Raw genomic sequence first — 288358 nt, forward strand, 5'->3', positions numbered from 1 at the left:
CCTACTTTAATCCCTTGGTAACAACCTTGGACCAGATTGATCTTTGCCTTTCATTGAGATATCTCTATAAAACCTCTAGGCAGTTATATGGTAAAAAATGTCCAGCAATGCAAATTTTAATGTACTTTGTGTAGCCTTATTTCCTACAATCAAATTCTTTGCCAAATAGCTTAGAAGAATTATTCTAAGAAATAATATTTCAATCACAACTGAAAGAAACAAAAAACTTCAGACCCAAAGGGAAACAGATGCTGATTTGAAAGTTACTAATGAAGATGAATAATGGTGTTATATTTTTCCACACATTGTGAGCCTTTAATAGGTTAATGTTAACTATATCTAATTCTAATCAACTATTATACTTTTGACTAGAGTGCCTTTCTCAGGCTTCTGACTGGTCAACATAGCAAATGAGGAAGCATAAAATTGGGTAAAGACTGTGTAAAAAGAGACGTAAAAAGAGAGCTAGTGTATGGATCAGAGGTGGTATTCAGCAGGTTCTGACCCGTTCTGGAGAACCGGTAGTGGAAATTTTGAATAGTTTGGAGAACCGGTAAATACCACCTAACTGGCCCCACCCCCATCTATTCTCTGCCTTCCAAGTCCGAACTGGGATGGGAAATGGGGATTTTGCAGTAACCTTCCCCTGGAGTGGGGAGGGAATGGAGATTTTACAGTATCCTTCCCCTGTCAAACCCACCAAGCCATGCCACGCCCACCAAGCCATGCCCACAGAATCGGTAGTAAAATTTTTTGATTCCCACCACTGGTATGGATCTATTTGTTTAGTAACGCATAAGCTTCTTCACAATGCCTTCACATATCTAGTGAAGATCAACATGATTTTAATATCTGATGTTCCTGTACTGCCTTTAAGATTAACGTTGTCTTGGAGATGCTTAAAGTATCATTATAGATCTAGCTTTGATCACTGGAGCAGTAACTACCGGTAGGATCAATTTTTGGACACAGTTGCATGAGTTTGTGGCATCTATATATTTATTTTGGATGTTTTTATTGTTTCTTATTGTTTTAAAATGTTTTTAGTATCATAATTGTCATATATTTTTTGATTTGTAAGATGCCCAAGGTTATTGAGTGAGATGGGCAGCTACAGAAATTGATAAATTGAATAAATATATACATATGTAATTATATTTCTAAATATTGTTCTTTTTATAGCTATATTCTCCTCAGACTTTTTCTTCTATTTGATTTCCTGGCATAATTATAAAAGAAGCAGGCAGTATTTTGGCCTTGTCCAGCTATTGACTGGATCTGCCTGCATGAGATCTTTTACAGCCAATTCTGGACATAGGTAGCATTTTTCAATTAATGCTTGTGTATATCTGTGGTATTCTAAATCAATTTATGAAACTAAATATTTAATTTCATTTTCAATCAAATAGTGTATTAACTAGCATAGTGTACATAAGTGAGGGAGGGGAAATATTAACTCATTCTCCAGATCGCTATTTAACATTAGTCTTTTTAGTTCAAAATAATATAAATTCAGTCTAACAATGAAGGAATAAGAACTTAATAAACATATATCCCCCTCTAGTGTGGAAGAAACTAACAATTCTGTAGTTTAGGTCATTGATCACAGTGCGTAGCAGTGACATCACTAGAGGCTTCAGCTATTTAAACAAGAAAGGGTAATGTACCAAGCTTATGTGCATTTTCCTTCCTTCCTTCCTTCCTTCCTTCCTTCCTTCCTTCCTTCCTTCCTTCCTTCCTTCCTTCCTTCCTTCTCCAATTTCCAGATCACCAACTTCTATTTTATCACTTTTAAAATAAGTGCAAGTGACTAGTTTGTGAACTGCATGGAATGGAAATAGTTTTTGATTGCCATAGTAACAAAATATATCAGTGAGGAAAAGGGAACTTGACTATAAAAATGTAAAGCCTTTAGGCCTCAAGCAGCAGATCCTATAGATACAAAACACCAAGAAGCAATTATTTTCCAAACACGAGGGTCAATAAAATAAGTACTTCTGTTTCTAATGTACTATTTTGTGTTTATTGTCATAAAATGGGGAGCATCAAGTAAATCACTTCACTTTTTTAGAGAGAAATGCTGTTGTGTTGTGCAATTTTCATTTCTCTGGCAAATGAAATGTGAAAATTCACTTTTATCAATTTAAGATTGGGACTCCTAAATGCATCTTATGTTTGACTGCTGATCTGGTAATGCTTTATGTGATTTACTGTTAGTTATTTATTCAATTTATGTCACTGTTTATTAATCAGTGATTTTATGCTTAATACTGTGCTTATACACCTGGTGTGCCAGGTGTGTCCTGTCAGAAATGTAGCAATAAATAAACAAACAAACACACAAATAAATGTTTCACATTTTACTTCAATTAAGAGTACTAAATATGGGATACAAAAATCCAGATCTAGATGGCAGTAAATAGATAAAAAAAACCTTCAAATCTTTCTGCTATCCAGATTTTGGCTACCCAGATTTGGTCATTCTAAAAGTCAGAAATCTGATTCAAAATTAATTCCAGTCAATGTATGATTTGCAATTTATAGATGTGTCTCATTTGTCTTATAAAACTGAGATAAGAAGGAAAGATGAAGGGATTACGTTAAGTATCTTCAAAAGAGCTTACAAAAATCCCTTAAATGTATAACTGTTACAGGCATGCATTCTTGGATAAGCATACTAGATTCCAGAAACATATTTTACAAATCTGTTTGGTGTGTGATATACAGATGCAAATAATAGAAATGGAGGATGCGACAATAATTGGCAATCATTCTGAGATAGTGCCATATATGGTGCCATATTTAGTGCTCTTGAAATAATTGTCAATTGAACGTTACACTTTAGAATTCACTGTTCGGGAAAAAAAATGATTAATAATTTACCTGGTAGCAGAAATTGGTTTTTGGATCTTTCCTGAATGATACATTGGAATTTTGGAAACCACAAAATGGCAATCAGAGATTTATTTAACTATTACAAATTAATGGGTTAAATGCATTTTTTTTTCAATTCCCTGCATTATCTCTCTTTCTCAAGACTGAACTTCGTGGATACATAAATTCAGATCTGTACACATTCTTTCTGTATGCTCTCAAAGTACAGTATGTGGGTTGAAGCATAACACATGGAACTATAACAGATGCCAGGGATTACATATATCAAAGTATCCCCTTATTTAATTTTAAAAGCCACCCAAACCTAGCATGACAGGGAGGCTAGATGAGAAATCTCTTTGTCAGGCTAGATTTAACAACTAGGAAAACTTCATTGGCAGAATGAATATAATGGCTGAACGCACTAAACTGTGATTTGTTTACTGTTGGCTGGATATGCTGTTTGAGTGCGTATTGAACAATTCAAAGTTAAATAAATCATGGTGTGAATCTAGCTAACATGTATTTATACATTTTAAATCACTTTATGATAGGTAGTACCATCAGGATACCAGGCCTGTCTTAAAAAGAACAAACAAGCTGCCTTACCACTTTCAAAGAAAAAGAAATAAAACTAAAGAAAGGGAATTAAGAGAATCCAGAGTTTAAAACTACTATGCGTGTCATTGTTTTTGAGAGAGTATCATATAAGCCATCATAATTAGGGACTCCTGTTTTCAGCCAACATGCATGTAAGGATGGAAACAGTTAACCATACCAATACTTTTAAGTCTAGTGAAAGGCATAGTAAGTGCTCTTACATGCATTCCGATTAATGTATCAACATGGAAGGAATAGAAGAAACATGATCAGAAAAAAGGAAGCACTTTAAAAATAATATTGATTTAAAATTGAGAAAGGATATCTGCATCCTTTCTCACTCTGATGTACCTTTGTTTCACTGTTCCTGAAACAAAAGGAGAAATCCTCATTTTGGAAAACAAAACAAGACACTTTAGAATTGATTTGGGCAAATCATCATGATGAAAGAAAGGAACCCCTCCTGCCAGCCCACATTTGTCAAGTTAAAGAAATAAAATCATGCATTCATAAAGCATCCTCCTCTTCAGAGGAGCTGAAAGAAATTATTTTCCAAACTCTTAACACCTTGGCCACAGGGGGGTATTTTTCTTTCATTTTAACCCTTTGCTTTATTGTTTGTCCTAATCCCGGAGGATGGCTTGAGTCATTGTTTCCTTTGCTCTGTTCTCTTCAAATTAATGTTGTTCTAAAATGTGCTTGCGGATTCCCCTACCCTCCCACCACCTTTTGTTCTACCTCTCTTATTTTTGGAATCTTTTACAATTTCTTTGATATTTTTCCTGGTGATGGTACTGAGCTTTATAGTTGAAGGATAGTATTGCTCTTGATGTTTTCTCTAATACATCTTTCCTTTCCTCTGAAGCCTGGGTGGGGCACATTTCCCAATCTGGGGGGTGGGGGGGAAATAATCCATTGGGAAGATAATGGCATCTTTTAATGGAAACTGGTCAGTCTTGAGTATCTCTGGAGAGACGATTTGAAACACAAAGACTTCTTGGCCATCTCAAAGGCAGATTTGACTTCATCAGACTTGAAGGAAAAGTGGTAGAAAAATATACAGACTTTGGACTCCTTGAAAGCTCCTGTGAAGGGAAGGCTTTTTCCACCTGGCAGCTGACCCTGCCGGTTTAACCCCCCCAAAATAAGTTTGCTGACTTCGAAGGTGGCTTCCTTTTTTTTTTTCCCCTTCTGATTCTGTGGGACTCGAGAACTCGACCTCGAGTATCTTTTATTCGGACCCAACCCCGCCCCACCCCACCGGTTCCTTTCAGAGCTCTTTTGTGCAAAACGACTGGAAAGAAATGCGTGTGGCAACCCCAGACAAGGCAGCGGTGGAAACGAAGGTCTGATGTTTGTTTATTCCTGACAGGCAGAGCGTTCATACGTGCGCAAACCCTGGGGACCCCCTTCTTTCGCCCTGGCTCCGAATCGGGACAGTAAGTGGGTGTTTTTAGGAGACGCGGACCGGCGGTTCGCTCCCTCCCAGCGCGCTCAAGCTTCCGCGCCAGCCACCTCTCTTCCCCTCCTCCCTCTGGTCAGGGCCGGGCCGGGCCGAGCCGGGCTTGGTTGGAAAGGAGACTATGCCATCCCCACGCCGGCGACCCCTCCTCTCCTTCCTGTTGGGATCCAGGAGGAGCTTTTAAGGGCAGTCTCCTTTAAGATTTCTCCGAGGAGGCTGACTCGAGAGGAGGAGTTACGGAGATCTGCAGATGTACATTCTCGAGTGGAGGAGAGAAGGAAAAAGCACCAGAAGCGGAGAGGCTGGAGCGCAGGGAAGTGGCGGCCCAGCATCCAAGGCCTCGGCGGCAGCAGAAAAAGGAGGAGCAACAGCAGCAGCAGCAGCAGCAGGAGGAGGAGGGAAAAAAAAAATAAAAAAGACAACACAACACACAGGCACACACGAACACACGCCGGGAGCAGAGGCAGCGGCGGCTGCTTGCCGCTGGGCGAACCAGGCGTCTCGCAGGAGTCGCACCTCGGCTTGCGCGCTCAGACGGGACAAGCGAGGAAGATGAAGGAGAGCTGACCCTATTAAAAGGCTGCCGCCACTCCGCGCTTGGAAGCGAAGGGTCGAGTCCCCTTTCTCCTCCTCTTCCCTTCCCCCCCCCCCACCACATTCCCACCTCCGTGGGTGAACCTGCATCCAACCGTTCCTCGCCAGCTTTGGGCTCCTGTTCTCCTTCTTCTTTTTTAGCACAACAAAACGTCGCGTGTGCGCGTTCTGTTTTTGTTTGGGTCTCCGAAAGAGGGGGAAGGAGGGGGAGGGAGAAAGCGGCGGCCGGAGCAAAAGAAGCTTTCTCTCTTCCTTCTCCATTGAAGCACATAGTCCACTATGATCTTACTCGCCTTCAGCACTGCAAGTCGGGGGGATATCGTGCATCAGTCCAGGGTCCTCTTCTTGCAAGCCTTGCTTTGGATTTTATGTGCCACCGGATGCCGAGCAGAGCAGTATTTTAATGTAGAGGTAAGGATGTGCCTGCTTGTGTTTCCTTTCTTCCGGCGTTGCTGCGTGCGTAGCTTCGGTGCAAACATGCTAAGCCAAGGCCAGGCTTCCCAGAGGCTGAGTAGCCAGGACGCTTTCCTGCTCCCTGAGAGTTTCCCAGGCTCCGAGCTCCTTACTCGAGCTAAGCGAGCCCGTTATCCCCGGCGGCAGAGAGCCGGGATGCCGGGCGCGCTCCAAGCGCACCATTGTGCCCAGAGAGGTGGGAGTGGGAAACGGCGCGCTCACTCGGGCGCAACCGACTTGACTGGCGGCGGCGGTGGCGTAAAAGGGACCGGTGGACGTCCGTCACTGGGCTCGTCGCGATCGGAGTACATAAAGGAATCCGGGATTTCATATTGCTGATTCTCCCTTGGACTGGCCTCTTTGGGGGAAAAAAAAAAGGGGGGGGGGGAAGACAAACGGTCGGGTGCGAACAAGCTGGAGAGGAAATTGCCATTTCAGTAGAGACAGGCTTCTTTTGTCACTGCCTTGGGGTGGCTAAACTTGGGCTGAAACAACCCTTTTTCTTTCCGGCAACTGTAAACTTGGAAATAGAAGAGGTGGAGTTAGCTAAAACGTGGAAAGGTGAACCAGATGCAGAATAGATTTGTTGTGGGGTTTTGTTTCCACTTCCATTAATTTTTTTTCCCATTATTTTTGGCTTCTCAGCCCCTAGTCTTAAGATTTCTTGATTTGTTTGTGGTTTCCAAATCACATTGTGGACCAAGATTTTATATTGCAAGTCTTTTCAAAAGAGAAGCCCCACTTAGCTTTGTAGAATGATTTTTCAGGCACAGTGTAGGCTTCCTTTGATTTAGATTTTCATCCCTCATTAACTTAATATGATCTGTTTCTCCTTTCCCTGCCTTATTTTGTTATTTAGTCTGTACAATTAAGTATAAAATATTTTCGCCTGATCTCCCCTGAAGTTGGATCCATTTCCAGTGGCAACTAGCTAATTATAGGTGATGGTTCTGTATTGACTCAATTCCTGTAGTTCCTACCATCTTAACTACATCTTTCATCTTTTCCAGCAAACTGTTCTTGGCAGAGAAGTTGAAGGAGGCTTCACATCTTTCATAGCCTCTATTTCTGTCTGAGACTCACTGTGTTTCGCATTTCATACCCACAATTACTTATATTTTGATCCCAAAGCACTTTAAAACCTAAGATTATTCTTTTGCATATCTGATGTCTGTTCCCACCCTTATTGCTTTAGCTTTCACAATCTCATACTTTTTAAAGAAAAAAAGACAATTTAGTTACATACGATGAACTTTTTTTTTTTTACCATTTATTATCAACTCTATTTTTTAAAGTACCTATTTTGTAAAGTAAGGTATATGTTTTTTTTCTTCAGTTCCTGATCTTGGTTATGATATTTAACAATATGTCCTGATTAGGTTTTCTGATAAACTCACTGGCTTTTTTTTTTTTTGTTTTTTGTATTGATTGTTTTCCCCTTTCTTTCCCATCCACTCTAATATGATCTCATAAGGTTAAGCAGTAAACCATTTGGAACAGAAAATGCATCTTTCTAAATGTCTTACCACTCTTGGCCTAACTGTGCTCACCATTATCAGGATTGACAACTAGTTAGCCAAACTTCCCCTTGATGCTTTTCTTTACTCGTCCAATAAGGAGCACAGGAGAGTTGAGGGTGGGGGAAAGACACCCAATAAGGACTTGCAGTAGGAGCACTATCATGTAGGAAAACCCTTCTAGGTCTAGACGTTTTCTCTCTTACTATTGGAGTTGCTGGCCAACAGCCTGCTCTGCAGGAAATAGGCTAGCAGCAGATGGTGCTAGGACATGAGGAGTGAAAGTAGTTTAATCTGTTTGGAACATAGGAAGAAGTCAGCATAATCAATGAGAAGGAAAGGGGGAAAAGTCAACCTAGGGCTAGAGGACAAAAAGAAGTAAAGTTGGAGAAGTTTCCTGTCTGTGTTTTGCTTAATAGTGGCATTCTCATCAAAATTGTGGGTAAAATGAAATTCAGAATTCATAAACCTCCAAACAGTAAGACTAACTAACATATGTGGACTTTTGCATAATGATATCAGTAAATGTCTATGGAGATTCCAGAGTTGCCCCTGGAAAAAAAGCATCTTTGGGACAATAATATCACTAATACAGTAAAGCAATGCAGATATGGAAAACATTTCCAATCTCTAGGTGTCAGTACAGGTAGTCAGCATTTTGCTTAGTGACCGTTCAAAGTTACAACGGCACTGAAAAAAGTGACTTATGACCATTTTTCACACTTATGACCTTTGTAGCATCCCCAGGACCATGTGATCAAAATTCAGATGCTTGGCAACTGACTCACATTTATGACGATTGCAGTGTCCCGTGCTCACCTTTTGCGACCTTCTTGACAAGCAAAGTCAATGGGGAAACCAGATTCATTTAACAACCGTGTTACTAATTTAACAACTGCAGCGATTCACTTAACAAGTGTGGCAAGAAAAGTCGTAAAATGGGGCCAAACCCACTTAACAAATGTCTCACTTAGCAACATAACTTTTGGACTCAATTGTGGTCGTACGTTGAGGACTACCTGTACTACAAGAGTCTCCTAGGGATCAGTTGGTTGGGATTTACTCAGATTTTAATCTCCCTGTTGTTCTGTTTGAGCAGAGAGTGATGTTTTACCCATCTTCTGCCTGGTTCCTGTTACTGTGCTGCAAGAACATTAATTTTCATTTTTGCTTCACTAAGACTGAGAGTTTTTCAGTTGCAATTTGTCATAAACTGGAGCTGCTATGTCACAATGGCAAAGGGAATGTGAGGCTAAGAACTTGGCAGTGTTATGGTGACACTGTGCCATGTATTTCTCTGTGTCAGCACCAGACCCATAAAACACTTACCAAGGACAGTAAATTACTTAAAAACCATCCATACTTGAGCACAGCAAGTTTTGTTCCAGAAGCAATTTAAGTTAATACAAAAATGAGAGGATTGCTATCCACTGAAATCCTTTGGGGTTGGCATTATAGCTGCTGAAGGCATAGTATAGATAAATGCATTTTAATCTCATTGTGGTCAGTCTCTGGCATATAAGTCTATTTATACCGATGCTTGAACTTTTTTGCAGTACTTAAAAAGACTGGAACTGCACGTGCATGGCAGTCCTTTGACATTTTGTAAACTACACAGCTTTAATACAACGTTAAGAAAATACATCAGAAATTGTATGTAACACGTATTATTTGAATTTCTGTCGTGGGAAGCAAACATAGTATTGGCAGATGAAGCTGGAAGAGGGTTACATATGACTGTTCCCTTTACAGTCCTCCCCCACCCCCACCCCATTGCTACCCAGAGATTCCTGAATTGGATGAGATTTGATGGACTGACTCCTGAAGATTCAGAGAAGGAATCTTCTGTCACTGGACCTTACTGATCTATAAGCCTATTCTTTTACTCTTACAAACCAAACCTCGCTCATTTTGCTAGCACAGGTAACCCTCGACTTAACAGTTCATTAAGTGACCATTCAAATTTACAGTGGCACTGAAAAAAGTGACTTATGGCCATTTTTCACACTTATGACCATTGCAGCCTCCCCATGGTCATGTGATTTACATTCGGATGCTCGACAATTCATATTTATGATGGTTGCAGTGTCCAGGGGTCATATAATTATCATTTGTGACTTTTTGACAAGCAAAGCCAGATTCACTTAACTCATTTACTCACGTTACTCATTTAACAGCTGCAGTGATTCACTTAATAAATGTAGCAAGAAAAGTCGTAAAATGGAGCAAAACTCATTTAACAAATTTCTCACTTAGCCACATAAATCAATTGTGGTCGTGAGTCGAGAATTGCGCAGGGGTTAGAGTGCAGTACTGCAGGCTACTTCAGCTACCAGCCGGCTGCCTGCAATTTGGCAGTTCAAATCTCACCAGGTTCAAGGTTGACTCATCCTTCCATCCTTCCGAGGTGGGTAAAATGAGGACCCAAAATTGTTAGGGGTAATATGCTGGCTTTGTAAACCACTTAGAGAGCGCTGTAAAGCAGTATATAAGTGTTATTGCTATTGCTATTGAATTTTAATCTACCTAGAAATCTGCTTTACAGGATAAATCAACATGAAATATTCAGTATATTTCATTTTGAATCTTAGCTGAGTAATATTTATTTATTTATTTATTTATTTATTTATTTATTTATTTATTTATTTATTTATTTATTTAATTATTTAATTATTTAATTAATTAATTTATATGCCTCCAAACCCAGTCTGAAAAGCAACTTTAAATATAGCTAAATAAGACCCCAAAGAATATAAATATTTATGGGAGCCAGGCAATCACTGAGATATTTAAGGGGACAGATGTCTACAAATTGCCAGATAAACTACAGATAAAATTTAGTTTCCACAGATGCAGTGGCATTTAACTGGAAGTAATTTAAATAAACTCCTCAATAGATCCCACAAACACTGTGGAAGTTTTGTAAATCAATATAGCTGCCTTGATATTGGTTATCATCTAATATTGTAAGTATTGAACAGTTAGTTTTCTTGTCCACAAATGTATCTCCATTTATTTGGAAGTATGGCAATCTATATGTCATGAGTCAAAGTCTGATCTATTGGACTTCAGCAGCAAATTTTTATCAGGTTCGCCTGATCCGCCAGTTGCATCTCTTTCTGGATCGGGACTCGTTAAGCACGGTCACTCATGCCCTCGTCACTTCCTGCCTGGACTACTGTAATGCTCTCTACATGGGGCTGTCCTTGAGGAGCACCCAGAGAATCCAACTGGTCCAGAATGCGGCCGCGCAGGTGGTTACTGGAGCGACTTGGCGCTCCCATGTGACTCCCCTCCGCGCGACCTGCACTGGCTCCCAGTGGTCTTCCGGGTGTGCTTCAAGGTTTTGGTTACCACTTTTAGAGCGCTCCATGGCTTAGGACCGGGGTACCTATGAGACCGCCTTCTGCCACCAATAGCCTCTCACTGACCAGTACGCTCCCATAGAGATGGTCTTTTCAGAGTGCCGGTGGTCAAACAATGTCGACTGGCGGCCCTCAGGGGGAGAGCCTTCTCTGTGGGGGCACCTGCCAGCTGGAACGAGCTCCCCCCGGAGATACGGAGGATCCCGGATCTGGGCACTTTCTGCCACGCCCTCAAAACTTTCTTATTCCAGCAGGCTGGTCTGGCCTAACCTCCTTTTTAATTGTTTTTAAATTGGTTTTATAATTGGGGTGTTTTAAATCTGGCCAATGTATTTATTGTATTTTAAAGGGTTTTTAACATTTGTATTATGTATATTTTACTTTCTGGCTGTTCACCGCTGAGTCCTTTTGGAGTAGGGCGGTATATAAATTTAATTATAAATAAATAAATAAATAAATAAATAAATAAATAAATAAATAAATAAATAAATAAATATCTGTTTTGTGCACATACTGTAGCAGCCACATGGTGTATCAAAGAAGCAACAAAGTTCTGCTTACTTTAGACAATAAAGTTGCTTACTTGGCAACTTTAAGCCTGGAGGACTTCAACTCCCAGAACTGAAGTCTGAGAGTTGAAGTCCACCAAGCTTAAAATTGCCAAGGTTGGAGACCCCTGCTTTAGACTCATGGTATTGTTTTCCCATTTTGCATTAACTCTACTCTCAGCTGGCTGATTAAGACACTGATAAGTACATTTGGATGTTTATTTCTGTTGGTTTTGTTCACCTGCTTGGCTGAATATAACTGCAATAGCATGAGACCTAACATCACACAGTAGATTTCTAACTGTTATTACTCTATTAGAGCAAAGAAGCCTAAGAGTCCCATGTACGTTTAAGAAGTAATTAATGGTTTTAACAATTGCTCCAAATGTTCAGGAACATATCTGTGTTCATTGTTATAGATCAGTATATCTTGTTCTTTTAAAAAAATATACTTTACCTCTGCTGTTCATGAATAATTCAGCAGAAGTGAATATGCTTAGAATGCAGAAGGTTTTAGATTCAATAGTTGGCATCTCTAGGTACAGCTGGAAAAACTTCTTCCAGCAGTTCCAGAAGCTTCAGATATTCAGTGTTGAAAATGCTGGGACGAGTGGATTAGTGGAGTAATGGTCTGAACTAGTATTGACAGTTTCCTTTACTTCTCTGTTCTTGTTAATGCTAAAATAATGTATTGAAGTTGCTGGTTTATTTTACAAGATTGCAAATAAATCCACAATGGTTACTAGCTTGTTAACAATTCATGACTTTAAAGAAATCAATTTTAATACAATATTCTTGTGTAGAGATGATGCCTATGGAATACAAGGGATCATATGATCAGTTACTTTTGCTTTTAACAGAATATTATAAGTACAAGAAACCAGGGGTGAAATGCTACCGGTTCGCACCAGTTCGGGCAAATTGGTAGTAATAAAAGCTACCGGTTCAGGAGAACTTGTAGTAAAAAAATGCTACCGGTTCATCTGAACTGGTATTTCCGATGATCAGCTGTGCCAGGCAATTTATATTCGCTAGAAAGCAAGATTTCCTGCTTTCTAGTGAATCTAAATTGCGCGGCACAGCTGTTCCTCCCCTTCGCTGTTCTACTTACCTTCTTAAGCCTCAAGCCTCCTTTTTCCACACAAAGCGTGCGTTTGGTGCGCACTGCGCATGCACGCATGTAGCAAACCAGTGGCAAACCTCAGAGGATTTCACCACTGCAAGAAACCATGTCTATGAAATACAAGTTCTAAAAATCAGAATAATGTGAATGAAGCTATTACGGCTGTGCAAAACATCTGAGAGAGGTGATTTTCAAAGTGTTAATGCAAATGAAACACCTCTTGTGAAGCGTGTAAGCAACTTCAAGGCTCGAATGGCAGCTTTGGAAATGTCCTTTTGCTGCATGATGCACAGCATGAAATGTTGTACATTGCCTAGGGTCTGTCTTTGAGGGAGATGGGCAGTCCAGAAGTGAAAACTTAATAAAATAAAATCAATAAATGCATGTGCAGATAGTTGGGAACAGCTTTTGAAGTATCTGTGGGGCTGCTTTACAGGTATTCCTCGATTTACAACAGTTTGTTTAGTGACCGGTTCGAACTTGCAACAGCCCTGAAAAAAGTGACTTATGACCGTTTTTCACCCTTATCATTGTTGCAGCATTCCCATGATTACAGGATCAAAATTCCGATGTTTGGCAACTGACTTGTATTTATGACAGTGGCCATGTCCCAGGGTCATGTGATCACCTTTTGAGACTTTCCCGAGCAAGCAATGGGGAAGACAGTTCCACTTAACAACTGTGTTACTTACTTGAGAGCTGCAGCGTTTCACTTAACAACTGTGGCAAAAAAGATCATAAAAAGGGGCAAAAGTCAACAATGGTCTCACTTGGCAACAGAAATTTGGAGCTCAATTGTGTTCGTAAGTCGAGGACTACCTGTAGTGTGAGTTTTGAACCAAGAAAGGACTTCTTTCAAATGTTTTGCACAGCTCCAGAATCCTCATCAGTCTTTTGTGATTTCTAGTCTTCAAAAAGTTTTGGGAGATAATGCCCATTCCTAACACATCTGGAAGTTGTGAGATATAGGACAGATGGTGTGATCTGTGGAATGCAGAAATAATTGAAAAGTTTGGCTATGTTAAGCCTGTACAATCTAGGGCCCTAGACGGTAATTTTTGGGGTGACCCAAATTTTCAAATTTTAAATGAGTCTAGTTGAAACCTTGTTTATATTTTATTTTCTAATGTCAATTTGCTTCATTCAATTTTGTCTATACATCCTTGACTAACGCATGGTAGAAAGGATTCAGGAAGGTTTTTATTAGTACACGTAGTCCTCGACTTACAACAGTTCATTTAGTGACTGTTCAAAGTTACTATGGCACTGAAAAAAGTGACTTATGACCGTTTCCCCCACTTACAACCCTTGCAGCATTCCCATGGTCACATCATCAAAATTCAGATGCTTGGCAACTGACTCATATTTATGATAGTTGCAGGATTTAGGAATCATGTGATCGCCTTTTGTAACCTGACAGGCAAAGTCAATGGGGAAACCAGATTCACTAAGCAACTGTGTTACTAACTTAACAACTGCAGTGATTCAGTTAACAACTGTGGCAAGAAAGGTTGTAAAATGGGGCAAAACTCACTTAATAACTGTCTTGCTTAGCCACAGAAATTTTGGGCTCAATTGTGGTTGTAAATCAAGGTAGTCTTGTATTAAATTACTAATTACCGGTAAATTAGTATTAGTATTAGTATTAAAAGGAGCACATAACCATAACCATAAATATAAGCTTTAACAGCATTGCTAAACAAGCATTAAGAGTTGTTAACCTAATCTTGCATAGCTTCTTCTCTGGTAATATTGAACTGCAAACTAGGGCATACAAAACTTTTGCCAGACCAATTCTTGAATACAGCTCATCAGTCTGGAACCCGCACTGCATATCGGACATTAATACAATCAAACGAGTCCAGAGATATTTCACGAGAAGAGTCCTCCACTCCTCTGCTTGCAACAAAATACCTTATGCCACCAGACTTGACATTTTGGGATTAGACAATTTAGAACTTCACCGTTTTCGGTCTGACCTAAGCGTAGTACATAAAATCATCTGCTACAATGTCCTACCAGTCAATGAATACTTCAGCTTCAACTAAAACAATGCAAGAGCACACAATAGATACAAACTCATGGTAAACCGATCCAAACTAGACTGCAGAAAATACAATTTCAGTAACAGAGTTCTCAGTGCCTGGAACGCTCTACCTGACTCTGTGGTTTCTTCCCCAAACCCCGAAACCTTTAACCTTAGACTGTCTACTGTTGACCTCACCCCATTCCTAAGAGGTCTTTAAGAGGCGTGCATAAGCGCAGCAGTGTGCCTACCATCCCTGTCCTAATGTTCCCTTTAATCGTATACATTTCATGAATTCATAATTATGTTTACACTTGTATCTATTATCAAATACATGCTGGACGAAATACATAAATAAAAATACATTTAAAAAAAATGCCTATTATGAAATAAATCACAGTAGAATCTAAACCTGAGAAATACAGAATGTAGAATGCCCTTTTCAACAATAGCTGCAGATCTTTTCATTTTTCTACTGTTAACAAAACTCAGAATTAGTGGTCTGCTGTCACTGAATTGTTATATATGACCTTTCTGTTTCTCTCTACTTGATGTCTAGTTCTTTTTCATAGTTCTCTGAAAATAATGTACTTTTCAAAGACTTTATGTGGAAAAGTATTTCACCTGGAAAAAAGTTGGAGCATAGTTTGTTAGAACTAAATCTTATTCAACTAAGGGCAATTTAATTCTGAGTACATGTGGAATTGACTTCTTTATGTTGTTCAAATTGCCCTTTCTAGATTAGCAAGTGTTTTTTTTTTTTAAAAAAAAAACCTTGTAATTTTTTAGTTTTATTTTTGATTGGAAGTATTGAACTATCATAAACAGACTTCATTAAAACAAATGAGAAAAGCACCCTGGTAATAAATAGATGGAAAATATGGAAAAACTGTAGTTTATATAATTTATAGAAGAGGATTGGACAAATATAGAGATTTCTTAGAGATTTTGTGTGATCTCAATGGATTACCAAGGTTTATGGTACCAGGAGTCATTATAACAATAAATTAAATAATGAAAGGTTTAATATGTTTCAGGCTATTAGGGTTAGGTATATATTCAGGCTATTATCAGGCTATGGGGAAAGATTAGGGAAAAACAAGAAGCAGGTGTATGTGTAAAAAGGATTGCAAGATTAGTACTAGGCTAATTTTTTGGTGCTGTTTTTCTATATAAAAAACAAAGCCAATATTTATTAGGGACTTGTGTGGGTAGTTTTCTGGAATAGAATTCTAAGAGATTATAGCCATACTTTGATTTGTAGACAGTGCCAACTCAAGGTTATATTGACTGATGATATCATCTCCCATCAATATGCAGGTTAAACTTAGAATGATTTGGAAGAAGAGGTGGTATTGACAAAGTCTACAGTTTGGCACCGTAGGCCAAGGCCTACTCAGCCTTAGATTAAAGCTAGCCCTGTGGGTTGGGATATAATAGTTTTGTTAAGTGACTTATTTTAAGTGGAAGCAGGTTGGTAACAGAATAAACACTTTTGTGGAATATTCATGAAATACTTCATTATTTATAAAACAAGGGCAAACAAGCAACTGGGAAACCATGCTAATTTAAACTAAAAATTATTATTTCTGACACAGAATATTTTTTTTTTCAGAATTATTCAAAATTTTACAGCATCCTGGCCTTGTCAGCCTGGATCTTTAAAAGCCGGTTTACAATTTGATATATGCTTGTTTATTTGTTAAACACATTCATAACTTGCTGAATCAACCTGGACTCCCATGTGGTAGGCTTATTTATTTCTAAATCATTGCCCTCAGTGAGGATTAATTCCAGGGCAACATTTTTTTTAAAGTTACAAGGTTGGAAAACAGATACAGACTCAAAAGAAAGATACAAAATGAATTGCTGTTTGATCCTTTTTATAATCAAAGATTGCTTGTTGGACCTCATTTTGTAGCGAACAATAATTCCTCAAAACAACTCATATGAGATTCTGGTTTCCAAGGACACAAGAGGGACAATATAATAAAGTAGTTTACAAAAACTGATGGCCATTGCAGATGATAGATTTTGCAGAGTTGTTCTAAGACTAGTTATATACATATGTTCTGAATTGGACATTTCCGCTAGTATTGAGTTATTGTAATTTTGCATGCGAAAGATGAATATATTGCTTTTGAATTATTTTCCTAAATGTTACATTTTAATATCTTCAATAACCAACCTAACTAAAGAAAAAAATCTTCTTTTTGAAAACTTTCTCCTATTTGATAGTAGTGTTGCCCTCAAACAAATGGTTCTAGATTCCTCTATATTTTTCAATGGTTTGGAGCTCAAGGATCATGATTTTGGAGGAAGGGGTTAGTAACTGTATTACAAAGCGATATTTAGTCATATATTTATTATAAAGAAGAGCATCAGAGCACTGGTATTGCTCACCTTCACTGGGCTTGTCAGAAGAAGAGGCCAAAAATGTGTTTGAATTGTTTGCCAAAATCCTTTTAAAATGGTCCAGAGAAGATGAACAGAACAGAACAAAAATTTAGAGGAATCTAGAATCATTTGTTTGAGAACAACACTGCTATCCAATAGGAAAAAGTTTTCAAAAAGGAGAACATTTTTTTTAATTTAGATTGTTTATTGAAGATACTAAAATGTAACATTTAAGAAAATAATTCAAAAGCAATATATTCATCTTTCAGCATGCAAAATTACAATAACTCAGTATTAGCGGAAATGTTTTTGCAAGCTGCATCATTGGAAATATCATATTTCATAGCATGTTTGGAGTGATAACCAGGATTAAGCTAATCACAAAATACAATGAATATTGTACCTACCGGTACATATATAAATACATATATATGTACACAGACACAATATCGATATCGAGATAGATAGATAGAGAGAGAGAGAGAGAGAGAGACGGGATAGATATACATACAGAAAATGTGTCTCATTTAGATTCTGCCTCATTTAGTGACTGTTTGCAGTTATTAACTGATTAAAAATGTTATGACCCGAAGTAAGATCATAGTGACCTCTTCGCTTAACTAATGTTGTGAGTCCCAATTGTTGCTAAAGAAGAGTATCAGTGCACACAAACACACACCTACCTACACATGCATGTTTGTGTATGTAGAAGTAATATATAATATATAAAAAGAGTGAAGATAATTGAAATGTGATTTGTTAACAAAATTAGTATAACTAATTAAACTACAAAAATCTTATTCTTGGCATCATTACTCTTCCTGTCAATTACCTGCATCAATACAGATTAATTTTGTTGTCGTGTTTTATTCCAGCTGCTATTTAAAGCCATTATTTTTAGAAAACATGAAATGTTTTCCTTTAAATGTTATCACGTGCTACTTTTCATAAACCTGCCTGTTTAATTTTTTTTAAAAAAGCACAATCATAATATCTGCAAGACTAAAAGTACCTTGAAAAAAATCTGTCATAGTACTGCCATACTGCCACTATGTGACAGATAGGAACTTAACCCTCTAACTTCAATCCATAGCCAGAAGGGATGAGAATGTACAAGAGACAGGAGTTTGCTGAGATGGCTGGTTCTTGATTGCTGGGAACTATTCAATATTTATTGAAGACAGAGAAAATCTCTTTTTAGAAGAGCAACACTGCTACATAAAGAATCTTGGGTTGCTGTATGAAGGTTGATTGTGGGAAGGATATTTTGGCCATTTGCCATTTTTTCAAGTTGGGCTGATCCAAACAGCCCAAATGTAGACACATATTGGAATAGCTAGTAGCAGTGTCTCTGGAGTCATCCAGTCATTGGTTGTCCCAAAGGTGCTTTTTCAAGAGACGACTTTCTGGGTTTTCTTTCAAGACATTTTGCTTCTCATCCAAGAAACTTCTTCAACTCTCCATCCAGCTGTTAAGCAAGACAGTTGTTAAGTGAGTTTTGTTCCCTTTTATGGCCTTTCTTGCCACAGTGTTAAGTAAATCACTGTAGCTGTTAAATTAGTAATATGATTGTTAAGTAAATCTGGCTTTTTCATTGACTTTGCTTGTCAGAGGGTCACAAAAGATGATCACATGACCCCAGGACACTGCAACCATCATAAATATGAGTCAGTTGCAAACATCTGAATCTGTAACTTCATGCAGTCAGAATTAAGTTTTTATATATTAAAATGGCATAAAAACTTACCAGCTTATTTAATATTGCAAGATTTGGGTGAAAATTCTAAGCATGTTATGACGTTTTTAAAAATGAGATTACATGGGGCTCCCCTTGAGGAGCACCCGGAGGCTACAACTGGTTCAGAGTGCGGCCGCACAGGTGGTTATGGGAGCGATGTGGTGTTCCCATGTAACACCTCTCCTGCGCGAGCTGCACTGGCTCCCGGTGGTTTTCCGGGTGCACTTCAAGGTTTTGGTTACCACCTTCAGAGTGCTCCATGGCTTAGGACCTGGGTACTTACAGGACCGCCTTTTGCCACCAGTAGCCTTTCACCGACCAGTACGCTCACATAGAGAGGGGCTCCTCAGGGTACCGTCGGCCAAACAGTGTCAACTGGTGGCCTCCAGGGAGAGAGCCTTCTCTGTGGGGGTACCTGCCATCTGGAATGAGCTCCCTCTGGAGATACGGATGATCCCGGATTTACACACCTTCTGCTGTGCCCCCAAGACCTTTTTATTTCAGCAGGCTGGCCTGGCCTAACTTCCCTTTTAAATTGTAAATTGTAAATTTGTTTTAAAATATTAGGGGTGTTTTAATTTGTTTTGGGCCAAATTATCTAATGGGTTTTTATATTGTCTTTTAAATTTTGTAGTTTGTGTGTTTTATCTTTTTCGCTGTTCACCGCCCTGAGTCCTTCGGGAATAGGGCGGTATATAAATCCAATAAAATAAAAATAAATAAATAAATAAATAAATAATGTGACATCACATTTCCTTTCCCTAATCAACCAAGTGTTGTAACATTATAGGATACCAATTGTCCATGGCTCGTTCACGAGCCACCACTTTATTTCAAGTGCGCTAAACATCTATAGGACGATTATCAATGTAGTTTACCAAAAACAAAGCAAAACACAACCCAAACCCAGTTTTAATTACGATTTTTAATTAAATCAAAGAATACATGTCTGTTCATTGTGTTCCTCAATCAAATGGATGATGTCAGTTAGAATGCTAAAAAGGAATGGTTGCAAAAATGCTTTTATGTTGCTTGTCTAGTTGCATTCTTTTACTCTGACATGGCTAGTTTAGAAAAGATGCAGCAGCAACTGCCATTCGAAGCATCTAGTAATTAAAACATGCAAATGATCACTGACTTCATTTCCCCTTGGGGAAGGTGATAACCTACATCAGGTTTCTATAATGTTTCTATAATGCTTTTCTCCCAGAGTCCAGAGTGTTTTCTTAAAGAGTTTAGAGTGTTTTCAAAAATGTGTAAAAAAAAAAAAAGGCAGATAACGGTATGGCTCAGCATTTTAGAAATATTTCCTAAAGTTTTGTGACAAAATATTTATTAAATACCTTGTGAGGCTGTGAATTTCCTCAGTGTGTTTTTGCTATTTCAGCTCTGCTGTTCTACAGAAAGTTTGGCAGGACTGGTACATTTACTTGACAAGACTGTCTTGAAAACTTGTGCCAGAGGAATTCCCTTTGCATGTTTTTATACCCCCCCTTGCAAAACAGTATTGACACTAATGTACAACATCTTACAAATGGTTTATTAGAAGAATAGGGACTTTCTCATTGGCAATAGTAACCCAACCGTGTCCTTTCTTCTGTTCTTCTTAAAAGCCCTTGTATTGCTAACATGGGTATAGTAATGCAGCTACAGTTTATGTGCCATATGTCATGGCCCAGGGAATGAAGGTGGTACTGTTTGCATGTCTCCATAGCGACCTTAATCTTGGCCTGGTGCCTGTAATCTGGCCTGTTCACAAAGCATCAAACCCAGCTGAATTATTTAGTGCCACTGGAGAAAAATATAGCAACAGGCTCCTGCTGAAAAGCTATGGAGAGGTGACATCAGTAGTTATTTTGAGACTGAAATGGGTCTTAACAGTAAGCAAGGTGGCAGATTGGTTTATTAAGTATTTAATTTTTCTTTTTTTCCCACCCTTTCTTTTTGTAAATTGCTGGACGCTCCTTCTTTCCTCTGCAAAGATTAGCCGAGTCAGTTTCATTAAGCAACTTTGCAAATACTTCTTCTTGGCACAGCTTGAGTTGCTTTTTCGTTTTTATCTTTTTAATGTAATTCCTTTGATAGTCATGATCACAAGAATGGTGCACATAGGCCAAGCAAATCCTGCAGAGGGCTACATATTGATAACTTTTCCTGAGTATTGGTGCTTGATACTTTGAGGCAAATAGGAATTCTACTGGACAGAAATGGATAATAACTGTAGGAACCTGGGAGAAATATTTTTACTACTAATTCTAAATGAAGAGCTATTTGGACAGCTGCTCTTGGAATAACAGATACAATTTTCGTATTAAAAATGTATGGCCTGTGCCCTCAAGACTTGGCTCAGCTGTACCTCCATGTTAAGATCCTTCAGCTTCATGGGAAGCCACCGCACACCACAGCCTATTATGTGTAATAGCAACCAGATGGTTCAGTGTTAATCTGCTATCCTGACAACTAACTCAGTGTAAGACACAAGTCAGACCTTGAATAACATGTATGATGTTTGCATCTGCAAACATTTTGGAATTGTGAGGCTGATTTGGATATGCATTTCTATAAACAGACGTTAGGATCAGACTACACAAATAATTAAACAATGAATGACTACTTGTTTATTTACTTCCCGCTCCTTTTCTCCTGCAGTGGAGTTGAGAGGCAGAGGTCAGAAATTTCCACATTTGTTGCTGGTTAACCGACAGATAACCACAATTTATGATATGGATATGATGGCTTGATTAAAGTGACAGGGTAAGTGATGTGTTTGGTGTGAACTAGCATATTATACAAACCCAGCCATCCTGTGATGTTATTTATTTATTTATTTATTCAGTTTATGTAGCTGCTCATCTCACATACATGGCTTTGGGTGACTCATACAATTAGAAACAAAAAACAAAAACAGTAAATAGTTACAAATAGCCAACTAAAATGTAAACCACTAAACACGATGAAAAATAATTTAACCCTTAATTTGCAGGAGAGTACAATATGGAAGGTGTGATGGCTCCATCGTTAAAGACACTGAGTTTGTCAGCTGGAAAGCTGACAGCTCAGGTTCGAGATCTGAATCCTATGGAAGGGGGTGAACTCCCGTTAATTGCCCCAGTTCCTGTCCACCTAGCAGTTTGAAAGCATGCAAACACGAATAGAAAAATAGGTACCACTTCAGTGGAAATGTAATAGCATTCCATGCTTCTTGGCATATAGTCATGCTGGTCACAAAACCATGAAAATGTCTTCTAACTATGCTGGCTCCCTCAGCTAGGAAACAGATATGAGCCCCTGGAGTCAGGAACTACTGGACAGGGAAAACCTTTGCAATCTATACAACAATAATGCAACCAACTAGCAGGCTCCATACTACCACTGGGTTCCCAACAATGATGACAAAGTCATATCTTGAGAGCAAATAATTGCAATTCAACCTTACAAAATAAATCGAATTAAGCTTTTAATCTGATTTTGGCTGAAGTCTAAGTAGGGGATTTAGGGCTTAGTTGGATTAATTGCTTTATTTTGATAAATCATACTTCACCTTTAGCAGTTTCTCTTTAATGGCTTTGCATATTTGCAAGGTAGATGAAGAACTGTTAAAAGAAACTTACCTGAAAACATAAGAACAGCATGAACAGTTGGTTTAGTATAAGATGTTCTGTGAGGACAAGGTTGATCAAAGTTGTCTCTGAAGAAGTAACAATGATGTTACAGCTGAAATTGCCAACTGGATGTGGGGTCTGAACAGTGAAATCTCTGAGAGAAGAACAGATTGTGAGATTTCCTATAAATACTTTGGGACAGCAGCTCCTCATGAGTAGATGGCAGGATCTGATGTCATTGTGATCTGCTTGTGAGTTGAGTGACCAGTAGTTGGGAATTTTCTCAAAGGCTGTAATGTATTCTTTAAGGGCATAAGGTTTGGCTGATCCTCATTTCTTAATCACTTTGGATTTAAATTTTTATTGTTTTTGAAGTAAATCTCTGGAATGGCAACTCTTATGGCACTGGGTAAGTTTTTTTTCAATCATTTACAAAAGAAGTTTTACATATGTGGATTAATGCAGTTTCTTTGGAATTAACAGCAAAAAACATGATTAGAGAATTGATTTTTAGAAAGTTATAAATGGACTTAGGGTCTGCATGGATTTAACAACATTTGGAAATTAATTCTTCCTTTGTTCATTTTCTCAAGTCTTCCCAATGATTTCTATTTTTGTATCTGCAACAAAGCATGATTAGATGGAACTTTGAAGGCTGGACACCAGAGACACCAAAAGGAAATAAAGACTATAGTTAAAGAAAAAGAATACTTAAGCTTGACTTGATAACAGTGGTGGGTTGCCCCTGGTTTGCACTGGTTCTATAGAACAGGTAGTAAAACCGGTGGGAGGCTCCGCCCACTTACCCTGATGTCATCAAAATGCTTCTGCGCATGCACAGAAGTTTCTGTGCTTGTGTGCGGCCCTGTTGCGAACCAGTAGTAAAGGTAAGTAGAACCCATCCCTGCTTGATAATGCAGACTGCAGCAAAGTCTGTTAACAAATGATGCATTGAGCAATAATTGTGAACAATGGACTTGGAAGTTACCTTTAAAGATCTCTGCCATTATTGATAAGACGATGTTATAGAAAAGGTACAAGTTTTATTGGGCAAGACTGAAATTGATTTAAATATGGACTTAAAAATAATAGGATTCAATAAGGATCTGGAAAAAATGGAACATCTTTTTTCTATATCTTCTAATCTGTCATTTTTAGATTCACATTTGAATCTTCCCCTGTCTCTATCTTATCCAGTAAAACCAGTTCCTCTTCTATAACCTACTTTCACTGGGGCCTTCTTCAGTTTGCTATTACTTCCTTGGAAGTCATCCAGCATAGTCTCCACATGCAAAAACATATGAATATATATTTTTTGGAGTTAACCTGAGTTTGGAGCAAGAAAAAAAATGTCCTTTTAAAAGATGATTCAGAAGTACTTAGCAGCATTGATTTTTTCTGAACTGAATATACTACTCTGAATGAAATGTCAGAAAGTTAACACAAGTGGAGCTAGAATACCCAATGAATGACCTTTCAATATTCTAGAATTGCAGTAGTGTGTGTGTGTGTGTGTGTGTGTGTGTGTGTGCTTTGATCTCCTGTTCAAAACACACACGGATTGGAACAAGAACAGAAATATACAATGTTTTGATTTTTCACTTTAACTTTAATGAACAGCTACACATTCTTTCTTAAGAGATGAATGGCAGTCTTTTGATACACGCTCTTAAGTAGGGCTGCACTTATTTAAAACATATTAAAACATTTATTTCATAAAAAGTGCTGCCATTATCAATTATTCCTTGGTTTCATATTTCCTAAGAATATGATCTATATTCCACTTAGAAAATATAGTCTTTTTAAAGATTTGATTCCTTTTGCATTATTAAAATTATGGCAGAAAGATATGGCCGGGAGAGGGAGGGGGACTGAAATTGGGCCTGCTGAAATCAGAGGGGAGATTATTTGATATAAAATATGCATAGCTGGCTGGAGAATTCTAGGAGTTGAAGTCCACAAGTCTTAAAGCTGCCAAGTTTGAAGATCTCTGACTTAAGTGGTCCAATTCTTTTTCTAAGACATGGTGTCTCACCCATGGCAACCTTAAGATGGGTGGACTTCCACTCCCTGAATTCCAACTCCTTGTTGGTTTGGGAATTCTGAAAGTTGAAGTCCACCCATCTTAAAGCTGCCAAAGTTGAGAAACACCATTCTAAGAAATTGTGGTTGTATGAAGCAGTTGGACATGGGGGTTGTGTTGATAGCTAACCCTAAACTTCTTCAAGGAAAGAGGGATGTAAATAACAAATAAAAAATACACGCTAGATTGGGATGTTACAATATATTGTTCATTCTATTTTCATATATAGATTTGAAATGTGATGACTGCACTACATTAGTACAACATCATTCCAGTTTGGCTGCCAGTTTGCTACGAAAAAAATACAAAGTACTGACAATTACTCATGAGTCACCTAAATGACCCCTTTACTCTGAAGACTCTTAGCTATCAATTATGGTCACTTTGGCAAAGGTTTCGCTGCAGCTGCCTGGGCATGTCTGGTAGTCATTTAAACGGTGTGTGTGTGTGTGTGTGTGTGTGTGTGTGTATAGGTACCACTTGTGCTCTGGATCATGCTTCCTACTCACATAAGAAGATAAGTATCTTTGGTGGCCTCCAAGAATTCAGAACTTTTAAAGGATGATTCAATTGTTGTTTTTTGTTTTTGGGTGTTATTTGAAAGCAGTGTACATAAATAAATAATAGACAGTGCACCAGAATCATCAGAACTCAAGTCCAAGAAAGGACATATTTGTCTATTTATTTCAATAACATGTATCCATTTTCATATTAATTTGCACAATATATGTATCTGTTTAGTCATTTATTCCCAACTACCTCAACCTATACCTTTGATTGACGTGATATTGCAGATACTTCATTAGCAAAGCTATCCTGTGGAAAATCCCAGATTCTCTCAATTCCTCTTTATTTCTGATTCTTCCATCATTCATTAGTCCCATAATAACCTTAAGGAAAATTGATCAACACTACTTTCTTCCTCTTTCATGGCATATTTCATCACTGCAACTCTAAAGCCTATTATTCATTTTTTTTTCTTTGCCCAGTCTATTTCACTATAGAGAAAAATGGAGCATCACCACTCCATTTTTCCTATGCTTGAAGTAGTGCTTTTGAGGAATATCTCACCACATATACTAGCCATTAAGTGTGCCAATATAATGAGCTGTGAGAATAGTCTCGAGAGACAGAAGGAAGAGCTGCAGCCATAGTAATTGTCAGGCAAGAGACATTTCAGTCCACAGAAGAATAGGGGGGTGGGAAACATCTCAGAGGGAAATTTCCTAGCTTTCTGGAAAGTAAAGGCAAGGAAGAGAGAAGTGCCTTTAGACCTGCAAGCATATGCTACTGTAACCTTACAATAAAGGTTGTGTTAATATTTATGATTTACACTTCTTGTATGGACTATCTTGAAGGACTGAGAGCAGGAGTGGCCTGCTGGGGGTTCACAGGGGTTTGGGAGAACCTCTAGCTAAGATTCTGTGCAGTTTGGAGAACCCCCATGTTAGGGTGTGTGTAAAAAGTATTTGTTGCATGTGCAACGAGCAGAGCAGAAACACACAGGGAAGGAGATAAACGTGCGGCTCGTGTGAGAAAAATACTTTATAGATAACAAGCAGTCTCGGTGTAAGTAAAACAGTCCAAGGTCATAAACAGTAATATCAGTCCAGTAAGTATCTTCCCTTACCAAAGCAAATAGACTTTAGTAACTCTTGGTATACAGTACAATATAACAGACGCAGTAAGCAACAGGATACAATCAGGTATCAATCCGGAAGAAGCAGGAAGAAGGAACGCTTCTCTGTGCTGCTTATTTATGCACTGTAGCCTAATTACAGGGTTCAGTAAACCCTGATTATGTGGCTCAGTTGTTTCTTAAAGAAACAGATATATTGCCTGACCAACAAGTTAGGAGTAAGCTGCAAGCTGAACCTAACATTCTCCCCATTTGGGCAGGACAATATACACAATAGATACAGAAACAAAAATACACATCCAAATCATACATTGTACAGTGGTATCAGTTACATTTCAGATTCTTAAACCAAATCTTTCACAACAATTGGTGTGTTTAATGGCACCTTGCGCTTTGGTAAAATTATCGGCAATATTGTCCTCTGATGCGCAGTATTCCAATGTAATCATGTTATCCTTAACACATTGTCGAACATTCAGATAACGTATATCAGTGTATTTAGTCCTTGTCTTTACAGCAAGATTCGTTGCCATTTTAATGGCTGCCTGGTTATCCTCATAAACCGTAATAGGATAATCCATTTTGAATCCAATATCTTCCATCAACTGTTTATAATAAATCAGTTCAGTACATGTAAGTGATAGACAAGAAAACTCCGCTTCCATGGTAGACAAACTGATGTGTTTCTGGCGAATTGATTTCCATCCAATCAGGCAGTTATCCAACATGATTGCTATTCCAGACGTAGATTTTCTGGCAAAACTGGCATCAGCATATGCCTTTAATATCATATTGGCATTTGGTTCTAAATACATAGCAAAATGCAATGTTCTTTTAAGATACCTAAGAACACGTTTAGCAGCCTGCCAATGCCTATCAGTAGGCTCTGAACTATATTGTGCTAGTTGATTAACACTAAAAGCTATATCAGGCCGTGTCCAGTTGCTCAAATACGACAAACTGCCTATTAATGATTGATACAGTTCTTTACTGAACTGTGGACTCTGCAAACTATCCTGTTGGAATTCCTGTGCCATAGGAGTCTTGGCAGGTTTACATAATTCCATCCCATATTTTTTCAACAATTTGCAGATCTTATTAGATTGTGATATTTTAAATCCTCTAGATGTTTTCAGGATATCCAGCCCTAGATAATGCCGTATATGTCCTAGATTTCTAAGTTTAAATTTTGTTTGCAACTGACCGATAATCTCTCTGGCCTCAGCGTCAGTTCTGGTAATTATGGCAATGTCATCTGTAAAGAGTAACAAGAATGAAACACATCCATCCTGTTCTTTTTTAAACAGACATTTATCTGCTACGCCCTCATAGAACCCAATGTTATTTAATTCCTGCACTATACATTGGTTCCACTTGTAACCTGATTGCCTTAAACCATATAGGCTTTTTTGTAGCCTCCAGCACTCAGTTCTATCCTGTGTATCATAACCAGGAGGTTTCTTCATATATATTGTATGCCTCAACGGAGCATTTAAGTAAGCTGTCTCGACATCTATATGAGTAATAGAGCATTTATTTCTAGCTGCCCAAACAAGCATCGTTCTCAAAGTGCTCGCTCGTAAACTTGGAGCAAAAACCTCATCATAGTCTCTATCTGTCTGTGAGAACCCTTGTGCAACAAGCCGAGCTTTATGGGTTACTACCCCATTTACACTTTTCTTTACCTTATAGACCCACCTACAGCCTATAAGTTTCTCATTTGGTGGTATTCTTACAACTTCATAGACACCAAGCCTCTTCAAAGAATCAATTTCTCTATCCATTGCCTCTTGCCAGGCTTTTTGCTTCTTTTCTGGATATAATTTTATATCATGATAACTGGATGGTTCGATATCTACTTGGCAAACCACTGTGGCTTTATAGCGATCTGGTGGATGCCGGTCCCTGGAAGATCGTCTAGGCATAACAGGACTAACATCAGGTATATTGGGTTCATCCTCCCCTAACCCTAATTCCTGTTCCTGTTCTTCCACCTTAATAGATGGTTTATCATCCATCTCAGATGAACTATCATCAGGAATATGGTCCATCTTAACATCAATATCTGTAAAACCATAGTCTGCTTTTTCTAACCTGTCCCAGCCTTCATGTTCTAGGAATTTAGCACTAGTGCTACACAAAACTTTTGTTGTACCTTTTTCCCAGAACCTATAGGACCTATGGTTAGCCTCATAGCCAACAAAAATCATTTTCTTTGCTCTCTGTTGGTCCTTCCTTCTCTGACTAACCGGTATATGCACCCAGGCTGGTGCACCAAAAGTATGTATATAACTTAAATCCGGCTTCCTGCCGTGCCATAAAGTAAAAGGTATTTTTCCTGTAGAGGAGTGCACCACATTATTTAAAATATGATTGGCACATAGTATTGCTTCTCCCCACAATTTATCAGGTAAACAAGCATCAGCCAGCATAGTCCTAGTCATAGCTTGTAGGGTCTGGCCTCTTCGTTCAATATATGCATTATGTTCTGGCCGAAAAGGGGCAGAACGTTTATGCTGTATCCCAGCATCCTTCAAAAACTTAGCCAACTGATGGTTAGTAAACTCAGTTCCATTGTCAGTAACAATGCATTTCACCTTAAACCTCTGCTTCCTTTCAACAAAACGAAGCCAATTTGTGATACATTGGAACGTATCACTTTTGGACTTCATAAGGTAGCAAAAACCATATCTAGTAAAGTGATCAACTATATTTTGATCAACTCAAAATATAGCATGCTCCCCCTAAACTGGGTTTCTTTGGCCCTATTAAGTCTAAAAAGACTACCTCCAAAGGTTTAGTTGTTTTAAACCCATTGCAGCGGTTTGCAGGTGTAACTTTACTTTTATGCTGGTTACAAGTATTACAGTTCAGGTATTTGCTGCAAGCCCTTAACTTTATGCCTTTAGACTGCTTAACAGTCGAATGCAACAACCTGAAATTCAGATGACCAAGCCTTCTATGTAGTAAATGTACGCATTCATCATGCGGCTTTACATTTCCAAATTTAGCTTTTGACTGAACTAACAGTAATGACTTATCCCTAATGACAAATAAGTCGTTTTCTAATTCTGCAGTAACTACAGTGCCTTCACATTCCAGCAAACATTTGTTGTTTTTAAAAGTTACTGTAAACCCAGAATGTAGTAATGACTTTACAGATAAAAGGTTATATTTCAAACTAGGGATATAAAGCATGGGTAAAGGGTGCTTACTAATAGAACATTGAACAAGTCCCTCCCCAGCTACAGTCACATTCCAGCCATTAGCTAATTTGACCTTTTTAGTACTTTTTTTCATGTTTAGAAACAGTTTTCTGTTTTTTGTTATTGATTGAGAGGCACCGCTATCAATCACCCACCGATCATCTTTTATATTATTAGATGAACTGGTTGCTAAATTACACCCTTTCCTGGGTTTAGCAGAGTTTCTAGCAGACACTCTTATTTTTACAATATTTTGCAATGTGCCCCTTAGCCCCACATGCATAACAGCGTTTAACAATATTGACATTCTCATATACAGCTTCCACTTTTGGTTGCTGTTGCATCCTTAACTGGTCTCATTCTTGCCTACGTTTGGCCTCATCCAGTAACCTACCAGTTATACTGGCCAATGTTAGTTCATCTCTAGACAATACTTCTAATGATGAAGCAAAAGAGTCATAACTGTCATCCAACGATGAAAGAATAATATAAACTTGCTGCAGTTCAGTAAACACAAGGTCTTTCTCATGTAGCTCCTGGAAAAGCCCTGTCATGGAGTCCAGGTGAGCCATCATGTCTCCTCCTTTCTGAAGATGTAAGCGAAATAATTTCCGTGTCAGGTAGATATGGACACCCACAGAGTCACGAACGTAGAGCTTCTTTAGCTTTGTTCAACACCTCGCAGCAGACTCTTCGCCCCGGAAATGGACAAGTTGCTGGTCTCCCAGTGTCAGGCCAATGATGCATAAAGCACGCTCGTTGTCCCTGTGAAACTTTGCTATCTTTTTGGCATCTTCTTCGTCAGCAGCATTCAATGCAGTTATGTCCGGTGGATTATTAACCATGTCCCACAGTCCTTCTTTTCGCAAAAGTAGACAGCATTTTGTGGACCAGGTAACATAGTTTGTTCCATCCAACCGGGTTATAGTAGAATAACTTGTACCTTGCTCAAAAGCCATCATCTTGACTACTACACCCACTGCCTGCACTTCTCTCTTCCACAAAAACAAATTAAAGAGCCCTGGAACGTTCTGTGCCCATAACCAATGTTAGGGTGTGTGTAAAAAGTATTTGTTGCATGTGCAACGAGCAGAGCAGAAACACACAGGGAAGGAGATAAACGTCCAGCTCGTGTGAGAAAAATACTTTATAGATAACAAGCAGTCTCGGTGTAAGTAAAACAGTCCAAGGTCATAAACAGTAATATCAGTCCAGTAAGTATCTTCCCTTACCAAAGCAAGGTAAACAGACTTTACCAAACAGACTTTAGTAACTCTTGGTATACAGTACCATATAACAGACGCAGTAAGCAACAGGATACAATCAGGTATCAATCCGGAAGAAGCAGGAAGAAGGAACGCTTCTCTGTGCTGCTTATTTATGCACTGTAGCCTAATTACAGGGTTCAGTAAACCCTGATTATGTGGCTCAGTTGTTTCTTAAAGAAACAGATATATTGCCTGACCAACAAGTTAGGAGTAAGCTGCAAGCTGAACCTAACACCCCAAATCCCACTCCTGGCTGGCCCTGCCCACCCCTCCTTCCTGTCCCCTGAGTACCCATGTGGCCTATTTTGGATGCAGGTAAGTTCAGGGTGCACACGGAGACTTGGGGAGGGCAAAAACAGGCCTACCAGAAGTTCAGGAAGGCTGGAAACGGGCCCGTTTCCGGCCTCCAGAGGGCCTCCGGAGCCTGGGGAGGCCGTTTTCACCCTCCTGGAAAGCTCGAGGAAAGCCTCCGGAGCCTGGGGAGGGCAAAAATGCCCCCCCCCCGCTGTAGTGCAGGAGGCTGACTAGGCCACGCCCACCCAGCAACTGAGGTGAGAACCACATGCTAAAGTTTTTAAAGTCCACTCCTGGCTGAGAGTGTGCACAGAATACACAAAAGTTCTTTCCCTAACTCTCCTTCTTAGGCAGCCCTGAGTAATGTCATACTATCCACTTAAATCATTGGGTCAACCTATTGATCTCATCTAATACCTGGTAGATACCCCTTTGCTGCATAAAACTCCCACTATCTTTTAGCCAAGAACCAAACAATAAACTCACTTCTACTTTTTTTTTTTATCATATTAGCAGACAAAATCCAGCTCTGCTGAATCTCAAAACTTTCATTACTTTAAGTAGATTGTGTGAGCTAGATTAGCTTTTTTTGGTACATGGAGCAAAAATGTCTTGCAATTAAGTTCTGCGCATATAATTTCCTGTTCCCTCTTCTTGGCTGCCAATTACGGTAAAGTGGACCACTAATTACATGGCTATCTGTGAGTGGAAGCAGGATGGGGAAAAGCAAAACAATCTGTCTGGTTTTGAAATCCTCTCTCTTTCCTGGATATTGGGTGTGCTGAAATGGAACAAATAATGAAATATACAATCAGTAGATGCTGTGTTGTCTGACATTTTGCTGCAATATTTCATTCAGGTAGCTGCAAGAGTGAAAGGAGGAGAGGGTTGCAAGTTAAAGCCAAACAAATACATTACAAGTTATATTTATACCTATGACTTTTTTAAAGCAAGATAATGAAAGCTTGAAGAACATGACTTCTGGAATTATTTCCAGAACCTGTATCAGCAGTGGAAGTGTCTTAATTTTCTTCTGTGTAACTTTTTAATATTTATTTATTTAAGAAATTTACACAGCCACTCAAGTCACTCTCAGTGACTCCAGGTGGCTTACAAAGATAAAAGCCCAAAGAAAAATGTACAAATGTACAAAGGAAAATATTCTATGTCCTAACACCGTGATGGCAAACCTATGGCATGTGTGCCATAGGTGGCACACGTAGTCATATCAGTGGGCATGCGAGCTCAGCTCTGGCGCACATGCACGCGCTGGCCAGCTGATTTTTGGGCCTTCTGGGCCCACCAGAAGCAGGGAAACAGGCTGTTTCCTGCCTCTGGAGGGTCTGGGGGGGGGGGAAGGCCCGTTTTTCTTTCTCACCTGGCTCCAGATCCTCTCTATGAGTCTAGGGAGGGTGAAAACAGCCTACTCCACCCCCTCAAGAGGCCGTCCAGAGGCCATAAACGGCCCATTTCCCAACTTCTGGTTGTACAGGAAGTGACTTTTTTGCTGTCCCCCGCCTCCAGAGAGTCTCTGGAGGCTGGGGACAGCAAAAAAGTCACTTCCTGTACAACCAGAAGTTGGGAAATGGGCCGTTTATGGCCTCTGGAGGCCTCTGAGGGGGTGGAGAAGGCTGTTTTTGCCCTCCGTAGATTCATAGAAAGGATCTGGAGCCAGGTGAGAAAGAAAAATGGTCCTACAGGGCCATCACGTGCCAGGAGAGGGGATCGCACGTGCATGCGTGGGGGTGGGGCGCATAGAATTATGGGTGTGGGCATGTGCGCGTGCATACCTCCCCGACCCCCCCCTCCTGGCACGTGATGGCAAAAAGGTTAGCCATCACTGTCCTAACATAACAAAAATACCTTTCATGTCACAGGGCCAAACTGCTTGAGGTACTGCCTTTCTCTTGTTTCGTTTTGTCGCACAAGATCTAATAGAAAGGGGAGGTTCCAGACCCTTTCTATCAGACAATGCCATCTTGTTGAGCCTCAGAGTTGGTCCAACTCTGTCCTTTTCAGTGGCAAACTTGTTTTTTTTTTTTTTTTTGAAAAACAATAAAATGTCCACTAGAGCAAAGTTCTCCAACCTTGGCAACTTTAAGCCTGGAGAACTTCAACTCCCAGAATTCTCCAGCCAGCTGGCTGGGGAATTCTGGGAGTTGAAGTCCTCCAGGCTTAAAGTTGCCAAGGTTGGAAACCCCTGCAGTAAAATAACATTGCCGGGTCCGAGAAAAAAATGTTGGTTTACCATAATGATTCATAATGAGACAACACAAACTTTGTGGTCAATCCAAACTAACTAGATTGTTTTACCATTCAGCTTCTATTAGAGTTGAAGTGTACTGGAACTATAAAAAGATTAAAACAGTTCTTAGAATAATAACAGATCAGAATTTTGAACTGATCCCCTTACTAAAGTCCTTAACTACTTAATTCTTAGATATTCCCACTTGACAGGCATAAGAATTGAGACAGAAAAACTATGGCTTACTAAAAACCATATTCTTCATGGTCTTTGGTAAGCCACAGATTTCAAGCCTCATTTATGGTTGAAGTGAAATCTGTCAAATTATGTTTTTCAAGATCTGAAATGTAGCTCTTATTGATCTAGAAACAGCCAGACGTTCTGCTAATACTGTTTGTAGACAAATGCTCTTTAAGTTGCAGAATATTCCAAATTTAGTCATTATCTGCTGAAAGAGTTTTTATGCTAAAAATTATAGTAGCTATAGTATAGTGTGGTATAGTGCAATAGTGCAGTGTTATAATACTTTCATGCAGAATTTGGGACACGCAACATTCAGTATGATTGCTTGCGCAGTATTGTTTCAATAAGTATTCATTCTATAATCATATAACTACATTTGAACTATGGTACTGGAGAAGACTCCTGCAAGTCCCTTGGACTGCAAGGCGATCAAACCGGTCAGTCCTAAAAGAGATCAACCATGACTGCTCTTTAGAAGGCCAGATCCTGAAGATGAAACTCAAATACTTTGGCCACCTAATGAGAAGGAAGGACTCACTGGAGAAGAGCCTAATGCTGGGAAAGATTGAGGGCAAAAAAAGAAGGGGATGACAGAGAATGAGGTGGCTGGATGGAGTCACTGAAGGTGTGATCTTAAATGGACTCCAGAGGATGTAGAGGACAGGAAGGCCTGGAGGAACATTGTCCATGAGGTCACAATGGGTCAGACGTGATTTTGGAACTAACAACAACAACAACAATAACAACAACATACTTTTCTTATTCACAGCAGAACCACCTTTTTTTTAAACTTGTGACTATGTAGATATACAATGTGTGTGTGTGTGTAATTCTTTATTAGAATATTAAGGTACCTTAATGTTAGGTGGCTTTCTCTGTTGACATGCATGCATGATAATTCATGTAGGATCATTGAGAGAAATCACCTACTACATGATCTGATGGATAGCATGATAAATAGAGAATTTGAAGTATGAACTTAAATTGTTTGAAAAATAGTTTCATAAAGTGACAGTATTAGAAGTGACTATAGCTGTGATCAACTCTTTGCTCAAGGTAGGAATCACTGTACATGTCTGACAGATAAACATTTAGGCCCTGGTGGAGGATCTGTTGTGTCGCAGAATTTAGTGCATCATGTGGTAACCTGTTCATATACTGGCAGGATGATGATGATGATGATGATGATTAATTAAATTTTATACCGCCCTTCTTCCGGAGGACTCAGGGCGGTGAACAGCCAAAATTAAAATACATACAATATGAAAATTAAAATAATTTAAAACATGATTAAATTAATTTGGCTTCCCCAATTTAAAACCCCTTACCTATAAAATTGACCAGTTAAAAATTTCAAGCCAGCCTGGCTTGCTGAAATAGAAAAGTCTTCAGGGCCCGGCGGAAAGTAGGGAGGTCGGGGATCAGTCATAACCCTGGGAGTAGCTCGTTCCAGAGGGCGGGTGCCCCCACCGAGAAGGCTCTCCCCCTGGGGGCCGCCAGTCAACATTGTTTGACCGACGGCACCCTGAGGAGACCCTCTCTGTGGGAGTGAATTGGCTGGTGGGAGGTTATCGAGGTTATATTGATGTCTAGTCTAAATTTATTTCCAGTAGGTTTAACTCATTGATTCTGGTTTTGTCCTCTGGGGCAGGTATTCCAAACCCCCGGGTTACAGCCTACTACCAGGCCATGACCTATTCGCAACCAGGCTGCAGGCCAGCGCACATGCATGCACGCAGCTCAACTTGCACGAGTGGCGGTCTAGTTTGCCTTTCCCGCCCCCATCCGGGCTGCCAAGCTGCAAAGATTGGGGACCGCTGCTCTGAGGTATCACAGAAAGTTTGAAATATACTAATTCATTAATTTGGCTAAGTTATATTCTTAACTGTTTATTTTTATTTATGGGAACTCATAAGACTAGAAGTAGGGAGAGCAAAATATTACATGCAAATACATGTATCAAAATATCCAATAATCACTTTGTTAAAAATTGAACTGAGGAATCATGGGGATGGACAGTCACTGTGACCCTTTGTAATTTCCAAGACCATTACCGTATTTTCCGGCGTATAAGACGACTGGGCGTATAAGACGACCCCCGAATTTTCCTGTTAAAATATAGGGTTTGGGCTATACTCGCCGTATAGGACTACCCCTCTTCCAACGCACACCAAATAAAAATTAAAAAACATCAACTGGCTCACCCACAATGTAAAAGCAGCTGTGCTAGACCCAAAATGGCCCCTGAAACAAGCAGGAACCTCACACAGCCACAAAAAGCCCCCCAAAAAAACAACTTTCACACTTTACACACACACAACACAACACAACTGGCTCACCCACAATGTAAAAGCAGCTGTGCTAGACCCAAAATGGCCCCTGAAAACAAGCAGGAACCTCACACAGCCACAAAAAGCCCCAAAACCCAACTTTCATACTTTACACACACAAAATTCCACATACAGCTTTGTGAGATTTTGTGTGTTTGTGTAGTTAAAGTGAAGCACTACAGAAACACACTAAATCTCAGAAAGCTGCACAAATATTATTTTATTTTATTTTTATTTTTAAAGCTAAATTTAAAACTTCCTAAACTTTAAATGGCTAGGTCTAAAAAAGAACAATTAAAAAAAACCCAATTAACTATTTTTTTAAAGATCCCAAAGGGGAAAAAAACTTACCCAATAGAACAGGGGTCTCCAACCTTGGCAACTTTAAGACTTTTAGACTTCAACTCCCAGAATTCCTCAGCCAGCCAAAATTCCTCAGGAATTGTTTTGCTGGCTGAGGAATTCTGGGAGTTGAAGTCTACAACTCCCTGCCTGCTTGATTGCAGGCAGGGAGTTGCTTGCTGATGGAATGGATTCAGGCAAGTAAAGCAAGGCAGCGAAGCAAGGCAAGCAGCTAAGGTAAGCAAGTTGGAGGGGGAAAACTTTTTTCCTTCTCCATGGCTCTGGCGATCCCAGCTGAGTTGCCTGATTAGCAGATCGTCAGAGCTTGGATCACCAGAGCCATGTGAAAGGAGAAATGTTTTTTTCCTTCTCCATGGCTCTGGCGATCTCAGCTGAGTTGCCTGATTAGCAGATCGTCAGAGCTTGAATCGCCAGAGCCATGTGAAAGGAGAAATGTTTTTTCCTTCTCCATGGCTCTGGCGATCCCAGCTGCGTTGCCTGATTAGCAGATCGTCAGAGCTTGGATTGCCAGAGCCATTTAAGGCTCATCAGAGCCTTTCGGGCTGGTCTGCCTGGTTACAGGAGAATGACACACGGCGTATAGGACGACCCCTGACTTTTGAGAAGATTTTCACGTGCTAAAAAGTCATCTTATATGCCGGAAAATACGGTAAATCTTTTTTTTTTTCATGTAGATCCACCCTGAAGCGCTAAATTTGCTAAACTTTACACTGAATATATGCATAGAATATTAAAGATGTTTAAGCCACTTTGAATGAAATAAACCTATGGCTGATAGAATGGAATGGAGAGGAGAGGAGAAGAGGGGAGGGGAGAGGAGAGGAGAGGATAAGCGAGAAGAGAAGAGACAAATTTCATAATGCTTGAGAACAGAAGGCCTTATTACATTAAATAAGTTTTGCTATGTTCAGCAGGTTTTATGCCACTCTGTGAGATACAATCTATAGCAACTGTTCTCTATATGATCTTCTGGTAAGATAAATTTATGTGCAGTCTATATTCTCAAAACCGGGAATGTAATTGTGGGCTAATAAAATCTAATGAATAATTTATTACACATTTACAATTTATTACTCTGAGATAGTTATTTTAGTCACTGATTTAGATTTTTTTATATTTAAATATTTGTAATTGCAGTTTTATGCCTCCATAAAAATGTAAGATATATGCATGAGTGATAAGATTGGACTCTGTTATTAAACTGAGCCACTTTTTATAGTAATATAAGGATTATGTTTCTAGTGTTTTCCAGTAAGTTTTGTATCAGGTGCCTACAAAATATTGTGATAATGGACTGAAAGGATATTGTTAAGGTTTATCACCATTTTCTTTTCCATACTTTAGATTTTATTTATTTATTGAGCAAAGACTAAAGCATTAGTCATAATTCATTCATGTTCAGATGTTATAATTAGGGAAACAAAAAATAGCCTGTCTGGCTAATTTTGATTGCTTTCCCAGCTTTTAATTTGTGCAGGCTAAGAAATATGTCTGGATATAGGTTGTGGCATCATGGATTACAACTGAAGAAACCTAGTCATGAAGATCCAATTATTTGAATATTCTTATGTCTGCTGACGTCTATACATCCTATTTTAAGGTTTTCTCGGACTGGAAAAAAACTACATTAATAAATGAAAGAAATTCTTCTCTTAATTCTTGTAGCTCTGAATGATGAGAAGAACTGCTTCTCCTTGGTCTAGGACAGATGCTGTTGCTCTGCTGACCATCTTGTTTATCTGATTATTTGAAGCATTTCTGTATTACAAATTGCAAACATTGGTTTCTACTAATGGTTTCTACCAGGGGTGGGTTCTAAATTTTTTTACTACCGGTTCTGTGGGTGTGGCTTATTTTGTGGGCGTGGTTTGATGGTTATGTGACAATTCTTTAGTATTTAGTAGAGGTACTGGTCTACCAGGCTTTTAACTGCTTGCAGAGCCGTACCGGTCTACCCATTTGTTTTTGGAGCATATCGGTCTACCTATTTGTTTTTGGAGCGCACCGGTCTACTAATTAGTTTTTGGAGCATACTGGTCTACCACCACACTGCCTTTTACTGCTGATCAGCTGTAGGGCGGCCCTTTGAAGCGCCGCGGCAAGAGTTTAAACAGTTTTTTGCCGCTCTGCCACCACCGAGAGCATTGGAAACGGCTTTCAGGCAGCTTGGCCTCAATTGCCAACCACCACCGAGCGGTTTAGAAGGAGTGGATCAATTCTAGCTGATCAGTTGGGAGGCTTCTTGGCTTCTCAATTTAAAGCTACGTGTCTTTTTTTTTTCTTTGTCATGTGAGCCCTGATTTTTTTCCTTCTAGCCGATCAGATGGGACTTGGGAGGCAGCGAATAGATTGGGGGCAGGGCCAGACAGAGGTGGTATTTACCGGTTCTCCAAACTACTCAAAATTTCCACTACCGGTTCGTAAGAACCAGGGAGAAGCGGTAGCAACCCACTACTGGTTTCTACCAAACAGTGGCTATGCTCACCTTGTGGCTCAGTTCAAATCTATTAATCTGGTTTTGCAGAATATTTGCAAGTCACAATTAGCAGTGGCTGGAATGACACCGTATACCAGCAATTGGAGAACCAAGAGAAAGGGGTAATTTCTCTTTGTTCCCCTATATTTTATTCTGACTTCCTAAAGATACTTTTTTGGGCAGGGTTAGGAGTGGAATGCTGGATTAGTAGGTCCTTTGTTCTGTTTAATGGGGAAATTCTTGTGTTCTTATTGTAGCGTTTTTATTGAAAAATACCTAAAAGTACTTGAATATCATCCATTAATTTATTATCAATGCTACATTTCTAAAAGTTTTGTGATATTAGATTTATGAGTAGCAGTTATATTTGGGGGAAAGTATTCTATGCAGAAAATGCTGTCTTCCAAGACTTTTCATGTTTTCTTCACAGTGTGTTTGTGTGTATGTGTATGTGTATGTGTATGTGTATGTGTATGTGTATGTGTATGTGTATGTGTATGTGTATATGTGTGTATGTCTGTGTGTTGCTCAGCAAGCACTAGCCACATGTACACCTCATGTAGACTCATTTTGTTTGGAGCAGGCAGTCTCCAATAAGAAAACCTCAGGCCATGAAAACTTTGAAGGTAATTAACTTGTAAGAAAACCTGGAAACAACAAACTTATACAACATGGGCAATATGACAATACCAGATAGATTTGGTTAATAGGTAGATCAGTTCATTTTATATTCACTGCAGTTTCTAAAGACAGTCTCAGACAGAACGCATTACAGAGATAATTAATAACTTTATTGGAAGAAATGGGTGCAAATTACGTAGTCCACCAGAAAGTTAGATAATCCTGGAGAACATTTACCTTTTGTCTCCAATAAAGTACGTTTTTAGTATTGGCTGTTTCAGGAGGAGGAGGAGGAGGAGGAGGAGGGGGATGCACTCCTCCCAAAGCCTTGATCATAGATCATTTGATACTGATGAGAATCTCCCTGTCTGAAAGTAGTCATAGCTTCTGTTTAGAAGAATTTTTTTTTGTTGAAGAAGCCATTGTGCGCTTTCTTGTATCTCCAGTTGTGATGGTGACATATTGCTTCCACATATTCTGGAAACATATTTCGTTTCCTCAATGCATTATAGTGGTCAATTCATGAGCTGACAATGGCATGATTGAAGAAAACTAGTATCTTTTATTCCAGCAGTTGGTTCATTAGCTGAGAGTAGTAAGGGCCTCCTGATCTGTAGAGAGCCTCAAAGATGCCCTTGGAGAAACTGTGCAGGCTTTTATGATTCTGTCATTATAGAATATCATTAAGTATAAATATATATTTATATTGTATATATGAAATGTAATGATATATAACATTAAATATAGTTCCACTTGAACTTCCGGTCAATTTCCTGGTCTGGTCTACTTCAAAAGACTGACTTGATAACATTTGCTCCCTGTTCTTTCAATAGGAGCTGAGAGTTCAGATATGCATCTAGATTTTATACCAGCAATTTCTTTGAGAGAACAACTTCATCTAGAGCTAATATTACTCCACATAATGTAGCCCAAGGGCTAGATGTGTCCCAGGCTTTGTGTGACATAACACAGCATAAGTGCATAAGTAATGATAATTTGCTAGACATGACAGTGATAAATGTCACTACTTATATAATTCATCTTTCGTAGAGCAAAGGAACTGAATGTAATGCTTTTGTTTTGAGAGGGATATTTTAATATGTGCTTAAACTGGAAAACCTTTCAGAATATCCTCATACTTCTAAGTAGAATTGTGTAACATCTTAGGGCAAATAGATATGGCTGCTACTGACTCATCATTTTATGGTTCTGCTCCAGTTTTTTTTTTCTTTTTAAAGCATCAGTAGCAAGATATGTTGCTGTAAATTAATGTGCTTGTTAATCAGAGTTACTGTATTTGTCACATGGAATATATTTCTTCTATTGTACACAAAAAACATATAAATAGAATATTAGATGGCTGCAATAATTATTTTAATGAACTTCCAAGTACTAGAGACCTGAAATATTTCAATATATTGCTCTATGGTTAGTTGGCTTCTTATATTATTTTATGAATGAGGTAATTTCTTTAACCACAAAAAGCAAGTCTAATTACTTAATTACTTAGTTATTGAGTCTGATTTCTAATATATGGGTATATTTATTATCTTGTGAAGGTGTTAAAAAGTACTGTTTTGCTTCTATTATAACATTTATGCTTAATGAACAAAATTCCCTTCTCATTCCTATGTGTGGTAAGTGTCTTCCTCAATCTTGGTTCCTCTATCAGAAACTGGGAGTTTGAGAATTCTGCACAGGATTTTAGCTGTTTCTAGTATTGCACTCTTCTGGATAGAAAGCTCTGATGTTGCTGTTTCTTGGATCTGTTGGAGCCACTTTCCCAGTTTAGGAGTCACAGGCTCAAGTTCTCCCACTGGGACTATTTTGGCCTTTACTTTCCATATCCTGTCTAGTTCCTCCTTCAGGACCTGGTGTATGTGTATGTGTCTATTATCTAAATGGTAAATCTTACAGTATGTATTTGTGCGTGTGTTTGTAGGGTTCATCCCTCTCCCTCTCTCTCTCCCTCTCTCATCTCTCATCTCTCATCTCTCTCTCTGTCTGTCTGTCTGTCTGTATTAAGAGCCATGGTGGCACAGTGGTTAGAATGCAGTATTCCAAAATAATTCTGATGACTGCCAGCAGTTCGATTCTCACTGGCTCAAGTTTGACTCAACTCAGCCTCTCATCCTCAGTCGGTAAAATGAAGACCCAGATTGTTGGGGGCAATATTCTGACTGTGTAAACTGTAAAGCATTATGAAGCAGTATATAAGTCTAAATGCTATTGCTAATTGCTGTTGCTCTATCTATCTATCTATCTATCTATCTATCTATCTATCTATCTATCTATCTATCTATCTACCTACCTACCTATCTATTTATCTACTTACCTACCTACCTACACATACAGAGAGAGAGAGAGAGAGAGAGAGAGAGAGAGAGAGAGAGAATACCTATATCAGACATTCTTTACTTGCCAGCTGCGAGGAATGCAACCAGTTGAGAGATGTAGCCGGCTTCACTGTGAGAATAGAAATGGTAGTAGGTCAACTTGTAATTTCCTGACTCAGGCACAGATGTGAACACTCTATTATTAGTGGCATACAAAAATCTATACTTGAAAAGTATTCAAGGTTGCTTGATATGGCAATATCCTCTTTCTCCCCCTTGATGTAGTCAATGAACATTGTTCACATGATGATTCATTGGCTGGGTTCCAACCTACTGCTAGAGCACAATAGACCTTGGTAGGTTTTTTTTTTTTTTGCTTAAAAAGCAGTGTTTTCACTTTTCTAGGAAAGCCTTGCTCTTCTGTGCCACTTTGTAAGATCAGCTTTCTATATTACACAGGGAGCCCATGAAAGCAAAGGAAGATACTACATAAAATGCTGGATTAATATTTGGCAAATGAATAGTTGCTTTTACACGGACAGCAATTACGGCACATAAAAAAAACAAAAACTTGCCATTTGATACATAAGAGCTTAAGTAGTGCAGTATTTTAAAATCTGTTAGCCTAAGCAACCCTTCAGGCAATCTGACAACCCTTCCCCACCCACGCTCAGCTATTTCTGGTTTCAGAAGGGAGTTGGGGAGTTATCTTAGGGGAGAATAGTCAGGTAAATGTTGGGCATAGCTGGTTTTTCCTCTGCAAATGCTACTCTTGAGAATCTCTCCTCCTCCTCATCCTCTTTCTCCTCCTCCTCTTCCTCCTCCTCCCTCCTCCTCCACCTCATACTGTCCAATGAGCTTTTTGTTGAATGATGATGATACTTTCTATTTCTGATTTGTAAGCTCTAGTGCTTTATCTTTCCCTGATGATTAACATGTACTGTAACTATGAGGCAGCAGCATGCTGCAGCTGCCAAAAAAGCCAACATAGTCCTAGGCTACCTTAACAGAGGGATAGAACCAAGATCACATGAAGTGTTAGTACCAGTTTATAATGTCTTGTTAAGACCACCTTTGGAATATTGCATCCAGTTTTGGTCGCCACAATATAAAAAAGATGTTGAAACTCTAGAAAGAGTGCAGAGAAGAGCAATAAAGATGATTAGGAGACTGGAGGCTAAAACATATTTATTTTATTTTATTTATTTTATTTTATTAAATTTCTATACCGCCCTTCTCCCGAAGGACTCAGGGTGGTGAACAACCACGAGATAAAACACATAAATAAAATAAAAATTTAAAATGAATTAAAAACGAATTAAATAATTTGGCTGAATTTAAAATACCCCATAATTTAAAACAAATTAAAATTTACATTTAAAAATTTACATTTAAAAGGGGAGAAGATTTAGGCCAGGCCAGCTTGATGGAATAGGAAAGTCTTAAGCGCGCGACGGAAGGTGCGCAGATCCGGGATCCTCCGTATCTCCAGGGGGAGATCATTCCAGATCATAGGTGCCCCCACAGAGAAGGCTCTCCCCCTAGGGGCCGCCAGTCAACATTGTTTGGCCGATGGCACCCGGAGGAGCCCCTCTCTATGGGAGCATACTGGCCGGTGGGAGGCTATTGGTGGTAGCAGGCGGTCCCGTAACATGAATTAGACATGTCTAGTTTAATAAAAACAAGGACTATGGTTGACATGAGAGCAGTGTTCCAACACCTAAGAGGCTGCTATAAAGAAGAATGGTTCAGTCTGTTCTCCAAAGCACCTGAAGGCAAAACAAGAAGCAATGGATGGAAACTAATAAAGGAGAGAACCAACCTAGAACTAAGGAGAATTTTTTTGATATATTAGAACAACTAATCAGTGGACTGGTTTGCCTCTAAAAGTTGTGGGTATTCCAACACTAGAAGTTTTTAAGAAGAGATTGGACAAGCAATTGTCTGAAATGGTATTGGGTGTCTCCTGCTTGAGTAGAGGGTGAACTAGAAGATCTCCAAAGTCCCTTCCAACTCTTATTCTATATTCCTAAGAGCAATGGCTTCCTTGATAAAGTTAATATTTATGAAGTAATACATGAAAAGAGACGTTGGGCTATTCAATTTCTGATTATCACAATTAATAACCCTTTTCTTTAGCCAAGAACTTGAAAAATTCACAAAGTTATATTCAGAGCTCAGAATGCAAAACCATTTATGCAAAAAGCTGTTGCTCCCATTCCATATTGAAATAAGGAAGACAGAAGAAAAATATCTTATGATTATGATTTTGGAGAATTATTTAATGTATGTAGTAGAATTAAATAAATAATGCTGCACCATTTGATCCTACTTTTTAAAATATTTTACAATAAATCAATAAGAAATAAATGTGAATCTGGTATCTCACAAAGCAAAGCATTAAGCTGGCGTTGTTTTTATTTATAATAATAACTTTGGACTCCACATAGACCTTACAACATTCTTATAAGAGATAAATGATGGGTAGGTGTTCACTGCTCTATTCAGAGGCATGTATACCCCATCTAGTGGAGAGAGAAAAAAAATTAACTAGAGAGGTAGACTTACATCCTGGGCAATTATGGAAAATTAACATCACACACTCGCTTTCCAACAAATCAATGTATTTCTTAATTAAGCATAGCTGTCATACAGTATAAAGATCCTACAACATACTCTTAAAATTCCACAATTGATCATCTGGTCAATATATTGCCTATACTTAAGAGTAGAAAATAAATGATGTGTAATAACCACCCAAGAGCCAGTTTGGTGCAGTGATTAAGACATCAGGTTAGAATCTGGGAGACTATATGTTCTGGTCCTGCCTTCAGCAGGCCAGTGGACTGTCATTTCCTCTCAGTCCTAGGAGGAAACCACTTCTGAAAACCTTGCCAAGGAAACTGCAGGGACCTATCCGAGCTGTCTCCAAAAATTGGACCAAATTGAATGGAAGAAAAAAAAAAAGCTACCTTATTACAAAGGGATTTTATCTCATAGATCAATTTTCTCCCGTCAGTATGTCATGACTTTAATTTCCAAATTTCCAGCTTTTGTCCATATTGACTGGGATTTTAAGGAGTATTCCTCTGAACTCATCTGAAGAGCATTTGGTTGGTGAAAATGTCATTAGACAACTGTAGTTTGAATCAAAATGTTTCTGTTCCATACCTGTACCCCCAAACCAAATTGGACAGGGGGAGGGGAGATGCTACCTAGGGAATGATAGCCTGTAGCTGCATAATGAGCAGAGAAAGAAATTCTGAAAGGAACCTCCCTAACTTATCAGGTGGTAAAAAGATGGTGGGAGATTTCTACTTACAGATCTGCAAAATTTTGTTAATATAGCCTTACAATAAAATAAAGTTACCGTATTTTTCAGAGTATAAGACGCACCTTTTTCCCCCCAAAAAGAGGGTGAAAATCTGGGTGCGTCTTATATCCGAATGTAGCCCATCCAGCTTCTCAAACGGAGGTTTCAGAGGCCGAAAAAAGCATCAGAAAGGAAGCTTGAGAAAAGCCCCCAAACAGAGCTTCAGAGGCTTTTTTTCTGAAGCTGTTTCGGAGGCTTTCAGAGGAAGGACAAGAAGTTTTTTCTGAAATAGAGTTTCAGAAGTTTCAGAGGCAGAAAAAAAAGCAAAAAAAAAAAGCAAGGCACAGAGCTCACAACCAAGGCACCTGTTGCTAAAATTCACCTCTGGGAACAGGAGGTATTCTGGGAGGCTGATCCACCTGCCAATCAGCTTTTTTCTTATTTTCCTCTCCAAAAACTGTTATGTAAATAGGTTTGTTTGGCGGGAAGTTTGAACTAACTGACCCTCAGCTGATTGGCTGACCACCACAGCTGCAAGGTATATAAAGGGAGCTGGCTCCCCTGGTCAGTTGCTGGAGTCTCACCATATAATAAAGAGCTGTTGTCACTAACTACTCTGGCTTGCTGCGTCCTCATTCACCCCACATAACATTGGCGACGAAGGTGGGATACTGAGGCCAGAAGCAGAGGAGAGCTGAAGCCACACTCGAGAGAAAGAGCTGAAGCCACGTCGGAGAAGGGACCAGAGACCGCAACCGAATCCAGCCAGGCGAGCGAGCGGAGCACAGGAGAATCCCCGAAACGATGTCTGCCTACACCCCGCCAGCGCCTTTCGACCCCAAGGAAGAGAAGTGGGGATCCTACATGTCTCGGTTCGAGTGCTTCATGGTGGCAAACGACATGCAAGGGCTACCGGACATTCGGAAGAAAGCCCTGTTCCTGAGCCACTGCGGGCCAAGGGTCTTCGACACAGCCGAAGCATTGTCGGAGCCGAATTCGGTCCACAACATTTCCTGGTCGACGCTACAGACCCTGCTGAAAGACCACTATGCACCAACGCCATCGAAGTACGTCCAACGCTATGAATTCCGGCAACGGCTACAGCAGGAGGGCGAATCGATCAGCGAGTACGTCGCTGCCCTGCGTAAGGCCGCAACCCAATGTGAGTACCGAGACCTCGATGAGATGCTCCTAGAGCAACTAATTTGCGGAGTGAGAGATGGCCGGCTCCAGAGAAGGCTGCTTGCGAGGTCAAACCTGACCCTACTCATCGTGCTAGACGAAGCCAGAGCGCAAGAGTCGTCGGTAAAGGCCGCCGAGAGATTAAAGAGCTCCCACCTAACCAAGACAACGCAGAAAACGGCGCCAGTGCATCGGGAGGCCGTGAGCACCACGAGCGAGGGGGAGTCTGAGGAGGAGGTCTACCGCACCGAGCAGTCCCGCACAGCCCGGAGGGAGCCCAGAGACGGATGCGCCAGCTGCGGAGGGTCCCACTCACGACAAAACTGTAAGTTCAGGGACGCCGTTTGCCGTGCCTGCGAAAAGAGGGGCCACATCGCGAGGGTCTGCAGATCGAAGGCACACCAGAACTACAGACCACGTGGCCAATCTGCCCAATCCGAGACGGCGCCACACCGAAGGCCCAACAGGGATGGCGGAAACCGGAAGGGCGCAAAATTTGAAGACGCTGGGGCCTACACCATACGCATCGCACAGACCTGCACCTCGCCCGGAGAAAAGACCTACACCACGGTCGAGATCGAGGGACGGGAGTGCCAGATGGAGATAGACACGGGATCACCAATATCCATCATGTCTTGGGAGAACCTGAAGAAAGTCATCCCCAGCGTACACAAGCGACAGCTCCAGCTGCAGCAACGCAGACTGAAGGATTACCAAGGGAACCGCATACCCGTCGAAGGCAGAGGCGAGTTCCAAGTCCAGTACGGGGAGTTTACCGAGAAACTGCCCCTCACCATCGTCAGCGACAACCTCCCCAGCCTCCTGGGCATGGACTGGTTCAGGGCCCTAGGCATGGGATTCACCGGAGTAAGGAACGTTCGAAGCACCCTGAAGGAAGACCTGATGCAGGAATTCCAGGACGTGTTCGACGAAAGGCTTGGCAAGTATGTGGGGACCCCGATTTCGTTTAATCTTGACCCCAATATTGCACCCATCCGTTTAAAGCCTAGGCGGGTACCATTTGCCCTGAAGCCCAAAATAGACATTGAACTGGACAAATTAATCAAGGGGTGCTCGTTCCAGTCGACCACGCCAAATGGGAGACCCCAATCGTTACACCGGTCAAGCCGGATGGGTCAGTGCGCATATGCGCCAATTATAAATGCACAATTAATAAGGCCCTGCAGCAGAGCGCCTATCCAGTGCCCGTCGTTCACCACCTATTGCATTCCCTGGGCCCCGGCAAGATTTTCGCGAAACTCGATCTCGCGCAGGCGTACCAGCAGCTGCCAGTAGATGGCGCTACCGCGGAAGCACAGACTATCATAACCCACAGAGGGGCCTTCAAGTGCACCCGCCTGCAATTCGGAGTAAGCGTGGCCCCCGGACTGTTTCAAAGTACCATGGAGCGGCTACTACAGGGGATCCCCGGGGTGGTGCCCTATTTCGATGACGTGCTCATTACCGCCGACAATGAGCACCAGCTGAGAGAAAGGCTGAGGGAGGTGTTAAGGAAATTCAGGGACGCAGGTCTCAGAGTAAAACGCAACAAGTGCATGATCGCAGTCCCCTCAGTCGAATTCCTTGGGTACAGGGTTGATGGCACCGGCATCCACCCCACAGAAAGCAAGATCAGGGCAATCCGAGAAGCACCCACCCCCAAAGACAAGGCAGAGCTACAGGCCTTCCTGGGACTATTAAACTTTTACGCCATCTTCCTAAAAGACAAGGCAACAGTGGCAGAACCCCTACATAGACTGTTAACCAAAAAAGCCACTTGGAAATGGGGGAAGGCTGAAGACAGGGCATTCGCCGGCATTAAAAAACTGCTGTCAGCCGAGAGTTTTTTGATACAGTACAACGCAACGCTTCCCCTTGTTCTAGCATGTGACGCGTCCCCGTTCGGGGTGGGAGCCGTCCTGAGCCACAGACTCCCGAATGGCCTAGAGGCGCCCATCGCATACTACTCCCGAACCCTATCAAGTGCCGAGCGAAATTACAGCCAGCTCGACAAAGAGGCCCTAGCCGCCGTTTCGGGAGTGAAGAAATTCCACGAGTACTTGTTCGGGAGAGACTTTGAATTAATCACAGACCATCGCCCGCTCCTGGGTCTACTCGCGGGAGATCGACCAACCCCGGCAGCACTTTCGCCCAGGATGACACGCTGGGCCATTTTCCTCTCAGCATACTCTTATCGCCTGGTACACCGACCAGGGGCGGACATGGGCAACGCGGACGCACTCAGCCGATGCCCACTACCCGACAGTTTAGAAGACCCCACACCCGGCATCCCCATCCTGCTGATAGACGTTTTGGACTCTGGGCCCATCACATCAGCCGAGGTTACGAGAGCCTCAACCAAAGACCACGTGATCCGGACAGTCACAAGTTGGGTTATGAGGGGGTGGCCGGAAAGGATTGGGAGCGGGGAATTTAGGCCATTCGCGGGAAAACGGGACGAGTTGACAATGCAAGGGGGTTGTTTACTATGGGGCGATCGGGTTGTTATTCCTTCACGCTTAAGGGAAAAGGTTCTAACGTTGTTGCATGAGGGGCACCCCGGGATTGTAAGAATGAAGGGGCTAGCCAGGAGCTACGTCTGGTGGCCCAGCATGGATGCAGACATTACCGAGTGGGTGGGGAAATGCCAGTCCTGCCAAGAGTCCAGATCAGACCCGCCAACGGCACCCGTGAGAGAGTGGGAAAGACCCCAGGGACCCTGGTCCAGAATACATATTGACTTTTCAGGCCCATTCCATGGACAGACCTTCATGGTCGTCGTAGACGCATTCTCCAAATGGTTGGAGATCAAGCTAATGAAGGCCACTACCACCGACGCAACCATTAGAGAGCTAAGACAATTATTCGCCACACATGGGTTACCGGACATCCTAGTGTCAGATAACGGGCCACAGTTCACCGCAACACAGTTCGAGGGTTACTTAGCGGGACTTGGGATCAGACACGTCCTTTCTGCCCCGTTTCATCCGGCTAGTAACGGACAGGCTGAGAGATTTGTTAGATCAGCAAAGGAGGCCCTTTCTCGCTTAAGCCCCGGGGACTGGCAGGAAAGGGTAGACAAGTTCCTAATAGCTCAGCACTCCACACCCTGTACAGCCATGGGCCGAAGCCCGGCCGAACTATTAATGGGGCGGAAACTCCGGGGAATACTAGATAGACTCAACCCCAATTACTCCCCAGAGGTATTCAAGGGGGGGGAGAGGAAACTTAGAGAGTTCACCATAGGAACACCGGTACACGCCAGAAACTATGGACAGGGCCCACTCTGGGAGGCAGGAACAATCACAGAAATCACAGGCCCCAAGTCATACCGGGTAGACATGGGGGACGGGAGAGTTTGGCGCAGACACATTGACCAATTAAGAAAACGGGTAACCACAAACACAGACGAGACATTAGACGACCCCATCTCCGACCACGACTACCAACCAGAGGCACAAACCACTAGCCCGAGTAGAGCGGAGGACTTAGCTGAGGATTCGGGTATCCAGCGCCGTCCCATCGAGGTAGTCCCAGCAGCCGAAGAAGTCGCCGCCCACGAGGAGGTTCCGGAGGCCTCATTGGCGGAGCAGGGAGAAACAGAAAATCCCTCCGACCTGCTCGACGCCGCCTCTCCGACTGAACTGCGCAGGTCAACTAGGACTCGTACACGCCCTAGTCACCTGAGAGACTTTGTATGCAAATAACACCCCAAGTGACTTCTGGGAGGGGAGGAGTGTTATGTAAATAGGTTTGTTTGGCGGGAAGTTTGAACTAACTGACCCTCAGCTGATTGGCTGACCACCACAGCTGCAAGGTATATAAAGGGAGCTGGCTCCCCTGGTCAGTTGCTGGAGTCTCACCATATAATAAAGAGCTGTTGTCACTAACTACTCTGGCTTGCTGCGTCCTCATTCACCCCACATAACAAAAACTAAGGTGCGTCTTATACTCCAGTATGTCTTATACACTGAAAAATACGGTAGTTCATCTGGTCATGTTTTCTGTCTGGTCTATCAGGGATGTATGACAGACATCACAATGCTGCAACATTGTGAAGCATGTTAAGTTTGCATTCAGAGGAGGGAAGTGAAGACCATGGATTTCTCAAACCTCCAGTAACACAAAATTTATTGCAGCTTTGACTCAGTAGTCTTATTCACGTGATATATTTAGTGATTTAGGGGAGAAGAATGGGGTTACTTTGACTCTGCTAGTAAAGGTGTTGATCCCAATTATGATTTTTTTGTGCGGAGAGCAAACTTCATAGTTTTTGTGGAAGCTGGGAAGATGAATGATCCTGGATGGGACTGTGTCATTAGTCAGAGATGCTGCCATCACATAGTAAATAAACTCACTAGGAGAGTAGTTGTCTTGCTCAACCATCTCGTGCAAATATGACAATAAGCTCACAAGTTGCATCAACTTCTTTTGTAGTTTTAAGTCAGCCACAAATAACTTGAAATAGAAAAGTTTTTTAGATAGAAAAAATTAAATAGTTAGCATACAATGAATCCATTTGTCCCTTATTAGTGTAGAATTCAAGACAGAATCAAGTTTTCTATTAAAAAAAAAAGGGAACTAGGTCTCAGATAGATATTTATTCCATGTCAGTCTTTTACAAGTAGTCCTCGACTTATGACTATTGGTTTAACAATGGATGAATGTTACGACAATTAGCAATTTATGACCTGTAGCCACAATTACGATTATCATACCAACCCCATAGTCACATAATCACCATTTGGATACTTGGTAACCTGGCTGCCTTTACAATTGGTTGTAGGGTGACGTAATTGTGATTTGGGAACTTTTTTTGCTGATTTCTGCAAAAAAGGCCAATGGATAAACCAGATTTGCTTAATACCACATGATTTGCTTAGCAGTTTCAGTCATTTGCTTAATAATCACCATAAAATTATTGTAAAATTGGGTCCAGCTCAACTCATGACCACCATGAGTTACAATGGAAACTCTGTTCTTAATTGTGGTTGTAAGTCAAGGATTACCTGTATAACAATTATACCTGATCTAGTACAATTGAGTTTCCATATTGTGTTTAATTATATCATATGATAATATCTTGGTGACATTATTTAGTGCACTGCTATATTGTTGAACTGAATGCATCTAAAGATCAGCTAGTCTGTGCCATGTGTACTTGTCTACATTTAACATATGTATGAATATGTGCTGGGCATACATTTTTATTGTACAGGATATTTATTAGTCCAGACTAATAAATTCCAGAAAATTGGCATTTTCATGTGAAAATTTTGTAATGTGTTCTGAATGAAAGAACACAATTGTAAGAAATTTTCTTTCATAAATCTTGCTTTTCATATTTTACTTTGTCACTGAAGAGCTCACAATAAGCTTTTGAAGAACCTCAGAGTTCTCCAAAACACAATTTAGAAGCACTGAAGTATCCCAGTTAATAGAGTAAAGAGAAACATAAAATTCAATAATGTAAATGATAATGATGGAAGAATGTTAAAAGATTCAAGTTCAGCACTGTCACAGGAGGTCCACAATTCTTCCTGGTATTTAATAATTGTATGTTAGGATGCCTCAAGACTGTGAACTAAATCCTTTTCAATCTTGAAAAGAGGGAAAAAATTGGAAGATTTTAGATACCCTAGACAAGTTTACAATGTAAATGACTAATTTCCTCTCAACAGTCTTTGACCTTGATTATTACATTCTAAATATGTACTGTGATTAACCAGAGACTAGACCAACCTTTTTTTGGCCATGCCCCACTGAAGCATCTCTAAAATCCTGATGCCCCCCCCCCCGGTGACATATAATTATTACTATTCAAAAGTGAAGTCCTACTCATGCAGAAGGAAGCCTAAAAGGCCATTAACTTGGTTTAAACAAGGTTCCAATTGCCCCCATTAAAAATCAAATTGCCCCCCTGTTGGGTATGGGTTCCACATTGGGAACCACTGGAATAGACAGTATAACTTGTTATTAAATCACCTAAAATTTTAATCATTCCCTAAATGTTATTAAAGTAGAGGTACTGTGTTATTTAATTGTTATTGTTTGCAAGTCGCTCCTATTGTGTCAATTATATAATATCCTTCAGCACTGTAAATGGATCACAGATGTAGGCATATTTTCCATTAAAAATGATTTGCAAGTAGCATTAAATAACATGTAAATCTTTTCCTTAAGAAAAAGGACAAGTTTGAAAAGCACTGAATTCTGATATATTCTCCCTATCAGTAGAGAAGTAATTCAATCTCATATGTCCTTTGGGACATTAATGACATGCATTCCTTTACTAAAGATTGGAGGAAAGATATATTTACGTGTAATGCCCTATGTAGTCAAGTCAGTATCCTACTAGAGGTAGTTCTTGAGTTACAATCATTCATTTAGTGCCTGTTTGTTACAACAGCACTGAAAAAAGTGACTTATGACCATTTTTCACATTTACAATCATTGCAGCATCCCCATGGTTGATCAAAATTCAGAAACTTAGTAATTGGCTCATATTTTTGCAGTATTGGTTGCAGTATTCCAGGATCCTGTGATTACCTTTTTCAACCTTCTGACAAGCCAAAAAAGTCAGATTCACTTTAAGAACCTGCTACTAGTTTAACAACTGTAGTGATTTACTTTAACAACTGTGGAAGAAACGTCATAAAATATGTAAAAACTCACTTAAAAACTGTCTCACTTGGGCTCAATTATGGTAGTACATTGAGGACCTCTTGTATAATATTTTCCGATTCTAGATTAGCTTTTATCTGAAGATTTAATTTTCAGTTTAATAATGAATTCATAGTTAATAATTCATTATTAAATTAAATTAATAGGGACGCAGTGGCTCAGTGGCTAAGACGTGGAACTTGTCGATCAGAAGGTCGGCAGTTCAGCGGTTCGAATCCTAGTGCCACGTAGTGTACTGAGCTCCTGTTACTTGTCCCAGGCTTCTGCCAACCTAGCAGTTCGAAAGCACGTAAAAAATGCAAGTAAAAAAATAGGGACCACCTTTGATGGGAAGGTAACAGCATTCCGTGCGCCTTTGGAATTTAATCATGCTGGACCCATGACCACGGAGACTTCTTCGGACAGCGCTGGCTCTTCAGCTTTGAAACGGAGATAAGCACCGTCCCATAGAGTTGGGAATGACTAGCACATATGTGCGAGGGGAACCTTCACCTTCACCTTAATTAATAATTATGCTAAACAAGTGTCCAATCTTCTTCTGGCATAAACCAGTCTGGTGTAGTGATTAAGATGTTGAAGGGGCCCAAGAGACCTGGGTTCAAGTTCAACCTCAGTCATACTCTAGCTGAAACCCACCTTTACTGGGTTAGTTTGTGAAAAGTGGGATAGAGCACTATATATACCACCTGAGTTCCTGGAGGTAAAGTCGGATATCTTCAATTCTGAAATAGTTACAATTTGCTGAAGTGATGTAGGGTTTCCTGCCTAGGCAGGGGGTTGGACTAGAAGACCTCCAAGGTGCCTTCCAACTCTGTTATTCTGTTATTCTGCTGTGTGGATTCCTATTAAGAGACATGGAAACACAAGAATCTAAACTAGTTTAAGGCACATGGTTATTGCAGTTCTGTAAGATAATTGCAAAAGAAAGTCAAATGGATTGTTTTGGTCTATAGCAGTATTTTTCAACGTTGTCAACTTTAAGAGGTTGCTAGGGAATTCTAAGAGTTGAACTTGATGTATTTTAAAAGGTGCTTAAAGAAGATTGAGAAATACTGGCCTATTGAATATATCTCATTATCCTGTACATCCACACAGTTGATCGTTTGTATCATGGATCGCAGCTTATGAGCTTTTACCCATTTTGAGTTTCAGAAGGACATGGACATTTGCTTTCCTTATGGATATGAAGCAGCTTGAATGCTATTCAGAGTAGTTGGCAGTTATAAATGTGTCCAGATGCCTGCAAACATTAGATACAAAATTGACAAGATTGATGGGACTCCTAGTCACATCAGTCTATTGCTGAGGTGCCAGGTTTAAACCGATAGAAGAAGGTCCATCATATGTTCTAGTTTGAAAGAAAAACACAAATTTTTATTTCTCACTCAGTGTACTATTTTTCAGATAGAATGGCTTAAAATTTAATATTTAGGGAAAACAATATGCATCTTCTCTGAAAAAAAAACTGGTAGTTTATATTTTATCATTTACATTGCATTTATTCTCAGATTTGCAAAATATATACATAAAAGAAGAATAAATGAACTGAGACAGAAAGGAAGACTGAGATTTACTGAAGTGTAGGTCTATAAAAATAAATTTAATTTTCCTTTATCTCCTCCAGATTTCATTCTTTGCCTCTTGTCTCTCTTGTTCTCTCTCTCTCTCTCTCTCTCTCTCTCTCTCTCTCTCTCTCTCTCTCTCTCTCTCTCTCTCTGTGTGTGTGTGTGTGTGTCTGTCTGTCTGTCTGTCTGTCTGCTGTGTAAAAAAGCAAATATGTCTGTGATTGGTTGATTGAAGCTGTACCCCTTTTAGCGGCAATGCACATAACTATTTGACACTCATCCTGCCCAGATATCCCTTCCGTCTATCTCAAAAAGAATAATGAGATAGACACATATGTATGTCTAATATATATGTCTAGGTGTCTTTTTTCTTGCTTTAAGAGAATTAAGCACTGTAGCAATTGTCCTCCCCCAGTTACTGTCTATAAGTGATTTTAGAATGAACGACTGTTTGAACAATGAATTGCTTTCTTACAGATAAATAAATCTGGGGAGTTAATTGAAGATTTAGTTCTATTTCCTATGTGTGTTTCATATTATCAAAAGAAATCACTTTGATGCAGCCATAACTGCTTACCCAGCTGTAGGTAAATTATGGCATTAATTTTCTGAATGTATTTCTGAACATTTTTAATAATTTCCATGAGGCAGCTTGCAATTAAAAATATCCTAGGTGAATAATGAAAGTAATTGAAATAGTACTTGTACTCTGAGAGCAGAAAAGCTATTATAATCTCAATAATACCTGATTTGTCATAATGTTCTTGTTTCCTTTTCTAAAATAAATTTCAATGTTATATTTACTTAATAGGCTACCAGTACCTGACTTGATATATACAAATAGCATGTAACAAATCAACCTCCTACTGACAAACCATTGTTTAAAGTTCCATACTTAAGGCAAATCTAAGACAAAAAATAATCATAGACATAGATTTCACAGTATGATTTGTAAAGTAATTTTGAACTTTCCTTTAAGAAATAGGAATGAAAGAAAAAAGAAGTCTGCGGTGATTTATTAGTGCATGACAAAATTATAGCATTCAAAATTATTATGATTGGTTTTGGGATGTTTGCTATGAAATATTGATGAATTATTTGATAATCATTCCTTTTAGACTTCATGCTTTATTTGTTATGAATTATTACTGGTACCAGAATATTAGTAAGACTTTTTGGTGGTGGAAGAAACACTTTTGATTTAAAGGTATCTATAGGATGGGTTATGACTGTGAAAGTTGGACCATAAGAAAGGCTGAGTGCCAAATAATTGAGGCCTTCGAACTATGGTGCTGGAGAAGATTCCTGCGAGTCCCTTGGACTGCAAGGCGATCAAACCGGTCAGTCCTAGAGGAGATCAACCCTGACTGCTCTTTAGAAGGCCAGATCCTGAAGATGAAACTCAAATACTTTGGCCACCTAATGAGAAGGAAGGACTCACTGGAGAAGAGCCTAATGCTGGGAAAGATGGAGGGCAAAAGAAGAAGGGGATGGCAGAGAATGAGGTGGCTGGATGGAATCACTGAAGCAGGAGGGGTGAGCTTAAATGGACTCCAGAGGATGTAGAGGACAGGAAGGCCTGGAGGAACGTTGTCCATGGGGTTGCGATGAGTCGGATACGACTTTGCAACTAACAACAACAACAATGGAATGGGTTAAATAATGTTTTTCTTCACAACTTGTTTTAATATGGTGGGGATAAACTACTGGCTTCTTTCTTTCCACTGAATTTTATCTCTTTGTAGTCATTACCTTATTTATTAAATTTATATACTACCCATCTCCTTGTTCAAAGTCATTAGATCCTGCAAGAAACAATTTCATGTATTAAATATTAAATATTTGGAAACCCAAGACACCACTTATATTGTAGGGTATTTAGAGCACAATTTTATCCTATGATAAAGCAGTGAGATAAATTATTGTTAGGAGGCTACATATGAAGAGAATGCTGACAAAAAGAATGTAAAGTAAAGAAAAAAAACTATTGGGAGTCTCCCACTACTGGGAGATTAAATGTCTGAGGTGAGAAAGAAACCCTTTTCCATAATGGTTCCAGTATAGTGGAACAGATTATGGGGAGATTAAGGTTCCCCGACTCTGTTGTCTTTCTGGAAGTAAGTTAAAACTTTTAACTAGATAATCTTAAGTGGTTAAAATTGCAAACAATTTAAGAGCCATGGTGGCACAGTGGCTAGAATGCAGTATTGCAGGCTGATTCTGCTGACTGCCAGGAGTTCGATTCTCACCACTCAAGGTTGACTCAGCCTTCTATCCTTCTGAGGTCAGTAAAATGAGGAGCCAGATTGTTGGAGATATATGCTGACTCTGTAAACTGCTTAGAGAGGGCTGTAAAGCATTGTGAAGCAGTATATAAGTCTTAAGTGCCATTTAGCCTAATTTAATATTATTTAAATACTTCTGACGTATTTGAATGATGAGGTTCATGACGATTAGGTTATCTTTGTAAACTGCAAACAGTTGCTTGACTATGGATTTATTATTCCTAATAAATAAGTGAATGCTGAACTAACAATGAACTGTTTTATGAATTGGTGTTAAACATAAACCTACTTTGATTATGTGAAATTGTTTCTTCACAACAAATTGACCACAATAAAACATCCTGATTCATAGAAACTGTTATCATTGAATTACCTTCTTTTCTTGGGAAAAATGCAGTTGGGATTGTTATTTTTTAGAGCCCTGGGTAATTTTATTTTTGCTTGTTTATTATTAAAATAAACATATAAAAACTTAGAAAATCCATGGAATAACTACTAGCAGCTTATGACAAAGGGAAAAAATTGAATTTTCAGCTTTAGAGCAACTTCAAATATTGTATTCTTTCGGCATTAAGCCATTGCAGGGACTGATACACTAGCAGTCTAACTGCAGAACAATTTCTTAATCTGGTAACTGTTATTCGGAAACAGCGTGAAAAAGCAGCTCTTGAAAAACATCACTTATTTTATTAAGGTATTATCATGCTGATCTTAAATCTGGGTGTCTTTTTAGCAGAATAAGAATTGAATATATGGAGCAATAAAACCCTCAGTCTTCTGCTTTTCAATAAAATTTCATCTAATAAAAGAGATTTTATGTAAATCAGATATTTGATATAATGGAAATGCTGTCACTATAAATCTGAGTGTTCACAGAATCAACTTCAGTAAAAATGTCAATGAATTGCTTTGGCACTTTAGAGAACAGTAAGAAATAGTTGCCTAGAAAAGTCTGTTAGGCTACTGGAATAGGTTTCCTTGCTCTTAAATTGTGCATTTTAGAGTGACAATCATTTCTGATTAAATTGTTTCTAATGTGGTATAAATTTATATTTTTTTAAATTGCTGAACCATCACTTAGTTCAACAGGATAGAGCTAAAAAATAAGAAGTAGAAAGAAAGATCAGTGCTTTGCATGTACTTGTAGGACAGTTTGTGCAAGGATGGTATTCACTTACTTTCCCTACTGGTTCGCAAATGTGAACTTCTCTGCATGTGCCCAGCCTTCCGCGTATGAACTTTGCTCTCGCGTGCGCCTTCTGTGCATGCACTTGGCCTAAAAAGCATGCCTAAATAGGACGGCATAGAGCTGAGGTGGGTAAGTGGGCCCACCCGCAATTTCCGTTACCAGTTCACCTGAACCGATCCGAACCAGCTGAATACCAACTGAGTTTGTGTTAGAATTTATAAAAAAGGTTTTTCCCTCCCTTGCATCTATGAGACATTACATAAGCAGGGTATAGTAACATCTTTGGATTTAATTGGATTTTTCCTATTAAAATAAATCACATTTGAAGGAACAGCCTTAATATAGATCATTTTTATGATCAAGCCAATAAATGTACAATTTCAATTTCCCCCCTTCATCTTAGGCTCCTGTCATTAAGACATATCCTTTTATTCTGTTATTGAGATAATTTAGACTGAATAATAATGAATGGCCCAAGGTCACCTAAGAAGCTTTATGGTTGGATGAAACTTGAAGTCAGTCTTTATAGGCCTAGTCAAATGCTGCTTTCTTAATGCTTTGACTTCGTAAGAGGGAGAAAAGAAGATAGAAGACTTTCTCCTAAGTGTTCCTACTGAAATTTAATTTATCGAGGCAATATATAAATGGATACCATTTGTAAAAAAATAATAATTCAAATCTCATTACAAACAGAGCAACATGATAGTCTGCATCAAATCCATAGGTAAAGGTTCCCCTTGCACATATGTGCTAGTCGTTCCTGATTCTAGGGGGCAGTGCTCATCTCTGTTTCAAAGCTGAAGAACCAGCATTGTCCAAAGACGTCTCCATGGTCATGTGGCTGGCATGACTAAACGTTAAAGGTGCACCGAACACTGTTACCTTCCCAGCAAAGGTGGTCCCTATTTTTCTACTTGCATTTTTATGTGCTTTCGAACTGCTAGGTTGGCAGAAGCTGGGACAAGTAACGGGAGCTCACCCCATTATGTGGCACTAGGGATTTGAACCGCTGAACTGCCGACCTTTTGATCAACAAGTTCAGCATCTTAGCCACTGAGCCACCATGTCCCTATCAAATCCATAGAAAAGGACAAATGATTGTGAAGTTTTGACCTTTTTGTTTATCTCTGGTCAGTAAATAAATATAAAGAAAGAGAATTCCTCTATGGATATGCACTTTTAAGGAAGAAGAAAATATCCTATACTTATAAAATAAAAAATAATAACAATGAAAAAACAAAGAAAATGAATAATAATGAAAGACAACCCAGTTTTACTATGATTTTACCCAAACCAAAAAATCATCTAAGAAAAGTCATGAGAACTTTTCTCTAGCAGTAATATTGATTTTTTCGCGGAGTTGATAGGTGGCGTGGGTTAATTTGAAGTTAATTTTACTTTTGGTGACTGTGTGGATGAATCCTTGCAGTTTATTGCTAAATTTTTGGAAGTGGTTTGCCATTACCTTTATCCTGGGGTTGAAAGAAAGTGACTGGCTTAAGGTCACTCAGTTAGCTTTGTGCGTAAGGTGGGACTAGAACTTAAACGCTCCCAGTTGTTATCCTCATTTCTTAACTACCATACCAAATTGGCTCGGTAATATTGTCTGTAACATTAAAATGCATTTATTTGTTTAAAACATTTATATAGCCACCTATCTTATAACAAACAATGGCCTTCTCCCAATCAAAAATGATTCATTTCTTTGCAATATTACCTTTTACAATAGACAATTAAATCGTCTTTATTGTTAGAATGCATTTGTTATTGTTCCTTTTCATTAGTGTACAAACTAAAAAAAATTCTGATATAATAGGTTTAATACTTTGGCTTTGAACACTCATAAAATAATAATTGGATATGTATAATAGTTTTGTTTAAAAAGAATGAAAACATTAGTGCTCCTTCTATTCATGCTTAGATGTTAATCTTTGCATCAGGCAGTAACAGGAAACTAGAATGTCTTTAAAATAATACACAGCAGTTGAACCTTGTACAATTAAAAATCTTATACTGCTTGGCAGCAGATCCAGGCTTGGCGCTGAATGCATACTTATCAGAATGCAGTAAATACTTCTGGTTTTACTCAGAAATCACATGTTTTCAAAACGATATTTCATTCACACGTTCAGTAATTGTTGTTTAGCTCCTGGTGATACTGCAATATTAAAGAAAATAATCATTGTAAATTAATTTTAGCATTGGATCAAACTAAGACTGCAATGCTGAGTGTTCTTAGTAAACAATGGACACTTGAATATATTATCTGGTATTCTTCTGGATAAATGCGCATTTTATTGCAATGGATATTTATTACAGTTCAACCAATTCATTCAGTTCTTAAATTAATGTAATGCTACAGTTAGATGATGGTTGTAATTGGTAATTGTTATATAATTTGCTTCATATTGTACTGAGGTTTATATTATTGGGTGTAACTGCACAATAGTTACAAATAATACTATATCTACTCTAGGGTATCAGTGTGATATAAGCCAGTACTGTCTTCAGTGAAGTTTTAATTTCATCCAATTCATAAACCCCACATCCACCTCATTTTCCATGGAACAATCATATAAGAGTCCAAAGAAAAAAATATTAATTATTCCTGCATTTACGATTACACTACTCTGTAAATAAAAGTAAGTTCCTGCTCTGTTGCTATGGAGGAACATGTACAAAAACACACACACATTTTTTTTAAAAACTCAGAATCATGCAGTGTCACCAGAAATGGCATACTGAAGGACTAAAACGCAAAACAGTACAAATGCTCAGGCCATAGGAAAGAATATAGAATTCAGAATAAGTAGAATACAGAACAATAGAATACAGAAAAATTCTCTTGCCTCTTTGCATTTTCCTCGAAACCACATATACACACCAACAATGAATCATCCAGGCTACACAAATATTGGTCAAATGGGTTAATTTTTTTAAAACATTAAATAAAACCCCTGCGAATGTCATAATCCTCCTGCCATATAATCCCACCAGTTTAAAACCACAGTAGAGTAAAAAGAGCCAATGCTTGTCACTATATAACTGACAAGGAAAACTTTTGAATTGATGCTGATTGAAACAGAAAGATTGGTTTTGCTCTGAGTTTAAAACAAAACTCCTAGAATCCTGTATTCTTTTCTTTTTCTGAACATTCAAAACAGCCATTTCTACCTCAGAATTTTTTTTTTTTTATGGGGGAGACAGCACCTATAGTACATTTATTTAGAGGACTGAAATGTATAAAAGGAGAGGGGAAAAAATCATTCTATCTATTTAACACTCAGAATAAATGAATCAATCTAACTTATTCCAGAATTTCCTTTCCCTCCCTCCTCTGTTCAGTTGTATCCAGTTTTCAGAGACTGCCTGGACAAATCGAAAAAAGAGAATATTCATAGCTCAGGATTAAACTATGGGTTTGGTGGTATACTTGCAGACATTTCATTACCAAGCTAGGTAACATTATCAGAGATAACACCACAAAACTCAGAGACCACCAACGATGCCACAGTCCCTGTAGTTTTATTGGCAGGGTTTTTCAGAAATGGTTTGCCGTTGCCTTCTTCCAGGGGCAGAGAGATCATCCAGCTGGCTTTGAGACTAAGGTGGAATTAAAACTCATGATCCTCCAGTTTCTAACCTGAGTCCTTAACCAAATACACCAAACTAGAATTTCCTTAGCAAGCTACTAAAAATTTTCAACCAAAGTAAGTATATGTGTAAGAATGAAGAACTCAAGTCTAAACATAACTGGTATGCTGAACATTTGCTGAGAAAGGACAAATTTCTAATCTTTCTGAACGTTGCTATCTCTTATTTTTATATGAGATGATCCACATTACCATATTTAGTTATGCACATGCATGCATGCACTTTCCAGTGTGGTACGTTTTTATTAAATATTGAAAATGCTCCTTTTTCATTGAGACCGTTTTCATGAAACAGAAACATTTGTGAAATGGCCTTAATGTTAATTTTAATCATATTAAATTTATATGGTAGTTTTCTGTCTTCCTTGCGCATCGGGTTTAAACCTTTCCTCATTTGGAAGTCAGCAGAAATTTATAATACACATGATAAGATGTTTTGGTTTGAATTTAATTCCAAGCTGTAGTATTATGAATATATACTGCATGACAACATCATTTTAAGATTTTGTGTGGGCTGTTCATTCATCCACCAAAAACATAGGCCCTTCTAGTAATATTAATATTCTTGCTTTGATATTCAGCCATGCAAGACACAGTCTTCGGGGTTTGTAAGCATGGCAGCAAAAGAAAATCAGGACATGGTGAAACGAAAACAGTTTTCTAAGTCAGTTGCAGGAAAATAATAGTGTTTGCTATTCAGCACTGACAAAACAGTATTCATTGAAATAGTTTGCTTCTAAAAGAATAACTTGAGTTATCTGGTAGTTTTATAGGCTGTCACAGCAATACTGCATGATTCTGAAAAACTAATAACCTACTTAAAGAAACATTTAAAGCATGAGTATTGGCTTTAAAGACCAATAACTTTTCAGGCTCCAGAAATTTTGGTCCATCACAAAATACGATAATGACACAATATCATGAGATTTGTTTCTCTCTGCATTTTCTCCAAATGGCAGGTTCTGTTTTGGTTGATGGCTATTGATGCATTTTTCCAAGTGTTGCATACTGGGTTCTGTTGCCACGGCCTCTAGCGGCCGGGTTAATTATACACAAGTTCTTATTGGTTATTGTTGCTACAGGAGTTTTGATTGGTTAATACATTGACAGTTCGGTATATAAAAGGAGCTGTCAAAGCGTGGGAGTGTGTGTTCGTTCCTGTTAGAGAATGTTAATAAACAAGTGTTGTTCCATGCACCGAGTCGCCTCAGATGTCTGTCGACCCACAAATGAAATAGTGGCGACGAAGGTGTGATGTTCTGGTGACAAACAGTGAGGCGGTAACGTAAAATTACAGGCCGGCGGGGGTGAAATAGTAGCGGACCGCCTCACGCATAGTTAGCGAGTACGAGGTTGGAGAATGGCGTCCACCCAGAATTTCGCTCCATTCAATCCAGCGATGGAGTCTTGGGAGGCTTTTGTAGCCAGATTTGATTGTTTCCTGATAGCTAATGACTACCGGGAGTTATTGAGCGAGAGGAAACGAGCATATTTCCTGAGTTTCTGTGAGGCCGAAATGTTTGAAACTGCCATGACACTGATGGCCCCTTTGTCTATTCATGCTGGGACCTGGGAAGAGTTTTTGACTAAGCTAAAAAAACACTATGCCCCCGCGCCGTCCCGGATCGCTCGCCGCCAGCATTTCTACCATCAGGACCAGGCTGAGGGGGGATCCATAAGCCAATATATCGCGGCATTGCAAAAGGCGGCCCAGCATTGCCAATTCGTGGATTTGGATGATTATTTGTTAGACAGACTGGTTAGTGGTGTGAGAGACGAAAATCTGAAGAGACGTTTAATTGCCAAATCCGAATTGACGTTCCAGGAAGCCATGGATGAAGCGTATGCAGCCGAATTAGCTGCCTTGTCCCTGGCCGATTTGCCCAGGGGTCATGTGCCTAGCAAACAGAGAGCTGAGCCAGTACATTATAACGACGCACAGCTGAGCGATGAGGATGATGTGGGAGTGACCAGTGAGGTGGACCGAATTAAAGACACCCAGCGCCCCAATAGACAATCGGGAAAATTGCAAAAGGGTTGTTGGAGTTGCGGGGGAGGACACTCGAGGGCTGTGTGCCATTTAAAGGACGCGCTCTGCCGGAGGTGCGGTCAACGAGGCCACATTGCTCGTGTCTGCTGAGCACAAAACCCGGCGGAGCCGCCTCAGCTGACCCCCAGAGGAGATAGAAGAGTGCCTGTCAGGAGAGCGAGCACGCAAAGCGGCCGCTCAATGTGGGGCCAGAATGATGGGGGAGTCAACGGAGTGTATCCCGAATGTGACGTAACAGCGCGGCCTAAGATTACCCTGTCTGTTCAAATCGAGGGTCGGACCTGTCCAATGGAAGTGGACACAGGATCAGCCAATTCAATTGTGTCCTGGAGCACGTTAAAACGCATGGTGCCCTCTATGGCTAAACGCCGCCTGGACCCGTACCGGCTGCAATTGAGGGACTACCAAGGAAACCCCATTGCAATCTTGGGGACTGGACATTTCTGGGTTAAATTTAAAGACTTCTGCGGCAGGTTACCTTTAGTCGTGGTAGAAGCCCCCTTGCCGAGTTTATTAGGTCTTAATTGGTTTCAGGCATTAGGTCTCCAAATTCAAGGGGTAAACGCACTGCAGACGGCAGAACTGGACATGTTAGTTCAAGAATTTCCTGCAGTTTTTGATGGAAAATTAGGATGTTATAAAGGCCCCCCAGTATCGTTTAGCCTGGATCCTATGGTTCCGCCGAGGCGTTTAAAACCCCGCAGGGTACCTTTCGCATTGCAGGAAAGAGTGGACGCCGAACTGGATAAATTGTTGGCACAGGGGATGTTAGAGCCTGTAGAATATGCCCAGTGGGAGACACCAATTGTAACACCAATAAAAGCAGGTGGCTCGATCCGCATCTGTGCGGACTATCGGGCAACGTTAAACAGGGCTCTCATGGGTCACGCTTATCTGGTCCCCGTGGTGCAGCATCTGCTGCACTCCCTGGGCCAGGGATCGGTTTTTGCTAAGCTAGACCTGGCCCAGGCATACCAACAATTACGGGTGGATGATCGCACAGCAGAAGCCCAGACAATTGTGACGCACCGGGGGGCTTTCCGGTGTCGTCGCCTGCAGTTCGGGGTCAGTGTGGCCCCGGGGATTTTCCAGGGTATGATGGAGCGAATGTTGCAGGGCATCCCTGGGGTCATACCTTATTTTGACAACGTACTCGTCGCGGCAGCCAGCACATCTGAATTGTTGGATAGATTACATCAGGTCCTACAACGTTTCGAGGCTGTCGGACTAAAAGTTAACAAATCTAAATGTAAGGTGGCAGTGCAACAAGTGGAATTCCTGGGGTTTATGGTCGATGGCTCGGGCATCCACCCGACTGCTGCGAAGACGGCGGCCATCCGGGATGCACCCACCCCCCGTTGCAAAGCCGATCTGCAGGCCTTCCTTGGTCTACTAAATTTTTATGCGGTTTTTCTCCCACATAAAGCCTCGGTTGCAGAGCCTCTCCACCGCCTGCTAGACTGACAGACCACATGGCGATGGGGCACCAAGGAAATGGAGGCGTTTCAGGCTGTGAAACGTCTACTTACCTCCAACTCTGTCCTCACGCAGTTCTCGACCCACCTCCCACTGACCCTGGCCTGCGACGCCTCCCCGTTTGGGGTGGGGGCGGTATTGAGTCACAAGTTTCCATCCGGCCGGGAACTACCGATAGCTTATTACTCCAGGACTTTAGCTCCAGCTGAGCGGAAGTACTCTCAGCTGGATAAGGAGGCCCTCGCTTTGGTGGCCGGAGTCAAACGTTTCCATCATTATTTGTACAGCCGGCCTTTTGTACTGTATACCGATCACAAGCCTTTATTAGGCATGCTGGCAGCCGACCGTCAAGCTCCGCAAATTCTGCCTCCCCGTATGACTCGCTACTCTGTCTTTTTGGCCGCCTACTCTTATACGTTAACTTATCGCCCAGGCCGAGACATGGCTCATGCGGACGCTTTGAGCCGCTGCCCGGTTCCTGACCTTCTCACGGATCCAGTACCTGTGTCGGCGGTCCTCCTGATCGAGGATTCAACGTTTCCGGTCACGGCGCGAGACGTCGCTCGCCTGTCTGCTAAAGACCGAGTCCTGTCGCAAGTACTTGATTGGATGGCCAGAGGCTGGCCTGCGGCTCCGTTCGCTCCTGAATTTAGGCCGTTCGCTTCAAGACGACTTGAACTGTCCACCGTGGGTGGGTGCCTGTTGTGGGGCCACCGGGTGGTGATACTGCCACCTCTGAGACGTTCTTTATTGCAGCAACTACATTGGGGCCACCCAGGGTTGGTGCGCATGAAGGCACTGGCCCGCTGTTACATGTGGTGGCCACTGTTGGACCAGGACATTTCTGACTGGGTCTCTGCTTGTTCGGCATGTCAGGGGAACATGGCTATGCCCACCAGGGAACAGCCACGGGAGTGGGAGGTTCCTGGGGGGGGCTGGTCCAGGTTACATATTGATCTGGCGGGCCCGGTGCAGGGACAATCATTCTTGGTGGTGGCCGACGCATTCTCTAAGTGGGTGGAAGTGGTTCCCATGCGTTCAACCACATCGGAGGCTGTCACTCGGGCCCTACGGCACATGTTTGTCACCCATGGGTTGCCGGATGTCATAGTGTCTGACAATGGGACACAATTTACTTCCACCGATTTTGAGGGGTTCCTGGCACATCGGGGAATAAGGCATTGTTTAATTTCACCCTTCCACCCGTCCAGCAATGGTTTTGTTGAACGCGTCGTAAGATCGGCAAAGGAGGCGCTACGTAAGATAGGGCAAGGGAGTTGGCAGGACCGAGTGGAGGAATACCTAACGGCTCAGCCTACGACTCCCTGCCAGTTAACTAATAAGAGCCCTGCTGAGCTTTTGATGGGCCGTAAGATACACACATCATTAGACAGATTACACCCTGCATACAGTGTGACCAAACCAGTAGATTCCCACGTTAAGTACCGACCTTATCAAATAGGGGATCCAGTATATGCCAGAAATTACGGGGGACAACCATTGTGGTTAGCGGGACAGGTCGTGGGGATAGTTGGGCCTTGTTCATACCAAGTAGAGGTTGATCAAGGGAGAATTTGGAAACGCCATAAGGACCAACTGCGGTCCAGGAGGGTATTTGCACCTGGTCATGACGAAAGTGAGTACCCGAGCTCGTGGCAAGACACTGCGAATACGGACGTGTCAGCCCCACCGCACCCGGCAGAAGTACACCCACCAGATTTACCGACAGTGAGTGCCCCCAGGATAGTCGATTCACCGGGAGAAGTTGAGGCCGGGGATGTTGGAGGCCAGGCAAACGCACAGGGCAAGTCGGCAGAATCAAACCTGCCGCCGAACCAGCTGGAAGGGGTGGAGCCCAGGCGATCAGGGAGGGTCCGGTGGCGCCCTGCGTATCTAAGCGATTACGCATGACAGCGCATGCGCAAACTTGGTGGGAAGGAGTGTTGCATACTGGGTTCCGTTGCCACGGCCTCTAGCGGCCGGGTTAATTATACATGAGTTCTTATTGGTTATTGTTGCTACAGGAGTTTTGATTGGTTAATACATTGACAGCTCGGTATATAAAAGGAGCTGTCAAAGCGCGGGAGTGTGTGTTTGTTCCTGTTAGAGAATGTTAATAAACAAGTGTTGTTCCATGCACCGAGTCGCCTCAGATGTCTGTCGACCCACAAATGAAATACCAAGAGTGACAGAAACATAGGAAGTGTTTCAGAGGTGGGTTTCAGCAGGTTCTGACCAATTCTAGAGAACCGGTAGCGGAAATTTTGAGTAGTTCGGAGAACCAGTAAATACCACCTCTGACTGGCCCCTGACGCCTCCATCTATTCTCTAACTCCCGAGTCCCAGCTGATTGGGAGGAAATGGGGATTTTGCAGTAACCTACCCCTAGAGTGGAGTGGGAATGGAGATTTTACAGTATCCTTCCCCTGCCATGCCCACCAAGCCACACCCACCAAGCCATGCCATGCCACGCCCACCAAGCCACACCCACAGAACCAATAGTAAAAATTTTTGAAACCCACCACTGAAATGTTTCTGAAATGTATTGGCTTGATCAATGATGATGGACAATGCGAAGATCATGTAATTAACCGTTTATTAACAACAGCTGTGCTAACTGCCACAGCTATAACTGAAACTGCTTAGAACTCTGCCTGACAGCTCTTATTTAGCCAGCTGTCAGGCGGCTTAACCAATCAACGAACAGAACGTTATTTTAACCAATCAAGGAACAGAATGTTACTTCCTACTTCAGCAGACTTAATACATTGCACCCCTTTCCACCTGGATGGCGCATGTGTAGTCCTGGAGGTATGCCGGTCGGCGCCGGCTTGTGTTCAAACATCTTAACCTTGCCTCACTCACAGATTCTTGTGAGGAATTACTTTCCCCAGCAGTTCTAATAACTACAGGTACGTTACTGCTTTCGACCTGTGTTTCAATTTCTCCCTCGGGGTTTGTTTTTTTAATTTTTTTTATAATGTCTTCCCATGTTCCTGAATGTACAGATTGTGGGGCCATTAATGTCATTGCAGTATCAAACATTTCAGTACCACAGAAACTTAGGAAATAAGCGCTTTTGCGTTCAGGCGTCAGCTTTGTATAATCATTTGCAATTAAGAAACATTCAAAACGTGCCAAATAAGCCTCCCACGTCTCTGCACTGGGATTGAAAGGAGGAAAGGTCTGTGCAGACGCCATTTCCTCTTCTTCTTCTTCTTCTTCTTCTTTTTTTTTTTTCCTAACTGACTCACGTTTTGCTTCTTCAGTTTAAATCTCTCTTTTTTCCTTATTACTATGACCGGTAGATCGACCAGTTGATCCTCGTCGCCAGTTGAAATGTATTGGCTTGATCAATGATGATGGAAAATGCGAAGATCATGTAATTAACTGTTTATTAACAACAGCTGTGCTAACTGCCACAGCTATAACTGAAACTGCTTGGAACTCTGCCTGACAGCTCTTATCTAGCCAGCTGTCAGGCGGCTTAACCAATCAATGAACAGAACGTTACTTTAACCAATCAACGAACAGAATGTTACTTCCTACTTCAGCATACTTAATACATTGCACTTTCTATTTTATATATGTATAGACATATGTATATATTACATGTATATATTAGATAGATAGATAGATAGATAGATAGATATACAAGGGACGTGGTGGCTCAGTGGCTAAGATGCTGAACTTGTCGATCAGATGGTCAGCTGTTTGAATCCCTAGCGCCGCATAACAGAGTGAGCTCCCATTACTTGTCCCAGCTTCTGCCAATTTAGCAGTTCAAAACTACGTAAAAAAAATGCAAGTAGAAATATAGGGACCACTTTGGTGGGAAGGTAACAGCGCTCCGTGCGCCTTTGGCGTTTAGTCATGCCGGCCACATGACCTGGAGAAATCGTCGGACAGCGCTGGCTCTTTGGTTTAGAAATGGAGATGAGCACCACCCCCTAGAGCCGGAAACGACTAGTACACATGTGCAGGGGAACCTTTACCTTTATACATATACATACACATACACACATGCATGCATGCATACACACACACACGCATGCATATAATAATGTATATCTTTACCTTAGCTTTAATGCAAGAGAAGTGGTGGTATAAAAGTTATGTTGGTCTGTCTAACTTAATAATATCCTAAATTTGCCACTCTTTGTTGCAAGAATCTTCCTAAGACTTATATAACAGACTTATATAACAACTACCAATAATTAAATAGGTATGTGAACATACTTAGACTAAGATATAAGTCTAGTTCATATAACACACTGAGCTATAAAAATATCTGTTTGGTATTATCTAGTGAATTGTGTAAGCTCAACAAGTAGCAGTTTATTTCTAAAAGCAGAGCATGACTCAATACAATGTCTTAATTCTTTTCTGTGAATCGAAGTGATAGGATGTGAAAAAGAAGTATAGAGACAAAGGCTGTTAAACATTGCAATCTCAACATAGGTGCTAAAATTTGGTTTGCAATGGTATCTGTGTGACTGAGTTCATAGAATCCATTCAGGTGTTTTCATTTTAATATATTATCTGATTCTAGGTGATTGAGTGATCTGGCATCTTCAAGCTAGTTTGATAGATTTAATTGAAATGGCAAGACTAATAAAATAAGTTGCTACAAAAAGATTTATTGCATTGTATTTTCCCCATATAATGTATTTGCTTTCTTTCTCTTAACTTTTAACAGAATGAAATGGACCTTCTGTACATCTGACATGCGAGGGTTTTTTGGGTTTTTTTTAAAAGCATGGATGTCCAAAATTCTGAAATTTCAAAATATGTTGTTGCTATAAAAGATTTCTGTTCCTTGCTCTTACCTTATATACACACTTTATGTCATCAATCAACACAGAATTTGAAATGTAAAACTTTACATCTTGACTGTTGGGTTATTACGATGCAAACCTTTCAAGAATACACTTCAAAAGAACCTTGATTCTGAAAATCTATCTCTGCTAGAGATTGCTTTTACTCATGTGAATTTGACACATACTAAGGAGGCACACTGAAACAAGATTCATGATCATACTGCAACTATAGATGAAATAAATAGCAGCCTGCTTCACTTCTCAGTTAACCTAAGGTAAATGAATTTCAATTGTTGTGTCACAATGGGACTAAATTAGTTTAAAATTAAGTATTTGGACTTGAATGGGTTGTTGATCAGGCTAAATTGTTTAACTGTTGAAGCAGAGAGATAAATAACAATTGGCATCTTTAAAACAAGAGGCAAGCGCTGTAATATTTTAGGTCAGTGATGGCAAACCTTTTCGGCACCGAGTGCCGAAAAGGGAGCATGCATGCTTGTCAGGGCCGCAACCCGGAATAAAGCTGCCAAGGGCACATGTGCGTGCCTGAAAATGTACATCCGGTTTCCGGTGCACACATGTGCGCCAGCTATCTAGTCTTCCAAGTTTCTGGTGCACATGCACACGCGACGATCAGTTTGCCAATGCACATGCTCATGCAGGAAAATGAACGACCAGCTCTTCCAGGTTTCGGAACTGCCACAGGCAAAGAGGCCAGCTGATCGTTGTGCACACATGCGTGCCAGAAACCCAGAAGAGGAATGGCCGATGCTGCATGTGCCAGGCGACATGGCTCCATATGCCACTTCAGGCATGCGTGCCATAGGTTCACCATCACAGTTTTAGGTCACCTATAACATAACATGAATACTGGGAAATGTGAATGAAAGATTGATTGTATAAAAATTACAATTTGTATAGCAGGAGTCAGGATGAGGAATGGATGCTCACTTTGACTCTGGAGTGATTTCTTACACCATTTCCCTTTCCATGTCAAACAAGATTTTGCACAGGATAAATCATGTTTAAGAACTTGTCATGACCAGAAGAGTGTTCCCATAATGGAATGTGAGAATGACCTGGGAAGGTGGAGGAGACATGCTCCCTAAGGAACAATCAGATAAAAAGAAGAGAAGCCCACAACTGAATAAAGGGCAGAGGAAGATACTTTTCCACTCTAAATAATCAGCTGGTAAAAAGAGCTGACTGGAGATTTATGTTTTCTGATTTGCAGGATTCTGATTGATTGATTGATTGATTGATTTTTAAATTCATATACCGCCCTACTCCCGAAGGACTCAGGGCGGTGAACAGCCAAGAGATAAAATACACATAATACAAACATAATAATGTAGCCTTATAATAAAGTAGAATTAATTCATCTTGTTGGATTTCTTGCTTGATTTATTTGAGAGGTTGACAGTTCCTGGCAGATTCCCCCCACTTTCTCTCGAGCTGCTATCCTCATTAAGCCCCAGTTCGAAATGTTCCTTGAAAAGGGCATGATAGTGGCATGAAAGAAGTAGAGTGGTTCATTTAAATGTTTTTAAGCCAAATGTGTATACTCAGCCTTTTATTTTATTTTGTCAAATCTTTCAGAAAAGATTATTCTAAAGCTTTGCTTATTTTTTAGAGTTATAATTTTGGGGCACTGCAGTAGATGAAAAGAGGGGCAAAGAGTCATGTGTAGTTTGCAGATTATCATCTCCCAGTATTGTAGTGTGTTAAAATATAATTCCAGTATGCTAAAAATAAAGGAGGTTTTCTTGTTTTGTGTCCCAAAGTTCAATAGTGTATGTAATTTAAAGATTAAAATTAGGATTTGTTTCATTTGAGTCTTGGATTCTGGCAGCAGTTCTTTCTTGAAAGTTTCAAGGTTGATGTTGGTGAAGACCAGGATTGTTTCAGTTGAACTAATGGACTTTCTCTGGCAATCTTAATTACAATTCATGACAGATCAGGACAGAAATGGATTGGTTTTGTTTAATTTGAGAAAACTGCTTATGTGAACCATGATTGTGTTAGTGCACACAAATCTAAAGTTAATGTTAGAAGAATGAAAGGTATAGTTTGTAGGGTGGAGTAGCAAGAAATTGAGTCTACATCAGGAGTGAAATCCATCAGGTTCTGACAGGTTCTGGAGAACCGGTAGCGGAAATTTTGAGTAGTTTGGAGAACTGGCAAATACCACCTCCGGCTGGTTCTAGAGTGGGGTGGGAATGGAGATTTTGCAATATCCTTCCCCCAGGAGTGGGGAGGGAATGGGAATTTTGCAGTATCCTTCCCCTGCCATCCCGCCAAACCACAACACGCCCACCAAGCCACGCCCACCAAGCCACGCCCACAGAACCAGTAGTAAAAAAATTTGAATTTCACCACTGGTCTACATCTGTGAGGAATTGGACCTACAACAGCATTGAACCAATAAGATGACCTCTCTTGACTAGAGGTTTATGTATTTTTTTAACAGTTTGTAATCTTTTTTTCTGGTTTTCTTCTCAAAATGGTCTTTATTTTTGAGATTTTTATTTGTATCAATATCTGGGCATTAATTAGTGATTTTGTTAGAATTGTGCATAATTATGTTTGTTCTTCCCCTCAGTTCTATCATTCTGAGTATACCACATAATGAAAAATGCATGACTGAACAGCTATTGGTTTTTATGTTCTTTCTAGTCCTTTTTAATAGCAGACTTGTTCAGGAACAGAAGTGATATGGGGCATGCGAACAAGTGTGCAGTTAGGTCTCATGAATTTTAATATATTCTTTTTTAGCATATTGCTCTGCTGTGATAAAGGGTTCCAAAGTTTTTCAGGCATAACATACACCATTTCTAAAACTAATTATGATGATGCTTTGAACTTAAACAGGTATACTGCTGTGAAAGTAAATGGAATGGGCAGCTATTCCTTAATATTTGCAATGACATAGCTAATGGCAGCTCAAGCGTAGCCATCAAAGTTCACTCTCTTTTGCTCCTGAAGTGTTTTCTATGCCACAACTTTAGCTAGTATTATACATCTACAAAGTGCGCTCTGGTTAAATCCTGTTTTGGCCTCAGTGGATTTTGACTTAGAGCAGCACTAGAAAGATCAATTTTTAATTTAACTTGGATGTGCAAATGGACATAACTAAAACCTAACAAAGTGTTGTGTGGAAGATGTGAAATTGAGAATTGGTGGTGGTGTTAATTCACCTTCCTCTTTCCCCCTGCTTCCCCTCTCCTCAGCTTCTCTTTCCAAATTACTTTTTAAAGCTACTTTCCCTCTACTATTTCAGAATTTGATTCTTCGAGAAGCTAACAGGATAATTGGTAGCAGACAAGGAAGTGATTGAATTCTCTCTTCTCCATAACATTTCTTTCTTCCAAATTGACCCAAAGCCACTTACTCACAAGACAAAGTTGCCACTGGATTTTTGTTACAAATATAGTTTTTAGTTCAAGGAGTATATGTTTGTGATTAATTCCCCCATAGTGCTAAGCCACATTTTGTTTAGTTTTGGTTTAGGGTTATATAATTATGGCTTCTTTAAGTATATTGAATATCAGGGTCAGAAGCAGGATGTTACTAATGAACACAATATGATAAAATGTTTAGGGTATGTTCAAGGCCATTTCTGAGTAGCTACAAGAGACAGCCTATTCAGTCATGTTTTTCTGGCAAGCTACACTTTTCAAATATCTCTTTTTTTCTGGTAGGTTTTATATAACGAAGGAACCTGAAAAGTTGACTTTGGTCATTTTCTGAGAGTATACTATTTTAAAATTGTGTCTTCTATCAAATTGAGTTTGTTTCTTCCCTTTAACTATATTTAGCAAATACAGTTGGAACAAGCAAGTCGATTGCTATGTGATATGGTTATTAAATGAAAAATTACATTGCTGCAACTATGCTATAATTTTACTTCAGTTTTCCTTTTCTTTACAGTATCATGATACAGGCTCAAATTTTGGGCTCAATTTTGGGCTCAAAGAATTGAGTGAGCCCAAAAGGCAGAGGAAGTTTCCAGAACTTAACTCACAAGGGAGCTGCATAAAAAGGCAAATATTTTATCCCTTTTCCTCATCCCTTGCCCCTTGGAATGCTCGCCCTAGAGCTGGGATAATTAGCAGGAAGAGAAGTCATGCATGCATTTATATTCATTGGAGAGAAAGGGATTACAAGAGAATAAGCAGGCACACAAAGGAACAATACACATTGAAAGAAATGCATTAGCATCAGTTGTTTGCCTACTGCACTGATGGCTGGAGCCAGGAGCTGCTTAGGAGGCAAGCAAAAGCCTTTAGTGTGAAACTGAGTAGGGTCTTGTCAATTTCAGGCAGCACTATTAGCTGGTTAAAACTGGTCACTGCTGAACTTGATAATGTTCAGCAATTATCATATTTAAGGGACCCACTGGGGAAAAAAGTTGCTCAGGATGAGATTGCTTCTTAAAGCAATGCTGGGACTGGAAGAAAAAATGGGTCAGGCACAGGACAACAGAAACTAACTGACTGTAATGCAGACATTTAGTATTTTCACTGGTGAATATTCCACATAGGGGTTCTTTTGTTAAAAAATAATCTCATATTATATTGAGTCTTTAATTATACTGCAGAATCATGTATACATTTTTGCTTTTGGAAAAGGCATTAGAATTGATATATCAGTTTTGTTAGCTGATGGCAATGTAAATATTCCATTTCACTATTGTAAATGAAAGATAATGATCTCAACATTGTATCCAATATTTTTTTTAATGGATTACACATGGTGACAAAAAAAATCTTGATTTTAGCAGACGGGAGATGCATAAAATCTCATTCAAGCATAAAATGCTTTTTGCATATATTAAGTTGTAAACTTGGTATTTTCAAAGCTCAAACTTAAAAGGAATTACATCCAAACTTCAAATCAACATTTGTACATGGTTTGTTAGAGTAGCCAGCAACAACACTGTCACCCATACTTGTTTTTGGTTGCATTAAGAAGCCAAGTTCATTTCCAAAAATACCCTATTCCAATCTGAGTTCAAAGAATTATGGATGATTAAAATATCCACTCCCATTGATGACTATTTACATTTACACAATGGTCTAAATTTGTATGAATTTATGGATGATGCAACAGTTTGAAACATGCATTTAAAGTAATGGCATCAACCTTTTTAGTTACTGCTAGATAACTTAAAGCAGTGTTTTCCAGCTTTAGCCATTTCCAGATGTGTGGACTTCCATTCCCAGAATTCTCATCAATGACCATATTGGCTATGGAATTCTGGGAATGAAAGGTTGGGAAATATTGCCTTTTGGGGGAGAAAAACAGAAAATGAAGCTTTTGAATCTATATGCAAATGAACCATTAGTTTTATGAGCTAGTTATTATTTGTTTAAAACCACGTAGAGTTTGTTTTGTTTTCTTGGTGGTGTTCATTTGAATTTTAGATATCTGTTAACAAAGGATAGTACTGGCTGAGACTGCGCAACATCTGGAAATGTTCTGGCCAGGGGCAAAATAGAGTTTGTACCAAGCAGCAGATGCTATTTAAAGAATAGATACTTTTCTTCCACTCTTTTTGCAGCATTGTGCAAAAGATAGAAAATGTTTCAATATTATATTACATGTGCACTCAAGCAAATATATAAATTCCAAATATGCCAATCAATCCAGAGAACCTAGAGACCCTTACTAGGGAAAAAAATGACTCTGAGATAGATCTAAAATCCATATAGTAAAAACTGATCTAATTATTCACTATCCAGCTACTCTCAATAGTAAAGCTAAAAGTGAAGGAAATATGTAGCAATACAATGTGTTCAGTGAAAAGATCCATTGCATTTTTCTAAATGAATAAAACTTTTCGTTAAACTTATTTTATAGTTGGATTACAATTTAATTTACAGCAGTTTTAACGTTCTGCAAAAATGTGAATGGGAAAGGAGAGGTAATGACATTCCACTGCATGAAAACTCAGTTTCCTTCATTTAGTTTGGCATTCATTTTTGTTCCATTGGAGATGGTGGTCACTGAGTCACTGCCACTAATGAAAACTTTCTCTTTAATCTGCACCTTGAAACATTTCAAACTTTAGAATGTATGTGCAGTTTACAGCAGTAAAAACTGAGAAATGAAAAGGCATGTAAACATAACAGTATCAAAGTAATGGAACAGTAGAATAAGCAATGAAAAAGACAAAAATGAGAAACACAGCAATGTGAGAGTAAAAGATGGGCAGGTAGGGTAGAAAAGCAGAAAGCGAGGTGGGAGGTGGAGTTTGTTATCAGTCTAGTGTGTACCCCCTTCTTGGGTCTTCAGACTAACTACCAAAGCCAGGTCTTCAGGCTCTTATGGAAAGATAGGAGGATGAAGGCAGATATCATCTTAAGTAAGATGTTCTAAAAGGCAGATGCTATGGATACTGTTATTCCTGATATAGATAGATAGAACCTGCAACATTAGCTTATTAGTCTCATCTATGTCACTTAAAGGTACATGTATGTATATATGTGTGTGTGTGTATATGTATATGTATATGTATATGTATATGTATGTGTACCGTGTTTCCCCGAAAAATAAGATCGTGTCTTATATTTTTTTGAACCCTGAAATAAGTGCTTGGCCTTATTGCCATGCGCTCAAAAGCCCGATTAGGCTTATTATCAGGGGATGTCTTATTTTGGGGAAAACAGAGTATATGTATATGTATGTATATATATTCTTAAATTACCTTTTGGAGGTTGTATCACAATTTCCCTTAGTATTTAGGGGAAACAGTACAAAAGTATGAAAGCTATTGCTTAACGCATTGTAAGCCGCCCTGAGTCTCCAGAGAAGGGCGGCATATAAATCAAAATTAAAAAAAAAAACAGTACAAAAGATAAATCAGATTAAATTGTGATCTATAGTAGATACGCTAGTCCAGGTGTGTCCAACTGCCTCATGTTAAGAAATAATTCTGGTAGCTCACAATCCAAAATAATAAAAACAGGATAAGTACAATTTTTTAAAAAATATTATAGCATAGAATGTAAAATTCTATGTAAAATATTATAGCATAGAATGTAAAATTCTATGTAAATGTAAAAGAGCCTTGGTACTACAGTGGTTTAAAGCACCCTGTTATTAACACAGCTGCCTGCAATTTACTGCTGGTTCGAATCTCTCCAAGGCTCAAGGTTGACTCAGCCTTCCATCCTTTCTAAGGTAGGTTAAATGAGGACCCAGTTTGTGGGGGCAATAAGCTGACTTTGTATAAAATATACAAAAGTATGAAGGCTATTGCTGAGCACATTGTAAGCCGCCCTGAGTCTCCGGAGAAGGGCGGCATATAAATCAAATTAAAAAAAAAAAATACAAAAGAATGGATGTATATAAAAGCAATGTAAACATTTTCAAATATGTAAAATTTTATTTTATTTATATAAAGTGGTCCTGCATAGCTATTCTATGTTCAAGAAACTTTAGTAAGAATGCAATTTTCGGGACTTGTATTCTAACCAAAGGAATTTCTTGCAAGATTCTTGAAGAGTCAGTCAAATATGTTGAATGGCTAAAAAGCAGATTAGGGAATAATATACAATTATTATATTAGTAATGTCAGGTTCCAGCCATTGATTCCCATTCAACCTGTAGCCTAATGATATATTAGTGGGACTTTTTTTTTTTTTTTTTTGGAAACTTTGCAATAAATCTTGATTGAATGCTAATTTTGAATAGCATTCAAAATTACTGAACCAATGCAGTTGCCACTATTGGGAAATTACATTAAATTAAAATATAAATTGTCCTTGTGCTTTTACATCCATCCATTCTCTTCAGTTTAAATCTTCAATTAACTGTAGTTCTCCATTTTGTCCAAACCAAGAATGACCTCAGACCTGGGTTGTTCTGAATTGGGGAACCATTACTTCGCATTAAGAAAGAAGTAAGAAAGGGAGACACAGAGACAGAATCCATAAAGATTTTAACATAATAGTTAGTTAGTTAGTTAGTTAGTTAGTTAGTTAGTTAGTTAGTAATTTCCATGGGAATTTGTAATTGAATATTTCAGGACACAATTTAGAATCATCTGCTTGTTTGATGTGACTCATTGTGGCAAGTTTGCTTTGAGAATAAACTTTACTTACGCATGTCTTGCCTTTGATGTGAGTTGGTTGGTCTGTAAAGATAGCCAGAGCTTTTCTTGCTCTGAAGAGATAGATATAGATATAAAACACAATTGTCACAGTAAGGCAATATTTGGATAGTTGAGAGTCTATCTGAAATGAAAAACAACTAGGACAATAATGGGAGATTCAAGAGAATAATTACTGGGAATGATCTAGATTGAACTGTAGGGATCCTGCCAATTGAAACTACAGATAGGAATCTCAAAAAATTGCAAACAGCTTCTTAGCTTCCTGCTCTAGACCTGCCTGCCAAAGTAACAGATAACTCCAAACAAGTTCATCCGAGGCTCATTAATTTCCATGGAGCATAGTCTATTCAGAAGAAATCCCTGCTGACTCCATCCATATGGACTTAAGAAGGTCTTCAAGGTTTGGAAGCCACTGTCTACCATTGTTTCAGAAGAAACAATGGTAGACAGTGCGAACAATCAACCAATAGAACAGCTTGCCTTTGGAAGTTGTGGGAGCTTCATCACTGGAGGCTTTCAAGAAGAGATTGGACTGGCATTTGTCAGAAATGGTGTAGGTCTCCTGCTTGGGAGGATGGGGTGATTGGACTAGATGACTTACAAGGTTTCTTCCAACTCTGTAGATCAGGAATGATGAGCACCTCTCCTAAATATCCAATAGCAGCTTAGTCCAATGTGCTTTCCTGCTACCAAGGCCTTTTCATTGGTTTTTCTTTTTCTCCTTTACAAATGTTCACCTGAAAGGCCATGAAGGCAACTGTGCCTCTTTTGTAGCATAATAACTAGGTTAATGTCTTTCTCTAGTAAAACGGGCTCAATTCACTTTGGATATTTGGATAAAACTATTTTTACTTATTTTTTTAAAATGGGAAAAAATATATTAACATAGTTCTTAACTGTGTATCTTACTTGGTATAAAAACTCTGTAATTTGTGAATTCCATGGAAATTCTTGAACAAAGATTAAAATGAGCAAATGAAGCACTGAGCAAGCATATCCTTTCATACTAAAGCTTTTCTTCTAAGGCTCTGTTTGGAGGCCTGGAGGCAGGGCCAATGGCTTTCTGTGCTCCTAATAGTAGCTGTCTTTTTTTAGTTTTCCATAGAACTTCTGTCAGGGGCATTTTTAAAAGACAATATCTTTCTAGCAGCAGCTATTCTTTACCTACAAGGTGTCTCAGAACCAGGGAACTCGCAGGTTGCAGTATTTGAAGAAGATAATTATAGCAGTTCGAAATGGGGGAGAGAAGGCTTCAACTGGCCTATTAACAGTTGAGTGGCAATACTATCTGCCTGAGATGCTGAATGGTAATACAGATAGTCCTTGACTTACAACAGTTCCTTTAGTGCCCATTCAAAATTACAATGGCACTGAAAAAGGATGATCTGATCTTGGCAACTGACTCATATTTATGATGGTTGCAGAGTCCTGGGGTTATATCCTCACTTTTTGCAAATTTCTTACAAGCAAAGTCAGTGGGAAAGCCAGTTTCACTTAACAATTGTGTTACTAACTTAACAAATGCAATGATTCACTTAACAAGAAAGGTCTTAAAATCGGGCAAAATTCATTTAACAAATGTTTTGGTTAGTAACAGAAATTTTGGGCTCAATTATGGTTGTAAATCAAGGACTACCTGTATTAGAATTATTTTTCATATTTTTTAAAAAAGTATAGGAATTAACATGACACCCTGCCCACAGTACCAAGTAATATTTCTGTATAAGACTTATTCTTATATATATATGTAAAAATCCACAAATGTATAAGTCCATGAATGCAATACAGGTAGTCCTCAATTTACAACCACAATTGAGCCCAAAATTTATGTTGTTAAGTGAGAAATTTGTTAAGTGAGCTTTGCTCCATTTTATGACTTTTCTTGCCACATTTGTTAAGTGAATCACTGCGGTTGTTAAATTAGTAACACAATTGTTAAGTGAATCTGGTTTCCCCATTGACTTTGCTTGTCAGAAAGTTGCAGAAGGTGCTCATATAACCCCAGGACACTTTTTTTTTTTTGCTTTAATTTATATGCCGCCTTTCTCCGGAGACTCAGGGCAGCTTACAATGCGTTAAGCAATAGCCTTCATACTTTTGTATATTTATACAAAGTCAGCTTATTGCCCCCACAAACTGGGTCCTCATTTTACCTACCTTTGAAAGGATGGAAGGCTGAGTCAACCTTGGCCTGGTGGGATTTGAACTTGCAGTAATTGCAAGCAGCAGATGTTAATAGCAGTGCATTAGTCCACTGTGCTACCAAGGCTCTTGGTGCTAAAACACTGCGATAGTCATACATGTGAGTCAGTTTTCAAGCACATGAATGTGAATCACGTGACCATGGGGATGCTACAATGGTCATAAGTGTGAAAAATGGTTATACATCACTGTTTTAAGTGTCATTGTAACTTTGGATAGTCACTAAATGAACTGCTGTATGTCGAGGATTACCTGTATATTATTTAAGCACATGTACCCCAGTTAAATTATTGGAAAAGAAGCAGCTAAATGCACTTTTAGTTTTCCTTCATTGTAAAAGGATTTAAACAAACTTGAAACAGTCTTTTCAGTGTTTGAAGTAGAAGATGAATGATTAGGAAATCCTGGACCTTAAATTCTGCCTAATGCACGTTTTGCTTGTTGTTGTAGGTGTGGTTACAAAAATACGGCTATCTTCCATCCTCTGACTCCAGAATGTCCGTGTTGCGCACTGCAGAGACAATGAAATCTGCTATAGCTGCCATGCAGCAGTTCTATGGCATTAACATGACAGGAAAAGTGGACAGGAACACAATCGAGTAAGTAAATTTTATTGCGATGCCCTTCCTTTTTGGAATTCCTGAAATCTATGTGGAAAATTAGAAGCATTGCAGTGGCTGGCTATCTAAATCCTATCTCGAAATCCTAGCTGAACAGTCTGGGACTTAGAATATTCCTTTCTTTTCATCATGTCAGGCGGTGGGGTGGGGTGGGGAGAAGAAATGTAAGGCACAATTAAAGCCTCGATAAAAGTCAATTTCTACAAGAAAGGGGGGGAAAAAAGAAGTATGAAAAATGGATTTGAACAGTCATGACATTTTTATCCTGATATGAGTGTTAAATCAAAATTCACAAAAGAAGCTGAACAGGGAGATAATAATCAGATGTCCTTTTGTGGCTCAGGACAAAGTTAAGACACGTTTGAGGCCAGCCAGATCATGATCAAGAGTGTGAAGAGTATAATTAACAAGCTGTGTATAGACTTTAAATGAATCGGTGGTGGGAAAAAGGATAAGCCCTAATTCCAAACTCAGTAACCTATCTTTTTTTCTGGTACCTATCAGTATCTGTGACCAGTGGTGAAATGTAAAATTTGTTTCACTGGTTCTGTGGGCATGGTTTGGTGTGTGTGGGGGTGTAATATGACTGGGTGGGGTGGCCGAAGAGGTTGTTAAAACCTTTGAATGCTTTTAAAAGCCTCTGACGATCAGGCAACTCAGCTGGGATCATCAGAGGCTTTTAAAAGCATTTTTCTACAACCTCTTTGGCTGAAGAGGTTGTAGAAAAAATGTTTTTAATAATAATAATAAAAAAAGCCTCTGATGATTGCGCAGCTCAGCTGGGCATGGCGGGGGGATGAGATTTTTGCTACCGGTTCTCCGAACCACCTGCCGCCATCGCTATCAGATCGGGTGATCCGGTCCGAACCAGGAGCATTTCACCCCTGCCTGTGACCCAGTCATGTTTCTCCCCATCTCCTCCCAACTGTCTCACAAATAGTGAGACAATTTTCCTATTCTAGTAACCACATATCCCATCATGCACAGCTGATCTAGCTATTATTCCATCCCCACCATCCAGTCAGAGCTGAAGAAGCTTCTTGGATGAGAAGCGAAATGTCTTCGAAGAAAAACCAGAAAGTCCTGTTGCCTCTTGAAAAAGCACCATGATCTGGATGACTGAGATTCTCCATAGACATCTAGCTATTACGCTGAAACTGCAAAATCTACCTGATACTGTGCATGAGAACTACATGTAATTCCCCAACCCCATTTCCTATAAGAAAAATAAGGAAGCAACAAACAATAAATTAACAACAGAAATGAAATTTTAAAAAGGGATGATTAAAACAAACAATTATAATGAAATATGGGGGGATTTTATAAAATCAGTGTTGGTGGAAGGCAAAGGGAATAAACCTACTCAAGAATATATGCTGTTTTGGAGGGGATAAGGGCACATTTAGAATATATTGTATATATATTTTTAGCTGTTATAGAAGAAGAAATATAAGGGGGGGAAATGGTCTTCAGGGGTGGGGGTGCACTGTATTATTTGTATATATTTTTTGTATTTAGATGTGTATGTATATGTTCATATTGTTTGCATTACTTGTATTTAAAATAAATTAAAAAAATTAATTAAAAGAAAAGAAAAATGAGGAAGCCTAAAACAGATTCTCCAGCTTCCTCCTTGACACAGAGGGTACCCACATTAGGTAAGTGGTTGGGAGAGCCAACAAAATCCACAAAAAAACATGCAGAAATGAAACATGACCTTCAAACCAAATTCCTTTGCAAGCACTCCCAAGCAGTCTGCTCTTTAACCCAGACTTTTGCTTCATTTCATTCGGTCTTTTTTATTATAATTTCTTTGTTTTGATTGTGGTAAGTGGTCCAGAGTCATTAGGAGTCAGGTGACATACAAGTTGAATAATAATAATGAGGCAAGCGTCTCCCATTCCTGATCCTATCTCACGATTGATTTCTTTTTATTTATTTCTCTGATTTGTTTCTCTACTTTTTTAGTTTCCCAATTGTCAGAATTTTGTTATATGTTTCTAGGAGAGTAGACATATTGCTGTTTCCTCTGTATTTTAAAAGGATTGCTCTGTATTGAGCAATGACGTCACATAAATAAATACAAATAATAGACTAAATTCAAATAATAGACATAAATGTCTGAACAATGGACACTGGAATAATGCAACATTTGGAAGCCAGATGCATTGGATTTGGTGGGATCGTTTTTAAGAGACACATAAGGGTAGGTATGTGATAGGATTGTGCAAAGTATTTTGAAAGAATGCTTGTAAAGCACGTTAGAATGAATGGTGCAACCTTCTTGAAAAGTTAAAATATCTGGATTCTTTGGAAAGCGTACAAGGTAGCCTTAAATATTTCCTCTGGCTGTTGTGAGGACATGCACAATTCATTTGTTGATGGTCCCAGTGGTATTGTTATCTAAGTCTCTGTTCCCAGGTCCAGGGTGAAGTGGTTTGTGTAGCTATTAGTGATTTTTTGGGATGTTATTAATGTATCTCTAAGTATTCATGTTTTTCTTTTGATATTATGTATTTTTTAAAAAAATTATAAGTTGTCCATAATCTTTTTGGAGTAAAGCAGCTTCAAAATCTAATAAATAAACAAATGTTCAAGCAGTTGGGTGCACTCTTGGAAGCAGCTGTATTAACATATTAAAGGATGCAGCTGCTTTAATACTTTAATTTAAAGAGAGTGTCTTGCTTTTGCTAGTATTCTTTGCAAAGAATCACTTTTGCATGCTTTGTTCAACCTTGATGTCAAGTATCAAAATTTGGGTTAATTTGCATATTGCATCTTATAGGAGAAAAAGATAATTAAATATGCTGGCTTTTTTTCAATCTAATTTTAATTCATTTTTCCTTGATATTAAATCACAAGGAGAAAATATAGCACAAGATCATCAGATAATCTCACTTGCTATTTGTTTTGTTTTATAGGAATGATTGGTGGAAATCCCTTTCTGCATTAATTTTTAAAACATTTTTATAAGGCTGAAATGATGAATACTAAACGATAAAATCAAATTAGGAAATGTTATTTGTGCTTAAGATCTATTTTGACAATCACTTAACAGAGATATAGACCACACTTTATTTACATGAGAATGACATTTTCACACAGTTTGATTATAGTACTTTGACTCAAAGATCAATGCTATCTTTCTCAGCACATTTATAACTTCCTTTGTTGTCAGCTTCCGGTAGCTAATTTCTGTTGGTGAAAAAGATTTCCTCCCAAATGCCACTAATTTAGCATTTAAAAGCTTCTAACACTCAAAATTGCCTTCTTTTGTCAAACACTTATTTGCTTTAGCTTAGCTATTTTAACTATTAAATCATGAAATACCTTAGTAGACACTAGACACGGGCTGTCAAACTCCTGGCCCGCAGGCCAGATGTGTCACGTGATGGCTACACCCATACCCAGTTTAGCAAAGGGGAAAAAAGTCCCGATATGTCGTGTGACGCCTCCGTGACGACATGAGTTTGACACCCCTGCACTAGACCTATTTGAAGGGTTTCTGATTCCAACGGCAGATAATGCTTGTGTATCAGGGGTCGAATTCAGTAGATTCTGACAGGTCCTGGAGAATCAGTAGTGGAAATTTTGAGTAGTTTGGAGAAACGGCAAATATCACCTCTGGCTGGCCCCAGAGTGGGGTGGGAATGGAGATTTTGTAATATCCTTCTCCCAGGAGTGGGGAGGGAATGGGAATTTTGTAGTATCCTTCCCCTGCCACACCGACCGAGCCACGCCCACTGAGCCAAGTAATAAAAAAATTTGAATCCCACCACTGTTTTGTATGGATTATCTAAATTCAAGGACCCCAATCTAATTTCTTTCCATCAAAGACATGTTTCTCATAGTGAAATAATGTATGACCAAATGGATTGATTTGATTTTTTTTCAAATCTGAGATTAGAAATATAGAAGAATATATATATATATAAAAAGTAAAGTAAATTCTTGTCAGATTCTAGATTCCCATCAATGAAGGTGGTGCTGACTGGAGGGCATCAAAGTAGAGGAAGCTGATACAATCAATCCAGGGATTTCCCCATTTTTTTCTAATTTCTCTAGCATAAATCCTCATGAAATGTATGTATACATCATACTTTAAGGTAGTTTCTTTCAAAAAAAAAAAGGCTTGAATGCTTCAAACAAAACAAAACAAGAAACCCCTACATAGAACTCCACAAAATAGGGGAAAGAATTAAATCTTCCAGATTATAATATTATGCTCCACACATTAGTTTGAGATTGCAGTAGAATGTGAAGTACTTATTTCTTAAATAATGTGATATCAATATATGTCTTTCTACATAGAAATTGACCTGCTATTCCAGTATATACTTGAGTGTTTAAAACATTATAGTGTCAATAAATAAATTGAAATGGAAGATTGTCAATCAGGTATTACTATTGGGATATAATCACAAATGATATTGCCAAGCAGTTCTAGTGGACTATTTGTGTGAAATATAAAGTATCTACTCCAGAATTTGTGCCAAATGGCATAAATGGGATTTTCACATTCACTTCAGCGAAGAAGATGTTTCGGTATACATAAAAGCTGACCTATCTGCTAAAATGAATGGAGAAGCTCTGCTATCTGGAAAAATAAAATCCAAATACCTTGCATACATGGGATATTTACGGATACGTTCCTCAGACATATTCATATCCTGCCTTCCCTTATGAGCTCAAAATAGATCATATGGGGATCTCTCTTTATTTGATCCCTACAAAAGCAAATCTTTAAATCTGAGCAGGGTGACTGGTCCTAATCACCAGTGAGTTTCTACGTCTAATATTGGACTTGAACTTATGTAGCTGATATAAGCAGGTGTCTAGACACACTTTGTGAATATCTAGAGATAAATGCAATGTAATTTAATTCTGGAAGTGTTGTGGACAAAAAAGCTAGTAGATCTATAAACACATTTTCAGCTTGTCTTGAAATGTGGGCTTTGTCTGTGAAAAGATTATGATTTGCTAATTTATCTTAACTTTGAGCTATGCTTGAAAGTTGTTGGTTGAAGTAGGGGCATCAATGCCAGCTACTACCTTATCAAAATACTATTTCAGTTACTCATTTCTTTTCTGGTTACTAGACTACTATAACAAAATTTATGCTGAACACATATTGGAAGCTGGAGTGACTGCACTATATAACAACCTAGATGTTGACGGAGCTGAATGAGTCAGGCAACATTACACTGATATTATGGAAGCTGGTCTGCTTTAATTTTGAGCTCAAAAGACATTTAAGAAGAGTATTCATATAATTCTAGAAATGTCTGGTTTAACCAAAAAACTTGAAGTTCTGTGCCCTAGTTGGCAAGTTAGCAATAGCCTACAACTGTATTGGCGAACCTATGTCACGCGTGCCACAGGTGGCACGTGGAGCCATATCTGCGGGCATGTGAGCATTGCCCTAGCTCAGCTCCAGGGCGCATGCGCGTGCCGGCCAGCTGATTTTCAGGACTTCCGGAAGTTGTGAAACGGGCCGTTTCCAGCCTCTGGAGGGCCTCTAGGTGGTGGGGAAGGCCATTTTCATCTTCCCCAGGCTCCAAGAAAGGCTCTGGAGCCTGGGGAGGGTGAAAAACAGGCCTACCAGGCCCATCGTGCCATCACATGCCAAAAGCGGGGTGAGTGGGAGGGTCATACGTGCATGTGCGGGGTGCATTGAATTATGGGTGTGGGCACGTGCACACACGACACCCCCCTGCATTCCCCCCGCTTTTGGCACACGACAGATAAAAGGTTAGTCATCACTGGCCTATAATACAGCTAAAACTGGTAATTATCGGAAATATCACTTTAATTTTAATATACTTTTTCATGAACTATATCATCTGAAAAGCTTTTGGGGAAATATATGATTTTTGAAAATAATGTGGGAATATCCTCTAAGGAGCCTAATTTCTTAATATGTATTGCCTGTCAGACTTGTGATGTGAATATATAGAAACTTGGCATGGATCAGCAGAGGCAAATATGTATAATCAATTTGAAGAACGTTCCTCTAAGATGAAACTTAATATATGGTTCTTATTTCATATAAAATGAATCAATAATGTTATTATGTACTTTACCACAATTACTAATAAAATTAGAAACTAAAAACCAGAATAGACCGGAAAAACCAGGAAAATCTATGCATAAACAAAATCCTATTTGGGTAGCCTGACACTTTCCCCTGCTAATCTAATCCTAATTGTTATGGCTTTACCTATTTTAATTGTTCTTAGTACTTCAAAATAATAGTTTTAATGGCTTAATGGCTTTTGTACAGAGTTTTTTGGGGGAGAGAAGTATGTAAATCACAATATTCTTTCAAAAAAAAATCCCTAAGTAGGATGGAACAGTATTGTTCTTGTTGTTAGTTGCGAAGTCGTGTCCAACCCATCGCGACCCCATGGACAACATTTCTTCAGGCCTTCCTGTCTTCTACCATCCTCTGGAGTCCATTTAAGCTCACACCTACTGCTTCAGTGACTCCATCCAGCCACCTCGTTCTCTGTCGTCCCCTTCTTCTTTTGCCCTCAATCTTTCCCAGCATTAGGCTCTTCTCCAGTGAGTCCTTCCTTCTCATTAGGTGGCCAAAGTATTTGAGTTTCATCTTCAGGATCTGGCCTTCTAAAGAGCAGTCAGGGTTGATCTCCTCTAGGACTGACCGGTTTGATCGCCTTGTAGTCCGAGGGACTCGCAGGAGTCTTCTCCAGCACCATAGTTCAAAGGCCTCAATTGGAACAGTATTAGTAGCCCATATAAGAAAAAATGTTTTGAAAAGAGTTTAAGTATTCAATTTTAATCTGTTGTTACACAGACATAACAGAAAGAGATGTTTATCAGTTAGAAAAAGAGAATAAACAAATGCCTTTACCTTCTGCTTCTAGAGAGTGGAATTCAATACTGAAGAGCCTATTTTATTTTCTAGGATTGTCTGAAGATTCTCAGTCATCCAAGTTATAGTTGTATCAAAAGTGGTTTTTATTTTTTGAAAAGGCAACTGGACTGATTTTTTGAGAAAGAAGAAGACATTTTGCTTCCTATTTTGCAATACTTTGGAAATGGTCATCAACTTTATTTACTATGGAATAGCAATTGATCTGCTCCAGTGTTAATTGTCTAAAGTATATGGTGTGTATAATAAAGTATGAGAGCCAGTTTGATGTTTAAGGCATCAGGATAGAAACTGGAAGATTGTGACTTCTAGGCATAAAGCCAATTGGGTCACCTTGGGCCAATCGCTCTGTCTCAGCCCCAGGAAGAAGGCAATGGTAAACCACTTCTAAAAAAGTGGTAATAATAAGATTGTTGATGCATCCTTCCTATTCCAGAAACTGGGATTGGAATTCAGTTTGAAAGTCTGGGCAGTTGAGGAACTGATGCAACAAATCATATCAATGCTAAAGTATATTTTCTAACAACCTTTTCATGTGTGAGGCTTATATTGATGGTTGCATATGTCGCAATTTCCATTCAAGTATAGGACTTTGCTTCTATGTCCTCTCCATAGCAGCCTCTTTGGAATAGCTTTCCCCAGAGAATTCGAGGTCCCCACTTAGCCTTCTGGAAAGCTATGAAGACTTGGCTCTTCATCCAAGTCCTGGGTTAGGCTGGAAGTGATCCCAGCAAATGTCACTGGAATATTGTGGTGCTGTAGTGGGAAGCATGATAGATTGATAATGTAGATACATAGTTTATATGGAATGTTGTGATCCATCAATTATGTATATGGTCATATATTTTTTGAAATAAATAAAATAAAAATGTCACTCGGCTTCTGAATTAAAATTATTTCCTGCCTATAAATTTGTTTTGTCTAAACACTGTTTGCTTTTTCTGACTGAACTCTTGTTCAATGTTATATAGCTATATAAATTATTTTCATAATTATATCACCTGGAGAATAGTTTCAATCTTCCTATGATCTTTAATTGTGACTGAAATAAGTTCTTTTTAGCTATGTACTAAGCCACCAGTTACATGAGCTCTAATTTTTGAAAGCCAGCCAAAGTTGCTATATTAGTTAGATGGGCGGCTTAGAAATTTTAAGTAAGTAAGTTAATAAGTAAGGAAATAAATAAGTAACTCATGCTCACAAAAAATACCCCAACACTCGGAATGGATGTTCTAGTGACATTGTTAAAGTATTGTTTAATATTGGTGTTTAGAATACTTCCTACATAGGATAATAGTTCTCTCTTCTTTTAAATCCCTTGCCTCTTTCGTTTGATGTAGTGATATCACCTTAAGGTGAGAGCATCCGTCTTTTCTATTTGGTAACTACAGTGTGTTTAACTGCTTCTTCTTGGTGTTATGTATCTGTAATTTAAATGCATGGAAATTGCATGCTATTCTGACATTTGTTCACTTTGAAGTATCAGTGCCTGGGAAATTATGGACTTTGTATGTTTTAAAGATAAATTGCAATTTAAAGATAATTTACATACACAAGTAGCTGTACACACATTTCTACAATAAATGGAAAAGATTTAAATTTTTACAGAAACTGCAGAAAAAAACCCCAACAAATTCTGTTATCGCTTAAGCTGTAATTTTTTTCAGTTATGTCAAAATTCTAGCTGAGATACATATTTCATTATAATTATTGCCTAAAAACCAGGTTATTGTGTGTATATTGATGTGTTCAAAATATTCAAATTGTATTATCCTAAATTTAGACATTTAAATTTGTAGGTTTAAAGAATCAGTTGAATCAGATGATTAATTTATTCTTGTTCAGAGCTTTAGCTGCCAGAAAGATTACTGCCAGATTTTGTCAGATCTGCGGATTACATTGGGAAGATGGCCATCAAACAATGTGTTTCAAATAATCAAAAGTAATACAATTGACTAATACAAACACTCCAAGGCCATGATCTCTTTAATAGGCTGCAGTTGTCCATGTGCAGCCACAGAAAGAAAATCAATTATTAATGTTGTCCCACCCATCTATCCAAGAGACATCTTCTATTTAGCAGTTGTAAAGCTTTAAATTTACACAACTCCATTGTAGACATCCATTTTTTGATCCCGTTCAGCTGTCTATTTTCCAAATGTGTGTATCCCCAAATAAGTCACAAAGGGTTAAAAGAAAGTTGCCCATTTTCGTATGTCCTCTTATTGATAATGTAGTCATATTTCATGAGTGAACCTTTGTTCTCAAAGTAGATAGCTACTTTACCCTAACTAAAGCACATATTCAGTTTTGAGAGCCAGGTAATCGAAGCTCTCTTACACCCTGCATTTTCTGTATTTTGTGAATTAAACTGTGTGTCCACCATTTGAGTTATTTATATACATCTACATCTACATTATCTATCTACCTGTCTGTCTGTCTGTCTGTCTGTCTGTCTGTCTGTCTGTCTGTCTGTCTGTCTGTCTTTCTATCTATCTATCTATCTATCTATCTATCTATCTATCTATCTATCTATCTATCTATCATCATCTACAAATGGCTCTTGCCATCTTTTGGAAGAGGAGTGGGAGGCTCCTCCCTTATTTACTTATTTTGACTTTGATTAAAATTTTAGTCTGGTTCAGAACAAATGTTTCCTTAGGAGTTCTTTTCCATTAAAATTTGAGGACAGATACAATTTTTGGATGTTTTTCACCTGTCTGGGATATCCCACGTGTGAGGATGTTACTCTAAAAAGTATTAGAGAAGCAGCTCCATGTTGCATTTAAATACTTATTAAAGCCAGTCAGTGAGGTTCCCTGCTTTGAAAACTAACAATTAAACACAAACCTGAATTTGCGTTCCTGAATTTGATTGAAGCTGGACATTGCTATTACTGTGAAATGTGCACACTATTGTTTGTGGAAGAAAAGATCTGTTTCCTTAAACACATAAATGTGTTTTTTTTGGGGGGTGGGGTGGAGAGGAGCATTCATTTTAAATTGGAAGCCTGCTCTTATCTCAGTAAGCCTACAGTTTCTTTTGTGGTGACTCCAAAAGACTTTTTATCTATTTCACTAGCATCGAGCTAAAAGCTCTTGTGGACAAGAATAAATGATAATTAGGATTTCTGTTCTCAACATTCTGTTCTCAATATTAAGTGACTATTTCATGCCATAGGGGCTACAGTCCTATGAAGCCTCTTTAAGTATATTCAAATATTTGGAAATTATTGGATTGATTTGGGATATTTTTTATTTGATAACTAATCTCTTCCCCTGGGTCTGGGTCTGGGTCTGGGTCTGGATCTAGATGGAGAGTTCAGTGTGGAAAGGACTATTGATTTTAGAAGGGAGTAGACCTTAAAGATTGGGGAACCTTGATATCTTGAACTCATTGTATGTTAAGTTTAAAGCCATAGTACACATACTTTAAAATGAAATTAATAAAAGTCTAGCGATTGTTGTGATTTCCCTAGAAATCTCTATAATTTCCTAGGAATTATATAAAATATAGATATTTGTGTCCCATTTAAAATAATATATGAAGCTTGTGTCTAAATCACTCCTTTGGCTTCGACCAAAATAGTATCTTTTCTGCCATATTTAGCACTAAACTACAGCATCAAAATGCTATGGCCTTAATAGATAACCTGTTTGTGTAGCAAAACCAGATTTTTAAAATTGTTTTGTCTATTCTGTCCTTGTAATTTATTTAGTTAAGTCAGAAACTGTCCATATGCTAACATAGCACTTAGTTTGACTTTTTTGAAGAACAATTGCCTTGTAGATCTTTGAAATTAAACCACAACATGTCCATTTCAGAGAAAGTTTACTTTCTTTTCAGAAGATTATGATTCATGTCATATATGTGTACTGACAGTCCTTTTACTATGATGAAATCCTTCAGGCTTTTTTCATATACATAGAGCTGTTGTGTGGCCAGAGATTATCATTTGGGTCTTTCACATATGGGGGCCCATTTTTTTTAAAAAAAGAGGATGTTGCTGTTATTATGCTTTTATTCCCCTAAGTGGTTTATTCATAAGCACAGTTAGTATAAAGAGGAAAAGATACAAATAAATAAAATATTTTTGATCTTCAGAAGAAATAAGCATAAGATGTTGAGGGGCAAAAGCTGGAAAAATAGGGAACACCAAACAAACTACAATCAGTTTAGCACAAACTTTGACATATTTCAATCATAAGAGATCAGTTCTGTGACTTCATTCTGCATGAATGTTATCCAACACGTGAAGTTAGACATAAAATCTCATTTATTTTTATTTTGTATTGCAGTGTTCCAGCACTGGAAGTTGAGAACAGCTCCATAAAAATAGCAAAATATGAGTAATCCAGCCATTTTAATTTCAGTAACACAGATTTTAATACAACACTGGGAAATAGTTGTAATCAGCTACAATTATAGGAATATAGTGATAATGATGTTATAATGTAATGAAATGATGAATTGAAAAGCAGGACATCTTAATAGTAATGATTGCCTTGCAATAATAAACATTATTTATTAGGTTAAACTGAAATTTCAAACTGATGAGCAAAAATAATAGTACACAAGTGATACTGATAAAATTATCCATATTTAAATATGCTCCCAGAGTCTGTGAGTTTCAAATGATGTACTTTCCTTACAGATTTAATTTTTGTACTGAATCAAATATATATTGGATTTCTTAGACTCTGTTTTCCAGATGTTGCCAATGCGTATCATATCAAGGGCTCATGGGTAATAATACAGGGAGCAGGTATCCAGAACCCTATTAATATTGTGTGCACTCCATGCTAGCATTTATAAGAAAGGGTGGGAGGGAAAGAGTGAACGAAATATGGCAAGCTGCCCAGAAGCAGTTGTAGAAGTGCACCAAGGTAGAACAGCAGACTGGTATGCCCGGCAGAGGCATCTCATAATAATATAGGTTTAATTTCATTCTTACAATCTGCATTATAATCTCATAATGTGAGGAACCGAAGGGTGGTAGCTCAGAGACAGAACATATGGTTTGCATGCAAAAAGCCAAGTCCATTGTCTTGCTATCTCTAGGCATGGCTTGCAGATGTAGATTCCTGTCTAGAAGCCAGTAAAAAACAGTATGGAGTTAGATTGATGAAGGGAATGAATAAGAAAAGAGGCAGTTTCCTTTGTTTCAATGAGCAATTTCAATTACCAGAGGCTTCACTTTATAATTTAAGCTGTTGCTGTATCCTGCTCCCACAAACTATTAGTTTTGAGACTGAAGGAAAATCTAATGAAACTTTATTCAGGAACCCATTTCTTTCTTTCACAAACTAGTTGGACAAACTTGCTTTGCTATAAGATTTTTAGTTAACCGTGCAAAATCAGTATGAACAAGTGGCAATGCAGATCCTGTTAGGTTAGAACAGTGCATAAGCCCCAGCAAATAATTAAATAAACATCAAACAAAACAGCTATACCTACCAAAGTGTTTGCCCCACATTATTTCTTTATTTGGAAATGCTATGAGGGTTTGCTGTTTAATAATGTTAACCAGGAATTAGAGGTAGTCTTCAAATACAACAATTTGTTGAGTGACTGTTCAAAGTTATAGCGGCACTGAAAATAGTGACTCATGATTGGTTTACACACTTATGACCATTGCAGCATCCCCACAATCACATAATCAAAATTCAGGCACTTGGCAATTGGCATGTATTTATGACAGTTCCACTGTCTTGGGTCATGTGACCTTCCCAGTTGGCTTCCAACAAGCAAAGTCAATGAAGATTCGCTTAACAACAGAAATGTTGGGCTCAATTGTGTTTGTAAGTGGTTGTGGTTGTACCTGTATATTGTATTTCAGTGTTTCTCAGCCTTGCCAACTTTAACTCCAAATCTGGGAGCTGAAGTCCACACATTTTAAAGTTGTCAGGATTGAGAAATTGTTTGTATGTGGAAATGTAAAAACCAATGTTTTACCATTTTGAAGAAGAGATACGACAGTTGCGTCACATCTGCGATATGATCAGCTGCGTCAACAGGTGCCAATGATCCTATGCACTTATTGTCATCATATGGTACTGATTCGTTTTTCTTTTGTTCATTTAAAGATGGATGAAGAAGCCTCGTTGTGGAGTTCCTGATCAGATGAGAGGCAACTCTAGATTTAACATTCGACGAAAACGATATGCTTTAACAGGGCAGAAGTGGCAACACAAATATATCACTTACAGGTATGAAAGCAAAACTGTGACCCTTTAATTTGTAATTTCTTAACACTTTGAAAAATACAGTTCTGCTGCTTAGTGAAAGATAAGAAATTGGTTGTTGTCTAAAAATATGGCTTTGAATGTTTTTAGGAGAGAAAGTTCTTGTACTACAAAGGACAATGGGTTTACATATCAAATGTAACTTTGAAATTTTCAAGGTCAAATCAATTACTTCCTATGTTTGTTTGTTTGTTTGTTTGTTTGTTTGTTTGTTTGATTGATTTCTGTGCTGCCTATCTCATCTAGTTAAATCGGATTTGACCAGGAAGGAACAAGAAGCAAAAACTACTCATTTCAATTTACCAATAATAATAGTATGTTGATATACATTTTATAAAGTATAGGAGAAAAAAGAACAGTATGCAGTATTTTATGAAAGAAAATGTGAAGAAGTCATTTTTTTGTCTTGTTTCCCCCAGTAAGATTAGATTGGAAAAGTTGTAAACAAAAGTCTTTTTAGTTGAAAAGCCCAAGGACAAAATTATCAGCATGTCAAAATAAAGTCCTGAGTTAAACATGCAGTGGCCATATCTGATTCCTGCTCATAAAGTAGAATGTCTATAGAGATTCTCAGTCATCCAGGTCATGGTTGTCCCAAAGATGCTTTTCAAAAGGCCACTGGACTTCGTTTTTCCTTGAAGACATTTTGCTTCTCATCCAAGAATAATCTTCAGTGAAGAAGATTCAGTCTTCCAGGAAAAACAAAGTCCAGTCGTCTTTTGAAAAAAACATCTTTGGGTCATTAGGGAGAAACATAATTTGAATCAAAATTGGAAATCCTTTCCAACTTCCACAGTTATTGTATATTCTTGGATTCCTGAGATCTTTCACAAGATCACTAATACTTCATAAGGCTTTATTATTTTCTCACATCATCTTGGGAAACTTTGGAACGTTTTCAACCAAGTTTATATTTGGTTTTTTATTATTTTATTTTATTTTATTGGATTCTTGGGGAGATTTGGGACATTCTGATGCTGAAGGATGCCTTGTTGTCAACTGTTCCTTTGAAACATAGCAATAATCACAAATGAGTGATGAGGTTGTGCCTTTTATGGGACTGCTTATAGCTGCTAATTACTCATCCCACTTCCATGATTAATGTTAAAAGAACAGTTCTAACAATGCTGAACAGGTAGAGAAGGGATAAGTTTTCTTTTCACGTTGTAGAAACATGATATGTACTAGTATATTTACAAGTTTATTTAAAGGATTTTTGTGCAACAAGGAAATCTATATGGAGGATATCTTTAGGGAATGACAACATAGATTAATAGAAATCAAACTATTGTGAACCAATTTGATTATTTCTGGAAGGCAACAAAATGCAGTTTATTTAATTTATGATAAATAGCAAATTAGCTGATAAATAGTACATTAAAGTGAGCCCAATAATTCACCTTACATGATACTTAATCCATAATAGATCATGACTTTAATGTCAATAAATTGTTCCAAAAAGAAAGTAAAAGCTTCATCACAAGATTTTTAGGTGTATATCCTATCCGTGCATGGACTGTTGCATAAACAATACCTTTCCCTATTGGGCTTAGTGTACCATTGTATGTTCAAATCTGTTTTTAGGTTTTTTAAAACCTATTCTGTGGGCTAAAGATGGCCAATCTTTTTTTTTTTTTGCTCTCGACATTAAGACTAGACATTAAGAAGATAGAGAAAGGATCTCTATGACCCAAGACTTTTCTCTTCAAATAGATAAGACCCAAGGGTCAATACTCTCCCACTCAAAAAAAATGAGAGTTGAGTTCCAAATAAGACCTGAAAAAAGAAGCAAAACAGAATAATCTGTTAAGAGAAAAAAAGAACACTTACTGGTATAGACGGTAAAGCATGAACAAGTAGGAAAGTATGGTGAATCTAATAGCAGAGGGGTCCTCAACCCCGGTCCTTGGACTGGCACCGGTCTGCGGCATGCCACAAACTGGGCCATACAAAAAAGCAAAGGCCCATCTGCAGGATGCAGGCAGCACATGAAATCGCTCCAAATTTTAATTTTCTGTGGACTGGAGAAGTCTAAATGCTCCAGTCTGCAGAAAAACGTCTCTCCACAGAACCAGTCCTGTTGCCCAAAAGTTGAGGGCTGCTGTATTAGCATGCATTAGTTATGCATGAACACAGGAGTAAGTTATATATGAACAAAGGGCGACCATTAGAAGGCAAAATTAAATAGCATTGAAAATGTTATTTCTACTTAGAATTAGGGAAAAGGGAATGAAATTCACTACATGGATTCAGTGACTAAAAAAAGATCTTCCTGATGGTAGTTTTCTTTTAATGTCTACGAATATATAGGTTAATAGTGGAGTTAGCAGTTGATATTCAAATGATAATTAAAGAGGAAATGACGCTGTGTATCCTGCCTCTCTACAGATCTTTGTGTTTGCAAGATCTTAGTATGATTAACTGAACACCCTTATAAACATCCCAATACTGACAACCTAATAGGGCATCATTTCCCATTGTAGATATTTGTAGATGCATTCATATAAATATATTTTCCTTACCCACATCTAGTTTTTAGTGTTGAACTGAAAAGAAGGTCTATATAACTAACTATACATCCATAATCAGGCATGCTTGTATATACATCCTCAGATCCATACACTTTTTAGTTTTGGGTGAGAAAAGAATTGAACACAAAGGCTTCAATGTCCATTATATTCAATCAGGATAATTTATCTATTTATGGAACCACCACAATTCCTGAAAGCAAATTGTTACCATATCTTTATAAGGTTGTTGTTATTCCATCCAGAAATTTCAGTCTTTTAGGAACATAATGAACATGTTAATCTCTTGATATCCTTCAGATATCTTCCCTAACCTTTCCTATTTATTGTTTAGTAGTCAGTCGTATTATTGGCCTTAGCATCATCCAAGGAACAATAAATTAGTTAATGGCAGCTTAGAAAATATTTTGCTTTTCTTTGATTCCTTTGGTCTAATTTCATAGGCACATTTTAAGCCAAGGCATTACTAATATTGCTTGCTAATAAATAAATAAGTTCCTGGAAAAAAACTTCAATTTTAATTTCTAAATTTGCTTTAAATATTTATTTATTATTTATTTATTTACTAAATTTATCTCATGCCCATCTCGTCAGTGATGAGTTAGTTAGGAATAACATATATTCTTTTTGCTTGTGTATTTTTTTGCTAATAATACAGTAATTTGATAATATACTGTAATTATATATTTAATATATAAATATATATTATGTCTGAAATAGTTGGCCTATTTCTGATCAATTATTTTCAGTAATCACCAATCCAGTAAGATAGACATTCAGTATATAAAAAAGTGCATTCAAATTCATGTGTTATCTAATATTTTAGCTACCAGGTAATTTTAAGTAACATATTATTTTCTGTCTTACCAGTTTCTTATTTGTCCTGGCTTCTGCTTCAGAAATATTTCCATGATTATTTTGATATTTATATTCCCTGAATGATATTTGTTCCCAGTATCACTTGCTATCTGTGAAATCCATTTTCATGTCAGTTGCCTCTTTTTGAGATAAACTGTTAGAGACCTCTACATTTGTTTTAGATTTTTATGTTATCAGCAGATCTATACCGTTCTCTCAGATAATAAATTAATATGATTAATTGTACAGTATGTCAGTTTGCAAGGTAGTCTCTAGGTTGTACATGATAGTATGGTATTAACCATTCCATTACCCTCCACCTGGAAACAAACAACCTACTCTCTAATAAACAATTTAGTTTCAGAAAAAAATTATCCTGTAATCTACAACTTCTACACTGCAAGAACATATGGACTACAAATCTCGATCAGGGCAAAGCAATAGATGCAATTTACATAGACTTCTGTAAAGCCTTTGATTCAGTGATACATGACAAACTACTTCTAAAACTAAAATCCTATGGCATCTCCGAACCCCTACATAATTGGATAGCTGCGTTCCTGTCAAACAGACAACAAGTGGTCAAAATAGGGAGTGCCCTATCAAATCCTGCACCTGTTAATAGCGGGGTTCCCCAAGGCAGCGTTCTAGGACCAACACTCTTCATACTATACATAAATGACCTTTGCAATCATATTATAAGCAACTGCATTCTCTTCGGCGATGGTGTAAAAATATTTAACACCACAGACAATGCTGCTACCCTTCAAAAAGACCTTGACTTTGCGTCGAAATGAATATATTCAGAATTTTAAAAAATATTAGGTGATGTGGAATGGATGGGTGGGAACAAGAGTATATAAAATTCTAAAATGGTTTCCCTTATCCTATTGTTCTAATTTGAAAAGCTAAATATTTTAGCTTTTTCCAGTGTTTCCTAACCTTTCTTCACTTGTTTGAGATATGTAAAGAAAGAGATTCTTAGTATTGGAAGCCTGCTGATCCTGATGTGGATTTTTTTAAAAAAACAAATAGTTAAATATATAAGAATGCATTCAGTTCTCCTTGGTGCCTGATTGTTTATTATCAATTTACATCCCAACTGCTATCCTCCATCTATATTGTATGACCAAAATGGATGGAAATTATGTTAAAAACAGAAGTTGCCAGAAGAGTTGCTGTTTGATGGTTTTGATTTTCTAACACAACACACACACAAACACACACGCACACACACAGAATCCCAACTATAATATAATTATAAATAAATAATATCTTAGTTAGGACCACCATCTGGATAAATCTACATCTCCTAGATTGCCAAATTAAAATAAATAAGTTAAAAAAAGTTGGGGAGGAAAACTATAAAGCATAAAACTATTGTTAAGCAGTTTTTAAGATGGAATGTAGAAGGAAATGCATGTATTTAATCCAATTACAAAATATTATAAAATGATCCACGTTGATTTATGTTACAGTATGAATACAGTATCCAAGATCCTAGTGTATATAGGCTGTTAAACTTTAGCCATAGCTTTTGGATATGTGAATTTCTTCAATATGTATATTCTTATGGATTAAGAGCATAAGAATATACATAATATATACATAAGTAAGTGAGATAGTGTTGTGCTGGGAAAGGTAGGAGATGGATGGATGCTACATACCATTTTTATGGTGTATGTCAATGACCCCTTTTGGACACTAGAACTGGTTCCATGGATAAAGGTTTTTCCATAGATGGAGGGGGCATGGTTTTGGATCCTGCCCGCATACCGCAGATGGAACTTTGCTTGTTTGCGTGGCCCAGTTCCTGGCATGCCATGGACCAGTGCTGGTCCATGGACCAGAGGCCGGGGACCCTTGATGTATGTGATTGTTTAGAAATGGTTGGTAAGCAGACAATTGTGTATTTGTGTGCTTTATGTTTGTGTGTGGGAGAGATCATCCATATATAGTCAGTAACTCATATCAATAATGAATAGTTTTCTGGAATGTTACTTGCTGTTTGTACAAACTGTAATAACAAAATGTATCTGTCATGACGAAAATCTTATTGTATCCTAGAAATGGCTATAAAAGGTTCATGTGCTTAAAGCTCTTAGCAAATTGAAAATGGTGCTTGTTGTCACGAGCTGCTATTTTTTCCAAGAGATTAAATAGATGACTGAAGATGTCCATGAACAGCTCCATTTCAGTCAAAAGGGCATCACAGACAGAAAGGGGCTACTTAACAATTTACCTCTTTATTGAAACTGATTCTTTCTCCAATTCAGCTTTCCTTGCACCTGTCATCAACAAGGCAGACTCATCCATCATACAAAATTGTATATATGCTTCAAATTGTTCTCTTGCATTATTATTGTTAGAGTTCATCTATCAAAATGTCACCTCCCCTTCCCCTTTTCCGATTATAAAATTACTTTTCAAGGATATAACTTTTAGTTTTAAAATTAAAATATATATATAGAAGAAGGATTACCAAATGTATGTTTTTGGAATCCTTTCTGCCAGTTTAGCTTTATTAATACTGCTTTCTTCCTAAACTGGTATTTATATATATGTGCCATTCAGCTACTCCGTAAGTAACTTGGTTCTTGATTTTAGAACAATCAATTATTATGGTTGGTCACACAATCAGCCAGATATTTAGATTGGGATTTGGAATTTTTATCCACCTGTTGAACCTTGAATAGGCAGATGTTATTGTTTGATGATGTTATAAGGATCATCAGGATATGCTATTGTTCCAGCTGTCTTTTGCAATTGACTGATGGTGATTTTTGTCAATGCCAATTTGTTTAAGTTCTTCTCCAGTTGTTTTTTGTATTGCATCCAAGTCCCAAATGTGCTTTTTTAAGAGGCAAGAGGACTTTCTTGTTTTTCTTTGAGATGTTTTGCTTCTTATCCAAGAAGCTTCTTCAGCTCTGACTGGATGGCAAGGAATGGAAGAATTTATACTCTTTGCAGACAGCTGATCATTTTCATTCTTTTAGAGAGTCATTGAGGCCACCTGGAGGTTTATCTGTGTTGTCAGATTCACCTGAGTAGTGCAAATGGATGTGGAGCCTTTTTGGAACTGCTGAAAGGGCTGTGTTGTAGACTGGAGATAAATGATGTTGTATCTGTTGAGAGAGGGCTGTTCAGTTTTGACATAGATGGATTCTTTGACTCCTCTTTCAAACCAACACTCCTCTCTGTACAAAATGTAGCCTTTGCTGTCTTCAAAAGAGTGGCTTTTGTCTTTTAAATACAGATGGACTGTTGAATCTTGTCCTGATGGGTTTATTTTCCTATTGTTCAACTATGACTTGGATGACTGAGAATCTCCATAGACATATTGCACCTAAGGCACCTACCACTATTGATACTATCTTTGCTTTCTTTTGCCACAGTTGTACTTCTGTTTGTAGATCTTTGTGTTTTGTTATCTTCTCTAGTTGTTTTTTTCTTCTTCTTCTTTTGCTGTCTACTTGTTACGGTTCATTGCACAGTCAGCCAAATGTTTAAGCTGGATTTGGCAATTTTATACACTTATTAAGTCCTTCCCAAATACCTGGGGTTATTATTATTTATTAAATTTATATGCTGCCTGACTCCCAGTGACTCCCAGTTAACAATTGTTAACATTTTAAAAAACAAATTAGAAACCTAGAATACAAAATGCAAGAACAACACAAGATAAAAGAACATTAATGAAGAAAACTGAGGGACAAAAAAGAAAAAAGAAAAAAAAAAGGATGTCAATTGTCTTCACCAAAGGCCTGGACAAAAATCCAGGTCTTTGGGACCATTCAAAATGTCAGTAGGTTAAGAGTCATTTAAATTCATGTCTTGGCCTTTAGATCAAATAGTTGTGTGTGGAGATGGGTGGGTAAAGAAATTAGACACCAGGCTAGAAATCAGGAGACTGTGAGGTCTAGTTCCACTTTAGCCATGAATGGTGATTGGGTGGCTTTGGGCCAGTCACTCTCTCTCAATCAACAACATTAAGCTTGGGTGGTAAGCCAGTTGGTAAATTCCTATTCCTAAATGGATCAACACTGAGTTGATCTGAAAAAAGCAGACCCATCATACTTCTGGTAGCCCAATACTATTAATTGGCAAGATTACAGAGAAGAGTTAGTCTTTGCCTGGACATCTATTCATTGGAGCAAAGTTTTCAAATAACCCTAATGTCTTAAATCCTGTTGTTGGTTTTCTGAAGAAAGCCTTATTACTCAAAGGCTTACTGTACTTCCAGCTCAATTTCACTTCTGAAAACTGCACTGAATGTTCCCATTACTTCTTCAAAAGAATCAGCTCCCTGATAGCTTAGCTATCACATAGCAACATATTTTAATAGTCACTAATATAATCTCTGACCTTTCATAGACAACATCAGTGGGTTTAAGTGCTTCAGTAGTAAGACATTTGAGAAGCTGTTGTGAATGGATATCTGAAATATGGCTAATTTCAAACAAGAAATACAAATATAAGAGGTCTAGTTTTAGGAAATACGTGATGCTGTTAATCAAGTGTATATTTATAATGTTTCTAAATGAATCATCAGAAGTTTTTTTTCATGAACATTTTCCAATCAGACAAAAAAGATGTCATTCAGAGGAAAGTTAAATGTTATAGGGAATTGCATTGGGATGTTTTCTTTTAAATATAGAATTAGTTACATATTTATTTGTCACATCATTATAAAGTATATTAGCTGACTATCCATCTTGGGCACAGGTATAAACTTAATTTAAATGTCCTTTCTATATCTTTGGGTAATGGTCTGTCTACAAGTGGCAATGGTTTTGGGACATGGCAGTCCCAAGCCTCAGCTTCAGGCACCATTTATAATATGTACCTTTACAAAATTGAAAAAATGAAAGTTGTGGATGGGTTTTTTTTTTCCTGGCTTGCTTTTTTCTTGCTACACAGACCTCTTTCCTCAACAGCTTTTCCTCCCTTCCGACTTTTGGTCTTAAGATTCATTTAACCAGACCATTCCATAATGATAATACTGACTTACATGCTGGATTGTACAGTTTGCACATCTAAAGCATACCAAATTAAGAAGGACTGACTTACACAATGACTTTTGGAGTTATTAATAATGTAATGAATTTACAAAAATGATATTTAATACAAATTAAATTGCCAGTGTAGTAATAAATGTAAATTGACCTCAGTGTCACCAATCTTTAGTAATGAACATTAATAAGCAATTACTTTATGGAGTTGTTATATTGTTACATATGAACTACTTTCAATCTGTGAAATCACTATACTTGATATAGTTTCAAGAATTGTTATTCGGTCCCCATTACATCAAAATGGTTGTTATAATGTGCAGTTAAGAGTGAAATGTGTGGTACTATTGATAAGGTGACACCTATGTTTACTTGTTGTTTGATTATTATTATTTTTTTTTTTGGTGCAGCATAAAGAATGTCACTCCAAAAGTAGGAGATGCTGAAACCCGTAAAGCTATTCGCCGTGCCTTTGATGTGTGGCAGAATGTAACCCCTCTGACATTTGAGGAAGTTCCTTATGTAGAACTGGAGAATGGCAAGAAAGACGTGGATATTACTATAATTTTTGCATCAGGTTTTCATGGAGACAGTTCTCCATTCGATGGGGAAGGAGGATTTTTGGCTCATGCTTATTTTCCTGGGCCAGGAATTGGAGGTGATACTCATTTTGACTCAGATGAGCCATGGACTTTGGGAAATCCCAATCATGACGGTAAGAGCCAATTCTACTTTAAAGATAATTATTAGATGGATGTTTATTTATTTATTTATTTTGTTTCAATTTATATACCACCCTTCTCCAATAGGACTCAGGGCGGTGAACAGCCGAAATAAAAACAGAACATGCAAAATTTAAAAACAGTTTAAAATTATTAAATATTTTTGACCGTGATTTAAAACAAACCCAATTTAAAATCAATTAAAATTTACCCCAAAACTGTGGGATCAAGCCAGATGTGTGTCCATATTACTTTTAATTTGAAGGCAACTTTACTGGTTTTTTTTTAAGTAATAGTTCATACATTTAGGGGTGAGTGTTGTGTATGATTAGTGTGGTATAAACTAATAAACTTGGTATAAACTAATAAACTTGGACACTATATGTTTGTACTATGGTCTATGACAGTGATGGCTAACCTTTTTGCCGTTGCATGCCAAAAGCGGGGGGAGCGGAAGGGGTCATGCGCATGCATGCCCACACACATAGTTCAATGCACCCCATGCATGCGCATGTGACCCTCCCATGCTTTTGGCACACAATGGCATGGTGTGCCCAATAGGTTGGTTTTTCACCCTTCCCAGGCTCCAGAGGCTTTCTGGAAGCCTGGTGAGGGTGAAAACAGCTTCCCCACCCTCCCAGAGGCCCTCTGGAGGCCAGAAACAGCCCGTTTCCTGATTTCCAGTGGGCCCAGAAGGCCCGAAAATCAGTTGAGCTAGGGCAATGTTTGCGTGCCCATAGATATGGCTCTGCATGCCAACTGTGGCACACGTGCCATAGGTTCACCATCACAGGTCTATGATCATGGCTGTCAAAAAGTTTGGGGACACCATGTTATCCTTGGATCATGGGATACATAAATCATTTAAAGTTGGCTGCCTTGGACATAAAGAATTTTGACAATTACCTACAAAGCAAGTACTGAAAGATCAATGTGCATCCTTTGGGAAACTTATTTGATAGTAATTGGATAATCACAGGGAAAGCTCAAATTTAATCTTGCTTCTACAATTTACAACTTGATGAGAAGAAATCTTTTCTTTATCATAATAGATGCCCTTGGAGAGGGCTCATAACTTGGGCGTCCTCCTGGATGCACGGCTGTCTTTAGAAGAGCATATGACAGCCATGGCTGTGGCCAGGGGGGGCTTTTTATCAGGTTCGCCTGAACGCCAGTTGCGCCCCTTTCTGGATCGGGACTCCTTATGCATGGTCACTCATGCCCTCGTCACTTCCTGCCTGGACTACTGTAATGCTCTCTACATGGGGCTCCCCTTGAGGAGCATCCGGAGGCTCCAACTGGTCCAGAATGCGGCCGCGCGGGTGATTGTGGGGGCGACATGGCGCTCCCATGTAACACCTCTCCTGCACAAGCTGCACTGGCTTCCGGTGGTCTTCCGGGTGCGCTTCAAGGTATTGGTTCTCACCTTTAAAGCGCTCCATGGCTTAGGGACTGGGTATCTACGAGACCACCTTCTGCCACCGATAACCTCCCACTGGCCAATTCACTCCCACAGAAAGGGTCTCCTCAGGGTGCTGTCGGTCAAACAATGTCGACTGGTGGCCCTCAGGGGGAGAGCCTTCTTGGTGGGGGCACCCGCCCTCTGGAACGAGCTACCCCCAGGGTTACGACTGATCCCGGATCTCCGTACTTTCCTGAAGACTTTTCTATTTCAACAAGCCGGGCTGGCTTAAAGTTTTTAACTGGTCAATTTTATGAGTAAGGGGTTTTAAATTGGGGAAGCCAAATTAATTTAATCATGTTTTAAATTATTTTAATTTTCATATTGTATATATTTTAATTTTGGCTGTTCACCGCCCTGAGTCCTTCGGGAGAAGGGCGGTATAAAAATTTAATAAATAATAAAAATAATAATATACTTCCTTAATATCCTTTTGTGAGGAACATTGTAAGGCCCAGTGCCCTATCCTAAAATAATTGGGAAGTATAATACAGGAATAGCTGTTAAAAATTAATTATTTTCTATCATTAAAATTTTTCGTGGAATTAAATGCTCACATACACAAGAACAGATTCCCTTTCATGTCTGTATCCACTCATCTACAACCTATACTACTTATAATGATATACTAGATTACTCTAAGATTACAATCTAGTGTAATAGAGAAATAAGAACATCAAACAATTCATTAAGTAAAAAATGTCCAAGCAACCACTGGCTTATTTTACATGTATATATTTGTTTTGGATTCCTAGTGAGAAAACAAGGAACAGTAAAACAAATATGAGAATGTAAATATCGTTCTAAATTGACAATTTTCACAATTTTTTTCAGAGCAATTGCCGCTATCAAAAGCAGTGTTACAAGAAATCAAAATAATGTTTGCACTTAATATAAATGCATTTAAAAACATTACAGTGTAGTTGAAATGTAGTTCTTTAGATGTCAATTAATTTGAATGGCTTCCTACATCAAGTCTGGACTCAAAAGTAGCAGTAAATGATACATTGTTTTAAATTAAGTAAATGGTAATTAAGACTGAATAATAATCTGGGAAAACTTCATAACTTTCCCTAATAATCATTAGGGAAAACTTTGTAAGACAGGAAAAGGAAGGGACTAATTTTGAACGGAACTCAAGTGGCCTTTCAACTATAGAAACAAGACTTTAAAAAGGGATTGTGAATAAATTAAAGGTGTATTGATTGGTTTGGGGCTTCCTTTTTATTTTTTTATTTTTCCCAGGGATCTAGTATTTGAAGATTCAGCCTTTGTTTGGATGAGGTTTACATTTAAATGCTTGTAACAAGGATTTACTCTAATACTATCTACGATGTGTCGAGCATGGCAATATGTCTAAATGGTCCAATTTTTTTGCAGTGCTGTAGGCTCAATAAGACAGAAGTTTATTGATCTTAACTATCACAGAAACTAATAGCAACTTCACTTACGTCAAATGGAATCCTAGCTTCTTGACAGCAAAATGAACTCTGCTGCTTGTGGTTTTCTTTGAGCTATAAATCTCAGCTCTGTATCAGAGAAAGAATTAGATAATCTAAGAACCTCAGTAGGACGAAGATGATATGGGGTACAATTTTAATTAAAGACCTAAATGAGTAAATAGACAGAATTTACACTGTAGCATTTTTATTTTGATTTGCTAATTTAAAGATCAACTTTGTCAATTGTATGTATTTACCCACACAGACTTAATTATGGAGGGTCATGTTCCAGAACCAAAGAACCTGGGCTATAAATTAAATATGCAAAGGGAAGTTGTGTTTTCAAGGGAAAAAAATAAATGGTGCCCTTATGGCCAACCAAAAGCTATGACTATAATTTTAACCAGGCAGCTATTGCTTGCCAAACCAGACTTACCGCAGCTTAATAACATTGAGCTGCTTCAGACTGAATCATCTCATATTTGTAATGTAAGTTAATGTAATGATGGAAAGATTTGTGTTATTTGCACTGTCATAAATGATTAGATGTTTGTAAACTTTAAGAAGCTAATCACTTATTCCTCATATATATAGCAATGCCACTGTACTCTGGGATAAAATTAATATTTTGCTAATATAATATTACAAACTGTCAGTATTCTTCCTTAAGCATTTCTTTCTGCGTAGAACAGGTTTCTGGATCAGGCATATTGATATCAGTATTTTTTTAAAAAAATACACATATTTTTCATTCTGTTAATCAATTTAACATACATTAAATAATAGAATGAATATCTAAGACATTTCTGAATTATCAATTTATGGCAAAATCTTACTCTTCATAGTCTTTTCTATGGCTGTTATTTTGAATTTTATTCAAGCATGCCTAGAAAATAAAGGAAAATCAACATGCAGATTATAAAACCAGGTAAACACTGTTTTCTTGTATAAATTTACATGATTATTTTATTTTTAAAAAGGAATATTTTAATTTAAATCAATATAATTATTAAGTTCAAAATTATTGTTTAAATGCATATTGCTGTATTATCAGGTAGCATTCAAACATAAGTTTGTTTGTTTTTTGCAAAAAATGCATAAAAACATGCTTATAGGGTGAAAATGCAGGGTGAGTTCATATATCCTTATATAACACTATCATCAGATGTGTGCCATATTAAATAATTAGTTTTGTTCCATTTTCCCCTTGGACCTTCCTTCATGTTCTGAATTTTTTACCATTGAGATCATATACATAGAATATAACTACATAACAAAATCAGAAGGAACCTGGAGCACCTTTCCAATAATAAAATAACAAATTTAATAAAAATGATTATTCTGTCAATAATGAAACAGATCTAGCAACAAACCCAAAGGTAGTATTTGCCACCACATTTCCAATAGCTCCATTATCTGGCTCAACTAAGCATTTTCATAAATGCGTGGAAGTCTTATAAGTTTTCCCAGGAAGGAAGGTCTGGAAGTTGAGTGAATTGGTCTATGTGATTCTATGTTTGCATGGTTTCAGCTACATAGGTTGTCCTAACTGAAACCATAGTTATTATGTCACTATGTTGTTGTTGTGGGCACAGTGATTAGAATGCAGTATTGCAGGCTAAGTCTGCCCACAGTCTGGAATTCAATCCTGACGGACTCAAGGTTGACTCAACCTTCCATCCATCTGAGGTCAATAAAGTGAGGAGGCAATTGTTGAAGGCAATATGCTGACATTGTAAACCACCTAGAGAATGCTGTAAACCACGATGGGGCAGTATATAAGTTTAAAGGCTATTGCTACATACAACATCATGAAATCATAACTGACAGTTCTTTAGGTTCTTTAGGTACCTTCATTCACATCAAACTCTTCCCAAGATGGTTGAGTAAGATGTTGTAATAAGATGAATAGACTCACCAAGGAAATTCAAGGAAAGGAAGAATCTGAATATTATCTGGTCTGGCAAAGGTGCTATCAATGGTTAGAGAGGGGAAAAAAAAGAGAAGAAAGAAAAATCAAATAAAAGGAAGATCTTAAAAGAGTAAAATAAATTTCTATATCAAATGAAATTTAATAAAAAAATACCAGATATCAATAAAACAATACCATTATATAAGGTGAGAGAAAGAATATATACTGAAGAATATAGGTTATTGATATTGTAATAATTCAGACATTACATTTAGATGTCATTAAGATGATGCTTGTTATATATTGTTTTACTTGTATTTATAAATGTATTTTGTGGTTTCTTAAATTAATAAAAGTTTACAATTTTTTTTAAAAAAAGATGTTGTAATGTATATGTGCAGAATCATGCAGTATGGAATTTTGCAATTGACAAAAAGAAATTTATCAAAGTGCAGATTTTCAAATTGCCATCCAAGACTTTTTGGTATAGCACGCAGTGTGATGATAACTGCTGGGACCATCCCAGCTGGTTCATGCTTTCATGGTTCATCTTTCAACCTTGATTTTCATATTTTGATACTTTTAACACTAAAAGAAAGAGTGAAGCAAAATGCATTAAGTGAATTAATAGCATGAATCATTTTTCAGACTTAGACTTCAACTTTTCCCCTCCCTCTTCCCCTTCCCAACTTTTTCTTTTTAGGTGTATAAATTATGGTTATTATGTGATGAAGTACCACTGAATGTCAGCCATGTGAAATATCTGATGAAACAGACCACAAGTTCAGTGTCAATGTGTAGAGAAGCTAAATTGAACCCACAGTGTCAAGAGAATTAGTTATCTGAGTGATTGTTTTTCTCCCTTTTGTTCTTCTGGCATACAGGAGGCTGGGAAAATACAATTGCTTGATTATTTAGCAAAAATGCAAATCACCCAATTCCCTTGGCTCATTTTCTGCACTATATTGCTCTGCTAATGAAGGCAATTTGAATTCTCCATTTCTCAAAACAGGTGAACAATTTCTTGGAGTACTCACTAAAACCTTAATATAGTCTTCTTTCTGTTTCCATAATTCTTGTTCAGAGTTAATGTTTTTTAAAGCATTCATATTAATTCCCAAACCACATGGGCAATAAAGTTTTGACTTAACTGAAAGAAACTGGGACTTTGTGAGATAGCACTTCATTATTTCTGCTGTTTCTAGGTTCCCTTTGTTTATGGCCCTCATTGTAAGTAACAGTTTAACAAATGAATTATCCAATATCATCAATCTGATTAAAGTACACAAAGACACATAGTAAACTTCACATCAGCTTGTCACAGAACATGCATATTACATTTTCACTTACACACACAAACAAACACATATATTAGGCTGGGAATGTAACTACTAAGCTATCACTTATCCAATAGGTGACAATATGATCTACAGTCTCCAAGTACATACACTGTTAAACAGTAAATAGTAGCCATGGGGTGCAGGAGCACTTAGTATTAAATCTCTGGTGTGAATCATCTAGTTTAACTCCATAAAATAATCCCATTTTTTTCTCTCTCTCTCTCTGATTTTCAAAAGCTGTATTGGATTGTTGTCAACAAAGTTTCGAAACTTTTTTATAAAAACAGCTATAATAGATTCTTGCAAGTCAATGTTCCTTCATCCACTCTCACTTTCTTTTTGGATGTACAAAGGATGTGGCTTCAATCATTCGGGAAATGGCCACTATCTTGACTTTTGACCTCAGATGCCACTGGAAATAATATGTAGATGAACTGCTAGCTCCAGTTGATAGTCATTTAGAAGAGTTTTCTTAGCAATTTGGTCCTCCCTCCCTCCCTTCCCTTTTTATGACCACTTGTTAGTGACAGAAGAATGGCAGTCTGGAAGCTAGGCACTTTAAGTATTCTCCAGTTTACAACTTGACATCAGTGCATAACCTAGGCAAATTGTATTTTATAGGTATGCTAGTAGCTAGATTTTTATATAGGAGGTGATTGACTCAAGTCAATGAGAGTCAAAGTGTCTAAGATTTCTTTGACAACATTAACTACCTATCAAGATTCTTTTAAAAGTGTGCTTAAACATGTGGTATTTTATCAGAAATGTAAAGAAATATACTCCTGTGAAGAGCTAAAAGGCAATCTTTAAAAATGTTAGAGATTGACACTTTAATTTGTTCTTGTAATTAAAGAATGTAAAAAAGTCAAGTGGGACAGGGAAGCTGGGAAGTGCCAAGAGAGGCATAATATGGCCCATATAACCAGCATGAAAACATTCATTCGGAGATGCTAGTTAAGAATAAACCTTATATGTTAAAGGCGTTATATGACAGCTTTAAGATTTGTTGCAGTATTTTATTAAAAATTAAAGAATCCCACTGAGAAATTTGCCTGGGAAAGAAATTTTATTTGAAAGTTGGTTAGCTAGCTGGTTTCACTTTGTGTTAATATTAAAGAACAAGCTTCTAATTTGCTCAAAAAATGGCTTATCACTCCTATTTAACATGTTACTAAACACTGTTATGTTGATTCCTGTTAAGATTTTGTGATATAACTTTTTATTTTGAATGGATGTATTATTTGTTCATATTGCCTTGCAGTTAGAATGTTTCATTTGATAAACTGGAATTATTTTCACGCTAATAGGAACTACGTTTTTTTTTTTTTACTATAACCAGAATTGCAATCACAGAACCAGAGTTATTTATTGTCTAGTTCTCTTAAGCTCTAATACTGATTATTCTTTCACTCCTTGTATGCATTGTTTGCAATTTGTGATTTCAGGTTTTTTTGTTCCACGTTTTTCTTTGGTGAATTTTTTTCAATTCACTATTTTTAATGTTTATTTTTGACCTTGGTATATGAATATTTTCAAATGTAAAGCAAGTGTTAACAATATTTTTCATGTATTGGTGTTTTATAAGTGGCTGCCTGCATATTGTTTTATTTTAACATGTTTACAAATGAAGAGATAAAATTTCTAAATGAGAAAAAAAATCTTCAGTTAATACTCTTTGTTTTGTATCTGAAATATCAGATCAAAAGAAGAAACCTAAAATATAACATATAGTATAACCTTCATAATATTTTAAATGAAAATATTAACACTGTAAATTACAGAACAGTAATAGAAAAATGCATTGATATTTTCTATAAAAATAAAACTATATTCAAAACCAGTCCATCAAAATGTAATCATTACATGGTTTAACATATGGTTCAGAGGTGGTATTCAGCAGGTTCTCACCAGTTCTGGAGAACCGGTAGAGGAAAGTTTGAGTAGTTTGGAGAACCGGTAAATACAATTCAAAGACAATTTCTGATTGAATGTATGGAGAAAAGAAAACCTAACTGAAAGAATAGTTTAACAGTGCAACCAATTACCCAGAGTGATGGGCGGTTGTATATATTCAAGTGGAAGATTGGCAACCACCTATCTGCCATTCTTTAATTTGGGTTCCCACAGTAAGTTGGTAATTGAATTTAATGTCTTAAATGGCACTTTCCATCTATAGGATTCAGCTTAGCTCTTTCAGCCAGATCCCAGGAGTATATTTGTTTTAGACATGGTAACTGTTTGATTATATTGTATAGTCAAGGCTATGGTTTTCCCAGTTGCAATGTATGGCTGTGAAAGTTGGACCATAAGAAAGGCTGAGCACCAAGTAATTGAGGCCTTTGAGCTATGATACTGGAGAAGACTCCTGCGAGTCCCTTTGACTGCAAGGTGATCAAACCAGTCAGTCCTAGAGGAGATCAACCCTGACTGTTCCAGATCCTGAAGATGAAACTCAAATACTTTGGCCACCTAATGAGAAGGAAAGACTCACTGGAGAAGAGCCTAATTCTGGGAAAGATTGAGTACAAAAGAAGAAAGGGACGGCAGAGAATGTGTTGATTGGATGGAGTCACTGAAGCAGTAGGTGTGAGCTTAAATGGACTCAGGGGGATGGTAGTGGACAGGAAGGCCTGGAAGAACATTGTCCTGGGATTGCGATGGGTCAGACATGACTTTGCAACTAACAACAACAAATTGCTTCTAGACTCTTTACAAAGATGTACTTTATCTCTACAAACACTTTTTGCTGTGCAAATCACAAAATCTGGATAATCTGGTTTAATGAAGGATTAAATTAGATTGAATGGATCAACAGTAGAGATGCTGAAGATAACTAGGAAATTACAGATCAGGCCATTTTACAAAAGGCAAAACCTAAATACGCCTGGAAAAGGCAATATCAATACGGCTTATAAAATTTAGGACATAAAAGGAAATATGCTTTTTCTTCTGGTATTTCATATCTGTAGCTGAAAAAAATAGTTCTTTAAACAGACAAGTTCTTCTGAACTAACCTGAATAATCTAAAATATGTCTGGTTGTTTTTAATATGCAGCTCATGTTTATGGCAGAAGCAGATATTATCAAAGTTACTTAACCTGATTTTCATGGCAGAATTGCTTTTTTTATTGCCAGGTAGTGACTAATGTGTATTTTTATATGTTTAAAACCTAGCATTTTGTTGGTGTTAAGGGCTAGAGTTCCTTTTATCTTCTGTGTTGCATTAGAACATTTGCATTTTGTGAATAAATGTGCAAATACTTGTCTATCCAGCAGCTTTTTGGAGGTCTTTTTTTTCCCAGCCTTCCTCCTTGTGATCATTTACAGAAAGATTATTTAATATTGAGTCAGCTTTAGTGGTTTTCAAGTGTGATAGGAAGGCAGTGATTATGTTAAAAATGTTTGAATAAATGCAGGTTGGGCTTAGTCATTTTTCTCATCCAAATGAGCATGTCAGCAACCAAGGGGCTCGGGGGCAGGGAATCCTCAACTATTGTTGAATTGCAGAGATCACCTTCTAGTAAATTTCATATGGCTTCCAGTTTATTTGATGCACTGAACCCAAATAATCTTGAAGTCAGACATTAATTTCCTGGGAAGCAAATGTCTCAACAGTGAATAAATCATGTGTGGCATTTATAGCAAGAAAGCAAAGAACTTGAAGCCAGAGATGTTTTAAAGCACAAATTGTACGGCATTGGCATCTGATATGGCAGTGATGCAAGTAAGCTGGTGACTTTGGAAGGGATCAACCAAGCAGATTAAACCTTGGAATTTAGTAGATCGTTGCTTTCCAATCTGTGCCTTTTCCAAATATTTGGGTTCAGTCCCTAAAATACCCAACCATCAAGGCCATTTTTAGGAATTCTAGAAATTCAGTCTTTTATGTCTTTTGGAACACCATCCCTGAGATCTAGATGGACCCAACTCTAATAGCTTTCAGAAAGCTTTGAAAAGCTGGCTTTTCCCCCAACGGTGGCCAGGATTTTAAGGCTCTGGATACCTCAACAGAATGTGAAATCTGTTCCCCATTTCTTCTCATTGCATCCTGTCAATATATTGTTTTTCTGCTTTGATTTTTGTCCATGGAAATGAATGAACTAGTAAATGGAAAGTATGTGGGGGAAATCCAAATATCAAAATAATTGTGGATCTTAATGATTAGTTTTACTACTTTTAACAAAAAGTATGGCAGTAGCTGATCACTTGAAAAACCAAAGAATACTTCAAAGAGAGCTTTGTGTGTAACATCTGGGAAATAGTCCTCTTCTGAAAACACCTTGCACAGGCAAGAGTTAATCTGTAGAATTGAAAAGCTACTGTTATTTTTAATTTACTAATTAAAACATCAGTAATGAACTATGTATAAATATACTTTATCATCTTCAGTTTGTTTGACTTATGAAGATGTCCAAACTCAGGCAAAGTACCAAAAATGCTGGCACAATCTCCAAGTAAATTAAATTGATTTTTATTTTATCTTATGAGAAAAAAACCTCTGAAGATAAGGTAAATGTTTGAAATATCAATTTGAAATATTGACTTCAGTCAATGACTGACTCCTGGTGACTGCCTGGATAAATCCCTGGATAGTTTCCTTAGTGAAATTTTTGGAAGTGGTTTGCTATAGCCTTCTTCCTACAACTGAGAAGGAATACATAGCCAAAATTAGCCAACTGGCTTTATCTCTAAAGTAAAGCTAAAATTTACAGTCTGCTTTTTCCTCTTTTTTTTTTTTAGTTTAGTGCCTTTAACCACTATACCATTATATCAAACTGTCTGTCTTATATAGTGTTGAGAATAGGCTTAGAGGTGCTACTGTCTATTTTTGTCCTATTAAAATACATGAAATACTAGATTACGATATTTTCTTGAAAGCTGTAATCATCTAAAGTTCTAATAGAAATCAATATAAAGTGGATTAAAATCAACTTTCGTAACAGAAATTGTTGTGAATATGTGAATATCTCCTTAGAGCAGTGTTTCTCAACCTTAGTCACCTGAAGATGTGTGGACTTCAACTCCCAGAATTCCCCAGCCAGCAGAGTTATCAGATTCTTTGAAAGTTTTGTTTATATATTGTTTTGATTGTTAAACTTATACAGTGGAAAGATGAAATTCTCTTCTGTTTTGGAATTCTGGAATCCACATTGGAATCATCTAGCACTAGAATCTCCTTGGCCAATAGTGCTATAAAAGAAGATTCAGTTTTTCCCCATGGTGTTTTTACCAAGGAAGAATCTTCTCAACCTTCTTGCATTTCACAAGAATCCAATAATTTCCAATAATTATTTTGTTGTTGTTAATTTGAGAAAAATAGGAAGGCATAATGAAAAGTCTACCAACAGCTGTGTTACAAGAGCAAATCCTATTCAACCATTTTGTGACCGTTTATTGCCTACCCTATGAAATATACTGGCCAGATCTCTTTTTGGTCAGGAGGGCTGGTTTCCATCTGTCCCTTATTTGGCAGTGGTCAAGTCTGCTATCCTGTTGCTTTTCTCTGGCTGAATGAGAACTAATGCTCATCTGGCATGGACACTGATGAAAATGGATTGCTTTTGCCTGGAAAGGTCCAGGAAACTTGGAATTATTCAGCAGAAATACTGCGCTTGAGATCAAGGATTCCAATATTTCTAAATCTGCAATCGAAATGAGAACTGCATAAATGTAGACCAAAGGAACATATGACAATTTACAATTTACTATTCTAGGTATAAGGGGTACACATATTGGCCTAGTAAATTTTTTATATATTAAATTAATATTTGTAGAACTATTACTGTTTGAACAAGAGCATGAGGACAATTGAAGTTAATTATATCTGCTCTCTGTTTACTTCTTTGCTTTAGAAATACGTTTATACTTCTCTAGCCTATTTGTTGCAAAATAAGAAAAAATCTCACTAAATCTGAAAAATTCTGAATAGCTATACAGAAGTCACTTTTTTGGAATCAGTGTTATTTTAGGGTTTTTTTTTATACTGAGCTCCCAGTGCTTTGCTTTTCTTTTCTTTTCTTTCACAGCCATGAAATGTTAAAAAGGACACGTTTAGAATTCTCTTCTGTTTAGGAATCTTCAACACATCCTGGAGCCTCGCAGAGTAAGATGAATATAGAGGCCAATCCTGAAATTTTGGAAAACCCAGCTTGAAATCTACTTAAATTATGTTTTTATGTAAATTGCTTAAATAAGTGGAGATATAAATATTACATACAGTATTTTTTTTCTGTTCCTCCAGGAAATGATTTGTTTCTAGTAGCAGTTCACGAACTGGGACATGCCCTTGGATTGGAACATTCAAATGATCCGACTGCTATTATGGCTCCATTTTACCAATACATGGAAACTGACAATTTCAAACTACCTAATGATGATTTGCAGGGAATTCAAAAGATATACGGTATGCTCTTTTTTTAAAAAAAAATGTATAATGTGAAAAAAGATTATTTCAGCTGTGTACACTGAGATATCATTGCATACATGGTCAGTTTCTTGGAAAGCTATCAATCAGCCTGCAGATTGACACGCTTAAAGCTCTTTGTGTTCTTATGATTCTCTCAACCTGTTCCTGCAGTGTTCATTGTCCAGAAACTAGTTTAGTTTAGTTTAGTTTAGTTTGGTTTGGTTTGGTTTAGTTTAGTTTGGTTTAGTTTAGTTTAGTTTAGTTTAGTTTAGTTTAGTTTAGTTTAGTTTAGTTTAGTTTAGTTTAGTTTAGTTTAGTTTAGTTTAGTTGATTTGTATACCGCCCTACTCCCGAAGGACTCAGGGTGGTGAACAGCCAAGCAATAAAATACATAAATACACAAAATTTAAAAACCAGATAAAATCAAATTAAATCATTTTGGCCCGGACAGATTAAAACACCCCAATAATTTAAAAACAGATTAAAATTTATTTATTTATTTATTTATTTATTTATTAAATTTTTATACCGCCCCCTCTCCCGAAGGACTCGGGGCGGTGAACAGCCAAAATTAAAAACACACAATACAAATATTAAAATACATTAAAACAGAATTAAATTATCTTAGGCTTCTCCAATTTAAAACCCCATTACCCATAAAATTCACCAATTAAAAAATTTTTTTTAACCCAGCCCGGCTTGCTGAAATAAAAACGTCTTCAGGGCCCGGCGGAAGGTCCGGAGATCCGGGATTAGTCGTATCCCTGGGGGCAGTTCATTCCAGAGGGCGGGTGCCCCCACAGAGAAGGCTCTTCCCCGGGGGGTCGCCAGCCGACATTGCCTGACAGACGGCACCCTGAGGAGACCCTCTCTGTGGGAGCGTGTTGGCCGGTGGGAGGTTATCGGAGGCAGAAGGTGGTCTCGTAAATAACTGGGTCCTAAGCCATGGAGCGCTTTGAAGATGAGAACCAACACCTTGAAGCGCACCCGGAAGACCACCGGAAGCCAATGCAGCTCGCGCAGGAGAGGTGTCACGTGGGAGCGCCATGCCGCCCCCATAAGTACCCGCGCGGCCGCATTCTGCACCAGTTGGAGCCTCCGAGTGCTCCTCAAGGGGAGCCCCATGTAGAGAGCATTACAGTAGTCAAGGCGGGAAGTAACGAGGGCATGAGTGACCGTGCATAGGGAGTCCCGATCCAGAAAGGGGCGCAACTGGCGTATCAGGCGAACCTGATAGAAAGCCCCCCTGGCCACGGCCGTCAAATGCTCTTCTAAGGACAGCCGTGCGTCCAGGAGGACACCCAAGTTACGCACCCTCTCCGTGGGGGCCAATGTCTCGCCCCCAATAGTCAGCGATGGCACCAGCTGACTATATCGGGACGCCGGCAGCCACAGCCACTCAGTCTTGGAGGGATTGAGTCGGAGCCTGTTCCGCCCCATCCAGACCCGCACCGCCTCCAGGCACCGGGACATCACTTCAAGGGCATCGTTGGGGTGGTCTGGGGTGGAGATGTACAGCTGGGTGTCATCAGCGTACAGATGGCACTGCACCCCAAAACCACGGATGATCTCGCCCAGCGGCTTCACATAAATGTTGAACAGGAGAGGCGAGAGGACCGACCCTTGTGGCACCCCACAAACCAAGTGCCTTGAGGTCGACCTCTGCCCTCCAGCCAACACAGACTGCGACCTGTCGGAGAGATAGGAGGAGAACCACCGTAAAACAGTGCCTCCCACTCCCAACCCCTCCAACCGGCGCAGCATGATACCATGGTCGATGGTATCAAAAGCCGCTGAGAGATCTAATAGGACCAGAACAGAGGAGCAACCTCTGTCCCGAGCCCTCCAGAGATCATCAACCAACGCGACCAATGCTGTTTCCGTGCTGTACCCGGGCCTGAAGCCGGACTGGAACGGATCTAGATAGACGGTTTCCTCCAGGTACTGGGGGAGCTGTCGCGCAACCACACTCTCAACAACCTTCGCCAGAAAGCGAAGGTTGGAAACTGGACGATAGTTTGCTAAAACAGCTAAAAATTTACATATTAAAAGAGGGAGGAGATTAGGCCAAGCCCGCTTGATGGAATAAAAAGGTCTTCACAGCGCGGCGGAAGGTGCGCAGATCCGGGATCCTCCGTATCTCTGGGGGGAGCTCATTCCAGACGGTAGGTGCCCCCACAGAGAAGGCTCTCCCCCTAGGGGCCGCCAGCCGACACTGTTTGGCTGACGGCACCCGGAGGAGTCCCTCTCTATGAGACCGTACTGGCCGGTGGGAGGCTATTGGTGGTAGTAGGCGGTCCCGTAAATAGTTGCCATTACTTTAAGACTAGTTGGTTTAGTTTAATCTAGTTTAGTCCTGGGATTTTTGTGATACTTTTCCATTCAAGTAATTAACTAGATCAAATCCTGTGTCACTTCCTTGGGGGCCAATCAAGATCAGTGAAGACTTGCCATCTACTGTGGCTTGAAGTTCTAGTGGAAGATACAGTGAAAATGAAAAAAAAATGCTTGTTTATTAAGCTTCAGTGGCTTCTTCATTTCAATAAAGCCGATTCCATCTAATTCAAAGAATGAAATGACATAGCCCTGCTCCTGTGCCTCAGATTGTCTTTTGTTCTGTTACAGCAGAGCAAATTCTGTAAAAGAAGGCTGTGGGAATCCTTCTCCTGCAGCACTAGCAAGAGGGTTTCCAAGCTGGTCAGCTTTGGCAAATGATGTGGAACTGCCCACAGTGACTCACTGAAAATGGTCCACTTGGAGGCCCCTTAGCATTATGCCTTAGGTCTTCTAAACTTGATATTTTTGGCAAGTGCTAGAGACAACCCTGCAGCAGGTACCAAACTTTCAAAGCCTGAAAACGTCACCAAACTGGTCAATGGTTGATGTTCCCAGCAAGGCAGCTTTAACATACACTGCAAACTGTCCAGCTTTGAAGCACTTCATCCAGCATTGGAGAAGATAGTGATGAGGCCTTTTCCCACAACTCTGTCCTCAGATGGTCTAAGGCCGCTCCGTTGCTTTGTTAAAGAATTAAATTGAATCATCTCTTCACTTCTGCAAAGTACATCACAAGGCCTCCACAGAATAGACTACTCTGTTGAAGTGAATGTCAATTGCTTTAAACAATCCAAACTTGAAATAAGGAAGAATTTCATTACCAGTGCAGCTATTAAAGAGAGGAACAACTTGCCTCTTTGAATTGTGGGTGCTCCATTCTAAGAGGCTTTCAAGTTGGACAGTCATCTATTTGGAATGTTATGAGAATTTGTGCTTAGAATATTTCTCTTTCATTGCTGGCTGAGGAACTCTAGGAATTGAAATCCACACAGCTTAAAGTTGCCAAGGTTGAGAAACACTAGCCTAGATGTTCAATATCCCTTCCAAATCTTATGATTCTGTGTTTTTCATGAGCTTATTATTTATATCTGTTTCTCCAAAAATCTTGCCTTTTTGTGTTGTGTGAATTAAATATGTGTTTTGCTGTTGTTGTTACTGCTTTCTCTGGCACCATCCTCCCATTTGTTTTGCATCTTTTTAATCCATTCATATTACGAATACAGGAGACAGAATTTCTCCTTTTATTGGTTCAATATCAATGCTACTGAACTTCCCTCATTCCCTCCAGGATTTCCATTTCAATGTTTCTTTTCATGTTATACAGTAGTGGCCAAAATTGTGGAAACCTTTTGGGAAAAGTGTTTTTTCTAAAGCTAGCTAATAACACCACTTTTTTTTTAGTAGTAGTACCATAAAATTATATTATCAATGGAAAGATAATTTAATCAAGAATATAATGCACTAACTTTTATGAAAGATTTGCTATTAGAATAGGAGTTACAGTATAAAGAAGAAAAGTGAAACACGTAAAAAAAACGAGATATACAAAAATTATCAACATAGAAAAAAATGAGATATACTAAAATTATCATGTCAGTTAATACTGAGTTGGGTAACCTTTATCATGAATTATGGCCTTACAACATCTTCCCATGGAGTGAACCAAGTCTTTTAGTCAGGGCCGGATTTAGATGAAAAGAGGCCCTAGGCTATTCCACTTATGAGGTCCTTTCACCAGTGGTGGGATTCAATTTTTTTAACAACAGGTTCTGTGGGCGTGGCTAGCTGGTCACGTGACTGTGTAGGCATGGGTAGCTCGTCATGTGACCGGGTGGGCGTGGCTATGTGCATAGACTTTTTTCAGAGGGCTGAAAAAAGTCATTTCTGACTGGGCCTCGCATTTTTGACCGGTCCTCACACTTATGACCATCCTCACATTTATGCCCGTGCAGCTTTCTTAACAACCATGTCACTCATTTCACAACTGCTTCTCTTCACCATGGTGACAAGATAGGGCAAAAACGTAAAATGTGAGGACAGTCGTAAGTTCGAGGACTGATCAAAAGTGCGAGGACCAGTCAGAAATAATTTTTTCAGCCCTCTGAGTAGTCCATATGCATAAAAGGATACAGCAATAGAGAGGGATGAAGGAAGGGAAGGGAAATTAGAGTAGGAGGGAGGGTAAGAGAGGGAGGAAGAGAGGAGGAGAAGGAGAAAGGAAGACGAAGTAGGGAGAAGAAGAAGAGGGGGAGGAAGAGAAAGTAAGAAGGAAAGAAAAGAGAGAGGTGGTAGGTTTGAGGAGAAAGATTGCTGTACAGTAAAAAAGATGAAAGGGAAGAAAGCCAACCCCAAACAAATATAAAGATATTGAGATAAAGAATGAATTGTTAAACTTTAAAGAATAAAAGAGAACAAATATGAATAAATAACAATAATTAGAAACACACATACAAACATACAATGTATTTTCTTTGAACAGAGTATTTGGCTGGTTCACAAATTTAAACAGTGTTTAGTCATTTCAATTAAATTTACAATTTCTATATTTCCTTTTTGCCGTATTTATTCCTCATCTATTTTTGTAAAAAACCAATATTACCCTTCATCCTCATCTCTAATCTTAATCAAATTCAATTTTTCCCTTCTATTCTATATTATACCCCTTCCCATTGTCATCTATTTTTATATCCATCCTCACATTGGTTATGTAATATTAGTTGTTTAATATAAATTCAACATTTTAATATAAATCAATTAGTTATATAACTATCTTTTTTATATATCAATCAATATGAACATGAATATTCCAATTATTTCCATGCAATCCAATTTCTTACAGATCAATTAATTATATTCACCAATAATAATAAACCAAATAATTTCCCCCATATATTCCTCCAAACCACAATTTAGCCATTTCTGCTTTCACCACACTATACAATTTATAGTATGGTAATTATTACAATTACCTAGTTAAATAGAGCTTTTTTTCTTTTGTGTTTTAAAATCTCCTCTTTTTCCCTAAATTTCCCGTTGTTTGCACCTACCTTTTTTGGTGAGGAAAAAGAAATCTGCCTGCCTAATTTTCCAACGTGCAAAGCCAACAGCCTGCTTTACTTTCTCTTTCGTTTTTCAGTATAGCTAGGGGGAAAAAAATCTGCACTCTTTCCAAGCAAGCAGCAGAGCTCTGAGCAAAACAGCTGAGAGCAAATCAGCTGGGGGTCGGGAGCCGATCTAAGCAAGGGCTAATTAGCCTATGCTGAAGCTCCATGGGCCAATAAAATTACAAAAAACACCGAACCGTTTGTTAAATTGCTGGCTCCCTCCCACCCCTCGCCCACCACTATTTATTGGCAATAAATAGTGGTGCGGAGGGGCGGGGCAAGCCAGCAATTTAACAAAGGGTTTGGCTGCACCACTGGCTCTAGGGCGGCCCTTTGAAGCCCCGCGGCAAGAATTTTTTCCTCTAGCCATCGGAGGCAGCAATAGATGGGGAGTGGGCGGGGTAAGCGAACGGCCGGCGATCCAACAGAGCAGAGAGTGAGGGTGAGTGAAGGCATGGAAGCTGCTTTCTCCATCCTGCTCTCTTGCAACCGGAGCCGGTGGGGAACCATGTGGCAGCCCACGTGGATCCCAGGCAGCAGAACTCAGGCTAGGGAAGTGGTGGGCAATTGTGGCTCTTTTATAACCTGTGGCCTTCAACTCCCAGAATTCCTGAGACAGCCAAGCTGGCTCAGGAATTCTGGGAATTGAAGTCCACAGGTTGTAAAAGAGCCACAATTGCCTACCCCTGGCTACGGTAGGCTGGCGCCACGCGGGTGGGAAGCGAGGGGCAGGCGAGCCAGCAATTTAACAAAGAGTTCGGCTGAACCCCCTAGAACCCCCAGAATCCCACCACTGTGTAGGCCCCTCTTGATCTTGAGGCCCTAGGCTGAAGCCTAGTTAGCCTATAGGAAAATCCGGCCCTGCTTTTAGTTCTGCAGCTGTTATAATGTGAAACCAAGATCGTATGATTGCTTCTATTAACTGGGTTTTATTGCTGGGTTGCTTCTGACTAACAAGTTTCTTTAGTCAGCTCCATAGATTTTCAATTGGGTTAAAGTCTGGGCTAATCCCAGGCCATTCCAGCAGTGGAATATGATTATCTTGAAACTTCAGAAAAAGTGATGTTATTATCTCAAAAATAAACTTTTCCCAAAAGGTTTCCACAATTTTGGCCACTACTGTATCTCATTCTAAACATTGATTTACTAAAATATGTTTGCATTGTTTCTATTCCTTCACTAGATAAACTGATTCGTATCTTGTTTAATGGTGGAAATGCCAGCAATTTTATTGAAAAGCAGTAATTTGTTCTAAGCCATTGCCATTGAACAAGAGTATAAGGACAATTGAGGTCCATTAAGTCTTTTCTCTTTACAAACATCTATTCCATATTTTACAGTAGCCTGTTGGCTATAAAATATGAAAAATGTCTCTAAATCTTTGAAAAGGTCTAGCTATAGAAATCATATTTTTGGGATCAGTGTATTTGATAAAACCCCCTTACCTTTTGGAGTTTGATCAAAGAATTCTAAACATCTTGAATATTTCACCAAGAATGTTTTAAACAATTTAAGTTTAAACAGTTTACAGCAAAGGGAGCATTTTAGTTCAGGTGTCCATGGAGATTCTCAATCATCCAGGTCATGAGTGTCCCAAAGATACTTTTCCCCAAAAAACACATTCTTGCCTTTTTTCTTTGAAAATATTAGAAGTTAAACATTTTCAAAGAAAAACAACCAAGAAAGTCCAGTTGCCTTTTGGTAAAAAAAATACCTTTGGGAATGTAGTTCAAGCATCCAGATCAACCTAAGACAATTTCTATTCCTTTTTATTTGCCCGTTGCCCTAACTGTTTATTTTTCCCTACTTTAAGTTTGTTTACTTATCTTTATTGAAACAACAGAGTCCCTTGATTCCTACTGCTTCTTGTTCCTTTGATTTATTTTCTGTTTGATTGGTCTGGGATCTTTGGATATGTTTAGACTGGAAAGTGCTTAGAGCAGGGAAGTGAATTTTCTTACAGTTGGATAAGTTTATTTGTAATTGCTACATCTGTTAATAAGACTGATGAAATTGTGACTGATGAAATATAGCAGCAATAATGTACAAGTAGCTAAGTTTTATATTGCATATTAAAGCATATTCTGCTTTTCTGCAGAGAGAGTGAGGTGATTCTATTTCTCTTGTGTAGGGTTTGTTCATCGGAGTTGTTTCCCATGAACTCATGAGTTGATAATCTAGGCAGAAAAGTCTAGACAATTTTTCTATTTTTCCTTGATGCTAAATACCAATTTCTAGCAGCCGTAAGCTAAATCTTGAAGATTTGTGGATCTTGGGAGTTAGACATGATTTTGCTAAACAAATTGTACATGTGCATATTTTCCTTTGAATTCCAAATTTTTAAACTGAATATTGCCTGCCACAATTCCTCTGATGTCATGTCAGTGATAAAATCCAAAGTTGACTGTCACTTAATATTCATATTAAACATTGCTCAAATGAACAAATGTTGCATTTTTAACAAATTTATCATGCAAAACCGAATTTAATTAATGTCTTTAAAAGACTGCATACATATATTCTGTACACATGCAGTGAATCTTATAGGTGCCACCAAATATTATTAACTATTCTCTACATCTATAATATCAGGTGTTAAGGAAGCACAGCCTTTACTTGAAATCATACTATTTATTTCTGATTTGTATGGGATATTAAGAAAGAGGAAAAAAGCTTTGTTAGATCTGTCAAAGAAACAATTCATCTACAATTCTGTTTTTATATGGATAGTCCAATGTCACTAAGAAGGCTACATCAGAAGCAAGGAAAAGTCTAAAGTTTGACCCTACCAAACTACCTGGTTATTTACAGATAGTCTACCTCTAGCTTATTATTATCACAAAGTATATTTTTAGCAGTTAATCTGGCAAAGAGCACCCTAAACCATTTAAACCATCGATAATTATAATCTTAAAATAATGTGACACAACATTCATGTTTAATTCATTGACTAAAGAATAGAGATGTGCAACTATTTGGATATGAATCGCCTTTTCTACTTTGGATCTGAACAGCTACATATTCTTATTAAACAGAAAATGTTCTGTTTATCTTGAATATAATGAAATTGTTGCAAGATACTGCTTGTTTAGATGCACATCATCTGTTCTTATTAGCTCTTCAATTTGATATTTTGATTTTTAGGCCAACCTGAAATCCATTCTAATGAACTAAAGCACTTTTAAAAAGCATTTTTTAAAATTAAATTGTAGATATGTTATAACAACATAGATTTGTCCATCGCTTTCATTTTTTGTATGATTTAAATTCTACTATAGTAGTATTTTTTTATATTTCTGCCCCAGATATATTGTTCATCATATAGTATTCTTGAATATAGTAGAAGTCATAAGAATAATTTAGTTTCTTTCAATAGGATGATACAAAATAGCCATAGCTCAGCAATTTACCCTATTTCCCCCAAAATAAGACATCCCCTAATAATAAGCCCAATCGGGCTTTTGAGTGCATGGCAATTAGGCCAAGCACTTATTTCAGGGTTCAAAAAAATATAAGACAGGGTTTTATTTTCGGGAAAACACAGTATAATCAATAAAAAAAAGTGGATTGTTGTAATGGTTAAGACATTAGGCTAGAAATGAGGAAACTATGAGTTCTGATCCCACTTTTCTCACAAATCCAACTGGGTGACTTTGGGCCAGTCACTTTCTCTCAGCCCTAGAAAGAAACAATGGCAAATTACTTCTGAAAATCCCTTCCAAGTAAACTGCAAGGACTTGTCCAGGCAGTGCCCAAAATTTCGACATGATTGAATGGGGGAAAAAAGTAGAAAAAATTTTAACAGTATCCAGTATCAAGAAATTTAACTGAGAAGAATTATGCAAACTTAACTAGACCTTATTAGTTAAATTTCCATAATCTAGCCTTATAAATAACAATTAATTCAAATATGTGCATTTCTGGTCTGGTCTATATTTTTATCCACAGTACATTAAGACATCTCTCTGTAAGAAAGGAATGTGGACAGCTGTTTTTGAAAAAGGAAGAAACCTTGGAAAGGCTATATGGCTACAACCTTAATAAACTGTTCAATATAATTATTTAAATTGTAAGCACAGATTAATGCTTAATATATTCCTCTTAATTACTTGCTAATTAGTAAGTAAATACAAAAAAAATAGGAATACAGTTAACCTCCAAAATTGTGAGGATTCAAAATAATTTAAAAATAATTGTTTTCTGGTATCTTTTTTTTTTTAACAAAGAAATTATCTTTAAAAAAGAAACAAAAAGTAAAATGCAAAAAGTAAAATACAAACTATGAAGAAAAAGAAAAAAATCTCTTATACAGTATTTTATACTTATCAACAGCTGCTAGTTTACCAATGAAATTCAGTACTATAATATGAACAGTACAATGTATTATTGCAAGATATCACAGTATCTCTGCAGTAACAATATTACTGCACCCTTTCTTATCCAAAAGAGATAGGGTCACAAATTTCTGACAAGCATTCCTTGACAATAATATAACTTTTCCATTTCTTAATAACATGCTTTCTGCCACCCTCCAAAATAACTCAGTGTTGAGCTCTCTGATCATTTAACTTGCTAATGAAAATTATGTCATCACATTCTTATGCTATTTCATAAAAATCAGTATTATTTTGGTTCATAAAACCCAATAGTATGCAACTTATGTATATCACTCTTATGAGAGTTTTCTTTCTCATTTAAAGGTCCACCTGACAGAATCCCACCACCAACAAGACCCTTGCCGACAGTACCTCCACATCGTTCTGTCCCTCCAGCTGATCCTAGGAAGAATGATAGGGCTAAAGCTCCTCGGCCACCCACAGGGGATAAACCCTCCTACCCTGGTGTCAAACCCAATATCTGTGATGGAAATTTCAATACTCTAGCCATTCTCCGCCATGAAATGTTTGTTTTCAAGGTAGGCAGCCTTTCTTTTTCTTTTTTTTTTTTTCATTATTAGAGCGAGAGAATGCATCTTCGCTTTTTCAAAAACCAGCTCTCATTCAGCTTCTGAGCTTTCTTGCTCTTTCCAAGTTCAAGGAAGACATCTGAATGGCTTCCATGTCTAACAGAGAAAAGGCTGGAATGTTCTATTTTGAGGAATTGAATTAATGTCAGAAGGCAGTTGCAATGCTTCAAAAATGTAATGGTAAGTAAATACTGAATGTTATGGAGAAATTAAAAAAGGCATAATTCAAGCCATGAATAGAAGCTAATAGGGATGATTTGGTTGGGAATGTAGCCATTTCCACGCTTATTGCTATTATTGTGTTTTCTGCATAAGGATCCTGTAATTTAACTTTATAATTAGATCAGACACTTTATAAAAGATACTTGTCATTGTGCTGTGGTTGCCTTGATACATTCTGAGTGGAGGACAGTGTTAAAAGAAAGACTTTACCAGTGTTTGAAGGCTTTTTGTTACTGATATTTTTGGGTTGGTTCAATTTTTGTTTGTTTGAAGATGCGTCCCTATGGCACTTATTTTGATTTTAAATAGACTTCAGTTAATATTCAAAGACAAGCAAAGACAAGCAAAGCAAATCTATTGACTGGATCACAATAGTGATCTGGCACATTTTCTTGAATGATTTCCAAAATTCAACAGGGACATAATTTTAAATGAATTTTATGGGATATTTTGGTACAAGTTTTCAAAATTAAACAGAGGATATTAAATGACATTCTATTAGCTTCCAAACACGTATTCTAATTTTATATTTTCTTGAACTAGTTGTGATTTTTTTTAAAAAAATTATGTGAATATTTAAATAAATGTGCTTCTAGGGTACACAGAGTCTTTTAACTTTTCTTAGAAATATATATTTATAGAAACAACATTTAAGGATTAATAGAATAAGTGTTCTATTAGTTGTCTGGTTTGCTACATAATATATTTGTATGTGGTCCTTATCATTATATCTGCTGTCCTCAGAACTATACAAAGATCAAGATAACTCAAAAACATCAACCTTGGACTAAACTCTAATGCATAGAATACAACTGATTCAATATAATATGTTTCTGTGACTTCATAATTGAATTACATTTCTTATGGGAAAGACAATATATACAAGGCACTTGCATGCAAATTACATCTAAAATACAATGAGCAGATTGATACATGGTAGAAATTTTTGACATTCATTGGGGCTCTCAGCATGCAAACAAATGATAAGTTGGATCACATTGTAGGCAACAAATTATACTGACATTTCTTCAATGTAATAGTAATAGCAATAGCACTTAGACTTACATACCGCTTCATAGTGCTTTTACAGCCCTCTCTAAGCGGTTTACAGGGTCAGCATATTGCCCACAACAATCTGGGTCTTCATTTTACCGACTTCAGAAGGATGGAGACTGAGACAACCTTGAGCCTGGTGAGATTCATTCTGCCAAACTGCTAGCAGCTGGTGATCAGCAGAAGTAGCCTGCAGTACTGCACTCTAACCAATGTGTCACCGCGGCTCTTAATGTATTAAGTAATGTATTTCTGTTGGGCCCTCATTCCCCGGAAGCCCTAGGGCAACTACCCTTAGCAACAGGAAGATCTGTCTGAAGGTAGAGGGTGATAAGAATCATCAGGTTAAATCAGGCTGCCTTTGGACATAGGAACAGTCAACATTTGAACAATGAAACTACCCTCCTGTATGTGGAACGGTAAATTACCTTATAAAGATTGCATTTTAATTCCTACTGTATTTTAGAATATAGATTACAGAACATTTAATGAAGTTATTCCCTAAATTAGTCCATCTAGATTAATAGAGAGACCAACCTCCATGAATATCAAATATTTTTGTAGGTGGGACTTGATTTGTTGAGCAATTTATTAGGTTACTTAAATTATATATTTGGAAAAAGCTCTCATTAAAAAGTGTTTTTCTTAGAAGATTCCTCCTCACTAACATCATAAGTCTTCACTTATTCAAGAATTTAAATCTATGAGACTATACTACAGTGTAAATGACAATTTCATATCCAGAAATAATCAAGACTGTGTATTCTTGTAGGGCTCATCATGAACCAAATACTTTATTTAAATAGGATAAATAATGTAAAGATTTCTGGAAAGATTCTGGGAATTCTTTTTTCCTTTTCTCTCATAATGTACTATTCTCATTCATTTCCTTTTACTCTTTCATAGAATACTTTGGAGAACTAAGGTAATCTTAGAAAAAAGTTTTGAAGAATGACCTCCTCTGGTTGTGACCCACATTTTTAAAATATCAGAAATAGAGATAACTATTAATTTTCTCCCTTTTGTTACCATTCTTTTATCAACAACACTTAGACATAACCTTTGAGAGCTTTTTACAAATTATCTGAAGTTTCTTCCAACATTGTAGTGACAGTGTTTTTAAAAAAGCCATTTGAAGTAATATTTCCTATCATCACCAGCAGCCAAAACTATAATCGGTATCTCTCAACTTTAAAGAGACACAAATATCATCCTGTGAGTCTCCTTTCTGATGATGCTCTGATGTTCTACCTTTAAGCTTTTGTGCGCATTGAGGAGTAGAATTGATGGTCTCTGTCTTATTAGATAGCTGAGTTGAAGCTACCATTTTAAGTCTGATGATGCCAGGAAATAAATTAATACAGGGAATTGTGGAAATTAAAATATTTTTCTCCCCCACTCATCAATAGAGAAGAGGTCTCACTTATGAGAGGATTCATGAGCACCAATAAAATTGCCCAATTGATTATGCCAGTATAGAACTTCAGATTTTTCGGATGTGATATATTAATTGGTCATGAGACCCTTTGCTACACAAATATACTTGAATCTAATCCAATGAAAATAGTCGAGGAGACCAAGCAACTTGGCATTTAATAAATTGAAATAACTGAACATTATTTAACAATATTACTTAGTAGAATGTATAACTTTTCCTGATAACAAAACGAGTAGATTTCTAGGTAATTGATTCATGGTTACTTCATTTAATTTCATAGAAGAGTGTCTTTTATGTATTCTTTTTCAGACAGAACTACCAGCTTTTGAATAAAGCCTTTGTAACTTTATGATTTTATTTTTAATACCCTATGGCCATCCATCTTTGTGAATGAAGTGAAAGGTTAAGAATCTCATTTTCTAACTTGACATTAAGCAGGATATTAAAATTCCCAGCCATTTGTTATGCCATTCATCTTGTAAACAATAGAATATGCTCTAATTTGTTTTACACTGTAGAAATTATTTACTACATCACTAAAATAAATCTTATTTTCAGCCTAAAACTGTGGTTTTAGTTAGAAAGATCAGCCATAATTTTGCGAAATGCCTCCCTTTTAGTTATGAAACCAAAGCTGTAACTTTGATACAGACAGTAATCATTCATCTAATCTTAGAAAACTCTCTGCATGTCTACTTAAAAGTAAGCCCCACTGAATTTTGGTGGAAATTATTTCTAGGGAACCGAAACAAAAATGACAGATTGCATTGCATGTAATGAAGTATAGGCTTCTTTCGGATGTTTTATTTATAATTCAGTTCCTTTTCAGAAACAAAAGCATTCAAAAATAATATGCAATAAATAAAATTATTTTTTCCAACTTTTTCAGATAGTTTGTCAACTGAATATTAAAATGGTATGTACAGTACTTTGGACTCAGAAACAAAAAGAGATTTCAGAGCATGCAGAGGTGTGAACGTTCCTATAATTCCTTAAAGCAGTCATGTGTTTTCATTGCTACCATATGATCTCAGGAGTAAACATGTTTAGTTTAAGGCAATATTTTTCAAACTTGGTAAGTTTAAGATGCATGGACTTCAACTCCCAGATTTCACCAGCCAGCATGTTAGATTTTGATTTCTGGGAGTTGAAATCCTCACATCTTAAACTTTCCAAGTTTGAAAAACATTGTTTTTAGGCATCACATTTCCACATATTCCTAAATTTCTTTTTGTTTTCACATCCTTAATCTCACCTTTCTTAATGAATATTATCTCTTGTTTTATATTACATCTTATTTTATGTGCCTAGATAGATAATTTAGCAAAGATTTTTTTCCCTTGTAAAAAAAATTATTTACTGAAAAGTTTGACTACTCACTGATAGTGAATGGCCTAGAGCAGGGGTGGGCAAATGTGGTTCTTTTACAACCTGTCGACTTCAACTCCCAGAATTCCTGAGACAGCTTGGCTGTCTCAGGAATTCTGGGAGTTGAAGTCCACAGGTTGTAAAAGAGCCACATTTGCCCACCCCTGCCCTAGAGCATGGCTATCAAACTCCCAGCCCACGGGCCAGATGCATCACACATTGGCCACGGCCACGCCCGGTTTAGTGATGGGGGGGAAGTTTCGATACATCACGTGACACCTCCGTGACAACGTGAGTTTGACATCCCTGCCCTAGAGGTATTGTTGAAAATTATTCACAAAGTGAAAAATGCTGGTTATTTAGATTATTTTGATACCCAAAGAAAATGAAACATTGCTGGCATTCTGATGTTTAGCCATCTCGGATGTATTAAAATCTTTGAATGAAGAACATGGATTCTGAAATTAATTGACTATGAAAAAATAAGAGAACTAAGCAGAGCAATGTATATATGCTACCATTTACTTTTCAAAATTACAACTTTCACTTATTTTTGTGGTGGATAAAGTGGTTAGAATCAACAATGTAATGAAAATGATTAAAACTTTGGTTTATGTTTTTCAGTTGCAATGTAAGATACAACCTACATCTTAAAATACAAATTTTGTTACAAATAGTGTATCACTAGGCATTAGTACGAAACGAGCTCTGATGGCATTCAGTTTATCCTGAAGAAAACAAGAAATGATTGTGGCCATCTTTGGAAATACTGAGTGGACCACTGGCTATATATTAAGCAGATACATCTTGCTTACTTAAATGCAGGCATAGGATGAGTTACCATAGTAGTTATTTAAACTTCACTATATGACCCTACTTTCTTCCTACTCTAGATTCACTTGAGTGGCATTCTTATCTTGGCTGTATTTATGAATCATGACTAGGAAGGAATATACTTCCTCTCTCTAGATGATGAAATATAAGGCTATACAATTAATTTTACTTCTTGTTGTCTCTATAATGGAGTGTGTGTGTTATTTCATTATTTTTTCTCCCATTTTAAAACCATGCCACAGTGCTTTTTCTTCTTTTTATGCCACTGCATTTGTATCCCATCCTTTTCACAAATATTTATGCTGTGTTAGTTTTCCCTACTGCAAATAAGCAGGTTAACATTATTACATTGCAGCCAGTTCGTAGTTTTTTATACTGTAATACATGTAAATGTAATAGTTGCATGTTCAGTTATATTTTCAGAATAAAACAATAAGGAAAGGAGGAAAAACAAGAATAGAATATGAGACAATAGTGGGTGTCCCTTGATTCAGTTCAGAGAAATTCTAAATATGATACAAAAGTAAAATGTGAAGCTAAATAACAGGTATAGCTTTGATGTCATAACTGATGTCATGCATTTATGAGTTTCAGGGCACTTCTCACCACACAATAGCCATCTTTATTTAATTAAGGTAGAAGGCGCCTTTCAGCCAATAGAGAAATATATATGCAGAAATATTCATGATTGTCTTGTTCCATTTTCAGTAAAAAGTGTTCAATCTTCCTGATAAAAGATATTATGTAGAGTAAAACATAGTGAAAGCTGTAGTGTAGTGTTTTCTTCAATAAACTGAAAATGCAGCAGCAGATAATATATTTCTTTATTGAAAAGAGGCTGCATAGTAATTTTTATTATGTTTTAACTTCATGTGAAATGTTTTAACGCCGACAGAAAATACATGGAATGTTGATGAGCTCTATGAAAATGCACTTTATAATACATTCCACAATTGCTTTCATTGCAGTGAAATTGTAGCTATTCTCTTACCACTTTCTATTCATTAATGTAAACTCTGTGCAAGTAATTAAAATTGCAGTTGAGATTTGAACATTTAGAGCCTTATTAGATAGAGATGAAGAAAGTATTACTGAAAACAGATGAACTAATTTTTTGTTAATGAATATAGCTGATTTTTACCAGCTTTTTAGTAACTTCAGTAAAGTGGAATGTGATATCAAATCTCCGCTGAAGAATGAAAAGTACTTGACATTGCAGAAGTCGGCGTGTCAACAGCATTTTATGGTAACATCTAACGTACTTTTTAAAAACAGTCTCATAATTTCTGGAAGGTTGTTAGTATAGTTGTCTAGTAGGCATAGGATCCTGTTGATCAAAGTTGACCATGTCAGGAAACAGACAACACAAGGATTACAGAACTACTGGTTTTTGAAAGAATTTTATAAGCCTGAAGAAGTGTCCCCATCTCCCATGTTATATCAAACACAATCAAAACAGGTTCATTTTGGTATTACACATTTTTTCCTTTCCTTAGATTAAGTTGTTATTTACTTTAGTTTACCTGCTCTTTTATTCCTTTATCAGTTATCTCCATGCTCCACATCAGTGTTTCTTTGGAATATCATATGTGCAAGTGTTTTGGCTGGGCAATTTTAGGTGTGGAAGTTCACACCTCAAAGTTGTTAAGGTTGAGATAGATTGTAGGTGACCTTTGGTATATGTGATCTTTCAATAGTAGCCTGAAACATATCTACAAGTACATCATGAAAAAAGGAGGATTCTAATAGTGAAGGTTGGAAAGTAGAAAATGAGATCAAAGCTATATTAAGAAGCACATATTTCATGTAAAACAAGACTTAAACAATGCAGGAAGATTATTCCTGCATTAGTATAACAAAATAATTGAAATATAATAGCTTGTATGTAGAGTAGTGCTTGTGCAAATTGAAAGGCTTTCTTACCTCAAAAGGTAGGAGAGGGCAGTAACTACTGCAGGGGTGTCAAACTCAAGGCCCAGGGCCGGATGCGGCCTGCAGGGTGCTTAGATCTGGCCAGCAGGGCTGCCCTGGAAGCAGCAAAGGACTGGCCTACAGTGCCTCTGCCAGTGAAAACAGAGCTTGGAAGGACTTCATGCGGCTCCCCTGAGCTCCGTTTTCATTGGCAGAGAGTTGTAGGAGGCCATCGCAGCTGAAAACGGAGCTCATGAGGGCCGCAGGAGGCACTCTTGCTGGTAGAGGGTTGCAGGATGCCATTGCAGCTGAAAATGGAGCTTGGAAGTCTGTTTTCGCTGGCACAGCGCTCAGGTCACCACAGGCACCCACAAGTGACGTCAAGCTGGCCATACCCACGCTGGTCACGCCCAGCCCACCCCACAAGGTCAAACACATATTCTCTCAGTGTTCATAAAAAGACAAGATACATTCATCAAGAATCATAAGGTACAACACTTAATGACAGTCATAGTGTACAAATAAGCAATCAAATCATACTAGGAAACAATCAATATAAATCGTAAAAATACTTGGTTGGGATAAGAGACTATATTACTTAATGCCAGGTTTTAGTTGTTTTTAATCTGTTTAGTTTACAGGTTTGTTATGTTCTTTATGATGCTTTTACTTTCAATTGGGAGTCACTCAAAGGTGGTTATAAATTGGGTGGCTATATAAATATTTTAAATAAATTTAAGCAAAAATGCATACTATATATTATACAGCAAGACATATGACTAAGAGGAAAAAAAGACTGATGAGAACAAACTGATGAGAAAATGCAAAGCAATGTCTGGACAAGCAAATATAAACTACAGGCAAGCAAATGGGACCACAAGCAATAATAAACAGCAATTTTGGCTTGATTCCTGCCTGGAGCTCAGCTTAATAGCAACATTGCTTAAGAGCAAAGCTTGGCTCTTAGCTTGTGGCTCATCAGCAAACTGAGTTAACCCTGTGCAGTCAGTATAAGAGGCTATTGCTGGAGAACTACAGTAGTATGCTACAATGAAGTTGTCTAATGGATAAAGTATCAGTCATTCTCAAAATAACTCCTTATTCAAGTTCTGCCAGTGTACATCCATATCTATTGAAGATCAAAGGTTAGTTAACATTTTATTTGTGATAGCTCTACTGATCAAATGCAAATCTCACAACACAAATCTATTCCACAAACTGATTAAAATTACCCCTTTGGCAGGAGAACCAAGAAAGCATAATTGACAGAAATAATTACAAAAAATCTCAGCAAGGAATAATTTTAAATTACACTGAGACATCTCTCCATTTTTTTTTATCACAAACAAGTGTTATCTTGTAGTATTAACAATACATACCAAAGGGAATAATTGCAAGAACACTTCAAGCACAAGGCTTAATTAAAATTTCTTTTTGTTATAAAATGATAGCTTTTCAACTAATTTAGGTAGAGATTTTGAGAAACATTTACAAGTGCTTCTGGAAACACTGTAATCTGTGTAAATAGCAATAATATTTAAGAAACTGTTTCTTTGTTTTCTTATTGAGTATATTAGACCTAATCTTAACAAAGTACTTATTAGAAAAATTGCAGCATATCTTCAAGGTGTCCCAAGTAGACCTATAGGAAAAGGAAAAGTCACCCTTCTAACTTATTATTCCAAGAAATTTTTTCACTGTCACTATCAGTAGAGCAGCTTTTTGCATGAAGCCTGTTCTTGTAATACAGTGTAAGATCCAAAATGTATATTCTACCTTATCTGCCATTATTTCTAACCTACAATGCTGCCTCTGATGTAGAAGGACTCTTATCTTTACTCCATGCACAGATTCTGTAATTCCAGTTCATTCTTGCACAAGGTATAAGGAATAGGTCCTTCTTGGTCAGCCCCTCAATCAGTCAGCTAGTCAGGGTTATTGTGAGATGATTCAAAAGTTTGTGTGCCCATAACATTTGTTCCTTTCTTCTCAAGTGACTTGACTCAACCACAAGGGCATCACAATCTTTGGACAAATATTGCCTTCAAACATACTAGATAAAACCGTAGGTTCATAGTTGACACTAGATTGGAGAAAAGACTTTGAGAAATTTGAGGGAGCATCTTTACCTTGTATATAACTTATTACGTTGTTTTGCTTTTAAAGTTAGTGATGGTAACAGAGCTTCCTTTGTGAGCGCCATTGCTGCATAGTCTTTTTGGGGAAATTGTGTTGGTGCTGCCAGCTGGCACTTATTCCTTTAATATCTTGGAGAAATACTGTACATTGGGGAACCTAGGTTAGAAAATGATAAAACAAAACATCAGGATGGCCTTGACCTTGCTGGCCTTTCATAAGTCCTAAAGACCTAGTTTTGTGCTAAAACCTAAAGTCCTGAGTGTGTGTAGGGAACCATTTCTTGTAGTGCTAGTCATTGTGGGGTTGTCAATTTGCAAAGCATCCCTGGCCTGCTCTCAAGTTGCCATAGGCCAAGGGGAATGGGAAACTGGTGAAAGTGCATAGCAAAAAAACAAAACAAAAAAACAGATGCACATTCCACACTTATCTCCCTCAAGACTGTATCCCAGGGATACCTGCAGCAGTCGAAGGGGAGTGATCTCTACACCTAAAGTGACCTAATGAAATTGCTCCGTTAGCGAATGTGATTGATGACATACCCTGGGGGGCGGGTGGAAACAGGATCATAATTGGAGTGTAAATTATATAGGGTCAGAGCTGGCTTCACTTGGGAACATGCCGACATGAAGCTCCTAATAAATACTTGGATTTCTTTTGAAGACTTGAAGGCAAAAGACTCATGATTTAATTAGGGCATCCATCAGAACCCTGACAGGGGTATGATAGTTGCTCTGTATTTTAATGTATGTATTGTTGTAATTATTTTTACTTTATTTTAATTTTGTTTGCCATCTAGAATCACTTGTTTTAGATGGGCAGGTCTACAAATTGAATTAAGGAATTGTCAGCTACTGATGTCAAAGTGATAACAAAAACCACTACCAGATTGAATGCCAATAGTTTAAGACATTATGTGTCAGCCCTGGATCCATCTTTGGTCAGACTTTACAGGGGTGCCACAATGGGAACTGGAGAGTAGAGAAGGGAGTCAGTCATAACAACATTCTTTCACATGAGATCAAGGTCGGGCTGTTGGCACCTGGAGGGGAGTGAATGAAGATTGGCAGCAGCTGAGACAGAGTATTAATTGGGCCATGTGATGTGAATGTCACTGGACAGGACAGGGTGTGAGTTTTAGTGTGGTTGGGGGAAAATGCAGGATTTCCGATTCAAGTTTTCCTCAGATGTGCCAATATGACTTCTCTAATAAAATCTTACTTTGTCTCAGAGTTCTGAATTACAATGAGGAGTTAGTTGGAATGCTGACACTATGTGGAAGACAACTGCCAGAGAAATTGTAATCGTGCCATTGGTAACATAGTTTGGGAGACCCATTTTTTAATACTGTATTTAGCCCTGGAATGAAGATTATTGATAATCTGATAGAATCACTGATAGAATAACTCTACAACAAAATGAAGACACATTCTGGTAGCCTTCCTTCTCTTTTCTTTAGTGTTTTAGAGTTTAAACTATTTCTTTTGTTACCAGAAAATTAGAAGAAAGTGCACATCGCAGTTGAATGAATAATAATAATAAAAAAGAAGTCTGAATATGGAATAATCTCTTCAAATAGTTAAATATTAGATAGTTATGCCCATTTGATCATCAGCCAGCAAGATTACAATTCTGGGAATTGTAAACCCACTTGGACTGCTTTATACCTATCTGCCTTCCCAGGTAGATCAGATAAGATACCTGGCCAGATGAGCTAATTCTACTTTATTGTAAATCTACATTAGCAGAACTTTGAATGCACGGAAGTACAAATCTCCCACCATCTCCTTTATTGCCTGCAAACATAGGAAGTGGGTATCCCTTCTTAGCACCTTTCTCTACCCATTAGCAGTTGCAAGCTATGACTTTTTTAATCTGACTCTTCAGATTAGACACCATCTCTTCCACCATCTACCAAGGTCATTCCCACATATTGTTACAACGCTTTTCAAAATCTCTATATGAACCACACATACTATCAGCTTCTTCCCCCTTTTTCTTGCCCAGATAAATTTCAAGAGGTATATGTCAGTCCTTCAGGTGAACCAGACTAAGAAATGTTATGCCCCGAGGAATTAATTTTTCTGTATCCAGAATCAGCACTTTGAAACTCTTGGCTGACTTTTCATGCTTGATTTCAAAATCCCACTGCAACTAATCAGTTTGGAGTCCTTGTAATAAATATATCTGTGAATTCCCTGGCAATCTGCTGCTTGGAGAAAGGAAAGCTTCAAACTCTATCCATTTGTTCCAATCCTTTCAATCATTAACATTTCCCTCGAATGTTTAGCAGTCCTGAGATAAAGCCCTTCAAAGAAATGAAGAAGGATTGCCAGACCAGATCTCTGTCATTTTTATGTCTGGGTGTTGCCATTCTCTTGAGGTTTTCCCAGCCCTCAAATTAAATTAAAACAAAAGTTTTGGATGCTTAATATGGTAGAACTAATTCTGTTTAATTTGCCTTTGCTTTACTATCAAATTTTAGAAGGTGCTATTTTTTTTTTTTTTTTTTTGCGTGATGTGTGATGTTATGCACTTTTTGTGGGCTTGGATGAAGGCAAGCAAATTACACAATAGCCTTTGGCCACCATTATTCTTTATTTAGCTGTACTTGTTTTGTTGTATTTGGAAATATTACAAGCTTCAGACAGTTTTTCAGATAGTGTCTTTAAATGGGGTTGCCTCCAATCCTTAGGAACATTTATCTATTCCAACTGAATTTACATATGAATAATATATATGGGCATGTATACATTTGTGAAATGGTAATCGTAGAAGGTTTCAGCAGCAAAAATATTATCCATACTTGTTAATGAATTATGTCCAGTCAAAATAGGTTGACTATTTTAAAAGGGAAACAAACAAAACATATTAGAACACCTATATAGAGCTTCTATATAATTTATTCCCAATTATAGTTAGATGTACAGGATATGATCAGTGGTGGGTTGCCCTCGGTTTGAACCGGTTCTCAAGAACTGGTAGTAAAACTGGTGGGAGGCTCCGCCCACCGACCCCGACATCATCAGGAAACTACTGCGCATGCGCGCGCGGCCATGTTGTGAACCAGTAGTAAAGGTAAGTAGAACCCACCCCTGGATATAATATAGGAATTAAAGATAGAAACATTTTTATTGGCTAATTCAGAAATCTCATAATATGAAGTAATGAAAGCCAGCTATGTTTTGTCCATTCTTGAAAAGAAGAATTGAACATATGAGGATTTATTTCTGAATAGGCTTGGTTAACATCCAAGTTCATAAGAACCCCACTAGAATTCCCCATTGCACACAGTGGAACTTTTGTCAAATAAAAATCAGTTAGACCTTAAATATTCAGACATTTTTAAAACATGAAAAATAGTTTGCATTACTCGGTAACTCAGAGCTGATGTACATTATTATATGAATTTTACCAATAATCAGCTGATACACAAGAATGCATTTCCTGGAGTCTGTAGTAATTTGCTTCCAATAAGATGTCTAGAGTAAATTAAATTCATAATACTGTGTCATTTATAATGACTCTCAGATTTTTTGTCCGAGATATACTATATTTGTCCAGTTTTATTATATGTAAAAACCAGAAATTAATCTACAGAATTTGGCAAATGCTCATAATTCAGCATTGCAAAATCAATATGAACTCTGGCATCATTTTTGTAAATCAGTATATTTTAAAAGATACTTGTTACGTGTTCATTTTATAAAAATATAGATATGGGCTGAATCTAAAATCAGACTAGATCAGTAAAATAACTCTTTTGTTACTTTTGGATTTTATTTATTTCAGTATTGTATTATTTTGATTTTAATTTTATGCACTTCTTTTAATGGTATTTCATGGGTAAGTGTGAATATATGTATCAGTGCATATGTTTTTATGTAAAATAGGCAGAAATACGGGGATTAATATGGCACTTTGTAACCAGCAGAAAATTAATCTTCTACTTGTCATCTCCCATTCCAAGTGATTGTGTTTAGATAACCCATGATTTATAACTTATGATTAATTGTAAATGTTTGATTAGGACAGCTATTCTCTCCCTTCACCCTGTCCCACTCCACCTAACTTTCCTCAGCATATTTTTTTCCAATGATTTGCCCAAAATTATTGGTTCTTTTAAGGCTTATCATTTGTTCCTGTTCCCTTCACTCTACCAACCAGCAAAATTGGTAGAAAATATCACTGTGCGATATTTTATATTTGTTTGCTTTGGTTAGTTAGGGTGAAATACTTAATATTATATAATTTTAAAAAGTCTTCGGACAGCAATGGCTCTTCGGCTTTGAAACGGAGAAGAGCATCACCCCCTAGAGTCGGGAATGACTAGCACATATGTGCGAGGGCAACCTTTATCTTTACCTTATAAGTCACCCAGTGAGATTTAAGACAAAAAAAATCAACAGATTTAAATTGCTACATGTACTGAATATTCAGGGAGAATAAAATATATTTGTGAATATATAAAATTATTTGACAGGTAACTTTATAGAGTAAATTATGCTAGCCAGGATTAAAAGTTTGATTTTAGGTTAATTATAAGTTAATCATTCCACAAGTGAGCAAATATGTTATTTATGCACACAGTGAGATACAAAAATACACCAAATTCCAAAGCAAGCTTCCCATGTTAATTTCAAGATATTCTGTCACAGAAATCCAGCTTAGTGTCATATACTTATTTCATATCCTATAACCACTTGCCTTTGGTCTTGTTGATTGGGGTTAATGAGAACTGAAGACCAAAACTTTAGTAGCATACCAAATCCTTTTCAAGAACTCATCCTGTGTTTATCTTGTTAGCTAAGATAACTGTTCTTGACTGTTCAGTATTTACAACCTGAACCACTCAATATGTCTATGTGAATCAAAATATCTAAAAATACTACATCTGTTTCTCTATTGACATACCTTAAAAGAAAACTAATACCCACTGTTCTTTCTCACCTCTCACCTTGACTCAAGATGTTGAATCCTGGTATGATAAATTTATTCTAGTTGTCTTTGATTAGTCTGGGCAGGTAGCTAAGGAATATCAAATTGACAATACAGTCTGTAAATCTCTCTTTGCTGTCCAGTTCTAAACATGATGAGAAAGCTTGGAGCAACTTTAAAGATTTAAGGATTAAGCAGTCTTTGTGTAGCAGCAGAACTAATGTTCTTTATTTGAGTTCTACAAAAATCAAGCAAGAAAGTTATAATTACTAGGGATCACTTTTTGAAGTGGGTGTTGAATATCAATGAATGTCCTTGACATAATCTTCAATAAGTACTTACATACATACCCAAAGAGGAAATAGTTTTGTACTGTGATTAAAGACATCAGACTAGAAACCAGGAGTCTGTGAATTCGAGTCCTGCCCTAAGCACAAAACTAGCCCTAAAACGAAGGCAATGGCAAACCACTTTCAACAATATCATAAAGAAAAATGCAGGGACTAGTCCAAGCTGCTCTTGCCAGGGGTCAAGACTGACTCAGGCCTCCAAATAGATGCACTGTATAAACATATGTGTGAATATCTATTGTTGCTTCTTAGTTTTAAAGGAAAATAGTATAGTGTATTACTCAGAACACTATCAAATAGATTGCTGTTTAAAATGAACATTAATCAAGAGGTTTACATTCTCTTAGGCATAAAAGAGATCCAGACCATATTATCTAGATGGATATTAAGATACATGTTTTCCCAATGCAATTATACCTTTGATGGAGTCAGGGCATAAAAACTAAACTTTTAGAATTTGTAAAAAGACCTTATTTTGTTCATTCACTACCTACCTTATCAAATTACAACATGAGGCGGACCCTGTAGGCAATTCTTGAGTTTACAACATTTTTATTACTGATAATGGCAAGAAGGAAGAAGAAGATAGCCTAATCCCCAAATTTACATCTAACCTAAATCTGAACTCCTTCCACCATTCATCTGTCTACTGAGATGAAGTTTGCTCTCAGTAGCATCTCTCCTATCTCTTAGTGTCCTTTCTTTCAATGGTGCCTGAAGTCCATTAACTAAATAACTGCCTTGCTTTTAACATGTTTTATTACTAAGATCAACAGGAGAGAGGCTTCTGGGGAAAACAAAGCTGCTTAGCATATACAGATAGACCTTGACTTATAATTGGTTACTTAACGACTGCTCAAAATTATGACAGACCTTCCAAAAGGTACTTACGATCTGGTTATAAACTTCTGACAGTCCCATCTGGTCATGTACCACATTTCGGGTGCTGGGCAGCCAGCTTACATTTATGGCCATTTACAATGCCCCACAGTCATGTAATTTTCAACACGTCTGTCAAAAATCTGGCACTTACTTTCAGTTTTTGGCAAAAATACCCCATAGCCAATAACGAGTTTGCTTAATTACCATGCTGTTCACTTTAATCACCACTACAAAAAAAGGTAAAATCGGGGCAGACATATGATGATATGTTTTACTGTTGTCACGACTTATATTGTAATGAGCAGCTCCATTACAGTTGTAAGTCAAAAACTACCTATATGTGAAAAAATGTTTTCCTGAACCATAAAATGTATTGTGGGGATGCAAAATATTCCTTATTTGAAGCTTTAAGTTTAGAATGCCCTAATCTGAAAGCAAAATGTCTGATTTGAAATGTAAACATGTACACAATTGACTGTTTTAGAAAAGTTCAGAATACTTCCAGAAGTATCAAAACAGCTTGCTTCATACTCAAGAGTGGTGTTTTCAATTTTGAAATAGTCTGCTCCCTTCATTGTCATTATTAACCCCTTCTACTCTGTCAAAGTTTATAATAAATTGAAGCACAGATTTTGATGTTGTTTAGCTTTATTCTTGCATTTACTGTTTTAGTAGCTTTATTCTTGCTTTTACTGTTTTAAGATATGCTCATTGTTGGTTTTTAAATATTGTTTTTAAATTTGTGGTATCTTACCTTGCCTTTGTAATTTCTGAATAATAGTGCTATATAATTATTAGAAGGGAAGGGGTGGCTCAGAAGGGACGTGGTGGCTCAGTGGCTAAGACGCTGAGCTTGTCAATCGAAAGGTCAGGAGTTCAGCAGTTCGAATCCCTAGTGCCGCATAACGGGGTGAGCTCCCGTAACTTGTCCCAGCTTCTGCCAACCTAGCAGTTCGAAAGTACATAAAAAAATGCAAGTAGAAAAATAGGGACACCTTTGATGGGAAGGTAACAGTGTTCCGTGCGCCTTTGCCGTTTAGTCATGCCGGCCACATGACCATGGAGGCATCTTTGGCTTTGAAATGAAGATGAGCACCACCCCCTAGAGTCGGGAATGACTAGCACATATGAGTGAGGGGAATCTTTACCTTTACCTTATCATTATTAGCTATTAGTGACTATTCATTATTAGTCAATAATAACTAAATGCATCTAATTAGTAATAAAGTAAAAAATAAAATAACAGCTTTCCTGAATTTGAAATTGGTAAGATAGAGGTAAACACCTGGGATAGGAGATGTCATAAATACAGGAAGTTTGTGTTTCTCTGCCTTTAAAAATCCTAGAGCTGTCTCATTTATTAGCTTTTCACTGAAAATTGAACCATAACTTCTAGTGTTAACAAACCAATTTCAAAAAATAAATTGTAAAACTGCTGAATAGAATTTTAATCAAGCTGAATGTTGTTCCTGGCTATAATGTCTCATATTTGTTTTTATAGTAGTAGTAGTAGTAGTAGTAGTAGTAGTAGTAGTAGTAGTAGTAGTAGTAAGAATGTGGATTGTATCTTTGAATGGTTTGATTTCATATATTTTGATGAAATGAAAGCATAAAAGAGAAGTTTTGGTGTGTCTCTATAATATGCTTTTGGCATCAGTGTTAAAGGAGTAATTGGTCATGGATTTCATTTTCTGTCAGTAAATGTGTTAGTGTATCAAATGACCATTTAGTAGATGGTGCACCAGTAGAGAAGCAAGCTGTTATGAATGTAAAAAGCATAGTATTGATTTGCAGAGATTTGGAAATTAATAGCAGGGGTATTTTCCTGCTTTGGAATCGAGCCATCATTCAAAGGCCAGAGCAAAAACTAGAAGTTGTCAGAAGGTGTTTTAGAATCTATGGATCATAAATGTTGCAGATTTGCATATGTTATTAAGAAGGTTTTTAAAAATTATATCATGTTGCAGGCTGCTCACCATTGGGATGACATGTGTGTGTGTGTGTGTGTGTGTGTGTGTGTGTGTGTGTGTATGTACCCTGTTTCCCCCAAAATAAGACATCTCCTGATAATAAGCCCAATCGGGCTTTTGAGCACATGGCAATAAGGCCAAGCCTTATTGAATCCTATTTCAGGGTTCAAAAAAATATAAGACAGGGTCTTATATAAGATGGTAAGTATGTATGTGGTGGGCAGCATAAAAAATACAGCAATACATAAAGCATATAAAACAAATCTGGAGAAAGAATGCCAATACTACAAGGATCCCACAAGGTATCCACTAACCATTCTACTCCAAAATCTGGGGGAAGATCCATGTTTCAAGGGTTCATTTAAATAGAATCATGGCTCAAGGCCACTATGATAACAATGGGACACCATTTCAGAGATCAGGCAGTGCAACAGTGAAGGCCCACTTCCTGGCTCTTATCAACTGACTCTGTCTAATCAACGGGACTTATGAAAGTGTGAAAACTAATCATATAAAATAGGCAGAAATTATGATGGCTGATGTCCTTCAACAAACCCGGTCTTATGCCATAAAGAGTTTTATAGGTTACAACAAGCACTTTGAATTCTAACTCCCAGTGAATCAGAGTGACTCTGAATCTAAATGAAACCAAGTAACTTTATCCTCCGATGTCCAAATGTTCCCATAGAAGCTGTAAAGATGATCATGGGGACACCACTGGCAAACCAAAAGATGATCAATGAGAGATCTGAACATGGCAAAGAACTGGTGATAATGTCCTCTACTTTTTAATGCTTAAGTGAAAATATACTGCCCTTTCCTAATCTCATATCTTCCAGAGGTGTCAGGACATCAAGATTTTCAGCCAGCATAGTCACACAACCTAGGAAATCTAGTAACAAGACCCAATGCAACAAATTTGGATACCTTTAATACTGAAGAGGAGGCAAGGTGGATCAGTGTTAAAGATGCTTAGTTTGTCAGCTAAAAAGCTGAAACCCGGGTTTGACACCTGAGCGCTGTGAGACAGGGTGAGCTCCCATTACTTGCCCCAGCTCTTGCCCACCTAGCAGTTTGAAAGCATGCAAGTAGATAAATAGGTACCACTTTGGTAGAAAGGTAATAGAATTTCATGTGCCTTAATGTATAGCACGGGTGTCAAACTGTGACATATTGCAATGTTTTTTCCCTTCGCTGAGCTGGTGTTGTGCGTGACGCATCCAGCCCATGGGCTGCCAGTTTGACACCCCTGATGTATAGTCATGCTGGCCACATGACCGCAGTAATGTCTTCAGACAATGCTGCTTCCCTTAGCTAAGAAACGGAGATAGGTTCCGCCCCCTAGAGTCAGACTTGACTGACAGGAGAAACCTTTACCTTTAATACGGAAGATGATAAACATAGCAAAAGTTTTAGGACAAAAACTTGCTTATTTGTTTGTTTTTTTATTTAAGTACATTGCATATGGAAGTCTTTTTTAAAAAAACCAAAGATTCCTAAAGAATGTAGAAAATACATATTCTGTGTGTATGAGAGAAGTTTCAAGAGTGCAAAATAAAGTGAATCTGATGCAATATCCAGATGTCTTATGCAAATACTTATTTTGGATCTGAATTTTTGCTCAGCAATGCATCCAAGAGCTACTTTCAAAAATCCTTGCTATACCAGCAAGGATTGTGGATTCTGTGAACAGAGTTTGTTACATTTTCTGAGAAATATTGAAAAAGCAAGTGGAAGGGTGAAGGTACAAATTATTGCAGACTGTACTGCTAAGAAGTATGAATGTCTTTGAAGACTGGCTGTTGTTGTGGGGGCATTATTTTTATTTATTTATTTATATCCTGCATTTATTATTTTTACAAATAACTCAAGACAGCAAAATAGCCAACACACATTCTTCTCCTATTTTCCCCACAACAACCACCTTGTGAGATAAATTGGGCTGAGAAAGAGTGACTGGCCCAAAGTCACTCAGTGGCTTTCATGAATTAACTGATTAAATTCATGAATTAAATAATTCATGGGAACAGATAACTTATTTGTGCTAATCAGTAACTGCCTTTGAATAAAATTTTAGGTGGCTGACATCTCTGATGACTTTGAGAAATACGATTCAGTGAGGTCTTCTTAGATATCCATTTCTCTGTGAGAGAATTTAATTTTGCCATTTTGCATTTTTCTTATCCTGGAAGTTAGGCAATTAATCCTAAAAATTGCTTTACTCTTCTTCCTTAAGTACTGTTGTATGTCTTGCAGCACAGAATAACTAAAGTAGCTAGCAAACCAGAGAAATTTTAGAAGCTATATTTGAAACAAATGCTATATTGGGAACAGAAAATAGCTAATAAAAGTAGTGAGATGTTCATTATTTTTTTTACTCTTAAAAAGTACTATTATGAAAACAGAGAATAATTAAATCTTTTAGTTAATAAGCTGTGATAATGTGACATAACATAGAGCAGGGATGTTCCGTATGGTTCCTGGTATTGCATATGAACCCTCAAAGCCTTTGATATAGCTTCCTAAAGTCCTCTGTGAACCACAATTTTTAACATGACAGAATGGAATTAAACATATGAGCAGCAATCATGCATTGGCTACATCTAAGTCATTTAGTATTATCCCAAACTGTTAAATTCTTTGCCCTGACTCTGCTATTTTGGTACAAGTAGTCCTTGACTTACAACAGTTCATATAGTGACCATTCAAAGTTACAGTAGCACTGAAAAAAGTGACTTATGACTGTTTTTCACATTTATGACTGTTGCAGCCTCCCCATGGTCACATGATCAAAATTCAGACACTTGGCGAGTGGTTCATATTTATGACAGTTGCAGTGTCCCGGGGTCATGTGATCAGCTTTTGCAACCTTCTAACAAGCAAAGTCAATGGGGAAGCCACATTGACTTAACAACTAAGTTGTTAACAAATGCAATGATTCACTTGACAACTGTGGCAAGAAAAGTCATAAAATGGGACAAACTCACTTAACAAATGTTTCACTTAGCAACATAAATTTTGGGCTCAGTTGTGGTCAAAACTCGAGGAGTACCTGTATATGTCCCTAATTGCATCACCTAAAGGCCAAATCTAACCCTAAAATGAAACAAAGTTATGAATCAGTCTTTAGGGCTATTTAAATAAAATGTTTAACAAAGTAAGCCTTAAGAAGGTCAACCTGGATTTCTATTTGAATGTGTTGACTGCAAACTGTACTCTCCAGAAAGGGCTGCTTACTTTGAGTCTTATTTAAAACCTTAAAAAATGCACCCTGGAGAAACTATCTTACCTTTCGCAGGGAGAGAACCTGCCAATAACTAGATGGTGCATTTTTTGTTTCAAAGGCCATCTTGAAGAAAACAGAATATCTAGGGGTTAACTGGGGTTAATTGTAGGTGTGACAGTTATTAGGGCCATGAACTTTTTAAATATATATTTCATATTTTTGCATAAGTTTTATATATCTGATATGGTCAGTTAACTTAATAAAGTTTCTATCTATCTATTTAAATGTGAGATTGATTTGGGTTCTGTTGGATAGCTTGAAAAATGGCCAAAACTTTCCAGAAGGCAACAGTGACAAATTATTTGTGCAGTGTTGTAAAATGAAAAAAATAATAATTTCCACATAATTTTAAGAAGTTGTGCTCAACCTAAAGGAGCCATTATTTCATTATTTTGTACTGAAATATACTAGACAATTTAATTTAATTTAATTAATTCAATTTATATGCCGCCCCTCTCCAAAGACTCAGGGCGGCTCACAATACATTTAAAAATTCATTATAAAAAACATTTAAAAATTAAAAACATTAAAAACTTATTCACGCCATTCATGGCCGGATCTCGCCAGATCACAAGAGCGAGATCAACGGCCCCAGGCCTGCCAGAAAAGCCAGGTCTTCACTGCTTTTTGGAAGGCCAATAGGGTGGGGATGGTCCGGCCCTCAGGAGGTAACTGGTTCCAGAGAGCTGGGGCAGCCACAGAGAAGGCCCTCCCCCATGGGCCCGCCAGCCAGCATTCTTTAGCTGACGGGACCCAGAGGAGACCAATTCTGTGGGATCTTACCGGTCGCTGGGAGCTATGCAGCAGAAGGCGGACAAACAAGATAGTCCTATTTGTAATCAATCAGTTGCTTTTCTAAGTCTTATTTTTTTATTTGATTCCCCCCCCCCATGTTTATTTGGATTAATTAAATGAATGCTTATGGACAGCATTCCCCAATTGTTGGCATATACAGTATTTTTTGGAGTATAAGACGCACAAGACTATAAGATGCACCTACCTTTTTTGGTGAAGAAAACAAGAAAAAGAAATCTGTCTCTGCCTCTGCCTCTGCCTCCCAACGATTTTGCCTCGTTGCATCAAAAAGCAAACAGACTGCTTTACTTTCATTTTCGTTTTCAGCATAGCTTGATTAGCACAAGGGAAAAAAAATCTGCTCTAGCAATTTACCTCCTTGCAGCAAGCAGCAGAGGCCCATGCAAAACAGCTGAGAGCAAAACAGCTGAGAGTCGGGAGGCTGATCTAATTAACTTGTGCTAATTGGGATGTGCTGAAGCTGAAAGGAGCTGTTTCTTCTTGCTGTTTGCTGCAAGGAGGTAACTGCTGGGAGGCAGAGGCCAAAGGATGGGGGCCAGTGGGTAGGCGGGGCTACATTCGGTGTATAAGACGCACCTAAATTTTCACTCCCTTTTAGGGGGGGGGAAAGGTGCGTTTTACACTCCGAAAAATACGGTATGCTCCCATTTCCTATTTTCCCCAAGTAGCCCTGTGAGGTGGGCAGTGGACATACGAAATGTTGGAATGGCTGCAAAAGAGACAACTGCCAGTCACAATGTGGCCATTGTGGAAAACAAATGGTGAGGATGTTTCTCAGTCATGCCCATCTTACTTCACCCGTCAGTCTCCCAGACAAATACTCACACTGCAAAACAAACCTGAGAGCAAGAGTCAATCAGCAATTTTATTTTATTTTCTAAGAATGTTTATGAAACCTATGTGGGGCTCAGAGACATCCTTGTAAATAAAGATATTCCTTTGCAGTTTTTTCTACTTAATTTTGATAAAAAATGTTACAACTAACATTTTTAATAGATCGAGCAGAGATTATGTTAGCAAGATGTCCACAGGTATCCTATTGCCACTTTCCAGTCTATAAGAAACTATTTGTTCTGTCATTACTACATTTTTGATACACCATTGTGCATTGTCACTACTCCAGATCATTGGCTTGTGATGAGAGAGGCAGAGTAATATATGTTGTTTCATGTTTTAAGATGCATTGTGAGTTCCATAAAATGTAGCTGTTTGGAAGGGAATAAAATTAGCATAAGAATAGATGTTCAGCAACAGAACAATATCTCTCCCACAACAGATACAGTTTAGCTCCAATATTAGGCTGGCCCAGTGATAATACTACTCTATTGTAATATTTCAAACTCTTGAGCACCGGCATCAGAATTTTAGTCATCATTCATGCCTGAAACTGACAGATTTAAAATCTGAAAACAGCCAAGTAAAATACGGTAAGTCATTTAGTTGTGCTCCATAGATTTGTAATGTGATTGTTCAAAGTAAGTAAGAAAGCTGTGTTAGAGATACTGGTTAGCTCAGCTATTGTATATTATTTGACAATCAGGTCATTATTTCAAAATAAAATCCTAGCACAGCTCTGGGTATTCCAAAATCGGTATTAAAAATCAAAAGAAAACTCCATGTGCATTTCTTTGAGCTGCCCAAGAATTTGTAGAATGTATAACAATAAATCAACAATGCCCTTTTCTTCTTTCACTGTGAATATATGCCTCACTCTTCTACAGTCTGTAAATAAATGCCACAAGCAGCTGTGATGTGCAAAGCCCTTGAACTGCTTCGTAAAGCAAGTTGGCACAAGCAAAGAATCCCTCCTCAGAATATTAATGTTTGTTTGATTCCTTTATGAAAGGTGCTTTGCTCATACCAATACATTTTGCACACTGATACACTTTTCAAATGTACTAACAGCTGAGACTGCTGGGGGGGGGATGGAAGTAAATTTATTGAAGATGGATATTCCTAGAATTCCAGACAGAAGGATCAGACTTTTTTTAAAAAAAAAGAGGCTTCCCTGAAATTGAAATTCCCAACAATATTTTAGAAGAAAAGTATAATTTTTAATAATTTGCGCTTAGGAGACACTAAGATACCAATATCGTCAGCACTTTGAAATTTGGAAATTAATAGTTAAAAGATGCATCTGAAGCTGTAGAAAACATAAAATGTATTGTTGTTTTCCTTGAACATTGTGGGTCTAGAAAAAAAACAGAACATCTATAGCAAACTGATGAATGGGCTTCAAGGGGTACTTAGTTCTGTTTATCCCACTCGCATCTACATACCTACAGACCCACATATATTGTTCCTTTATTGAACTGGATATAATGCTTAGACCATATAAGATCTCAGTTATTGTATGTCAGGCTCAACATAATTGTTTATAGAAATTAGTCAATTTAATGTTATGGTTTGGATTTTATTTTTGTAAGGTTATAACTTTTATTTGAAAAGAATAAAAGAATTAATCACTAACTATCACATGGAAGTAATTGCAAAACATGCTTTATTTAAATACATTATCACATGCAAGACATACTGATTAATTCACCCAATTATAAATGCTTTTCCTGTCTGTGGTTACCATACATACTTGTAATGTAGTACATCTAAAGTGTACTAGGATAGTAAAGGATGTCCTAAGAACATCCATCACAAAGAACTATTTTCGTTACCGTAATATATAATAGATATTTGTGATTTAAAAGTTACATCAAAATTTTCTATTAAGAAGTCGTATCCCAACATGATGAAGACAATTTTTACAAATATGAGAAGTTACTATAGCTACCAGTATTGTTCTCTTTATCAGTCTTCCTTTTTGGTACTAGTTCAGGGCTGGGCACATCAGCCTTACTCTCATCTTCTTCCAGAAAAATAAAGGATATTCAACATGAGGGATAACTGCAATATTTCATTCATAATATTAACCAATGAATTCAACCATTTTCTTTCTTTCTTTCTTTCTTTCTTTCTTTCTTTCTTTCTTTCTTTCTTTCTTTCTTTCTTTCTTTCTTTCGCTTGTTTGCTTGCTTGCTTTTTTGCTTGTTTAATTTCTATGGCCACCCATCTCAATCAATGTCTCTGAGTGGGGTTTATGTTTTGCAAAGCATAGGTCTTTCCAGGTAATGAGAAAGGCAGAGAATAGATCAGTATTTATAATAAAAACATATAGCCCAAATGATCACTATTCATCTACAGTATTTCAAAAAGTTGAAACAAATATATGGAAAATAATGTACAATATTGTGAAAACTTTACCTAGTACCATAGTTGACATACGGGTCACTGTATCAGTGTTAAGATAAAGTAACATTAGTTATTTAATATGTTTGTTTTATTTTATTCAATACTCATACAGGTATCATTTATGCATGCAACAGATGGTAAAACTGTAAAAATGGGAGAAAGATTGTGTTATCAATTATAGACTGTACAAGCAATTTCCAAATTTACAGGGACAAAGTATGTGAAAGTGTTCATGTATGCATATTTTTAAATAAAGCCAATGCATCAGGTATTGTAAATAAAACTACTTTATCAACAAACTAATGAATTAGATTGAGGCAGTTAAATATTGCTTTTGATAATTTGATCTATGTAGAACTGCATTTCAGTGAAAATGAATTTCAAAGTTATCTGTATCATTTATCAAATGCCTTTGTAATTCTTCATTTAACTTTTACTTGCTTTGGCATTTTTTCTGAGTTGGAAGTTTGTTGTATACTTAGAAATCGTCAAAGTTTCTACTTTTCCATTGAATGTGATATTCATTATTAAAAATAAAGAAAATTGTTTTTCTAAAAGTATTTAAATCTAGGTTTAGCTGAGTTTCAGATGGAAATATAGTTTTCTATATAACTAAAACCAGGACTAAGATAAGAAATAACACTATAGATTTATCCATTTTTTTTCTATAAAAATATGTGTTTCCCAATGATTTGTTACAACTGGAAAAAGAGAAATAGCACTTACTTCCTAAAAACCTGTGATCAGATTACAAAGGTACAATAAGTATTCATAAAAACATTAAAGAACAACATACAAAAAACTCACAACATTAAAAGGGATGGATCAATAAGTTTAGTCATACAGGTTAGCAAAATTGTACAAAGAGGCAACTTGCTTCAACTTCAGAATGAATCCCACAGTGTATTTCCATTTGCTCTGATCATAATTAATGCAAATTACAATTGGCCCATAATCCAAGTTAGCAAGACGTTTATAGACATTCACCCTGATTAAGTGTGAAGTCATGGAAACAGGAGGAGATAAAGAAAATAGTCTACCTTTCTAACTTGGATAGGAAATATTATTCCAGTTTGTACGGGGGGGGGGGGGGTTACCAAGGCTAATCAGAGAAACATTCAAAATTGTTGTCCAAACTTAATGCTAATGAAAGTTTGTATCTCAATAACTACTGTGATCATTACAGATGTCTCCAAATATCATCAGAGGTGCATTTGCTTATTTCTAGGATCAGTGGTTTTGGCGAGTCAGAAATAACAGGGTGATGGATGGATACCCCATGCAGATTACCTACTTCTGGAGGGGACTGCCTCCAAGCATTGATGCAGTTTATGAAAACAGTGATGGAAACTTTGTTTTCTTTAAAGGTAAGAAGTATGGAATAATGCTCTCATAAAAATTCTGCTAAGAGACTGTTAAACTGTTGCATCTTACCATCATTCTAAGTGGGAAGAAAGGCAAGCTATAAAGAACTATATAATTTTTCTTTATTTAGTGAAAATATTATTAACTAAATACATAAACATGCCCAGGAAGTACTTGTTTAGATCAAAATAAAACATCTTTCTTTGAATGATGGCCAAAACTGCTTCAGGTTAAAAGCCTATAATTTAGAATTTTCTTATACATAGTTTATAGCAACAATAAATAACTTAGGAGTTGAAAGAGACTGAAGCAATGGCCCAAAGGAAGCAAGTTAAAGCTAGGTAAGTAATCAAGATCTGTTTATTAAACCAAGGAAATACAAACAATCCAAGACCAAGCCAAGGTACAGAGAGAATAGCTGGTTGCACAAGAGTGCCAAAGAGGGATTGAATGCCCCCAGAGGACTTTACAGTAGCTTTTGACAGCAAAGAACTGGGAGGTATGAACCAAAATGCCAAAATTAAGGTCCTTCCCTAAAAACCCAGATGTTTTTAAAATTTCCTAATCCTGTAAAACCTGTGTCTTAGGTACTTACTCCATCTTGTACTTATACCTTCAGTCTGCCTATACTACTACTGCTATACAACTAAAGTTCTTGTTGCCATGACCTTTAACTAGGTGCATCATGGACAACAATTTTCGATCCAAGGTACCTCAAATTAGGTAATTTATTTATTCTATTTCAAATTTCAATAAACATTTATACATTTCAGCACTTACAGCAATCCATCAAATGTATTTCAGCCTCTTACCAGTACATGGTTTGAAACCATGATTTGAAACCATAAATTATCACGAATGAAGGCAAACATATATGTCCAGGATAACTTTGCAGGTTCTAATCAGGTCGGCCACCAGGACCAGAGATCTATTCCTCCAAGCTTGTGGAACCCATCTTCAGGGAAATTCTCTCTCTCCAGACCAAAGTATTGCAAGATTTTAGTTATCTCACTGCATGATTCCATGAGAAAACTGACTTCTTTTAAGAACTCTTAAGATATTTTACTTTCCAGTATCATGTACTACTGTGTTCTATTATTTTTTGGATACAGCTTAGAATACTGACTTTGATCAAAGAAACCTAAAGACTTTAAATTATTCTAATTTGGTATTTCTAAGATACGTGGGGTGTCTATTTGGTGAACTGTAAATAAGTAAAATTTAATTTTGCTTATTTCTGATAAAGTAATGCACAGCTGAGAAGTCAACATTTCAAATCAGAACGGTGAAATCTTTCAAGTTAGGGAAAGTTCAGAAGATTTCTTATTCCTAAGATTTCACGTTCTGACATATTGACATCCTAGACATTAACAAAAGTTTTTCAAGTGGTTTTGCTGCAATTACACTTGCCACAAGGATATATTTCCAATTTCTATAATAGTCCTTAGACTTTATTGATTTATAAAATTTGTACCCTACCTACTGAGCAATGATAATAATGGCAATTTTTAAATTGGACTGTTTTAATGTACTTTATATGGGACACGGTGGCTCAGTGGCTAAGATGCTGAGCTTGTCGATCGAAAGGTCGGCAGTTCAGCGGTTCGAATCCCTAGTGCTTCGTAATGGGGAGGAGCTCCCATTACTTGTCCCAGTTCTGCCAACCCTGCAGTTTGAAAGCACGTAAAAAATACAAGTAGAAAAATAGGGACCACCTTTAGTGGGAAGGTAACAGCATTCCGTGCACCTTTGGCATTTAGTCATGCCGGTTACATGACCAGGGAGATGTCTTTGTACAGCACTGGCTCTTCAGCTTTGAAACAGAGATGAGCACTGCCCCCTAGAGTTGGGAACGACTAGCACATATGTGCGAGAGGAACCTTTACCATGTGTCTGATTTCAGAAATTAGTTCAATTTGCTAACTAACGTCCAGGGTTATATTGTACAATATCCAAGATCATTTAGGGGACAAAATTATGATACTTTACGATCACTTGATGAACTTTCTTTCTCCCATCTGAAAGAACCCAACAAATGTCAGTTATTTTTCCAAAGTTTAGAAGAACAAAGTTTCCTATAGGTGAGACGCAGGGATCATGTGCCACCCCATCTTCCTGCTATTTCATATGCCACCTTCATTCAGAACTAATACTAAAACTAATATTCAATACTAATAATAGCTAATCAGAATTAGTTATTTTAACATTAGCTATTTGTCTTGCTTTTCGTACAATCTGTGTTACATAGTGATTTATCTGCCATTACCAATTCAGGTGGGAAATGAAGTATTAACAATGTTCCTGTTCTCATGCAAATTTCCTTTATAATTAAAAATTTCATAAAGACCAAAAATATGGCATGTGCAATGAAGTTTTTTGTATTCTTCTCCCCATCCTCAGTTTTTCACCAGGCATCAGCTGTTGCCTAAAATTAAAACTTTAAATATGCATCTAATTTGAGTTTAATGTGAAAATTATACATTCTACTGAATAAATACTAGTTTATCATTACAACCTGTTCACTGGGATTGAAAACCCATGAAGAATATAATTACTCATAAAGTATTTGTTAAATAAGGTACATTTATAGCAACACAATAAGGGATTAGATGAAAACTCTCAACTTTAACTGTTATAATGAGTGGCTCATTGTAGCTTAAAGGTTGGTTAAGACAGCATGCTGGGTGATACTGGAGTCTCTTGAGAATTGTACTGCTCTGGCTATCTTTGAATTTCTCCTCAACCCCTAACTTGAAAGCTTCTGACCCCAAGAATGTAAGTAGTGCAGTTTTGAGAAACTTTTTATTAGCTTAATAAATAGGTAACACGGTAAAGTACCTTTTTCCCAGCTAATTATGGGGGAGGGGGTGTCACAGAAGGGTGCATGAACACAAAATGCTAAGAACATGTATTCTAGAAAAACAGAAAAAAGCTAAAAAGATACCACATTTATTTACTGTTTCAATTTGTTTAAGTCTAATTTTTCATTTGGTGATTACCGCCTCTATACAACAAATTTTATGAAACTGGAAATCTTTTTATAACAGTGATGCCTGAAACATCTTGTTTAGACCCTTATCTCATATATATATATATATATATATGTGTGTGTGTGTGTGTGTGTGTGTGTGTGTGTGTGTGTGTGTGTGTGTGTATTTGTATTTGTATTTGTATTTGTATTAAGGATTCTTCTAAGATGCTGTCTTGATTTAATCATCCCCTTTTTCCCCTCCACTATCAAATATTTTATATATAACTACTTAAAATTGGAAAGGAATGTTTACATTTCTTTTTTTAAATAAAGTTTGATTCCATTCATCTCTTGTGAGATTGATTTTCCTCCAAGCAATTAAGGGTGTAACCCAGTTCCAAAAGACAACTGGACTTTCTTGGGTTTTTTTTCTTTGAAAATGTTTAGCTTCTCATCCAAGAAACTTCTTCACTTCTAACTGACTGGTGTGGAATGGGAGGATTTACATTCTTTGAACTATAAACAGTATAAATCCTTCCGTTCCCAACCAGTCAGTTAGAACTGAAAAAGCTTCTTGGATAGGACAGACCCGTGATGGCAAACCTATGACACACATGCCAGAGTTGGCACACAGAGCCCTCTATGTGGGCATGTGCACCTTCGCCAGCTGCTCTTCTGGGTTCTGTCGTGTGCATGCACACCATCCGAATACACTCTTCTGGGTTCTGGCATGTGCATGAATGCCAGCCAGCTGGTCTTGATGTGAAGACCAGCTGGCCAGCGCGCATGCACAAGCTAGGACCCTGAAGAGAGCACCTGGCTAGTATGCATGCACACTGAACCAGCTGTCTGGCATGCATGTGCATGATGGAACCCGTAAGGGCAGCTGGCCACCTCGCGCATGTGCACTGGCCTGCTGCTCTCTTCTGGATTCCAGCGCTCCAGCACGTGCATGCATGCGCACACTTCAGTTTTGGCACTCGGTACCAAAAAGGTTAACCAACACTGGAATAGACAGAAGACTTAGAATAACTTTATTGTCACTTTGAATGTACACTAATCGGCATACATTAAAATGAAATTTCATTGAAAGAGGAGTTGAATTCATTGATCGCATGTCTCAGTATTACAGGAATCGGAGATAGTGTTATATAATTTATTTCATTTTTCCCTTTCTCTTTTCTTTTGATTTGCCAGAAAACCAGTACAGACTATGTGCTAGGAAGCTCCCTAGAAAATAGGTGGTGCAGTGAAAAGCTGCATACCAAGGCAAGAAGCAAAACTGATGGGTAGCTCCAGAGGATTTATAGAAGAGAAGGGCCCATACTCTTACCTTTTATGCTGTGAACATAGCCTTGATACCACAGAGCTGTTTCAAGATTCTGAGTCCAAAACAAGTGTGTTTTGAGAGTTTTAATCAGAAGAAAAAAGAATCAAGCTGCTTTGAGTTTGTTCTGACAGAACACCCTTAGCTCAGAATATTCCAATGTATCGAAAGGGATTGTTTTGTTCCAAGCTGAAAACAAAACACATTTGTTGTCTGATGTATTCCCCTCATTCATGCCATGTATAATTGGTTTGGCTTGACTTTCTCTGGGGAGCACTTGGAGAACTTTCAAGGTAATTTAGCAGTAGATGTGATCTTCCGTTTCCAGACTTTTAAGAAAATCAGGATGCTTTCAGCTCCAGATGTTTATTTTTTGTGGAAATGTCTTTGCTATTTTGAGGACCTATTCCAGCCTTCAAAAAGATGTCATACATGCATAAGTAATAAGAGTTTCTCTCTTTTTTTTTTCATTTTTGGGAAAAGGGCCAGAGATCTGATCAAGTACTTCTTTCTATGTATATATCTCTACTACATATCTTAATATTTCTGATATAAATTAATTTCTCCTTTCTAGTTTATGGAAATGTATCCTAATCTAATAGTGCCATAAATAAGTAATACCATTTTATAAGTATTATTAAATCATATCCTTTTATTTTCAAAAAAAATCATGGTATAGTGAAAAAAAATCCATTTTAATACTATTCTTGTATTGTTAGTACCACTAATTTTTATATATACTTACTTGGAAATGATTTTCATATATCCTTTGAACTCCATGGGGGTTATTGAATTTTTTTAATGTCCTTTCTGCAGAGACTTTCTTAAAGAATAGATGAAATCTGAAATCACACACACACACACACACACACACTGTATTTCCCCATAAATATGGCCTTCCCTGAAAACAAGCCCTAGCTCGATTTTTACACCTCTGCCTAATATAAGCCCTACCCCCAAATAAGCCCCAGTTAAGTCCTGTCAACCATCTGGTTGTACAAGGTGAGGTGAGGCACAGGCTTAAAAATCAAGCTAGGGTGGGGGTGAGGGCATGGAACTGCCCCATGTGCCCCACACCCGCTTACTTTAGGACTACTGCAGCCAGGCCTCCCACACCCTGACATCTGTTGCGCCACTGCCTGATTTCTTCTGCAGTCACTTGTGGCTGCTCATAGCCAGACATGTGGTACATTGGGCCGTTGCCGCCGTTCATAGCAGAACACCACAAGGGTTATAGCACCAGTGCTGCCAGTCATGCACTGGTTGCTAAAATTGGGTATGTTTAGTTTAATGAAAAGAAGTTCTAGGAGTGACATGATAGCAGTCTTCCAATATCTCAGGGGCTGCCACAAAGAAGAGGGAGTCAAGCTATTCTCCAAAGCACCTGAGGGCTGGACAAAAAGCAGTGGGTGGAAACTAATCAAGGAGAGAAGTAATTTAGAACTAAGGAGAAATTTCCTGACAGTTAGAACAATTAATCAGTACAACAACTTGCCTCCAGAAGTTGTGAATGTTCCAACACTGAAAGGTTTTAAGAAGATGTTGGCTATCCATTTGTCTGAAGTGGTGTAGGGTTTCTTGCCTAAGCAGGGGGTTGGACTAGAAGACCTCAAAGGTCCCTTCCAACTTGTTATTCTACTCTATTCTATTCTTTTATTTGATTCAGGACTCCTTTTTCTGCTGAAAAGGAACAAGAAATGCTACAGGAGTATGTAACTGCTTTTTAAACATTAGAGATACAAATTGTGAAGTTCTTTCAAATGTGACACAGATTTTAAACAATGTGAAAGCTGAACTGTTAAAGACATCTGCCATGTTAAAACTTGTACCAAGCTAAATGCAGCAGAATAAAAATTGTAGAAAAATTCACACCCCAGCTGCCATGACTCTCAACACTGTTGATGCCATTGCTGACAGATATATTTCGTAAGATAAAATATAAAGACAGGATATGGATAAGAATCAAATGCCTAATTATAAAATAGGGGAAGATGATACAATAGTAATGAAATGAACCATGCCAATGTTTATGATATAAGAAAAATAATAACCTAGCTAGGTATTTTTTCCCCCTCTTATACAACTTGAACAGTAAATTTGGTCAGGAATAACTGTTGCTTGCTTGTACTTGTTTGTTTGTAGTGTTCACCTAATATTAAACTAATATTAATTTATGCATTCTACTACCTACTGTCACTTAAATCTATCTTTCAGGTCAGATTCAGAGATTCTAGTTATTTTTAACTAACAATATTTTGTGCTTTTCAACAGATTTATACTATAGAGCAGTGATGGCTAACCTTTTTGCCATCGCGTGCCAAAAACGGGGGGAGCACGGTGGGTCACATGCACGCGTGCCCACATCCATAATTCTATGCACTCTGCCCCCCACCACCACTTTTGGCACGTGATGGCACAGTGGGCCTGGTAGACCTGTTTTTTCGCTTTCCCCAAGCTCCAGAGCCTTTCTAGGAGCCTGGGGAGGGCAAAAATGGCCTTCCACACCCTCCCCAGAGGCCCTCCTGAGACCATAAACAGTGTGTTTTCTGACTTCTGGTGGGCCCAGAAGGCCCGAAAATCAGCTGGCCGGCGCACGCATGCATGCCGGAGCTGAGCTCATGTGCCCACCGATATGGCTCCATGTGCCACCTGTGGCACCGGTGCCATAGGTTTGCCATCATGGCTATAGAGTAAATAGTTTTGACTTTTTAATGGAAAATACATGTATCTCTCTGTGAGTACATATAATAATGCAAGTTGTTGCATAACAATTGCACACTGTGCATATTCATCTTGCTTCACAAAAGAGAGAATCATACAGAATTTAAAATATGTCTTATATAGAACCCAACTAGCAGAAATATTGTTTAATAGCCTCCACAAAGGAGCATAATGGTTGAACTAGGTCCAGTTTCATTCTTTAACTTCATTTCAGTTTTGGTCTGTTTCTTGTCTTAAAATCCTTTTAATGTTCAGTTCTGAATGTGAAAGCTTTTGTTCAGTTTCCTTACTCAAACTCATCCAAAATGTGGCTCTCTATTCATGACCTCATCCTTCAACCGAAATCTGTCAGCTTTGGCTTCTTGAGCCTAAGAAACAAAAAATAAACTTTTCTTTTAAGAAAAGCTTCAGTTCTGTTTGGGTTTCTTGTATATAGTCTGCACTACAGATAATGTTGACAGCCGAGGCAAAATAAGCCCTTTATCTAGTGCATGCATAATATATCTCAGTGTGAGCCCAAGAAAAAACTTGCAAATAAGTAATTACTGTTGACATTGCTCACCAGTTTCAAAGTAAGATATATCCAGTTACCTTTTAGAGTTTAATCTTTTTAGAGTTAAATGGCAGAAGAAAAGACATGAGCAGAATTATATAATTTTGTTACTTTATAATGCTTCTATAATGGATGGTTAACAAGACTGTTCTACTTCCATGATTTTACACATGTTAGGATGACTTGTACAATGTATGCATCCAAAAATAAAACAGCCATGTTCCCGAAATCCAGCAGCAATCTAGAGATTAATACAGAGGAAAAAAAGATTTAGGAACAGTTGGTTCAAGCCCAAACACTGGGAATGAATATAGCAGCATGAACACCTGCTCTAGCTATAGCAGCATGGATTTTCCACAGATAATAACATTCATATCCAAATCAAAGGTTTCAAGGACTTTGAGATTCACCAAGCCAATTTTCCAGCCATTTGTTTGTTTATTTAATTTAATTTCAAGGCCACCCAATTCTTCAATGTTTTCAACAACTTACAACGAAAAGAAAGAACATAGTGTATATCAAACATTCTGTTTTATACTGTATGATCCCAAACAAAGTCTTGTGGGTTTTTTTGTATTTCTTAAATAATGTAGAAAAAGAATGTATGCATGCTCAGAACATTAGACTACAGTGAGTTGAAATCAAGGTTAGTGTATCCATCTAGAAAACCACAGGGTAGAGCAGATTAAGAAAATAATGTAGATGAAGCCTCTGGGAATGAAAGTGAATAGTCATTGCAAACTCATGTGAGTTCTTGGGTGAAAAAGATCCTATCGGTTAAATGTTTGTAGTGCTACCCCCAAAAGGGCTGCTGGAGTTTGAGTTCTCCTGGCCCTTTTTGGTATGGCCACCGGTCCACACTGGTCCCTCGTTCAGGCACCTCTACTGGCCTTGGTCATATAGTGGTCAGTCTCCTCTCAGCAGGTAGGTCATGTGGTGGAGTGATGGTCAGTCTTTTCCCAGCCGGCAGGTCACATGATGAGATGGTATTCATGTGGCTGGTCAGCCCTTCTTCCTTTCTCTCTCTCTCATCTCTACCTCTCTTGAATTGCCTGCTGAGTTCTCCTTCCACCGCCTCTGCTCCTTCATGGATTCCTCTGCTTGCCCCACAGAAGCCTTTCCTCTCCTACCTCCTTCTCTTACTCAGGCTTGTGCCACAGCAGCTTCTTCTATCCTATCCCCTTCTCTCCCTCAGGCAACTGGTAGTTGTGACCTGTGGGTGGGCTCGCCCATCTGCCCCAGCACTATGCCGTCCTATATAGCTGTGTTTTTAAGCCGTGGGCATGCGTACAAGCATGCGCAAGAGCAAAGTGTATGCGCAGAAGGTCACATGCTCACATTTTCGGTGCTGGGGCGCACCAGTTGTTAAATTATGTGATGCCCATCTCTGCTTCTCCCCCCCCCCGCTACATGTCTATGGAGATTCTCAATCATGGTTGTCCCAAAGGTACTTTTTCAAAAAGCAACTGGACTTCATTTTTCCTTGAAGACAAGGAAGTTGTCTTCAAGGAAAAGACAAGTTTCATGCAAGAAACTTCTTCAGCTCAAGTTCAGAACTGAAGAAGCTTCTTGAATGAGACGTGAAACATCTTGAAAAAAACAACAATATCTTTGGGACATCCTGTGTGTTATTTAAGTTCTGACTAAACATGAGGGACCCACCACCAAACCCATTTTATTTTAAAATAGAGTTGCACAACTTATAGTTATGGTTGTTTTATTCTGAGCATTCCTAAGTTTATATTGCCAACATTTGTCAACAAAAGTTACATTTTTAGGGGCATGATTTCAGCCAGGGGGAAGTGGAAGTAGTTTGCCTTCCAAACTCCTCCAAAGTTTTTTTTAAAAAGGCTGAAAGAAATCAATATGTTAAAGAACTTTATTGTAAGTGTTAAAATGTGTTCATTTCTATCCGTAAACCCAGAGCCCCTTTCCAACTATGTGGTCCATGGGGGGGCGGGGGGCGGATAGGGGTGATTCTGCATGAGTGGCAGGCATGCATGCACACATACAGCTTCATTTGCACAAGCAACGGGCACACATGCCCACTGCTTGTGCAACTGGAGCATGCGTACAAGTGCTCATCCACTACTCAAGTGCTTTCTCACCGCTTCTGCAGCCCAGTTCCGAACAGCTCAAGGCCCAGTAGTGGACTGGGGCCCCAGAGGCCACAATTTAAACCCACCTAGAAACCCACCAAAAAGAAAACTGGATAACCATTAGCTATTGTCAGTATACAGTTTAGAAAAATTGCTAACCAAAAGCTGAAGTATCAATTTTACTGGTAAATGGAGCCAATTACTTAATATGAAATGAATTTATAGTGTCAATCTTTAAGGGAAAAAATGGCCTGGGCTTTCATTCGGTCTTTTAATAGTTAATGTCAGCAAGATTTATCTTTAAAAATACCTCTAGGAAATTGGGCAGCCATGAAACTAGAAAATCCTTGATCTGCAGTGGATATTTTCTAAAATGTTTCCTGTACTGAAATAATATTTTTGGAATAGGAGTATGTTTCTAAGATCCTTGAGATGCAAAAGAAAAGGTTTTTGAATGCCTGCTTTGCGAGTTGTCCCTCCTTTCCCTTCCTTCCTTTGTGCAGTATAAGAAAACTATATTGTGATTTAATATACCACCAAATGTTGTTTACTTCTGCTGTAATGGATGCTATTATGCCTTTCCTTTCTTCTTCCTTTTAATCATATTCTACAAAGACATGCAAATAAAGCCAGGTATTCCGAATACAAGGTTTATCATTTGCAAGAAAACAGGTGTAACAAAACTTTTTTTGAGAGAGAGAGTTTTGAGAAAAGGTCCTTGAGTGATAATGTTGATTTCTTGAATAAAAAAGGATGCATTTGTAAAAAATATATACCAGCAATAGGCTTGAAGTGGATGATAAAGAAGTTGGTAAAACATTTACTCTACCACTCAGCATGCAAAGGAATAAAGCTTTACCATATTTTCTAATTAAATGTGTGTTAAAAAGAGATGCTGTAAATCAGAAACTTTCCTTCCTTTTCTCCTTTCCCTTTCCTCCTTGCATTCTCCTTTTTTATCCTTTATATAATACTACTGTGGAACATCTATAAAATAGAAATAATTTTCAAGTTTTTCTGTCACAATGGTTCTAGCACAGATCTGATCCTTAGTCTATAGGGAGAAACAAAAATTCATTTCAAACTGTTGATAGAAAACAGTGCCTAAGGGTGAATATGTGTTCATGTAGCAAGGCTGCCTATATAACACGCTAAGCATAAGGAGAAGTGTTTGGGGTCCCATTTTTCTACTTGTCAGTTTCTAAAGCAACAGGTATAGGAAATATATCCTATGGCATGCAATTGGAGCATGTCTGACGTATAAAGTGACAACTTACTTCTGATTGGCTGCATAGAGATCTGGGCTGCTGGAGATAAGTGGAATTCTAAAGATGGATATGTTTTGGCAAAGTTGTTCATTTCATGGAATCTTGCAGGATATTGCAAAATAGGTGAGCCAGCTGAAATTACACTCCACCAAGACAGTTGCAGCTACATAGCCATGTAATGTGGACTCTATGTCCCATCTATGTATTTGTGGCATGGACCTAGTCCTCATCCTATGTATGTCATTACAAGAATGCAACACATTGGGCTCTTGTAAAAATAATCCTTCAGTTTAATCAGAATTTCTGTCGAAAGACTAATACAGTGTTTTGTTTTTCTTGCACAGGTAACAAGTTCTGGATCTTCAAAGACACCACCCTCCAGCCAGGGTATCCTCATGATTTGATATCATTAGGAAGTGGGATTCCTCCTCATGGTATTGATTCAGCAATTTGGTGGGAGGATGTTGGGAAAACTTACTTCTTCAAAGGAGACAGGTTAGTGTGTTCATTCTGGAAGGAACAAACGTATTATTTACATGGCTTGCTGTTCTCCTTCATTCTTAGTATTAATACACATTCAAAAATATGGAATATTTATTTAGCACTATTATGGCAACACTAATATTGATCATTTTGCTGCTGAGCATGGTGCAGTTAAGATTTACTCAAATAAACCCAGATATAAATATATAAATATGCAGAGTAAAATTAATTTTATATATAAAGTTAAAGCTTCAGTTATACATATAGCCAAGCTAAAACACCAACTTTAAAATAAGCATTCTTTGTTGTGTTTTCTCAGCTTTTCTACAGGAAGATTTGTTGCTGCTTGTGTTTTATTTTGGACATTTGGTTCCTATAATATTTGAAGTATCCCCAGTTTGAAATGTAGAAGAAATGCATTGCTGTTTTTTAATTATTATTTTTCTTCCCTTGAGCTACCTATAGACTTTTCCAGTTGGCATTTCTTTATTTAGTAAATCCAACAGTACATTGTTGCTGGAGTTTTTTTTTTTTTTTTTAAAGGCACATGAAGGGGTAGGTAGCACACAGGAAAGAAAAAAATACTAATTTAAAAATATCACACACAAACAACATATTTCTATCAGGTTTCAAACTGAATGGGGAACGTGCTACATATCTACCAAGTGTTAAAACTGAAAGATCTGTAATGAAAGCTTCAGTAGGTGTTCTTGAAGAAAAACTGGCATTCCTACTTTTGCATGATTGCCAATCAAATTGCAAAGGTTTCTTAGAACAAAATAAAGCACAGAAAACACACCACGTAGTTGCACTGGAGCTGGCACAAGTAGGAAGTCAGTACTTTCAAACTGTGACAAGAAAACATGGGTGAAAATTGCATTTGCATGAGCAAATAAGAGGAAAACATAAGTGGGGATCTGAAATCATGAGCCTGTACTAATGACTAGAAAATCTAACAGCATGAATATTAATTTACTTCCAAAGGAACATAGGAAATTGTCTTCAATTAGGTCAAACTTTTTACAGTTTGCCTTATTTTTTTTTTTAGTTGAGCTCTGTCTATCATTTGCTCAACATTGAGCAATAAAGATTAAGCCAGTTTAGTTATACTAGATGTGCCTATATCCAGTAGATGGTCAGTTGACTTTGGGATACTTACAGATGCAGTTGTCTATTCTGCCATCTAACCTCAACATGGGTCGAACCGCATTTCTTTCAACAATCTTACTATTTTGTTTTCCTGTTTGAGTTGGACTTGCATGATTTTATTAAGAGGATAGCAATCCAATTTTGCGAAATGGAGCCTTTCCTCCAGAGCGTACAGTTGTCAGAAATCAGGCAGCATTTGGGAAGCTGAAGTGCATTAAGCCTATTGCCATCAACGTCTACGGAGGACAAAACTGTTTTATAATTTGCTTGTTATGGATGTGAATATTATTTTAATATTAATCTATTTAATATGTTTTTTTCAGTTCACATGCTTTGGGGACTGTTTAAATGGTAGGCATCCTAGTTGCATGTTTGAGATTCGGGGTATTATAGATTTGAATTTTTTCTATTGACAACTTTACAAAGTTAAGGACTTCTTTAAAATACAACAATGACAAAGAGAAAGAGAAAAAAACTGTGTCCAAAAAGAAAAGGAAAAAAAAAAACACAAGGAAAAGTAACAACAGAAAAACTTCTGTTGATGAGAAGGTTACTACAAGCATTATGAGATCCAGCAGGTCATAAATGCAATAAAGTGTATAAAGGAGGAGATTTGAAAAACGTGAGCCATGCTAAGATAATTGAGCTATTACAAGATATTGACCACTTAGTGGGAATAAGCCCATATCACACTAAGCTTCTCAGCACATATTGTTTATAGGCCTCCCTTTTTTTAACTTCTTAATGTAATATAGGTTGAATTCTCCCACTGGTTTTAATTGCACATATAAGCCTCTTACAAAGTTCTTTCTGAACTGAGAATAGCCCACTGTTGCTTCTGTAGCTGTGATGATCTGGTAGGCATAAAAAAAGTGAGGCAAAAGGTGATAACAAAGCCAAAGGAGGAAAATTGTCTTCCTGCAAAGGCTGTGAAAAGGTGTTATAACCTCCCAGGAGAAAGATAGACCTAAGTAACCATATAGTATTACTGGATAACATTTTGATTTCAGTCTCTGAGGAGTGCGTTGGGAACAGGATGTAGCATCAACCTGCGATATGTTAAACTAGCAGCATCTTTTTCCTGCTGCTTCCAGGTGATCCTGGGAAAAGATGTAGACATTGCAGAGAATTCCCAGTGCTCTGAAGCAATTTTTTGCAGATTATATTAGAAATGCTACACGGCTTTTCAACACAATGAGGATGGATGGATGGATGGATGGATGGATGGATGGATAGATGGATGGATGGATGGATGGATGGACAGAGGAACAGACAGACAGACAGACAGACAGACAGACAGACAGACAGACAGACAGACAAGCAAATCCCAAAGAATCAAATGAATGCAAGAGCATGGTCCCTGCATAAATCTTAAGTTTATTCAACTAAGCAGGAGGCAGACGTCCACACGGCCACTCCACACCTCTTGAATTATTGAATTATATAGTGATTTCAACTTGCTATCCCTCTGCCTCTTATTTGATTGTTTTGCATCTTTTGATCATGGTAGTCGCCCCCATTCACCACCCCATTATTCATGCTAAACATTGACACCGCTATTTTTAGCCATTTCAATGAAACCTATTATAACTGTATTGTATGCTATAAAATAGGCATAATTGAGTTATAAAACAAGTGAGAAGAAACCCAATATCTGCAAATAACTTTCACCTATGTGCATTCTGCTATTCAAACCATGTTTGATTGATCCTTTATCTCAAAAGTATTACATATCTTCTTTGCAGGTACTTCAACCTTCCATTTCTGCCTTTTTTCAGCATTGAAATTACTGGTGCTGGTTCTCACTCACTACTTATATATAATGAAAGGAATGTTTAGTTTCTCGAAACTGTCCATTTCTTTAACATAACTTTTTTTTTGTACTCAGAATTACTGCATCTGTAAATAACAAGAATATACCTTGAATAAAGCAAGGGAAAAATACTGAAAAATCTATAAAGCAATGAGTCATATTATACAAATCTCCAAACTTCGTCATTTTATTTTTCCTCATGGTAACTACCTGACATTCTATGGATCTTTTCATTTTTCTGTGCATAGAAAAAATGCCAACAACTATTTTCTTCCCAGTTGTTTTAATTGATGCAAAAATAAATTCTTATCCACGATTTCTCAAAACTTGAATATAATGAACCTTTATTCTAGGCAGCAATGTAGTACTAAGATGTTTTCTTTTTCTGCAGTTCCCACTCGGAAATAAGCCCTATTAAAAACTTAGAGAGTTACTTTTATCAAATATGCTTCAAATTACCTTCAAATATAAACATTGTAAAGGACTATGGAGGCAGACCACAACCCTTTGCATGTAGATCAAGAAATTACATCACTGAGTTAGGAAGAAACAAATGTGGGCATATTGGTGGAAATGGAGTCTGTTTTTGCATTACTAAAATATCGTTGCAGTCCAGGGGAAGGGATTACTGGATTTTTTTTAAAGAAAAAAAATGACTCCATTTCCACCAATATGCCCACATTTGTTTATTCCTAACTCGGTGATGTAATTTCTTGATCTACATGCAAAGGGTTGTGGTCTGCCTCCATAATGCTTTACAATGTTTGTGTATATATATATTTCCTAGAAATGTATATATACATTTCCTAGAAAAAAAAATAACATTTTTTTTCTTAAAAAAATATATGTATGTATGTATGTATATATATATATATATATATATATATATATATATATATATATATATATATATATATATATATATATATATATATACATACATACATACATATATTTTTTTAAGAAAAAAAATGTTATTTTTTTTTCTAGGAAATGTTTCATAGCAAATAGAGCTTTTATATAGAACTTCTCCAAATGTACATGGCTACTGACAAAGAATCTCCGAAACTGAATTTGATATTTCTTTTGATTAGGATTTCAGAGTTCCTTGCATATAGATACTCTGAGGCCAATCAGAAAAGCAGGTCTCTGCTCCAGTGGTGGGTTGCTACTGGTTCGCCCCAGATCGGGAGAACCGGTAGCAGCGGGAGGCTCCGCCTACCCACCCGGACGTCCATGCACATGCGCAGAAGCACGCGCGTGTCCACAAGCAAACCAGTAGCGACAGGATTTGAGACCCACTACTGCTCTGCTCCCAGTTAATAAGGCAATCTATCTTCTTAAGAACTGCATAAATAAGGTGTATTTCAAATTTACTGAGGATAAGACTAAATGCTTTCAGTTACAAATTGCATACTTACTATATATATATCAGATGCAGATAGCCATACATAAATGTGGAGAGATAAATATATAGAATATGTGATTTCTGGTGTGTACTTGAGGCCAGGAGTAATCCTTTTTACTAACTGGGGGGAGGGGGGAGTAGTTATAGGAGAAAAAAATAACTCCTTTTTAAAAATACAAATAATTTAGAAAAAAAAATATTAAGAAAATTCCATAAATTTCCTTGTAAATACTCATTGAAATTTACTTCTCATATATAAGACTGCAATCTGATTTTCTTTTTTTTTTTAAATATGTATATTCTTTTCATGGTGTGTTATTTCCTTATAAATTAAGATATGTAAGAAATCTAGCTGCTTGAGCTAATAAATATTGCACAATGGAATTTTAAAAAAGATTCTGAAAAGTACAACATAAAATTAGAAGTGCTATGGGAACCTTAACTCAAATTGTGATTAAAATCTTGAATAAGGCATTGGTATATATCATTGCATATAATATTCATCATTGTACAGGTGGATTTAACCCCTAGGTATCATAGCTGTTTTGATTATATAAAACCACTCATTGATTTGGTTCTCGAGATAGAAAACATCATTTAAACATCATCAAATGTTTAAATGTCTTTATTACTATTTAGAAGTATATCTTTAAATAAAAATAACCAGGTTGCCCTAATATCATTTCAAAAAGTACTTCATTTCACACACTGGAAAAAAAAAGGTATTCATAAAATTTATTTTAACCTCATTCTTTCTCTCAGGTATTGGAGATACAGTGAAGATATAAGAACTATGGACACAGGTTATCCCAAATCAATCACAATCTGGAAAGGTATCCCAGAATCACCTCAGGGAGCCTTTGTTCACAAAGAAAATGGTATGTAGCTTCTTGTTAACACAAATGCTTGCTCCTTCCTTCCTTCCTTCCTTCCTTCCTTCCTTCCTTCTTTCCTTCCTCATCATTTATTCAAAGGGTTCTTTGTTACTTAAATGTGAGTTCCCATAACAATGCAATAAATACATTTACAATAGCTAATAATTGGAATAGGCCCAAAGCTTTTTTTAATATATGGCATTGCATTGACATCCTCAATGTCAAGTTTGTAACTGATGTGGATGGGGGAGGGGGAGGAGCTATATTGGACCATGACTCAGTTTGTTTTGTTTCTTTTAATGCTATTTTCTGACAGCTACAGCTGAGCGAAGAATCCAGGAACTGGTATCTCCTTCCCATTTGCTTAGAGGCAAAGTTTAGGATTTACTTCCTGTGAAAGGGAACAGCCCCTTCCAATTGCAGCTAAGGAAAGATTTGCTTTTACAAATAACAAAATATTTTAGGTCAGGACTTTTTTCACAAGCCACTCAAATGGAAATATATCATTCTAAAAGTCTGTTCAAAGCAATCTACCCTAGACTTGGTTAGAATCACCTAATACAGAGTTAGAAGTTTATACTTTGCATAAGTTTATTTAACAAATACAATATTGCATATTTCTAGGAATATCAAATGCTGAACTGAATTGAACTACAGAAATATGTGCATTACATTCTTGCTTATGAAGGCCTTCATTCTATGAATGTCAATTGTTGCTTTGGGCTGTTGGCTATTTGATTGCAAAGTTTTAAATTTCCAAATACAATTACAACCAATTGTTGAGCTGCTAGCGGTGTACATGCAATTGATTGGTCAGAGATTTATTTACTTTTCTTTCTCTTTATCCATGACAGGTCTCCAGTAATATTTTTGTTTCTCTGTAAATGAGATGTATTATTTCTTCCCTTATTAAGCATTGTTCCTTCCTTTAGCTCAAATCACCAATTGCTCTAACAAAAGCTTTTCCCCCCAGAAATAATTAGTTCCTTCCTCTAAGTCTGCCTTCTCCATCAAGAAAAGCTCTTTTCAGAATGAAGCCTTTTAACTATAGAAGTTTTCTTGTTTTCTTTTTTCAAAAAGGTAGGTGATTTGAAAAACAAATCACCCTCCCTCCCTCCCCCCTTTCACTCTCCCTCTCTCTCTCCCCCCCTCTCCCCCTCTCTCTTTCCTACAACCTTTAAAAGCAAATTATCTACATTGCAGGTATAAGCTATATGTCTGTTAGACTCATATCTACATGGTACATAACAGAAATATTTATTGGTTTTCCAGTCTTTCAGTCACACTGAACTTCACAGTCTCTAAAATGTTGGCAAAGAAATATCTGGCAATAAAACTAAAAAGAAAGCATATTTCTTTTTTCGTTCAGTTGTTTTTAAAAGATAAACTTAGGAAATTCTATGGATTCTCAGAGAATAAGAAAGAAACGAGTTATCTGCTGAAGCCCGCCAAAAATGTGCTGGGGATTGTACCCTAAAATCAGGATTGTATTGGCTATTGCCTTAAGCTTAAGCAAGCAAGGTTACGTAGGAGAAACACCATACCTAGTTTCACAGAACTGTGATTAAACTTTGCCTGTAATCATTTCCTTCTCCTCTTCAGAGATTTCACTTGAAACTGTATCATATCGCTTTAGGGGAAAAGGTTCAGAGGACCAGCTTTTAGTTTAGCAACTTACATTAATCCTTTTGGCTCTCATTCATTCGGGTGAAGTGGTGTTGGAGGGGGCTGGAAGGAAGCATGAAAACATGCCAACTGAGAAGTAGAAGACTATGTTCAGATTTAAGCTACCAGTATTTAACTCATAGATCTTATTCTACCTTAAAAGCTTTTTGCTAATATATAAAAAATGCTAGCAGTGTTTTTTTATTAGCAGAGTCAATTTATTCTCTTTAAATAATACATGTACATTTTGTGTACAATGCATAAAAACAAAAAATAATTTCAAGAAATCTAGATTTCTCCTAGGTTTCAGCAGAATGTAGGACTATAGTATTGAATTAAACTATGTAAGAAATTGGAGTTGCTATCCAAATGAGGCGTGCACACTTCTGTTTCCAGTTCTCCATGTCTCCCATGTATTATTCCACATCCTTTGCTAAATCATCAGGTGCAGTGGCATCATTGTCATCTGTTTTCTGGGAGTATTCAGTACAAATTATCTATTTAGTGTGCTAATCATCGAACAGCACATTACTTCATTAAATATCCAAACTTTGCTGCACTTTGCAATCACCAGGGAAGCTTTAACTTCTCCACCCCATGATTTTGGCTACACTGAAAGTACTGTAAGGGAAAATAACAGCTGCCTTGAGCTCACTGGGGATAAAAGCCTACAGCCTCCTTGAAGCAGCAAGCTCAGTGCAATTGAAGGTAGAGTTTCCTCTCAGCATTGGGAGATAGATTGCAGAGGTGGGAAAACAAATCACTTGCCCATTTTCCTTAAAGAAAGATGGTTTTCCAGATCCCACTCTATCCTGTTGAAGGAGTGGCTAACCAGAATCCAACTTCAGATTTGAGAAAGAATAGTAAACTGCCAAAAACAGATTTTGAATGTACTAACCAGAATGAAGAGAGAGGAAATATTGCTTTCTCTTGCAAACAGCTGAAGACTGACTCATAGACACCTACGCTGTGGTGGGAGCTGAACAAGGGAGAGTAAAAAAGAAGCAACTAAGAGGTCAAGGAGGATGAGGTGTTTAGGGAATCAGTGCAAAAGAATGTTGCCTGGCAGTTTAAGAAAATTATGTTGCTCCAAAATAAGCATTTTCTCCTCACCAGTAGGATCTTAGCTTTTGTAGAACATATGTGACAGACTGTGAGGGAGTTTGCTTATAGTAACCCAAAAACCATCATGATGTTATTGTTTTGCTGCATTAGATCACCTTCATAGATATAACAAACTTATATATTGTCCAGCAAGATTCCAAATGCGTTGTCGAATACCACAGCATATAGTAGTAATTTTTCAAAAGTAATGATGGTGATGATTATTCATTGTCAAACAATTCAAGCAAATAATCCAAACAAGATGGATTGTGTCAAAATAATGCATATTATTAAGCTAATTAGTAAGTCGATAAATGAATTTGCATTGTAGCCATAATAAAAGATTTATAGAAGGATAATAGAAACTATCCATGGAAACTCCTAGTAGCAGTTCATAGTCCTTCCACAGTGGTAAAACAAAACAGTTGTGAGCTTTCACATTCAAATGGATACTCCATTACCCCAAAGTATTTTTGCACTTAAATGAAATATTGGAAATATTCTTTGAAAGAAGCCTTTTTGATTTCAGTGGAACTTCTTCTTAAACAATTTGGAAGACTGCAGAAACTTGAAACTTGCAGAATATGTCAAGGGACATATTTTCTTTCCCCTACCTCTCATCTTTAAAGCCTCATCATTCAAGCCAAGCTAGTAAGCACATTAAAAAATGGGGGAAAGATTGTGTCTACTAGCACCAAAATAAAATTATTCCAAAGCAGCTTCACATACATTCAATTTTAAGAAAGAAAATGAAATTGAATAAATGGCCAAGCCAAGTTGTTTTTACATTTCTGTCATAAAAATTTGAACTGGAAAGTAAAAAAGTGGTGCTTAATTTGAATAGGTCACAGGTATCAAACTCGCCATGTCACGTTGCCGACACATGATGTTTCGCAATGTTTTTCCCATTGTGGAGCTGGGGTGGACATGGCCTGCCTGTGATGCATCCAGCCTGCAGGCCGCCAGTTTGACACCCCTGGAATAGGGAAATAAGTGATTAAAAAAAAAAAAGATTTGTCCTTTTTGTCATTCAAAGATAGAGCCCATTGTTTATATGTTTGTTATGTTATTGCAATAAATTTTTGCTTTTTTCCAAATCTGCTTAATTTTTCGACTGTCTCTCACAAGAGGCAAAGTTATAAAACTGGATAAAACTCCCAATTGTTTGCATGCAGTTGATAAATAACAGGAGGTTGTATACCCATTGTGAAAGTTTTTATTGGATTGGTACCATTTTTCAGCTGAGACAGTAAAAGCTTTACATTTTTTGGCAGGGAGGCTGATTTCTGCAATTAGGCACCCTGTAATTGTCCTGAATGATCAAATTCTAACTCCCTACTGAAGATTTGAAGCTGTGTACACCTGTTTTATGTTTCAGAGTTCATTTTAAAGATGATGATGCAACAGGGAAGAGATTCAGGAGGATGGGAGCAATTTAGCTAACTCACTGCTATAATTTACAATAACTGACCAATATTCCTTTGCTCTTTGAGCAAATCAGGCTCAAGTTATTTTCAAGTGTCAATTTAAAACTGTATTTAAAACTTAATTCTTCCATCACATTAAACAAGTTAGACTTCATGACGTAACTCAACCATGTTGATCAGTGCACAAACAGTCTAATTTTATGGAAGCAGAAGAATTGTTTTATGAAAAAAATGTTTCATAAAATTGTGCAGCAATCTATACCAAAGATAGTTTATAGAATCAGGATGCTGTCTTGACTAGGTGGGGAGTTCTTGTATTCATTTGCAAATTGCAGTTGTATTCTCACTTTCAGTAGGTTCTATTACTGAGAGATGTCCAAATGTCAGTCCATTTAAATAATTCAATATTTGTTTCTAAACAGGCTTCACATATTTCTACAAAGGCAAAGAATACTGGAAATTCAACAATCAAATGCTCCGGGTGGAACCGGGATATCCCAGATCTATCCTCAAGGATTTTATGGGCTGTGATGGACCAGCAGACCGGGACAAAGACCGACACAGCCCTCAAGATGATGTAGACATTGTCATCAAACTGGACAACACAGCCAGCACTGTGAAAGCTATAGCCATTGTCATTCCTTGCATACTGGCCCTGTGCCTCCTTGTTTTGGTTTACACTGTGTTCCAGTTCAAGAGGAAAGGAACACCCCGCCACATACTTTACTGCAAACGCTCTATGCAAGAGTGGGTGTGATGTAGGGATTTTTTTTTCTTCTTTTCTCCCAGGAGTAGTGGTAACATGAAATCCAACAAAAGAGCTGTTACGGAGTTTCCTACCAAGGAGCAGGCCTGTGTCTGTCTCAGCCAGGGATGTTCTTTAAAATCCAGAGGGCTGCTTGTCCTGCACAAGAGTGAGAATTTTCTCCAGTAGGAAGCTTCAGTCGTACACAGTACCTGCTGTTTCTCCAGTCCTTCGTCTGTCTTTGTCATTCAGTTCCAGCCTTTCCTCTGCACGCTCAATATACCCAATGCAAAACAATCAGGATATTCATAAAAAAGAACAACATGAAAAAAGAAGAATCTCTGGCATCCCAGTTGGGTCTGTCTTTTCTTTCTTCCTTCCTTCCTTCCTTCCTTCCTTCCTTCCTTCCTTCCTTCCTTCTTTCCTTTCTTTCTTTCTTTCTTTCTTTCTTTCTTTCTTCCTCCCTCCCTTCCTTCCTTCCTTCCTTCCTTCCTTCCTTCCTTCCTTTTTCTCTTTGAAAGAATTTTGTGTGAGGTTAAAAAAAGAAAAGAAAAGATATAAGCATTTTTTAAAGAGAAAAGATAGAATAACTAAAACACAACAATCACAATGGAACTTTCAGGAAGTGTGAAGATCCAAAACAGCTTTGTCTCCAAAGAGGAATGCTTTCTGTCAGCTACAGATATAGTCCTATACTCCTACACATAATTTTTAACAAGTGGGAGATCAGGATGACATACAGGAATTCTGACTGTTTGGACAGCCATTTTCCAACAAACAAGGGGCCAAAATATCTGCAATATAGTAACAGCCTTAATAATATATTCATTTTGTGTTTTATACAATTGTTCAGAGCTTGTCCTCAATGTTTTCACACATTTATATTCATTACTATATTCAGAGAGTATCCTTTTTACTAATTGGTTTAGCATTTATTGGTTTCTCGCCTCTCCACTTTTCTCTTTTCTCCAGAATTGTATCAGGTCCCAGGCTTTCCATAAGCTTCTCAGAAACCTTATTTTGAAACCAGACTAGAAAGCAGCAAATTCCGGAAGTAAGAATGCAATCAAATAAATTAAAAGTTACTGAGAAACAAAAGACTAGTGTTAAGTTTATATAATCAGTGTCTCTTTGAGAACTATCAGTCCAATTTTCAGGGTGGAAAATAATATTGATTGAAATGGTAATAGTACAAAGATTCTGCTTTTACTTAAAGGCAACACTCCATAACTCATAAATTAGATCTACAGAGCCCTCAATGCCATTGCTATCTTCTCCCATCACTGGTGCTTCTAGTGTGTATCCAGGACACAGTAGGTAGTCCTGGCTGACACATTTTCTTATGTTACTTCATAGTAGCATAATGAAGAGGCAGCCAGAATGGGTTTGGCAGTGGTCAAGTGGATTTGCAGATAATAGAAGGCAATTGTTAGCTCTGGGATTGAATCAGCTGGGTTTATTTATTTATTTTTAATTGCCATACCGAATGTGTAGTGACAGTTCTTCAACATTGCCTCCTTGTCTTCAGCTGGTGCTATGCCAAGCCATTTTATCAGTCTCCCACGTCTCTCTGCTGCTCTTTTTCTCCCAACAATATTGATCTCATTATTGGTAGACCCCATGGGTCCCATTAACAAATAATGAGCTTCCCTTACACTCTTGAAAAAGTGGGTGCGTGAACTGTTTTTTTTTTTAAATTCTGCCAGCAAATATGGCGAATGAGTGGCATTACGTTCTTATCATGCAAGTGACCTTTTCTTTGGTACTGTGCTTGGAGGGCCATGCATCGTACCTTTGTGAACTTCTGTGGGTAGAATTGAAAACTTGGCTGCCGTTTGGCTGGAGACAGATACATATAATTTGCAGCAGTTCAAACACCGTCTGCTAGCAGGAGGCAATACTGCCTATGGATTACATTGTCTCTGCTCACTAGTTTTGTGGGGCTTTTTTGTGCTGAGCTCTGTTGATTGGAAATGACAGCAGCATAACTGGGATGAATAGAAGAGAAAGAGATGCTGCTGGAAACAGTCCCTCTATCATACTACCTTCAGCTTTCAGAAAGCGTTGGTCCTTCTCCACCATAAGAGCAATAGGAAAATGGGACTTAATTGTGGGACGACCTAACTCATGTACAATTGGCTTCATTTTTATTTTTAAAAAAGCTTGTCTTTTTAAGTTTTTTTGAAACACTATTCTGCATGAGTACAGAACTTGCTTTTGAATATGGACACTTATAGGCATAGTTAACCCTATCAAGGAGAAGAGAAAGCAACATCTGATACTGCCTGGCTGCTGTTTTATCTTCACAAAATGTGGTCATTTGGTATTCATCTTAGTTCTCAAAGGATTGGAAGACCTCTGGCATTTAGCTGTGCACTAAGTCACGGAAAGAACCCAGGGGACTACCTGGCATTATGTCATCTTGTGTAATTTTATGCTAACAGCAGTATTGTCATTTTCATGTGACCTGCAGAGCAGGTTATATATTAATTTTTTTTTCCCTAGAGAAAAGTCAGCAACTGACAGACCTCTTTTATTGATTTTAGGAGCTGCTTCTCGCAGTGACATGTTTTTTACAGTCACTGGGCTGTGAATTTATGAAAAGTGTTCGGAAAGAATGCACCCCACTAGATAGATACCTGACTTTTTATGAAAGCTAGGATTCCGGGGAGGTAGCTTTTGATACAATGAACAGCTTGCCTTGAACTTCATTGATCTGTTGATTGTCATTACTGAGTTAAACATTGTCTTCTGTGAAAAAGAGAAAAACCTTCGCTGTCTGAATTTCCTTACTGTGTACTATTTGATGTCTTTGCTCTTTGACCTTTAACTTGCAAACTGGCACAAGCTGAATGGGAAATAAGATGTTTCCAAACATTTTGGAGTGGGACTAAATTTTTACAAGAAAAAAAAAAGCTTGATGTATGTTGTCTGAATTCATCTGTTCTATTACAGAAGGGCAAAGGGTGAGAAGTCCTTCTTCTAGCTGGAATATATGCAGACAATCTGATCTTATTCCTGCTTAGTTCCAACTGACTCCATGGGGAGAGAATTTCTCAATGTAATGTGCCCAGCATTAGTAACTGGTACAAGGCGAATGGAAAAATTGCTATGTATACATGTACTCTACTAATGAGCTACAGTATACAAATTTCTATTTAATTTTGATAAAATGTTCCATGTGAAACCAGTCCTTTCTACATATGATTTCTTTTAAATGCATTCTAAAATGCATACAAATACTAAAATACTTGAAAACAGCCATCATTGACACGTATGGGTTCATATGTGTGTGTGTGTACACAAATACAGACACATATACTAGACTGAAATCAGTTTCTTACTAATTTCCTAATCCACATTATCAAATCATTTTATAGAGAGTGTAAGTATATATGTGTATTATTTTTTGGTAATGACTAGCTGGACTGCCTTGAATTTATATTTCTATTGAGTACAGCATGAAGATTAGTATAATTGAAATGAACATGATTTGGGGCTTTGTTTTTTATTCTGAATCGAGGGTTTATTTTGTAAAGAAAAGAGGCATGTAATACAGGATTGCACAAACAACACCCCATCAGCATAAACAGATTGATGAATGGATGACAGAATGAAAGAGAAAAGAATTCCTTAGTTTATAGCACATATGCATAGCAAACAGAGGTTTGGAATCTCTTAAAGGTATGATATATGGTATTTTAACAATTGTACCACTGTGAGATCATTATATTAGCCAGTTATACCTAACTCAGCTGATGGTGCACTACATGACTTACGTATGGTGAGCAGATCCCAGAGTTCTCCATTTCCTTACCCTTTCCTTTCAAAGCATATCAGTTAACCGGAAAAAGCATTATAGTTTTCTATCAGCAATCAGTTCTGCTACTAAGATAGTATTTTTTTTTCTTTTGTCTCAAATTCTTTTGTGCTTAATTTCAACTAAAATAATTAAAGTACATTGATTGTATTTAACTGTAGCCAATTATGAATGCCAATGTAGCTTTGGCATTCATCATATGCATGAATCTATTCTGAGTTTGGATCCAATCCATAAAATTTATATGTTATTGCAAGAAACTAATGGTGAATGTTGATACTGATATATTAAGACAGGTGATTGCAGACAGGTTTGGTGAATAATCAAAACTTTGGACATATCCATTGAAGCTTCCCAAAAGAGATTGTCAGCACTGGCTGATCTGTATTTGGAAAATGGAAATATAGATATATTATGAACATTCACAAAAATGACAGATGGATAACAGTCAATAAACTTTGCATCTTTTCTGTTATATATCCATTACTTTAATATACAACAACAGACAATATTTATTCCCTTTTTCATTTAAATATTTTATTTCCCTTTCAGATTTCCTTAAAAACAATGAAGGAGAAAGCGCACAGCCATTTTTTTAAAAAATAAGGGAAAACAAATATTTGTATTTGGAGTTATACAATAGTTTTACAAAAAGTGAATGGTAATAATGTATACCGCTAGATATAATATGAATTCATAAATATGAAAAGTTTGGGCATACTTTTGTCATAGAAGATAAACTTATGTCACCATTTCTTTTATTTTATAAAGCAATCAACTGATTTTTTCCCCCAGCCCTCTGTTCTTGTAACCCCATTATTCAAATTAATTTTTATCTTCACTTCCACAGACATGTGGATGTAATATAAGTTCAGTATAAGGGTGTGAATTTATTGAGAAATGGGAACCTTATGAGATAAAAAGCAAAATATTGCATTCCAGAAAAAAATGGATTAAAAAAAAAAAAGACCTGTAAGCTTTTGGTAAGAAATTCAAGAAAATTCCAATTTTAGAAATAAAAAGTAGCATTGACTTTTGAATAAATCCTTTATTTTGAATAAAAAATACAAATGTTCCTTTATAGACGAGACTAACTACATCATAGATACAATGGGTAAATCAATGTAACAACACATAATATATAGAAACCTATTTTTAATAAATGCTCATATTGCTCAATCAACATTATAAGGTCAGCCTATCTGCATAGTTAGGGTGTGCTAAATTGTAAAGGGATAAATAGCATGTTATGTTTGTCATAAACTGTAGATTTAACCCCCTTAGAGAAAAACAAATATTTGATATTCGATTATCTGATATGGAAAAAATAGGATATTACTCCAAATAAGAGATTCTGAAATCTCTGACTAAAATTTTAAAATATTTTTTCTCTCTGTCTCTTTTTTCTCTCCTCCCCTCTTTTTTTTTTTTTTTGAGAAAAGTATGGCTTAAAGAAGCAGAAGAATGTAGTCAAAATTTTGTGAAAACATATCAACTAGTTAAATGTTATATTGAAACTTTCCATATCTAACTTGATTATGGAAATAATTAATAGAGTATTCATGACAATTTTGCCTACTAAAACATATGCAATAAGTGAATCTAGTAAGTACAGTTTTGCTACTTATATATTTGTACTATATAACCCAATTCTATACATGTTTGTTTGCCGTCTCCTTGAGTTCATTAGAGTTTTTACTTATGTATAAACTGTAATGTGCAGAGGACTACATTAGTTAAAATAGTTGTATTTTTCAAATCATATTCACTAATGGCTGTTTAGATTTCTTTATTTGAGGACTGAGAGGTTTCCATTCAATTATCTGCATAATTTTATTTTACCAGACCACCATTCTGCTGTTTGAAATGATTGCTGTGCATCATATAACACAAGGGATTCTGTTCTGGTTTGTTGATGCAAATGTATTGTGCTAATTGACAATCTTGAATGAAGTTTCACTATTCATCATCTTGTAACTAGGCTTGTGAATGTCTCCCACTGGGAAAAAAAAGATTCAGATTATCAATTAATACAAAAATCTATCTGTAATATCTGGTGTGCACATTCCTAATAGATCCTTATATCTTTAGATTATATAATTCGCCAAATAGCATCTTCTCTAATATTTTGATAGCTTTGGGCATCCAGATCAACTAAGCACATTAAGTGGTAACTCCTATAACAAGAAAAACAAGAGCTGTTTTTCCTATCATTCCTGATTATTTTAGTAAAAACTAAGCAGATGAGAATAGGAAATGGTTAATCCCATATACTTTGGGACAAGTTTATTAAATCATAGATCTATTTCTTTTTTCATTAACTATCTTAAGTTCACAAACTGCAGGAATCTGTCAGACATTGCTGCATGGTAGGCTGGCTGTACTTTATGTTACAAGGATATGTTTAAAAAGAGTTATTAGAGTGATAACAGAATTAATGCTGATATCTGGGTTACATGCAAACTATGCTGTTCTCACTTTTTATCCCACTAATTATACTCAAAGTATTTAAATTCTGGGTTTAAATGTTTTACTATTATAAAAGGCAAAATAAAGTTTATTTCTCAAATTAAGTAGATTTATTAAACACAACCCTTCAATTTAATAGTGCTCCTAGTTTCCCAAATTGCTGGTTTCTCATGAAAAATAATCAAATGCAAAATTTCCATGCCACGATATTGATGTGGCTGTTTAACGCAGGGATATAGATGTAACATTCAAGTCAATTATTAGTTAATGGTGTAAGAATATATCATTCCAGTTGAGCAAAACGTTCAGTATTAGTGCTATGATATTCTCTAGGCATATAGAAAATGTCCTACAGATTCGCAAACCAATTAAAATAGAATAAGGACAGTAAAGTGAATGAAGTGAAGTGCAAAAAAAGTCCTCAGCAAGTTCATTGACATGCATTTTTCTTTTCTTGTAATTTTTTTTGGCATCCTATAAAGGGTGAAAGTCACTTCCCAATAAATTTTACCAGGTTCTTAAAATTTTGAATGGCTGCTAACAGTATTTTTGTGTTTTCCATTGAATTTCCTTTGATTGAATTAGTGCAAGCAGCCCCTAATGGTGAGACATGTCTTTAGGTTTAAGATCTCAGTCTGCCATTGACTCACACCAATGTAAGACTAAGGTAAACAACACACACGCACACGCACACACACACACACACACACACACACACACACAGAGAGAGAGAGAGAGAGAGAGAGAGAGAGAGTTGAATTACAGAGTTAAATATTGTAGGTTGGTGATTTTTCCCTATACCCTTGCCTGCATGAGTATGGTGTCCAAGGTGTTACTTGCCTGGCATTATTTCAGAAGATAAGATGGGTTTAAATAATAATAATAGCATACATTTTATGGGTGCCTTACAGCTTCATCATTACATATGTTAGGTGTTGGTCCTTTCCTTTATCTGTCAAACTCTTTACTATTTTGTAGAATTCCATTTAGATTCTCTGAATATGCACTCACCAGCTTGATGATTCAACAAGCTCTGGTCAGACAATTCTGTAAACACTGACACAATTCTACCTAAGCCTGAGATTGCCACTTATTTTCACTTTATGACTAAGAGTCTTATGGTGGTGTTTCTGCATTGTTGAGGCTTCTGTCGTAGCTTTGCTATCTAATCCATACGCTGCCAGACTATTCAACTACATGATGTTGCCATGGCCTTTAATGCAGCTTTCTCCAGTCTGATCCCCTCTTTAACATCACCTCTTTCCAGCTCTAAACATCTTGAGGATCTTTAAGAAAAGTTGGAAATTTTAAAACTTCAGCAGTTTATTTTAAGGAATATGGGAGGTAGGCTATATAGGGCCAATGTGAAGGTGACCTATTCTTGCCACATCTAGTGTGATTGATCTGTTTGTCATTTCTAAAAAAACAACAAATCCAGAGTTGTTGTTTTTTTTAATAGACATTTTCTAGGGTTCTTCATCTTCAAAACTCTGGAGTTTTCAACCTGATAACAAACCCAACACTTTCCTGCTATTCAATAAAATAGTTTCTTTTCAGGCTTTTGTAGAAACCTGAAAAATGGTTCCACTTGCTTTAAGAATCACATTAATTTTAATGAGTGAGTTTCTTTCGGCAATGTCACTTTTTCAGACTTGAGGTGCAGGGAAAGGTGCTGCACTTGCAATATTCAAAGCTATTATGAATCATTTTTTATGTGTGCACAATCCTGATACTTACCTATATGCATTAAAAGAAAGATTTATAAATATTTATTCAAAATTACATGCTGATTTAGCCCAAGTCCACAACTAAAATATGATTGTTTCCTCATACCTCATCAGCAATTTCTGGAAGGAATTGATTTCAGAAAGGGAAGTATTTCCTTTTTTACTCTCTTGCTTTTAGGTTTTTCCTATACACATTATCTGTTGAAAAATAAAAACACTACCACCACCACTATCTGTATTAGAGCTGCCATACGAAACCTGAAAAAAATCCAGTCAGACAGTTGATAGCAGCAAAGAAACACAGCTAATATTTACCAGTTGCTGTCATCTAGTGATCATCTGAATTTCTGTAGCTTTGTCCCGTTTTCTTTTTCGGTAAGTGATTTACATCAGTGGTTTCCTTTACTTCAAGGATGTTTATCATACTTTGCAAGAAAAAGTAACTTTTTCCAGCAAACCTCTATATTGTAAGGCACATGATACAAGCAAGAAACTTGAAGGCCAATCAATTAACACAATATAGTAGAAAGTGGAACATTCTAGAGCACTTAACTATTTTATTCTGTTTATTCTGGTTTATTCTGATGTGATTCCTTTATGCTTCTAGGGATGAAGAGCAAGATTTTGACCTAGAAGTAATAAATTATCTAATTATGAGAAATCAACCCTCTCCTTTTTTAATTCTACTTTCACACTTACAATATGACAGCTGAAAATGTATTTGATGTTATCCCTACAGACAAGACAAAAAAGAATATAGGAACTTTAGTGTCACTTTATGTTTTTAACCCCACCCTACCCCCTGCCTACAAGTTGTAATATTCTTCAGTAAGTGGCTGGTCCTTTTATAGGCAAGTGTAATTGCTATAAAAAAGCTAACAAGCAAGACAGACCTATATACTTATGCGTAGAAATATAAACACAATATTTTTTTCCCTTCTGACTTGTTTCAGAGTGTTGCAGGTAAAGAAAGAACAAATTCTATGAATTTACCATACGACAGTTGAACAAAATTAAACAACATTACTGTCTTCTTCTCAAAACATTTTTCCATTAATCATTTAACAAATGACATGTTATTCTTTCAAGTACTTTCTATGGACAAACACAATATTTGTTTGTGTGCGAAAGCAAGGCTGACTTAAATGGTGCTAAAGTGTATAATATTAAAGGCCATCAGATATAATCAGGCAAATATTTGTGGTGCTTCAAGAGATTTTTTTTTCTTGATGAGTTTAACAGTGTTTTATTATACATACATTATTTTTATTAGTAAATCAAAGTCTCATAATGCACTGTTAAATAAAATGGGTTAATTAATCTCTGTACCAGTTCATCAAATTATTGTTTTATTCTTTATGATATTGCATAATTAAAGGTCAAGGGTCATGATATTAATCATATTGCTGTAAATCATTTACATAACTCAGCATTTTTTCAACAAAATACTTATGTTTACAATAGTATAATAACCCATTAACTGCTGCATCAACCTTTAACCACAAAATAAAATGTCATATGCTAGAATCGTCTTTTTTTGGTTCTTGTCCGGCAATCAAAGAGTTAAGGGCTGTGCAGTGATTCGTTAACTATTTATTAATTTCTATTTATTTTGTGGGGTGGTTTTTTTTTCTTTTTTTCTTTTTTTTTTTTTTTGAGGAGGGATTGGGGTGGGGCAGTTCTTATCTGCTGTAAGTGTCTTAACCAAGGGAAGGGTTCAAATGGCTTTTTTATACTATCTTATGTACTTATCATCATTTCATTGTGTTGTATTAAAAAAACTGTCAATAAATAAGAAAGCAGAAAAATGCTTTGAAAGATTATTTTATTTAGCCTGTATTATTCATCACAATTTGACCCTTAACCCTATTTTTTCCTGCAGAGCGGTACTTATATTTTTCTGAATAAAACTTTTTCATGTTGAAGATAGTGAAACCTTAGTTACATTATACATGTTCTTTCATTGTCTGAAGTGAAATTAGAAGTTCTTTCCACAGTGCTAAAAATTCTAAGACAAATTTAGAGGAAGCATAGATGAAGAGGGAATTGGTTCAAAATTATCTAAATCATTATATGAATGTTCTGACTCAAAAAGTTCAGAATCCACACTGACCAAATTTTACTGGGCATAATTATCATAAATATTAGGATAGCACTTAGTTTAAATATTTCAGATTCTTTCATCTAGCAAAATTCATATTCCATTATTTTAGTCAATATGAACATTCCGAACCATATGTCAGAATCTCCTGTACTACTTACAAGTTAAATTTGTCTTTGGAAGTTCATAGATGTTCTTTTGAGACGGTACTTCCAACTCGTCAACTCTACGGTTGATCTGCAATTGATTTTCAAGGGAATATCTATGAAAAGTAAGCATGTAAATAAACTGAATAGAAGAATAATATGATGTAATAAAGCAAAAAATGAAACCTATTTAAATTTGTGAAGTGCAATATGAGCTTGTAAATCAATTTTTTAAGAAAAAATCCATTGGGAAAACACCACCACCACCCATTTAACATAGCAATAAATAATGTTGATTAGGAAACAGGTAGGTTTTTATATTTACAAGAGACAATAGGTTTGCTCCAAGAAGAAAAAAGTGTACTGGATATTTTTAATGATGAAAATGAGCATGAACCATTACAATAGGACTGGAAAAAACAGTAAACTGGGAATATTTGACAGGTGTCTCAGCAACTACTTCATAGAAACAACTGATGAGAAGGAAGGAAGGAAGGAAGGAAGGAAGGAAGGAAGGAAGGAAGGAAGGAAGGAAGGAAGGAAGGAAAAAGAAAGAAAGAAAAGAAAACAAACATACCCACGTATGTATCAATGAATGTATTGTATGTATGTATTTAATAAATTAATTACTGGTTTGAATTTCACATCTGGCACCAAAGAAAAGACTATAATAAGCTAGATGACTTCTGCTCAGAAATAAAATAGAAGCAATAAGTATGCAGACATGCATGCAAATATTTCTGCCAATCTTAAAAATTGTGTCTTATTTAGATGGAATTCATGCAGGAATTATTTGCATATTCAATTGGAAATATATGTATCATGCATTAAAGCTTAATTATGTTGGCTGAACAGGGCTGACAGTCATAATGCTTCACCTCACCCACTACAAAATGGATATCCTTCACCATTTTTAAAAATTATGCCCTTTTGACCAAAAAAAAGGCTTTTTATAATGATCTTGTTCCTATTGTTGGGGTGGAGGGGGCACATTGGATCATCTGCAGGCTTCTGTGAAGAATATTCTAGCTATTTGGCAGATAATGCTGCTCAGATCTGTTCCAGGCTGGATCCACATTTGGTCTTGTGGTATGATCTGGAATGAACTAAAGTTGGATACCTTTACTGAGTTCTCTGCATTGTTGCTTTGACTACCTGTTTTCAGTATTTGGATCCATTTTTTTTCTCTCTGAAAGAACAAATTTTCTAAAAAGATGATTTTTTAAAAATCCAGGAAAGGCCTATATCATATTAAAAGTTTGAGAGCAAAATTATCAGGATAAAAAAGCCAAGTAACAAAGCATATGCATATTATGCATATGCAAGCATATGCAAGCATAAGATATGAAGAGAAAACCATAGCAACCTGAAGGGTCTGCATGAAGATGGACAGGGAATAAAGTGGAAATGACAACTTTACTTAAAAATATCGTTACGATTTTAGTTCTAATAGCTGAGAGGAATGACAAATGCGGAAAGTTTGAAGAGTACACCTGCACAGTGGTCTTGCTTTCAAGCAGAAAAGCTGATTCAGATGTCTATTAGGCCCACATGTGCTTCCTATCAGCATCTCCTTAAAGAGATCATTTTATGGGCTTGTATTGAATTGTTATGTTTCTTTGTTCAGAAAGTGTAATAAGGCAGAGATGGGAAATAGGCATAAAGCCAATAGTCCTTAGACTCTGAGGGCTGCAAAATAGAGGAATTAAGGGCCACAAATTGTCTGCCACTATTCTAAACACCTATGATTCATCCACTCTTCTCCTTTGCCCAATATCCATGCATTCAGCTGAGAGGTATAAAGGGGAATTGTAATTGCATCCATCTTACATTTTTCCCCCAGTTTTTCCCTAAATCCTGCACTCATTACTCAACATAATAAGGCTGGAGAATACAGGTGGTAACCAAACTGGTCTGAGGATGCACAAAATGCAAATAGCTGTCTGATTCTATCTTATAATATCAAGTTCTAAAAGATTCAGGCAAACACATGAATTTGGTGATAATTTCTGGATTAGAACATGGCTTTTTATAGCCATCTTGGAAGGAAAAAAAAAAAGACCAGGTAAAGCTTTTGGTGAGATTCAACAGAAATCTACGAATGCATTTGTCCTTTCTTCATTTTTTCCAGTTGATACATGCCTACTCTGTTACTAGACTGACTATTCTGTGAATAACAGAGCTTAGATCTCAATTATGCAGAAGAAAATATATTTATCAACTACTACTATCAGAAATGACAACTAAAGCTGGCAAGGCATGAAGCAAATTGCCTTAGGCCAAAGAATACCATTTTATAAATGAATGACACAGGTGTCTTTCATATTCCAGTCCAGGAAAAAAAAATCCATTTTCAAAAAAGGTTGAGTAAAAGAGACTAATGAGCTAAAATTTGGACTCTATCTCTGTCTGTCTCTTTCTCTGACACACACACACACAGAGAGAGAGAGAGAGAGAGAGAGAGAGAGAGAGAGAGAGGGAGGGAGGGAGGGAGGGAGGGAGGGAGGGAGGGAGGGAGGGAGGGAGAGAAATGTTAAGTATCAGTAGAACTGATTGGACCACATCCATATTAGATTTTTCCAACCTAATACCTTCCAAACTGGGATACAGTTTTCAAAATTTCCAACCAGTGTTGCCACTGACTGATATATAGGAATGAAATGAAAGAAGGAAGGAAAGTTCTTCCTTTTGAATAATTTTCTTCTTCATTAAATTCAATCTGCTGTAAAAAATCAAATATTTCTCATGAGGAGAGACATACACATAAAGGAAATATATTTTCTCTTAGGTTAACTAGAGGCTACTGTGATAGTAGACATCTTCATAACATTTTCTAGATTACTAACATTTCACTGTAAATTACAGAACAAGGATTTCCTATTTCTCTCTCCTACATTTAAGTTTTTCCATCAACACTGGTACAGCCACCACATTTACCAGGTTTCTTTTAATTCACTCTGTCTTTTTTCCTATGAATGTTGGTAGCAAGAGGACTTAACTTAAGGAATACATTGTCAGTAAAGACAGCCTACTTTAGATTACAGAATGTGAACTGAAGAGCCATTCATGCATGTGAATGCACTACTGTTTAAGGAGTGATTTCTTCCTGTCTTGCATTCCAGCTCATGATTCATTAAGTAACATTTCTGTTAATTCAATAAAGTACATGAAAAGTTGTCCTTCTCCCATTTACCAGAACTCCCCCAAAATATCTTTCTTTTTCATAGCTTCACAGCCTTTGACTTTACTGTTCTGGTTAGAGTCAAAGGATAACAGATTTGGCCTTTTGAGACAAAGTATTCTAATCATCTATGTAGTCTTCATTTCTAATAGCCATTGAGAGAACCCTCGTTATCCTTGTTCAGTTTTTATTCCATCAAAACTAATACAAATCTCGTAATTCACTTTACTCTATAACTGTGATGGCGAACCTATGGCACGTGTGCCACCTGTGGCCATATCTGTGCTAGGTATTGCCCTAGCTCAGCTCCAATGCACATGTGCATGCTGGCCAGTTGATTTTTGGGCCTTGCGATCCCACTGGAAGTCGGGAAATGGGCCGTTTCCGGGCACTGGAGGGTTCCCGGGAGATGGGAAAGGCCGTTTTTTGCCCTCCCCAGGCTCCAAGAAAGCCTCTAGAGCCTGAAGAGGGCGAAAAAGGGGCCTACCGGGCCCACCAATAACCTTTTTGCTGTTGCGTGCCAAAAGCGGGGGAAGCGCAGTGGGGTCATGCACACATGCAGGGAGTCACAGATGCATGCACAGAGGAGGCGCTGGGGGGGCATTGAATTATGGGTGTGGGCCCACATGCGCGACCTCCCCACACGACCCCATTTTTGGCATATGATGGCAAAAAGGTTAGCCATCACTGTTCTACAACATTGATAGCTTCCAGAAAGTAGAAAAGAGAATATGAGAAAGAGGATATTAAAACACTGATAACAAAGTTTCAAGACTCCAAAATCTTTATCATATTACAGGATGCTAAATAATTTCAAACCCACATCCAGTATCAGAAGTCATCAAATGCAGTGTCTTCAGACATATTACTCTTTGCTGAGTAGTTTCCACAATACTGCATAGGCCTTTTTTTCCTGCTGCAAAACACACTGCTTGTTCGCATTCTTTTTTTTATATGGTAGCTTTTATTTTATTTCCAAAGTTAGAATGCAAAGTTCAACAGAAAAAAAAGAAAACAACAAACAAAATTAAACAAGATAAAAATGTGCATTAAAAAAGAAAAAAAATACACATATATTTGCCCTCCTAGTTGAATACTGATAAATATATTTCAACAATAATAGTTTTCCCACTTGCAAAACGGATTTATACAATTTATACACTTCTACAGGTCTATTTGCCCAACCAATTCGACTTACCACCATAAGAAAAATCAGTTAACAGGTAAAGCCAACAACAAAAGTAAACTTCAAAGCCCTCTGTTAAGAATCTATTATTGTATATACTTCAGCAGATCTGATAAAAACAGTGCCTGATCAGCAATAATATAGTTTTTCAAAAGTTATAAAATAGTTCTAATCATCTTTTATAATTGTCTATGATAGCTGAGGCTGAAGAAAGTAAAACCTGGAGGACTATAGGTTTCCCAGTCCAGCTTTATGAACAGGTATTACTTTAAGTCCCCAATTCTGATTATATCACAAAAGATAATGAAGTTTGCAAATTAGTTAATAAATGCAGAGCAAATTGATCCCAATTTATGTCAGTTGTATATTCTGCATGGAAGTTGTACCATTTGCCGTTCTGAGAAGCTTAATTTATTGCTCAATTTCCGCAGCAAAGGTATTTATTGGGAAGTTATGACATCTGCTATATAGAACAGCCAGGCCTAATTTCATTAGGTGAAATAGTGAAGCTGATATCTGAACATCTGGGACACTTGGAACTATTGCTTAACGCATTGTAAGCCGCCCTGAGTCTCCGGAGAAGGGCGGCATATAAATCAAATTTAAAAAAAAACAAACAAACAAACTTCCAGCTGCATTCTTCTGGCAGTTAAGAAAGAAAATGGATGGGGAAAATATGGAAAGACCAGGAGCTCAGAAATGTCAAGTAAAGTTAAATATTTAAATTAAAATATGATTATCATCTTTTTCTCCTCTTCCTTCTCATCTGAGCCTCCTTTGCAGATAGTAGTTCCCAAGGAAAATAAAACAATACACGCAAAAACAAATTAAGAAAATAAAATAGATATAATTGTAATCTCTCCAAAAAGCATCTTATAATTATTTTATCCTTTCCTGTCTGAAAAAAGGCAATCTACTGTAAAATAAATTTAAACAATGAAGACCCAAAATATTTTTTTTGTTAAAATGCCCTAAAATAGTGGTTATCAGGCTCCCAGCTCATCAGACCAACAACTCTGAGTACAGATTTGTGAAGGATTGCATGGAAAATATACTTTATAAATCATGGATAAATTACATTTGCATAAGTAAGAAAGGCCCAAATCTGGATTTTGGGCTAATACCCTATCTTGCATCTACCTTCTTTTAGTATTAAAGTATTAAAAGTTGAACCCCTTTTACACTACCCTTTTGATATGTTTAGCCATCTTGTTATCTATCTTTTGCTCCCTTCCTCAGAATCACATAAAATTAAATTACAATACCAAAGGGTACCTGAGGTTATTGTAGCTTCCTTGATCTTTGAATAGTTACATTTTTGTTGCAAGCATAACATGATTTTAAACAGAGAAATCAATTGTTAACTAAGAAAACTAAGAAAACTACCTCAACCCAACTTTTACAGATCTATTTTAAAGAAACCTCATCATCCAGAAGTACTGTATATCTAAGACATTATGAAAAAGGTTTTCATAATGTTCAATGATGTATTTATAATGCAATTGTAATAGCAATAGCACTTATATACTGCTTCAGTGCTTTACATCCTTCTTTAAGTGGTTTTCAGAGTCAGCATATTGCCCCCAACAATCTGCATCCTCATTTTACCAACCTCAGAAGAATGGAAGTCTGAGTCAACCTTGAACTGGTCAGGATTGAACTGATGGCAGTCAGCAGAGAGCCTGTAATACTGCATTCTAACCACTGTGCCACCATGGCTCCTTTAATGCATAAAGAATTATCCATTCTGATATAATACTTGCTGAAAAGGTTTCACTCAGGGATGTCAAACTCGCGACAACACGTTTTTCTCATGTGATGTATCACTATTTCCCCTTTCGCTAAACCAGGGGTGGGTGTGGCCAGTGCATGATGCATCCAGCCCATGGGCACTGAGTTTTACATCCCTGGTTTAATTCCTTTTTGTTAAAGTTCATTTTTAGTTTTATGGATGGTTCTCAGAAACTCAGAATTTTCAGAAGTGTTCCCCTTCACTTCCAATAATAAGAGAGAAATAGAGTTGAAAGTTAGTCAAACAATGATCACACCTTATTCCAAAATATGAAGTCTTTATCCAGAGCACTTTAATAGCTCTAACAAAGTACACTTTCCATCTCTGTCCTGACAAATATCAAATTTTCATATTAAATCCATGTCTAGGTAACTGCAGGTAATCCATATCATCAAAATGACTTTCAACTGAATCAAATCTATCTTCTCCAAATCTTTATCTGAATAGAACAATAATTTTGATCACTTTCAATTAATATGGCAACAGACAAAATGAATCATGGCTACAGTAATCAGCCATTTTCCTTCCAGCACTTTGTCTACACTCTTGTTTCTTCCCAATTTAAGTAGAAGTTATGGCAGATCCTTTTTCAACAGTAGCCTCAGATTTTAAGGTAGAATGAATCAGTTTGTTTTTTTTAAAAAAAATGGCCATTCCATTGAGACTTATTTTTACTGTGAAGAAAATATTATGAGGGAAGTTAATGGTGGCCAGTTATTGATTTATTCTTTACATTTATGACCTTAGACTCTAGGTTGACAGGCTTAACAAGTTAATTAAAGATCTAGTACCTTCTCTTGTCTAATATACTAAGCTTAGATGATTTAATAAAATAGATTTTAACACAGCTGTGCTATTTAATTAATATTTATCTCATGCTAGGTGACAGCATACACTATTAAAATATTTACCACACATAAGTTTAGCAATAGCAAAAGCATTTAGACTTATATGCCACTCCAATAGTACGGTTTAGAGTGTCAGAATATTTCTCCTGACAATCTGGGTCCTCATTTTATCGATCTCAGAAGGATAGAAGGCTGAGTTAACCTTGAGCTGATCAGGATCCAACTCCTTGCTGTGGGCAGAGTTAGTCTGCAATACTGCATTCTAATCACTGCACTGCATCATGGCTCCTTTAATGGTACATATTCTTTTTTAAAAAACTCTATACTAAAAACTTTAAAAAGGATATTAAAATAAAAAATGACTCTAGCATTTTGCTTATCTATCAGCTAGATCAGGGGTGTCAAACTCGCTGCCCATGGACACCCAGGGGTGTCACGTGCTGGCCACGCCGATCCCTTTTTAGTGAAGGGGAAAAAGTGACACAGCGAGTTTGACATTCCTGAGCTAAATTATCTTTTCCACCATGATGTCATTACTTGATGCCTTAAACAAGTGTGATTAAGAACATGTGAGTAAAAATGACCTTATTCTGTTAGTAAACAGAAGAGATAACAGTCTCTCATCCTGACTGCTGTTGAGTGGGCCCATGATGTGATATGTTATGGCAGGTTATAATGATGACACATTCCTGAGTCATTCATTCAGTCTGCAGCACAATGAAACTCCTGCCCATTTACAGTACATATCATATCTGATTTACCCAAACATCACAAAATGATGTCCATTTGACTTTTTTATTTTCATTGGTTAAACATTAATCACTTTTCTTCTACAAAGCAAACATAAGTAGATTAAAATAAATGGTTTCCACTCCAATCAGTTTAAATGTGAGCTTCCATCAAATCATTGACCCATTTCAACAGGTGCAGGAGTTAACTTTCCTCTATGCATAAAAATCAATTTGTCCTAACCTTCTCCAAAACTGTGTTGCAAAACCTTCATTCCCAGAGAATTCTCATATGTATTCAAAGTCCGTCTCTCTAAATGTCTCCTCAAAGTGATTTGTTTATCTGTTGCACTGGCAGCAGCTGGTGGAATTTGGAAGCTAGTGTAATTAATACACAAGGCAGAAAAAGGGGGAAAAACTTTAAGGGGAAAATAATCTTTATCCTCTCTTCTTCTGTGTATTATGAACACATTATTTATGTATTTATTTATGATATTTATCTATCCTGTCACAGCCCCCTGGCTGAACATATTTTCTGTCAAATAGAAAGTCAACCCTGTTGTAAGCCAGATTTTGTTCATATATGAATAAGACCAATTCTAAATATTTTGATTAAGGCCAAAAATTGTTTTGTTGTTGGAAAAAAAACATATCAGGGATGAGGGATCTGAAGCCTAGGAAATAAAACTGATTTGACAAGCATTCTAATAATCTAATTGGTCTACGTCTCACATGAAGCTACTTTACTTCTATGACTCTCCCGCTTCTCAAAATGTCACTGCACTGGAGAAGACATTTGAAGAGCTGGGAGCACCCTGAAAGTATTGAGATAGGAATAATTCTTCTCTTGTTTTTATTCCTCCCTGAGACTAATAAGGGGGGAAACAAAGCAAAATACTGGACTCTATCTATCTATCTATCTATCTATCTATCTATCTATCTATCTATCATCTATCATCTATCTATCTATCTATCTATCTATCTATCTATCTATCTATCTATCAGATAACAGATTAACAGATTTGGAAGGGACCTTATACGTCATCTAGTCCAACCCCCGCTCAAGCAGGAGACCCTACAATATTTCTGACAAATGGCAGTCCAACCTTTTCTTGAAAGTCTCAAGTGATGAAGCTCTCACAACTTCTGAAGGCAAGTTGTTCCATTGGTTGATTGTTCTCACTGTCAGAAAGTTCCTCCTCATTTCTAGGTTGAATCGTCCTCGTTCAGTTTTCATCCATTATTCCTTCTCTGGCCTTCAGTTGCTTTGGAAAACAGTTTGACCCACTCCTCTCTGTAGCAGCCCCTCAAGTACTGGAAGATAGCTATCATGTCTCCCCTGGTCCTTCTCTTCAGTAGACTAGCCATTGCCATGTAACCGTTCTTCATGTTTTAGTCTTCAGTCCCCTAATCATCCTGGTTGCTCTCCTCTGACTTTTTCTACAGTCTCAATATCTTTTTTATAATGTGGTAACCAAAACTGGATGCAGTACTCTAGGTGTGGTCTTACTAGGGCTTTATAGAGTGGTATTAGTACCTCACTTGATCTTGATTGTTAATGCAATTTAGGATTGCATTGATTTTTTTAGCTGCCACTGCACACTGCTGGCTCGTATTTAGCTGATGGTCCACTAAGACTCCAAGATCCCTCTCATAGTCATTGCTATTAAGCCTGATTTCCCCTAGTTTATATGTGTGCTTTTGGTTTTTCTTACCTAAGTGTAAGACCTTACTTTTCTCTACACTGATTTTCATTTTGTTAGATAGGGCTCAGTGTTCAAGTCTGTCAAGATCCATCTGGATCTTGAGCCTATCTTCTAGGGTGTTAGCTATTCCTGCCAGCTTAGTATTATCTATATCTATCTATCATCCATCATCCATCATCCATCATCCATCATCCATCATCCATCATCTATCTATCTATCTATCTATCTATCTATCTATCTATCTATCTATCTATCTATCATCTATCTCAAAAGTATATCCTGCCATCCTCTTGTATATCCTGCCATCCTCTTATATATTCTGCCATCCAGGAATGTATAATACTCTCTCATCCAGTTTTTCTATACAACAAGAATCCTGAGAAGTAGGTTGGGCTAAGAGAGTTTATAAATAGCCCACTGTCACTCACTGAACTTCCTCATCTGAAAATGGACTTGAACTTGGATCTAGCCAATCCTACCTTAACATTACCCACTGCCCTACATTGACTCTTATAGGTCTTTGGCTTTGCCCATATCCAACCTTTCATGGCTAGAAGGAAGGGAGGTGAAAATATCTGTTTCTGTGTGAGATTTTCCTCAATGTGTTTTTGATGTTTTGAAATGATGGTTCCAAAATCTCCATTCCCTCCCCAATCCAGGGGAAGGTTACTGCAAAATCTCCATTTCCTCCCAATCAGCTGGGACTTGGGAGGCAGAGAATAGATGGGGGTGGGGCCAATCAGAATTTTTACTACTGTTTCTCCGAACTAGTCAAAATTTCCACTCCGGTTCTCCAGAACTGGTCAGAACCTGCTGGAACCCACCTCTGCTGCAATTAATACGTTATCTACAGCCAATAGCTGTACTTACATTTAGTTATAAGTCTGACTGAATTTAGTGAGCTAATTCTAACTTCATAGTGTCCTATAATTATATATTATTACACTGCTTCCTGAGTGCTACACTCCTATAACTAAAATTAAGTACTTTTATTTCACTTTGAAATATGGCTATTTGATTTTCAGGATTATGATAAACTGAGTACTTTAAATAAAAGTGTTAAAATATGATTCAAAGCCCCAGGAACAGTGCTTGTAATCCAAAGTGTTGTTTTACTTGATGCTGAATCATTGGCAGAAGTTACTGTTGACTTAGCAGTTTCAGTTCCTCCATTTGTTTCTAAATACATGCACACACACAAGCACCCACCCACCAAATCTTTAAGAAAATGGGATGCAGATATTATTACACCATTTGTTCAACTTGCTGAGAATTACATTTCCTAGGGCATGTCCATGTATATTTTTGCTCGTCTCTTAGTAAAATATTTGCTTTGGATCTCCTTAAGAGAAATTTTCACCCATCTGGCTGTACACAGTTTGTGTCAAGAATTACTTCAGCCGTCCCCCTCTAAATTACATTTGGAAACTGAATTTAGTAGATCAGATCAGCAAGCCTTCATTTGTTTCTTAATTGTCTGATTGACATAATTATTAAGTGCTTTTGGTAGTAGGCCCAGTTCCTAGGGAATGGGGAGGAACAATTTACCTTGGAATCAATTGAGCAGGTCCTTGGGAAGGATTCAATTGGTGGATAAAAATGCCAAATGCAGTCTGAACATCTGGCTGACTGTGCAATGAACCATAATAGTAATAGAAAGTCACACTAGATTGATTATTACCTGGGTCAACAAAGACTGGGTTAGGTCTGGACATCTGTTGACAATTGGTTTACAGGACTCAGGATTGTTAACTGGACAATCAGGACCAGCAATTGCAGGACTACTGAAAGAAAAGGTGTTTACCTATCACAAATAAATGCACTGAAGTTAGTACACCATGAAGGCTTACTGAGTATTTGAGAGTGAACTTGCCTACAAGAAAAATTGAATGAAGAGTTAAAAAAGAGACATGGCAAGTCAACGTATACGACCAGTACATACATACACACACAAATAATAACAGGCAAAACAGATAACAACAAAATGTAGCAATGGCTAGGACAGGAAAGTTGAAGAAAGAGACAAAGAGTTTAATTCTGTGGCTGCACAAGACCAAGCCTTAAGAAACATATGGCTAAAACATATGATGAACGGTTGCAGGAACTGGGCAAGACTAGTCTATTGAAGAAAAGGACCAGGGGAGACGTGATAGCAGTGTTCCAACATTTGAGGGGCTGCCACAGAGAAGAGGGGGTCAAGCTATTTTCCAAAGCACCTGAAGGCCAGAGAAGGAATAATGGATGGAAACTGAACAAGGAGAGATTCAACCTGGAAATAAGGAGAAATTTTCTGACAATGCAAGCAATCAACCAATGGAACAGTTTGCCTTCAGAAATTGTAGGACCTTCATCACTGGAAGCTTTTAAGAAGAGACGGCTGCCATTTGTCAGAAATGGTGTAGGGTCTCCTGCTTGGGTGGGGGGGGTTGGACTAGATGATCTACAAGGTCCCTTCCAACTCTGTTAATCTGATGTAACAAATGCATACAAAGACAGAAATAAGAAGACAGCAACAGACAGCAAATGCCACCTATGCAAAGAAGCTGAAGAAGCAGTGGACCACTAGCTGGATCCTGCAAGAAGATTGCATAGAATGATTGTAAAGAATAGTATGTAAAGTAGCAACAATGGTGCATTAGAATATCTACAAGAAATAATATTTGCCTGCAAGCAAGAATTGGTGAGCCCACAAGATTGGCAGCAGTAGGAAATGAAGACGCTAAAGTGCTCTGGGACTTTAGAATTCAAAGAGACAAGCACCTGTCACATATCACTCCATACTTAATAATTGTAAACAAGAAAATCCAGATAGTAGATATGGTAGTGCCTTGAAGACAGCATATGAAGACAGCAGAATAGAAGAAAAAGAACTGGCAAAAATCCACAAAATATAAAGACCTGCAAATAGAAGTAGAAATCTGTGATAAAAGAATGTAAAGATGGTGTGAATAGTAATAGGCACCTTGGGTGTAATCCAGAAATATCTAGAACACCATTTTGAACGCTATTGGCATTGACAAAATCACCATCAATGAATTGCAAAAGGCAGATTTATTTGCAACAGTTTACATGTGATTATACCTTTAACACCATCAAATAACATCTGCCTATCCCATCAAGCTTTGAGAAGAACTTGCCAAATCCAGTTTAGATATCTGGGTGATTGTGCAAGTATTAAATTTATAGCCTCCAAACCTATTAATTTGATTGGAAGATAAAAGCAAATCTCAGGCAAAGTATGAGTTAGCTTCAGTAGAATCCAGTTTGTATATCTTATAGTAAAACAAATGGATAGGACATAATGCCTTTAATAAATAACTATTGCTTGGGATTTTTCAGTTCAAATGTGTGAAAGAAATTGGTTTTCTGTAGGCAGAATCTTTTTCCTGAATATTCTGAAAACTTGTGGCTATGACCATCACCATTTTTACCTCATCACATTACATGACAGTGCATGTTTAGATCTTTTTTAAAAAAAAAAAAAACCTCATTTTTCATTTTTTTAAAAAAACTCTTTAAAAAACTTTTTTTAATCATTGAAATCAATGTCTCAGTTAATGTGTATGTGAAAGAATGCAAACATAAAAAACAGCTCTTGGAATTCAATTCTGATTAGTTTATTGACCTCAGCAAAAGACAGACAGATAGCCAAACAGTTTCGTTGAGGAAAATATACTATTTATTTAAAAAAAATAGAAAATTGTATGGCAGTTGGCTTTCTTTTTGCTAGTATTCACTGCACAATGTATTCACTCAGATTTCCTCTCAGTAGGATCTATAGCATAATTCTTTTACATTTTTAGAACATGAAGAAGCTTAAAAAATATTTATCTTTCAAATGTTAGGTCTCTCAGTAGAGCAAGTTTAGCTTTTCAAAGCAATGATATAAATGTTTGAACCAGGGGTGAAATCCAGTAGGTTCTGACAGGTTCTGGAGAACCGGTAGCAGAAATTTTGAGTGGTTTGGAGAACTGGTAACTACCACCTCTGGCTGGCCCCAGAGTGAGGTGGGAATGGAGATTTTGCAATATCCTTCCCCAGGAGTGGGGAGGGAATGGGGATTTTGCAGTATCCTTCCTCTGCCACATCCACCAAGCCCATGTCTACCAAGCCACACCACGCCCACCAAGCCCCGCCCACAGAATCAGTAGTAAAAAAAATGGATTTCATGACTGGTTTGAACACTATACATAATTAATCTAGTATAATATGTTAGCCTACCTGTATAAATATTTTGTTATAGTTTTGGCCAATGTTAATGGTTTTTTTAAAAAAAAAAAAAAGCTTAAGAATGAAAGTGAAGCCAGTAATAGAGATTGCATTAAGATTTCACAATATAAATCCAGTTTCATGCTATATTAAAATAACAGAGACAATCTAGGATAACCTTACTATGTAGGCAAAAATGCTTAAAATTAATGAACAAAGTGCTGCATATATTACAAATTAAAGTAATTATAAGATTCAATTATCAAGATAGTCTGGAAATTATTATTTAATTATTATTCTAGCACTTGGAAATTGAGGTATAATTCTATGAAATTTGTAAGATAATGCAAAAGGAACAGACAGGCATGTCTGAGGCAATGAGGCATGTATTAACATTGGCGGTGGGTACTTCCAAATATCTGTATATACAGTTCCAGTACCATTGTCATTAGCTATGTTAGACATAGTTAATTCTAGCATTATTCTGGACAGCTATTGTGAGATTAGGTATATAGCTTCATTCCCTATTTCTATTGATAGTGATAGTCAGCTGAAATTTTTATAGTTTAACAAATTCAACTATAATTATTATATCCCTATCATAATAGGAACAAAAGAAGCTTCCTTATGTCAAATTCCCTCAATAGTATTTCAAACTGAAGCTTTCCAGATTTTATCATGTTTGGAATCCTAAGAATTGTAGTTAGTAGAATTGGTGGCTGGATAACCCAAGGCTCCATAGGGAAAACTGATTGCAAGTTTCCAGTATCTGAAACAGGGATGTTTCTCAATACTATGTGTGGATACAAAGCGATTCCTGTAGAAATCTCTACTTTTTTTTTCTTTTCTTCTTATGTGTCAGGGCCCAGGACTCAGGCTCTGATTCTGACTCCAAAGAAGCTGCTTCAGCTGAACCATTAGAATGTCAGCTTTAGGAGATATCAAGCCAGGAGCCACCTGAGACTGATTAAACATAGGCACCTTCAGAACAGTTGGAACAGTCAGATATTGAGGTAGAGCCAGGAGTGGGCTGCTGAGGGTTTGCATGGCTTCAGGCAATCCTCTACCTAGGATTCTGCCCAGTTCGGAGAACCCCCAAATCCCACACCTTTCTGTTTGGACCATTTCCGGCCTCTGGGGGGCCTCTGAAGGGTGGCCATTTTTGCCCTCCCAGAGGCTCCAGGAAAGCTTCCAGAGCCTGGAGAGGGCGAAAAACACCCCTGCCCCGCCGCGGTGCAGGAGCCAACTAGGCCATGCCCACCCATGGCCACGCCTACCCAGCAATGAGGCAGCAAACCCGTTGCTGAGATTTTTGAAGCCTACCCCTGGGTAGAGCCCCCAAGTCCTCAAACCTGGGAAATGGAGAGCCAAGCAGAGCAAAGACACTTAGTGAGACTCCTTGCCAAGCAGAAGATAGCTGGCTTCAACCTGATTTAAGAGGCAATGCTGACCCGTATTTCAATGTTGGGAACAACAGTATGATGTATTGCTCTAATGTGCTGAATTCTGTTCAACTAGCTGACAATTCTGACCTGCTTCTCTGAACTTTGGACTGGATTTTGTCTTTTCTTCTGCAGGTTCCTTTTCAAAAGTACCCAGATATGTTTCTTGCTGAAAGACTAGGTTTTAATTTGCATTCCTTTCCTTGACTGCTATTTACAGTATCTATTAAACCTTGAGTAAATTGCTAATCTCACCTAGTAAATGTATGCATGTGAGTTTGAAACCTGGAATAAGAAATTATGGGTTATATGGGAGATGAAGATGAATCCCTTCTACTTCAGGTGATTGGAAAAATGAACTGCCATATTATTGAAATTTTAAAAAAACCACAGAGGAAGAAAAAGAACAATTAAAATATCTTGGGCTCGGGAACAACAATATCTATGTGCAAAACAAATGATTATAGTTATTGTATTATTATAGTAACTAGCTCCGCCCCTTCGCTCTGAAAAGTATTTTAGCACTGAACCGGAGGCATCCCTATCTCTGTGGAAAAGCCAATGAATTGCAGAGGTTAGCCTGAAACAATAAAACACAATCTACTAAAAGGACTCAAGGCAATGTAGCATGGAAAAATCTGCAGAAAAATCTGCTCTGAAATGGAGCAGAAAAATCATGCTCTAAGACAGGGGTGTCAAACTGGTGGCCGGCAGCCCGGATGAATCACGTGCAGGCCACACCCACCCCAGCTCCACGAAGGAAAAAACCATCACGAAATGTCATGTGATGGCAACGTGATGCAGCGAGTTCTGAGGTTCTTTCTTCTGAAACTCTTTTTGGCCTTTGAAAACATTGCATGGGCTGGCATTTGTTTTGCGATGTTCTGAGGCTCTCTCTATCTTCTGAATTATCGTTAAAGACACCTGCATTGCTTCCATTAAAAGTTTCCCATCTTATAAATGCCAGACTTCTATATTTCAATCTTGAATTTCATCTACAATTTTAGCCCAAGGCTCACATTATCAGATTTCTTTATATGTCTTCACCTTTTAATATAACTGAAAAATACGGTTACCTTCTTTTAATGGCTTGTCCTAAAAGTGATGCTAATTTTGCCTATCTGAGATGCCAACATATTCTTTAATCAGCTGCTCTGTACATTTGAAATTATTGCAAATATAATTATGTGTTTTTCATAACAGCTAGTCCTGAGTTTGAAAAAATTGTCCCCAAGGGAAGTCCTTATTATTCTATCTAAACACTTCAACCAAGCCTGCTACCAATTCATCTTAACTTAGAGTAGGGGTTTCTAAGACTCTAAGGAGTGTTTCTCCCTGTATCTGATTCATGAATACTCTTTCTCTTAAAGTTTGCTTCTTTTCCCCTTTACTCTTGAGTAAACTTTTTCTCTTAATAACTCTCTACTTTTTTATTTTTTGTCAGTCCATCAAGGTCAGCAATTTCTGGAAATAAGAGTCACTAGGAGGGCACTTTAATGTGGTTAGGGTACTTTAACAGAATCTTGAAAGCCAATTTAAGTCCTTCTCTACTTCAATTTGTGCCTAATATAATCAAGACAAAGCTGTTTTGAGTTTCTTCTCAAACTTATGCTCCCAGGTAGAAGAATTCTCCTCTTCCTTCTCTAAATCAAGTTGACATTCTATCATATCTATCATATCCCTTCAAGGTTACCTCTGTATTCTAATCAATTAGGTTTTTCTCCTAATTATTGCTTTTAGAGTTGGTCTCTCCAGACCAAGCCTGCCTGCATCAAGTGAAGTATCTGGGTCTCCTCCAGTGTCTGGGCTTGTTTCTGTACTCAAACTTCACATTGTCCCAAATTCTTAGTTTGTTTATTCCTCTTATGTCCTTGGAAGATAGCCTTCTCATTTCCAGTCTTGGTTTCCTGGTAGACTCCACACTGCCTGGTAAGTGTGTATAACACTCCTTTTGTAAGATGGGTGGCTATTTAAATTCTATTAATAAATAAAAATTAATAGAGAACCCCATTAGTTCAACATGTAATCTCTTACTCCTGTTTTACCTTTACACTGGAAGCATCTTTATTACTTCCAGATAATTACAGGTCCTGAGCATCACAATTCTAGTACCCATCATTTCCTTGTTTTTGGTGGCCAATTTCTACTAGTTTTATTCATTATTCTAACTTTACTGCAACTCACTAGATTACGCTAACGAAGGATTGTTAAATAAAATCCAAGAAGCTGCAGACTTTAAGAATCAGTCCATTCAATTTTTTATGCCATAGAGGTGTTATGACTCAAAAACTACTTCAGTGAAATCTGTGGTCAAAAGGAGTTATTATTTAATCCAATTGTTTTAGATTACTCAGGGAGAAAATGACTCCAAACAAACAAAATTGAATCTGCTGCTGCTGCCAGATTTTGCCAACACAATAGCAATTCTCTCCTCACCACCCTTATTGCTCCATCTTATCAATTACAGTGAAGATATTTGCTGCTTGTAGTAGAAAATCTAATTTGTAATGCTCATTGACTAAAGGAAACAATTTTTCGCAGGCACTCTTTCAGTTCCTGAGTGGAAACAGTTCCTCTCTTTTGCTTCTTTGTTGGCCATATGGAAAAGTCAGCACTGGGTTATTCTGTACAGTCATGGATAAAAGGCAGTCAAAGACCCTTATAGGAATATAAATTGCTTATTGGGAGCATGACATATATTCTTTAGCATAGTTGTAATTGCAATCAACTAAAAACATTTTTATAATGATGATAATTATACTCTATAGAAGATGAACAAAAAGTCAAGATTCAGAAACTAACTCGAATAGAATAGAATAGAATAGATTTTTTTATTGGCCAAGTGTGATTGGATACACAAGGAATTTGTCTTGGTGCATACGCTCTCAGTGTACATAAAAGAAAAGATACATTCATCAAGAATCATAAGGTACAACACTTAATGATAGTCATAGGGTACAAATAAGCAATCAGGAAATAATATCAGTATAAATCGTAAGGATACAAGCAACAAAGTTACAGTCATACAGTCATTAGTGGAAAGAGATGGGTGATGGGAACGATGAGAAGATTAATAGTAATGGAGACTTAGTAAATAGTTTGATAGAGTTGAGGGAATTAGTTGTTTAGCAGAGTGATGGCATTTGGGAAAAAACTGTTCTTGTGTCTAGTTGTTCTGGTGTGCAGTACACCATAGCGTCGTTTTGATGGTAGGAGTTGAAACAGTTTATGTCCAGGATGCGAGGGGTCTGTAAGAATTATTGCTGCCCGATTTTTCTGTCTTAAGTTTGATGAGTAATTTGAACAGCTGGGGGTAGACATACTTGGTCCTCTGAGAACAGAAGCCACCAGGTGGGCTTCACCAAAAGAACTTCAATTTTAAAAATAGACTAATTAAAATTTCAAGTTAAAATTTGGACTAATACTCAGGGCTTCCTGGAAGATGTAGAACTTCACTTTGTTACTTTTCCAGTAAGAGCCTCTTGTCTGCTCTACTATGGAGATATATATGGAAGGGGAGAGGGGGGAACAGAGAGAGAGACAGAGAGAGAGATTGTCAGTCATTGGTGTCTTTTTCTTTACTAAAAATTAAACCAGAGTGTCATGCTCTGACTTGAGGCATTAGCAGAGATCTATTGGCCCTCCTACTCAAAAGTCAGAAATTTTAACAAATGTTTATTTAATAAATCAATGTGAAAACTTATTTCAGAAAAAGGGGATTGTTTTGAAAATAAAACAATAGAATGTTTGTCTTTGTTCAGTATTATTCTCTCTCACACTCTCTCCCTCCCTCACCCCCCCCTTCTCCCTGCACCCTTGAGTGAGTCTTGGCAATCACCTGGAAAAGTTCCTGCAGTTTTCTCAGCAACATTTTCAGAAATGGTTCGCCATTGCCTGTTTCCTTGTTTTAGAGAGACTGACTGGCCCAAAGTCAAAGGGCTATCAATAGATTCAAACTCAATGTAATTCGCTCTAATCTTGATTGTAGGAAATATGACTTCTGCAATAGAGTAGTTAATGTCTGGAACACTCTATCTGATCCTGTTATTAGTCTCTCTGATCCCCATACCTTTTACCTTAAACTGTGGACCTTTCATGTTTCTTAAGAGGTCCCTAAGGGGGCGTGCATAAGTGTACCAGCGTGCCTACCGTCCCTGTCCTACTGTTCCCATTTATATGTACTCATTTTATGTGCTTATGGCTATGTTTTGCTTATTTATTTCCTTTTATTTGTGCCAATTTTTTTAAAAATAAGTAAGTAAGTAAGTAAGTAAGTAAGTAAGTAAGTAAGTAAGTAAGTAAGTAAGTAAATCACCCAGTTAGTTCAAGCCTCAGGCAGCACTGCAAAGCATGGCCTCCTGCTTTCCAACCCAGTGTTTTAACTTTTACATCAAATTGGTTCTCTCAATGTAATCATTATTGTTATTATTAAAATATTGTTATTAAAATAGTTTTCAAGTTACACTTGCTTTTATTTACTTTGATTACTAGGTTAAATTATGAGTCATCCTGAGGAGGACACAGTTGTACCCAAATATGAGAGTGTGTAGTTTGCTAGCAATATTCTATTAATTATTAATTAGCAAAACAGCAGAGGCAGGCTTTCACAGTAAGATATAATACATAGAAGAGAGGCAGGGAATAGAGAAAGAGACAGGAATCAAACAAATGCATTCACAGCCTTCTTTAGGCTCTTTCACAGAAGAGGTTTGAGTGCCTGTAAGTGTTTGCTTGACACTAATTCACCGAATGATTAGAGCAGGTGTGTCAAACTCGCATCGTCACGTGACATGCTGTGACTTTTTCCTTCTGGATGACAAGCACGTGACACTTTGGCCTACGGGCCGTGAGTTTGACACTCCTGGATTAGAGAGTTAAACATCTCATTGCAGGATTTTAAATTATTTCTGGAGTGGTCAGTCCTGAGTCCACATTCCAAATGTTGAGAGTTGAACTGAACTTGGCAGGATCAACCCCAATGTGCATTATTCCGTAACTATAAAAGAGAATCAAGTTAAGGCTTACCTATTAAAGAACAAAAATCACTCTTGCATCTCCAAAGCATTTTAAGAGACGGAGAGTTTAATCAAGCCATACAGCCCATAGGCTGGGTACTCATGGAGAACCCATCACATCATTCAACACTCTCCATAATCTCCCAGTATAGAAGTGAGATTTCAACACCGTCTATTCATTGTCAGAGACAAGCAGAAAAGCAACGTGTTTTTTAGCAAGATATGAAGTGCTTTAAAGCATCTTGATTCTGCTCACTGCTTCAGAACTGCACTCTATTTTGATTAGTGAATTTTCTTTGATGGGGTTGATTTGACTGAAGCATTCTCAAGCTGCATCACCCCTTTGAAGATTTGCATGGTTTATAATCTTGTTTGAGTGAGTTTGCACATAGGTGAGACTATGTATAATTCCCCCTTGTAAATTTAAATTTTTCTTCAAGTTTTTTTCTCTTTTGATAACCATTCCTCTTTTGTTGAACTTATCAATGCTGTGCATCATCCGGTGCTTATAAGCAAAATTACACATTGCAGTTCCGTAGGTAGACTCTTGTTGGTACCATTTCAGTGAATTTAGGGCCAAAGCATGCTTCCCAAGCCCTAAAGCAAAATCTGCAATTGGCCCAAATTTAATCTATAATAAATTTTCAAATTACATTTTGCCTCACAGCTTTTTCTTTCTATCTAATAGAAGTCAGCCTTTTTCATGATTATAGGCACTTTTCCCCTTGAAAATGAATCTTGTTGGCATTATAAAGACTTTAACCTGATCTTTAGCCCTTTGCTTCACTTACTGGTTGCATAAACTTGTGTAGCATGCCATTCTTCTTGGAGGTTTCTCATGTATATTAGTCACTTGGCTTGAGGGCATCTGTTGGCTTACCCCCTCCTGCTTTATTCCATGTCCATTTCAAACAGAATAAATAGATGATTAGTTCACTTGTTAAAACATCAACAAGAATTATCAGCAGCAAAATCTGTTTGGCTAAGCTAAATATAAGTGTAAATTTACCTATTTTTCTCCAGAATTCTTCAGTAATTCAAGGTGTTGGTGATCACCTTTAGAGTGCTCCATGGCTTAGGATTTGGATACTTACGAGACCGCCTTCTGCCACTGAGAGCCTCCCACTGGCCAGTACGCTCCCACAGAGAGGGGCTCCTCCGGGTGCCGTTGGCCAAACAATGTCGACTGGCGGCCCCCAGGGGGAGAGCTTTCTCTGTGGGTGCACCTGCCCTCTGGAACGAGCTCCCCTCGGAGATATGGACGATTCCGGATCTACGTACTTTCCGTCGGGCCCTCAAAACTTTTTTATTTCATCAAGCCGGGCTGGCCTAACTCTCCAATGGTGTAATTTTAATTTTTTTTTTAATTTTATTAACATAAACAAACGTAAAACACAAATACATGTAAACACTTATACATTAACAAAGAGTCAATCGACTAACTTCTAGAAAACCTTCACATCGGTGATTAATGTCCATTTAACCAATTTTCCTTAATCATACTATTTACAAATTTACTTGCTTATACCTTAATATATTCATTGAAGTTCAGCAGTATCTTTCTACAAACATATTAACCATTTATTTATACAATCCTACGGCTCATCTCATGTATCTATTTCTACAATTCTTGAGTTATGTTCTCCTAATGTCCTATGTTGTTGGCCCTATCCTTCTTTCTAACCATGTGTACCATTTTTGCCAAACTAAATAAAAGTCAGTGTTCTCTTTATCTTGGAGCTCTTTTGTGAGCCTATCCATCTCTGCGCATTCATTTATTTTTGTTATTATTTTTTCTTCTGTTGGTATTATCTCGGATTTCCAATTCTGAGCGTACACTATACGTGCCGCTGTCAATATGTGTATGGTAAGATATTTTATCTCCTTGGTACACTGTGGTGTAGTCATTCCAAATAGAAAGAATTCTGGTTTCATTTCTACACTTTGCCTCATTGTTTCATCGATTATTCTCTTAATCTCTTGCCAGTAGCGTTGTGCCTTCCTGCAAGACCACCAGAGATGGTAATATGTCCCCATTTGTGTCTTGCACTTCCAACACATTGGTGATGTGTTTGGAAACATTTTAGCCAAACGTGCCAGAGGAAGGTGCCATCTATAAAATATCTTGTATAAATTTTCTTTGTATGGAATCGACAGTGTCATCTTATAATTTTCTGCCCATAGCTTGTCCCATCTGTCCAACTCTATATTGTGACCTATATTTCTTGCCCAGCTTACCATGTTTTCTTTCACTGTTTCCTCCTCTAATTTATACCTTATTAAATATCCATAAATTTTAGATATTATTTTCTCATCTGTGCCTTTTAAAATTTTATCTAGTTCACTTGGTTGGCTTTGAAAATCATAATGTCTCCAGTCTGCTGTATATTTTGACTCAATTTGAAGATATGGCCACCAATCAATCATAATGCCTCGTCTTTCCAGTTCTTGTCTCGTAAGTAGGTCTCCCTCACTACTCAACAATTCTTGATATTTCCGCATCTTTCCTATTTCTATAGTGTTTGGATAAATTAGTGCCTCCATAGGCGACAACCATTGTGGGATTTTACTATAGTGTTGCCTTCTGATATCTTACCATGTTTTATATAGTGCACCTCTTATTACATGTCTCTGGAAGTATGGATGTTACTTGTCTGTGCCTTCCCACAGAAAGGCATGCCAACCTCGACTCAGATCAAATCCCTCCAAGTATAGAGTTCTCCTATTTGATAGATCTATCCATTCTCTGATCCAATTCAACGCCGCCGCCTTGTAATATAGCTCCCAGTCTGGTAGACCTAGGCCTCCCTTCTCCTTTGTGTCCTGTAAGCATCTTATTTTAATTCTAGCTTTCTTTCCTTGCCAGATGTATTTCATTATTGTCTTGTTGAGATCCTTAAAGAAATCTTTTCCCGGACCAATTGGTATCACTTGGAAGAGATATAGGAGTCTTGGTAATATGTTCATCTTTACAGACGCTATTCTGCCAAGAAATGATAGTTGTACCTTATTCCATCTTTCCAAGTCTTTTCTAATTTGCTTCATCAATTTAATGTAATTGTCCTCTCTAATAGTTGTTGCCTTTGCAGTAAGCCAAATTCCCAAATATTTTACTTTCTTCGCAATTTGCATTCCTAATTCTTCTTCTAATTTTTCCTCTTGTGTCATTGTCATATTTTTGGTCAAGACTTTGGTTTTTTGTTTATTGATCTTAAGCCCCGCCACTTTGCCATACTCCTCTATCTTCTCTAATAATTGGAATTTTAATTTTAATTTTAAATGGGGGATTTTAACTGTTTAAATTGCTTAATATATTTTTAAATTGTTTTTAAATTTTGTATTCTATGTTTTTTATCTATGGCTGTTCACCCGTCTGAGTCCTTCAGGAGAAGGGCGGTATATACATTTAAATATTAAATTAAATTAAATTAAATTAAATTAAATTAAATTAAATTAAATTAGTATACGTGCCGTAAACACAAACAATTTCTAGCAATTTCCTAAGAAGAAGGAATAAATTATCCAGGTTTGTTCACCAATCATTTTAGAACTATGTTGCTCAATTCCACCCCTCACCAGAAATTATATCCTACTTTAAGTTTCTCTCTCTCTCTCTCTCTCTCTCTCTCTCTCTCTCTCTCTCTCTCTCTTTCTCTCTCTCTCTCTCTCTCTCTCTCCCCCACTCCCTCTGCCTCCCCCCCTCTCTCTCACCTTCTCTCTCTCTCTCTCTCTCTCTCTACACCTTTGAGTCACTGTTGCCTTCTGGGGATTACCTGGATAAGTCCCTGCAAGATTTTCTTGGCAAGATTTCAGAAGTGGTTTGCCATTGCACGATTCCTAGGGCTAAGAGAGAGTGAAAAGCTCAAGGTCACCCAGTTCTCTTTGTAGCTAAGGTAGAACCAGAACTCTTAATCTTCCAGTCTCTTATCTGATGCCTTAATCATTACTCCATACTGGCTCATGTATATTGTCTACTTTCTGGTATAAAATATATATTTATTAGGAATACATTTAGCCTTAGACATGTACACTAATAGGTGATTAATCTCACCTTCTCTTGGTTTTTAGCTTGCTGTGTTACCCACTATACAACATTGGCTCCCTTTACAGTGTTGTACAATTGAGGAGTTAGGTATTACACCTCGTGTAAATCACCTAAAAAGTAGAAGTCTTAAACTGAGGACTGTGTTTGCTATCTGAACTAGTACAATAATGAGAAGAACTATAGTTCAGCAATGGAGAAAACTCATTGTGCAGAAGAGTCCACAACTTCAATATATTTGGTTGAACAAGGCAGATAATAGATTATGATGGCCATTGTTGCAAGGGATCATTGAATTATTTAATTAAAAATTAGAAATCAGCAAAGACTGCCAAACTTCTATATTCCTAGTTTCAAAAATAGTATGAGATACGCCCTAGAGACAAATAATCCTAATTTATCCAAATTCAGTAGCCTGGATAGGGGGGGAAATGAAGTTCTACTCACCTAATATTTAGCATGGGGAAACATAAACAAATAATATTTTGTATAAAATTGGCATAAAATTTATAAAATTAGATTATTTAAAGGAGAAGTGTATCATATTTCATAGAAATTGCCAAAGGAATTTTTTATGAGATAGATCATAATAAAATTGGAACCAAATGGGGGAATATCTGAGGCAAATTTCCATCAAATGGGCTATGACATTTCATATAAAATGAAGACAAGGAATAATGATATAGAATAGACTGGAACTAAATGTTGAGAAGAGATAGCAGAAAGGCATAGACAATATTAACTCATCCATCTTTTTCCATAAAGAAAATGCAGTGCTTAAGCCAATCAGATAACCACAGAAAAAGCTTCTTATAATGTCAGAGAATGGCAGATGAAAAATAATGAGTTGAGGAAATTATAATATTCTTCCAAGCTATCTCCCCCCCCCCGGTGAGGGGCTCCAAGATCCTGGTGATTTGAAAAAAAAGTTTAATCATAAAGATCAGTTTTATTTGAAGGCAAACCTGATGATCATGAATCCAAAGCCATTCCATTGTCATCAAGGAGTTTTTTAGAACACTAGGAAGTATCAAAATATTATGGAAGGCACAGATGTTTGTGTGTGTCACCTTTTTGGTAGAGGAGAGCAGGTGGTATTTGTCCTTCCATCCAAAACTGTAAGCTTCATACTGAAACATGTCCCCCTCACAGAAGACAGATTTAAAAAAGAAAGCAAGTTAGAAATTAGTGTTGCCTCTTGAATGAGAGTGGCAACACTCTCCAATCCCATTTGGATTTAGGATTGATTAATATCAAGGTATTGAACTGACCTAGTAAGCATTTTCAGATATTGTATACATATTTAACATTGTGTACATATCATTTTTATGTTGTGGATTTTTAATGTTGTAAACCACCCATAATCTCCTATGTGTGTGTTTCGGTGGCCATTAATATTTGTTAAACAACAAACAAATACTATAAAAGAGCTTAGCAATTATTTTAGGCCAGTAGGCAGATTCCAAATTTTAAGACAACACTATGAATATGGTCATAGTGTTGTGATTATTGCCTGGTCATAAAATGTTTGCTGTGGTGAATCTATTATGATTAAGTCACAAATTAGCCATTCTTAGCTTGCAAGTAACATACTGCTTTTTGTTTTCAGAGAGGGAGGCATACTTCCAAAAAATACTGGATTGGAGCCATCTCCATTTTTATTTTCTAAGAATATTTATGAAGCTTACAAACCAGAAGAATTTTTGTCAATATAGAGATTGGAGCTTTGCTTTGTAACAATGTAGTTCCCAATCTTTTAAAAATTAAAAATAATCTAAGAAATGGGACAAACAAAGCACTAGAGGATTATTCATGGGCAAATAAGCTATGTCTACTTTATAACATGGAATAAATATGGCTATGAATTGTTATTTTTTTAGTACAGCATTGTAAAATGGATGTTCACACTTTTTCTATGACATTTTTAGAATACCTTTTCATTTTAACAGTGGGATTTATTTCCTTTCAAATGTGAAAGAGATAATTTCTTATCCATATTTCAGAATAGAGAGATTGTAGTAGATTAGTCAATTTCTGCTCTTGATATGGTAGAAAAGAGTCATGACAGATTTTTGATTGCACATCTTTGGAAAAAGAGATATTCTTGAATTGCTTTTATAACCGATGTGAAATTTTACCCGTGATCCACCTTTTATAGCAGTTTGAATTCTTTGTTGCCTTTTTCCCAACTGAAAAAATATTGTTTTTAATTCTTATTACACATCTTTAATTCAAGTCCATTTTAGAATAATTAACAAATCATATCCAAGCATAAGTATTTCTGGTGATATGTCATGTAGAAATCCTTTATAAATGGGGCAATATTAGTTAATAGTAAGACTGTCAGGAGTGAAAAATCAGGTCCACATTGACTGATTGCTAAAACCTGTACACAGAAATCTTCTCAGATTGAGTTTGCACCTAAAGAAATTATATAAGGCTGTTGCAATATTTTCAGGATCAGACTCAATAAAGATAATAAGAATTAGAGATTTAAATATATTTCTCTTTAATAATAATAGGCATTCTATATTCGCTGAATATTCAAGATAGAAGCAAAGAAAATGGTGAGGGTGGCTCCTTATATATACAAGGGGTGGAGCCAGGAATGGGAGTGGTAAATTATGAATACATTAAAATCCAAAGAATAAGTTAACCCCTGATGTCCCATATATACATTATTTACACAATAGAGAATAAGGCATTTACATCTGACAAATCCCCCTCTAAATGCCGGTTCGCTATACAACACCAATTACATTCAGATTCAGGACAATATAATACATACAATTTAGAAGTTAAATATTTGTGCTGTTTAGAAGGTAAAGGCTTCGTTAATATGTCAGCTAATTGTTCAGAAGTATCACAATGTATTGCTTTGATGAATCCATCTTGAGATAATTGTCTCACGTGCTTAAATTTTATATCAATATGCCTGGACCTTTGTCCAATGGCATCGGATCTGGATATTTCAATGGCTGCTTTATTATCTTCATGCACAACAAAAGGTAATGCAGGTTTTTTCCAAACATCTGAGATCAAGTCATTGAACCATACAAGGTTATTTGCAGCTTTGGATAAACAAACATATTCCGCTTCTGTGGTTGAAGTGGCTACCAGTTCTTGTTTACCAGTGTACCAGTAAACTGGACAATCATTCAATAGAAAAATATAACCAGAAGTACTCTTTCTGCATGATGTATCACCAGCCCAATCTGCATCCGCATAACAGGTAATTTTTGGTTCTTTGTCATTATTAGGTTCTAATACTAAACAAAAATCTAATGTACTTTTCAAATATCTTAGAATTCTTTTGACAGCTTCCCAATGATACATGGTTGGTTTGCTAACATATCTTGACAATAAATTGAGAGGTAATGCAATATCTGGTCTGGTCCAATTAGATATATAAAGGAGTGAGCCTATAACTGATCTGTAAAATGTATTATCTTTAAATTCAGGGGAAGACTCATCAGTGTTTCTAAGGAAATCAGTTTGCATAGGAGTGTCACAGGTTTTGGCATTGTTTAAATTACATTTGTTTAGAAGTTCAATAATCTTATCTTTCTGTGTAAGTTTGAATCCCCTTCTAGTTTTGTTAATTTGTACACCAAGGTATTTATTCACTTTACCTAGAGATTTCAACGAGAAATGTTCGTTTAACTTATTTACAAAGATTTCTCTGCTCTCTTTGTGTTTTCCTATATATAAAATATCATCCACATAAATTAATACAAATTCAACGTGATCATCACTCTTTTTTACAAAGAAACAGTTATCAGCAGTGGTAGCGTTGAAATCCATGGTCTTTAGTACTTTTACCAAGCAATCGTACCATCTCTTGCCAGATTGCTTTAATCCGTATAGACTCTTGTTTAATAACCAAATTTCATTCTTATTAGTGTATTGACTATGTGGTGCTCTTACATATATTTCCTTATCTAGTTTTGCGTGTAAATACGCAGTCTGTATGTCATATTGAAATACGTCCAGATTGAGTGCAGATGCTACTACTAGAGCTGTTTTAACACTCTCTGTCCTCACCGTGGGGGAGTATGTGTCAGTATAATCTTCTGGATATTTTTGTGCATAACCTTGTGCAACTAGTCTAGCCTTGTATAAAGTATTGCCTCCTTCTAGGTTCTTAATTTTATAAATCCACCTGGTACCTATAATTGTTTTATCCTTAGGTGCGATCGTAGGAGTGAATACATTTAATCCTTGCAAACTTTCCATCTCTTTTTTCATAGCTAGTTCCCATTTTTCTCTTTCTTCACGAGGGAGTTTTAATACTTCCTCATATGTATTAGGTGTTATTTGTTCTCCATTCATATGTATTATGTAATCTTTGTATTTACTTGGTATTTGATTTCTATTGTTTCTAATAGCTCTTTCAGGTTTGCTATGGTTGTCGTGCAAATATCTAGCTTCCTTTTTTGTTAATGTGTCTGTCTTTATTTTATGCTGACTATTTGTCCAAGTTTTGGTTTTGTTCTTATTTTTGTTAATGTTTTGATTTTCTATTGTCCCTTCCTCGCAAGATATCGCATCTTTGCATTTATTTGGAAATATTTCATTAAGGTGCAGTTTAGACCAATTGGCCTGCTCATGAAACACAGCTGTTCTGGAGACTATAAATTTGTTATTATTATCAATGAATCTGTACCCTTTGGTTCCAGTTTCATATCCCATAAATCTTAATCTTCTGGATACGTTTTCTCCCTTTCTCCTCAACTGCTTAGGTATGTGCACATCTGCAGTGACTCCAAATATGTGCATGTGTGCTAATTTAGGTTTCCTATTGTACATCACCTCATACGGTGTCTTATTCACAATACTGGACCAGGTTCTATTTTGAGTGTAATTTGAATAATGTAGGGCTTCTGACCAGAATTGTTTGCCTAAACCAGCATCCTCTAATGTGCATCTAATCATGGTTTGTAGTGTGGAATTCTTTCTCTCTGCAATCCCGTTTTGAAACGCAGAAAATGGATTGGACGTGAAATGTAGCATTCCCCTATCCTTTAACCATTGGGAGAATTCTTTAGACATGAATTCACATCCCCTGTCTGTCATAATTTGTTTTATTCTGATATTATGTTGTGTTTCTATGCGTTTGTAGAATTCCTTAAATTTCTGAAAGGTTTCATCCTTGTGCTTTAATGTGTAAACAAAACCATAGCGACTATAATCATCCACTATTGTTAGAAAGTAACGTTTTCTATAGGTAATTGATGGAGTTAATGGACCAACTAAATCCATATGTACTAAGTCAAAAATATTGTTAGTTGATCTGTTAGATTTTTTTGGTCTGGGACTGGTTTTTAGTTTGGTGGATTTACATACTGAGCATTCCAAATAATTTTCACAATTTTTTATTTTGACACCTTCTGCGTGTTCAGTCATTTTTTGAACTACAGGAAAGCTTGCATGTCCTAACTTCCTATGTAAGATGTGAGCACACTCATCATGAATTGGTTTACCTATTTTTGGTTTCTTCTCATTGTGTGTATTTTTGTGATCATGAGGTATTTTACATTCATCATTGTCACTGTTACTAACATTTTCATCATCTGCTTCAATACAATCTTCCATATTTGAATCAATGTTATGTAACCATCTTTCTTTCGTTATCAGATAGGGTAGACCTCCTTTTATCATCACAGTGCCTATATTTGTTTTGTCCTTCTCTAAAGTTGCTTTCCCCTTTGAGAAAACTATATTGATGTCAGAATCTCTGCTTAGTTTTATAGCACTTAGTATGTTATGAGGTATTTCTGGGATTAATAATACCCCCTCTATTTTACCTAAACCAGGCAAGGTCACATTTCCTCTGCCTAATACTTGAACCTTTTCTTGATTAGCTACCTTTATCACAAACTTATCTTCTGTAAATGAAGATAATATACTTTTGTTGTTAGTGGTGTGATTGGTTGCACCAGAATCAATAAGCCAATTATTGTTCTCATTTTGTTGTGTTTTGGTGTTTTCTTGTTTGTTTAGTCCATTTAGTGACCCAGATTTTCTCTCTTTTGAATTTTCTCTACCCCCTCTACTTTCTCTGTAATTTGGTGGGCTTCTATATTTGTGTCTATCTGTGGAAGACTGTCTATAATTGTATTTGCTCCTATATTCTGGCCTATGTCTCTCCCTTGAGACTTTGGGACAGTCTCTTCTACTGTGTTCCCTGGACCCACAATTGTGGCATCTAAAGGCTTCATTATATTTTTCTTGGAAAGCTACTTTCCTAAAAGATTTGTGTTCTGTTTGATTACTGGAACGATTTTTTCTTGAATTGTCTTCTGCTATCAATTTGTTAGATAGACTTTCTATGGTTAAATATCCTAAATTAATAGTATCTAAGTGTGACATAAAGCTATCCCATGATGGATCAAGTGAATTGATAATAACACTTTTCATTGTTTGATCTGAAATCACTTCCCCCCTCAATTGCAGCTCAGCTCTTATTTTGTTTAGAGATATCAAATGCTCACTTATAGAAACCCCTGGTTTCACTCTAGAAGAAAAGAAATCCTTAGACATTCTTGTAGTTGTAGCTACGCTATCGCTGTGAAATAGATTAAACATGCATTGAATTATTTCTGACACAGTTAGGTTTGATTTGATGCTATGATACATTGCAGGAGATACGCTAGATATTATTATGAAAAATGCTCTATGATGTAAACAATCTATTTTTAAAGTCCAAGGTCTTCTTGGAGGACTAGTTATAAAGAATAGTAAATTTTCTTTCATAAAGACAACCTGAAGCTGTTGATACCACTCTTGTAAATTAATGCCATCAATTCTAAGTTTTGGGAAGTCACTGGGTAAGTTCCCCACATTATTTTGTCCATTACTTACAACCTGAGGCAGTCCGTGGTCTCGCAAGTGCAGGAAATTACAGAACGGCATGGGGATGCTCGCAACGAGTCTGCGCGGTTCTCTGGCCAGTTCAAGTCTTTCGGGGCCGTCTACGTAGCTTTGCACATGCGCGTTGCTCATTTCTTCCTTGGCGTCGTCGTGGAAGGTTCTCTCCACTTCAGCTCTCTCGTTCCGCTCCTCTTCAGATGAGTCGGTCTCTGGTTCGGTTTTAGGGGTTCTGGTGGTGGCGACAGCTCTTCTCTTTCTTTCGTGTGCGTTGGCACTTGATCCGGTCTGCGGTGTAGGACGGAATCGGCATGGCTCTCTGGGCTCAGGTGTCGTCGCCTTCGAAGTCAGGATGGGAGCGTGCAGGTCTCGAGTTGTCGGTTTGATCTCTTGCTTCTTCGTTGGTGCCTTGGAAATTTTCAATCTTGGCCCAAAAGCAGCAAAAAGCGTTTTCATTGCTGACTTTACTTGAGACTTTGTTAAATCGTCTTCACTTTCTGATTCTGGTTCTTCTGAAGAGTTTGAGTCTTCTTTTTCACTTTCGTCGTCTGATAGCGTTTTTCGCGCCAGAAATTTTGAACTGAGCGTTTTGATTGGCTCTGCTCCATTCTCTTTTGAAGTTCGTTGAAACCAAGATGGCTGCCATTCAAAATTTCGCGCGGGATCACATCTTTTCTTTTTTACAACGACTTTCTCAGTATTCATTTCACTCACAGTTTTTTGATCTTTGGGTTTTTCTTTAACGACGTTTTTCTCTCTCGCTGCTCCGTTGTTCTTCAGCATTTCTTGGAGGTTCGCGATGAGGCTTTCATCGTTCTTCTGGCTTTTTAGTATCTTCAATATCTCTGACCTGAGTTCGTTATTTTCTATTTCGGTTTCTTTCTGGTCATTATTTTCATTTATCAGTTCTTCTTCTTCAGTGGTGTATTCTTCGGATTCTCTCGAAATCGCGTTAGTGGATTCGTTGATCATCTCTTGTTCAGTTTCTATTTCCTTGCTGTAGGCCCTGGTGTTGGGCCTATCTTTCTTAGACATTTTTAATTATTTATTGAGTCAATTAACCATCCTCTGCTACCAGCTTGTTGCAATATTTTCAGGATCAGACTCAATAAAGATAATAAGAATTAGAGATTTAAATATATTTCTCTTTAATAATAATAGGCATTCTATATTCGCTGAATATTCAAGATAGAAGCAAAGAAAATGGTGAGGGTGGCTCCTTATATATACAAGGGGTGGAGCCAGGAATGGGAGTGGTAAATTATGAATACATTAAAATCCAAAGAATAAGTTAACCCCTGATGTCCCATATATACATTATTTACACAATAGAGAATAAGGCATTTACATCTGACAAAGGCAATATTCAAGGGAGGTTAGACCTCAGTCTTTTGTGGCTATGAAATAATTCTAAACTGATGTCTCATTTAACTACTCCAGGTCTGCCAGTTTTTCTCCTACAAGCATCCACCATTGGATAAAGCAGACTTTGGTTATCAAAGGCAATATCACAATAAAACAACAACTAATAATCTTTAAGGAGTCTACTTTTAAAAAGTTTATCAATGATATACCAGTCTTTGCCTGTAGGTGTGATCCAATAGAAGTTCTTCCTCTACCCATGAAAAGGGTAGAGGAAGACATAAACCATTTCTGGGCTTTTCCAGATACCCAGAGTTGATTTTGTCTCATTAAGTCATTTTTGACTCCCAATAACTACATAGATTTTCTCCAAGTTATTAATATAAAATAGCAGCATGAAAATTTTCTTTGTCCTCAAAGTTTTTATATGGGATGGTCTTAGGCAAAAGCAATATGAAGATTGGTTTTCATGATCAGCCAAACAATTATAAGTATATTTTGTCTTTCCACCAAAGGTTTCTAGGAGTTCATCTACTTTATTTTTTCTTTAGTTCTGAAAAGTAATTTGGGCAATAATTATCTCATCTTTTTTCTTTCTTTTAACAATGTACATTGTTTTGTTAACATGAAGCTCATATAGAGCTTGTTGTACCATAGTTGCTTTAGGCTAGATTTATTTTTACATAAAATCTTATACTAACACTCAGTAGGTCTCTGACATCTGTGTATGAGACATATCAACAGATTGTAGTCTGAACTGTCAAGCTAGTGTATCCTCAGGTAGCCTCAGATTTTGGACTGGACGAGATGAAAAGTGAGCAATTTAATTGTTTCTTCATTTATTATTATTGTGTGGTTCCCCTTACTCAGAGAAAGAAGTGGTTGTGAAATTTTCTGTCTCAAGTGCCAAAACAACACTAGCCTTTGCCATGTTATACTTTGTCTTATATAAGAAGAAATATAATTTCAGAAGAAAAATGTCTTGGATCAGACCTCCATTTCTGTGTAATACAAAAGGCTTTTGAAAACCTGAATAGCTGACTATTCATTGTGTACCCAAAATTTGCTTCAGGTTCTCAATGGGAGCCATATTTCCAGTAATCAAAAATCCAGCAAACAGCTGCTTTGGCTTCCTCTCAAGTCTCAGTAATAGCTCTGGAAAACAGAAAGCACACAAGGAAACTGTCATTATGATTTCCAAAGTAGTCATTAAACTTGATGTTCTATATAAAAAGTGCTACTTACAAAAGAGTTTGACAGAATGAAAAAACCACCAACTACAATTGAAGACTATCATAAGCAAATAGGAAAGCAAAGAATTTCACAGCACATCACTGAAATAATCCAATGTTGGTTATAATGTTTATTTTGGTAAGGTTATTAGTGACAGCCAGCTTAGTGTAGTGGTACCAAAACTGGAAGAATATGAGTTCTAGTCCCATCTTAGGTCAAAAACAGTTGGGTGACTTTGGGTTCTCTGTCAGTCCTAAGAAGAAGGTAATAGCAAACCACTTCTGAAATCTTACCAAAGAAACTTCAGGGACTTGAAGGCACATATACACACCTAAAAAATTATTGCCATAAAACTGGATTCAGATTGAATTGGTTTGTGCCTCTATCTTTTAATGAATAAACTAAGAACCACATGGCATTGTTCCCAATCCAATTCTATCACTCAGTCCCTCCTTATATTTGGAAGCTATCCATAAATTAGCTTTATGCAGCTAACATGAAATGCTGAGAGAAGGCAGAAATCAGTGTACACCAACTGGTGCCTTCTCCAGCTGCCCAGCTGAACATAAGCTGCCATTCATTCAATGCCCCACTGTTCAACCAGCTAGAATTCTTCTCTTAACAGCAAACTTTCTATCCCACATTAAAAAGAAAAATAAATTATAACTGTCTCACATCCCCCACAAGCCACATGTTGGCAGTACACATTACAAGTATTCTAATCCATTTCCTCAACATCTGAGCTGTTGCTGTGAAAGAAAAGCAGTTAAGACACAATTCACTCTGCATTTAAAATCCCATAGGTAGCTGTGAATAGATGCCATTACTGTATAAAGTTTTTGGACTTAAGAACATACCTCAATACTTGTATCCATAGTCATAGGCCAGTCATATTTTCAAGACCTCCAAGTAAACAAATTATTGGATTAACTCAATTTATGGACTACAAATAAAAGAACCCTTTTCCAACAGTAACCACAGCATGATTAACTTTTGTCTCAATATATGCCCTTACAAAAATCACCATAATAATGGGATACCCAACTACAACTTCAAAAAAGCCAACTTTGATTTAATAGATACTGACCTCTCATCTCTTGATTGATAAATTCTATTCTCTGACTGTAACACTGCTGAAGACCATTATAACATTTTCTTGCTCAAAATCAATAGAGTTATTAAACTATATGTACCACTAATCACTACCAAAACCAGGAAAAACAAATTACCCATATCAATAAGAAAGCTCCGATCCCAAAAAAAATCTCTCTGGTGAAAAAACAAAACTGGCTATGTAGCTAATTTTAAAAGCCGCTACAAAAATATATGCCACCAAATAAAGACTGAATGCACCAATTACCACATCAAACAAGAAGAAAACCTGCACACGAAATCCAACCGCACCTTCTATAATTTTGTAAACAACAAACTTAAAGACTCAAGATCCATCCCACCCCTAAAAGTACCTAACGGTAACGAATGCAATGATGAAGCAGTTAAAGCAAACCTCTTTAACATATTCTTTAGCTCAGTCTTTGTAAACAGCAATGGCTCATGCCCAACATTCCCTAGTCATGCCACTAATAACTACAACAATCTAACACAAATAGATTTCACAGAAGATAACATTGAAAAGGCACTACATAGACTAAAACCATCTCTATCTATTGGACCTGATGGACTATGTCTCAAAAAAGCTTTCCACTGCTATAGCAGAACCCCTAAACATAATCTTTGAAAAATCTTTCAGGACCAGCTCCCTACCCAACCTATGGTCACTAGCCATGGTCATCCCTATCTTCAAAAATGGAGACTCCAGCCTAGTCGAAAATTACAGACCAATCTCTTTATGCTGTATCACCTGCAAAGTCATGGAATCAATTATCAACCAATCCATTACCCTCGACCTAGAAACAAACAACCTACTCTCTAATAAAAAATTTGGTTTCAGAAAAAAATTATCCTGTAATCTACAACCTCTACACTGCAAAAACATATGGACAACAAATCTTGATCAGGGCAAAGCAATAGATACAATTTACATAGACTTCTGTAAAGCCGTTGATTCAGTGGTACATGACAAAACTACTTCTAAAACTAAAATCCTATGGTATCTCTGGACCCCTACATAATTGGATAACCGCATTTCTGTCAAACAGACACCAAGTGGTCAAAATAGGGAGTGCCCTATCAAATCCTGCACCTGTTAATAGCAGTGTCCCCCAAGGCAGCGTTCTAGGACCAACACTCTTTATACTATACATAAATGATCTTTGTGATCATATTATAAGCAACTGCGTTCTCTTTGGTGATGATGTAAAATTATTTAACACCACCATCAGTGCTGCTACCCTTCAACAAGACCTTGACTTTGTGTCGGAATGGTAAAAAAATTGGTAAATCCAAATCTCAACCAACAAATGCTCTGTCTTATACATTGGCAAAAGGAATCAGAACACAAAATACAAGCTGAATGGACATGACCTTGTAGATGACCCTCACTCTATCAAGGACTTTGGAGTACTCATATCAAATGATTTAAGTGCCAAAGCCCACTGTAACAGCATTGCCACAAAGGCATTAAGGGTTGTAAACATAATCTTGAGTAGCTTCTTCTCTGGTAATATTACACTACTAACCAGAGCATACAAAACATTTGCTAGACCAAATCTCAAATACAGCTCATCTGTCTGGAACCCGCACTGCATATCGGACATTAATACAATTGAATGTGTCCAGAAATATTTCACAAGAGTCCTCCACTCCTCTGCTCGTAACAAAATACCTTATGCCACCAGGCTTGAAATTTTGGGCTTAGAAAATTTAGAAGTACGCCGCCTTCGGTATGACCTAAGCATAGTTCATAAAATCATCTGCTACAATATCCTACCTGTCAATGACTATTTCAGCTTCAACCACAACAACACACAAGCACACAATAGATACAAACTTAAAGTGAACCACTCCAAACTTGACTGCAGAAAATATGACTTCAGCAATAGAGTGGTCAATGCCTGGAATGCACTATCTGACTCTGTGGTTTCATCCCAAAACCCCCAAAATTTTAACTGGCTACTGTTGACCTCACCCTATTTCTAAGAGGTCTGTAAGGGGCATGCATAAGAGCATCAGCATGCCTACCGTCCCTGTCCTAAAGTTCCCTTTAATTGTATTCATTTTATGTATTCAATTCATGCTTATACTTATATATATTATCTAATATATACTCAACAAATAAATAAAGTAGCTGGAGTGACAGCAGTAGTGGGATTCTTTATTTCCTGAGGTAAATCCAGAGACAGTGCTGTATCCAAGCAGTTGAAGAACAATGCAAAGTAGCAGGCAGTTGCCTGGTACTGATTGCCTCACCATCCTCAAGCAAATGTCTGATCACTTCGCCTTCCCCCTCATTTGTTCCATTATTTCCCTCACCTTTCCTTAACGTGGATAGATGGTTCACTGGCAGGCATGGTAAATCTAGAACTAGGTTTGAGTGCCAGAGATTTTTGTAGACACAGAAATGGGGAGCAGATTAGCAAATCACCAAAAGGAAACACTGGGCTTTCCAAAGGTGTAGAGAACCTGCTGCATTTTATTCTCCCCATCCCTTGAGTTTTCAGGGACAAGGAATGAAAACAAAACAGACTCATTGGAGTCACAGTAGTCTGAATCAAGAACTCAAAGTAACATTCCAAATGAAATGTCTCACCAAGGAGTTAAATAGATCTTGAAGCAATTTTTTGGGAGATGGTTCTCCTGCTCTTGCACCAACTGTCTCAATAAACCTTCCTTATGTGTAGTTCCCTTTCTTTCCTTTGAGGGAGGCTCAAGCTTCTTTGCCTGGGCAAGGAATTGAATCCAGGTCAGAGAGTACAGAAAATTGGGGTAAATTCTTTGTTGCAGGATCCAATCTGGGTCAGTCACTGGGACCAGACCAGTTACTGGGTCAGTCACTGGGACCAGCTTGTGAACTTTCAGTCTCATGTTGAAGAACACATCCTGCTAGAGATAAGTTCCCTGAGGATGGCTCTAGCATGAGTCCACATGCTCAGAAGACTAAACTTCTCGTCCTGGTGACTGATGCAGATTGAATCCTGCAACATTATCCTAAGACATGTATATTTGTCTTTATTTGTGAATTTCTTTGTGCAGGCTGATGGGGACAAACCAACAGATGCTTTCTCTGCAGGCTTTCCTTTGTTGTCTCAAGTATCTATCATCTCCCTCAACTTTCTTCTCTAATCCTCATCACTGTTCCTTTATTAGAGCAGCTTTTATAGTAAATAGACACTCATACTCTGCCACTGAGGTTGGTGACTTATGAAGAGGTTGGTACTTTCCCTTCACTATACTCAGTAAGAGGAAAACAAACAGTCCAACTGCAATACTGAAAATAAAACAAGAGGGTACAAAGCTCAAAACAGACTTATGTTGTTCTTGTAACCCACCAACAATATATAAATATGTACATCAGCACTGGTACTAAAGTGGTACGGAGATACAGTAGAGAAGTAATAAAACTGGAGAATTTGGACTAATGAGGAAGAAAAAAGGATGATGTGCTAGTGTCATAAGTCCATTGTGAAGATGAGATATCATGTGAACTTTCCCATATTTTAATCTACTGCATTTATTTAAAATGTTCATATTCTGTCTACTTTACCCCCAGGGTGATCTATGTTACTACATCTCTCACATTATAAGCCTTTCATTTCACTGAAAGTTGTTGCAATAATTCTGTGATTGGTGATTAAAGTTAGCTAATTTTCCTTGCACAGTAAATAGCAACATTGATGGTGCTATGTCTAAAATCTATCTTGACCTTATCTTCTGCTAGATACAGTATACAGTGAAACTGATGAGTGGAGAAGAGTATAAGTATGAAATTTGCCTGTTGTGGATTACTATGATGGCAGTTCACAGAGATTGAGCTTTATTTCAGACAAACTTGCATCAAGACAGAATGTCATGACCTAGCATTGGTTTGACAGACTTTCTGTGGGAAAAAAGGCAGTAGTGTTCAGCTTGTCAAAGCATAAATGTGTAGATAAGAACTAAACTAAAAAAAATGTGGATTACATAATAAAAAGTCTGGGAAATCCCTCACATGATATTGCTGCCTCTGGCTGCACTTGCTTTGACGAAATCTAGCATGACTCAGATGATGGTGTTTATAGAAGTTATAACAATTCACATGAGACAATGTTATATTTTTCCAATCTTGTGTGCTTTTACAAATCTTTGTCAGAAAACAGCACTGTGGGAACTGTGCAAGTGTATTCTGTCTGCCAAATTCTATTTTCTTTAAAAGGTTTTTATTTTTCTGGACTCTTCCCTGTGATGAACATTTTTCACTTTGTAGATGCTAAGTGGCATCGTTGAAAGTGGAGGCCTATATCACCTTTTTCTCCTTAGCTCAATTCATGGTGAAAGAAGTAGCTTATTGTTGAATAGTTGTTGTCCAATGGTCAATGGCCTTCTAATTCTCCATTTTGCAGATGTATTGATTGACTTTTACATATGTGCAAAGTGTACCTTCAGATTTAGTGAGCACACCCTTTTCCAGGTGGTCTGTTAAATTTAGGAAGGTCTGGCTGAACATGAATGAAAAATAAATATACTGTAGTGAGAGGAGAGGAAAAATGAGAATATAATATTCTAAAAAAAAAGATGAAAAATTTGCAGAGTGAAAAACAACATATTAAGCAGCATTTATATGTAACAGAGAGAACAGTGGTGCATAAGAATGGAAAAGTATAGTGAATGGTGTTGGTGCAAATCAATTTAGCTATGTAACCTCTTCCTTTTTAAAAGTTGCATCTTGAATTACTTTGGCATACTATTTCTTCCTTCTTTTCTGTGCTCTGCATAAAGTTGTTTTCCCTGAAAAAGATTGGCATGACAAGTTGCAGGCATCCTGAGACTTAGAATGGAAATACATACACTGGGATATGTTATGCCACATTCTGTATCCATACATGACTTTCATTTAACAATAATTAAGTTATGAATTAAATATCTGCATATGCCACATACAAAAAATTCTTGCTATTGTAAAGTCAAAGTCATACTTGATGATAATATGAGGTTTTGCTGTTCAAAAGGGAGAAAAAAATGTAAATTATTCTACTGAAGATCTACATTCCTCCATTTCCTCTTCCTCTAACAAATTGGGAACAAAAATGACAGAAACTGACAGTTTCACAAATTACTCCTGAATTGCCGCTATGGTCCAGATTCCTCTCACATTTAAATCTACATTTGGTTCTCTGCATCTTGAAATTATGCATCTTGAAATTCTACTGCCTAAGGTCTCCCTTCTGTTCATTTTCTTCCATGTTTTTCTGTGCTAAGAAGAATGAGCTGAGAATAAGATGAGTGGATGCCGCAATTTAAGTGGGTCACATTGGAGAGACAGAGAGATCAAGGAACACACACATAACTGTAAAAAAAAATGTGCAGTTAAGATACACACTTCCTCTTTCTGACTGAATTCACTTGGGGGCAGCACTGAACACAGAACATTTTCCAACATCTGGACCTGCCTGTCAATAAATCAGCATGAATCTGATTGTTTTCCAAAATCTGAACACTTGGCAAAGCTGAGCATGTAGCGTGCCAAATTTGTATTAAATGTTCAGTGTTGAAAAAAAGAAATTTGATTTTTAATAATCCATAAAAAGTGCATTCATTTTGAGAACAATCACAGTAAAATCTTTTTTAATGGTAAATTAAACTGCAAAATTAATATCATTCAATGATCATGTAATTTTATATACAAGTGAAAAAAACACACGGAATCAGCATTCCATGTGAGTAAATATTGGCATTTTATTTAATAAGTTTATATTTGCTAAATTCATAGGCAATAACGTTAGTGAACTTTCTATAAACGAGAACTTGAAAATGACTTGGAGGTGGCCATAATTAAAGATCAATCAGGATGAACCAGTTTTAAATCTTTAATTTCTATTAATTTATTAATAGACCAACAATCAATATCCATACAGGCATCTTGCTGTGATAGAACTCTTGGAGGGAGGGAGGGAGGGAGGGAGGGAGGGAGGAAGAAATATCAAAATTACATGACAATAAATATATTTTTTAGCCTTATCAGATAAAAAAGAGATGCTAGCCCTTGTTAAGCAAACTGGAAGATGTTCAAAGAGTTCATCTCACCTTAATGAATTGAGCAGTTTTGTTTTTTCAGTTTTCAAGTTTTTGTATTCTAGCCTCATTCCCACTGGCACTAAAGCTAAACTGATGAACCTCGAAGTGAATCTTACTTCATTGACCATGCATTGCTATAAGAAGTTTAACACTTGATCACTCTGAAGAGCCTCTAAAGTAGAAATACAGTACTTCAGATATAGATGAGGAATGGAATTTTACCTGTTCTCTCAATCCATTCCACTAATAAGGAGGAAAAATACAATCTTGTTTCCTGTTTCTATATGATATGTTGAAATGAGTTGGTTTTGAAAAATCTTAAGGTATTTTGAAAGATGAGAGAGAGAAATGTCTTCATTATACTCTGAGTAGCTTTTCATAGCTTATATCAAGGCCTGATGCAGGCAAGAAGGCAATGTACAATTCCAGCAGCACCAACGTTAGATCTTCAATTGAAATAGATTTGTTGCAACTTTATAATCACTTTGAAAAGAGAGCACTGAAATATGGGACATCCAAAAATATTTTCTATAGAACCCATTTCCTATAGTAAATATGCTACTTTATCTTCAGAAAGTGAGTCAAAGATAAAATATTTACCCACTCTTCCCATTATCATCATCATCACAATCATTATCTTCATCATCAAGTGGAACTCTGGAATTGTAGAGTACACATGTTTCAGAATGATGAGCAGAATTGCGATGACTCCTAGAACAATTTGTATCTTTACAAATTGCACAAGTATCACTGGACAAATTAATTATCTTCTCGAGTTAAAAGTGTATATGAGATTGCCATATAGAAGAAACAGATGGGGAAAAATTATACAATAATTCAGAAGAAGAAAATTGGTTTTATGCCCCACTTTTAATCCTTCATTTATTCTGTTGCTGGTGGCCAGGTTCTTAATTTGTTTAAAATCTGCATTCTATCCTTCAAAGCTAAATTTGGAACTCTGTATGGTTCATACAAAAATATCTGCAATTCACACTTAGTAATAATAAGCAGTTACATATGATTTTGAAGAAAGATATATGCTCTTCAGTCTAATCAAAATTAGGATACAGAAAGGTCCAAAAAGCTTTCACTGGGGAGTACTTTTAAAATTTGGTTGATGGAAAATGCAGATTTTCTGCTCTGGCATTACTTCTGAAATGTTTCTACTAATCCTTCTTTCTTAAACTAGCAGAACCTCTGTATCAGCTAAGTGCTTGCAGGAGGCATGAACATATGCCAGATGTTCTACCAAGTATGAGGAATATAAACTCTGCAGGAAAAAAATATGCTATCTAGTTATCATTCAAAGATTTATTCAAGAGACAGAAGCAGTCAAAGTTGCATTTATAAGAACATCACCTATTTGGTAAGTAAGTTTAAAGAGAGACTTTACTGTACAGTAGCGTTGAGGCTCTTAGCAAGCTCATGAGTTGATTTACCCAAATTTAAGAGCCTACCCCGCATTTGCCAAAGTCTTGACAATCTCCCAGTTTTTGCAGTTTTGGAAAAACAGCAAAATGTGGGAAATTAAGGAGTGCTTGTTACATGACAAGTAGCTGCATTAAGTAAATTGCATTAAGAATCCCCAGGTGGAAATCTTTCTGAAAAATGCACACCTGGTGAACCATACAAAGACAATACTCACCATATGGTTTGACTAGGTTTTGCCACAATTTATTATATAGCCTCAAAGAAAATTTGCAATGATCTAGGGCATATAATTATATTTTGTAGTAAATGATTGCACCAAATTAGCTTATCATATACTGCATGCTTATCATATAACTGCAACTAAGCAGTTCTGTTCGAATTCTGCTGCAAATGGATACTTTTGTGATGAAAATGGTTTGCTACCCCTAGGACAAAGACAGCTGTGGGACAACAGTAAATGTGAGTAAAGCAAAATGAAGTAACAGATTTTGCTCTTTTTACTTTTATGGACTCAAAAGTTTTAATAGGTTTGCCATAGCATAACTGAAATATAACAAGTTATTAAAACTTGACTTTGGATTTAGAACTTGTGCAGTGCTACCTATTGATTCCTATGATTTTTGCAGAGGGCAGGAGGAGATAGGAAGGTGGTTTACCATGAAAAGTTCAAGTATTTCATTTATTTGTCTAATGACCTTTGAAAACAATGCTTAGGAATAAAGCAATCATTTACAAAATTAGATGAACAGAGTTCACTGAGACAGAATGCCCTTGAAATAGATGTATAAAAGGAGAAATTGATGTCTTCTATTTTCTCTATCCCCAAGGATGTTCAACTTTCAGCAGCTCCAACAACTATTTCTTCAGACATTTGGTATAAATGAAAAGAAGGACTAGGGGTGACATGATAGCAGTGTTCCAATGTCTAAGGGGCTGCCACAAAGAAGAGGGAGTCAAGCTATTCTCCAAAGCACCTGAAAACTGAACAAGAAGCAACAGAGAGAAACTAATCAAGGAAAGAACCAACTTAGAACTAACAAGAAATTTCCTGACAGCTAGAACAATTAATCAGTGGAACAACTTGTTTCCAGAAGTTGTGGGTCCTCCAACAACAGAGGTTTTTAAGAAGACGTTGGACAACCATTTGTCTGAAATGGTACACGGTTTCCTGCCTGAGCAGGCAGTTGGACTAGAAGACGTCCAAGAGTTCCTTCCAACTCTGTTATTCTGTTAAATGACTGCATAAGCTGTGGCTTTTCCAAGACCTGTAACCTGTATAAACAGATGCTTAAGGACATAAAGAGTTATATATACAGTCATCACCCATTAATATATTTGTGCCTAATTAATTAATTAATTTATTAGTCATATTTCTATGCCACCCACTCTCTGAGGACTCTGGGCGGCTTACACCAAAGACAGTATTCTAAATAGCATATTGCCCCCAACAATCTGGGTTTTCATTTTACCCACCTCGGAAGGATGGAAGGCTGAGTCAACCTTGAGCTGGTGAGATTTGATCCGCTGATCTGCTGAACTAGCAGTCAGCTGAAGTAGATGCAGTACTGCACTCTAACCACTGCGCCACCTCGGCTCATGCACTAATGCACTGTAAGAAACTTTTGTGACTGAAAGAGTGGAAGTCATATGGCCATTGCAGCTATCCAGTGATTACATAGAACACTTTTAATGTAAATAATACGTACCAGGGAATCTTAAAAAGGAGGATAATATAAACATCAGTATGTATGTGTGTGTGTATGCAGTAAATCTATGTACTTTTCAGCTTTTCACTAAAATAATGACTGTGGGTGATCCAAATAACAGTTATAATTAGAATAGAATAACAGAGTTGGAAGGGACCTTGGAGATCTTCAAGTCCAACCCCGTCCTTAGGCAGGAAACCCTATACAATCTCAGACAAATGGTTATCTCTTAGATTAATTGGTTTTGTTTTCTAAAAACTCAGAAAATATTTAGATTAATTCTTAGCCAAATATTCCTAGATTACAGAGATTGTTCCCTCATTTAAATCTAATCTTGTCTAATCTCTTTCGTCAGTCACAAAAGTCATCCTCTTTCAATACATCCCATAAGCCACCCACTTAGCTGATTCATCAGTGCAAATGTAATGGTAATGGAAATATCAGATCTCCAGCTTCTCTTGCTCTCAACATCTTGGGAAACATAGTTTCTCAAGGCCTGCTGGAGATAGCCATAGCCCTTGGGAAAACAACATTTTCATAATTGCTTTTGTCTGTGCAACATGTGTTGGAAAAAAGAGAAATCTCCTACAATTGCAGTTGGCTTATAATAAAATACTGAAAAGCAGAAAAAGTGGAGACGATCATGACATAAAGTAAACTGGGACTGTGAAATACACAGAAGGATATATTTTCAGTTCTTTCCTGGCTGGAGATCAAATGAGGTTGAGAAGAAAATCAATGAAGATCTCATACGACAGGGGTCTCCAAACTTGACAACTTTAAGACTTGTGGACTTCAACTCCCAGAGTTTCTCAGCCAGAATTCTGGGAGTTGAAGTCCACGAGTCTTAAAGTTGCCAAGTTTGGAGACCCCTGTCATATGAGGACACTAATGCAAGCATAACAAGTTTGATAGTTAGATAGCTAGATAATAGCTAGATAGATAAATATCCAATAAGTCACACATGATAATATACATTTACAGCATTTGGCTTAAAATGAGGTTTTGTGTATAAAATCTTATAATTAATAACTGACTATAATTGTATGACTACAACTACATATTGGATGGTTTCAGCTGAGAGATGTTGCATTTGTGAGTATTCGGTGCTTTTAAAAAACTTTTTTTTTTTTAAAACAAGTGCCATCCTTTGCAGACTAATGGGACAGGGGGGAAAAAAAGCCCAGTCATTACATAAAGTGTTATCGTAGGACTTAAAATGGCTTTTGCAGGATGTTAAATTTTGTGAAGATTTAATGCTTCAAGCTGACCAAGGGAGATTCCAAAAATCATTTCCTTCTGTGACTAAAGGGATTTCTCTCTGAGAAAGTTTGAAACTGTGCAAAAGCCCTAATGGGGCTGGATGACTTTTCCAGCATTTAACTCTATCCTGCATTATTAAATTAACATTTATTTTGAGCTGGAGGAACAAAGGCCCTGCGCCAGAAAAAATAAACAGTGAACATACTAGTGCTATATCTGATTGGAAAATCTCTCTATCCTTGGCAAAAAGTCACCATCTTTTGTTATAAGGCATATGGAAAGGTAATTAGGCTGGAGTTTTCAATAATAGTAAAATATTTGAAATTGGAGAATATGAAGCTACCTTCTAGTTGTTATAACACAAGAATGATTTGAAAATTGAGGTGTTTCTTTAAACAAGAGATGTAATAGAAATAGGCAAAGGAATGAGATCCAATTTGAAGTAAAATAATATGAATAGAATGGTCTCCAACTGTTAGATAAATTAACTGGTCTCTGTGATAATTTAATAACCATCACCACTTTAGATTCACTTTATGAATCATCTATTGCCACCAACTGTAAGGTGCAGAAATCTGGAACTTACCAATAATATTAGCCAGCAAAGTGCATTTTGGATAAACATACAAAAGATAACAATAATTAATTTATGAATCGTTATATAGTAATCAATAAATCAATAATTAAAATAACAGTGAACCACCTAGTTAGCTGCTGCAAAAAGATCACACAGACTGACTATAAATGACAATATGACAAAGTAGCAACAATGGTACATTGAGGAATCCGCAAGAAATACCATTTGCCTGCCAGCAAGAACCCGTGTGACCATAAAATAGAAAAAGTAATAGAAAATGAAGAAACTAAATTGTTCTGGGACTTTAAAATTCAAACAGACACCTGCCACCTAACATCCTAGATTTAACTGTCAATAATAAACACAGAGATAGCAGAAGACAAGAGAAAGAACTTGACAAAATCATAAATTATAAAGACCTACAAATAGAACATTGTGGCAAAATAAGCAAAGCTAGTACCAATAGTAATAGGCACCTTGGGTGCTATCTCAAAACAACTGGAGCACTACTAGAATACCATCAGCATTGACAAAATTCCCACCAGTCATTTGCAAAAGGCAGCTTTATTTGGAACAGCTTATTTCCTGCAAAAATACCTTTAACACTATCAAACAATATCATCTGCATATTCTGGGTCCTTGAGAAGGACTCAGTAGATTGACATAAATGCCAAATCCAGTCTAAACATCTGGATGACTATGTGATGAACCATTATAAATAATAATAACATCTTAAATGTTATTCCAATTCCAAAGAGTGTCTTACAAATAAAATGTATTTTATCACAAAAACGAATAACATAAACATATCTGTCTCCATTTAAGCAGCATTTTCAAGAGTTTCTAAGTGCCTTTCCAAAGAGCCATGTTTTTATAGTTCTTTGAAAATATAATAGAGAAGGATGCGGATAGCTTGAATATCTGGGTCTGAACTATTGCCCATTTTTATTTCTAAAATTTCTATATTTATATGTAGTTTTACTACCTATATCTACTTTTATGTGTAGTTCAGATATGAAGAACTCCAACCAACCTGGCAATCATACTATTTGTAGCCCAATAAACTTTGAAGGTTGGGGCTTCTGTTGCTTTTGGCAAAATGGGGAAAAAAACATTGCATAAACTTGCCACCAACTCTGCTACATTAGTGCATGTGTAATATATCACAACTCATGTAGAAAAGGGCTGGGCCTTGCATCATAGTGCTATCTAATTTCCTGTGATCCCTCCCATCAACACTACTGTACTATTTTTAGTATCAAAGTACTCCCATCCTGGATTAGAATGACATTGCATAGCATCAAAATCCTCAAACAAAGGCTTCCAGTAATCAAAATTTCCCTCTTATCACTCTGCCGCAAAGTTTCCACAATGAATGGGTTTATGGATTGCAATGGCTTGGCAGCTGATCCCAAGACCAATCTGTCTGTAAGTTCCTACAAAACCTGCATTTAGACCTTGCTGGTGTATCAGCCAAACTGAACTTTTTGTTTGAAAATGCAAACCCAAAGCTCTCTTTGGCCTTTATTAGTGCTTCTTTATTTCCTAAAACACACTGGATCTTTATTCCAGATATAGGATTACACACACTATCATCCATGAGCCCAATTTATACTTGAATGCTGTAACCTAATGTCTCCTGATTTAATAGGAATGTTATAATGGACATATGAACCATTGGGCTTTCAAGTTGATTAAGCCTGAAGATTATCCTTGCAAATAGAGCCAAGGTACACTCGGAAATTACCTTTGCATATAGACCAGCTTCTGCCAACCTAGCAGTTCGAAAGCATGTAAAAAATGCAAGTAGAAAAATAGGGACCACCTTTGGTGGGAAGGTAACAGCGTTCCATGCACTTCTGGCGTTTAGTCATGCCGACCACATGACCACGGAGACGTCTCCAGACAGCGCTGGCTCTTTGGCTTTGAAACAGAGATGAGCACCACCCCCTAGAGTCAGGAACGACTAGCAAATATGTGTGAGGTGAACCTTTACATTTGCCTTTAAGGACCTTTACCTATTGATAAGTGATAGCTTCTCCCAAACACACATTTCTCTCATCTTTCTATGTCATTTCTTGATGTCTACATTAGATGTTTCCTTTTAGGCTAATGTATGAATTAAACACTCCATCCTTTTCTACCAAAGCTCCTTTCATGTTCTAAATTTTTAATGAATATTTCAGGTTTGTTTATAAATTTGAGGGACTTCCCATGATGTCAACCTTGTTACCTAAGCCTCAATTTCCCTCTGGATCTCAGTTTTAGCCTCTTTGCCATTCATCATGCCTTATCCTGGGAAATTTGCTTCCATTTCTATTTTCTTTCCCAGCACTTATTTCCAATCCTTCCATCTTTCTAGAAGGAGCCCCAAACTCATGTATGCCACTTGCCACAGGCTTGGTTCCAAGCATGTGCTCTTGGACTGTTATTTCTCAGACATCATAGAGAAATCCTGCTTTCTGGTAAAGTAAATTTTACCAGCTTGGGGATCAATGTGGTACTCATATCCTCTTTCAAAGCTATAACAGATATTACATGTTAACTCCATAACTTTCTCCCAATGCTTCTGCTGAGTATTATAGGCTGCAGTTTTCCATGGTTTTCTATATGGGTGTGTGTGTTTATGTCTAGATGTAAGACATGAGTACACTTCATTACCATATGCAGCAGCCTTTTTAAAAACAACAACAACCACTTTTGAGTTAAACTACCCAGAGACAATCTGGTGTAATGGTTAATGCATTTGGTTTGACAAAATAAAGGCTGTCATACAAAATTGAGAGTCTCTTCTTGTGTTCTACATTAAAACCTTTGTTTATCAGGGCCTACGCTGACAATTGGGTGCTGGAGTGGCAACTTGGAGGGTACCAAAATAGGAGAGGACTATTCATTCTTTGGTATACAGTATGGACCAGTGGTGGGTTGCTCCCAGTTCTGTCTGGTTCTTGTGAACCAGTAGTAAAAGCGGCAGGAGGCTCCACCATCCGCCCGGACATCATAATGAATTATTTGTACATGCGTGCGTGTGCTCCTGTTGCGAACTGGTAGTAAAAGTAAGTAGAACCCACCCCTGGTATGGACCCTTATTTTTTCCGCATACTGCCCATAACGAATGCTTTTAAATATGTACAGCAGAAGAATGTAGATGGACGGCTTTTCCTCAGACAACTCCTGTGTTTAGTCAAAGCTTCTGAAACCTGAAAAGACTGAAATCACTATGACATTTCTCCAGTTATTTAATCCAGGGAAAAGAGGCAGGGCTGATTTCTCTCATTTAACAAATGGTTCTTTCATGCTCTTTTGGCTGCTGCTGTCGCTAGCCTCCATTCATGCTCAGTCAGCAGATTTGCAAGCTGTGCATCCTCCGTGAAAGTCCTGCTTGTTGTCCTGCTGACTCAGCACTGCAGACCACGTTCACTTTGGAAGGAGGACAGACCTGTCACATTGTTGGCAGTTCAGGCAACTCAGATTAAAGCCTTCTTTGGGCTGGAGCAGTGAAAGCAAGCGGCTCATTTAGGTTTAAATATATGTGTGTGGCTTTTATGCTCTTGTGGTTGCTATTTCCTTGTCCTCACTTAGATGGTTTGTTATATATATATATATATATGATGGATCCAATAGGAATAAATAAACACAGCCAAATCCATGCGATCCAAGTAGCAGACAGAGGGCTTCGTTTATGCAGCCAAACTCTTCAGAAGTATTTCCAAGGAGTGGCCATATGTATTGGCTGAAGAGAAAACAGGCTAAAGGTGAACAAAATCCATTTTTGTAGATCCCAAATCATTTCAGCAGTTGCATGAAATCTATCCTGAGACCGTGTGTATGTGTTTGTGCATGCACATACCCATACACCAAAGACTATAGAGTGAAGAAATCCAATGAAACTAAAATTAGTACAGTACGGCAATATGTTCTACCAAAATAATGCTTAGGATCATCCAATGCAGATAGGAACCCTATACAGCGGGGGGGAGGGGGGGAAGTGCCAGAAACCTAACCTTTCCAAGTCATGTAGGATTTTGTAATTTCCTAATCTGCAATATTCTTAAAATGCCCAACTGGAATTGATTGTGTCAGGATAACAACGTACTAGCAATATTCTAATTCAGTTAGGAGAGGAAGCAGAAGAAAAATGGCACAATAAGGTACAATGCTACAAGCACAGACAAAGTAGTATGAATGGCTTTAGCAGCCTACCATCTAAAGCTATAAAAGTATGCGCCAATGCCTGGTGCTCATTCATTTATTGTCAAGAGGCTTAATCCTGCCTAGTGTACACAGAATTTAAAAGTAAAGGCTGCCTTCAGTCCATATTTAGAATGTTAAGCACTGAGCTGAGCTCCTATTATCTTGGCAGGAAATGAAAGATTCCATTAACACAAGAGAACAGTTAGAGCCTGTGAGTGGCAGCATTGAAAGATTGAGAACTGAGAAAGTAAATGAAGCCCAAAGCAGTGTTCAGGTTGACACCCCAAAAGATAGACTCTTAAAGAAATTAATGAAGTGATAAATCTTGCTGGCCAGCTGCCGATATCAGTGTCAGGAAGCCCATCACACCCTTCAGCCCCCCTCCCCCCAACATTGTCCATTTATGGAACTGAAGTTACAGGAGCAACTTTCAGAAATGCCTTCAAAAGTCAGAAGCACTTCAGACATATGCAAAGTGCTTTGGAAACTTGTTGGTTCTAAGCAGCTGCACTGCTGAAGCTGCTTGGATGGAACAATTTAATTGCTACTTTTATCAAAACAAATAATGCAATAAGAGCTTTCCATAGCTTAAGAAATAGATCCAGAAGCATCAAGGAAGAAGCAAAACCAAAGAACGACTTCTTTGATCTGGACCAACCTGGAGTAAAGCTTTATTTACCAGTCTAGTCAGCTTCAGTAGATTGAATAGGGGTAGGTCATTTTGCCAGCTTTAGTCCTTGGGAAGAGAAAGGGGATTGGTTCAGTGTAGAAAGGAATAAACTGACAGAACTGTATAGATAAAAACAGGAATTTGCAGCCCAGCTGATAGTGTGGGGAAGAATGTATGTATGAAAGTGATGGCTTGACTAATTGACTGACTATATAGATTATAGAATTATAGAATTATAGACTGCTAAGATTTCTTTTGAGCTGTAAAGCTGTAAACTAAGTAAGTAAGCAAGTACACAGAGTCTTTTGGAGTGGACAGCTATAAAATTTAAATTTAATATTAACAAAAACAATAGCCAGATTAAAAACTTCAAGCTATGCATGCCTGAAGTTACCAAGAAGTTGTAAGTTACAAATAAGGTACAAATAAATCAGCATCAAGATCAGGAAAAGGCCCAATGGGGGAAGTGATGCAGCAATCCAGGGATGGTTCAGTGGCAACACATATTTGGAACAATCTTGTTATGGAAGACCCAAGTGGTCCAGGCTACAAGAGTTCCTGCAGCTGTAAGGTCCTAAATTGTAAGCTGCCGGCCACTGAAAAACCCTTGTGGCGCACTTTGTTGGGAACATGTGATAGGCATATTGGTATGATGCCTACTGAAATAGGTGGCTGCCAGGTGCTACATAAATTGGGACATGCAGGGATGGCTTCCTGGAAGAGTAGGTCCCTGTGGGGAGAAACTAAATAGGCTTGTAGATCTACTTATAGAGAAACCTTAGTGGTTCATGAGATTAACACCGACTCCCATAGTAAGCAAAGCAGAACAGGAAGACAGATAAACCTAGGTCCAGTTTTCTCAACCTTACCAATTTTAAGATGTGTAGACTTCCATTTCCATTCTGGGAATTGAATTCTACACATCTTAAAGTTGTCAGGGTTGAGAAACACTGCCTAGGTCCCTTAGAAGACAAATATGGGTGGAAATTATACCACCACACTAATTATAAATAGCCCAAATCTAGAATTTATCATCCTAGCTGCTTGTCTCTATTATCATAAATCCAACTACAATATGGAGCAAACTATTTTAAGTTGGCAATATATATTACCCATGCTTTTACTTTTTTTTTAAAGGGGGTAGGTATTATCATTCCTCCTTCAATGTAGTTCCTCTTCCTCTTCTGCTGAATCAGTCAGAAGAGCCAGTAATCTAGATGGTCAGGAAGTAATGGCAATTATTCAACTTTTTCAGCTTTAGCATATCTGTCTGAGAAAGGACAACCAGAACTATCCATGGCATTCTCAGTGTAGCTGCTCCACATAATGCATAAAGGCATACAGGTAATCCTCAATTTATGATAATTTATTTAATAACTTTTCAAAGTTATAATGGTGCTGAAAAAGGTGATTTACAACCAACCTTCACAATTATGACCATTGCAGTGTCTCCAAATCACATGACCAAAATACAGGTGCTTCACAAGTGGCAAATATTTACGAAGATTTCAGCATCTTGAGGTGACATGATCAAAATTTGAGATCTTCCCAGGGGGTTATTGACAAGCAAAGTCAATCAGGAAGGCTGGATTCATTTAATACTAGAGTAAAAAAGGTTGTAAAATTGCATGGTTTTGCATGGACATGGTTCAATTAATGACCATATTGCTTAGCAATGGAAGTTCTGGGCCAAATTGTGGTTGGAAGTCGAGGACTGCCTGTACTAGCTGTAACAGTGAGGGAGTACCTTAGCTAGAATGACAGGAGAACCATTACAACACAGATAAATGTAAATTTTACATGCGGATGGTCCTAAATTCAATTATCAACATTTATATATCTGTATCTGCCTTGCCCAAATAGGGCTAGGAAAACTCTAGTTTGAAATGAGTAATATTGGATTAGTTGGACAAATGGTGCAACTCAATACAAGGCATAGCTCTGTCATCCTATGATGGCCTGTGACATTTACAATGGAAATTGTTACTTGAGTTTCTAAGCCACATTTTTCATTATGAGCAAGTGCTGCAATTAAGACTTGAAGAGAGTCAGAAAACTCTGTCAAAACAACAATGAAAAGACTTCAATATAACAGATTTTATATTGTTATATAAACAGTTTCTTTTTACAACTGTTCCATTCCAAAGTTTCTGAGATAAACTCTGCCTCTTAAAAATTGTTTTTATCTCTGCAGGGCTGACTTGAACAACTTCAATCCAATAATATATGAAATTAGGAGGTTTCAAGTTTAGAGAATGAAAAAATTTACCCAGAAGGGGAAATCAACATTTGGAGTGTGAAAAGCTACATTTGTTGATATAATATGTTGTGTTTAAGGCTTAAGCTTCTTAATTAACTCTCAAAAGAGAACAATATTTTTACCCATTTCTAATCTAATTATACTGCATTGTTGAGAACCTCAGTCTCAGAGTAAGAAAACTAATGGTTAAATGGAGCAGAAGAAGGAAAGTTGCATTAATTCTTTTCAGCAAACACAAATTGCACAGTGTTTACTCCCCAAACATTATAGCTAATTAGACTTCTCAAAGATAAACACTACTATGGAAGTATCAGGTTTAAGCTACATTCCTGGTTTGGTTACATATGAATAAATTAGGGCAAAATCAGTAGTCCTAAATTAAACACTAATATATTTATTAAGTGCAGAATTTACTTGATTAATAAAGTGAGTTTTGATCGATCAATTAAGGTTGAAATCAAGGTATGCTGGAAGATAATAGGCTAATGCAAATTTCTGTGAAGTTATGCTATTGGTTCCATCTCAAGAACTCTAAAACATTTCTTTGTGCTGTTACTTGTTAATTTAATAACAAAGGCATAAATCCTTCCTTTCATACAACAGAAAAGGTTGCAAGGATAGGAAAATCAGAGATCAGAATTACTTAAGCACAAACTACTCCAAAGGTGTAGCCTCTTTTCCAAAATCTGTTTAACTCAGGTATCCATTAATCCAGGCAAAAGTCTGTACCAATAGTTCTGTAACCTGCAATAACAATAGTTGGATAATAATCCACCTTCATATGAATAAGAAATCATTATCCACATAGTTCAGTATTTGCCTAATAATCCACATGCCTTTATTTCAGAAGACTACTGGCAATGCTTCAGGTATTATTTTTTAACTGTTTGTTTTAGAGATTAGGAGGATAAATAAATAAATAGTTTGTATTAGAAGAACTCATAACACAACTGCCTGGATGGAGTTGCTTTAATTGTGTGCATAACCCCTTACCGTTATTTACACCACATGTTAATCCTATTATTGGCCCCTTTAAGCATGCTTTGAAATCAGAGAAATTTTTGACACTGAGAAAGAAATTCCAATAAATTCTCTGGAATTATATTCACTTGAAGGTACAATAACCAGATGAAAGAAGACCAACTCAAAAGTAACAACTTGAGGTTAGAATAGACAATTCTTGGAAGAAATGTCCATCTGGGTTCAGTTCCAAGTGGGGAAAAAGACACTGGATCTATGGAAGTTGCTTGGAAAGAAGGTTTATTGGTGAACAGGATCAAATGGCTTGAGTTCCTGAACAGAATAACATGGCCTGGGTTCTTGAGCAGAAAAGGGGCCAAGATGTTGAGCGTGCCTTGGTTTTATGCCCTCTCTGAGCTTTGAACTTCCTGGGGCACAGAAAGAGTATCCTGATTGGTTGTCAGACTCCCAGGGGGTGGGGATCTTAGCTAGCCTTGCTGGCTGATGTAATCTTCCCAGGTGCCGTGTGGTGAGTTTCTGTTGCTATATGGCTCCTTTGTGCTGCAGATGGGATGCTGAGGCCTTAATGGCCTATTGACAAAGGTGGAGGGAATGAGTTTCTGCTTCTCTGAATTTCTACTTCTCTTTTAGGGGAAATATTCTGCCTTTTTAGTGTATCCTAAAATATTTCATTTTTCTAGGAGAGGGGTGGGTTTTCAATTCAGACACTTGGCAACTGACTCATTTATGACAGTTGTAGAGTCCCAGGATCAAGTGATCACCTTTTATAAACTTGTGACAAGCAAAGTCAATGGGGAAATTAGATTCACTTAATAATCATGTTGTTAACTTGATAACTGTAGTGATTCATTTAACAACTGTGACAAAAAATGTCATAAAAAGGGGGAAAATTCACTTAACAAATGTCTTGCTAACAATAGAAAATTTGGGCTCAATTGTCATTGTAAATTGAGGACTACCCTGTACTATTCCATTGTTCAGAGAATAACATTTCAGACCAAGATGGGCCATTGACTGACCTTTCTGTCCATGAACACTGGGATTCATTTGCATCTTATGAGGTCTAGAATTCCTACTTTAGCAATACAGGATCCTAGTTCCATTTGATTCTTCAGCAGAAATAAAAGGGAAGGTATAAGCAAATTTAATATTAAAAGAATGGTGTCAAAGCAGGGGTGAAATCCAGCAAGTTCTGATAGGTTCTGGAGAACTGGTAGCGGAAATTTTTAGTTCAGAGAACCGGCAAATGCCACCTCTGGCTGGCCCAGAGTGGGGTGGGAATAGAAATTTTGCAATATCCTTCCCCCAGGAGTGGGGTGGGAATGGAGATTTTGCAATATCCTTCCCCCTGGAGTGGGGTGGAAATGGAGATTTTGCAGTATCTTTCCCCTGCCACGCCCATCAAGCCACACCCTGCCCACCAAGCCACGCCCACAGAATCGGTAGTAAAAAAAATTTGAATTTCATCACTGTGTCAAAGCTATTAACAAACAAAATGAAATGCAGTTTATTAGCTGCAGTTTAATAGCAGAATCATAGAACAAATTGTGTGTGTGTGTTTGTGTATAATTAAATAGGACTTGTTCTTAAAAGAAGCACAGCATTTTCATTCTACATAATTTCTGCCTGACATCTTTTTGTTTAGATACAGAATAGAATTGTTCTGAATACAGTCTGTCGATTTTGCAATTTTGCAAAGATCAGTTTTACATTTATCATGTCAAAGAACTCTTGCAAATCAGTAAGTAAAGGTAAACAACAACAACAACATAACCTTAAAAACATAAAGTGAAATTCATAGCCGCATAGTGTACAATAAAGAGAATATTTTGCAAAATATGGCACTATACCTCTTGGAAAAAATAAATGCTTTCTAAATTGCAATCCTATGCATATTCCCTCAGGCATAAACCTCATTAAATGCATAAAAGAACTTAAGTTCAAATGGCCAGCACTCCAAAGTTGGTAATGCAAAGTAAAGAAGTTAGCATGTGTTCCTATGTATGCAGAATACGTTTTGTAAAGTTAATCTATGTGTAGAATTTTATTTCCTATTTGTACAATGCATAAACGATTTATAACTTTAGGCCATGGCAGTCCTCAGGTTAATTTCATGTAGCCCTATGTTAAAAATTTTCTCCAAATAAGAATTCAGCTATGAATTGATTGATCTGCCCTTTCCTCACCAACCTGATGCATGATGAGCCAAAAGGGAGGGAAGGGAGTATCAGAAAGAGAAGAAATAATCTCTCTAAATTACTTTTGGTTCTGGCCTTACTCTCTACTCATTTCATCTAGTCCCAGGAGAAAATCTTTTCCAGTACGTTATCATTCAATTTATCTTAAGAAGGGAAGAAGTGAAAGAAGACCTGCTTGAGATACACATTCAAAAGGGAAAGTTTGGAATCTTATGATTATCTAATTACAAGAGAATGTATCCGCTATTATCTGCTCTCCAGCAGCTTCCCATTCTTCAGTTAAATCCCAAGGGATAGCATCATGAAGGGATGTCTGTCATTGGGATTTTCAAGACCAGTGCTCCTATCACAGTTAAGTAAGGATCCTGCCATTGAGAAACTAGAGATTTTTTCCCCCTTTTTCTTAGAAAAATCGTTTATTCTATATCCTTGCCCAGAAACTTAACAGAAAATTTTGGAATATAATCTATGTATATTTCTGGTTTTGTCTATCTTTGGTATGTAGGTTAGAGAAAGGCTTACTGTGTTTATTCCTAACCAGAGGTGGGCTTCAGCTGGTTTGCACCAGTTCAAGTGAACTGGTTGTTAAATTTTTGCCCAGTTCGGAGAACCGGCTAACTCCACCTCTGTCTGGCCCCGCCCACCCCTACTCTCCCCTCCCAGGAATCCCCCAGTGGCCCATTTTGAAGTTCCAGGTTGGTGCAGGAGGCCTTCCAGGCCCAAAACGGGGTGTGGGTATGTGTCACACCTGTCCCCCCATGCCCCATTTTGCCTTCCAGGGTGGGGCAGGATAGGAGGCCTTCCAGGCCCAAAACCCCTGCTCTAGGATGAGTTGAGAATGGGGATTTTGCAGTATGATTGTAAGTAGGAACCAGTAAAGGAAAAATGGAAAAATCCCTATCTGTAGATCAGCGTTTTTCAGTCTTGGCAAGTTTAAGATGGGTGAATTTCATGCTGCTTGGGGAATTCTGGAATTGAAGTCCATGCACCTTAAAGTTGTCAAAGTTGAGAAGCCTGAGTTTACACTAGAGCTTAGGATTTTCCATTCCTGTTTTATTTAGAGTTTGGTGCAATTAAATAAATCAGTTGTGGTTTCATTAACAAATAGTGATTAAAGCGATATGAACCATTAATAGACTTTTTGTGAGAAACTGAAATTTAACAGTTGATCTGGGCTTTGATGATTAAATAAGAGATTATGGAAATAATATAGACAAATGTTACTTATATCTGTACTAAAGAAAGTTGGAAGTCATTCTTTTTCAGTTTTCCTCTTTCTTTCTTACATTTTCACTCTTTTTCTTTCCTGAGCCTTTTCTTTTTTTCAAAACTGTTTTTTATTTGGTTATCCCTTAGCTTTGTATTTTTTTGATGTATGAAGGATCAAATACTCAGCCATTATAATTCTACATTTCTTATTTACAGAAATCCCAGTATTCCTTTACGAACCTCCAACATGCAAACTGTGGTTACTCATCCTAAAATGAATCCTCTTTACCTGAAGCTTCAAAATTTGCTGTTTGCTGGGGAGCTGTGTAGCTAAAAGTCAGTCTACATCTTGTTAATTGTGTTCGAGGATCGTGCCCAATAACTCCATAGACAAGTTCTTAGTAAATCAATTATTGTTTATTGATCATACATCTTATCGTTACAGGTACAAGTCTGGAACTGCAGCAGGACCGCATGGCTGACCCTTAAGTACCCCCGGGGCGTGGCTAAGGTAAGGAGGGGTTATTGGGCTAGGGTGGACCTTGGGGGCTGGCTTGTCCAGCCCCCCTGCTCCCAACTCTGGGTCAGAGGCAAGGCATTTACTTATGACAAAACCCCCTCTAAATGCCTGGCCGAGATGTTTTTGCATGGTGTGTACCTGAGGTGTCCTTTTCAGTAGGACGCCTAATTTTGACGTGAGATACGTGTGCTGTTTATTTTGCAATGGCTTTGTTAGAATGTCTGCTGTTTGCTCTTCCGTGTCACAGTGTATAACCTTCACAAATCCTATGTTCGCGAACTGCCTAACGTGCTTGTACTTTATGTCGATATGCCTCGACCTTTGACCCACCGCTTCAGCCTTAGATATTTCCATGGCAGCTTTGTTGTCCTCGTGCATGATGATGGGGTAGCTTGGCTCGGTCCATATGTCAGCGAGCAGGTCATCAAACCAGACCAGGTTGTTGGCGGCTTTGGACAAGCAGATATATTCGGCCTCCGTGGTGGATGTGGCTACCAAGTCTTGCTTGCCTGTATACCAATGAACTGGGCTGTTGTTTAGAAAAAATATGTAACCCGAGGTGCTCCTTCTGCACTTTACGTCCCCAGCCCAGTCAGCGTCGGCGTAACACGTGAGTGTGGGTGTTGTGGTGTTCTCGGGCTCTAATGACAGGCAAGCCTCGGAGGTTTGCTTTAGATACCTTAATACCCTTTTGATGGCCTCCCAGTGGTACACAGTGGGCTTACCCACATGTCTTGACAGCAAGTTAACTGGCAGGGCGATGTCTGGCCTGGTCCAGTTTGCAATGTATAGTAGGGAGCCTATGGTGGATCTGTATAATGTGTTGTCCTTGAACGCCTCAGCCTCATTATACATGTCCTTTAAGAAATCTGGTTGCATTGGCGTTTCACACCCTTTGGCGCTTGCCATGTTGCATTTATGTACTAGTTCCAAAATTTTATCCTTCTGTGACAGTTGAAAGCCCTTGCTTGTTTTCGTGATCTGCACCCCCAAGTATTTGTCTACCTTGCCCAATACTTTTAGTGTAAAATGTTTTCCTAGCTCATTGGCGAAGTTATTACATTTGCTGGCTTGGTCACCGATATACAATATATCGTCTACGTATATCAAAACATATTCGAGGGAGTTGTCTGACTTCTTGGTGAAGAAGCAGTTGTCGGCTGAAGTGGCTGAGAACCCCATGGATTTTAATGTCTTGGATAGGCACTCATACCAACGTTTCCCTGATTGTTTGAGTCCATACAAGCTTCGGTTTAAAATCCAGGTTTCTCCTTTTTTGGTGCTTTGGCTGGGTGGCGCTCTCACGTATATCTCTTTGTCGAGTTCAGCGTGCAGGTAAGCGGTTTGCACGTCGAACTGGTGCACTTCTAACCCTAGCAGTGATGCGATTACGAGTGCACACTTCACGCTCTCGGCCCTGACTGTGGGGGAGTACGTTTCCGTGTAGTCATCAGGGTATTTCTGGGCGAACCCCTGTGCCACCAGTCTCGCTTTGTAGAGCGCTTTGTTTCCCTCTAGTGTCTTGACTTTGTAGACCCACCTAGTGCCTATGGTTGTCTTTCCTGTTGGGACTTTAGAGGGAGTGTATACGTTTAGTTCCCTCAGGCTGTCCATTTCCCTTTCCATGGCTTGTTCCCATTTCTCTCTCTCCTCATCCGGTAACCCCAGTACGTCCTCATATGTGTTGGGGGTTAGTTGGTTAGTGTGTAGGGATAGTATGTAGTCCCCTAACCTTTCTGGCCTTTTGCCCCTGTTTGCCCTGACTGGTCTGTCAGGAGGTGTCTCTGTGTCATGCATGTACCTAGCTTCTTTCTCAGTGAGTGAGTCCACTTTGATGTGCGGGTGGTTTTCCTTCCATCCCTTCACTGGTATTTCCTGCCCCTTGGGTTTGTTCTTTACCTGTTCAGTGTCCCTTCCTGCTTGGTGTTTTATCTCCCTTTGATCATCCCCTGGTCCGTCCTTGTTAAGGGACACCTCGTTGAGGTGTATTTTGGACCAGTTGGCGTTTTCGTGAAAAACAGCTGTTCGTGATATTACGAAATTGTTGCTGTTGTCTATGAACCTGTATCCCTTCGTCCCCGGCTCATAGCCCATGAACCTCAGCCTCCTGGATACCCTGTCCCCCTTACGCCTGAGTTGCTTGGGGATGTGCACATCTGCTGTGACCCCGAATATGTGTAAGTGTGACACCTGTGGTTTCCTTTGGTACATTAACTCGTATGGAGTTTTATTCAGTACGCTGGACCATAGTCTATTTAGGGTATAATTCGAATAAATGAGTGCTTCGGACCAGAAATGCTGCCCTAGGCCGGCATCATCCAGTGCGCACCTCATCATGGTCTGTAGCGTTCCGTTTTTTCGTTCTGCCACGCCATTTTGAAAGGCGGAAAACGGAGAAGTCGTGTAATGGACCATCCCGCGTGCTTTCAGCCATCGCGAGAAGTCGCTTGATAAGAACTCAGACCCCCGGTCTGTCATTATTTGCCTGATTTTGGTGTTGTGCTGTGTCTCCACCCTCGCATAGAATTCCTTAAATTTTTGGAATACCTCATTTTTGTGTTTCAGGGTGTACACGAAGCCATAGCGGCTGAAGTCATCCACTATGGTCAGGAAGTACCTTTTCCTATACTTGATGGAGGGCCTTAGTGGCCCCACTAGGTCCATATGTACAAGTTGAAAAATCGAATTAGTTGTGCGTACTGATTTCTTGGGTCTTGGTTTGGTTTTTAATTTGGAGCCCTTACAAATAGAACACTCGAGATAGTTCTCACAATCCTTTATTTTTACGCCTTCAAAGCATTCCAACATTTTCTGCACTACGGGAAAACTAATGTGTCCTAGTTTCCTGTATAATAGGTGGGCACAGTTGTCATGCATCGGTTTTCCTATTGCTGGTTTCTCCTTCCTGGGTGCCCCCTGTTCACTGGGTTCATCGGTGGTGTGTGTGTGCTTAACCCCCTCTATTTCCTTACTTGCGTTGTCTGTGCTACTGGATCTAACCCCTCGGTGATTGTTTACTTCTGGCTGTTTGTCCTTGGTTGGGTGGAAGAATGGTAGTTCCCCACTGACTACTACTTTCCCTATCCTTTTACCCCCTCTGGTTACCTGTGCCTTTCCTTCTTTGAAAGTCACCTCTACATTGTTATCCTTGCTCAGTTTTAGGGTGGCAAGGATATTATATGGTATGTTTGGCACTAGGAGTACTCCCTGTACCTCACCTATTCCTGGCACGTACGCGTTACCTTTACCGGTTACTTGTACGTTATTCTGGTTAGCCACTTTCACTACGAAGCTTTCTCCTGTAAAGGAGGTTAGTAGATTGCGATCATGTGTGGTGTGGTTTGTGGCTCCTGAGTCTAGTAGCCATGTGCCTTCCTCCTTGTCTTGGCCTATGTGTCGCACTTGGTCCCCTATGCCATACAGTGATCCAGTGTGGCTCTCCCTGGAACTGTCCCTATGGTCTCTCCTGTCTCTAGGGCTAGGGGAATCCCTACGCCTGTGTCTGGCCTCTGGTGAGCGTCCGCTAGTGTGTCTTGCCCTTTGCTCTGGCCTATCTCTTCTATGTATTCTGTCTCCTGTATTTTTAGGGCAGTCCCTTTTGTAATGGTTTCTTGACCCACATATATAACACTCTGTGTTGCTGTGGCTCCTGCCCTGTGGTTCAACCTTTCTGCTGGGTCTTTGCTCCCTGCGGCTTAGGGAGCGGTCCTTTCTGATGCAGTCCTCTGATATTAGTTTGCTAGTTAGCAAGTCCAGTGAGAGCCTCCCTGTCCCTAGGTTGTCTAACTGCGTGATGAAGGTGTCCCAACTGGGGTCTAGGGAATTTACTATGATACTTATCATGGTCCTCTCGCTTATGACCTCCCCCCTTTGTGTCAACTGGGCCCTAGTATTATTTAGGGATAGTAAATGCTCGCTCATGGGTGTCCCTGCCTTGAGTTTGGTGGCATAAAATTCCCTGGAGAGCCTGGTGGTGCTGGCAACGCTTTGGCAGTAAAACAATTTGTGCATTCTTTGTATTATTTCTAACGCAGTCAGGTGGTGCCTAATACTGGGGTAAATGCTGGGGGTAATGCTTGCAATTACAATACAGTAAGCTTTGTGATGGATGCAATCTAACTCAAAAGTCCAGGGTTTTTCTGGGGGGTCTGTAACCATAGATAATAGGTCTTCCTTAAGCAGGGTGGCCTGGAGTTGTTGGTTCCAGTCCAGGAAATTCTCCCCATCTAGCCTCAGTTTGGGAAAGTCACTGGGCAAAGTCCCTGAATTGTAAGTTAAATTACTCACATTATGTCGCTGTCCATGGTTTCTCACGTAAGGATACTCGCAATAAGGCAGAGGGACGACTGTGGCAAGTCTGAACTGACTTGTCTCTATGTGTCTGCGTCGGTGTAGCTCTATGTCCTGTTCCGTTTCTTCTACTGGGGCGTGTTGCGCATGCGTGAGGTTCATTTCTCCCCAGTCGCCGTGGAGTGAGGAGCTCGTCCATGCTGCTCCCGGGTGAAGGCCCCAATCTTCCGGATGGGCCTTCAGTTCTTCTCCGGTCGGCCTTGTTTGCTCGGGATCGTCGCGGATCGTCGCCTGGAGTCTCGGGAAGCGGTGAGGATCGCCGGTGGGCGCTGGGAGTCCCGTTGGGGCCGCGGATGGTCCCGGGTGGCCCGGTCTCGTGCGGATGCCGCCTGTGGGTGTCGGGCCGAGCCCCCTGCCCGCCGATGGACGTCCCCTGCCAGCGGATGGCCTCGCGGTCCACGGATCTGGTCCCGGTCGTCGGTCCAGTGAGTAGCCCCATCGCCCTTGGTGTCCCGTTTTTGCGGGTGGGTCCCTTAGGGGCTCTGGGTGGTTCTGGGTCCACGCGATGGTGGCTGCCTTCCCGGGGTGGGCGTCGGCGCCGGCCCACGTCGCGCTGGGGTCCCTTTTGCTTTTCGGCCTGGCACCGGGGTGTATGGTTGGTATTTTCACCTTGTCCCCTAGGGCCGCGGCGATTAGTTCGATGGCTTTATTGACCTCGGGCTCGGTAGGCGAGTCTGTAGGTTTGGGTTTTGGGCTTTTGTGTTTTTTGTGATATTTTTGGTCGGTAGTTTTTGAGTAGGCCCCGATTCCCGCCATGGAATTTAAATCTCGGGAGTCTATTGGTGGATGGTCGGCCATTTTTGATGACGCCGTCTTCCAAGATGGCCGCCGTGAAAAGGGCGCGAAGTCTCCTTCGGCCTTTGCGGTAGGTTTTTGGTGGGGGAAATTTTCCCTTACCGGGTCTCCTTCGCTGTAATCGGATTCGTCCTCATCTTCCTCACTCGCTGCTTCGCAGCCTTCGATCAGGCTTCGGAGTTCCGCGATGAGGTCGTTGTTGCTTTGCGACGAATCTATCAGCTCGAGGAGTTTTCCTTTTAGGTCGTGTATCTCTTCCTTTGAGGTTTCGTGCTTCGTCCACCCCTCGTTGCTCCTGGCCGGGGTGGATGGGTGGTGGAGTAGGCCGCTCGTCTTGGGTGCCTCTCCTTGCGTGTTTTCGGGTTGAGCAGGTCGTTCTGCCATCTTCTTGGTGAATGCTCTGGTATTCACCCTGTCTGTCGTGGTCCCTTGCATGCTGTGGAGTATCAGGATTGGGCTATCAAACCATCCTCTGCTACCATATTGTTAATTGTGTTCGAGGATCGTGCCCAATAACTCCATAGACAAGTTCTTAGTAAATCAATTATTGTTTATTGATCATACATCTTATCGTTACAGGTACAAGTCTGGAACTGCAGCAGGACCGCATGGCTGACCCTTAAGTACCCCCGGGGCGTGGCTAAGGTAAGGAGGGGTTATTGGGCTAGGGTGGACCTTGGGGGCTGGCTTGTCCAGCCCCCCTGCTCCCAACTCTGGGTCAGAGGCAAGGCATTTACTTATGACACATCTGACTTTGGGAATATTTCTTGATAACCAAATAAAAGTGTATTTTCTGTGCAGTTCACATCCCTTGCTCGCTGGATCTGGATGTTACAAAGCAAAGCCCACATTTTGTAATTAACCCCCCTGCCCCATTTTGACTGACAGAGTGCTGCAGGAGGCTGAATGCTGTCCTGCCCTGTGGCCATGCCCACCCTGGCCACGCCCACCCAGCCGGTCATTAGGGCAGAGAAACAGTTGTTAAATTATTTGAATTCCACCCCTGCCCCACTATCTGGAACGAACTCCCCCCAGAGATATGGAGGATCCCGGATCTGCGCACTTTCCGCCGTGCTCTTAAGACCCTCCTATTCCAGCAAGCCGGCCTGGCCTAATTTTCTCCCCTGCTTTAAAATTCTTTTAAATCGAAATTTTAATCTGTTTTAAATTATTGGGATTTTTAATTGTCTCGGGCTAAATTATTTAATCTGGTTTTAATTATGTTTCTAACTTTTGTATCTATGTATTTTATTTTGTGCCTGTTCACCGCCCTGAGTCCTTCGGGAGTAGGGCGGTATATAAATTTAATAAAAAAAAAAAAAAAAAAAGCTCCTATCCTACATTATAAAGTGAAAAAAATTGTAGATATTTGGCACACATGTAAACCTAATGTGAAAAGTGGTTTACGCTTTTCTTTGTCCCAAACTGACTTATTCAGCCACTGTATAGTAAAAATAACTGTCATTAAATATATAAGTGCAAATATGTAGTTGGAGGAAGGGAAAGAAGTCCGCTGTGCCCAAAACAATGACTTTGTGTCAAACTGTTTTTGGAATTTTCATGTCCAGCAGAAGCTGGTAGTTTTATTGGAAAGGGGAGTTGTGCTATTTTTCCTCTTTTTCCAAAGCTTCTAATGAAAATGAGTCTCTTTTTAAAAAAATATTTTTAGAATATTTTTACTTTCTAGTTCTCCATTTAAGACTGACTAATTAGATATATTCACAATTAGAGATTTTAAGGGAAATTCATCTGTTTCATTGATTCATTTGGTTAATTAACTATTAAACTAGAAGGATCATATGAAATACTTTGTGGCATGGGGTCCAAAAGATGGTTATGATTATGTTCTTACCCCTGTGTTTCATTAAATATATCTTTCTGGAACCTAGATATTCATACTTTTTATTGAGAATTGTGTGTAACTTAACAAGGATGAAAAGCACCGCAGCAGGAGCTTGGACCAAGGCCTCCCCTAATTTTGATCAAGCAAGAGCATATCATGACCAGAGACGTGCTCACAGCTCCTGATTTCTACATATTTTGGGTATATGTGGATTTATCTGTGGATTTATACCCCATTTGCTTTGATTCAAACACTTCCAAGGGAATAGTGGTTAGACTTGGAATAGAAATGCCATTCATCATATAAGTAGGCACATGCTGGGTTCTGCCAGCAAGGGTAGGAACACAGTCTTCCCAGATGCTTCCCCTAGAAAACCTAACAGAAAAGAGAGAAAATGTGACTATAGAAAAGAGCCGCAGGAAAGAAACCATGCCTGTGGTTTATTGTATTTCATTTCTCTCTGATTACATCTTCTCTTCTTTACTTATTTTCCTATCTCCTGCTGCTTTCATCTTCTCCAAGTTAGAAACAAGAATTATATTTTTGTACCCCTAGAAGTGAACCCATTTTCAAATCCTGACTTTCTCTTTAAAAGAAATATAAATAAAACTGATTTGACAGATAGGAACAACTGGATTTTAAATCATGAGCAAAACTAAACTAAACCCAAACCAACAAAACAAAAATAAAGATTCCCAAAGGTCAGTTTTGTTACTGTTTTGCAGCAAAAATAACTCTTTGTGGCCACTAAAAATTAATACCTTTATTGTGGTACAGCCTTTCATGGACTCAGGCAAATTGTTCTAACGTGGCAACTTCACTGGAATAGAAGTTTCATCATTCTCTGTTCACACTATTTTAGTAGTTGTGGATCAGTGGAGTTAAAGCTATAGTACAACCAAGTTTGAGGACAACTGATTGGGACTTTGGTATATGAGGGATAAATTGTAGTGATCCCTAAATCTATTGTGAGATTCACACTTTTTGTTTCTTCCTTGTACAGTATATTTAGCTCTGCACTGACATTGTTACATGGGTGTTTTCTCCATTTTGTGATCTGAGGACTTCCCGTTTCAAATGTTCTTGCATTATTTTATGTTTTTGGTAAGGGTTTTCTGAACCTCATGAAATTCTCCTGATTTATTTACCTCACAATTAAGCTTGGGTAAGCTTACTTTTTTTGTTTTCTCTTTGATCCTGAAGTTCATACCTCTGGAGTTTCTTCAGAAGTTCTACAAACCTTTCAGATATATTTCCTATTTAATGAGACTACTCTAGATCAGTGCTCCAGAGATTGGGATACAATGTAAGTGGAGCTTGGCTGGCACAAGTCATTTCACTTGTTATTCAAAGAAATATTTTGCATGGTTTCTGTAGTCTATATATCCAGAAACAGCGGGGCAGAATGAGATTAAGAATACGGGTATGAGTATCTTTTCTTTCTTATAGTGTTTTTTTTTTCTGTTTTTTGAAGAGAATTGTATTGGTTCTTTTTGGAGAGGTATACAGGAATAAAAAAAATTATGAAGCTGGAGCCAGCTCAAGTGTGGAGTACATAAAAGGAATAGAACTGATTTTGATGATACAGAGTACAATTTCTAGAATATAATTCACAATGTGCATGTTAGTGTTATCATCATTTGTGGATAATTTGGCTGGGAAATTGATGGGCTTTTCTGAAATTTGTGTTTTGGGCAATTGCGGAGTATTTATCATAGGAAGTGAACATTATCAAGATACAAAGCCATGACATTTCCTTTCCTAGCCTCATTACTTTTGTTATTTGCTTTTTATTTACTCTCTTTAATGAATATAAGGACTCATATATTTCATTATAGTCCCCTCCCTCTGCCAATATTTAAATTTAAATTAAGGGAGGTTCTTTTACCAGAGTGTTTGGATCAGGTCATATTGAGGGGGGGGGAAGCAGAAATGGAGAAAAACAATGGGTTAAATAACCAGGGAAACCATATTTAAATTTCAAAAATACAAATAGTCAATGCCTAGAGTTTTTCAATTCAGATCTAACTTTAACTTAGTTCTTATACCTTCTTCTCTATTTCCCACATTCCCACATTCTGTTTCAGTGAATGTTCTTATAGAAACATAGACTTTACATGAACATTTAGATGCTGTTCAATATTTAGAACCTGCTCATGTTTGGCAGGTTTAAAGAAAGCAAAGGAAGACAAATATAATGAAGTCGGTAAATGATCATCATGAAAGTTATGATGACTAGAATGCCCTTGGAAGAGCTGAGAGCAGAGGTGATGAGCATTTGTCCATTCAGTCATCAGAAGTTAAGCCCAACCCGATGGTAACAAATTAATTAATTTGGTATTACGGAATTAATTCCTTTCCTTATCCATGCAGAAAAAAATCTCCATGGATGAAGAGAAGATTAATTTATATATCCTCCTCAACTGCCACTTGTATGTTTCATTAAACACAATTATCCTGCTAGTACTTTCTACTAGAGTAAGAACTTTTCTAACTCTAATCTTCCATATGTGCAGGGAATAGATTAAATATCCAATGATGTCTCTGTGAATTCACTGTTACATACTTTGGGAATCATGGATTGTGGTATTCTTCAAATGAGTTCATTATTTTATATCTTAATCAGGGATACTTATTTACCTCAGAACAGAAGTAATAGTTTAAAAAATAAAACCACAGAGAGAAAACTCAAGATCTATACCATTGGAAAAATCAAAGCTTTAGTCTTGGGTATGACTCTTGCAGGTTATCTGATCACTTCTATTACATTCTGCACTAGTGTGATCTAAAGGAATAGTGTCTCTCAGTTGCCTTAAGATGATGTTCCTTGAAAGGGTAATTAGACATCAGATAAGTTAATAGTGAATACAAACCTTTTTAGAAAAAGGTGTGATTTATCATTTAAAGGTTTATTTAGTGAAGAGAGGTTTTATAATCACTTTAATTTGTATACACAAGATAAATGTTGCTATAATATAAAAGGCAGCTACTGATTTAATGAATAAAGAAAAACAGGATTTGGCACAGATGCCATGTATTTGTAGGTAACTGTAATGGAATAAACACAATCCAACAGAGGTGTCAAACTCGATTTCATTCAGGGCCACATCAGGTTTGTGTTTGACCTCGGGGGGGGGGGGCGTGTGGGCATGGCCAGGGTAGGCATGCCAAGGTAGGCGTGGCCAGGTCGACATCCTGCAGCCTTCTTCCAGTGAAAATGGAGCCTGGGAGGGCGGCAGAGGCACCACGAGTCGGTCCTTCACTGTTTCCAGGGTGGCCCTGTAGAACAGATCTAAGCACCCTTCGGGCCTTGAGCTTGATACCCCTGATCTAGAGGGATGGTGATTTGCATGCACCATTGCACTAAGAAATGAGTGAAGATATTTTGCTGATTGAAAAACCCCAAATAGTGCTCTCCAGTAGTAATATAAAATAATGAATAAATAATAACAACTTTTATTAAAATAGACTAGGTCATCAGACTGAATTGCACTCATGCTATATGAAGTTTTCCTTGCTAATGGTAAGAACAACATGGATAGGTTTTGGCACATCTTCCCTAGTTGGTAACCAAAGTTCAATTTTACCCCAAGCATATTTACCCTATTCTGTGCAAGCCAGAATATCTAATCTAAGGACTATCTTGCAATCCAACATATTGTATTGTCCATATCCCACTTACTAGGAGCTACATGCAACATTCTGATGCGATGGACATAAGGATGGTTGGCAAGAGTAAAAAGATAAAGAGCGGTAAAGTGATTCTTGCTTAGGCAAACTATGTTTGTCTATACCTTTTTTTCTTTTGTTGTCTCATGACTTAATTTCTTTCCTTTACTATTTCTTTCCCTTTTTCTGCACTTTGTGCATCATTGCTTCATCTGAGAGAAAAAGAAAAATGACTGAAATGTCATTGATGTGTGTGTATGTAGTTGGAGTATGTGTTGGAGTGTATGTGCATGTTTGGGTATATCTATATAAAAGAAGGGGATGACAGAGAATGAGATGGCTGGATGGAGTCAACGAATCAGTAGGTGTGAGCTTAAATGATGGTAGAGGACAGGAAGTCCATGGGGTCAAGAAAGGTCGGATACAACTTCACAATTAACAACAAAAATACAAAATGATGAAATAATAATTGAAATTTAACATCATAAAAATTGCCTGCTAGTTGAAACCAAAAGATCTACTGTACAGTATATAATGTAACATTTTTTTCCCCAATACTGACTGGATAGGTGGCTCTGTAAAGGTGATTCTGCAAGCAAGATATGAAGCTGACCCCTTCCTTTACCTTCACCAGCATTGCCATTGTCCCAAAGGTGCTTTTTTTAAAAAACAACAACTGGACTTTTGAAAAAGCACCTTTGAAGCTCCAGTTCTTATAGTTATAGTTTATAGTTTATTATATTTATATACCACCCCTTCTCCCGAGGAACTCGGGGTGGTGAACAGCCAGCAAATAAAATACACAAAATTTAAAACAATATTAAAATCCAATTAAATCAATTTGGCCCATAGTTAAAAACCCTATATTTAAACCCCTATTTTTTAAAAAACAATTCTTTTTAAAAAAGAGTAGGTCAGGCCAGCCCGGCTTGATGAAACAAAAACGTCTTTAGGGTAGTTCAGAAAGCACGAAAGTCAGGGATCTGCCGTATCTCTGGGGGCAACTCACTCCAGAGGGTAGGTGCCCCCACAGAGAATGCTCTCCCCCTGGGGGCCGCCAGCTGGCATTGTCTGGCCGAGAGCACCCTGAGGAGGCCCTCTCTGTGGGAGCGTACTGGTCGGTGGGAGGCAGAAGAAGCTTAAGAAGCTTCTTGGATGAGAAGCAAAATGTCTTCAAGGAAAAACAAAGTCCAGTTGTCTTTTGAAAAAGTACCTTTGTATCAACTATGACCTGGATGACTGAGAATCTCCATAGATATTCCCGCATTGCCAGTGTTTGGTCCTTGGAAAGATATTTGCCTGAAGGATTGAATAGATTCTGCTTTTTCATGCATGGAATCTGAGAATAAATGGGAAATTTGTATCAACAAATCAGGAATCCAATACTGGTAATGGCATAATAGAAATATGACACAGGAAGATCCCAAAAGAAATTGGATCTATAGTTCTTTTACAGTTTTTCATCTTCTAGTCACCCCTATCTGCTTTGCCAATACCAGGCTGGCTACAATAGATAGCACTCGAAAAATTGCCTTGCAGTTTTCAAGAAGTTGTCCTTTCCCATGGAAGAAGTATCTGTTTTACTCCTTTATTCTCAGGGCATGTGAGAATTTCTTTCAAATATCCTTTGTGGTGCAGTTGAACCTACTTTATTACTGAAGTAGCAGAGAGAGTGACAGATGTTTTTTCAGGGTTTTGCTTTGTTATACCATTCTTCATCCCTCTAAAGCAGTGGTTCTCAACCTGTGAGTCGCGACCCCTTTGGGGGTCGAACGACCCTTTCACAGGGGTCACCTAAGACCATCGGAAAACAAATATTTTCAATGGTTTTAGGAATAATTTTATGGTTGGGGGTCACCACAACATGAGGAACTGTATTAAAGGGTCGTGGCATTAGGAAGGTTGAGAACCACTGCTCTAAAGGTTTTCTGCTTGCCTACATTTCCCATTTTGAAAAAATACCAGTGGGAAAAGTTTCTCCTTAATATCTTCATCTGAAACTACCTGAAGTAGAGGAAAGCAGGGAAATTGCAGTCTCCTGGAGAAATTATTATGCAAAGCAGAAATGTCGCATACCCTCCTGAACTATTCTCCACTCGCAAAATGCTCATCAACTTTCTCTTCTCCTTTATAAATAAATTTCAAAAAGAAATTCAGCTGTATGAAATTGAATGAAACCTATTAAAAATTAAGTATTGTAATGGAATCTCCCCATGTCTTAAATGATTTGCCCAGTTAGAGAGGCATGAAAATACACATCCTAGAATTTAGAATTTAGAATAACAGAGTTGGAAGGCCATCTTGGAGGTCTTCTAGTCCAACTCCCTGCTTAGGCAGAAAACCCTACACCAGTTCAGACAAATGGTTATCCAACATCTTAAAAGTTTCCAGTGTTGGAGCATTCACAACTTCTGGAGGCAAGTTGTTCCACTGATTAATTGTTCTAACTGTCAGGAAATTTCTCCTTAGTTCTAGGTTGCTTCTCTCCTTGATTAGTTTCCATCCATTGCTTCTTGTTCTACCCTTAAATCAGGGGTGAGTTCCAAATCCTGTCACTACTGGTTTGCTTGTGCGCATGCACAGAACATCTGGGTGGGTGGGCGGAGCCTTCCACCCCTGCCACTACCGGTTTGCCCGATTTGGTGTGAACCAGTAGCAACCCACCACTACCTCAGGTGCTTTGGAGAATAGCTTGACTCCCTCTTCTTTGTGGCAGCCCCTGAGATATTGGAACACTCCTATCATGTCACCCCTAGTCCTTCTTTTCATTAAACTAGACATACCCTGTTCCTGCAACCGTTCTTCATATGTTTTAGCCTCCAGTCCCCTAATCATCTTTGTTACTCTTCTCTGCACTCTTTCTAGATTTTCCACTTGTTACAGTAACTTTGAATTCTGTTTTCTAAGAGTTAATGCCATATAAGATACAAACACAATTCAAGGAATTATAATTGAATCTACATTAATATACTTATATACACATGCACCCACAGATGTCTACAAATATGTTTTTGCATGTTAAGTAGGAAGTATCCAATGCACAAATTCTTAATGAGTAACATCGTGACAGCATAAGTAAAAATATTGTAAGAGCTTTGGTAAAACATACTGTAAATTGAACAAGAGGCATTGATAACCAGTATAATTTTAATACACTACATACTTAGATAAGAGTCTATTGTTTATTTGTTTTGTTACAATTATATTTTTAATTCATAAAAATATGTTCAAGGAAGGATGTGAAAATGGCAAGTTTAAAGACTATGAAGGATGTAGTAGAATCATAATTAAAGAATGTTAGGGTTAGAAGAGTCTCACCGTAATCCTATATAGACACTACTCTGCAAAGAAGAGTCATTAAGTTCAGTGCATCTTACTCTTTAATAATCTTGCCACATTTCTCTGTATTTAATTTTGCATTGACTGCAATGTTTTGTAGAACTGTGTAGCTTTCATGGATTAGAATCTGGGTGTGGATATTAGGTACTTTTGAAAGGCATTTATGAAGCATTTCTCCAGTGCTCACCTACTCAGCATGCCCTTTTAAAATAGCTTTTTAAAAATAATTTATAAGTCTCCCAGGGTCACTTTTGCAACCTGAGGGGCCATAGAAACTAAATGTTTTAATAAATCAAAATAATAAATAAATAACATTATGAATACATTCTATTGAGCTGCAAAATGGGTTCAGAATTTCTTTTTCTATGGTTTTCCTGACAGGATTTTTACAGAGGTTCTGGACTCTTGGTTTTAGCTTCTTTTGTAATTTACTTTGTTTTGACATTTCTTGTTCTTTGTGTTTTGAATATGTTATTATATGTCTTCTCAGTACTCGGCTCATAGTGAGAGAATTTTCCTCTGGGCTATTAGTTCAAAATATATTTCAGCATATGTATTTATGCATGTGTTTGAGGTTCTTAACCTTGTTCACTAGTAGACTACACTTTTTCCTGTTTGAATTGCCTGTGTTTAAAGAAAGAATATAATTTAATAGAATTTTGTAAAGGATGCATTTTTGAATTTATCCTTTATCTTCCTCTTGACTGAATCAAAATAAAAGCTGCTGGAATTGATCTTCCAGTGGTTTCATTCGAACATGTGAACTGTCCTTTGCCACAGTTTGACAGAGAAGCCTTTGTTTCTTTGCAAAGTCTCTTGTGAGTCTACTTTCAAACACAGCATTTGAGAAACGGAATTATTCTCCCTAAGGCAGTGTTTCTCAAAGTTGGCAGCTTGAAGAAGTGTGAACTTCAACATCCAGAATTCTCCAGCCAACCTTCCTTGCTGAGAAATCTGGATGTTGAAATCTGCACACTTTCAAATTGCTAAGGTTGATAAGCACTGCTTTAAGGACTAGATATATATATATACTGAAGGAAACTCATAGACCTCTTTCACTGTTTACTCCATGTTGGCATGAATATGTTTCATACGTTTGCTGAAAAGAACAATGGGAGGCAGGATTATTATTAGTGGGGAAAAACAAATGTCAGAGCCTGGATAGCTCAGCAGACTAATCCATTGTAATTTAACTCCAGCTGTCTGCAATTAGTAAATTCGAATCTTGCCAGGCTCAAGGTTGACTCAGACTTCCATCCTTTCTAAGGTAGGTAAATTGAGGACCCAGTTTGTGGGGGCAATAAGCTGACTTTGTAAAAATATACAAAAGTATGAAGGCTATTGCTTAACGCATTGTAAGCCACCCTGAGTCTCCGGAGAAGGGCAGCATATAAATCAAATTTTAAAAAAAATGTCACACCAGTAAAATATTCTTTCTCGGATCCACATATAAGGATAGAAATGATTCTAGATTCTTGAGTTTCTAAAGTCATACTAAGAGGCAAATTTAGGCTCTTGTATATCTCCTATAAGTTCTTTTCTTTTCTTTTCTTTTCTTTTCTTTTCTTTTCTTTTCTTTTCTTTTCTTTTCTTTTCTGTCCACTTATTCTCATGGTAGCTTGACATAAACCTAAGAACTAGTTCTGAATCCTCTTGGATCTTCTGGACTCCAGTCCACTCTCACTTGCCCACAACCTGCAGAACAATAGACATCCAGCAATATATTTATATGGAGATAGTTTTCTGCAAAACCTAATCTGGGATTGTAGGGTAGAGATAGGTCTATTTATTTATTTTTATTTTATTAAATTTATATACTGCCCTACTCCCAAAGGACTCAGGGCGGTGAACAGTCAAAAAATAAAACACATAGATTACAAAATTTAAAAGACAGTATAAAACCACATTAGATAATTTGGTCCGGGACAAATTAAAACACCCCCAATACTTAAGACAAATTTAAAATTTACAATTTAAAAAGTTAAAAGGGAAAAGTTAGGCCAGGCCGGCCTGTTGAAATAAAAAAGTCTTGAGGGCGTGGTGAAAGGTGCATAGATCCGGGATCCTCCGTATCTCTGGGGGGAGCTCATTCCAGATAGCAGGTGCCCCCACAGAGAAGGCTCTCCCCCTGGGGGCCGCCAGTCGACACTGTTTGGCCAACGACACCCAGAGGAGCCCCTTTCTATGAGAGTGTACTGGCCGGTGAGAGGCTACTGGTGGCAGCAGGCAGTCCCGTAAATATCCAGGTCCTAAGCCATGGAGCGCTCTAAAGGTGGTAACCAAAACCTTGAAGCGCACCCGGAAGACCACTGGGAGCCAGTGCAGCTTGCGCAGGAGAGGTGTTACATAGGAACGCCATGTCTGTCCCATAACCACCTGCGTGGCCACACTCTGCACCAGTTGGAGTCTCCGGGTGCTCCTCAAGGGGAGCCCCATGTAGAGAACATTGCAGTAGTCCAGGCGGGAAGTGACGAGGGCATGAGTGACTGTGCGTAAGGAGTCCCAATCTAGAAAGGGACGCGACTGGTGGATCAGGTGAACCTGATGGAAAGTCCTCCCGGTCACAGCCGTCAAGTGCTCTTCTAAAGACAGCCATGAATCCAGGAGGATACCCAAGTTGAGTGCCCTCTCCTTGGGGGCTAATGACTCACCCCCAATAGTCAGTGATGGCACCAACTGACTATATCGGGACGCTGGAAACCACAGCCACTCGGTCTTGGATGGGTTGAGCCTGAGTCTGTTTCTCCCCATCCAGATCTGCACGGCCTCCAGGCACCAGGACATCACTTCAAGGGCATCATTGGGGTGGTCTGGGGTGGAGATGTACAGCTGAGTGTCATCAGCGTACTGATGATACTTCACTCCAATGAAGTATCATCTAGGACAACTCATCTCGACCACCTCATCCTGTCCAACTCAGGAATAGAATTAGAATTAATGGATCCAGCGTTCAAGATGCAAGAAAACTATTGCTTCAGGAAGAAACTACTGGAAAAGATTATGATCTTTAAGAAAGGGCATACAGAGAACTAGATGAATTATGGTCTACATCTTCTAATCATGGTACTCTGGATGGCAACTTTTTAATTGGATGAAGCAGTGGAAGAAGTCTATATTTTTTCTAAGCTAATGGGGAAGATAATAAGGGAAGAATAAAGACACATTAACAAAGAAACAGATATTATCTGCAGGAGGAATAAATTATCTTCACCTAAACCATGATGTCAAATTATAGTTTCAGGAGAACGTGTTGCCCCTAATTAACTCCCACTACCCAAGAATCTGACATCTGAACATTTTCAAAGAATAGTGGGAAGTAGTATGCTGAAAGTACCGGTAATTGTACTTTCAGTATTATGCTGAAAGTAATTGTATAGAAACAGACAGAGTGTTACATAAGTAAATGGCAGTTAGCTGGGCAAGCAAACATTTTACAATCTTAAACTAATGTAGAGGGAAAAACTGGACATGCTGTTTCTTAGAACAGTCATGGTATAGATTCACATTACATAATTTCTTCTTAGTGGTTTAAAATATATTTATAGAGGTCATTCAAGAAGCAGATTTATTTAGAAGCTATTCAGTACATATATTTTGCAGAGCAATCAGGTAGGACTAATAAACGTTTATTGGACTTCTGTGTATAAAGAAAATGCCTGCTCAATTCTGAAATTTCATGAGAACTAAATATGTGTATAGGTACTATAGACTAATTCTGATTAAATATCATTTGCCAAATTACCAACTCCGTTAGAAAAGAAGTTAACAAGAGCTGGTTATGTGCATCTTGGAAAAGAGAAAATTAAGTATTTTCTTTTTTAATTGTTGTTTGTTCTATCTTATTCCTGGGAGAAGAACTTTAATCAACAAATTCTAGATGCAAAGACTGGAATTCACCATAGTATTCATTAATTTCACCTATCTATCCCCCCCCCACTTATTTAACTATAAAATGCCTCAGAAGATTATGAATTCTATTTCATGACCACCTCTAAGGATGCTATATAGAATTGTGCAAGACAGTTAAATTCTCCCATGCTGTTTCCTATTAACTTTCATTTAATTTAATGGAAGAGATTTATTTGTTTTTTCCTTAGAAATTATTTCAAAGAGAAAAAGGTTTTAGTAGGTGTAGCTTTGAGCAATGCATCTTCTCTAAAGTTGCTATGGGGAAAAAAATTAAAAGCAAAGCAAAGTTTCAAAACAAAATACAGAAATAGCAGTGATGCTTTACTAGAATCAACAAAATGACTTTGAATTAGAATTAAAGGGTGAATAGCCTGTCCACTGAATTGTGGTATCTTTGATCTGTTACAACGTATTATCCAGAACTGGACATGAAGACTTTGTGAACTTTATACTGTATATGTAGATGCATTTGTACTGTGCACCTGCTTTTTATGATTTCAATGTAAGGATTTTACCATAAGGAAAGATACCCTTACATTTAATAAAATCTAGATAGCTTTAATCTAGTATTTCTATGGCAGTAAAAAAAATAGTTCTTAATTGTCTTTTTTAAGGCACCCATCTTTATGTCCGAACACTGATAAAATGTGTTTCCTCAATCCAAACTGAACATTTCTAGTTCTTTCAGCCAGAACTCATAGGAGAAGGGTTCTTAAACTTTTTCTTATTATACATCCCTTTAATATAATCTTAATGTAAATTCCTCCCCTGAAATTGCAAACACTAAAATAAACACCACTGAACAATGGAAACTATACAAAGGATCTTTGGGAAAGTTGAATTTATTGTAGCAATGTACAGCTAAAAGATTCTTCACATCTCCTTATAATTTGGAGAACCTTGTCATAGGAAATTTCCCCTTTTTGCCCTTTTTCTGGAAATCTGTTGATCAGTACTCCAGGTGTGGTCTCACCAGTGCAGAGCAAAACTTCAAATTTTTCAAACATTCAAATGTTTTGAATGCAGTCCAGAGCTAGACTAAATTCCCTAACATTCATGTTTCATATTCAGTTGATATTAATGATCAACCTAAGTCCTTCTCTAATATAATGCTTTGAAGGCATAACCTCTTTCTATCTTGTATCTATATCATTCCTCCCTAATTTATATTATGTAGTACCTTACATTTTGGACCCTGGACCTGCGAAAAAAATTCTAGGACGATGTTGATGCTGACATTTCTCTATGTTAAAGACATCTTGTTCCCTTCTGGTTACATTTCCAGCCTGCACAGATTAGTAATCTCATTCTGTCATCCTCAGTATTGTCTGTATGTCCCAATTGTGTGTTATCCTCAATTTTGATAAGAAGCATATCAGTGCCATTATCCAGGTCATTCATAAAAATGTTGAACAACACTGGCCCCAAGAGACATCCCTGTGGGCTGCTATTGGTTGCAGCTGTCCAATACAATGTAGAATCATCAATAATTCTTTATAATGTGCCTCAGCCAAATGTAGATCCACCCTGCTATTGTGCAATTCAAACGTCATTTTAACAGCTCGTCAATAAAAGTGTTATGTGAAACCTTGACAAATGTTTCGCTCAAATTGAGGAACAGTAAATCATTTTCCTCCTTCACAAAATGCAAATTTGGTGGACAATACTGGCTGTTAAGGACCACATTTTCTCAGATAATCAAAATGGCTGAATTTTCAGAAGGTTATTAATTTTTTAAAAGTCAGTCTTTGACGATTAGATATGTGACAATATAGAAAAATAGAGAGAAAAGCATGTCCAACTGTATTGTTGATAGTCAACATCTAGGGAAAATAGAGAGAAAAAGATGGTTTTTTTTCCTCTAAGAAAGCAAATATGACCTTTGATTAATTTTCCACTATACTAGATTAATTAGACAGCTCAGCTAGTAAAAGCAAATAAAACAATTTCTATAGATATATTTAGGGAAAATAGTTTACACTGAAATTAATCTCATTAAATTAACTCAAGGGTACTAGAAATTTATACAATGGTAACTGAACACTCTTGGAAGCATCATAAAATCAGAATCCCCCAAAATAAAATAAAAACCCATTTAGTGCAGGAATTAAATATAAAACATTCCTGACCAATGGCTGTCCAGTTTCCACTTGACGATATCTTATGAAGTAAACTCATAACTTTCATTCTAGTTTATAACAGCTCTGTCAGAAGGTTTCTTAAACTTTTAAGTATATGCCTTCTTTTCTCTTAAATCCTTTATTACATGTGCTGCATTCTGGAACTATAAATAAACAAGTCTTGACCTTCTTCATTGTGATACCCTTCAAATATTGAAAAAGTGGCACTATATTCTCCAGCTGTCATCTTTTCTTAAGTTTATACACACCAAGTTTCCTCAAGAGAATTAATCTTCAGATCAGCCTTGTTGTATGAACACATTCTACACTGGCACTAGGCCTGTTTTCATTCCCCTGTTTTGATCTTTTCATTTCAAAGTTATCAAAATCTAAGAAAGTATTTAAATGTATGAATATCTGGAAACACAATTATCTGTAAAATTTACATAATAAAAGTATGGCAGCCATTTTGCTCTCAAGTGTTTATAGACACTGGAACTTCGTATAACCAATTTAGAGTAAAGGGATCTGTAATAGTGTTCTGCAGAAAAATTCTCATTTTTATTAGCCAGTTGCCACTCGGATTTCTATTTTTTATTTCAGATTGAAAGAATAGATGTTCAGGTTCACATTGCTGGAAATATATATATAACAAAATATAATGGCACCACAGTAGTATTCTATGCCACTTTTAACAATAGCATATGCTCAAAACCTCTTTTGAGAAAAATTAAAAAGAAATTCTCAAGCACCTTTCAAATAAAGTAGAAAAACACATTTTTTTTCTCACATTAAAAGAAAACTTGTGACTGCAAAGCAATGTTTCAGCATTAATCTGAAATTGATGTTGTTCCATAGGCATCTTTCCATCATATTTATATGTTCTATCGCCCAAAGATTAGTGGTAGGGCAGGATCTCTATAGTAATAATGCTAAATTATTGGGGCAGGGGGTTAATAGTGGATGTGTGGAAACCCTTCCCCCACAATTTTAGGATTTGGGCAGAGTATTACTAGAGTACTGAAAATAGATGAATATATAAATAAATACGCATTTGATTTCTAAGGACTTCTGCTTGCACTCAGTTTTGCTCAGTTTGAGGTGGTCATAATGGCTGTTTTGATTAGGCTAGATTTTGCCTGGTTTGTTTATTTTTTTGTAACATCTTTTGCATTGGTACAAGTTTTTTTTTTTAAGCTGGAATTTGGTTCAAACGGAAAAGTGATTCGTACATATTTTAAGAAATTGATTTGGTTCCCAACCCAGTGACAGGACAGAGAGTTTTACTTGCTCGTTTTATTCTTCCAAAGCTTGGTTGATAAAAATGTACCATGGCTGCTTTACCTCACCATCCTTTAATTCCACGGATGATTGAAACTTTTAGTTGAACCAATGCAAAGTGTAATGTAGAACAGCAATGGCAGGATAGTGTTAGACCTATCCATACTGAAAAAATAATCTTGACACTATTTTAGGTGTGATTATTCCTCTGTAAAGGTGGTAAATTTCGACAACCATATTCTGCATTAAAATAAGCCATCCGTTTTTTGCTCATTAGTGACACAACCTGCCAGATGAGGCAGATTGCTTTTCCTGCTCCTGAACAGATTAAATCATTGAAGAAAATAAGACTAAATAATGCATTAGATCTGCATAAAGCATTTGAAAGAGGAAATAATAAAAGCTATCCTATAAGACAAATGCTAATTGCTGTGGACCTCAGAACATTGTCATGTTGATTGGAAACTGGGAGAAGTTCATAAATGAAATGTAATAAAGAAGTGCAAAGCATTTAGCCAGGAGGAAATGACCAGTTGGATGCTGATTGAATCAGCCTTAGGTCATATTGTATGTTGTATTCTCATTAGTGCTCTAAGAGAAAAAGCAAATGAATAGCATATTAAATTATGTACATAAAGATGAGTTAGAGGAAACTAGTTAAGGAAAAAGACAGAAGAATGGCAGTGATTTGATCTGCAGAGAACAGTGAATTTCAGCTTAAGAAAAAAAAGCAAGCCTGTATGAAAGCAGAGGAGGAACTGCAAAAAAAAAAAAATCTATTGGGATAAAAGTAACCAAAGAAAGTATGAAAATATCTAATTTGCACCAGAAGTCTGGAACAATGGTTTAATCTAGAATACGAAGAAAGGAAGTTGTCAGTTTTAAGATGTAGTACTGTATAGCCAATTACTACTCGGTATATAATAACATAACAGATGTGGTGGCTCAGTGGCTAAGATGCTGAGCTTGTCAATCGACAAGGTCAGTCAGTTCAGCGGTTTGAATTCCTAGTGCCGTGTAACAGGGTGAGCTCCCGTTACTTGTCCCAGCTTCTGCCAACCTAGCAGTTCAAAAGCACGTAAAAAATGCAAGTAGAAAAATAGGGACCACCTTTGGTTGGAAGGTAACAGCATTTTCATGCCAGCCACATGACCACAGAGACGTCTTCGGACAGTGCTGGCTCTTCGGCTTTGAAACGGAGATGAGCACTGCCCTCTAAAATCGGGAACAACTAACACATATGTGCGAGGGGAACCTTTACCTTATATAATAACATATAACAATGTTAGAGCAATTGGTAGAATTACAACTATGCATTTTAACTGACATTGATTTTTTCAATCATCAGTACTTAGTGAAGTAAGGATTAAAGACAATTGCATTATTTTATTTGAAGATGTGTTGTGTAGGTGTTAGCAGCACTGTTCTCACTAGACAGTATTGAATAGTAGCGCAATCCCAACATAAGGCTAAGCATTTTCGCTCACATGGTGCCATGTGCTTCCATCGGCCGTCCTGTCCGGCAAGTATAAAAAGAAACCATTGACTGAAAGGCTCTCTTCCTGTGGTTCAGGAGAGGTGGAGACAGTTGGTAACATACTCCTTCGATGTTCCTTTTACAGAAATATTTGAAAAAAACATATCCTTCCAATAATTGCTAGGTATCCTGGCCATTCCCACACTGCTTATCCCCAGGGGCTACTTAAGGATGAACAGTCCATAACTACAGCTCGGGGGGCTAGATTCTGCCAGCAGCACTGGGGATTTGTCAGAAATACGTGTCTAATCCACCATAGCTATTTTATATAACAAATGTGGCAAACCCTTTGCACTGCTTATTCCTTTGCATTTTAGTATTAAACTGACTACGGACCTCACAGTTTATGGATTGTTATTTTAGTATAATTAGACCATGAATAATTGACAGAATGGATTTTATCAAAGATTTAATCTGTTATTTATTATTTTATTCTAGAATTTTTAATTGGATATTCACTGAGTGTTTTTAATTTGTTCTGGTCTTTGGTCTATGACTGTAATAAGCTGGAAAAAATAGTTTTGAAAAATAATCATGAGTGAAGGATTTTGTTTGGAGATCTAATCAACTATCCTGATTTTACAATTACAATTTGCCAGTAAGTGACATAACTGACTGAATGGGAGATATTTTGGTAGCAGGGTAAAAGCAACAGTCGCATTCAAGGGATGGTCTAAAACAGAGGTCTTCAAACTATGCTGGCTGGAGAATTCTGGGAGTTGAAGTCCACAAGTCTTAAAGCCGCCAAGTTTGAAGACCTCTGGTCTAAAAGGAAAGGTCTTAAGTGGGTCTGTCAGTCCTAACACCCAGCCTGAGATATATGAGGAGACTCAGAAGATTAGTCTTGCAGTTGCAGGTAATACCATGGAAAGTCAGAGATCTGATTTATTTCTCATGAGCATAGCATTTCCAAGATGCTGCCTAATGAATCTGAATAGTGGAGGAGAGTGGAGAGTGGATTGCAAACATCTCTAATAACAATAATAATAATTTGGTAAAGCTTTTATGCTGCCTATTATCTCTATCAATGGCTCTGGGTGGTTAACAACACTCAAAGAATTTACTGTAAAATCAATACAAAATAAAAAAAAGATAAAAGATTTGACAATGAAGGCAGGACTAGAAACAATGGATGAACCAACCTAGAACTAAGGAGAAATTTCCTGAGAGAACAACTAATCAGTGGAATGACTTGCTTCCAGAGTCTGTGGGTACTCCAAAATTGGAGGTTTTTAAGATTGGACAACCATTTGTCTGAAATAGTATAGGGTTTTCTGTTGAGCAGGGGTTGGACTAGAAGACCTCCAAGGTTTTTTTCCAACTCTGGCTTTCTGTTATTACTCTGTTGTTATTATTCTACAGGATGACGGACGCATTTCATTCCTCCTTTGCTAACGGCCTGGGTAAAGAGCCAAGTCTGCATACCTCTTGCAAACAACAGCAGAGTAGGAGCCATCTGCATCTCAGGGGGAACTTCATTCCAGAGAGCAGGTGCTGCTACAGAAAATGCACACTTCTGGGATCCCAAAAGATGAAACGGTTTAAGTGTACTTAAGTGTTTAATTGTAACCTAGAGTGTACCCATCCTACAGGATCAAATATGCCAGGCAGATTTTATAGGAGAAAAGCAGCCCTTCAAGCAGCCAGGCCCCATGCTATGAACAGCTTTAACAGAATGATGACAGAAGCACAACAGAGAGACTCTTCATTTTTAAGCCATGGGCAACTTCTTTGTAATTAGTGTTTTCTTTACTAATATTTGATTATGTAATTTGATATGGTTGTGTAGATTAGTTTTCCCTGACAGAAAACAAGTGTAGTGGAATACTACTCTTTCATCTCTTTAATACTATTGTCCTGTTCCATCTGGAATACAGGCTGTGAGGAAGACTGTTGTAACTTTATTGTAGATTGGAGAAGGCTGCTGTAACAAACTATAGATTTTTTCCCCATTCTGTTGTATGTTTCGAAGAGACAGAGTCAGAAAATTAAATAGGATATAATAGGACAAACCCAATAAAAGAAAACAAGATGAAAGGGAAAGCAGTAGAATGTAAACTGAAAAGAAAATTACAGACAGTAATCACTAGTTGTAACCTAAGAGTTAAACAATTAAAAGAGCAAGAAATAATGTAACTGAAGTTTTTCTGTTTTCTGGAGTTTTAAAGTATCGGTCCATATAATGGATATTATTTGCCTAATGGCTTGTCTCAACATTCATAGTTCAGCTTCAGTTACTACAATTTTAATCAGCTCTTTGTGAAATATCTACCGACTTAGAGAATCCATAATGGTTGGGCCTTCATATTTCATCATATGGTAGCTTTGTAGGTTAAATCTTACTGCTTTAAAGATTCTGCAATGTATTTGCATCAGTCTGCTTAAAGTGGAAGAATGGTAGAAGAAACTGCTACTAAGATACAAGTATTTGGCTGCTTTTAAACCAGAATTTTGACATAAAGGACTGATTTATGCTAGAGTCTCAAACAATGATTGAGAAGATTATATATATACAAGTTGGACGCACACAACAAAAAAGGAGAGGATAGGACTGATCATGGCATACCCAGCTCTTACTTTGAAATCAAAGAGAGTTAATATATACAGTCTATATTTAGTCTCCAATCGCATATAGACTTCCAACATTCAGTTCAGATTTGAACTGGATATCATATATGCAAGTTAAATACTTTATGTACTATACATCCTAGTGCTTTGCTTTTCAGCCATACTAGCTTGTGATCAACTTACCATTTTGGAAGTTATCAATTATAAGTCTGGGTGTAAATTGTTATTATTTTTGCATTCCTGCAAATTCAAAGCAAACTTTCCTATCTTATGCTTTATTTCACCCATGTTCTTCACTCACACCTCCATTTTAAAGCACAAGCTGTTTAATCAAGAATTTTCTGATATTTCTTCAGCTTGAGAATTCCAGGTGTCACTCAGTGAAAAATATAACAGCTCTTCTCAAAACACATACCTCATTCTTTCCCGCAGACTTGGGCTTAAGGGGCAGAAAGTTACTAAGTCTCAATAATATCCAGGTATCAAGTGTAGCTGACTTGTCATGGAGAATTTGAAAGAGCTGGCAATATTATCCACTGCAGGTTTGTGATTTACTGAGGCACAGTTGTCAGGCTGACAATGAGTGGTATGGAAGTTGGAAATGGCAGACAGGTAATTCTTCGAGGAATCTCATAGCTGTTTGCCAGTCCCTTGGGCTTGAAGAAAAAGAGGTAAAGGAAAGCAGGAGAGATGGCCCTTTAGAAGACACTTTCTAATTGGCCATCAAAATGATGGAAGGCAGAAGTGAGAGATGACAGTATGAGCCCCTCAAGGATATTTTTGACCATTTTTCTGTGCTCAACATTTTATATCTATGCTTGAATATTTGCCAGAGTGTTTCATCTAACACCTAGTTAAATCTCCTTCTGTCTCATCTTGAGATTCACAGCCTGAAATATATGCTCTTTTTTTCTTCCTTCCTTCCAATCAATCATTATTTGCAGATCTCGCTTTCTTACATCTGCATATGCACAAGAATTGACATGAAAACTCAAAAAAAAAAATTGGCAACACCGGCATTCTATTTTATTTGTTTATTGTAAATACAATCACCTTGCCTAGATGGTTGAACAAATGAATATCTGGACTTTGCTCTGTGCAGGGCAGGCATGATTTGGTGAAGTGAAGGAACATGAAACCTGGAGATTTAGTTTCTAAAACACATGGTTAAGGCAGTCCAATCTCAAAGAAATAGAAAAAAATACTTCAAGATGTTCAAATGATTATTGAAATGTGGTAGGGTTTTGAAAAAGAAAGTACACCTTTCTGCTAGAACTGGGGCATGAAAATAAAACTGATACCTAGACATGTTGGAATGTGTCAGAATATTCATGATGGAAAGACATGGTAACAAGGTCAGCCAATTGGGAATTGAGACAGACTGGAGCCAGGGCGTGTCTTAGACTGCAGCTTCTGATTCTGTGCAGAGAATTGAAACTGAAACCTGTGTGTGCATGTGCGTGTGCGTGTGTGTGTGTGTGTGTGTGTGTATGTGTTAGTCTCTGCTGTACTCTGTGTGTGAACATGTCTGATGATCTGAGCTGAAGAACCACTGTTGGTATTGTAAATATATCTTATGTATTATTATGAATATAAATAAGTTAATGATTCAGTTATCTGTGTGTGCTTCTGGATTTGATTTTTGCAAGAAACTCTGATAGAATGAGCCCCAACTGATTCCAACATCATGAGAATGAAGGCATAGACAATAGCAGCATTAGGAGAAACTCAAGTCACATGGAAAAACTCAATGGGTGCATCTAGCATATCATTTTCCACCCACTCCACTGTAGCTCTGGTACAGTTTCAAGTATCAACCTTTTCCATTAAGAGCTACTTGATCATTTTAAACAGGAAATGCTCAGAGCCAAAGTCTAATCCAGGATGCTCTCTGCCACATTGATATGGTCTCTATAGTAGGCAAGTGAAATAGGCAGACAGTTGGCAGGAATCCATTCCCACAGCCTCTTTATGACTTCAGATTTTTTGAATGAGGATTGCCATACAGAATAACAATAAGCTGCATATGGAACATACCTAGAAATCTGCTTGTATAAACAGGTAACAAAGATTCTGCTTCCTCTATTGATTGTATACACACCTGCCTTAGCAAAAGCATTGCCGTAAATTTTAAATGGATCTTCTTTTATCAATATCCCCAAATAATAAATGATAATTTGAAAGGCAGCCTTACTAACTCACAGTGTTAAATAAACTGAATTTATTTTGATCTATAATTAGACCATCTTCCACTAGCTGGTTACAGGAACTTGTAATATTCTGCAGCCATCATTAACACAGTCTAAACCCATTATCATCATATTTGTCTAATGATGGTTGGATGACACTAGAAGACACTTCAAGTCACTAATGTGGAAATTTATTTTATTTATTAATCAAATTTATATGCCCATCTCTCCAGATTAGATTTAGATTTAGATTTTATTTGATTTTTATACCGCCCTTCTCCAGCAGGACTCAGGGCGGTGAACAGCCGAGATAAAACATAGCATACAAAATTTAAAAACAGTTTAAAAGGTAATTAAATAATTTCGGCCCACAATTTAAAACAACCCAGTTAAAACTAATTTCAAATTAAAACCAAACGGATGGGATCAAGGCAGCCCAGCTAGATGAAATAAATGAGTTTTCAGGGCCCGACGAAAAGTCTGGAGGTCTGGTATCGTGCATATCTCTGGGGGTAGGTTGTTCCAGAGGGCGGGTGACTCTGGGTGATGACTCTGGGTGATGCACAATAGATAAAACAGAAAAAACAGCAATAACAAATACAAAAAAGATAGTAAATAAATATCCTAAAAACCCAACATACAAACTGTAAAAGAAGAGAAAATAAAGTACAACCCCCTCAACAATGAAGCCATCCAGACAAATCTCCAATTCCATGGAAGGCCTTTCCATATAACCAAGTCTTGAGGGCCTTCCAGAATATCAAAAAAGATGGGGCCAATCTGATTTTACAGAGAAGGACATAAGGTGGTGCCACTGCAGGGAAGGCACAGCTCCTGGGACAGTGAATGTAGATGACATGCCTTCTTTGCATGATCTGATGGGGGAAGCTAATGTAAACAGGGGGAGGTAAATCCTTGAGATAGCTTGGTCCCATGCTAAGAAGGGCTTTAAAGGTTAAAACCAACACCTTAAGTGAGACCCAGAAGCCAACTGCCAACCAATGTAGCTCACAGATCAGATGTGCAGCATGGATTTCCTAGGAGCACATATAACTGCCCTCATCATTACATCCTGTAACCAATGAAGTTTGTAAATCGTCTTCAAGGACAGCTCCATGTACAGCGCATTGTAGTAGACCAATTTGGAGGGGACTACACCACGAATAACTGCAAGCCATATTAAGAACTGAAACAGTCTTCAGAGCTATATTATAGTTTGAATTACTGTATTGTTGGAACCACTTCTTCGTGAAATATTTATTTGTTGTCACTTTTCTTCCAGAAGTTAAAGATGGCACGTATAGACTTTGTCCTCCAATTTAATTCTCACCACAACTCTATAGAATGCATTTGGTTGAGAGACAGGGATTTAGACAAAGCCACTCAGATGAACTTCATGGGTAAATGGGAATTTGAACTTGAGCACCCTCAGTCCCAATTCAATATTTTCACCACAGAATACTGGCTCTCAATTCCATATATATCACCGGCACTAATAGAAAATTCCATTGATTTTGGAAATTAAAATCTTGTTCAAATCACTCACTAAGCTTGTAGGCAAGCAGAGTTTATTTATTTATTTACTTATTTCCTTACATAGTTGCCACCCCAATCAACTGATGCTGAGAGGTGTACCACTCCCAAATCTATCATTTCAATTAAACATTGTCAATAAAGAAGCTTAAACTTTCTTCTTTTGACTTGAATTACAGTTGTTATTTTGCTTTGTTTTTTACTGCTGGCTTCTTTTAGTATGCTATGGATAAAAAGGTCATATGTTGAAGTAGTAAGAGAACAATACATAAAAGTTGTTCCAAAAGCTGTAAGACTTTACAACAAGTTTATAAAAACTTAAATTAAAACCTGGCACATAGGATGTGCTACAAGTCAGAGAGAGAGGGAGGGTAGGGAGGGTGTGGGGAGAGAGAGAGAGGGAAGGAGGGAGAGAGAGATTCACATAGATAGAGAGATTCACATAGATAGAGAGATTCACATAGATAAATAATAAAACTGATTTTTTTTAAATATTCAGTGAGGAAAACTCACAAACTTTGTCCAGACATCTTAGCCACCATTCGTAGCTGATAATGAGCTATGATGGGGCCACATCATAGCAAGGCAGATATAAAACAATCAGATGGAAGAGAGGCCATAAGGGTATTATAATGCAAATTGCAGACAATCGTTTTGATTTTCCATAATCTAGTTCAGGGTGTCAAACTCACATTGTCATGTCAGAGTCACATGATGTATCAGGACTTTTCCCCCTTTGCTAAAATAGATGTGGACGTGGCCAGCACATGATGCATCTGGCTCGCAGGCCAGGAGTTTTACAGCCCTGCTTTAGTGGCACCTCATATATTCCTCAGATGAAAGTCATTGTCTTCAGGGGTGGGTTCTATTTACCTTTATTACCGGTTCGCAACGGGAGTGTGCATGCACACCTGTTTCACTTGCACATGTGCGCCGGCTTCTGCGCATGCACAGATCATCCATTATGACGTCCGGGTGGGTGGACGGAACCTCCCACCACTTTTATTACCGGTTCACAAGAACCGGACAGAACCCGGAGCAACCCACCACTGATTGTCTTCCATTAATGTAGCTTCCAATTCTAACTCAAATTAAGCTTTGTTACCCGCAAACTAACAAGCAGTGACAGTTAATAGATCTAATCCTCAAAGACTAAAGGTTGCAAAAGACAAAATGCCTGTATCTGCTGGCGAGCTGCCTCAGCAAACTGGAAAAAGAACCACCTTTCTTTTTTCCTTCTAGAAAAGTGTCATGATATACATCAATTCTTTCAGATGGATGTGAAGTCACTCCCAACTTCAGTCTCTTGTTTTCTGTCCATGGAAAAAATGCAAGGTGTAGCTGCATGTGACATGGCTTGGGTAAAACAATCTGCAGAACAAAAGGATACAAAGACATTGCAAAGAATTAATAGATAAGATCCAGTTGATGGATCTGTTGGCTCCACAGCTGATTCCTTGGTTGGCTCCACAACAAAAAAGAAATATATCACAGAGATATTTTCACTATACCTGGCATTTATTCTGCTAATCCACCTGAAGATCACTACCATCAATCTCTGAATTATTTGTAAATAAACCATAATATAAATTGTTCCCTTGAAATGAGTAGGTCCTTACCTGCAGCCTCTCACCATGTACGGTTTCCATAAATATGCAGAACATTTGATAATAATTAAAGCAATTAGTAATCAAATATATGTTGTTGATTTTCCCTTCATATCATTATGTCTTTAGAAGAGTGCAATAAAAATAAGGAGCATACATACAATGTCTCACAAAGTGCATGCTAGAAATATTTTTCTACCAATAAAAGATTGTAAACAAGGTCAGATTATTTAATTTCAACAAAAGACAGAATTATGATTTTGGAAAAGGAACTTTCTTAGTTTAGCGTTCTAAATTCTAGCAAATAATGTTACAGCTGCATCGATTTGGGGGATAGCAGTAATATTTTTTATAATAAAAGAAGCTCTAGTCATCTATCGTGATTTCCCTAACCCATTTAAAAGCCCTTTTTTTTATATGATACCATAATTTTAGAACTATTGAATCATGTCTCTATGTTACCCTACCCACCCATTACCACAACCATATTCTTCTATCAAAATCAACAGGTACAGGACTTCCAGTTGGCTCCGCGGACTTCACTGACACTCCTCCATGGGCGCCCGATCCCCGGCACTGTAAAAGCCCCAGAACAGCCGAAAAACAGCTATCTGGGACTTGGAAACCCTCTCCCCGGGCAAAGGGGAGAGAGAAGAGCCGACAGGCAGAGGTAGAGTCCCCCAAGCACCCTAGGAGTAATCTTAGGGCGCGAAGGGTGAGAGCTCCCTAGAAGCCTGTCAATCTGCTCTGGACCTGGGACGACTCCGCTAATTAGCGGAGCTAGAAGCCGCATCCAATTCTGCTGACAACAAGTGAGGAGATTCTTAATATCTTCAATTGCTGCAGGCAGAACAAGCCAGGAGAAGTCAGACTGCAAGTATTTACACTTAACTCCAAGGTTTATAGCCTCCTTCAGAAGTAACAATTTAGCAATTTGCAACAAAATGGCGATTGAAGCTTGAAAGGGAAGGGCGGAGAAAGTGAAAGTTACAGAAAGTTTTGTTTCGCTGGTAGCCTCTTGCCTGGAAAGAACTTTTGTGTTGAGAGAAGGAGGACTTTAAACGTTAATTTATGATTGGGGAAATCCTTTTGGAACTTTTCCTTTTGGCTTCTGATTAAAATACAACGACTAATTTAAACTGAAAATGGCCTCAAAATCTGTAAAGACCGTTCCCATTAAAGGAACTGGGAGCGCTGGAAGCTCCCCAGCTCATAATCCTAGATTGCAAGCCTCTGCCCCCCCAACAGACCCACAGACTTTAACGTTGGAGATGATACAAGAAGCCCTACAAGCCACACAAAATAAAATTGCTACTGTGATTAATGAAAAAATTAATGAAACTAATGAAAAAATTAATGAAACTAATGAAAAAATTAATGAAACTAATGAAAAAATACAGGCTGTTTCAGAGGAGATTTTAATTCGGAATTGGCAAATTAGAGAAGACATATTATTGGCATTTAAATGTTTGGCAGATGATATTGAAATTGTGGATGATAAAGTTGAAAAAATTAAGCAATCTACGGAAATTTTGGACAATAAATTAGCAGAGACTCAGAACAGACTTGAAAGGGCTGAAGTTGATGTAATGATGTTACAATATAGAGATATGGAATTTGCTTTAAGATTCAGAGAGGTGAAGGAGAATAAACAAGAGAACTTGAAAGAAATGATGTCAGAGGCATTGGCACAGTTGTTTGGGGAGACGAAAATTGAGCTGGGCTGGCAGATTGACAAGGCATATCGTGTCAACTCTTGAGTTGCCAGACAGAAACACTTACCAAGAGACATTGTAATATATTTTACTACAAGGAGATTACGTAACGAAATTTTACAGGCTACCTTTAAAAACAAACTTCAGGTTGAAGGCCAGGAGGTGATGACAATGAAAGAAATCCCCCCTAAGATGTTGAGAGCCAGAAGGGAATATGCTTTTCTGGTGGATGAGTTGAAAAAACGCCAATTACAGTATAGATGGGAGGTGCCAGCCGGCCTTGTCGTGACTTATTCGGGAGAGAGATATCGGCTTAACACAATATGGAAAGCAAGAGATTTTTACATCAACGTATTAAAGGCTGGGACACCCAAATCACCAGAAGGAAAAAGAAAGAAGGAAGTAATGGAAGGAGAGAGAGAAGGGCTACTGACAGTAGTTCAGGGGGGAGCTATGACTGATCAAGAAGAACCACTACAAATTCCGATGGCTGTTCAAGATGTGAATTTAATTGATATATTTGAAGAACCGAAGGATCAAAGACAGACCAGAGTAGCAACAGCTAAGCGCAAGGAAGAATTAAGACAGCAACAACAACAACAACTGCAGATAACAACCCAAGAAACTACCAAAACAGAAGCTGTGGGAGGAGCAAGACCTAAAGGTCAAATGAGGCAAGATCATCAGAAATTGCTCCAGACACTTCAGAGGCCCAGAGATGGGAACTAGATTTTTGACCTGGAATGTCAATGGTTTGAATTCTCCACAGAAGAGAAGGAAAATATTTCACTATCTTAAACAATTTAAGAATGAAGTAATTTGTTTACAAGAGACTCATATTAGGATACAAGATCAAAAACATTTGATAAATGCAAGATTAGGTACACATTATGTTGCAGCAGCATCAGAGAAGAAAAATGGTATAGTTATATATGTGAAAAGAGACTTAATTTCAAAATTAGTTGAAGCGGATGATCAAGGAAGATTTTTAGCAATTGAACTTTTAATAAAAGGAGAAAAAACACTTGTAATTGGAGTATATGCCCCAAACCAACAACAAGAAAAATTTTATAACTTACTACACTCAAAGTTGACACAATGGAGATATAAAACTTGTATCCTATTGAGGGATTGGAATGGTGTTTTGAACATAAAAAAAGATAAGAAGGGACCTAAACAAAATGTTTTAACAAGAGCAAAATTGCCCAAACCGTTCGGGGAGATGATGGACAATTGGGAGGTGAGGGATATTTGGCATGAAAGAAACCCAGAAGAAAAAGACTTTACTTTTTTCTTGGATAGACATCAATCTTTTTCAAGGATTGATTTTATATTAATTACTAATGATCTCTTATCTAGGGTGAAGAACATGAAGATTTGTTCAAGAACATTGACAGACCATAGTCCAGTCTGGCTGGAATTGGAGTATGGAAAAGGGCCTAGGAGGTCCTGGAGGTTAAATGATAATTTGTTTAGATATGAAGAAAATGTAAAAGAGTGTAAAAAATTTATGAAAGAGTTTTTTGCTATGAATATGCAAAAGGGTACATCTATGGAAATGGTATGGGATGCAAGTAAAGCGTACATGTGAGGAATTTTGATATATTTGAATAATAAATATAGAAAGAAACAGGGGGTAAAAAGAAAAGAATTAGAAGATGAGATTAATAAACAGGAATGGGCTTTAATAGCCAATCCAACAGATAAGAAAATTAAAGAGGCAATCAATTTATTGAAGGGTCAGTTTAATATGTTAATAGCAGATCAGGTGGCAACCAATTTACAATATGCAAAACATAATACTTTTTGTAACGCTAATAAACCAGGCAGGTGGTTGGCATATTTGTTAAGGAAAAAGCAGAAAGCAAGGATAATAGAGAAAATAAAATACAAGGGTAAGGAGGTTTATGAGCAAGAATTGATTAAAAAAGCTTTTTTAGAGTTCTATTCAACTGTATCCCCCATACTGTATCCCCTGTATACTGGGGATAAAATTCAAGATACAGATATAGATAGATATCTGCAGAAAGAGAATATTTATATAACTTCAAAAGAGCAGAGGGATAGCTTAAATCAATTGATAACTTCCGAGGAAATTATGTTTGCAATTAAGCAGTTGAAAGTGGGTAAAGTTCCTGGAACAGATGGTTTGACAGCTATTTATTATAAAAGTTTACAGGAGGAAATGGTGGAACCATTGAAGGAATTATTCAATAATATACAACAGGGAGGAGAGGTACCTCCAACTTGGAAGACAGCATTTATTTCGCTGATCCCAAAAGATGGGCAAGACTATACAGATCCTAAAAACTATAGGCCGATTTCACTTTTAAATACAGACTATAAGATTTTTGCTAAAATTTTAGCAAATAGATTAATGACAGTTATGCAGCAAATGATTCATCATGATCAAACTGGTTTTATAAATGGGAGACAAATGAAAAGTAATGTAAGGCAAATTGTTAATTTATTAGAGTATTTGGGAAGGAACAACCAGGTCCCCGCAGTGCTAGTTTTTTTGGATGCTGAAAAAGCTTTTGATAGATTGAATTGGCAATTTTTATTAAAACTAATAGAAAGTATGCAATTTGGAGAACATTTTACACAATCTATTAAGACAATATATCAAAAACAAACAGCGCAAATAATAATCAATGGTGATTTAACAGATAATTTTAATATAGAAAAAGGAACAAGGCAAGGTTGTCCCTTGTCTCTGTTATTGTTTATTTTGACGCTGGAAATTTTATTAAATAAAATATGTGGGACTGATATAATAAAGGGAATTAGAATTAGACAGCATGAATATAAGCTACGAGCATTTGCGGATGACCTGGTGGTTACCTTAGCTCAACCGGTACAATCGATTACAGCCTTGATGGATATAATATGCTCATATGGACAAATATCTGGTTTTAAAATAAATACAGCTAAAACAAAGATAATAGCTAAAAATATGGACAGAAGCCAGAAAGAAGAGATAGAAAGGTTAACAGGATTTGAAATAGTTAAGAAGGTTAAATATTTAGGGGTTTATATTATGACTGCAAATACGAAATTATATCAACATAATTATGAACCGTTATGGCAAAAAATACAGAAAAAGATGGAAAATTGGAAAAAATTGCAACTGTCTTTGCTGGGTAGGATAGCCGCTGTAAAAATGAATATCTTACCACAATTTTTATTTCTTTTTCAAATGATACCTATACTTAAAAAAGATGAAAATTTGAAGGAATGGCAGAAGGGCATAAACAAGTTTGTGTGGGCAGGGAAGAAACCACGAGTTAATCAAAAGATAATGCAAGACACCCGAGAAAGAGGTGGTCTTAAAATGCCCAACTTAAGACTGTATTATGAAGCCGCTACCCTCTCAGCAATTACAGATTGGATAAATTTAACGGAGGAAAAGATACTGAATATTGAAGGATATGGTCTGGTCTATGGCTGGCATGCTTACCTATTGTATGACAAGAAAGTAGATAAGACTTTTAAAAGTCACATATTAAGAAATGCTCTACTGCGTGTCTGGAAAAAGTATAAATATAAATTAAAGGATAAGTTACCAATATGGACAGTACCCAGACATGCGATAGAGAATATAAATTTGGAGCAAAAGCAAGATAAGTTTACATATAAGGAACTCCTTTATAAGGAAGGAGTCAGATTACAATTAAAATCTATGGAGCAATTAAGAGAAGAAGGAATTATTAGGACTGGTTTCAGTATGGTCAGCTGCAGGCCAGATGGAGAGAGGATCAAAAAACTGGTATTTTGCAGCAGGATGAGAATTTGATAAAGCAAATAAGAGATAAAGGTCAAATGTATATAAAAAGGTTGTATAATGTATTAGTGGAAATAGATTCGGAAACAGAGCTAGTCAAGGATTGTATGATAAAATGGGCACAAAACATAGGTGAACCAATAATGATGGATACATGGGAACAGATATGGGTTAGAAATGTAAGATTCACACAAGCTCAAAACTTAAGAGAGAACTTTTACAAAATGTTTTATAGATGGCATTTAGACCCAAAAAAACTAGCCTGTATGTATCCAAATTTACAACCTAAGTGTTGGCGATGTGAGTGTGAAGATGCTACATATTTTCATATATGGTGGACATGTAAAAAAATTAAGGCTTTTGGGATAAAAATATAGTGGATTACTCAAAATATTTTAAGGAAAAAAATTAAATTTACACCACAGTTTTTTCTGTTGGGAATAGTCACGGATTGTACTGTAATAGAGATTAAGTTGGTTTTGAATTTAATAACAGCTGCCAGGTTACTGGTGGCACAGTACTGGAAGAAGGAACCATTGAGGAATGGACACTAAAAGTGGTGCATTTGCCAGAGATGGCAAAAATTTCATCATACCTTAAAGATCATTCAAATGAAAGATACATATCAGAATGGAGAAGCTGGACTGACTATATACAAAAAAAGTATTCGAACAAGAAGATTCATATAGCTTATGAATGAAATATTTTTAAGTAGTTTATGTTTATGTTTTTGAGTTATAAGGAGTTAAAGATTTAGGGAGAATGTGAATGCAATAATGTGTTAGCATATTTTAGCTTTATGTTTGTGAATGCTATACCCTGTGCCTGTTCTGGGAAGTCTAGGGAGGGGGGTGGGGGGGAAGGAAGGGAAGGGGGTGGGAGGGAGGAGGGTGAAGGGGGTTGAGGGGGGAAGGGTGGGGGGGAGAAAATGTTTGTATTTTCTATAAAAGTTTTCAATAAAAGTTTTGGTGCTTTCTAGGGCAAAAAAAAATCAACAGGTACAGTGTTTGGGCAAAGATGGATGCTTTCTGTTAGGATATGGTGTAAGTCTAACAAGTTGTCCAGGCAATATATGTGTTCTATCACTTTAAATGTATTCCGTAACTTTATGTAATGCTGTAACAGATGTAATGCTGAGTAATTGTACTGCTGAGTCATTGTAATGACTAATGACTGCTGACTGACTGCTGACTGCAATTATCATAATTGTACTGTTGAGTCATTGCACTGCTGACTTCACTTATCTTAAGTGGATAATTACTAGTGTAAACTGTATATAAGAAGGAAGCCGAGCTATAGTCATTGTTGGACCTGCTCTCATCATTGCTTGACTTGCTGCTTGACTTGTTGGTTGGAACTGTTACTGTCGTGTGTGAAGACGTGGATGGATATGCTACCATTGTGATTTGTTACCAGAGTTAAATTGCTGTTTATTACCAACTGCTGTTTGTCTGGTAAGAAGATATCTGTAACTTTGGATTGATGTGAATGGCTAAAGACTTGGATTGACTAAAAGACTATGCAATTGTTTTTCACTACAAAGTAAAAGCTTTGTTAAACCAGTTTGTATGTATTGTATTCATTGCTCTCAATACCATTTCTCTGTGCACTTACTCTGCTGGTTGGTAACACAACAATATCCTTAACACTTTCCACTCTGTCTCAGTAGAAAAGTATAAGGGATTTATTTTCATTATTGCATGAGAGAGTTGCCTCCAAATAATTTGTACAGACACTGGATTCTCTCAGAGGAGCAATGCGCAGACCGTCAATAATTAACTCTGTCAGATGGCAGGAGGCCAGAACCAATTACACAGCGGTGCAGACATCTTCAGCTGCTTATGAATAAAAAAAGGAAATCTGGAATAAAAGTAAATAAAAGCATTATTTGCCAGCATGATCAATAATTACTCTCTATTCCCCCCAGCTTTCATCTATACTGCATTACCTTTCCTGATTGCAAATAACAAAACAAAACAAGAGAACCCAGGAAAGCTGTAGATAATCTATCTTTTGGAACAATAATGGTTTTTCTTAAATATATTCCCTCCTCAAACTTTTTAAAGGATCAATCTAAGGTTGTCGGGTTTTTTTAATTTCCCTCTAGAATTTAGCAATATATATTAAAGCAAACATCTTTCTACAATTACTAGAGGATGAAATGGCATATTGGCTACAGTCCCAAATTTGATCTAGGTTTGATAGCAGTGGTGAAATCCAAATTTTTTTTACTATTGGTTCTGTGGACATGGTTTGGTGGGCGTGATGTGGCTTGGTGGGCATGGCAGGGAAAGGATACTGCAAAATTTCCATTCCCACTCCACTCCAGGGGAAGGATACTGCAAAATCTCCATTTCCACCCCACTCTGGGGCCAGCCAGAGGTGGTATTTGCCGGTTCTCCGAACTGCTCAAAATTTCCGCTACCGGTTCTCCAGAACCTGTCAGAACCTGCTGGATTTCACCCCTGGTTGATAGCCACAAGAAAAATGGTAAAACTGTGGTGTCCTATTTTCTTCCTTCCTGTCCAGGAGAAGTAAAGAAGAAGGGGAATCCATTAACCAGTGGTAGGTCCAGGCAGGACATAAAGCCATTACCATGGTGAAAGCAAATGAAAGCAGGGAAAACTGGTAATGGTATGACAAAGGGCAACAATTTTTGAACCAAGGTACATCAAATGGGCTAATTTACAGAATGCCATGATTCATTATTCCAGTGGGAATGAAATTTGGGAAGAGTCTGTTTACTTTCAGTCTGCTGCATCAGCCATATCAGGTGACTGTCATTTCCAACACTACCTGACAGCTTCCAAAATGTCACGGGAAATTATCAGGAATTATGAACTTGATTGTAATTGTTCAAACTCATGCTTAGTTTCCCAGTAGCAAAGATGCCAGCACACCTTTTCCAATCCATGCACCACTACACACCCCTATACACCCTTCCTAAATTGGGCAGCACCTCTTGTACAACTGCTTAAGAGCCTTGGTGGTGCAGGGGACTAAAGTGCTGTTAAGTAGCACTTAGCTGCCAGCTGCCTGCAATTACTGCGAGTTCAAATCTCACCAGGCTTAAGGTTGACTCAGCCTTCCATCCTTCCAAGATAGGTAAAATGAGGACCTGGATTGTGGGGGCAATAAGCTGACTTTGTATAAAAAATAACACTGCTTGGGGGGGCCGAAAGCCCTACTAAGCAGGTATATACAAAAGTATGAAGGTTATTGCTTAACACATTGTAAGCCACCCTGAGTCTCCGCAGAAGGGTGGCATATAAATCGAACCAATAAATAAATAAATAAATAAATAAATAAATAAATAAATAAATAAATAAATAAATAAATAAATATTCTCTTTCTGACCTATCCTGTGCACTCATTTCAACCCACGACACAACCACTCACAGCCTTCCTACAAGGTGTCACATGGGTTGGGGAGGATGCATGGGGTGTTGTACAGGTTGGACAAGGTTTATGGAGGAGCTTGTGAGTGCAAGGGAAGCAGCATAAAAGTTAAACATAGTGCATGGAGTTATGCGACTCTTAAATAAGGAATTATCTCTAAATCAATTATCAATGTGTCAATGGATTATCTAGTTTCTACTTAGAAGTAACAAATGCAATGTTCAGGCAGCTGAAAACACAGAGGGAAAGCTTAATAGTTTCTGTTATAGGTTTCCTAAGCATTTTTAACTGTTGAAAATTATGATAGATGATAAAGCCAGGTAATACTGGGCCCTGTTATTATTGTGGATCTCATAAGCTAAGTCTGTGGTTACTGCCTATTAGAAAGTAGAACTTTGGTAGTCAGCATCTGCTGGAATTGCATGTACATGTCTCATGTGGTAAAGTACTAAACTGTAAAATACTAACTGTAAACTTCTCTGAAAACTATATGTACCATATTTTTCAGAGTATAAGACGCATAGACTTATTATAGTCTATATATAAGACTTATTTTCTTCCCCCATAGTTTTGGTAGATGGATCAGCTTCCCGGAATACCCCCAATCAGCTGTTCTCAGAGGTGAATTTTAGCAACAGGTTCGTTGGTTGTGAGTTCTGTGTCTTGCTTTTTTTTTTCTGCCTCTGAAACTTCTGAAACTCTGTTTCAGAAAAACTTTTTTTTCTGCCTCTGAAAGCCTCTGAAACAGAGCTTCAGAAAAAAAGGCTTTTTTTTCTGAAGCTCTGTTTGGAGGCTTTTTTTCTGAAGCTTCTTTCAGATGCTTTTATTTTGAAGGACTATCTGTACTCTGTTCAATCTCCTTTCTTTGGTATTGGTATGTAGATTAACCTCTTTGGATCTGTTGGTTATTGTGTCATTCTCCAGATTTGTTAGCATAGTTTGGTATTGATTCTTCTTTTGTTGCTTGCCATATTATTTTAGATAAAAGCCTTACAGAGGCTTTATTTCTGAAGATTCGTTTCTGAAGCTTCTTTCAGCCTCTGAAATCTTCATTTGCGAGGCTGGGCGGGTCTACATTCGGAATATAAGACGCACCCAAATTTTCACCCTCTTTATTTTTTTTTGGGGGGGGGGAAGGTGCATCTTATACTCCGAAAAATACGGTGTATGTAGATTTCCCTGGCTTACCTAATTCTATGAAAGACTAATCAAAAGTAGGTCACACTGAATTCCATAGGCCTGTTCAGAATGCAGCATTATTCCATTAAAATTTATGCAATTCATTAGCTAGGAGTGCTTTCCTCTATTTATCTAATCAAAAGAGTGATTGCTTTTAATGACTTTTACTCTCAGGGAAGCATGGATTGGACTGTGTGTATATGACAGCCCTAATAAATCTAATATACAATCCAGGCAAGCCACAGTTAAGGACGTTTATATTCTGTTGACCAAGTTTGGTAGAATCCACTGTGCTATTAATTGCATGATGATATCACACAAATCGTATAATTCACAGCAATTGAATGTTTACTAACCTTCCCTTCCTCCACTGGGTGCTCATGGAAAAGGTTTAAATATGTCCCTAATCTCACCCATTGGAATCAGGGGGACTTAAAGATGCTTACTGTTGACTCCTTGGTGACTTTTGATTGATTGATTGATTGATTGATTGATTGATTTCTATGGTCGCCCAATCTGAGCGGCTTTCAATTCAAATTTACTACTTACAATTACTATTAAAATTTTATAAAACATTTTAAAACAATAAAAAAAAAAACCAGTAAAAGGCATTAACAATGTAGCCAGGAGGGTTTTGCTAATAATACAAGAATACCCTGTTTTCATTTTGTTTTCATTTCTTTTATTTATGTATTGAGTTGTATTAAGATTTGTCTTAAAGCTGTCAAGTTGAATAGATTGGCAAAAGAAACCAAGATTACTAAATTCCCAAAGAAGTTATTTTGAACCTCTCAAAATGTAGTTGCAAAGCAATTTTCAAAATTTGACAATTCTGAGTGCTAAATTGGTGAAGGCTAGAGAAATCAGACTTAATAAACTCCCACATCCTAAAATTTGCTAATTGGAGCCTTTGAAGATTTCTTTAAACTTCCTTTTCTGATTATGATTATTTATACAATACAGACTACCACTACTATTTAATTTTCTCTTGGATACTTTAATTATAATTAACTAACATTTCAGTCCAGTTGTCCAAGGATATACAGTATATCAGTAAGATCTAAAGCTAAATACAGAACATTCATTCCCCTCTCCATTTTTCCCTGATTTGACTGACACAACTTTGGTAATATGAAATTATTTTAGTTTCCATGAGTGTGACAGCATGAGTGACTTTTAAACAAGGCATTCCTTTTTGCACTACTCACTAAAAAAAACCCTTGAAGTTTCTATTCCATATGTTGTTCCAAATTGACATAAAACAACATTATTCTTTGCTTATTAGAACCAAGACCTTAGAGAATTTATCCCACATGAAGAATGATCTACAGTGAACTCAAAAAAGATTTATGGAAAATATACACCTATATTTCTTCCACCTCTTCAAGTATCACCCTTTTGATTGATATTGTGTTGTTGTTGTTGTTGTTGTTGTTGTTTACTCACTCACATTTCTGCTAGTAAGAGATGCTAAGAATACCAATCCCCTGTAGGTTCATTTTTCCCTCTGCTGAATTTCATAGCCTTTATTATCTTCGCCAGAAAATTATTCAGAAAATGTAGATTGGCACAGAACTGCCTCAAAATGCAGAGCCATCACTACAGGTATTACACAAAAGAGCTAACTTTGTTTCTATCTCTTTAATGCTGGAAAATGAATGTAAGTAATTTGCAGTTTACTTTGCATCCAGCACGCTTCTGCACAATCTCTTGTCTCCGTGTTCCAGTCAAGTTCTCATGCTACTCAGCATGATGAGCACAAAATATAGCTGGTGATTCATTTATTAAACCTCAGTAAACGTCAAACCAATTAATTGTCAAAAATGGGACAAAATGCAGGAAAACGCAAAGAGAGATGAACAAAGGCAAGAATTTACATTAACCCATACTCCATTTACCAGAAAATTCAGAGTTTTCAGGAAGTATTGAAAACAATATTGTGGGAAAGTAGCATGAACAATCCCATAGGAAGTGGCCTTTGGCTGTTCCAGCTTAACCCCCCCCCCCCTTTTTTTTTAATACACTATTGTAGCAGAATAGAGATGAAAAGTAGGATACCAGGCCTCTCTCTATTCCTCATCATGAAGGAAACGATAGATGGAAATGATGTATCTAGCACTTAACCTGCAATATGTACAACACCCTGCTTTACTGAGGGAGGAAGAGTAGTGTTTTCATGTTTTGTGAGAGAATAGAATAGAATAGAATAGAATAGAATAGAATAGAATAGAATAGAATAGAATAGAATAGAATAGAATAGAATAGAATAGAATAATTCTTTATGGGCCAATACTTGTATGGACATACAAGTAATTTGTCTCTGGTGTGTAAGCTCTAAGTGTACATACAAGCAACAGGTGATAAATCATGATCATAATCATAAAATACAATCATCATAAATCATAAGATACAACACTCAGTGATAGTCATAGGATATTAAATAATCAATCAACATAAATCATAATAGGAAACTAAATAAAAGCAATCAACATAAATCATGAGATAAAAAGAACAAAGTTATAGTCATAAGAGACTAAGGAAATAGGTAATAGGAAAGATAAGGATAATAGTAATAGTAATACAGCCCAAGTAGGTGGTTTTTGATATCCCAGGGCCTAAGACAGTGTTGTGGGAATTAGTTGTTTAGCAGAGTGATAGCATGGGTGAAAAAAACTGTCCCTTTAGTCTGATTGTTTTGGCGTGCAATGCCCTATAGTGTCATCTTGAGGGTTGAAGTTGAAACAGTTTATGTCCAGGAAGTGAGGGGTCTGTAGATATTTTCACAGCCCTGTTTCTGGCTTGTACATTATACAGGTACTCAATGGAATGCAGGCTAGTTGCAGTTATGTTTTCTGCAGTCCTAATTATCAGGTGAAGTCTGTGTCTATCTTATTTGGTTGCTGTGCCAAACCACATGCTTACAAATGACAGACTCAATAATTCCTTTGTATTTTAAAGGCAGAAGGAGAATCATTTGAAAATGACATCATTTGTTTTTAGCTGTGGGAAAGACAATAAATGAATACCTTGTCAGTGAACGGCATGTGAAAATATCAATTTAATAAATAAATGCTGGGAAAAAAAGGATACTAGAAATTCTGAAGATTGGACAGCCATTTGTCTGGCATGGTATAGGACCTCCTGTTCAAATAGGGGGATTGGACTGGAAAACCTTCAGGGTCCTTTCCCAACTCTGTTATTCTGATATTCTAAAACAAATCATAATATATTTTTGGAATAATGATATGATTCCTTCATATCATAATAATATTGTATTCAATTCTACTTAGATAATTCAAGCCCATCATTCCATTTAACTGACCCCTAGATGTTTTATTTTTCAGTACATGTGAGTATATCCAAAACATCTATGGTAGGAAAATATAGGGCTTATTTATGCTGACCCCTTCAGTTCTACAGAAAACAAAATTCTCAAAAGTAGAGTAGAGCAATGTTTCTGTGGCTAGAAACTATACTCTTGAAAACACTTTATTTTGCAGCAGCTGAGATTCCACAAAGGGCAGGGCAAGGATGAAATGATGGCTTACAAGTGGGTGGCCCAAAATTCCAAGGGTTTCTTGATTTTGTTGATTTTAAGGAAAGAGATGTTTATTTTTTCCCATCTAAATTTGACTGGAAAATATCACCAACATTTGCAGGAACGTGGTTTTTTTTTTGTTTGTTTTTGTTTTTTTTGCCAAATTTCAAAGCCATACCTTTTGAGGATATGGGAATTATAAAGCAGTCCAGGAACCTTAGACTAATTATGCCTTTTTAAAACCAAAAATATCTTTTTTAAAAAGAAAAAATAAGTATTTTCCAGTCATTTTTTTCCTTCTCCATCCTGCCTCTTACAATATTGTCACTCGATTAAACTCATATGCAGACAAAATAGAGTTCTAGTGGGCTTGATAGACATTACCAGCTCTGTCCTATGCTGTCAAGTTTCTGTTCTTGATAATGGCTAGAACATAGGAGTACACATAGTTCATAAAAATACTCAGCCTAAGTATTCTGGTCCATCTGAAATATCTGATAATCATTGATCCTTTAGAGAAATTATCTTTTTTCCTATTATCATTAGAATAATCATTCTCTGACTTTTGCTGTTCTTGTGGTTGAAAGTTTCTCAGATGTAATCTCCCCTTATATCCTTGTATGAGATTCTCTCTCATCAATGTCTTGCCCACACAGCCAGGGCAGCCATTAAGGTAGTATTCACTGATGCCATCTATTATTTTTTTTCCCAAACAGGGTTATAGGAACTAGGCTCAAAAAAATAAATATATTCCTGTTGTAGATGAACAAGAATGGTACACAAAATCATAATCATAAGTTTATTTGTCAAGCATATATAAGATAACAGGTAAAAGTATAAACATAATTTGAATACATGAAAAGAGTAAGTAAAAAGGAATATTAGGACAGGGATGGTAGGCACGCTGGTGCACTTATGCACACACCTTACAGACTTCTTAGGAATGGGGAGAGGTCAACAGTAAAAAGTTTTATTAATACAGTAATTTTTGGGTTCTAGTTTATAAAAAGAAAAGACAAGTAAGGATTTTATGGATACTTGACAGTGGGGCTGGTTGTTTTCTGATTTGCTTTTTAAAAAAAAAAAATTCGGAGAAATAAATCTGATTGGTTTGGCTAAACTACTACTAAAGATGTGTATGAAGCAGCAGCAGCATTGGAAAAGCTGTTATAACTTTGTTATAAGAAGAGTTGGAATGTTGATGAGATTAGGCACCTATGTTAATTGACATGGGATACTTGCAGCTACACAGCGTTATAATGTTGACTTTTTCCCTGATTGGGTTAACCTCAGACAATTACACAGAACTGAATCCCCACTGCTTCTAGTCAGTTGTAATCTGTCTATCTGTTTTGGGTAAGCAGAGCTTCATTTCTTTCAGTTTGTGATGATATTAAAGGGAATTGGGAAAGAGAGAGGAAACAAGTTTTAGGCTCGATTAGATTATTAAAATTAATATTAAAATATTAAAATTGTGAACATGGTCCCATGTTCACAAGAGCATTAGAAAAATAAACCAGAAATAAATTCCTTGTTATTTCAGCCATGACATTCCAGTTTGTGTTAAGCGAGGAACAGAAGGGAACCTTAAACCCAATATTTGGCAGTCTGAAAAGCCCTAATCCATTTGAGGCATGTTATCAAATTATCTCTCTTTCAAGACAAAATTGTTTAAAAATGAAATGCATGGCATGAAAAATGTATGTTTGAAATGTTACTAAAGATTTAAAAGGAGCAAAGAAAATGAGTTAAGCTTAAAGAAATTGTTTAGATATAGAGAGACAAAACAAAGAAAGGGACAATGGGTGTGTCCATCCAAAATGGGGAATATGCCTCAGAGAACAAACAGCTTTAAGTAAAACCAATCAATTTGTTTTGAGCACAGACAAAACAAAACTGTAACCCTACTCCATCTAACCTAATGTGGATTAGATTATGTGCTGCCCTAAAACATTTACTTCATAAGTGAGAAAGGGAGTTGTTCTAGATTTGCTGCTTTTTTCCTCATAGTCTTATTTGAGGGGGAGATGATCTTTGATCTTCCACAAAGTCTTCTTTTTCTTTTTAACTTCAAGGGGAGGAGGGCTAGGTTTGCTGAGGATTTAAGTAATTGCTTATCCATCGGTTATTAATTAGTCTGCAGAGTATTTCTGATGTAACAGGGACCTCCAGATTGCTAGAAGTGCTTGTTACAGCATGGCTTATCTTTTCTGATACCCTGTTTGCAACATAATTTCATCACATAACTTGATATGTAATTTGTGTGTCACCCTAAAGTTTTATTGTCCTTCCAAGATTCTTGCATTATCAATCTTTTTTCCACTTTCTACCCATTTGGTTCTTCCACCAGATGCTTTCAGTCACCAATAATATTCGAATGATAATAAATGTATCCTGTTCCTGTCTCTGTCCAGTCCTTTTCACATATTCAAGTATATATTTGGCTGAGTTTTTTAATAATGGTTTATCATTTAAAAATAATAATTTAAAAACTAAACAGAATAAACGAAACATTTGATAACATAAACCTACAAGATGAAAAACCATGAATTACAATTATTTATATTAGTACATAATTGTGCATACTGTACTAGTTTCATTCTGGTAACATACACAGACCCATATTTCTGTGTTTATTTTAATATTTATTTATTTGCAGAGCTTTTTTTAAAAAAAATCATTAACTCTCAAATAATCAGAACCTCTGCCACAAAGGGATTCATATTACTAACAATGT

General features: G+C 37.6%; 1 protein-coding gene across 1 annotated transcript; it reads left to right on the forward strand.

Moving 5' to 3' along the window:
* Nucleotides 1-5809: 5809 nt before the first annotated feature.
* MMP16 (matrix metallopeptidase 16) lies at nt 5810-173222 on the forward strand. The gene is made up of 10 exons (XM_070942149.1): nt 5810-5941; nt 80392-80540; nt 93543-93665; nt 102510-102814; nt 115219-115380; nt 125525-125739; nt 151466-151604; nt 162886-163036; nt 168157-168272; nt 172888-173222. The coding sequence occupies exons 1-10, from the start codon at nt 5810-5812 to the stop codon at nt 173220-173222; spliced, it is 1827 nt and encodes a 608-aa protein (XP_070798250.1).
* Nucleotides 173223-288358: the final 115136 nt, after the last annotated feature.

Source organism: Pituophis catenifer, unplaced genomic scaffold, assembly GCF_029215685.1.
Source record: "Pituophis catenifer annectens isolate HBS135680 unplaced genomic scaffold, rPitCat1.0.hap2 SCAF_3, whole genome shotgun sequence".
NCBI classification, from domain to species: domain Eukaryota; kingdom Metazoa; phylum Chordata; class Lepidosauria; order Squamata; family Colubridae; genus Pituophis; species Pituophis catenifer.

Bases quoted from the DNA above. Each gene is read 5' to 3' on its own strand.
- MMP16 (XM_070942149.1), top strand. From the start codon at position 5,810: ATGATCTTACTCGCCTTCAGCACTGCAAGTCGGGGGGATATCGTGCAT. The intron at 115,381-125,524 runs GTATGCTCTTTT...TCTCATTTAAAG, and splicing joins GGGAATTCAAAAGATATACG to GTCCACCTGACAGAATCCCA. The intron at 168,273-172,887 runs GTATGTAGCTTC...GTTTCTAAACAG, and splicing joins CTTTGTTCACAAAGAAAATG to GCTTCACATATTTCTACAAA.